At 35.2% G+C, this 243,793-nt stretch overlaps 1 long non-coding RNA gene and 1 pseudogene across 1 annotated transcript; both read right to left on the bottom strand.

Moving 5' to 3' along the window:
- Positions 1-6,293: 6,293 nt before the first annotated feature.
- Positions 6,294-193,726, bottom strand: LOC144322933 (uncharacterized). Its single transcript, XR_013388517.1, has 6 exons — positions 193,635-193,726; positions 181,377-181,458; positions 52,559-52,624; positions 48,820-48,866; positions 7,038-7,084; positions 6,294-6,760 (listed from the first exon to the last, which is right to left on the bottom strand). It is a non-coding gene; the product is annotated as an uncharacterized LOC144322933 (long non-coding RNA).
- LOC144323125 (translationally-controlled tumor protein-like) lies at positions 157,945-158,382 on the bottom strand (annotated as a pseudogene).
- Positions 193,727-243,793: the final 50,067 nt, after the last annotated feature.

The following is a 243,793-nucleotide window of genomic DNA, read 5'->3' as shown; positions in this document are numbered from 1 at the left end:
AGCCATAAGGTCGTCTCACCTATGGATCCTTGTACCAGTTTCATAGGCAGCGTATTGAGCAGGCATAAGAGAGTCCCACTCTGTAATTTGATGACATCCCAAATTTCTCCCCTACTAAAATGCTCCTAGAGCACCTTTCCTGAAAGTTTCACTGGAGGCTTATTCTGGTGGTGACATTTATTTTCCATTTGGAGTCTAATGGAGCAAAATCCTCTATAACTTAGTTCTTCAGAACGCAACCTGAGTGCTATTCAGATATAAGTATGCAATTGGACCAAAGATATTTTAATACCTTGCTCATGAGCAAATGGCAGTGTCCTACAATACGCTTATTCAAACTACACATACTAATTTTTCTCTTATTTCATCAGTGGAAAATGAGGGTCTTTTAAGATTTTATTTATTTATTCATGAGAGAGAGGCAGAGACACAGGTAGAGGGAGAAGCAGGCTTCCTCTGGGGATCCTGAGGCTTTTTTTTTTTTTTTTTTTTGAGTTTGCCCCTATTGCTTTATTTGGTGTTTTATACAAGTGACTAAATAGAGTAACAAAAGCAGCTATGTGGGCCCCCAAGACCAAACAGGTTCCTCTGACTGCCGGCTAGAGTGCCCACCCCATTCCTCCTCCCAGGGTACCACTGACCGCCCCCCACCCTGCTCAGGGCTCAGCTGACAAGGCAGACAGAGTGGGAGATCACATTTTGGGGCTAGAAGAAAGGGCCCAGAGGACAAGGATTCTTCATATAAAAATGGAAATGTCTACTAAAAAAAGAGTCCAAAAAGCGTATGAAAGTCTATTTCAAACCCTCCAGAAGTCTTACAAAAACAGTAAAGCTAAAAATAACCAAAGGTCCCTTGTACACCCCCGAGGGAAAGAGGAGGAACCAGGCACTGTTGGTGAGAGTCACAGTGACAATGACCCCAGCGGGTGGCTAAGCCCAGGCCCCAGAGGCGTGATGGGCAAGTGACTAATAAGACACCCAGTCACAGGACAGAAGCAGCAAGGGCAGACTGGATGGGCCAAGAGAGGAAACCCAATGCAGCCCCCACTGTGCACCCTACATAACATTCACAAAGAACTCACTGGGGTTGCCCATGGCCATGTGGAAGCTTTGGTGGCTCGCTGTCAGTTCTGGGGCACAGAGCCCAGGGGGGCTGCACTGCTGGTGGGACAGGGGGTGGAGGGGGCGCATCATGACCACCATCATGGAATTATAGGGGAGGGCCCTCCCCTAGAGGTAGCCCATAGGGATGGAGCCCAGGGTGGGCTCGGAGATTGGGGGCACCCCCTGATGAGCTTCCATCCCAGGACCCCCGGATCATGACCTGACCCAAAACAGGTGCTCAACCACTGAGCCACTCAGGTGGCCCTGGAAAATGAGTGTTAATATCTACAATCATTCTTAACAAAGCCTCTGGTGGTAAGCAGTGATCCATATATCCTTGCTATTAAAACAATACCTTCTCATAAAATAACCTATTATAAATGACCAAATTGCCTCAGCCTCATTTGTAATAACAACCTAGAAGATTCCAATGAGCCTACATTCAAATTTTTCCAGGATTAAATGAAACATGATTTGATACCTAGTCTTACCTCCAGGTGTTCCTTGCGGTTCCACATGAGATCCCAGGCTCCTGGTCACAGGTGGGCGAGCTGCTTTTTCAGAGGATCCCTGTCTTGTTCGTAGCCGTGGTTCTGGAGTCCTCAGAGCTCGGAGCTTCTCCAGCCGCCAGCGTGGTCATCTGTGACCCGGCTTGGCAAAGCCACCAAGAAGCAACCAGGCTTCCAGCCACCTAGGCTGCGCAGAGCCCACTCTCCCTTCCCGCTCCTGCCCTGCCTTTGCCCTGGGCCAGGCCACCTGGAGCAAGTAGGAACACCTGGGTTCTTCTATATCAAAGGGCAAAACACCAAAACAAAGTTGAGAGAACGCCCCGCTTTAGTATCCAAGCCACACGTGGGACTTTCTGACACCCAGTAAACTTGTGCCTTGCACCAAGTGGAAAATAAACTCCAATTGGCCAGGAAAAACAAACAAAAACAGGCCTTCTCAAAAGAAAAAAATAATAATAAAAAAAAAACAAACAAACAGGCCTTCTCTTCTGGTCTAATAATACAATAAAATCTCTTGGTTAGTTATTACAAATAGGTCATAAGTTACACTATTTCCTGGTCAATATGACATTCCAATTATCTATTGCATGGTAACATATCAGCACCAAACTTGGTAGCTTAAAACAACAATCATTTTATTATCTCTCATGATTTCTCTGGGTCAGGAATATAGGATAAGTTTGGGTGCTTCTAGTTTGGGTTTCTCTGAGGGTTGTAGTCAGATACCAGCTACAGTTGGGACAGCCGAGAGCTGAAGCACTCTGGGGGTAGGGAGCTGATGGGACATCAGGTCTCTCCATGGAGCTTCTTTAGTTTTGTTTTTAGTTTTAGTAAAACTTCAGTTTTACTTTAGTTTTACCTCTTTAGTTTTACTTTGAGCATCCTCACACCACGACCATCTTAGAGCAGAAAAACTGTCCAGTTTCAATATAGTATCTGACATTATTTTCATTCTGAGTAGCATACAGTAATGATTTGGCATGCATTCTTTACTATTCTGTGCATAAAAAAATTTTAGGTACTACAGTTTTAAAATCTTGCATTAGAGTTGTGTATATTTGTCTGCTACATTAAGAAAGAGCCCCTCAGCTCAGCTCCACTTTTTCTATTTATAGAGCCTTGTAAAATTGATCTAACCTCATTAGGCCTAAATTTCCTCACTTGCAAATTACAAATACAAATAGTGTCTCATACGCTTATTGGGAACATGGTGCATGCCAGTCTCAACAATAATATCAAATAACAGATGTCTGATTTTATGGGTGAGGAATCCAAGGTTCATGGTAATGGCTCATTATACATGAATTTAATAAATGAGGTGGAGAAAGATGAAATAATTTAGAACCAGTAATGAATGGTTCTGTTTGTTTGTTTGCTCACTTTAAAAATTAGGCTCTTAAACTTTGAAAAAACTGTTCCTAATTTGGTGCCAGCATTAATAGGGCTGGGGGAATTGGGGAGATGTTAAAAAATACAAACTTGTAACTAGAAGATGAATAAGTTCTGGAGCTCTAATGCGCTGTGTAGTGATTATAGTCAACAACACTGTATCATATGCTTCAAAATTGCTGAGAGACTAGATCTTAAATGTTGTCACCACAAAGAAGATATGGTGATTATGTGAGGTGATAGAGGTGTGGTAATCCTACTGCAATATATAAATGTATCAAATCAACATGTTGTGAACTTAAAACTTACACGACGTGATATGTCAATTATAGCTCAATAACAAAATAATAAATAACAGGGCTGTGAATAGGAAATAAACCATAAAAGGGACGTTTTAGGAATACATGTCTTCAGCCCTTTTGAAAATGAGCCAAGTGCATTATACATACATGTATTATAATAGGCATGTATGATAATATAATCTCCAGGCATTTATAATAGCCATGCATAATAAATATATGCCTATTTGGTCAGGCCAAATAGTGAAAAATTCTGACTGTATCTTTTAATTTCATTATCTTGTTATTTAGGCAACATCAGCTAGACCAAAACCACAAAAAAGATGAGTCCCAGTAATAACGATAAATATCTAACAATCACTGAACATCTTCCATGTTACTCTCTTTCAGGCATTATTCCAACAGCATTGCGTGTTTTCACTCAAGTTTTACCACAACTGAGCCCTCTGAGCCACAGACATAACAAATTACTGTAAAACACAACAAAACTCCCTCAAGCATGAACAATGAATAAGACCTTTCTTTAGTCTTCCATTCTGTCCTTTGAGGTGCAAATTATTGAGTCTCCTTATAAATTTGAAGATTCCCTGCATCTGACTGTGCCTGAACTGCTTCACAGAGTGCTTTACCCGTGTGCGTTGTAGAAATCTTACCTAATGATTGAGAAGCATTCTTACAGATTCAGTGCACGTGCCTTCTTAATCTGAAATCCCCCAGGGTTTCTGCATAGGCTCAAATTAAACACTAGGTCTCTCTAACTGGATGACCATGGTTAGAAAAATGAGCTTAAAATATGCATTTAGACGAGTTTGTAAATGCAAGACTCACAATGATATCAGTGTTTCTGCGTGATGGCATAATTAATAATTATGCCAAAAAATAAGCATAATTTCTGCTTGATTGATTGCATAATTAATCTAAGGTACAGTTAACAGGTTCCCAAACCAATGAGGTCCACAAAATATCTAGCATGTGCATTTGAATCCACATACGTGTGCCCTTACTGTTCAACTACCCTGGAATTGCACAAGGACATCAAAATGTTTCCCCTACTGGTAACTGTGAGTAGTACAGTGCAGATTAGTCTGCATAATAATAAATTACTTCAGCAGTTGAGAGTGGTCAAAACTAATAACATGAGGACAGAGTAAAAGATTAAAAAGTAAAGTACAAAGATTTTCCCAAGAGTAATATGGAATGAAAAAGTCATTTGCTATGAAAATTGGGTTTAAATGTGAATTTAGTTTCTTAGAACAGCATAAGGGAAAATGTTCCTATATGATCTAATTTTAGCCATCCCTCCCAATTGACTTAAAATTCCTCTAGAGAATTAGCAATTTAAATCCAAAATGTCAATGATTAGACAAAATACACAGTTATTTTTTTTCTTTTTTTTTACTCTTAGAGACCAAAGCTTTTTTTCTTTTTCCTACTGAGAATATTTGCTTTTAGAATATTCTAAATACAGTGAAATACTGGATTTTTGAAGTTATAAGTTTTCTATAAGTTATTTATCTTGAATTTAAAAGCTAAAAGAGCTGAAACTTTTTAAATTTATTTGGAGTTATTTGAGAACTACATGATAACACCAGTCAGTATTATATAGACAATACTAAAATAAGGTCTTATAGTTTCCACAGAAGTCTAAATAAGAGGAATACACCACACATGATAGCTGAAGTACCCAAAAGCTAATGCCATTTGAATGTTGTTAAATATTGGAATGGATGACTGAAATAGTTTCCAGTATTTTTCCTTTTTTTGGTGAATGTAAAGGAAAAAATAATAATAACAAGTTTCTGTTAGTACCCAGGTCAAAGATTCCCCCAATTCTCCTTTATTTACAGTTCATAGTCATTTCACCAGTATAACTTTGACTAATTGACTCTTAGTTCATCAACTGCTACTTTTTCTTTGGCAGAGTGAGGTGTTCTTAAGTCAACGAATGTGTTCTTAAACTTTCAAAGCACAGGTTCACAATAATCAACTTTTAATTGAGTACACAAAGGGAAGTTCCTTTACTGCCAATTTATTGTGGGTATACCACCCAGATAATTTGCTCAAACAAAAATAATATCAGAGACATACTGAAGACGAAGCTATATTATTGTGGCCTTTGTGTAATAATGCAACCTTACCCAAAGAGAGGTCTGCCCTTTAACCATGGCTCTTAGGAGCTAATGTCTAAGCCTTGAAAATAGTGTCTTTATTTATCCGGGGGCCTTGAGCCAGACAGCAACAGTATGATTTGGGATGGAGGCTCTAGATCACATGGTATCAGCTCAACTTCCAGAGGGGTTGGAGACTGGGGTTGACTACATGGCCAGCCAGGTTTATGTGCCCAAGCCTGAGCAAATACTGTGGACACTAAGGCTCAGGTGAATGTCCCTGCTTGGAAGTCCTCCAAGCACATTGCTAAATATCAGTGCCAGAAATTTAATGCTGTTTAAGACTCCATAGTGAAAGGACAGCTGGAAGCTCCACAATTGGAACTTTCTGGATTCTGCCTCACATGCGTAAATTCTCTTAACTGATTTTTGTTTGTTTCCTTTTTAAAAAAATAAATTATAACTGTAAATATATATAGCTTTAAGAGCGTTCTATGAGTCCTCTTCGCAAATCATTAAACTTGAGGTTTTGGGAACACTCTAAATTTGTAACTAATGTCAGAAATTAGAATAATCTTGTGGACTATTCTTTCTCTAACTGTGGCCTCCTATCCACAAAGGATAAAAAGTATTATCAAACGTTTTTTATGCTGATGCAATCTTACAGTGACCTTTTATAAGGTATTCATAAAAATTCTCTTTGAAAGAACTTATGTGTAGCTAAGAAATAGAAGACATGACTTTTCTATTTTTCTTCTTGATTCCATTAACTGAAACTATACAGAGATTATTTTTAAATTACTATGATCAATATTGGATAAACAAACACATTTTAAGTTCCTAATATAGATATGTAATGAAACTATAAGGAAAACAAAGGCATGGATAATATAATATTTCCATCAAAGATTTTCAAAAATCTTAAATGGCATGACATGTACAAACTACGTATAATTGCAAATAGAAATACAAAGCGCAAGGGTTGCCTTTTCTCCACAACCCCATCAACACTGATTATCTCTTCTCTCTTAGGTGATATCTAATAGCCATTCTAACAGATGTGAGGTGATATCTCATTATAGTTTTGATGTGCATTTTCTTGATGATTAGGGACACTGAGCATAACATCTTTTCATATACCTGTTGGCCATTTGTATGTTTTCTTTGGAAAAATATCTATTCAGTTCCTCTGCCCATTTTTTAATCAGATTGAATTGTGTGAGTTTCTTCTATATTTTGAATGTTAATACCTTATCAGATATACACAGTTTGCAAATATCTTTTCCTGCTCTGTAGGTTACATTTGTTGATGATGTATTGTGCTGTACAGAAGCCTTTGTTCCAACAAGTCCTAGAAAAGTACAAAACCAGATGAGTTCACTGCACACTCTAAAAACATTTTTAAAATAATTATTAACAATCCTTCTTAAACACCTCCAGTAAACTGAAGAGGAGGGAACACTTTCAAACTCATTTTATGAGGCTAACATTACCCTGACACCAAAACCAGACAAGGCCACCACAAGAAAAGATAATTACAGACCAACATCCCTAATGAACATAGATACAAAGCCCTCAGCAAAATATTAGCAAATTGAATTCAATAAGGCATTAGAAAGATTGCATACCATGATGAAGTGGGATTTATTCCAGGGAGGCAAGGATGGTTGAACATCTGCAAATCAATGTGATAGACTGCATTAACAAAACAAAGGATAAAAATCATATGATCTTCTTAAGAGATGTAGAAAAAAGCCTTGATAAAACTCAGCATCCATTTATTATAAAAACTGTTAAAAGATGGGTAGAGAGGGGGAACATATCTCAATATAATAAGGGCCATATGTGACAAGCCCACAGTTAACATCCTACTCAATGGTGAAAAGCTAAAAACTTCTCCTCTAAAATCAGGAAAAAGACAAAGATGCCCATTCTTGTCACTTTTATTCAACATAGTACTGAATGTTCTAGTCAGATCACTTAAGGCAACAAAAATAAATAAAATACCTAATCAGAAAGAAAGAAACAAAGAAAACTGTCTCTATTTGCAGTTTCATGATCTCCTATATAGAAAATCTTAGTCCATTGAAAAACTAATAAATTCAGCAAATCTGCAGGATACAATATCAATATACAAAAATCAGTTGTTTCTATACACTAATAATGAACTATGAAATAAAATTTATTTATTTATTTATTTAATTAATTTATTTATTTATTTATTCATTCATTCATTCATTCATTCATTCAAATACTTAATTTATTTATTCAGTAAGAGACATACAGAGAGAGGCAGAGACATAGACAAGGGGAGAAGCAGCTGTGGGGAGCCCAATGTGGGACTCTATCCTGGACTCCAGGATCACGTTCTGAGTCAAAGGCAGATGCTCAACTGCTGAGCCACCTAGGCATCCCAAGAAATAAATTAAAAAAAAAAATCGATTTACAATTGCATCAAAAAGAATAAATTACCTAGGAATTAAATCTAACCAATGAGGTAAGAGGTCTGTATACTGAAAACTGTAAATCTTTGATGAAGGAAATTGAAGATGACAAATAAATGGACAGATACTCCATGCTTAATGGCTTGGAAGAATTAATATTGTTAAAATGGCCATACTATCCAAAGTAATCTACAGATTCAATGTGATCCTCACCAAAATTCTAATAGCTTTTTTAACAGAAATAAATAAAACAATCCTAAAATTTGTATGGAACCGCAAAAGACTGTGAATAGCCAAAGTAATCTTGAGAAAGGAGTAAAGCTGGAGGCACCACATTCCTGATTTTATGCTATATTACAAAGCTATAGTAATCGAAACAGTGTAGTATTGCCATAAAAACAGACATATTGACCAATAGAACTGAATACAAATTCCAGAAATAACCTATGCATGTATAGTCAATTCATTTATGACAAAGGAGGGGCATTTGGGTGGCTCAGTCAGTCATCTGTCTTCAGCTCAGATCATGATTCCAGGGTCCTGAGATTGAGCCCCATGTTGGACTCCCTATTCAGCAGGAGTCTGCTTCTCCCTCTGTCCTTCCTCCTCTCATTCTCTCTGTCTCTCTCTCCTTCTGTCTCTCAAATAAGTAAAATCTTTAAAAAAATTATGACAAAGGAGCCAAGAATATACAATGGGAAAAGGATAGTCTCCTAAATAAGTTATTATAATTTGATAGGTGCTCAGCATCAGGGAATGTGATGCAATAAGTAGATTGCAAATGACCTTGGGATCTCACTCTGATTTAGCTCAGTGACAAGCTACATGGGACTAGGACTTCCGCTTCAACAGTAGGATGGGTTTTGTTTAAGCTTGGCTTCCCACTAAACCAGTGGCTTTACCCCCTAAAAAGAAGCAATGTGTCGCATTCTCACTTTCCATTGACCCCCACGTCCTACAAGTGTTTGGCAGTTGGTTTACCTATAAACTCTTAGCAAATCATTTGGTGCCAAGCAATTAGTTTATAGACCAATGGCAAGGTTGTAGTTGTCTCATGACATTGGAGAACAACATTGCATCTTCCTTGCACAATCTTTCCTTTGAAAGACAACCCACACTTTGTGCAGAAGAATGCTTTGGGCTCATCAAAAATCTCTGTACGGACAATAGTAGGATTACTCATTTATCTTATTAACTCTATTTTCACCTCCCTACTTTCTGCTCCTTTATCTGATATCTAAATGCATAACAATCACATTGCTAAATATCCCCTAAAAAGTGCTGATTCAAATGGAAGATCAGTATAAACTATACATCTTGAGCTCAGCTGATGATTACAATTGAGGATTTTTATAAACCTCAGGAAGACAAAAAAAAATTGCTGCAGAATACATATATTGGTTAGGATTTGTTAAATACTATTCCTAGACTGCTAGATAATTTAGTGAGGCACGTAAGATCCTCCTCAGTCTAACCCAGAATCCTCTTCAGCCTACATTGCTATCATTCACCTATTCCTCAGTCTTTCCAAACTTTTCGCACTTTGATGAATAAAGCCATTCTCTTTAATTACTTTAACTATTTTGTATATGCAATTTCTTCCTAATCTTGGGAAACAACCTATTTATTTTTTAAGTTCTAGCTCAAAACTGATTTTATAAAACATATTTTCAACCATATCTCATTAGCCACTCTAACATCTAAACTGTAAACACACTTATTCCTTGTCATTCTATAGGAATTGGCTTATTGTATTATAATTTATTCCTTTATATGTTCATCTTCCAAAATGATATATAATCTCTGTAAAGTAAGTACTTTTTCAACTGTGTGTGCTTCAAAGCTACGCTTGAAATATTTAAAAAAATTCATGTTCAATAAGTAAACAAATGACTACTCTCCCAAACACTTGAAACTCCTAGAGGTGTTTGCTGCAGAAGAAACTCTGCACACAGAAAGTAAATAAATGTTGCTGACTTACGTGGAAAGTAAAAGTAGTGAAGTTTTATTTATGTCTTATTTATTTTCCAGTTGTTTCCTGCCTCCCAAACAATGTTTATCCAGGCAACAGCAATTCCGATTAATATTATTATAAAAATATATAGTCATATGAATAAACTCACTGAAAAAGATCTAAAGAGCCTTTGGATTGTCCAGATGTCTGATCCCATCTGTTGATATAGAAAATTGAAAGCTTTGTCTGTTTTAAGCTTTACCAAAAATATGCAAAGCTTTATAAAAAATACAAAATTTCAAAGAAATTGCTCATTTCCTTTGTCTTTCTTAAGAGGGTGTATGTATTACATATATGTTTATTCGTATATGTATATATTATATTCATATGTATATTTTATATACATACACACATACATATGTGTATTATGGGTGTGTTTATTTCTGTTTCAGAAAATTTCTATAAAATGTTCTGGAATTTTTACATTACAAAAAACTGTAGTTTCTTCGAGGCAGGAATCAAGGGTAGGCTTCTCTCTACTAGGAACCGATCTAGAAATGCCTGCTATATTTGGGATTATTAAATATCTTAATTTTTACACACTCAACATACATTGACTAGAATATAATTCAAGAAGATCCTAGATATTTTCCTGACAATAATTTTATTTTCTTGGCTATTACACATTTCAAGTAATTTGAGCCAGTTAACTCAACACTTTTATTTAAAAATGAACATTATGAAGGGGATCCCTGGGTGGCTCAGCAGTCTAGCACCTGCCTTCAGCCCAGGGCATGATCCTGGAGTCTCGGGACTGAGTCCTGCATCGGGCTCCCTGCATGGAGCCTGCTTCTCCCTCTGCCTGTGTCTCTGCCTCTCTCTCTCTCTCTCTCTCTGTCTCTCATGAATAAATAAGTAAAATCTTTAAAAAAAATGAACATTATAGAGAGAGTCCAAGATGGTGGAGGATTAGGAGACCTTAGTTTCATCTGATGCCAGGAATTCAGTTAGATAGCTATTAAATATTTTGAACACCTGCAAACTTAACAAATGATCTAAGAAAAGAATAGCTGCAACTCTACAAATAGAAAAGTGACCATTTTCTGCAAGGTAAGAGGTGCAGAGAAGTGAGTCTGAGGTGATATGTGGGACAATAAACCATGATGGAAGGGAGCCTCCAGCTCCCTTATTAGTCAGCTCCAGTGAGGGACATCCCTGCCTAAAAGGTGCTGAGGTGGTGAAGCAGGGAAGAATCCTAGTGGGGACAGTGTGGTCTTGGGATGGTCGGGTCACAGGAAGACTGCAAGTGCCTAAGTGTGGCATAGTTCCCAGGCATCTGAGTGGAGAAGCTGGCTGCAATCAGTGAGCCAGGAGTGGACTCTTAGCCTGGAGTTGCCATAAACTGCAAAGCACGATGCAGTCTGCAAGTTGTTCTCTGAACAGGGGCTCAACAAATGGCAGGACCAGTGAGACACCCCCTTCCTCCTCCAGGAGGAGTGGCACTGGAGCATGCCACACTGCAGGAGTCTGCAAGGAGACTCAAGCTGGGTTGTGTGCCTGAGAGAGAAATGCTCAGTCACAGGTGGGTGAGCACAGAGTGTGGATGGACTCCAGGGAGATGTGAGTGATTGACTGCTTTTCCCTGAGGAGTGGGGCCCTCAACTATTGGCCCCAGGGCTGGAGATTGAGAGGCTGCCATTTTTACTCTCATTCTCTAAAGCATCACAGAAAGTCTTTGAAGAACAAAAGCCACATAGAGCAATCTGGAGCTGCTTACTTAGCCTGGCTCTCTGACAAGGACAGTGCAATTACACTTCGGGCAAAGACACCTTAGAATCAACACAACAGGCCCCACTCCCCAAAGGTCAGCAAGATCTACAACCATAAAGCAAGTTATACCATAAAGCAAAACAATATTAAAATAATTGGGATCTCAGAAGAAGAGAAGAGAGGAGAGCAGAAGGTATATTGAAGCAAATTATGGAGGAAAGCTCCCCTAATCTGAGGAAGGAAATGGGCATCCACATCCAGGAGGCACAGAGAACACCCCTCAAAATCAATAAATATAGGCCAAAACCCCAACATATAATAGTGACACTTTTAAATATCAGAGAAAAGAGAAAAACCTGAAAGCAGCTTGAGACAAAAGGTCCATAACCTACAAAGGTAGAAACATTAGACTGGCAACAGATCTCTCTATAGAGACCTGGCAGGTCAGAAAGGACTGGCATCATATATTCAGGGTGCTAAGTGAGAAAATATGCAGCCAAGAACACTGTATCCAACTAGGATGTCGTTTAAAATAGAAAGAGAGATAAAAAAAAATTCAGGACAAACAGAAACTAAAAGAATTTGTGATCACCAAACCAGCCCTACAAGAAATATTAAAAGGGATCCTTAAGTAAAGAAAGAGCCCAAAAGTAGCATGGACCAGAAAGGAACAGAAACAATATACAGAAACACTGACTTTACAGGTAATGCAATTGCACTAAATTAATATATTTCAGTAGTTACACTGAATGTAAATGCGCTAAATGCCCCAATCAAATGACACAGGGTATCAGATTGGATAAAAAAGCAAGACCCAAGAGATTTTATATCCAAAGACACCTCCAGATTGAAAGTAAGGGGTGGAAATCCATTATCATGCCCATGGACACCAAAAGGAAGCTGGGGTAGCAATCCTTAGAAAAATTAGATTTTAAATCAAAGACTGTAATAAATGATGAAGAAGGATACTATATCATAATTAAAGTATCTATCCAACAAAAAGATCTAACAATTATAAATATTTATGCCTCTAACATGGGAACACCCAATTATATAAGCCAATAATAACAAAAGTAAAGAAACACATCCATAATAATATAATAATAGTAGGGGACTTTAACACCCCACTCATTGTAATGAATGTATCATCTAAGCAGAAGATCAACAAGGAAATAGAAGTTTTGAATGACACACTGGACCAGATGGACTTCCCAAATATAATCAGAACACTCCATCCTAAAGCAAGAGAATACACATTCTTCTTGAGTGCACATGACACATTCTCCAGAATAGATCACATACTGGGTCATAAATCAGGTCTCAACTGATACCAAAAGATTAGGATCATTCCCTGCATATTTTTGGGCCAATGCTTTGAAATTAGAACTCAATCACAAGAGGAAATTTGGAAAGAACTCAAATAGATAGATGATAAAGAGTATCCTACTAAAGAATGAATGGGCCAACCAGTAAACTAAGGAAAAATTATAAAAATTCATGGAAACAAATGAAAGTGAATATACAACTGTTCAAAACCTTGTGATGTAGCAAAGGTGGTCCTTAGAAGTATATAGCAATACAAGCCTTTCTCATGAAATAAGAAAGTTCTCAAATATACAACCTAACCTTACATTTAAAGGAGCTGGAGAAAGAATAGCAAATAAAGCCTTAACCAGACAGGAGAAGAAAAATAATAAAGATTAGAGCAAAAATCAATGAACTAGAAACCAAAAGAACAGTAATACAGATCAACAAAACTAGAAGCTGAGTCTTTGAAAGGATTAATAAGACTGATAAACACCTGGCCAGACTTATCAAAAAGAAAAGAAAAAGGACTCAAATAAATAAAATCATGAATGAAAGAGATCACAACCAACACTGAAGAAATACAAACAATTTTAAGAACATATTATGAGCAACTATATCCTAACAAAGTAGGCAGTCTGGGAGAAATGGATGCACTCCTAGAGATGTATAAACTACCAAAACTGCAACAGGAAGAAATAGAAAATATGAACAGACCCATAACCCACAAGAGAATTGAAGCAGTAATAAAAAATTTCCCAACAAACAAGAGTCCAGGGCCAGATAGATCCCCAGGGGAATTTTACCAAACATTTTAAGAAGAAATAATATCTATTCTTCTGAAGCTGTTGCAAAAAATAGAAATGGAAGGAAAATTTCCAAACTTGTTCTATGAGGCCAGTATTACCTTCATCCCAAAATCAGTCAAAGATCCCACCAAAAAGGAGAATTACAAACTAATAGCCCTGATGAAAGGGTACAAAAAATCTCATCAAAATTCCAGCCAACAGGATCTAACAGTACATTAAAAGAATTATTCAGCACACCAAATGGGATTTATTCCTGGTCTGCAAGGGTGGTTCAACATCTGCAAATCAATCAGTGTGATCCATCACATTAATAAAAGAAGGACAAGGGGATCCCTGGGTGGCGCAGCGGTTTGGCGCCTGCCTTTGGCCCAGGGCATGATCCTGGTGACCCAGGATCGAATCCCACGTCGGGCTCCCGGTGCATGGAGCCTGCTTCTCCCTCTGCCTGTGTCTCTGCCTCTCTCTCTCTCTCTGTGTGACTATCATAAATAAAAAAAAAAAAAAAAAAAAAAAAAAAAAAAGAAGGACAAGAACTATATGATCCTCTCAATAGATGCAGCATTTGACACAGGACAGCATCCTTTTGTGGTTAAAATCTCCACAGTGTAGGGATAGAGGGAACATACTTCAATATAAAAAGCCATATATGAAAAGTCCATGATGAATATCATTCTCCAATAGGAAAAACAGAGTTTTCCCCCTAAGGTCAGGAACATGGCAGGGGTGTCCCCTCTCATCACTGCTGTTCAACATAGTACTAGAAGCCCTAGCCTCAGCAATCAGACGACAAAAAAGAAATAAAAGGTATCTGAATTGGCAAGGAATAAGTCAAACTCACTTGTTGCAGATGACATGATAGTCTATATGGAAACCCCAAAAGACCCCACCCCCAAATTGCTAGAGCTCAGACAGGAATTCAGCAAAATGGCAGAATGTAAAATCATCGCATATAAATCAGTTGCATATCTATGTACTAACAATGAGAAGAAAGAGAAATTAAGCAATCAATCCCATTTACAATTGCACCCAAAACCACGAGATAAACCTAACCAAAGAGGCAAATGATCTGTACTCAGAAACACTACAGAATACGCATGAAAGAAATTGAAGAAGACACAAAGAGATAGAAAAACATTCTATGCTCATGGATTGGAAAAACAAATGTTGTTAAAATATTATGCTACCCAGAGCAATCTATACATTCAGTGCAATACCTACCCAAATACCATTAATTTATTTCACATAGTTGGAACAAATAATTCTAAAATTTTTATGGAACCAGAAAATATCCCCGAATACCCAAAAGAATTTTGAAAAAGAAAACCAAAACTGGCATCACAATTCGGACATCAAGCCGTACTACAAAGCTGTGATCATCAAGACAGTGTGGTACTGGCACAAAAACAGACACATTGATCAATGGAACAGAACAGAGAACCCAAAAATGGACCTTCAACTAATCTTCCACAAAGCAGGTAAGAATATCTAATTGGAAAAAAAAGTCTCTTTTACAAATGGTGTTTGGAAAATTGGAGAGCCTTATGCAGAAAAATGACACTGGACCATTTCTTCACATCACACACAAAAATAGACTCAAAGTGGATGAAACACCTAAATGGGAGACAGAGATCCATCAAAATCCTAGCGAAGAATAGAGACAACATTTGTGACCTTAGCCACAGCAACTTCTTACTAGATATGTCTCCAAAGGCAAGGGAAACAAAGGCAAAAATGAACTACTTAGGAGTTCATCCAGATAAAAAGTCTGCACAGCAAAGGAAATAGTCAACAAACCAAAAGAAAACTGATAGAGTGGGAGAAAACATTTGCAAATGACATATCAGATAAAAAGTTAGCCTTCAAAATCTGTAAAGATCTTCTCAAACTCAACACCCAAAGAACAAATAATCTGATCAGTGGGCAGGGTTACCTGGGTGACTTAGTTGGTTAAACATCTGCCTTTGGCTTAGGTCATGATCCCAGATCCAGATCATGATTCCATGATCCCTGCTAAGCAGGGCGCCTGCTTCTCCTCCCTCCTGCCACTCCCCTTCTTGTCATCTCTCCTCTCTCTCTCTCAAATAAATAAATAAATAAATAAAATCTTAAAAAAAAAAAAGAATAGACAGAAGACATGAACAAACATTTCTCCAAAGACATACAAATGCCTACAGACACATGAAAAAATTCTTAACATCACTCAGCATGAGGGAAATATAATCCAAAACCCCAATGAGATACTACCTCACACCAGTCAGGATGGCTAAAATTAACAAGTCAGGAAACAACAGATGTTGGTAAGGATGCAGAAAGGGGGAACCCTCCCTCGTACACTGTTGGTGGGAATGCCAGCTGGTGTGGCCACTCTGGGAAATGGTATGGAGCTTCCTCAAAGTTGAAAATAGAGCTACCCAATGACCCAGTAATTGCACTATTGGATATTTACTCCAAAATACAAATGTAGTGATCGGAAGGGACACCTGCACCCCAATGTTTATAGTAGCAATGTCCACAATAGGCAAACTATGGGAAGAGCCCAGATGTCCATCAACAGATGAACAGATAGAGAAGACATAGCATATACATACAGTGGAATACTACTCAGACATAAAAAGAGAAAGAGAAAGAAAAGAAGAAAGAAAGAAAGAAAGAAAGAAAGAAAGAAAGAAAGAAAGAAAGAAAGAGAAGAAGAAAGAAAGAAAGAAAGAAAGAAAGAAAGAAAGAAAGAGAAAGAAAGAAAGAAAGAAAGAAAGAAAGAAAGAAAGAAAGAAAGAAAGAAAGAAGAAATCTTGCCATTTGCAAAGACGTGGGTGGAACTAGAGGATATTACGTTAAACAAAATAAGTCAGTCAGAGAAAGACAGTTATATAATCTCACTCATGGAATTTAAGAAGCAAAACAGAAGCTCATGGGGAAGAGAGGAAAAATTAAAATGAAAGCAAAGAGGGAGATAAACCATAAGAACCTTTTAATCATAGGAAACTGAGTGTCACTGGAGGGTGGGAGGATGGGGTAACTGGGTGACGGGCGTTAAGGAGAGCACATGATATAATGTGCACTGACTGATGAATCACTGACCTCTACCTCTAAAACCAATAATATGTTAATTACTTGAACTCAAATAAAAATTTAAATATATACTAAAAAAAGAAGTTTCAAACTGAAAAAAATGAATGACAAAACACAATGTGACTTATTCATACAATAAACAATACTAAGCAATAAAAAGGAACAAACCATTGTTACAGACCACAGTAATAACTACCCAAAAGAAGCTAGATAAAGAAGTATATACTATATATGATTACATATATTAAAAACTCTAGAAAACTAATCTAATCTATGCAAGGGAGCAGATCAGTGGTTATATGGGATAGGAAAGAGTGGCTGGCTGGGAAGGGGAAGAAGGGGAATTTTGAGGTGATAGAAATGTTTTATGTCTTGAATATGTTGGTAGTAACATGTTCAGAACTCATGAAACTGTATTTAAAATGAGTGCATTTGATCATAGGTAAGTTGGACCTCAATAAAATTGGAAAAAAAATAGCAGGAAGAAAAGAACATTAATAACATGGAGTTAAATAGTAAATTATTAATTATGTCTTTAATTTTGAAAATAGCTTTTCCAAACTCACCATTTTCTAAGAGGTTTTGAGAAACATGCTTAGATGCATTTCGCCAGCATAAAAAGACACCATTGTTGGTGAATTTCACTTTGACCAAAAAAACCCCCAAAAAGTCCAGAAAAAGTTCTATTTGCAGTCCTTTCTACCCAAAACAATCTCTGCAGTCTATAGACTTTAAAGAGTTATCCATTCACTTATTGAAGTATTGATTATTAGTTCATGCCTCCAAGTCAAGAACACTCTCTATATTCAATGTATTTTCAAATTATGAGAAATAATGAGAAACTACCAACAACCATAGAAAAGTTAGAAACTTTCCCATCTTCCTCATTCTTCTTCTGTAATTAAAAATTCTGGGTAATAGATTGCTTAGTTTCTAACCCTGGTTTTTCTACTAATAAATTCTGCGACTGTGCAGAAAGAACATGTTTTTGCTTAACTTTAGCATCCTTAACAATAATTTGATGCTTCTATATAGATAATACAATGAAATAAAAGCAATACCTTTTAGACATCATTATGCGTCAGCCACTGGTCTAGATGCTTGACCTTCACAACCTTAAAGGTAAGTAATAGAATCCCCAACTTACAAAGAGGAAATGAGGGGCGGAAGTAACCGGTCCATGGTTGCACAAATGCCAAAACTGGGAATCCTAAACTGCCTGAGTCCCAGGTCCACGTACTTCACTAATGTCCCGAGAGGAGGTAAAAGTCCTTTACAATCTTAACATGTAATCTTTTTAAATTCACCCACTTAAACACACTAGACTCTAGATCTAAGTTCATAATACAAACTAGAAATGAAACATTATTTTGTCTAGAGATCAAATATAAAAAATTGCAACATATTGAAAAGAAAGGTCACAGAGATGACCCAGAGATTTTTATTTTAGCGAAGGGAAGCAAACAGTAATAAGATTATATTGAAATATAATGACATAAATTGCAAACTAGGAGCATTACGTTAACTCTGATGGCTCCTGTAATTCTATTCATTGTTCAGTAAAATTTATTTACATGGATTTTTGTGTGTGTGTGAGTGTAGTTATTACCTCACAATAGAAGCTAATAAGACAAGAAATCACTAAAGATATTTCAAACTCATTTTCTTGTTTACTACCTCGTTAAATTCAATGAAAGTCATACTTTAATTATTTTGTTTTTCTGCCTTCCAAATCTATAGATAGCATTGGCATTTGCCCAATTAATGGCATGAATGAATGCCCTGTTGAATGAAAATGTAGAGTATCTATTCTTTATTGGATTTAACACAAGTGGGAACTTTTCTGTAGGTACCTTTTTTTTTTTCTGTACAAACTCATTAGACTTTTCCAGATGGAAAGAAGTGACACATTTCTCTGGAATTAATAATAAAAATCCAAAAGTAGGGATATTCGGACCAGTGAGCTTAGAGCACTTTAGCTATCTTCCTTCTTATTCCCTTGTCTTCTTTCCTTCTCACTTTCTTCATTCCTTTATTGTCCTTGGTTTTTATTTTATATTCCCCTCTTTCCTTCTCTTCTTCCTCTTGCTTTCCTGCACTTCCCATTGCCAGCGCCTTGGGTTCCTCTAAGAAATAATGAGCACTGCTAGCAACATGTAGGGCCGATGAAGGAACTGGACCCCAGTGTAATTAAGTTTATAGGCAGCTCGGGGTGCGCTGTCCTTCACTACTGACTCCTATTGCCTGAGGGAAGTCCTATGGACCTCATTTTCTTCCTCAGAAAGGGATGTGACTTGTCTCACAAAATTGCTATTGGGGAAGATGAATAATTACCGCACAACAATATTGAATATAAATAAGATATTTTTTTTAAATCTACAAATCCAAAATTTATATTACTTTATGAGTAATTTATATTACTCATTTTTCACATTTCATCAAAAACACATATATCAGGGGCTGTTACAGAGACTGAGTATACAAACACAAACTGCAAAAAGTCCTTTAGAAGGACTTAGGAACTACTGGGGGGTGACAATCACATGAAGAAACATGTCAATGCACTGTGATAGGAATGGTAGTTCTGATGGAATATAACAATAATTACAAGAAAACAATATTGCATATAAATGCCAATGCTATAACTTGTCACGACTGCTTCTCTGTATTAGATAGATCATCCTTAAAAAAAAAAAAAAAAAAAAAAAACTATTGTATGACTGCACTGGCAATTAGTCATTGACTGACACTGTCATTAGTTGGAATGAAACCTGGAAAGTGGGTTCTGGATACAAACCAACATTTTATACATACTCTGTTTTGTGTGAAACAAAGTTCTAAAATCTTTAAGGTAAGAAATGGGGTAGATGTTCAGTATTGTGGATTGCTGGTTACGTGTCTTGTCTGTGGTCATCCATTTCTCTCAACTCAGAGTTTAGGGGATAATAATTTTGTTAAAAAGCTTATAGGAATTGAATATTTCCATATCACATATAAAATGTCCAATAGTTTTAAAAAAATTAAACGTAAGTTACAAAAGTCTTTGGTATAGTAAAATTCTGAAAGACGTGAAAGTAAGTAAATTAGAAAGTTATATCTCCCCCAGCAACCCTAACTCAGCCACTGTGCACAGATGGAGCATTTTGGCAGTGCATATGCACATAACGTGTGTGTCTTTTTATATATACTATATGTAGCCTGCCAGAAATATTTTCACTCTGGGAACCATGAACTGAAATTTTCTGACCCGTGTGTATTAATAATCAAAGTCTTAAAATCATAGTAATATAGTTTTTGGCAAATGCTTCCTTTTTCTTGCTATATTTTTTAAGTATATGAAGAAAATAGTGGTATTGATTCCCAGAGAAAGAAATGTATGAGGTAGTTTTGAATAAGTGTAGATTCATAAACTTACATTTTATAACTGCCTGACGTTAAGACATATAGGTTCAGTCAGGGGCCCAGGATCTTGTTGTTTTAATAAAACGATAGTAAAACTATATGCTTCGTGACAATAGTCCTTTGCTGTCTAATATTTTGAGCCCATTGCAGCAATAATAATAACCCTTACTCTCTAGCTAAAAGAGAAGTGGTAAAATTTGATCTACATAAATATTAATCTGCCAAATTTGTCTACTCTTCTGCTTTTTTTAAAATCAAATCTTCATGAATATGAAGTGGAGTATCAGATTCAAGGGGGGCAAAAGAGACACTTTTATTGAGAATTCTCTTTTTTGAAAATCCAGATTGATTTTCCAGGGTGTAATATACCCCCTATAGATCATCTAAATGGTGTTGGGATGCCTTATTCTTCTGGACTGAAAACTGCTATACTATCCTTTAGCTTAGTGAAGGTTATAGCCTTATTGTGCGACTCAAGAAAGTAACATGATGCCCAGTGTGACACTGGGATGGCCTATCTCATTTGGTCACAAATTTAAGACTAGAAGGGGCTGCTGCACTGGTGGTCTAGCAACTGTTCAACAAACAGCTCTGTGTGGGATTTTACAAGTTCCAGATTTGTAGCATTTGTCAATATCCCGCGGGTAAACTACTCCTACCACTGTTGATGTCAAGCTAGCAAAGCAAAGTTAACCAATTTGCAAAGTTACTAAAAATGTAAGCAATTAGCTCTTGAGATCAGCGTATGCTGGATCTAGCATGCCACTGTGTGCCATCCCTTAAGACTGCACACGAGGGTCTGTTTCAAATAACACAATTTAAAATCAATCTGATGCCCTAAAGAACATCTACTGAGAACAAGACAACATTTAATTTGGTCTAGTAGTTCATATGCATCCAGTATTAATGAATCATTGATGTCTTTTGTTTCGTATGCCTGAGTATTTAAAAGCTTTAAGAAAATGTCAGTTTTAGGTCTATTTGGACTTCCAGGGTGCTATAGTATCTGAGAATCATTTGTATCTATATTTTATCTGGGTGAGACTTTTAATTAAAAATAAATAACTTTCCCTGTAATCACTACAAATTATGGACATTCTCTGTAAGAGTGTTGGCCTTTTGAGACTGGGATCCAGATCAGATTCATCTCTGTAATGGAGCTGATATCCAACACATGTTTTTAAAAATTGTGTGCTCAATAAATCCATTCAATTTTGAATAAATGAATACATAAAGGAATGAATAAGAAAACTGTGCTCTTTGACATTCTGATGAACAAACATATGATAAGGAATAAGAGTATGTTATTTGTACAATAAATCTGAAATAATTGATTTTGTGTTTTATCATTCTAACATAGGAAAACAAATTTAATATCTGATCTTTTATTTGTCTTAAAAATGAAGAATAATTTTAAATCTGTAGACACTGCAGTGGCAAAGACATTTGTAAATAGAATTTGAACAGGCTAAGGACTTATTGATTTAATAATTACAGCTTTGTTACAGTAGGTGGAATTGGAGGTCTCCACACTAATGCTGTTTGATGAAGAACAATGGAAAAGGAGACACAAACATTGCTATATAGGAGGACATCTTTCACCCCTTCATGTATAGGATATTCTATTAAAAATTCAACAAGCTATGCACATAATTAGGCATTCTTGCTGTCACAGTGAATCACCTTTATGAACACTCTGATGCACCTTGACATGGAGAGCTCAAGCTGGCTGGCTTGCCTCTAAATAAGGATCTGCTGACTAATTCACAGAAACTCCTCCTGCATTCCTAATAGGTTCAGAGAGACTCCTTTGTAATAAGCAGCTTCTGAAAACAAGAGATACCTCTATTTCAGGTATTGCTTCTCAATGGAGGTATTTTGCAAATGCCAGGTAGAATTTCTTATTTTCACAATGGTTGCTATTTAGTTCCGGGCAGTGGGGCACAGAGATAGTGTGGGCAGGAATGATAAACACCTTGAACACAGCAAATCACGTCCTGCCCAAAAGATAGTTACTGTCTGTGGAAGCCACCTTCCAAGAGGACCCCTAGAGATCCGCACCTCCTGGTCTTCACATGCTCGTATATTCCCTTCCCACATTACGCCAGGATTGACTTATCAATAGAATACAGCAAAAAAGATAGGATGTCGCTTCTAAGATTAGATTATAAGAAACTCTTCCTTCTGTCAAGGTTGCACATACCATTTCTCTCTCTCTCTCTCTCTCTGATAACTTACTCGGAAGGAAACCAGTTGTCTTGTCCTAGGATATTCAGGCTGCCCAAGGAGAGAGGTCCACAAGTCAAGAAACTAATGCCTTTGGCCAGTAGCTAATGAGAAACTAAGGTCTGCCAACAGCAATGTGAGTAGGCTGGCAAGACTACTCTCTGGTCCCAGTATTCACACGACCGCCCTCTTGCCCAACAACTTTATTGCAATTTCAAGAGAGACTCTTTAATTTTAAGAGTCACTTCAGCTAAGCTGTTCCCAGACTCCTGACCTGACAATTCGTGTGAGAAAATTAACAGCCCCTCTTTTTTTTTTTTTTTTGAGTTGATGAATGTTAAGATAATTTGTTACACAACATTAGATAACTAATATAATCATCCTGTTGGCAGCATCTGGCGGCAAATATTTATTGATTTATCTGAAAGATCCCATACATGTGGATGGTCTAGTTCTATTCTGCACAAAAACTAAAATAGTTCTTCCTCACAAGTACAACTTTGATTCTTTTAATGTGGTCTTATCTTTAGCATCATTTAGAAATGATGTCATATAAAGTATTTTAGTCTACTTTTCTTAACCATGCTACAATATTTAATATAATATATGCATTATACAGCATCTTCTGATATTAGATTTCCTGTGTGGTTATTTGGATGAATTCTTGGAATATGCTAATTGTGAATCTCCCAAATATCAGTTCACAAACCACTCATTGATGGTATAAATTGACATGGATTAAATGTTTACAATTAATTGAACTGCTGGTGGGAGAGAGAAGTTAGAGTATAAAACCATCCCACTTCATATAGACCTCTTTAGCATTAAATGGTTGAAAAATATCCTGTGTTGGAAGATCTCTTTTACTCATTAATCCTATTGAAATAATTCAAGTTTCACTTCACATGATGTAAGTAACCACATTGATTAGAATTAGATTCATCGAGATGACAGCTGAGAATTTTCCTATATTTAGGAATATAGGATAAGTAGCATGAGAGGAGATACAATAATACATTTCAATATTTTTTTTCTGTGACTTGGAAATGCAGATATTTATATGATCTGTTTTGTGGATGACATTCACCTTCACCTTTACACTTTGGATCAATCTTAACCCTCTCTGGGTTCCTAGGAAAAAATGGAATATAGAGGGTTTTTTTTTTGAGAATTAAAAAAGAATGTCATGTATAAGTTAAGAACTGGTATAATAAAGGTTATTATAAAGATTCTATTATAGTTGTTAGGTTGTTAAATAATTATATTTAACAACTAAGGTGATTATCCAAGAGCATTGGTTGGTACAGTATAAGAAGGAAACTGCTGATCATTTAAAGCCTTATCCTGACATACCTGACCCTCTGGGTCTCAATTCTGATTTTATTCACAAACAGAACACTATTCCTAAATAATGCTTGGGCTATAAACTAAAAAAATGTTTAGTATTTTAACAACAACAAGAATTTGCTGAATGCTTACTCTATGTCAGGCACTGTCATAGGCACGGGGGACAGTGACAACGAACAACAACAACAAAAGTCCCTGTCATCATGGATATATTTTGGTGTGATAATAAATAAATAAAAATATAAAGTACTTGGTGTATCAGGTGGTATAGTGGTTTGAAGAATTTCTCTGGCTAGAAAGTAGTCTAAATTGGAGGACTCATGGAAGTTAATGTGGAAAGTTGAAAGTGGATGATGAATACAACGTAGTATTGTGGAATAAGACATCTGGACGTGATGCTCACAATCATAAGCCTAGATCGTCAAATAAACTACTTATATTGATCATTCTAATTCAATTATAAAATAAAGTAATTATTGGAACAAAATTGGAAAGAATTAGTTATCAAAAAATTTCACTTGTGTTAAGTTTCTCATTCTTTTATGTTAGTATTTTCTCAAAATGGAGTCTGTGGCATATGTAGATCCTTTCTTTATTTTCTGGAGTCTGAGAACCCTGAAGATTTGTTTTCTGTTTTTGTGCTTTCATGTACAAAGACTAGTTAAAGGCCAAGGGGTGGCATAGCATAATGGAGAAATACAAGTTCTACTGGTTCAAATAGAGATGGAAGATGGAATATTGATATATTACCCAGTCAAACATGGATACAGATATGACAAACCCAAGTGAATTTGTGCTACTAGCAGTCAGCTGTGTATCCACACTGTGAGCAATGAGCATTAAAACTGAGTAATATCAAGCCACTTGGGTGGTTCAGTCAGTTAAGTATCTGACTCTTGGTCATGACCTCAGGTTCCTGAGATCCGGTCCTGGTTGGGCTCCATACTTAGCAGGGAGTCTGTGTGTCCATCTCCCTCTCCTACTACCCGTTTTTCCCCCACTCATGCACATACGCTGTCTCTAAAATAAATTAAATCTTTTAAAAAACTGAGTAACATCTCAGTCATGTTAACTTGAGCTCCATTTTAATTTTATATTTTTCTTTGCATATTCATATGTGTGTTTTATGGTATTCAAAAGCTATGGCACACAGCAGGCCAAATTTTAAACAAAATTATATTACATATTTTTTTAATTTTTATTTATTTATGATAGTCACACAGAGAGAGAGAGAGAGAGGCAGAGACACAGCCAGAGGGAGAAGCAGGCTCCATGCACCGGGAGCCCAACGTGGGATTCGATCCCGGGTCTCCAGGATTGCGCCCTGGGCCAAAGGCAGGCGCTAAACCACTGCACCACCCAGGGATCTCACAAAATTATATTTTAAAAGTGAATACATCAATATTTACTTTTCAGGAAAGAAATTTACTTTTTTTTTTTTTTTTGAGAGAGTGCAAGAGAGAGGGGGATGGGGCAGAAGGGGAAGGAGATAGAGTATCCTAAGCAGGCTCCACACCCAGCAGGGAGCCCATCTCGGGGCTCGATCTCACAACCCTGAGACAAAATCAAGAGTCAGACACTTAACCAACTGAGCCACCCAGGTACCCCAAGAAACTTACTTTTGAATAGTATTTCCACTTAATATATCCATTTTAAAATGGAAACAATTTCTACTTAAAAGTAATATTAAATATATATAACAGGTTTCTAAAATATAGCTTTAAAGGTAGGGAAGTAAAATCGAAGTAATATAGAAGGTGAAATTGAAGATTTTGAATAGTGAGCTAGTTCCATCATTTGTTAGTTCTGTAAATACTGCAAAACACTTAACTTCTTTGGTAAAGATTTTATTTATTTATCTGAGATAGAGATAGAGATGATGATAGAGATAGAGATAGAGATAGAGAGAGAGAGAGAGAGAGAGAGAAAGCATGATCAGGGGGAGAGGCAGAGGGACAAGCAGGCTCTTTGCTGAGCAGGGAGCCTGATGCAGGGCTGAATCCCAGGACCTGAGATCATGACCAGAGCGTAAGGCAGGTGCTTAACCAGCTGAGCCACCCAGGTGCCCGCAAAACACTTAACTTCCATAAGCACTGGTATTTGGTCTGCAATATGAGATTAAATATACATTTCCTGGAGGGTTATACCTAGGATTTTGTAAATATTAAATGAGATCACATTAAAGAGGACAGAAATTAGCATATGTTAGTTAGAAGTATTGTTGACCTTCTGATGATGAAAAAAAATGATATGCTTGTTGGGGCAAATCTTATAAATATTATGAAACTACTGGCAGTAACTTTCATTCTCTCTCTCTCTCTCTCTCATTCCGAGTGTGAGTATGTGAGTATATTTAATGTGGTGGCAAAATGGCATGCTAGGAAAGCTCTCAAAGCCTTTAAAGAACTTATCTTCTGTTTCTACAGCCTATGAATCTCCTGACAATACCAGAAAGAAGAAATGAGAGGGGTAGTGATTGATTGGGGAATTCTCAGGCAAGAAGATGCTGTGCTGGGGCCAATGCCTGCACATGGCTTTGATCTTAATAACTCTCCATTACATATACTTCCTTTGGCACCAGTGAAACAAGGTTTGATTTATTTTTGATGGATCTTCTCCACATTGGAACTCTATTGCTTTCAAAGCTGTTGCTGCAGCAACACCTGAAGTGATTTTTATCACTGCCATAAAAACAGTAAATGATTTCAGGTGCCAGAGACCTTTTTCAGGTTCTGGTGTTTGATAAGTGAAGTCAGTTGCTAAAAATGTTTTTCTGCTGCTTTAACTTTTGACATGCCCCTAGAAAATCTATATTCTATATTCAACAAGTTGTCTGATGCCTTATAAATGTGGGAAACACTAAAAGATTGGGATTTGTGAGGTATTTGTGATGTTCTACATAGAGTAACAAAAATATTTAAGCAAACTTAGATGTGTTACTGTTGTTTGTCTGTTATTTGGGTTTTGTTTGGTTTTGTTGGCTTTTATGTAGTTTTAGCAGGCAGAGACCATTGGTAAGGAGATTGGGAGAGTGCCACATGTGCTCTTGTTTCTAACTCCCAACTCAGAGATTTAAAAGCTAATTGTTGGAGTACATCCCTCACTCATTAGGCAATTATAACTAAACAAGCAAAGCAGAGGAGTTTCCTTTTAACTCTAATTTTAATGTCCTTTGGCACTGATTGTTCAACGTCCTACTGAGGTGGATTATAGTGTCTCTCCAAATCAGGTCAACTTCTAGAAAGTGATAGGACAAATGAGTGCCAAAGCTGTGTAGAGAAAGCTATCTGTCTTAGAGCCACACAAGAATTGCTGGAGTCACCTGAACCTCATTGTAGACTCAGATTTAAGGCACTGAGTAGTAAAGGATCTGTCTAGAGTGGTGTTAAATAATAAACTTTGTATTAGAAGATTTCTCAGAAGATGGAATATCTATTTCTTCTTCAACACATAAATGCTACTCTGAAGTTTACAGGCCTCCATAAATAATCATAATTATTTCTCAATATTTCGTGAATTTTAAAAGAAAATGAGGTCAGTAACTGAACAATTATGGTCCCTGCATATACCTACACTGCCTGTTTTCTACTTTCAAGTCCCCAACTCCTAAATTAAGTAATATAACTATATATAAAGATTCTGAATGGTTGTGATATCCTGGTTCATCTATTTTAAACCAATCCTTGGGATTCTGTGTGTTCAGTGTGTTTGTGTGTGTGTGTGTGTGTGAGAGAGAGAGAGAGAGAGAGAAAGGCAAACAGAATACCAGAACATTTGATCAGTCATATATGAATGCATATAAGAGGATAATGTGGGACAAAATATTGGAAATAGGGGCCATCCTAGGAAATATAAACTATAAGATAACTAGAGGCCAATTATCATAACATAGCTGGGCATATTTTAATGTGCTTATATGTAGCTTCTGAGAGTTTGGAAATGGATTGTAGAAAAATGTTTTCCATTTCTATATGTGATAAAACTACAGTTTTTCCCAAGTTTCCATTTTGCTCTCCTCCCTTTTCACTGATTAGGCCAAAAGAAAAAACAGACCTAACTTCTATTATCTAAATGATTTTTTTTCTCAAGGAAATGGCAAAAGTAAATAAAAAAAATATTAGTTACAAAAGGACTATAATAAAACCAAATAGGACAAATCACAGAAGGATGGGCTTTATTTTCCACAGATTTGTCAACTGTTCTTAAGCTTCCAGTACCATTAACATCATAATAAAAGCGTCATAAAGTGAAACAGGTTTCCATAGCAATGGGCACAAACCTTTAACATACCAGGGAAGATTTTACTATTTAAATTTCCAATGAACATCTGAAGAACAGTTGGGTTCTGCAGAGAAGGGTTTAAAAGATGACCATGAATTCATCTCTACTTAATGAAAAGCCTTGCCTAATATACTCTATGCTTTCACTGACCACTGGAAAAGAATACATCTTATATCAGATATCCTTTCTAAAGTGGCTGCAGCATTTTTAGCTCAGAATTTTCCCTACTCAAGTGCATCAAAAATAATAAAATACCTAGGAATAAACTTAAAGAGGACCTGCACTCTGAAACCTATAAAACCCTGATGAAAGAAATTGAAGATGACATAAACACATGAAAAGATATTTCATGCTCATGGATTGAAAGAATCAATATTGTTAAAATGTCCATACTACCCAAAGCAGTCTCTAGACTTAACACACTCCCTATCAAAATACTAACATTTTTCACAGAACTACAACAAATAACACTAAAATTTGTATGGAACCACAAAAACTCTCGTTAGCCAAAGCAATCTTAAGAAAGAACAAAGGGGAAGATATCACAATCTCAAATTTCAAGATATACAACAAAGTTGTAGTAATGAAAACAGTATGGTACTGGCACAAAAATAGACGCATGGATCAATGCAACAGAACAGAGACCCCAAAAATATATATGGTCAATTAATCTACAACAAAAAAAGCAAGAATGGTAAAAAGGTGGCCTCTTGAAACAAATGGTGCTGAGAAAACTAGACAACTACAAGCAAAAGAATGAAACTAGACCACTTTCTAACACCATACACAAAAATAAACTCAAATCAATTAAAGACCTAAATATGAAACCTGAAGCCATAAAACTCCTAGAATAAAAAATAGCTGTTAACCACACCAACATTTTTTTTAGATATAACTCCTCAAGCAAGGGAAACAAAAGCATAAATTAGCAAACTATCAGAACTACGCAAAAATAAAAAGCTTTTGCCCAGTGAAGGATACCATCAACAAAATAACAAAGAAACCTCCTGAATAGGAACAGATATTTGTAAATGAGACATGAAATAAAGAGTTAATATCCAAAATATATAAAGAACATATACAACACCAAAAAAAAACAAAAAAAAAAAAAACAAATAATTTAAGTTAAAAAATGGGCAGAGGACCTAAACAGACATGTTTCCAAAGAAGACAAATGGATAACAGGCACATGAAAAAATGTTCAACATCACTAATCATAAAGGGAATGGAAATCAAAATCACCGTGAGATATCATCTCACCTCTGTCAGAATGGCTAAGATCAAAAAGAAAAGAAATGACAATTGTTGGCAGAGATACAGGGAAAAAGGAACATTTGTGCACTGTTGCTGGGACTGTGGACTGGTACAGCCAATCTGGAAAAGAGTATAGAGGTTCCTCAACAAATTAAAAATAGAATTAACATATAATCCAGTAATCCTACTACTGAGTACTGACACAATGAAAATGAAAATATTAATATGAAAACATGGATGTTTTCCCTAAGTTTATTGCAGAATTTTTTGTAGTAGCCAAGATATGGAAACAACTCAAGTGTCCATCTACAGATGAACTGATAAATAAGATGTGGTTTATATACCATGGAATACTACTCAGCCATAAAAAAAAGAATGAGATCTTGTCATTTACAACATGGATGAACCTAGAAGGTAAAGTGCTAAATAAAATAAGTTAGAGAAAGACAAATACCATGTGATCTCACTCATATGTGGAGTTTAAGAAATCAAACAAACAAAAGGCCAAAAAAAAAAAAAAAAAACACCAAAAACCCCTAAACCAAAAGCAAACCCAAATCTAAAACCAGAGTCTTAAATACAAACGGATTGTTGCTAGAGGGGAGGGGAGCAGTGATGGATGAAACAGAAAAAGGGGATTAAGAGTATTCTTATCCTGATGATCCTGAAGAGAAAAACATTTAAAAAGAAGTGAAAGAAAAGCATTTAGAACAATAGATATGTAAACTAAGTAAAAAAAAAAAAAATGTTTGAATTATCTGTATACAGCACTTACGTGGAATAATTTGCCATATGTTAACTGTAATGTTTACATAAAACATTATAATGTATCATTTCCTTTTTAAGAAATATAAAATGCTTGGTAGATCTTCTTTCAATTAAGAAATCCAGCTAAAGAATTAAGGAAAAGGGATAATTTTTAAAAGATAAAAAACAGATGATAAGTCATTTAACATAATGTCTGATTTTTTTTATCTCTATTACTTGGGGTAGCGCAATGTGCATAATGGGTATTTAATAACCGTGTTTGTGATAATGATTTAGAAAAGCTAATGTACAGAGGAGATACATACTAATTTGAAAAAGGTCACAGATATGAAAAATGATCATTAAATACTGATTATGAAAACTTATTCTTAGTGCTTAGATTTTTTTTTAAATAAAAATATTATTAGTTAAAGCTTAAAAAAAACATATTAACACTTTTTAGCTGTATTTGCTTCCAGGGCATGAGAAACCCATGGTGGTTCCTTGGTTTCTTGAGACAAGCCTTACGACCTTGTGAATAAGCCAAGCTCACTAGTACACTGTGCCCAACTGGGGAGGAGGCAGGTGATGATGAGGTTAAAGCAGAAAAGGCAGAGTAGTCTCCCTACAAAATTATTTAAAATATCTCTTTTACACATTAATTTTTATAACTAAGTTTCATGTATCTTCAGTCAATTTCTTCATCTGTTTTTGGCCCCTTATCACTTACAGGCAGGAGCACATGATAGTATTGTGGTTCAATGTGCTGCCGCTGAAGCTGGCCTGCCTGGGGGTGAACCCCAGTTATGCAATTTACTACCTGAGTATTCTGGTCCATTTGGGTTGCTCTAACAAAAATACAAACTGGGTGGCTTAAACAACAGACATTTATTCTCACAGTTCTGGAGGCTGGAAAGTACAAGATATAGATTCAGTGACTGGTGGGAGCCCGTTTCCTGGTTCACAGACCACTGTATCTGAAGGGTCTTGTTGATAGGGATGGCTCTCTGGTCCTCACATATTGGAAGGTGGAGAGAGCCCTGTAGGGTTTCCTTTATGAGGGCATTAATTCCATTCTTTTATAAGGCTTCCACCCTCATGACTGAACCATATCTCAAAGGCCCTACCTCCTAATACCATCAAATTGAGGGTTAGGATTTCAACATGTGAATTTAGCAGGGCCAGAAGCATTCAATCCATAATAGTGGGTAACACTGGGCCACTTACTCATCTATCTACTTTGTGTCTTTGTCTCTGCATCTGTAAAATGGGACAATAATATCTACCTCATCTAGTGGAATAAAATGAGTTGATACTATATAGAGCACTTAATATGCATGCCTGGGCATATTTGGGCATATTGCATGCTATATAAGTGTTTGTCAAATCAAATAATTGTAAATTGAGGATAAACTCAAAAGATTAAAGATCTTTTAAAGATTAAATTAAAATTAAAGATTAAATTAAAGATTAAAATGAACCAAAATTAAGCAGGAAAAAATAATTAAAAACAAACAAACAAAAACCAATGAGGAATCCCTGGGTATCTCAGTCAGTTAAGCCTCAGACTCTTGGTTTTAGCTCAGGTTATGATCTTGGGGTCATGGGATCAAGCCCGCATAGGGCTCTGTGCTCAGCGGGAGTCTGCTTGAGATTCTCTCCGTCCCTTTCCCCCTGCTTGCAGAGCATGCACTCTCTCAAATCAATCAATCAATCAATCAATCATCAATCAATCAAAAAAACCCACAATGGAGTGGGAATCAAAAATCTCATGAATAAAGATTAATCCCATAGGGATTTAGGAATTTTGAAAAGTAACAGCAACAACAACAACAAAAATCACATGAAAAAGTACAAAAAATAGCTTGAGATTATCATATTCAAAAACATTAAATACCTTCAGAAAACAGGGATATCTACAGATGTCTGAGTAAAAATATTGTCAATAAATACATGTCAACCTAGTTATTATATTTTCTTGGTAATAATGAAAAAGAAAATACATGCATACATATATACATAAAGATAAATATATGAAGATATTCTGACACAAATACTGAAAGATATATTCACTGTTTATGCTTTTTTTTCTGAAAACAAAAACAAAAACAAAAACAACAAATTAAAAGAAACTGTTATAGTTATCTATTTCTGTGTTGAAAATTGATGGATTAAAGAGTTTGGGTGCACTAGCACTGGAGGTCAACCACTCTCTGAGAAGCCATTAAGACTATCCCAAGTTCAAAAGAAAATAAATTGAATCCTATTTATCCACGTGTGAAATATCAAAGAATTTGAGGCCATTTTTAATCCACACAGTACCCTCATTATACAGGCTAATTGAGAGATGACTGAATCTCACCATACATAAATCGGAGAATAAAAAAGGAAATTAAAGCAATAACCACAGACTACTTAGGAAAGCGCAGCCATGTCAACGATATGTCTCAAAACTTGGGGAGGTTGCTAAAGTATTATCCATTAAAAATACAGATGAATTACTTTAAATATTTCACTTTTAAATCAGAAATAATAACTATAAGTAAATGAAATAAGTGGTCTACATCAAATTAAAAAGCTTCTGCCAGCAAAGCTAACAATCAACAGAATGAAAAGGCAACCTATGGAAGGGGAGGAGATATTTATAAATTATGTATCTGTTAAGTGGTTAATTCTAAGATATATACAGAACTTGTAAAACTCAACAGCAAAACAAAAAGACAACTCAATTAAAAATGGCTAACAGTCACATGAAAAGACGCTTAATGTCACTAATCATCAGGAAAATACGGATCAAACCCACAATGAGACATCACCTCACACCTATTAGGATGGCTATCATCAAAATACCAAAAAATAACTAGGGTTGGCAAAGATATAGAGAAAAGGGAAAGTGTCTTATACACTTTTGTAGGAATGTAAATCAGAACAGCCAGTATGAAAAAGTATGGAGGGTCTTCAAAAAATTAAAAATAGAACTCCCATCAGATCCATCTATCTCATTTCTGGGTCTATCTGAAGGAAAGAAAATCATTACTTCAAAGTGATATCCACCCTCCCATGTTCATCACAGTATTGTTCACAATAACCAAAATATGGCAAAAGCCCTGAGTCTATGGGCAGATGAATAACTGAAGATATACACACATTCATACACTGGAATTCAGCCATTAGAAAGAAGGAAATCTTACCATTTGCAACAACACAGATGAACCTAGAATACATTAGGCTAAATGAAAGAAGCCAGGCACAGAAAGAAATAGGGTGAAGGAATGGGAGACAAAGGGTACAAATTTTCAGTGATGAGATGAGTAAGTTCGGAAGACCTACTGCATTGCATGGTGACTGTAGTTAATAATAATGTATTTATACTTTTTTATTTGTCAATCATCCTTCAAAAAAACTGGAGGAAAAAGAAATAGAAAAGTATCAAAATCTAAATCTAAATCTAAACAAAAAAAAAATTGTCTCTGCAAAATATTCCCTGAACTGGATAGTTTCATCAGTTTCTTCATTTCTTTCAAACATTCATTTCCATTCCATAGAGGTGCCCCAGGGCAAAAGTAATACAGTATTACTTCATGAATATCATAAATATACCAAATATTGATCAAACTTAAAGACAATCTATTTATTGGTTATGAAGATGAATATAAATATTTTCAATAAAATAATGAAATTCAAGCCCAGCACAAAAGAACCACCATCATTTGATAGAATTGTAAATTGATTTGGCAATACACAACATAAATTTTAAACATGTTTTTCTCCATAATGCAGCTTCTCCACTCCTGGAATTTTAATCTAAGCAATTAATCAGAGATGACCTCAATTATTAAATAAAATTGTTTAATCACATATTGATATTAATTACTATAAATTAGCAATAAATTGGAGAAAGTCAAGATATCGCATAGAGTATTTCCTACATTGTCTAAAATGAGCCTTTTTGATTAAAACCATTAGATATAATTACATTATATTTTAGAAAATATTAATTTCTTACCATTAGGCAAACATCAAAATGTTTTAGTATTTTCAGTTTCAGTTACAATGACTTTATACTCAAAGGGAAGTAATGATAATAGGAAGAAAATGGGGGGCTCCCTGGGTGGCTCAGTGGTTTAGTGCCTGCCTTCAGCCCAGGGCGTGATCCTGGGGTTCTGGGATCGAGTCCCACATTGGGCTCCCTGCCTAGAGCCTGCTTCTCCCTCTGCCTGTGTCTCTGCCTCTCTCTCTCTCTCTGTGTCTCTCATGAATAAATAAATAAAATCTTAAAAAAATAAAATGGGAATTATCTCCTAATTATAATGCATTAATCATAGACTTATTTTGTGACTCCTAGAAAAAAAATCTATAATACACTAATATTTCTAAAAGATAGGGACACTGTCTGGATGGTGACTATGATAGTTATTTGGAGCAAAAATAAACTGATATAGTGGCTATTTGTCAAATAAGCCTTGAACTTTCCCTCGTCTTCACCTGGCTCAGACTCTAGTGTAGATCTTCCCCCTCATATCTACTCATCAAAACTGTACCTATTCTTCTAGTCACAAAACACCATATACTTAGTTTCTCCATATACTGCTTTATATTTCTGCTCTTTGTGAGCATATTTCACCTCACTTTGTGACTCTCAGAAGACAAGTGGCTTCTTCTATTCATCACCATGTCTCTCAGCAACCTAAAGTGCTGTTCCTGGAGTTTAGCACGAGCTTGATTAAATATGTGACAAATAAATAAATGTTGACCAAATTGAATCTCTTATCAGGATCTTGGCTCGTTTCTCTCTCTCTCTCTTTCTCTCTCTCCCTCAGTTCCAGTTTTCTCAAGTCTTTAGAGAGCTCAGTAATTCCATTGAAGTGAAAGGATTAGAATTTGTGGGGGAAGAGGGCCTGTCATCGACATTGTTCAATCACAAAGCACCATATATATATGCTATACTTATATTTACTCTATGTTTCTCTTTATTTATCTGTTTCCCGTCAGTTCCATTTCTGTCATGCTGGCTTCAACTCTACACTGCAGGGATTGGAATTCTGCATAGGCAGGCTCCAGACTCCCATTTTTGTTCTGCCAATGGGAGTCACTGGCAAGATCCTGAAGTTGTGTGATTCAGGTAGAAGCACTAGTACTTTTGTCAGAGGCATGGTGTCTCGTTTTGAATGTTATCTCCAGGTCAATATAGAAACCTATCTTTGGGATCCCTGGGTGGTGCAGCGGTTTGGCGCCTGCCTTTGGCCCAGGGCGTGATCCTGGAGACCCGGGATCGAATCCCACGTCGGGCTCCCGGCATGGAGCCTGCTTCTCCCTCTGCCTGTGTCTCTGCCCCTCTCTCTCTCTCTCTGTGTGACTATCATAAATAAATTAAAAAATTTATAAAAAAAATAAATAAATAAACCTATCTTTGTGCTACTCTAACAAACTACCATAGACTGTGTGGCTTATAAACAACAGAAATTTCTTTCTTAAAAGTTCTGGAGGCTGGGAAGTCTAATTTCAAGTCACTGGGAGATCCAGTGTCCAGTGAGGGCCTGCTTCCTGGTTCATAAGGTTATCTTTTCTCTGTGTCCTCACCCGGCTGAAGGGCAAACGAACTCTCTATGTTCTCTTTTATAAGGTACCAATCCCATTCTCAAGGGCTCTACTCTCATGACCTCCCATGAGATCCCATCTCCAAATACCAACATACTGCGGACTAAGTTTCAACATACAAATTTGCATGAGCACAGCCATTCAGTCTGTAGCAAAACCTAAGTTCCATATGCCAAAAAGTAGAAAATGTCAATAAATAAATGATGATGACCCATACATGGTTTGTGCAACATTGTCATGTATTCCCTCAATATGCTAAGTAGAAAGTGATCTACTGGATGGGGTGCCTAGGTGGCTCAGTTGTTTAAGCACCTGCCTTTAGCTCAGGTCATGATCTCAGGTTCATGGGATCGAGCCCGGCATCAGACTCTCCATTCAGCAGGGAGTCTGCTTCTCCCTCTCCCTCTGCCTCCCCACCCCACTTACGCTCTCTCTCTCTCTCTCTTAAATCAATCAATCAATCAATCAATCATTAAAAAGAAAAGAAAAGCAGTCTTACACTACCTTTCAGGGCAAAACAAAAGCATAGGTGCTTTTACCTCAGTCCTATTCTGCTAACAATATATTCTTCAGAATTTGTTAGGAATAGAAAAAAAATATATATGTATATATCAAATAAGCATTCCTAAAAGGCAATTGAAGGAATTTCATATTTGATTGTCCATTAGGAACTACTATACTTTTAGAAGTTTATTTTACGATAGTATCAGTCCCCAAGGGGTGGCTTATCAACCCCTAAGGGTTCCTGAAACAATTTCAGAGGATCTACTAGCTCAAAATTATTTTTACACTATCATTACAATATCATACTATCTTTTCTCTGTGTGTAATATTTTCATTTACAGTGCAACAGCAATGGTGGAAAACCTCCTGGTAAATTAGCCCAAGACAAGGCATGGCCCTACAATGTATTAGCATCACCAAATTTTTCATTATCATAAGCTTGCTGGAAAAAAAACTAAAACTCAGTTTCACTTAAGATTGTCTTTGAAGAGTCAATAAAATTGTTAATTTTATTAAATCTTGATGTGTATCTTTTTAATATTTTATGTGACAAAATGAGAAATGCATAAATCATTTTCAGGGTGTACTAAGGTGTAATGACTACCTCAAGGAAAAGCATTTGTGCAATCGTATGTGCTGGTAGCTGATTTAACTGCTTTTTTTCTTGGAAAACCATTTTTACTTGAAAAAAAAAAGGACAACCTATGATTACTAGACTTGATGTATTTGACACAAATTTTGTCAACAATGAACAAAGAGCCTGTAACATCAAGGAAAATAACTGACAGTAATTTTGTCAATAATCGAATTTGGACCTTCAAATGAAAATTAGAAGTTTGGAAAACTTTTATTAGTCCCTGGAGGCTTGAAAGCTTCTCAAATACTTACTTTACTAATAAAATTGGTTGTACTATTAAAAATACGGCTTTTTGTTATTGTGTAATGAAATATGTCAAATATCTAGAAGATCTGTATAACTCAGTGAACCAATATTTCTCAAATAATCAATGCCTGATGTTACAAAAATTGCATGTGAATAAAAGATACCTGCAAAGTATAAGACAGATCAATCAATTTTATGGAATAAAATGAGTGCATTGATTGTTTGAGATTGTTGATTTTTATTGTGGGATCAAATAATTATCATCACATTTCCACAATTTCCACATCTCTAAGTATCTTTGTAAGACTGGATTTTATTCTTTAAAAAAATAAAAATAAAAAATAAAAGGGGCAGCCCAGGTGGCCCAGCAGTTTAGCGCCTGCCTTCAGCCCAGGGCCTGATCCTAGAGACCTAGGATCGAGTCCCACGTCAGGCTCCCTGCACGGAGCCTGCTTCTCCCTCTGCCTGTGTCTCTGCCTCTCTCTCTCTCTCTGACTATCATGAATAGATAAATAAAATCTTAAAAAAAAAAAAAAAAGACTGGATTTTATTCATTCACCTCAACCAAGAGAATGTATTTCTACAATTTAGAAACATATATGAGAAAGCAATTGTCTTCTATTAAGCTAGTCATTACAGAGATTTAAAAGTAATATAATGGCATTCTTCTCACTAAAGTCTTTTGTCTGGGAAGTTGTTATTTTTTAAATTAAAAAGTTATTTATACTAACATATAAGTTTATTATTTTATAAGTAAATCTTTTCCTCAGTTTTAATTTCTAATAATAAATATTAATAGATACACTTACATAGATATCTGTGTATAGCCCTCTCTCTCTCTCTCTATATATATATATATTTTGTTTGTTTGTTTGTTTGTTTGTTTGTTTGTTTTTAGTGAGGGGGTAGAGGAGGGGCAGAGGGAAAGAGAGAGACTTAAGCAGACTCCATGCCCAGCATGGCCAGAGGCAGGCAGGGCTCGCTCTCATGACCCTGAGATCGTGACCTGAGCCAGAAATCAAGAGTCAGAGGCTTAACCAACTGAGCCACCCAGGCATCTCCTTCAATAATTTTTAAACAGTTGAAAAGGGGTGTTATTTCACAATCTTGGGAATTTCTCTGGTGAACTGGTAAATTCCCTGTACACAGATGGCAAGAAGAAACCCAAGAAAACAGCAACCACTCCAGGTTGGCAGCTGGCAGATTTAAGAAGCAGGGGAACATGCTCGGGAGGCTTGTCTCGGGCAGCCTCCAGACAAGTAGATCTCTGCACGTGCTCTTAGAATCTTCCAAGTTTAGACAGAGGCCTTAATGGGGTTTCATCAAGTACACCGGTCAGATGGTCTCTGTAACACACTCTCTCTCAGGGCTGCATCCTTGGAACTGCTTCGGCTGCAGTGGGCAGGCAGACAAACATATTTTCCAAAGACAGGGAAGGTGGGGAGAAGCTTCAAATTGCCCATGTCTAACTCTCGGGTCCACCAGAATCATGTCCTCTTGATGACCTCTTTCAACAAGGGGTCCTGAGACCAAAAAGTTTGAGAATGGCTTTACTTAGCACTTACTAATGAACTTATTTGTAGACTACAGAACATTTGCCAGGATTAGAAGTCTCCCTCAGTTTAGTTTGCACAGTTATTCTTGGGAGAGAACGCCACTTCTTGATGTGTCTTTGCTAAATAATGGACGTAGAGTGGAATGAAATGAGTGCCCACTATTTGCTTATTGAAAAGTAAGAAGTATAATGAATTTTGTATGGCTTCAGGGAATGGGTAACATCTAAAGCAGGAATACTTATTTTCCTATTTGGATCTATCTGTAATCAGGTTCAGATTCACCTTCTAGCCCCTGGATGTTTCTACTTTTCCCTGTTTATCCCTTTCCCCATTGCTTTCTCTCTTTTTCTTTCTTTTCTTTCTTTCTTTCTTTTCTTTTCTTTCTTTCTTTCTCTTTCTTTCTTTCTTTCTTTCTCTTTCTTTCTTTCTTTCTTTCTTTCTTTCTTCTTTCTTTCTTTCTCTTTCTTTCTTTCTTTCTTTCTTTCTTTCTTTCTTTCTTTCTTTCTTTCTTTTTTGTGTGTGCATGTGTCAGCAATTCTCTCCTTCCCCCCTCCCTTCTTCCTCCCATGATCATCACTTTTTCTCTAACCTTATGGAAATACTGGTGGACCTAGTTTAAAATTGCTTACGATGTGATGTGACCAGGCTTGTAGGGTTATATTGGATCTTTGGAGAATATTTTAATTGTATTATCTCCAAGATTATCTTCAATTTAATAAGTCCCATTTAATAATGTAATAGGCAATTCAAATTTCAATAACTGTCATATAAGAAGTTGTTTGACAGGAAAATCACACAATCCTTTTGAAGCACATCGTAGACTCTTTGGTGTAGACAATTAAAATACAAGAATACTCTTCTAAGCCTAATTTATCATAGGACAATATGCAATTAGAGACCGGTTTTTTGAATGCACTCATGTAATGGGACTCAACGTGACCATTAAAATTTGTATTCAAGAATATCCAAGAGTAATGTAATATTTGTATGATATGGAAGCAGTAAAATTGTATGAATATTTAGAATGTATGCATACATTTAAAAAGGCACTAAAAATGAAGAATATATAATAAAATGTGGTGATCTAGGGTTTGAATATTTATAAATGTGATAAATCTGCTGCTTTTGAAATCTGGGTAAAAAGTGATAATAAATACTTCTAAAATAGAGCAGGATACTTCAATGCTCCCTTGGCTCTGACGTAGTGCTCTAATCTGAAACAAAAACTGGGAAGCTAGTTCCTTACGATCTAGTATGTCAGAGTTCCAGATTTATCTTACACAAGCTAAAAGCATTTCTCCAAGAAGCGCCATCTTTATTTAATGGGAAATGAGATTTCGAATCACAGTTTTCAAATCACAAATCCTTATTGCTATATGTTGGCCCTTGTTTGTCAGTCTTCATATGTCATCTGTTTTTTTCACCTAGAGACACAAAGGATTTTTATTCCTTTCCTGTAATATTCAGGAGTTTTGCTGAAATATATCTTGTTCTTCATTTTCATGTACTAAGCATGCTCTTTCAATATGTACTTTTCAAATCTTTAGTATTTTGGGAACATTTATTTCTTTTCAATTATAATATTTAGTATTAACTCTGGTCCTTGCTTTGGCCCTTTAGGGCCTCCTTTTATCTTTATGTTATCTATATTCAATATTTCATTTTCTCTTTACTCATTCTTCTCTCCAATAAAATGATCTTTTTTTAATATTTTTTCTCCTTTTTACATTCTACTTATCTTATTAAGGCACTGACATTTTCTTGATGTTATATTTATTCAATCCTCTGTGGCTTCTACTTTAGTGGTTTCCATTTATAAAATGGTTTAAATGTTTCTTCTTTTATCTCTAAACACTCCCAAGTTCCCAAGTTTTCTGTGGCCCTCCTTTGTCTCTGTTCTATCTTCACTAGTTTGATTCCACACATACAAGCTTCTCCTCAAGTGGCACCTGGGTGGCTCAGTTGGTTAAGCAGCTGCCTTCTGCTCAGGTCATGATCCCAGGGTCCTGGAGAGAGGCCCACATCTGGCTCCCTGCTGAGCAGGGAGTCTATTTCTCCCCTCCCCAAACCCCCAGCTCATGCTCTCTCTCTCAAATAAATAAATATTATTTTTTTAAAAAAAGAAGTTTCTCTTCTGTGTTGTGTCTGGTCCTGGAAGAGCCCTGGAAACCCAATATTAGCAATTTAAGGTTTAGGTTGCCCCAGCCCTATTAAAATCACCAAAAGCAGGGTGCCTGGGTGGCTCAGTCAGTTAAGTATCTGCCTTCAGCTCAGGCCCATGTAGGGCTCCCTGCTCAGCACGGAGCCTGCTATTTCCTCTCCCTCTGCTGCTCTCCCTGCTTGTGCTCTCTCTCTCAAAGAAATAAATAAAATCTTAAAAAAAAAAAAAAATCACCAGGCAGGCCATGTGGCTCAGTGGTTTAGCGCTGCCTTTGGCCCAGGGCATGATCCTGGAGACCTGGGATCAAGTCCCACATTGAGCTCCCTGCATGGAGCCTATTTCTCCCTCTTCCTTTCTCTCTCTCTCTCTCTCTCTCTCTCTCTTTCTCTCTGTGCCTCTCATGAATAAATAAATAAAATCTTAAAAAAATATATCACCAAAGCTCTCACACTTACCCTCTAACAGAGTGGAAGAAAGTCTCTAGCTGCAATTCACAAACCCACCTGTCATGTGTTAAAACCAACAAGTACCTATTTCCTATTTTGGGGTCCTCCTGTTAGCTCGCTTCTCCCTGCTTCTACTTGTGTAGAGATTGCTAACATTGCTTCTTGCAGCCATGAGTGCTTCTCCAAACCTACTTGCATTTTGGAGTTTATGACATTTATTGTCATCTAGTTCTGTTTTAAATGCTCCTGTGGATTTTAGTTTTTCTTTTTAGTTTCTTTCCTTCATTTAATATGAATTTCAGAAAGCCTCAGAAACAAAGCTGCCACTGACATTTCCCCTAAATCTACTACATGTCGTTTAAATTTAAAGTTATCGGAAAAATGAAGTTTTAACCCCTGACCTTCACTCAGGACATTTCTTATTACAGAGATGACATCTGAAAATAATTATTTTATTCAAATTTCTCTAGTCATATTCAGTTGATATTATATAATTTCTGATGTACTTAAAGTAACACAGTATTCTTTCCATGCTTGGAGATGAATTTGAACTATTTTGAAGACAGTCCCTAGGTTTCTTTCTTTTCATAAATAATATAAAGAATTAGTGTGGACACATTTTAGATCAAGTATGCAGTATCAATTTTCCATCTAAAATTAGTGAATGATGCCCAACTCTATGGAGGCTTTTTCTTGGTGGACAACTCCATATAGAACAAAACATTTCAAAAGAGAGGGAGATAAAGAAGTATGGTTGATGGTTTTGTGTTTTCTAGTGACTCATAACAGTCCTACTCTAATCTATTTGTTAGTCAGTGAAAGGCTGCCATGATGTTTGGGTCCACACAGAATACATAAAATCAGTGTTATTAGCTTCCCTTGATGCATGGAAATAGAGAATTCTTCACAATGATTAAAATGTTATAGAGCTAATAGCATTGTATGGTGACAGATGGTAGGTATACTTGTGGTAAGCACAGCACAACGTATAAAGATATTGAATCCCTTTATTGTACACCTGAGATTAATGTAACATTGTGTGTCAACTGTAGTCAAATTTAAAAAAAAATTAAAAGATGAAGAATTTTAAAAAAACGTTATAAAATTCTTCATTTCTGATATGCTTTTTGAAGTTGTTCTGCTTATCTTCTACTTATTTCAATTTTTTTTCCTTTTCACTTTAAAGAGTCTCAGCAAACCAATATGATTGTTACTTATTCTTCAATATTTTTTTTTTTTTTTTTTTTTTTTTTTTTTAGTAAGCTCTATGCCCAATGTGGAGCTCAAATCCATAACTCTAAGATCAAGAGTCATGCGCTCCACTGACTGAGCCAGCCAGGTGCTCCATCTACTTTTTAAGTTATTTACTTATTTATTTAGCTCCACAACCAATGTTGAGCCCAACACAGGGTTCAAACTCATGATTGTGAGATCAAGACCTGAGCCAAGATCAAGAGTCAGACCTTCAATTGACTGAGCCACCCAGGCATCCCTAAGTTGTGTTTTTAAAAACGTATAAGGCATGGTGTTTTAGAACAAATTCTATGTTTATCTCCTCTAAAATACCTTAAATTTTTTTTCGTAATGTTTGGAGGTTTCCTTACTTGGTTCTTTCTGCATTCATTCATTTTCTTCCTTTTCTGGGTTTTTCTTCCTCAGCATCAGAACTCATCTGTTGGAATAACCACTTCAATGTAGAAAACAGCATTAGGAGTTATGAGAATGTGGGATCACTGGATGGGCTCAGCGGTTTGGTGCCTGCCTTCGGCCCAGGGTGTGGTCCTGGAGACCCAGGATCGAGTCCCACATCGGGCTCCCTGCATGGAGTCTGCTTCTCTCTCTACCATGTCTCTGCCTCTCTCTCTCTCTCTGTGTCTCTCATGAATAAATAAATAAATAAAATCTTTAAAATAAAAAGGAGTTACGAGAATATGCATTACATTTATACACAAACTGTACTCACATAATATAGTTGAACACAGAATAACTTGGGATTTACAAACAAGTTGTGAGTGAAGAAAAGGGGAAATAAGTTAAAACAAATCTAGATAGTTGAGGAAAGCCAACAATCAAGGAAAGATGAAGACATAGAACTAAGTGATCAATCTACTGATGACAAAATAAGAACTAGGATCCAGAAAATTAGTAGATGGAATTTCAGGACTCAGAACAGGGCAAGCAGTACATCAGAAATAAAGTAGACCAAACCCCCCCAAAAAAGAAAAAGAAAACTGGACTCTTATGAAAAAGTCAATTATCATAAGTCAAAGGCAATCTTTCAGGAATCTGATAATTTATAAAAACTGAAGATGAAACCAGTTGTTCAAAACAGTGGGGATTATTACAAAAATTATGATTAATGAGACTTTGTGTTAACATATGGAGAAGAAAATGTACTTCTATAAAATAGAGTATGACATTCAATCCTGCTTCACTCTTCAAAATAGCATGTGTGCCTCTGTGAGATGAATCAAACCACTCATAAAGTCCATACTCCCTCAATCCGATGAGTATATTTTTTGTTAATATAACCTGAATCTGTAATATATTGTTTTGCTTAAATAACGCATAGCACTTGCCATGTGATAAGCCTGCCATTAATACTTTTAAACATGAAGTCATATTTGTATTTAAAACATCCTATAACATCCCATAAAACAAAAAAAATCTCATAATCATTTTTTGAGGGGACTTCACTCTCAAGTTTCCAATCATTTTCTATATTGTGCAGTTTCTACCTTTGCTTTATTTAAGTCTTCACCTCAAAATACAGAAATGATCTTATTGCTTCTATAGCTTAAACCTATGGCTTCCATGTTCAGTCATTATATACACTATTCTATTAAGAATTCTGTGATTGACTACTTACTTTTAGTAAACCTTTCTCTCAGTGTGTGATAATGAAAAATATGTAGGTTGGCACTGTACCTCATGACTACAAGTTTCTCTGGCCCCTATAATAAGATCAAGTCAATGATCAATGGTTCTTCAAAAAACTTCTGTTATTTTGGCTTTAACATTAAATAAAGGAGGTCAAAAAATCAAACCATGAAATTTATTTTGGAACTTTTAACACATTCAATTTTACACAAATATTTATTAGGCCTATATTATTTGTGAGAAATTGTGACAAACTATCCATTATGCTGTGAAGTAGATGGACTACATTGTTAAGATAATTCTATAATTTCACAAAATTAAAACAGAAAACATTGCTCTAGTACAATAGGAAAATCAGTTTTGAGGGGAAGTATAAAGGACTTTGTTAATTTGTTTATTCATTTACATATTTACTTTTAGAATTTTTAAAGCTGGTAAAAGTATCTCTGAAGCTACAAAGTATGTTTCATGTTTTGCTGTTTTGCCATACATATTGAACTTTTAAAAATAGAACTTTATCACAATTTTATTTAAATTTATTTATTTAAGTCCTTATTTAATGTCCTTTGGACATGTATGAGCACAGTAAATAAATCTATCTCTTCATTTACCTTCATATTTTTTAGAGTACCTAATAATGTATGATAAACATGAATAAATAAATATATGAGCCAAGAATATCTAAAAGATATTTAGAAATTCTGTAATTCTAGGCATACATTATAATATTTTGAAATTCTAATATACACCTGTGACTATTTTTTAACAAAAATATGTTTTGGTAAAGTTTTTACAATCTCTAAATAAGAAGTTCTCTGAATTTATTAATATTCAATTGGATAAAATAATCATTTAGTAGACTTTTACTTTGCTGTCCCTCAAGGAATCAGGCTTCTTGGAATGAAGCCCTTATTTGTTGTCCTTCCTGTTTTGACTTTGGCCTCTGCCATCTGACTGAGTTTAGCCAAATTTTCTCACAGTTATTAAATGCTTCAACTAGAAGAAATTACTTAAGTTGGCTGCAGTTCAGTTACTCAACTGTTAAAAACAAAAATAGTATTATTTCCTTTAAAAATTTGGCATAATAATTATATATGGTAATTCCCAAAACAGTTTAATACTTATACCCTCCAGGCTTAAAAAACTGGCAAGTATGATATCGACATAGGAAGAAACTAAATCCAAACCATTAAAGAGCAAATGTTTTTGTTTAGCTAGAAAATAATTAACTTAATGTACAAATATTAATAGATTCAAACATTTGATTTAAAAATGCTAAATAAAAAAAAAATAAAAAAAATAAAAATGCTAAATAATATGATGATTAGTTTTATGTAATTATGCGGTTCTGTACTATGTTACTTTGGGTTGGAAGAACAGATATTGTTAAAAAAGTCTATACTACCCAAAACAATCTATAGATTTAATACAATCCATATCAAAATGCAAACAGCATTTTTTCACAGAACTAGAACATAGAACAAAGAATCCTACAATATGAACAGAACAACAAAAGACTGAATGGGCAAAGCAATCTTGAAAAAAGAAAAACACAATTGGAAGTATCACAATTCCAGACTTCAAGTTACACTACAAAGTGGCGGTAATTAAAACGGTATGTTACTGGCATAATAATAGACACATAGATCAATAGAATAGAATAGAAAACCCAGAAATAAACCCACTAAATAAACCCATTAAATAAACCACATTATATGGTCATTAATCTTTGAGAAAGGAGGAAAGAATATACAATAGGAAAAAGTCTCTTCAACAAACTGGTGTTGGGAAAACTGGACAGCCACATGCAGAAGAATGAAACTGGACTACTTCAGTTCAGCATCCATAAAAATAAACTCAACATAGATTAAAGACTTACATGGGGACCTGACACCATAAAAATCCTTGAAGAGGACACAGGCAGTAATTTCTCTGACACTGTCTATTGCAACATTTTTCTAAATAGGTCTCCTAACTTAAGGGAAATAAAAGCAAGAATAAACTAATAAAAAGTTTCTGCACAGTGAAGGAAATAATCAACCTGTGGAATGGGAGAAAATACTTGCAAATGACATATCTGATAAAGAGTTAGTATCCAGAAAATTAAAGAACTGATATGACTCAATACCCCAAAAAACAAATAATCCAATTTAAAAATGGGCAGAAGACATGAATTGGCATTTTTCCAAAAAAAAAAAAAAAAAGCCATCCACATGGCCAACAAATACATGAAAAGATGTTCAACATCACTGATAGTCAGGGAAATGCAAATCAAAACCACAATAAAATATCACCTCACACCTGTCAGAGTGGCAAAAAAAAAAAAAAAAAACCCAAGAAATAACAGGTGTTGGTGAGCATGTGGAGGAAAGGGATCCCTCTTGCAATGTCATTAGGAATGCAGACTGGTGCAGCCACTCTGGAAAACAGTCTGGAGGTTCCTCAAAAAATGAAAAATAAAAGTACCTTATTATCTGGCTATCGCACTAGTACGTATACCCAAAGAACACAAAAATACTAATTTGAAGGGATATATGCACCCTGATGTTTATAGCAGCATTATTTACAATAGCCAAATTATGGAAACAGCACAAGTGTTTATTACCTCATGAATGGATAAAGAAGATGTGATATATAGATATAGATATATAGATATAGATATAGATATTATTCAGCCATAAATAAGAATAAAATCACTATTCGCAACAACATAGATGGAGCTAGAGAGTATTGTGCTAAGCGGGAAGTCAGAACAAGACAAAGTCCATAAGACAAAACAAACGAGCAAAGGAAAAAAACAAAACAAAACAAAAAAAATGACAAACCAAGAAAGAGACTCTTAACCAGGAGAAAAAAATGATGGTTACCAGAGAGGGGGATGGGTGAAATAGGTAATGGGGATTAAAGAGTACAGTTACCACTATGAAAAGAATAAAATAAATAAAAATTAAAATACTAAATAATAATATGATTAGTGCTATACAATTGTGTAATATTGGACTAAGTTACATTGGTTCTCATACGTATGTATTTCCTGAATGTATAAACTGTCTCAGGAAAGTATCTCTATTCTTTTGTAAGTCCACAGGGAATCATAATATTTGATACCATCATCAGTATGAAATAAACTTGAAACAGTGACCCTTTCTCATTGAGCTTTTTAAATGAAGTCTGAGTTTCTGATCCAAGCCATGGTGTCCCTGTAAACATGGCAGGGTTACTGAGGAGGACTGCCAAGGTGAGGAATATGAAAGGCAATGTGTTCATCAAAGACAGCCTGGCTAAGTTTTGATGGGAGCTAATCGTCAGAAATCTACTATCTTTTTACAGATACTAGATATTTGATGAGGCTTTTACTAAAACTGCCGCTATCCTGAACCGACCATTGAAAATAAAACAAGCATTCTTAGGATGGATAATTGAAAGAATGCATTCTCTTTTAAGGCACTTACTACTTTCTACCTGTAACACAGCTAATTGCATATATACATATATTGCATATATATCATATATTATTTTCCAAATATATATTATATGCAAATATTGTGTATAAAATCTTGTTTGTCTTAGTTGGGGCTACTATCACAGAATACTATAGATTGGGTGGCTTATAAATAACAGAAATTTATTTATCACAGTTCTGAAGGCTTGCAGTCTAAGATCAGGGTGCCAGCATATTGGAGCTCTGGTAAGGGCACTCTTCCACGGCCATTTTCTCATTGTATCCTCACATGGCAGAAAGAGGGCTAGAGAACTTCTGGGGGCTCTTTCTGCAGGCATCCTACTAACGAGGGCTCCATGCTCATTACCTAATTACCTCCCAAAGCCCCCACCACTTGATACTATCAAACTGGGGGTTAGAATTTAAGCACTGAATTTTGAGGAGACACAAATATTCAGTCCATACAACTATTTTTCTCATAGATCAGTCAAGTTGCAAGTTGAAGGCAGGTATTAGTCATTTTAGTAATCTTCTAAAGAAATGTAAATATTTGTACATATCCAATAACTGAAATAAATAATTCAATATTCAATAAATATTACAAAATGCAGATGGTTCCTGGGTTATGATGCTTCAATCTGTGATTTGTCAACTTTACCACAGTGCAAAAGCAATACACATTCAGTAGAAACCATACCTCGAATTGTGAATTTTGATCTTTTTCCAGACCAGTAATATGCAGTTCAATAGTCTGTTATGATGTTGGACAGCAGCCGCAAGGCATAGTTCCCAGTTAGCCATACAATCAGGAGGGTAAATAGCTGAAACACTTACACTATTATCCATAAAACCATTCCATTTTTTACTTTCAGTATACTAATAAAAAATTACAAAATATTCAATACTTTGTTGTAAAATAGGCTTTGTGATAAAAGATTTTGCCAAACTGGAGGCTAATATATGTGTTCTGAACACGATTAAGGTATGATGTTTAGTAGGTCAGGTGTATTAAATGCATTTTAAACTTACAGTATTTGTAACTTATGATATATTATTGTAAGTAAGACCTGTAGTATAAAAGAAGAAGTATAAAGAACTAAAAAAGTAAAGTTATGAAGAAGGGAAGGACAGAACAGAGTATACATATATTCTCTTTATATCAAAATATACCTAAGATGACAATAAAGATACATATATTATTTTGTCCAATTCATAAACTTTTGAGAATCTGCCTAAAGCTGAGCAACTAGAACCAAAACACTTAAATTTAAATTTATGCATATTTCATCAAAAAGTTGCCTCTATCAAAAAGAAAAAAAAAGCACAACTTACCATAGCCATTTCCACTGATCCTGTAATGCCACTTCTAGAAATTTACCCTAAGAAAATTATATAATATGCATTAAAAGGTGAAAGAACAATAATATTTCTTATAATATTTTTAAACAATAGGGAAAAAATAAAGTACATGCTCAACAATAAGGAATGGATTTATTATGAAAGGGCAAGAAATATACAATTGGGTTGTATGTGACCATAAAATCATATCTCAGAAAAATATTTCATAATATGGTTAAAAAATTTGTGACATAGTAACTAAGGGAAATAAAGATCAGTGAGCTTGAGTAGTTTTAAGGTCACACAACATGTAAATGAAGAATTGGAAATGAAATCAGATTTACTAAACTACATGTACATATGAAATCAGAAATCAATTGCAAACATTTTCTATCTACTTGTTTTCAAGCTTATGAATCTTAAATTCAAAATGCCCTTTGGTATATGTATATCAAATCACTACATTGTGCACTTTAAATAATATAATTATATTTGCAATGATTTATCAATAAAGTCTAAAAAATTTTAGAAAAGAACTTTATGTAGGAGAAATCAAACCAACAGTTTTTTAAAAGTAAATAGTTGGTGAATAAAGGTATTTTAGCATATAAATTAATCAAATAAATATTTTAAATATTGCAAAATTTACATGATAAACTTGTGTTAGCAACCTTCCAAAACAAAAGACCCTGCAGAGAAAAAGGAATATAAGATACCAACAAAAATGGCTATTAATATCATTAGAAGGAAACTGAGTTGATTGAACAAAATCTTCCATATTTTTAACATAAGTTCTATAGTCATAAATGAAAGTAATGGGAAAAGAGCAATAGAGCAGATTTCCTTTTGAGTTACAACTGTTCTTTGAGAAAATGAAGGTCATTTCTCTAGATATATGGGAAACAAAAATGAAACCTATGACTATGTGAGTAACACAAAGTTAAAAAGAGGTCCCTTATATCAAGCAATTTATTTTCATTTTGGTGTTATTTCTTCTTATCAAAAATATTCTCTTACTTGGTGTCTCCACATGCTAGATGTCTTGATTTAGGGTTTCCTGCCAAGACAACCCCAGGGTCATCTTGGAATCACGCCTGCACCTTGCTATGCAGGTTAGCTAGCGCAAAGGCACTCTATTAAGCTGTGCCCCAGCATGGCCCAGGCAGTAAAGTTTAAGGTTATAATTGCAGGTTTGTGCCTTTTCTTGTGCTAATAGTATTATCTGCATTAACTTAGGCTTTATTTTGGGAAAACCTGAATTGTGCTACAATTGTGTCAAAATTCTTGATATTTTCCAATCTTCCAATAAAGTCATTTACCTCCTGCCAGCTATCACAGCTTTAGCACTAAGTTATCGTGCTTTCTCTTTATCTTCTGTGAAAGTCAAATGATAGAAGAATCTTTAGGAATATTCTGAAGATCAGTGTCATTGGCATGATAATCTGATGTAAAATGTTAATTCAAATCAGTATTTGACTATTCGGCCCCAAATATCATAAGGGGAGATATGATACTCTGGTAATCTTTATTTAGTGCCATTCTACATTGTTATTTGAGCTGGTGCCTTGTTCAGAGCCCAGCTGTCAGCAATAAATAAATTACTCCCCAGCTAGTAAATCACAAAACTCTCCTGAGCTTCTCAGAGAAACAAAGCAAAATGATGAATCTGTAGCCCTAAGAGGTTTATCCATAAATATCCATTTTGTTTCAGGCACTTTGGGGCTACTCGATGGAAGATCAGTTTTCTTCCATAAACCACTGGAAAAGAGTTTATCTGGAGAGAAACACAAATGAAATAGGGTTCGTTCTCTGAGCTCCATCAAATTTCAGGATTTCCTTATGTAATTCACAGCATGGGAGAATTTTTTGGCTTGATTTTCAGTGGATATTTTAAGTGAGAGAAGATACTTAAAAATCAGAAGAGAAAACATAACCCCTTTTCCCAAATAAAAATGGAGTTATCATTGATTTTCTTTTCTCTTTCAGCTTCTCCCACCTTTAAGAAACATTCCCAGATTTTCTGGGAGAGGAATAGCTCTCATTTGTTCATATTTGAAGTGAAAAATAGAGAAAGTACTGGAAGTCAGGGCCATATATCTTAAGTGACTTAGATAATAGTTTTAGTAAGTGCTTTTTTCTTTAGAGATTCAAGCCCAGACTAGGAGCAACTAAAAGCCTTTCCTCACTGACAATGTCTGGACTCACCAGGGAAATATATTCTGTCTGTGAACTTATTCCTAAGTGGGATAAAATTTTCTGACTAGCATTTGGCTGCTTAGAATTCAGTTGACTAGATATAATATTTTATGATCACAAAGCATAAATCATATGAGGGAGGCAGTCCTAGGTGTCACTATATTAACTATTTTCTAAAGTTTTAAAAAGGAGAGACTAAATTTTTAGGGAGGAAAGATTACAGAAGGCATTTTTACAAATAGTTTAAGTCCCTGCTATAGATACAAATACTTAGGAAGAAATAGCTAGCAGCGTCACGTAAGATGATATAAATTACTTTGCATATCACACAGCATAGTGACGTTACAGAGCTCACTAGCTTCATCCTGAGCATTTTTTCCCCAAGAATACTTAACTGAATTAAAATCAATGCATTCTTCATAAGTGATTTGTTAAGACTCTAAAATATCAATATTTTCCTTCGACTTAGGGTTAAATTGATATTTTATTTATCTTAGTCAAAAAGGTCACTGAGAAAGGAAACAAAGAACCACATGTGACTATTGTTATGCATGTTGGAAGTGTTCTAAAGAACGGGGAAACACATATGAATTAAGGGCAAAGAGAAACCAGCTCTGGGCCCTTGCAAATATATAATTTTATAGATTTTAGCTTCTATTTTCTGTGTTTAGAATATACATTGTTCTGTGGAAAACTATTGATGAGGAAGTAGTTTTGTTCTTACATTGAAAGCATTTTATATTTGCAGAATTCTTGGTTATTTATTTGCTTGATTTCACCTCATAACGTGAGTGACAAAAGCTATTATTTTCATAAAGAAAGGCCACTGTCAGCTTTAACTCAAGGTCAGTGTGCTTTATTTATGGTCACTGGGGTTTATGTTTCTATTACAACATCTGACTTAGAACATAACTGAGGAAGGCATTTCTGAATTGAAATCCCCAAATTCAGTCAACCACTTGTAATTCATGTTGTATCAAATCATATCTTTGGAGGATAGGAAATGCCAGCCTGGGTATGACAAAGACCCATTAATATAAGCCACGACATTTTATTGGGCCTTTGAGAAAAGCATAAAATTAACTAACACGTGATCTTGCCCTCAAGGGGGTTGATGTGTAGTGAGTCCACATCCTGGCTGTATATCAGAATCAACTGAGCAGCTTATAAAAATTACTAATGCCCCCTACTAACAAGAATTCCGATATGCATTGCATGCAGGCTGGGTTGAGAACTATTGGTCTAGAGCGTCTTAGACTTCAGGGCACACATGAATCACTGGAGGATCTATTTAAAGTATAAAATCTGAGTTTGTAGGCCTGGGATGGCTCCTGATACTCTGCATTTCTAACAAGCTGCCAAATGATAAATGATGTTAGTTAAAAAAAAAAAAAAAAGGTCAGGAAGATGAATGCATATAAATGAATGAATGTCCCAGGCTCTTGTTTCATATAAATACAAGCAAAGCTACCTCAAATGTAATTAAGTCCTAACCAGTGAAAATTAAAAAAAACAGACAAAAAAACAAAGAACAAACCAGGAAGTTTCTTCTTGTCCAGTCACTGATATCAGAATAAAGGCCACAAAGAAAATCCAAACTGACCTAAAGAAAGCAAGAGAGAGGGTCAAAAAGAAAAAGAAATGTGGAAAATAGGCAGCTGAAAATTTTTTTTAATTACTGGTACTTTATATTTAAAATAAAAAACATCAACAACTATGGATTAAGACATCCTTAATAAGAATAAAGTCAAAATTGTAACTAGATACTTATCTTTAACACAAATAATAAACTAAGAATGTATTATTTTTTTTGGGGGGGTGGCTGGTATTTGAAGATTATTAATCCAGCAGTTCATCTAGCCCTGGGCTAGAAATACATATAGTTTCCTATCTAACCCTTTGCCATACATTCCATTTCATAGCCTCTTGCATCTTCATAGCTTGAGAGTATCTACTTACACTCTGTAAGTAAATTCTAGATGAATTCATGGATCAGTTCTAGCAATTTTTTGGTGGAGTCTTTTTATGTAGAGTGTCACTGTCACCTGCAAATAGTGAAAGTTTGACTTCCTCCTTGACAACTTGGACGCCTTTTATTTCTTTGTGTTGTCTGATTGCTGTGGCTGGGACTTCAGCACTATGATGAATAACAGTGGTGAGAGGGGACATCTCTGTCTTGTTCCTGACTATAGAGGAAAAGCTCTCTATTTTTTCCCCATTGAGGTTGATATTAGCTGTGGGTTTTTCAAATAGGGCCTTTATTATGTTTGAGGTATGCTCCCCCTAAATCTACTTTGTTGAGGGTTTTTTTTTTTTTAACATGAATGGATGTTGTACTTTGGCAAATGCTTTTCCTGCACTATTAAAATAATCATGTTCTTATCCTTTCCATGGTCTCACATCCTATCACATCTAATATCCTTATCCATGTTCTCAAGGTTCGTATCCTTTCTTTTATTAATCTGGCATATCATGTTGATGATTTGTAAATATTGAACCACCCTTGCAATCCCAGGAATGAATACAATCTGATCATGGTGAATAATCTTTTTAAATGAATTGCAAAAATATACAGCTTCTGCACAGGAAAGGGAACAGTCAACAAAACTAAAAGGCAACCCACAGAATGGAAGAAGATATTTGCAAATGGCATGTCTGATAAAAGGTTAGTATCCAAAATATATAAAGAACTAGCAAAACTCAACACCCAAAATAGAAATAATCCAATTTAAAAATGGGCAAAGACATGAAATGGCATTTTTTCAATCCAGATGGTCAACAAATATATGAAAAGATGATCCACATCACTGATCATCAGGAAAATGCAAATCAAAACCACAATGAGATATCACCTCACGCCTTTCAGAGTGGTTAAAATAAAAAAAAAAAAAAAAAGAAACATCAGGTGTAGAGGAAGGGGAAGAACCCTCTTGCAGTGTTGTTAGGAATGCAGACTGGTGCAGCCACTCTGGAAAACAGTATGCAGGTTCCTCAAAAAGTTAAAAATAGAAGTACCCTACTATCCGGCTAATGCACTAGTAGGTATTTACCCAATTTGTAAATTAGTATTTACAAAAATACTAATTTGAACAGATACATGCACCCTGATGTTTATAGCAGCATTATTTGCAGTAGCCAAACTATGGAAACAGCCCAAGTGTTAATTGATTGTAGGATGGATAAAGAAGATGTAGGGTGTGTGTGTGTGTGTGTGTGTGTGTGTGTGTGTATAATGCAGTATCACTCAGCCATAAATAAGAATAAAATTTTGCCATCTGCAACAACACGGATGGAGCTAGAGAGTATTATGCTAAGCAAAATAAGTTAAAGATAAATACCATATGATCTTACTCATATGTGGAATTTAAGAAACAAAACGAATGAACAAAAGGGGGGAAAAAGAGAGAGATACAAACCAAGAAACAGATTCTTAACTATAGAAAACAAACTGATAGTTATGAGAGGGGACAATGGGAGGATGAGTGAAATAGGTGACAGGGAATAAGGAGTGCACTTATGATGAGTGCTGGGTGATGTATGGAAGTGTTGAATCACTATAATATATAACCAAAACTAATATTACACTGTATGTTAATTAAATTAAAAAATTCTAGTTGAATCTGAATTTCTGGTTGAATCTGAAAGAGAACAAAGCCTAAATTATACCACATTGTTTTTATTTTTTATTTTCTAACCAATTCATGTGTCTTTATGTCATTGAACTGATAATTTTCACATTTCTTATGACCTTAAATGTTGCGAAGACTAACAAATTTATGTACTGAACCATTTTATTTAATTTTATAAACACAGTAGGCTCTAAAAGAAAATGTACTTAGCTATCTGTCTCAATTTTTCTTCATTGTTCTGGATTTTTGGAAAAATATGTAGTATATGTTTGCATAACTGGATTTAAATTATAGAAGAGGTTTAGTAAGATAAACTATAGTGATATTAAGAAAATATTTCAAATATTTTAAGCTTGATATGGGTTTGGTTTTTAAACAATTTTCTTCTAATTACCCTGTACATTTCCCCGTGTTTTTATTTTCACAAAATATCAACATTACATTATATATTTGAGAAATAAATAATAAATACATTCTAGAATTTCAGAATAGTATAGCTAATCTTCATCTTAGGATATAGCAATAAAAATGAAGTGTTCTGAAGAAAGTATAGAGACTAGCAATTATCTATATAAAGCCATGTCTAACCCTAAAGCTAAACTTCATAATTTATCAGGAGTACTAAAATAAGTAACATTTTGATAAATCTTTACTAAAAGAATTATATGCATTCACATGCAAAAACATAAAATGCTTATGCCATGTTAAAATGTTGATTACCTTTTGAGTCATTTGCCTATTACACAATGCTTTGATTTTTTTCCTTATTTAATTAGGAAGAATGTTATCCCTTTAAGAATATTTATAACTTTTTTCCAAGTGCCACATACAAGAATCAGTTTTTCTAATTTTTTTTCTCAAAACCATTTATGAAAAATATTCTTATTTGCCCAAATTTCGTATATTTTAATTTCTATATTTACCTTTTGTTTTGTTATTAGATGATTATAAAAGTTTCTAAACTCATGATTTGGGCCTATTTCCATTTTATTAGTTGTTTGTCATTTAAGAAAATCCACATATGTAAAGCATGCAATTTTTGTAATGCTATGTTTATTTTTATCCATAGTTGTCTTCTGAATATAACTCTTAGCTCTCACCGAATAACTTGATAATTTTTATTCTATTCTTTTTTATTTTTTCACGTTTTTTTCCCCTTGTTTCATAATTTAAAAAGATCAAATTTTGAATACTAAACAGTTCCTCCATTCTCAGAAACCCACCAACAAGCAGAGGCATCTAATTCCAAGAAACTTTTTGTTGAGTGAGAATATTAGGAATGTGTCTTCATCTGATGGACCTGTTTGTGAGGCTTGCATCTGCTGTTAAGGTATCAATTATATATGTAGTTCTCCATCTTTAAAATTGCAGGAGATGGATTTAGTGCCTGAGAGCCATGATTAGATTCATAAGTGAGGAGGCAGAGGGCCAGAGCAGAGTTCTTGCAGCAGTGAAAGTTGACTGCTGACTCAGCCCTAATCCATCCACTTTTTCAGCACGCTTTCATCTCATGCCATTTGGTTCAGGCACAAAGGGATTTCCTTTAGGTGGACTAAGGGAGTAATGAAGTCTCTATTCTTTTCAATCTAACTAAGAATTAGGAAATAAACCAAATGATAGGAGTGATATTTCATTTCAAGCCTTTAATAACTAAAACGATATTGTTTTCAATTTCTCTAGCTACAGTTCTATTTGAACTATGTATGATCAAGTGAAAGAATCTAGATAGATTCATGCAATTGGTTTCCTTTTGGCACAGACTTCTGCATTAAAATAGGGCCAGGATTAAAATTATTGACAAGAGGGATATTAGTACTTAAATATAGTTCAATATTATTGTTAAGAAATATTGATGTCAATATTAAAAAGGCTGAGCTTTAATCCCAATAACAAATTGAGTCTTTACTCAGTGAAAAAGTAACCAATTGATTTTTTTAGTAATCAGTACCTAAAATATAATTAGAAAATTTGGGGAGGGGATCCCTGGGTGGCGCAGCGGTTTGGCGCCTGCCTTTGGCCCAGGGCGCCATCCTGGAGACCCAGGATCGAATCCCACGTCAGGCTCCCGGTGCATGGAGCCTGCTTCTCCCTCTGCCTGTGTCTCTGCCTCTCTCTCTCTCTCTCTCTCTCTCTCTCTCTGTGTGTGACTACCATAAATAAATAAAAAAAATTTTAAAAAATTAAAAAAAAAATTGGGGGAGAAAAATGACAGCAGTGCTGGTAAGGTTCAAGTTTCAATTGATAAGTTTTTGGACTGAGCCTCAAATTATTTATTGGACAACAATAAGTGCCACTTTCTTCTGGCACCGAAATAAAAATTAAGTATTGTTATTTCTCAATTGGACAAAAATGAAAGCTATAAAAATTACTTCATAATCTGTGCATATTTCTTAAAGTTTAAAAAAATTGCTTTTCTCAAACTCTGTATTTTTTGATAGAACCTCAATTTTATTATTTGTATTTATTTATTTTATTTTTTATTTTTTAGGACCTCAATTTTAATGCAATTTTTTTAGATATATAGAGATTACTTCCCCCAATTTTTTATTTATTTTTTAAATTATTTTTAAGATTTTATTTATTTATTCATGAGAGGCACACAGAGAGAAACACAGGCAGAGACACAGACAGAGGGAGAAGCAAGCTCCATGCAGGGAGCCCAATGTGGGACTTGATCCCGGGTCTCCAGGATAAGCCCTGGGCTGAAGTCTGCACCAAACCGCTGGGCCACCAGGGGGCTACCCACTTCCCCATAATTTAAAGTTTTCACAAAAAATACAAAGTTGATTAAGATTAGTTTTAGGTGGCAATACTCAAACATACTATTTGATAATGGTAAAGGATAGTTGGAAGGCAGGCAGGCAAGGACAAGGGGCCCCTGATCTAAGAGGATACCACCCAAAAAGGATTTTACACCACTTTAAAAAGGAACCCCCTACCCTTTTCCATGTGACAGGTAACAAAAACCTGATTGGACAGCAGGTCAGGGAGAGTTAATCAGATTAAAACAGCCCACTAAAAAGCCCATAAAACCCCTTAGACTTAAACTCCAGTGACAACTCTCTCGGGTCCCCTCCCTATTTGGGGTTTTGTACTATCTCTTCATTATCACTCAATAAACCTTGCTTTCCTGCCCACCACTCTGCATGGTCTATCTCTTCATTCTTCAAAGTGGTATGACCAAGAACCAGCGGGCACAGAAGAAGAAAAAATCCTGCAACAATAAATTACTACATACTGAATTTTCCCTCTAAGATTGTGCTATGTACTGCTTGTCTAAAATTTGAGTAAACAGAAGTACAACTCATTTCTTACATTATCCGGATGTTTTATTTCAAAATATAAAATATTTTATCATCTCTTTCATTCTATGTTGAAAGACTTAAGCAATCTTAAGTACTGAGTCAATTTTCTATTAGGAATGTGATTATTTTCTGTGAGAAGATGTTCCACTAACTGTCCCCAAAATTGATTTAATGCAGAAAACTTAATGGTTCTTTAGGGAACGATTTTTAAAGTTGTTGTGTAAAGATGAAGTTTTAGCTCAGGGGTAGAGAAATGGTCAAGAATAGGGCAAAGGTTATAGTTATGTTCAGGTTTGGGATTGAGTGGGTAATTTACTACAGATCTTATATTAGGGATAGGTTTTTGAAACTTATTCATATCACCTTACATCTTTAGGTCTCATATTTTTCCTCAGAAAAAATATTTATCTCCAATTTCTATAATAAAGTGGATTTTAAGAGTCAGAGCACATACCAGCTTTATAAACCTTTAAGTGCAGAGGATTGAGAATTTAGAATTTAAAAAAAAGTCTGCATACATGTTTTGATTTCACTGCTTAATCACAATCTGAACCAGTCTCTGCCTCAGAGTCTCCCTTCCTTCATCTTTAAAATGAGGATAATTAATAAATAAATAAATAAATAAATAAATAAATAAATAAATAAATAAATTTAAAAAAAAGATAATAAGTGAACTCCCATGAACAATTCTGAGATTACACTCAATTACATATTTAGACATATTTTGCATGTTTTTTTTTTAATTTTTTTATTATTTATTTATGATAGTCATACAGAGAGAGAGAGAGAGAGAGAGAGGTAGAGACATAGGCAGAGGGAGAAGCAGGCTCCATGCACCGGGAGCCTGACGTGGGATTCGATCCCGGGTCTCCAGGATCGCGCCCTGGGCCAAAGGCAGGCGCCAAACCGCTGCACCACCCAGGGATCCCAATTTTGCATGTTTTTAAATATCAGTCCATTTTGATCTCATGATTTGGCCTTATTGCGATTTTATCATATAGATAAATATTATCATTTTTTGAACAGAAATAATCCTGGTATTTCATGTATTAGATAAAAAAAAAAAACCATCCCATTTCAGTTTAAATATATAAAAACAAAAAATTAATAATAAAGTACACATGAGGAATCCAGGTATGTAGATTGCTGTGGTAGTATCTGAAGGCTATATTTCTATGCTTGTTTTAATGTTACATCCTTCACCAGCAACTCAAACAGTGGAAAATTAGATGTTACAGCAATGTAACATAGTAGAGATTTGTAGTTGAGGCATATCACGTTTTATTTTATGCGTTTAAAATCTTATTAGTGTAGTATATGCTTTTCCAGGATTATATTGCTTTCTACATGTGTTAGAACTAGATCTGGGCCAAATCTTATCTTTGCAAAGAAAACATATAATATTAGTTTAGTGTTAACCATTAGGACTGTAAGTATAGGGGTGTGTGTGTGTGTGTGTGTATTACATATATAAACATGTGTAGTTAAATGTGATATAATGAAAACTAGTATTTATACACCATTTACTAATGTCAAATAGATTTTTTTTACATGGTTTCTTTCCCTACCTGACTACCAAAAGCATAAGAGAAGCAAATGGCTTCTGGGCTCTTCTCATCACAGGTAGATGACAAATACATGAATATTCACATGAAAACTGTACCTCCAACCAGGAACATCTGTATTGGACCTTGATCCAGAATAAAATGGCATTGTGCTAAGCCACTGATAGTTAAGACTTTGTTTTATATTTCAAATTTCTTTTTTATTTTAGTTGGATGTCAGAAGGGAACAGAGATTAATAGATGTGCTCAATTCCTATTTCCAAATCCAGACCTTTTTCACTTTGAGAAAGTATTTCCCTGCGCTTCAGTTTCTTTAACCATAAGAAAGGGTGATTATATTAGATGATATAAATGGTTCCTTACAGAGCTCATATTCAGTGATTCTATTGTGTAGATATAAACAAAATTATTTTAACAGATGGAATGTGTGGACAAAAGAAACTTGTTTAGCATTATTAGTATCCATTTTCCACATTCAAATTTCCTATTTAATATGAGATTGGTTGGATGTAGATTCTGCTAAGATATTTGCAAACTCTTGTTATTTGAAAAATCTTTATTATGGATAGTCACCACTATAGGAAAAAAATCAAGTCTATAGATGAAAGGATATAATAAAAATAAAATATTACTGAAGCTAGATAAGCAACATTCATGCTCCTTAATTGACCTACTGAAAGTTTATATTTTTCAACAGAGGTTGAAAGTCTAATTTGTTTCAAGTATTAGTGAACAGATTATAGAATGTAATTAGTAAAAATCATATTTCTACTTTAGATAATTCTTTTAAGAGAGGGAGAGAGAGAGAAAGAGTGGGAGTGGGAGGGGAGAGGGCAGAGGGAGAAAGAGAATCTTAAGCAGGCTCTACATCCAATGCAGAGCCTGATGCAGGGCTCTACCTCACGACCCTGAGATTATGACCTGAGCTGAAACCAAGAGTCACCAGCTTAACCAACTGAGCCACCCAGGTACCTCTAGATAAGTTCTAAAAGTCAAAAGGCTATATATTTAACACATATAGCCATACAATTGTTTGGTAACATTTTTAAAATTGTATAGCTTACTTTATTATCACAGTGTTTTAATGAAGGCGGCATAGAATAAAATATAAAGCCAAGACCTGACTGTTCTATCATTATGTTAATAGAACAAATGAAAATGGATTACAAAGCTGCATAGCATGTACATTTTTCTCACTTATGAAAGAAAGAAAGGAAATAAACAAAAAGAATAGAGGAAAGGAAGGGGAGGACAAAATAAACAAAGAAGATTGAAAGGGTTTTTTTTTGGTATTTTACCAACTTTAATGCTTCCTACTGTTTTGTCATGCTGTACTGCAAGGCTACACTCACTTAAGTTATAGAATAAAAAGTGAATTTTCTAGATAACTTTGTATTTCATCTTATTACTCGTGAAAAATGACATCATTTCTTCACAGAAAATTTGCTCTCTTTTCCAGTTATTAACTTATTGCCTTCAGCTCCAAATTTACCGTCATTGCCTTCTCTGAGAAAATTCAGCTGATTCCTTTAACTGTGTTTTGTTTTGTTTTCCTTTTCCAGTTTGCACAACGTTAAAGTTTTCTCAGTAGAGGTCACTGAGGAGACACTGCAGAAACAATAGTGGTCTTCCAGGTTCTACTGTGCTCTCTCACCCCTCTCTACAGAATGTGCAGCTTTAGTACTTCGGCTCCTGTGGTGCTCAATGTCTACCCAACACCTGACTCTTGCAGCACAGACAGCTTCAGTGCCAAGCTCCTACAGTCAGGCAGCTTCTCCAGCCTCCATCTCCTGAAATGCGTATGCCTTCAAAATGGCCTGTTCCTGAAGCATAGGCAGCTTCTTCAAGGAACCACGTCTTGCAGCTTATGGGAAGTCAGCAGCCCAGTGGCCAACACCTTTTCCCAGCTTCCGTCTTGTGTAATTACATTGTTACACAGTGGTATACTGTAATAAGGTTCCTCCTCATGAAGACATTTCTATAGTACCCAACAAGATAGAGTTCCAAAATATTCTGGAAGGTAGATTTCTAGCAAAGCACCTTGTCAACTTCTCTGTCATTCAATAAATCAAAATCATGCCCTCTACAGTAGGATCTAGAATTTGTCTCGGTGGGTGGGATACTGGGACTCTTCCTTATGTTCTACACCTCAGCCTTAGGGTCATTGGTTCTCAAATTCTTTAGTGTCTCCTATTCCCTTTACTTCCTTGTAGCCAATTCTCATTATGCCAGTCCCATGTGTTATAGTTGATATTAACTATATTAAACTTTCCCTGTTCAAATTACCTCATGGTTTCTCTCTTGATTGTACTCTCATACATTCCTCTAATAAATATTTTCACAAATCTTATCTTGAAAAATGCCATAATAATGATTTTTAGAATGACACCTGGTCAGAGGTATTCAACAGACTTCTAATAATAAAATAGGGAATAAACTCATAAATTGAAGAAATTTTAATATTTAATTGACATTGCTTTTATTTATAGTTAAAAATAATGCTACAGTTAAATAAAACTTTTAAAAAATCTCCAAAGCATAATCCAAATGTATTACATCATTAATTCTCTTGCCAGTTCTGCTAAGAACAAGAAAATCGTGCATATGAGAATGTAGTTTTTTTCAGAATGTTTTGGAGAATGCACTCATTGGAAAAATTAACACTTCCTTCACACCAAGTATGTGGTAGAGAAAAACCTGGATAAAATAGTTCATCTGTAGAAGATAATTTATTATTTTTTACCCAGTACCCATTAATCCAAACTCCCAATCATTTGGCATGAATTTTGTTGGTAGACATAACAGTCCTGAGACCGAAGTGAGACTTTCCGTTATGTTTTCTTTTCTTTTATTTCTTTCTTCTTCTTATATTTTTAATATAAACATTGGAACTAGAGGAATTGACAGAACTTAACACTCTGAGATATTAACATTATGAGACGGGGTTGGTGAGAACACATGAATTTCTAATTGGTGGGAGAAGGGGCACTTCTAAAGATGTACCATATCCTGATAACTTCTCAAAGTCTCACAGTCCTCCCTAAATGCCTTATGATCATAGTTTTGACCATGCTATCAACATTATCAACATTTTACTTAAAAAAAAGGTGAAAAATAAAAAAAATATGGAGAGCTATCCCAGAGCTCATTCTCTAAAAGCTGTTATTTTTTTTGCAAGGCAAGTGGATAGTAACCAACCTCACAGAGGCAGATATTGGCAGAACACTGAATATTAGAAAGCAAAGAACTAGGCAGAGTCTCTAGGCCTTACTTTATGAAGCAGAATCTATGTCATAATCTAAGTGTGCTCACTACAGGTTGCTGATGGACCAGTGCAGGTCAATGGACAAATATAGATAAGAATATGAAAGAACAAAATAACATAGTCAAGATAAGCTGTATTTAAACATGTCTATCAAATCTTCTCATTAAGAATAATAATGAAAAAACCTTCTCTAGTAAACATGGAAAATATAAGTACAGATAATACATTATGCAATGTAACACTTCAATATGATACATAAAATATAAATGACACAAAGTATTTTCAAAGCAATGAAATGAAAGTAAAAGTAATTTTTAAAGGGTCCCCCTGAATCAAAATTAAAAACAAAGAAAACTTAATAATTTACTCCAAGAGAAAATACAAATTAAAATTATAAAAACTATAAAATATGATGAAGGGTAATACATGTGAGAATTTATGGAATATAACAATAGCAGAGATGCAAGACACAGATTCTTTCTCAAGGAGAGCATTTAGGGAAGCCTCAAATGAAGAGAAAACATAAACAGGAAAAATAGGGGAATTAAAAACCTCCAATAGCTATAGCTTCAAGAAACAATACATTCAAAAAAAAAAAAAAAAAAAAGAAACAATACATTCAGCTCAACTTTTAGCCAAATGAACATAAGTCCTCACTGAAGACCTATTTATCTAGATTTCTATTATCCTAAAGAAAATATTCATCTTTCAACCAAAAATTGCATATCATGCCAAAAAAAGAGACAGAAACATAATATGAGGAGAAAAACAATCACTAGAACTAGAATTATATAGGTCACAGATGTTAGAACTATTAGGAAAGGAATTGAAAATGACTATGATAAATATGTTAAGCACTCTAATGAAAAAAGTAGACAGCATACAAGAATAGATGAATAATATAAGCAGAAGAATGGAAACAAAAATAATGGAAAGCAAATTTAATTTAATTTAATTATTTTATTATTTTATTTTATTATTTTATTAAGATTTTATTTATTTATTCATGAGAGACACAGAGAGAGGCAGAGACACAGGCAGAGGGAGAAGCAGGCTCCCTGCAGGGAGCCTGACATGGGACTCGATCCCAAGACCCCAGGATCACAACCTGACAGTCAAAGGCAGACGGTCAACCACTGAGCCACCCAGGTGCCCCCGGAAAGCAAATTTTAGAAATCAAAAACTCTCTCCCCAAAATGCTTTCGATGGGCTCTTCAAAGACTCAACCTGATCATGAAAAATATTAGTAACCTTGAGAATATGCCAAAAGAAAATTCTAGAACTAAAATTAAAATAGAAAAAATATTAAAAATAGAATATTCAACAACAGTGGGACCATTTCCAAAATATAACATATGCATATTGGAATACAAGAAAGAGAGAATAAAGAAAAATATTTGCAAAAATGATGGAAAAAACTTTCAAAAATAAGTAACAAAAAACACTAAGCAGAATAAATACCAATATGCCACATCTAGGCATATCAGCTAATACTTCAGAAAAATAAAGACAAAGGAAAATATAATGAAATAAGCTAAAGGAATAAAACACCATATCCACAAAACAAAAGAATAAGAGTTGCAATCAACTTCACACACACACACACCACACACACACAGCAACCTGAATTTTACATTCAGTGAAATTATACTTAAAAATTGAAAGAGACAAACAAGCAAAAACTGATGGAATTTATCACTGGTAGATATAGCCTACAATAAATATGCAAAGAAGCTTTTTAGGCAGAAGAAAAAGGATATAGGTTACAAATATGAATCTACATAAAAAAAAGAAGAGAATCAGAATAAGGAAAAATAAATGTAAAGATTTAATCATTTATTTTTCTTATTCTTAATTGATCTCTAATATAAATGGGTTTTTAAAGCAATGAGAGTAACACTATATTTGATTCTAATATCATATGGATATAGTATATGTAAAGCAGCAATGTCACAGAGATGGGGTATAGGAATTGTGAAAACACTGTTATAAGACACTTGTACCATATGTGAAGTGGTATAACTAGTATTTGAAAGTAGACTAGATTAGTTGAAAAATGTGTATTGTAAAATTTGGAGCAATGACTAAAATTTTTAAAAATAAGTGTAACTGATATACTAAGAGAAGAGATAATATGGAATCATATACAATTTTAAATTAAAGCTAGGGAAGTAAAGGTCTCCATAAGTCCATTATATCAATAATGGCTTCATTATGAATGGTCTAAATACATCAAGTAAAAGACAAAATTTGGGATCCCTGGGTGGCTCAGTGGTTTAGAGCCTGCCTTTGGCCCAGGGCATGATCCTGGAGTCCTGGGATCGAGTCCCACGTCAGGCTCCCTGCATGGAGCCTGCTTCTCCCTCCTCCTGTGTCTCTGCCTCTCTCTCTCTCTCTCTCTCTCTCTCTGTCTCTATCATAAATAAATAAATCTTTAAAAAAAAAAAAGACAGTTTTTCTGAGTAGATAAAAAAGTGAAATCCACTTACATGTTGTCTACAAGAACCTCACTTTAAATATGAAACTCAGGTAGGTTAAAAGTGAAGGGGTGGAGACAATAGGTTATACTATTAACTAAAAGAAGCTGTAGTAGATATATTAATTTCAGACAAAGCAAATTTCAAAAGAAATATAAATATTATTACATAATACATAAACAATAAGATGATCGATTTTCTAAGAAGACATAATGAAAAATTTCTATGCATCTAAAGGATTTTAAATGTATAAGGCAAAACTGACATAACTGAAAGAGAAATAAATTCACCATTATTGTTGAAAATTTCAACACCTCCCTGTCAATAATTGATGAATCAAGCAGGCATAAAATCAGTACAGATATAGATGACAAAAACAACACTATCAAATGAACATGATCTAATTGAGACTTAGATTTCATCCAACAACAGAATACATATTGTTCTGAACTCTGAAAGCACTGGGAATATTCGTCAACTAGAACACACTGTGGACCCAAAACAGAAAACAAAACAAAACAAAACAAAACCTTAAATTTATAATAATAGAAATCATACAAAATATGTTTCAGACTAGAATGGAATTAAACTACAAATCAATTACATACAGATACCTGGAATATTAGAAATATTTGAAAATTGAACATACTCCAAAATATACTTTGAGTAAAATAAATATCAAGAGAAATTAATAAAACATTTGTAGTTAAATGAGAATTAAAATACAACTTATCAGAATCTGTGGGATACAACTAAAGCAGTGATTTGAGAGAGATTATAGCATTAAATGCATATAATAGAAAAAAATTTAAAAAGATTCAAACTCAATATTCTAAACTCCCAATTTAGGAAACTAGAGGGAAAAGAGCAAATTAAGTCACATGAAAGGAAAAGGAAAACAACAAAAATTAATGCAGATATCAATGAAAGTGAAAACTGCAAACTAATAAAGAAATCAATGAAACCAAAATCAGTTCTTTAACTCTGTTGGTAAAACTACTAAGCCTATAGTATGGCTAACTGAGAATTGAAGAGGGTAGGTACATTGCCAATGTTGTGCAACACTAATGATCTTATGGACATTAAAAGTATAATAAAAGTATACTATGAACAATTCTTAGCCCACAATTTGATAACTGGGACTATATGGAGTAAGTTTTTGATAGATGCTGTCTACTAAAACCTACACGGAGGAAAAAGGTATCCTGAATAGCTCTATGTCTATAAAAAACTTTTAATAAGTAATTAATTACCTTCCAGAACAAAAAATACTAGTACAGATGGCTGAACTCTTTTTTTTTTATTTTTTAATTTAAATTCAATTTAGTTAACATATACTATATATCAGTTTCAGGGGTAGAAGTTAGCAATTCACCAGTTTTATGTTAACACCCATGCTCATTACATCAAGTGCCCTCCTTAATGCCCATCACTTGGCTACTCCATGCCCCCACCCATTTCCCCTCCAACAACCCTATAGTGGCTATGATTATTGAAGAAGGCTGGGAAAACATTCCCTGAAGCAATAAGAGGTTAATAAAAATGAAAAAAATTATATCCAAATATCAAAATAGACATTTACTTTATGTTACTGTGCTGATTTCAGGATACTAGAGTTTTCTTGTGTCCTATGTTCTGTCCAGGAATGACTCTAAAGACTGTGATAGCTCACAGAATGTGGTGGATACTGCATAAAACACTTTGTGTGTGGTAGGTGCAAGGTGACCACAAACTCTCTACCATTCCACCCAGTGATAGGTAGGGAGGGTTTAATCCTCATCCCCTCAAATCTATGCCAGCTTTTGTGACATGCTTCACCAGTGTAATAAAATAGAAATGAAATTCCAGGATTTAAGACTATGTTAAAAAAAAAAAAAAAAAAAAGGTTTCTAGCTTCTGTTCAGGCCTCTTGGAACGTGAACTCTCAGAACCTAGTTGCCAGACTATCAGAGAGCCCAGATAGCCTGGTGGAGAGGCCCACTGGAGAGGAACCAAGACTTTTGCATATGGCTTCACTCTTGAATTCTAGAAAATATTTAAGGAAGAATAATACTATTTGTCCAATATGCTTTCCAGAAAACGGAAGGGGAGAGAACACATTTTAATTTTTTCTGAAGCCCACACTATCCTAACATCAAAACCAGATTAAAAGTATTATAGGAAAACTACAAATAACCTTCCTGAATAGGGATATAAAAATTCTCAATAAAATATCAGCCAAACCAAATACAACAAACTAAAAAAAAAAAAAAAGTTATATGTTATAAACAAGAGGAATTTATTACAGGTGTGCAAATGTTCGACATTTGAAAAAAAATCAGTCAGTATAATCCAACATATCAACAGGTTAAAGATGAAAAATCACGTTCTTATTAATTGATGTAGGAAAACTATTTGACAGAATCCAATACCAGTTCATGATAAAAATTCTCATCAGGGATCCCTGGGTGGCGCAGTGGTGTGGCACCTGCCTTTGGCCCGGGCGCGATCCTGGAGACCCGGGATCGAATCCCACGTCGGGCTCCCGGCATGGAGCCTGCTTCTCCCTCTGCCTGTGTCTCTGCCTCTCTCTCTCTCTCTCTCTCTCTCAATCTGTGACTATCATAAATAAATTAATTAATTAATTAAAAAAATTCTCATCAAATCAGGAATAGAGGATAAAGAGTATCCCCTAAATATTCATATCCACTCAGAACTTCAGAATATGGCTTTATTTTGGAGTAAGAGTCTTTGCAGAAATATTCGCTAAAGTTAAAATGAGGTCATACAGGATTAGGGTAGTGCTAAATCCAGTGACTGCTATCTTTACTAAGACAGAAATTTGTACAGAAGGAAGAAGGCCACCTGAAGACAGAGGCAGAGATTGGAGTGATGCAGCTGCAAACCAAGAATTTCCTGCAAGCACCAGAAACTAGGAAGAAGTAAAAACAGATGCTTTTCTAGAGACTTCAGGGGAAGGATGACCTTGCTAACTTTGATTTTGAGCTTCCAGTCTCCTGAACTTGTGAGAAAATAAATTGCCTTTGCTTTTTCTAAAGCCACTTGCTTGTGGTAATTTGTTACTATAGCCATAAAAAATTAACACAGAGGAGGACTTCCTCAACTTGATACACTACAGAAAATGTAGACCTAACAACATACAAAATGGCGAGAAACTAGATGTTTTTATCCAAAAATCAAGAATAGGCAACAATGTCCTTTCTCAACACTCCTGTTAAACATTGTACTTTAATTCTGAGCTGGTGCAATGAGACAGTAAAAATAAACACAAGGCATACAGATTAGAAAGGAAAAAATAAGAATGTTTTTCTTCTCAATTAACATGAATGTTTGTCTTTGTAGACAAAACACAAACTCTACCAAAACAAAACGAAAAAATTCTGCTACTAATAAGCAAATATAGCAAGGATGCAGGTTACAAGGTCAATATATAAAAGTCCATTGCTTTCTGGAAGAAAACATCAGAAAAAAATTTATGTGGCCTTGGGGTCTAACTGTGCACATATACAGTGGAAGTGAATAATTAGGTAAATGAATGGCAGATGGTAGGAAGCATATTTGTTCATTGGAGTGGGAGGGTATAGACAAGAAGAGAGGCCTGCAATAATTCATGAATTCATGTGATAATGGATTAGAGTTGGAGACATTATTTCTTCACGCTGTCAGCTTTGGGAGCCTACAGGTAGCAACGAACACACCTTGTACCCAGATCTTGGTTCATGCTGATAGTATAGATACTCAATAAAATCAGATGATAAAGGCATTTCACCTATGTGGTTGGTCCTCCTTCCCAAAATTCCTAATCTCAGTCTAACCATGTAAAAAAATTTCAGATAGATTCCAGTAGAGGGACAGTCTATAAAATATCTGAGCTGTACTCAAAACAGGCAAGGTCATCAAAAACAAGGAATGTCAGAAAATTCGCAGCCAAGAGGAACCGAAAGAGACAAAACAACTGAATGCAATGTGATATCCTAGGTGGGATCTTGGAGCTGAAAAGAGGACATTAAGTAAAACTAAACAAATCTAAATAAGGTTTCAATTTTAGTAATCTTCACGTAACAAATTCAGACTTAAGTAAAGAGAGATTTTATTCAAAAAGTTTTTTTTTTCCCCTTTGGAGATTCCATTTTTTATTTCCTTCTCTCATTCTCTTTATACTTTTTAATTAAAAAAAAAAATTTAAATTCAACTTGCCAACGTATGTACAATACCCAGTGCTCATCCCATCAAGTGTCCTCCTTAGTGCCGTCACCCAGTTACCCAATTTTATTCAAAAAGATTGCAATAGGCAGATGGCTCCAACTACCAAATCTGAAAGCTCTCAAAGGCAAAAATAGATTTTTCTTTACAAGGGGCAATAAACAAGTCTATGAAGAACCAGGATCCGGTAATTAATCAAGGAGCGTCTCTCCTTATGTGCAGCTACTTTTCAGGAGAGATCATGAAGGAGTTGTTCTGAATCTTCACACTGGCTCAGAGAGAGGATTGATCAAAGTTCGAGGTCCTATTGGGAGGAGAGCAGCTTCCATTACGTTTGGTCAAATGAAGTACTTTGTTTAGATTGATCAATGGGGATAAAAAATGTGAGGCAAGTAATGAGAATTTGGAGGGTCTGTGATTGGCCCTGTCCTAGATAAAAGGGGTTTGTCCAAAAATGGGGTTATACTTTTTTATTGAAGCTTTATCTAAGTCATGTGGGGATGGCTGGTTCTTTGCAGTAAGCATTTTGTCAGAACAAGAGGGGAACTAACTGTAGCTACTTCCAGAATGACAGGGCTCAGATAAAGTTCACTATTGCTATAATATATCAATACTACTTCATAAATTGTGACAAATGAACATTACTAATATATGTTACTAATAGGGGAACTCAAGAATGGTAGCAGCATTTAAAAAAAAAAAAACTACCTAGTCTAAAATTAAAAGTATATTTAAAAAAAAAAAAAAAGATTGGGGCACCTGGGTGGCTTAGTCAGGTAAGCAACTTCCTCTTGACTCAGGCTCAGGTCATGATCTCAGTGTTATGAGATCAAGCTCCATGTCGGGCTCTGTGCTGAGCATGGAGCTTGCTTTGGATTCTCTCTCTCTCTCTCCCTTTCCCTCTGCTTCTCCCCAGCTTGTGCGCTCTCTCACTCTCTCTCTCTCTCTCTCTCTCTCTCCAAAAAAAAAAAAAAAAAAAGGAAAAAGAAAAGAAAAGACCTACTGCTCATGTTCTCCTGATATGCTGATTATCTAAAGGAGATTAAACATTTCATTGCACAGAATAAAAAAAGAAAAGCAAAACATTTCTCCATAGGGCATATAAACCTCAGAATTACTGGAAAAAAGGATGGAGTCTTTTTCTCTTTTCTCTGCTAATTGATGTTTCCTGAACTCTACATAATTTGTAATAAACATTTCAATAAATGATGGATCATAGCTATTAGTGATATAGGCAAGATGTTAGGGTTCAAAGCCGATGGCTACAAAAAATTGAGGTGTCATTGGTGCAAAAAGGTGGGGGCAGTTTTGTTTTGTTTTTGTTTGTTTGTTTTATTTTATTTTCATTTTATTTAAATTCAATTTGCCAACATATAGTATAACACCCAGAGCTCATCTCATCATGTTCCCCCCTACACAGTGCACATCACCCAGTTACCCTATTTCCTCACCTACCTCCCCTTCTGCAACCCTTTGTTTCCCAGCATTAGGAGTCTCTCATGGTTTGTCTTCCTCTCTATTTATTCCCCACTCAGTTTCCTTCCCTCCTTACAGTACCTTTCACTATTTCTTATATTCCACATATGAGTGGAACCATATGATAACTGTCTTTCTCTGATTGACTTATTTCACTCAGCAAAATACACCTGCCATCAGGAACATACAAATCAAAATCACAAAGATAGGGACGCCTGGATGGCTCAGAGGTGGAGCACCTGCCTCTGGCTCTGGGCATGTTCCTGGGTCCTGGGATCGAGTCCTGCATCGGGCTCCTTTCAGGGATCCCGCTTCTCCCTTTGATTATGTCTCTGCCTCTCTCTGTGTCTCTCATAAATAAATAAGTAAAATGTTAAAAAAAAAAACAAGTAGGGATAGAGGGAACATTCCTCAACATCTTAAAAGCCATCTATGAAAAGCCCACAGCAAATATCATTCTCAATGGGGAAGCACTGGGAGCCTTTCCCCTAAGATCAGGAACAAGACAGGGATGTCCACTCTCACCACTGCTGTTCAACATAGTACTGGAAGTCCTAGCCTCAGCAATCAGACAACAAAAAGACATTAAAGGCATTCAAATTGGCAAAGAAGAAGTCAAACTCTCCCTCTTCGCCGATGACATGATACTCTACATAGAAAACCCAAAAGTCTCCACCCCAAGATTGCTAGAACTCATACAGCAATTCGGTAGCGTGGCAGGATACAAAATCAATGCCCAGAAGTCAGTGGCATTTCTATACACTAACAATGAGACTGAAGAAAGAGAAATTAAGGAGTCAATCCCATTTACAATTGTACCCAAAAGCATAAGATACCTAGGAATAAACCTAACCAAAGAGGTAAAGGATCTATACCCTAAAAACTATAGAACACTTCTGAAAGAAATTGAGGAAGACACAAAGAGATGGAAAAATATTCCATGCTCATGGATTGGCAGAATTAATATTTTTTTAATTCTGTATTTACTTTAATTATAAAGCAATGAAATTAACGTATCAATTTAATTATTACAAGTAACTTAAAAACAAAAATGTATAATGACTTTGAAAACATTATAACTCAAAACAACAGAAAACCAAATTAACAGTGAAGTACTATTGTATTCTGGGCATTTCTGTGAAGGACACAAATTTTAAAATTTAATAAAATCCCACATTTTCTTTTTTTCCCCCCGCCCTTCCCCTCTTTAAAACTTTATTTTAGTAATCCAACAAGGGGCTCGAACTCATAACCCTGAGATCAAGAGTCTTATGCTCTGATGAAGGACCCAGCTAGGCACCCCAATCCTAAGTCTTCTTACCAAACAGCTTCTTAAATCAGATTTTCCATCTTCATATTTTTAATTGGAGCTTCTTCTGAAGACTCATTTTATTTACAGTTGCAAATGTCCTTTTATTGCATCCACTGTCTACTAATTGCTGGAATCAAATACCTGAAGACGTTGGAATCTTATGAATACAGCCAGGACAGCAGTGGAGAGAGTCGTGAACAAAAACATCACATAGATCCACACCACACATCACAGTGTGGTACTGGCACAAAAACAGACACATAGATCAATGGACCAGAACAGAGAACCCAGAAGTGGACCCTGAATTTTATGGTCAACTAATATTCGATAAAGGAGGAAAGACTATCCACTGGAAGAAAGACAGTCTCTTCAATAATGGTGCTGGGGAAATTGGACATCCACATGCAGATGAATGAAACTAGACCACTGTCTTGCACCAGACACAAAGATAAACTCAAAATGGATGAAAGATCTAAATGTGAGACAAGATTCCATCAAAATCCTAGAGGAGAACTCGGCCACAGTAACTTCTTGCAAGATACATCCACGAAGGCAAAAGAAACAAAAGCAAAAATGAACTATTGGGACTTCATCAAGGTAAGAAGCTTTTGCACAGCAAAGGATACAGTCAACAAAACTCAAAGGCAACCTACAGAATGGGAGAAGATATTTGCAAATGACATATCAGATAAAGGGCTAGTTCCCAAGATCTATAAAGAACTTATTAAACTCAACACCAAAGAAACAAACAATCCAATCATGAAATGGGCAAAAGACATGAAGAGAAATCTCACAGAGGAAGACATAGACATGGCCAACACGCACATGAGAAAATGCTCTGCATCACTTGCCATCAGGGAAATACAAATCAAAACCACAATGAGATCCCACCTCACACCAGTGAGAATGGGGAAAATTAACAAGGCACGAAACCACAAATATTGGAGAGGATGGGGAGAAAAGGGAACCCTCTTCCACTGTTGGTGGGAATGTGACCTGGTGCAGCCACTCTGGAAAACTGTGTGGAGGTTCCTTAAAGAGTTAAAAATAGACCTGCCCTACGACCCAGCAATTGCACTGCTGGGGATTTACCCCAAAGATACAGATGCAATGAAATGCCGGGACACCTGCCCCCCGATGTTTATAGCAGCAATGTCCACAATAGCCAAACTGTGGAAGGAGCCTCGGTGTCCATCGAAAGATGAATGGATAAAGAAGATGTGGTTTATGTATACAATGGAATATTCCTCAGCTATTAGAAATGACAAATACCCACCATTTGCTTCAACGTGGATGGAACTGGAGGGGATTATGCTGAGTGAAGTAAGTCAGTCGGAGAAGGACAAACATTATATGTTCTCATTCATGTGGGGAATATAAATAATAGTGAAAGGGAATATAAGGGAAGGGAGAAGAAATGTGTGGGAAATATCAGAAAGGGAGACGGAGAGAGCATAGAGACTCCTAACTCTGGGAAACGAACTAGGGGTGGTGGAAGGGAAGGAGGGCGGGGGGTGGGGGTGAATGGGTGATGGGCACTGAGGGGGGCACTTGACGGGATGAGCACTGGGTGTTATTCTGTATGTTGGTAAATTGAACACCAATAAAAAATAAATTCATTAAAAAAAAATTGTTCCGCTTATCAGCATATATAATGATAAATAAAATACCTTTAAGAATTGTGAAAAAAATACTTTACACCAGTGAAACAGCTAAAATTAACAAGACAGGAAACAACATAAAATGGTGGTTTTATTAAAGCACAGGGACAGGACCCCTGAGCAGAAAGTGCTGCACTGGAGTCAAGAGGAGTGGCCCATTATGTACTTTCAAGTTTGTAGGGGGTTAGGGGTAGCATAAGCCTCCCAAGTATTTTGGAAACAAGGTTTCCAGGACCCTGAGGGGGCTAGCTATTGTTAGGAAAAGGTCATTTATTATTGTTTAGTAAACCCTCAGTCATGAGTCCTTTCTGATGTATATCAGTGGGTCCTAGGCTTGGGGGATGATTGCCAACATGTACCTTGGTGGGGGGGAGTTGAGAAAAAGGAAGTTTCCAAATGAATTTTTATATGTCAAAGTAAAGTTATACATCATCCTGGGGGTTGGGCCTAATGAGTTAGGGACAGATAGGGCTAGGCAGGGAAAGATAAGGGAAAGGCCCATGGGTTCCCACAAATCTCTGGGTTCCCATAAATCCCGAGGACACTGAGATGCAACAAGAAGTAAATCTGGCCCCCTGGCTCCAAACTGTCAGGGATTATCTTCCTTTGACGGCTACCAAGTGATCACCAAAACTCCAAAAAGCCATATGTCATTCACTCAAGATGACACAAGAAATCTCAAGACCATAAACTCCTTGGTCTCTATAAAAGGCCAGCCAAAAAAGCCCTCAGTGGCAACCCTGTCAGGACCCCTCTAGCTTCTGAGAGCTTTCTCTGTTTCCTGGCTTAATAAACTTCTATTGGTTCACTCACTCTCCTTTGTCCGCGAGAGTCACTCTTGGACTCTGTGACACAAGAACCAAGTTCTCTCGCTTCACCAAGATCACCAAGATTGCCTTTCATCCTTAGCAAAGCACTAACATCCAGGCAGCTGAGTTCCTAGAAGAGCATCACTCCACCTGTTTCAAGCACTTGTCAAGGGGCTGCAAGTAATAAGGAAATTTAATATTTTTTCTTCTGCCTTTGTGTCCCATATCATTAGTGCACTGGTTTATGATTTGCAAACTTTTTAAAATTTTCTATATCCTTCATAAGATGGGTTGAGAGAAAACACAGCTCTGCTCAGAGACCAACTGGAATGTTTACCTACCTTGTTTTTTTAAAAGGCACATCTTTCATATTTAAGTATTTTTAAACTAACTAGAAGGCAATAATATTAAATCAATAAAGAAAGTATTTTGAGAGTGAAGATGATCAGAATATGCCACTCTAAAACGTGCCACTTAGTTTTCAATTTTTTGAGAAACCTCCATACTGGCCTCCATAGGTGGCTGTGCCAATTTACATTCCCACCAATATTGCACACCAGGGTTCCCTTCTCCAACACGTGTTATCTTTTCTGGGTATACAGCCAAAGGAAATAAAATCAGGATCTCAAAGAAATATCTGCACGGTCATGTTCAAGGCAGCATGATTCACAACAGCCGAGACATGGAAACAGTCTACGTGTCCACTGATGGGTGAATGGACAAAGAAGATGTGGTGTGTGTTCCATTAGTAGTCAGCAAAATGTAAACTGACAAAATTGAAATACAATTTTAAGCCACCAATTAAGTGATTTCAGTCTATTGTAGTGGTGAGTCCTCTTGCTCACCCATAGACTCTAACAGTTAAAATCAGAGCTAGATAAGACTGCCTAATTCATGCCGTAGCTGAAACCCATTGTGTTGATATCTTATGGCACTTGGTTGAGGCACTGGTGCAAGTGTTTTGCAATGACCCAGAACCTCCCAACCACCAGACCAGAAAAGCCTTGATGGCAGTGGAATGCCTAGAAGACCACAGCCACAGGTACCCTTCCCTGCCCCAGATCATGGGCTAAACCAAATCCCACCCATAATTACATGCTCCTTGCCTGCTCTCTTGCATGTTCCCCCTCAACCACTCCTTATAAAACTCTAGGTGTCCATCTTAATCAGCAGAGAGGTTGGTTGTTGTCTTGAGCCTGTCACCTTCTGGGGCCACTGGCACCCAAAACAAATTTCATCCTTTCTTTTTCTAAACCCTTCTCTTGAGTTGTTGGTTTTTCTGAATTTGTTCGGCAACAGTGCCGACAAACCCAACTAAGAGCTACTCTTCCATTTTTGTCCCACCACTTTGAGATTCTCTGGGAGGGAGCATTTGGCCTGGTGGCAATTACAATGTGCTAATAACCAAGGCTTACCAGTTCCCCTCCGGACTTAGAGGCTGCGTTACGTTGTTCAGCAACATTACCTTTCATCTACTTAGCAATACTTAGAAAAAGAGGTACATGGGTGCTCTCATGGAGTTAAGAGGAAAACAAGCTTTCTGTTGCTAAGAGGGGACAAAAGATTACAATTAAAAATGAGCATAACAAAATCTCACTTACTGTAGCTTCTTGGGAGAACAATAGCTCCATCATTAATGTATATGGCCCATGTTGTAAAGTTTGGTCATTTTTGAGGTTATAATAGCTATACTTGATAGAAACAGCTATGAGTAACTCAGTTTTGGCACTTTATGCATGTATATGTGTGTGCGTGCACACGCATGCATGTGCTGAGAACTATGAGAATCAGAACTGTTCAAACCAGGATCCCTGGGAGGCTCAGCGGTTTGGCACTGTGTTTGGCCCAGGGCGTGATCCTCGGGTCCCGGGATTGAGTCCTGCGTCCGGCTCCCTGCATGGAGCCTGCTCCTCCCCCTGCCTGTGTCTCTGCCTCTCACTGTCTCTCTCTCTCTCTCTGTCGCTCATGAATAAATAAATAAATAAATAAATAAATAAATAAATAAATAAATCTTAAAAAAAAAAAAAAAGAACTCTTCAACTCCCTCTCCATTGCTCAGGTTGGGCACTGAGAAATTCATGACTTTGCTATTCTTTCCTACATTCATTAGCATCGCTTTTCTTTTCCAGGAGGTTCTTGACCTCAAAACGGCTTAATTGGTCATTGAAGGAACTTACGGAATGCCCCATCAACTTTCCAACAGTAAAGAGTCAACAGATAGATCATACTCTAACATTATTTGAATGTCTTACTTCAAAATCCTCTCCTTGGAGATTCCACGGATCCCCTTGTTGATTAGGATCGATTGCCCAGTCTCAATCAAGTCTACCCTCCTCCTACCATGGAAAGACCTTCCTTGAGCCAAGCATATCATTCACAAGAAATTCAGATCTTGCCTTTCTCTCTCCCCTTCCAGATACTGTCAAAGCTCTCTGGAGGTGAAACTGTCCCTCACCTCTGCCTTTAAAAACCTTTTTTTTGTTTGTTTGTTTGTTTAGTTTAGCCTTTGCCTCTGATGAGAACAAAAGCAACTGAAATGTAGCTTAAATAAAATCTCCTTGCAATCTGCAGCCCACTGATAAATACCTGAGACATGCAGAGTGTGACATTCCAAGGAACTGGGGCCTTAATGTTGATGTTTTATGTTGACTAAAAGGAATCTTATCTTGACAACAGCCAGACCTCCAAGGTCCTTAAACCTCACTTTCAGCACAGAGAAATTTCATTAGAAACTTACATTATCTGTATCCCTCTCTCCCTCCACAAATTTAAGTGTATAATCAGTCACTTCTCATAATCCCATTGCAGCTCTTTCTGCCCATGGGTCCTGCCCTCATGCTAAAAGAAAAACACCTTTTTGCACTGTTAAATGTCTCAAGAATTCCTTCTTGCCTGTTGGGCTTGATGATCCCATATCACCTCTACCTGCTAGATGGGATGTTGCCCAATCCATGAATCATTTAACCAGGCCAATCAAATCATCACACTATTGAGTTGAATTTTGTTTTGTAACAGAGTTGGTGGCAGCATCGGGATCTAAAGTGTACTTGTGATGGTAAGTTGGGGATAACGAGAAACCAAGTGACATTTTTGAGTTCACTGTCCTTCCCACCTCTTGGAGTCGTCTCTGAGCTCTGCTCTTTTTGCATTTGAACTATCTATCTATCTAACTGGCTTTCTAGTCCAAGGTTAACAAGTCAGTCTAGAGTAACAAGAGGCTCTGACTGAGTGCCAGTCCTTAGCCCTCGGTCAGTCCACCTTGGAATCTCTAACCCAGTAGGCAGTCTCCATTTACTGGAGTTTGCTGGTTTAGTCCTTCCCCATTTCCCCATATCCCCATTTCCAGCCCATTGTCCCCATTGAAGGAGGCTGCTGGTTTAGACTAAACTGGGAATTGCAGGTGGGGTGTGCATGGCTTCTGTTGGCCCATCCACAGTGACATCTCTTGGTTACTGCTGGTGTGTAAGGTACCCATGATGTTTGTCTTGTTTTATGTAAATAAAGGCTTTGCTAATAGGATTCTTAAATTCTAAAAAGTGAAGTATACCACCTTCTGGTGTACTTGCTTCTTTTATATCTAAGAACTACAGTCCCAGGATCTATATGAAGCTACAGCCTTGTTTTGTCTTAAAGACCTTGGATTTGTGTTAGAGAGTAAAGATTTCTGTCCCCTCAAAGGTCCTTCTAGCTGGATTAAGAATCAAATTAACATGAGACAGATTAACAAAGAAAATCAAACTTAATAGGTGTACATAAGTATGGGGAAATCCCATGGAAATTTCAAAGGCAGTCGGGTATGAATGTCATCCTGAACGAAGAAGAGGGTAGGGACCTGGAACTTAAGAGGAAAGGGATGCACTTCACAAGGTGATACAAACTAGAGCACATGTTTGGTAATTAGATGTTTGCCCTATCATTCTGATGGGACACGCAGATAAAATTTATCTCTGTTAATAACCCTTATTCCAGGAAACACCTCCATTTTATAAATTCTGTGTGATTAAGTTTCTCCTCAACCTGAAGGGTCTCAAGTGCCTTCAGCTCAAAATAATCCACATGCCTAAGTGGCACATTCTGAGGGCGGGGGGCAGATTGCTATCCTGAGTCCCTTCACTTGGTAACTGTCAGGTTGAGGACCCCAAAATAAGACTGGACATAAGTGTGGGCTTACCCCATTTGTGGCTACATGTCTACTCAACTGCTGCCAGACTTCAGGGAAATTACAATCTAAAAATATGTGGCCATGATGGCTCATTTATGGAGTACACTTTAAAGTAAGGGTTCCCAAGTTAAACAAAATGGGATACCCGCTGTAACTGGCAAGCAGAAGCATCAGGAAGGTTTAAAAATTCTAAAATAGTTTCATTAAAAGATTCATTACAAAGTGCTAATGGAAGATTAAAGATGTAAGAGGTATCTGAAACAAAAGACTAGAAAACTGACATAACTCACCTACTCTTCCTCTTTTAACTCTATCCTCCTTTGAGGATTGATCCAGCTAATTCTGTCTGAATTGTTTTTCTACTTTGAAAAGACCGCATGACTGTAAACCAAAGTCGTCCAAGTTAATGACCTCACTTACAGGTATCTCCATCTCTCTCTTCATAGGACGGCCCCACAGGGGCCCCTCCTGGAGCTGATGAAAACTGAGGGATTTGCTCCTAAACTGCTACGTTCTCCCCTTAAGTAGCGGAAGGGAAACTCTGCTGGATGATGCCAGGGCCTGCGGAAGGAATACCAGAAAACCTGGCAAAAGTCAGAAAAGGGTGAAAATTCTTAGAGAATCAGTTTTTCTGAATCGCTGCCTGCAAGGCCCGCTAGAATGTAAAAAAATAAAATTTCACATTGTCCCTTCCTTTCCAAATCCAAACCAAATTGTGTCCATCCTTTCTTTCCTGGAGATAACTATTGCCTTCTTGTTTGTCTCATTTTGTATAACCGAGTCTGGCTTTCTGAATGCCTGAAATACGCAGGTTATTGGTTCTTTCCTTTGACTCTCTTTGAGAGTGACTGTGGGTTTGGGGAAGGTAATATCTTTGGTACCTTCTTTGAGGGCCCATCTTCCATCTGAGGACTATTCAATACTGCCAGAAATATTTAAAATTAAAACTATGTACCCAGAATGAAAAAAAGCAAACTGAAGACAATGTAGTTGAATAGGATGTCATTTAAGTCATAACTCAATTCTTTGAAAAATTGAGACCGACTATCTTTATTTCATAAATCTTTTGCAAAAGAAAAGTCAGCTCTAGAGGCAATTCAAAGTTCACCTATTCCTTTACCAATTCCCAAACTTTCCTTGTTTATCTCAAAAGGCTTATATATATTGGTCTTAGGAATCCAGTCGTTTTTGGAGGAACTTTCATTCTTTCTCTATCCCTTGAAGTGATGTATCTTATTATGCCTTTAAAATGTGTTAAATACCTTTAAAACACAGCCCACAGTCACCTGAGACTAAAAGAAATATAAGTGAGGGGGGAAGAGGCCTTTTTGAAAAAGTACAAACTGCTTGGGGTGCCTAAGTGGCTCAATTGGTTTGTTGGGCACCTGCCTCTTGATTTCAGATCAGGCCATGATCTCAGGGTTGTCAGGTCCAGCCCTGTGTGAGGATCTGTGCTAGGCTTAGAGCCTGCTTAAGATTCTTTCTCTCCCTCTGCCCCTCCCCACCATCCCTCTCTCTTTCTCTTTAAAAACTCAGTGGTTGAGCATTTGCCTTTGGCTCAGGTTGTGATTCCGGGGTCCTGGGATCAAGTCCCGCACCAGGCTTCCTGCAGGGAGCCTGCTTCTCCCTCTGCCTGTGTCTCTGCCCCGCCCCCCCGCCCATGTCTCTCATGAATAAATAAGTAAACTCTTAAAAGAAATTTTTAAACAATAATAAGTAATTTTTTTAAAAAAAAGTACAAACAAAAATAAATAAAATAAAAAATAACATATTTAAAAAAAGTACAAACTACTAAAAGGATCCTTGTGACCAGACTCTATCACAGCCTCCTTAAGATTAATTCCAGGGACAAAGACCACCTTAAAACTCGTCTCCACAAATATTAGTAACTATAAGATGTTACGTCAGTCTGCTGTGTGTATCCACAGATGTAAATCTGAGATCTCATTCTACCTCCTGATGATATTGTAAACAAAAGGAGTTAGGGGTCCCCAGGAAAAGAAAGACAAGACATCCCTCTCTTGACATAACAAAAGTCACGTCAGGCCCCTGGCTATCTTGTGAAAGAACTTATGAACAAACAGCCACTATCAGGCCAAGAGATAACCTAATCATATCAGGGACAATAAATCAGTGGTAAAACCCCCAATGCTCATTCAAAAGTGAAGATTGACCTGACACACATTGAGTTATCTTTGCAAGATCTAAAGCCCTTTGAGCACTCAGATACCCTGACAACCGCCTCCACTTTCTACTTTCTAATTAAGTTTTTCTTTCCAGTTTATCTCTTCACTCAGGCAAAAGACTCTATAGGCAAAGCATCTGTGATGGGAACCAAAACCACCCCTTCAAGCAATGAGGACTGCCCTGAGCCGGCAAGAACCTGGCCTTGTGACTGACCCCAAAATAATGACTGACCTGACCTTTACAGCCCACCTGCAAGTGCCTACTGACCTCTGTCCCACATTTTCCTTATATAAACCTAGAAGTATTTTCAGCACTTTGGAGAAAGTCTTTGAGACATTAGTCTGCTGTCTTCCCAGTTGTCGGCCTCGTTGGAATAAATTCCTTTCTTGTTTTACCATCACCTGTCTCTGCCTTTGGATTTTGTCAGCAGTAAGTGGTCAAACCTGGTCTATTTGGAAGCCCAGAGACAGGTGCTCTTGCACCTGCGCCCCTGCTACAAACACACTCTATTGAGTTGGTTTAAAGACAAGAGCTTTATAAGCTTGGGCATTCTAACACTCTCAGACAGAAACTAACCAAAACGTTTTTCAAATTTATATGATCTGGGAAAATATTCTACATGAAAGCTAGTTTAGGGCATGCGGGTGGCTCAGTCAGTTAAGCATCTGCCTTCTGCTCAGGTCCTGATCCCAGGGTCCTGAGACCTAGCAGGGTGTCCAGCTCCCTACTCAGCAGGGAGTCTGCTTCTCCCTCTTCCTCTGACTGTACCCCTGCTTGTACGGTCTCACTTTCACTCTCAAATAAATGAAATGAAATGAAATGAAATGAAAATAAAATAATAAAATAAAATAAAATAAAATAAAATAAAATAAAATAAAATAAAAAAATAAAATGAAAGCTAGTTTAATGTTGATGGTTTAATTAAAACAAGCATGCTTTAGAGTTGCCAGCATTAAATATACAACTTTTTTCTTTTTACTTCAGTTTACGAGCTAGGTAAGTTGATGTTATCTCTTTCCTGCAAGATTTGCCAACAAAAAAAGAACAGTTTAGGATAATACCTGATTTTGTCTAATGTTTAACAGAGTTTAAGTAGGCGATTTAAACACAATTATTAAAAACACATATATTAAATAGATATAAATAAACAAGATAAAAGGTTATAAATAAACTGTTCAGGAATATTTATGTTTACTTCAATAGTTTTCCCAAATCTTTTTGGTAATGTGACACCTTAAAGTTTTGCTGAGTTAGGTTAAATGATGAGTTAAATTAATGAAATATATAGATCATTTCCAAACACAATAAAATACAGAAACATTAAATGTTAAGCCATAGGTTTATCTACTTTTGGCTTCTTATGACAAAAAAAAATTAAAGTATTTGGATTTGTTGATGCTACACTGAAAAACTGAAGAAGGCATATGCTTCTAAAATTATGAAATATATTCATAAATTTGAAAATCTAAAAAAATTCTGATAACATTTCACATTTACAACTACTTAATTTTCACTAGAAATTAAGGTTTCTAAGAGTTGAGAATTCTAGTAAATGTAATTGATACCACTGGAAATAAAAAGGAAAACAATTTTGTATATAAGAAAAGTAAGGGGGCACCTGGGTTGTTCAGTGTCTGTCTTAGGCTCAGGTCATGATCCCAGGGTCCTGGGATCAAGCCCTGCATCTGACTTCCCACTCAGAGGGGAGTCTGGTTCTTCCTCTCTTGCTCCTACTCCTGCTCCCCTGGTTTGTGTGCTCTCTCTGTGTCAAATAAATAAAATCCTTAAAAAAAAAAAAGAAAGAAGAAAGAAAGAAAGAAAGTAAATTTGTTTCTGGTAAGAAAAACAGAAGTATGAAAGTGGAAATACATGTTGGTTGAGAGAAAAGAAAGTAATTTTGTCCTAAAGTGAGGCTGGTTATTTAAAAAGGGGAAACTTAACAACAAAATCTGAATATATAAAAGAAAGTTGTAAAAGGTTTGTGAAAAAGGAGTATTTGGAAAGAAATTTTCATATGTGATCAAGCTGGCTTTCATACAAAGGCAACAGCAATAGAATCTATAAAGATTGTGGCACATGTAAATAAAGCCCATTCTGCTTCAGAGAAAAATGGGCCCTCATTGCCAGATTTTTGCTATCCTAATGTCCTTGCAACAGGGCAACAGTCTGCTCTTAAATCAGAGAAATTAAGACTGTAAATAATGGCTGTATATCAAACAGTCAGGGTTACAGGAAACTCAAGTTGGTTGGCTGGTTCTTCCTGGCTCCCTGGCAATCCCATCTGTCAGTTTTTACGTTTCTTCACCATGGTACGTGTACGATGATTCAAATTATAAATAGAGAAGGGGGGGTGACCTATACAAATTTTCAAAAACAGTCTACCAGTAATGTCTGACTTGTGAGGTCCATAATTCTGGCAAAAACTATTTTTGTTCCCCAGGCCTCAGACCTTCTGCAGGACCCTTTGAACACCTGCATCTAGATAGACTTCATCCAACTGTCACTTATTATGGCTCATCAATATGTCTGTGTTACTATATATGGGTTTTCCAGAGAGTTCAAAGTTTTCCCCTGCTGCAAGGCCAATATCCCCACACTAGGGAACAAAAAAACCAAAAACCAAAAAACAAAAAACAAAAACAAAACAAAAAAACAAGTTAAAAAGTGTTTTTCCGACTTAGGGTATACTTTCCATGATCTCCATGGATCAAAGCACCCACTTCATTAGACAAATCATAGGAGCCTTAACAAAAACCTTATAAACTTCTTAAAATTCTAGCATTATGCAAGCTTCTGCTGTACATTTGTTGCCTCATGCTAGTATGACCGCCATTAAAAGTTTCCAATACCTTATGCTAAAGCCTATCATCAACAGGTTAAAAAAAACAAAATTAAAAACAAAACCCTTCCTGGATCTCAATTCAAAGAACCTTGTTGGTCATCGTTCAGAACCTGGTGATTTGTATATTCTGGAAGTGTGATCAGGGGAAGGCAGCCCTCGAGTCCCACTGAAAAGGAGCCTTACCAAGTACTCCTGACCATGAATGCTACTACAAAACTAGAAGGTATTGAGCCTTGGGTACATGTCCACCTGACTCCACAGATGCTGGAGACCTCTAAATCAAATTGATGGGCATAGAGAACAAGATGAGTTACTCATGTTAAGCAGTGACTCACGTTACGTTGTGATATAATCAGCCAATGGCACTGCAGCTAAGATCAGATATTACAGAAACCAGCACAGACTGACAATACCCAGAACCGAAAACAAGCAGAACCAGAAGAGACCTACAAAGTCCTGGACTGATGACACTCCCTTGAAAGCGAAAGACTGTTGCAGCAGTCAGATTCTCCAGACACTGACTCTTCCACATCTGATCACATCAGAAAGGCACCTGCCCCTGAAGTCTCTGTCCAACTGACCCATGAGCAGAAGAGAGCCCTTCCAGCGCTTAAATGTAATAAGCAGTAACCACCAAGAGGTGACCTTGAATGACTACGTCCTCCTCTCCTCGTCCTTGCTTGTTGGTTGTGTGGCATGTAGAAAGCCACGTTAAATGTATGAAGCCAAGCAAAAGCCATTGACTTTGGAATCCTGAACCTGCTTTACAATTTTGTTAACCGTGCTTTAGTATTGAATAAAATTGACACTGTAGATAGACACAATCCAAGTATGTAGCTTTATTGCTTGCTCGGGACAACAAGAGAGAGGAATAGCTGACTTTGAGGTAGACTGCTTCCACCAAAACAATGGATGAGGACTTCATACTATTTTATTTTATTTTATTATTATTTTATTTTATTATTATTATGTTTTTAAGATTTTAGTTATTTATTCATGAGAGAGAGAGAGAGACAGAGAGAGGCAGAGACACAGGCAGAGGGAGAAGCAGGCTCCATGCCGGGAGCCCAACGCGGGACTCGATCCTGGGACTCCAGGATCATGCCCTGGGCCAAAGGCAGGCACTAAACCACTGAGCCACCCAGGGGTCTCGAGGACTTCATACTTTAAACGTAACACTCTTCATTTTCTGTACTCCTTCATTGGTCTGGAGAGACAACAGATCTTTATCTCCCAGGCCATTGACAAAAGGGACAACCTCTGGAATTTGGAATAACTATGTCAGGCTAGGAGAAAATCTGTGTCTTTAATGTTTCACAAACAAAATAAGCCATCTCACTGATTGTCTCCCCTGAATTTACATTGTAAATTATTATTTTTTTTAATTTTTATTTATTTATTCATGAGAGACAAAAAGAGAGAGGCAGAAACACAGGAAGAGGGAGGAGAAGCAGGCTCCATGCAGGATGCCCAATGTGGGACTCCATCCCAGGCCCCAGGATCATGCCCTAAGCCAAAGGCAGACGCTCAACCGCTAAGCCACCCAGGCGTCCCTACATTGTAAATTAAAAAGAACCTGCCAAGAGATGTTCATAATTGAGGATTCACTCCTTTTGACAGGTTGCTACTTACTGGGTTAGGGATAAAAAAGTAAATGTGGCTATGATCAAGAACTTCTTAATTTTTATAGTTATTGCAAAATCTGCTACTAAAGCAACTGTTATCCAACAAAAACCCTTAGACTCTCTGGCCAAAGCTGGTTTTGATTATCTTTTAGCTAAGCAAGGAGGTAGCTGTGCCATGGTCAATACCACAATCTGTACCTGGACTAATACTTCTGGGGAGTTGAAACTCAGTTATGTAAGATTACAAACAAGCTGCTTGCCCTGAAAAGGTGACTCCTGGTACATGGACTTTCTTTGACTTACTTGGTTTTGATTGATTTGAGTCTTGGGGACCTTGGCTTTAAAGTGCACTCAAAACACTGTAAATTATCCTCCTTAGAGTAATCATTATAATTTCCCTGGTGCATTATATTCTCTCAAAGACTTTAAATGCATTGTGTGTAGCTGCTAACTACCACGCAAACTATAGCCCTTAGACCAGAACTCAGAAAAGGAACAAAGAGGATGGCTGACTTAAAGAATGTAAACCTGAAACTATAACCTGTAAATATCACAGAAAGTAAGCAAAAACATCACGACCTGTGGTTACCATGCAAAGGATCAATGGAAGCAGCAAGAACTACAGAGGGTAGGTAAGAGTGGCGCTAACGCCTTCAATTTTGATCACACCTCCGTTAAGCTGAGAGTCTGACCAAAAGGGGAGAGTTGTTAAAAAGAAAACCACAGGCTCAAAATGGAGTCACTTAGGTTAAGGGTCCCACATCAGTAAATCAAGACTTAATGCCTAACTTCTGTTTCAACCCCCCTCCCCTCACCCCACTGGAATGTAACCTTAAAGCAATATGGAATTTCCTGGTTAATACTAGGAAATTTCCTGAAAGACTACTTCCTCTCTTGGGGCACCTGGGTGACTGTTGGTTAAGCATCTGCCTTTGGCTCAGGTCATAATCTCAGGGTCCTGGGATCTAGCCCTGCTTCAGGCTCCCTGCTCAATGGGGAGTCTGCTTCTCCTTCACCCTCTGCTTCTACCTCTTGCTCGTTGCTTTTATTCTTTCTCTCACTCTCAAAAAAAAAAAAAAATCTTAAAAAAATAAAAATAAAAAGACTATCCCCTGTCTCCTTAGGAAGGCAAGCTTGCGTAAACAATGCATTCTTGGCTAATAAATTCTTTACTCCCTCTCTCTGTTTTTTTGGTCCTAGCTGCTCTCTCTCTGCCTTTAACAACCTTTCTTTTGTTTAGTTCAGCAGGGCCCTCCTCTACTTGCTAGATAGAGTGCTGCCTGGTTCATGAATTGTTTAATAAAGCCAATTAGATTGTCAAATTTACTCAATTAAAAAAAGCATATAATGGCATTTTATCAGGTATTTAATCATAAAGCTTTTATTTCAAAAAAAGGTCTCTCCATGGGTGCCGAAGGGGCACAAAAATGTTATCTTCTTCTCTTCTTGGTTCTTTGGCTGGTCTAATTAAATTGATATAAGATGGATTAACAGGAGAAAAACAAACAAAAGAAATAATTTGTATTCTCCCTACATGATGGGAAAAACCCAGGAAAACGACTAACTTCTTCAAAAGGCCCAGGCCATCACCGTAAACATCATCTTCAGCTAAAGACAAAAAAAGATGTTGGGGTAGAGAATCTGTTATGGGAAGTTTTCAGACAAAGCACAGCACACAAGGGTAAGATTGTTAAGCCAATTTAAGTGCGTGTCTTCTCCACTGATAACAGTTTCTAGAGATTTCTAGTTATCCCCTCTTTCTGGTATAACAGGTAATAACCCTTACAAATAGAGATTTCCCTGATAAATGTAAATGTTTCTTACAAAAGGTGACTGCTTTTTCAGAGTCTCATCTCTGTCTGCTGTTTCTTAAAAATAACCAGCTTAAAATAATCAATATGCCAGAAAGGCATATATTTTGGGGTGGTATATTTTTTCCCCCTTCAGTGCATAATTTTAAATTACTGGGCAACAAGTTATGATGTAAATAAATCTTTACACTTACAAAAGTTTTCTAATTCATCTGTTCCTTGTATTGATTGGATCTGTCTATTTTTAAATACAGAAGCATACCAAACAGCTATGCCACCTCCAGGAGTGCTTTTATCATAGGGGAAATAGAGGGAACAAATTCACAAATGGTATTCACAGAAATATGGTAGGAGGTTTTGGGATTAGAAGCAGGAGGCTTACTTTTATCACTTGCAATTAGTAGGCATTGTGCACTGAGGGTACGGAGTTAATGCCTTTTTGTTCTCAGGAAATTACTGCTCAGAAGGAATGCTGGCACTTTTGGTTTGCTAATCTGCATGGCTTTGTGTGCTCCACTCTTTCAGCCACAATCAAATAATCATTTCCTCTTGTTTGTCTTCATTCACTTCCTGCCTCTTTGGATTTAACTATCAAATGTCCTTTGGCTTTGACCAGAGGCTCTTCGACAAAAACCTTGACATCATTACTCTTTTGTAAAAAGGAATGTTGGGCATATACTAAAGTTAAAGAATTTCTTTTTCTTAGGCAGACTCGTGCTCCCCTTATTGCACAGGTATTCTTTAACACTATATATCAGACCTTATGCCAATATAATATCATAGAGGGATTTAGGAAAACAGGAGTTGTGAACAGAGAATTGCCTTGTGAACAGTATTCTTTTCACACCTCATCAAATCTGTAATCTTCATTTGGTGTTAGTTTTTATGTTTATTTGTTTCGAAGCAACTATAAAGTTCTATCTACCTATTTATCGATTTATCTATTTATCATCATTTTAAAATTCCTGTTTTTATTAAGGCTTTTGTTGGTAGCAAGGTTTTTGTTCTACAAATACCACCTCATACCAAGTCACCGTCCCTCCCAAGACAACAGTCTATAAAGCGGAGAGGGGTGCGTTTTAAAAGTTGTGTGTAGGAGGTATTAGAACAAATCTTGTTATACATGAACAGAATTTTTGCACATAACTCCCTCGCAGTTCTTCAAAAATGTACCCTTTCCATATAAAAATATCTGTTTGGAAGCTAACAAACCAGAACACTTTTATTTTATTTTTTTTGTCCTCTTTAGGTGTTGTCTTTCCTATGCAATTCAAATTAACCTTTTGAATTACTCACCACAGCCCCCCCTCCCGCCAAAATCTGCAGTAGTCCCAAAATTGTGTGAATGTGTTAAGGAATTCAGAACATGCCATTCCAAAACACACCATTTACACATATTGATAATTTTGAGCTGAAGACACAAGAAGTGGAAGGTGCAGGAAGGGCTCTCTGACATCCCACCCCCCTTCCTACTAACAAGTATCATAAAATTTCCCATGAGAAAGGTGCTTTTCCTGTAGAAGGAAGAAAAGAACATTCTTATCACCAAGGATGGGGAGTCAATGCTGAAATGGATCTGTACAAACAAACCTACCAAAATAATCCTTATCTTCCCTTAGTTTCCCACATATATTTTCTAGTTATGGTCTCACAATTTATCTCCCCTGGGAGCTTAACTCTCTTTCACTTTGTTACTTCCCCACAATTTTATGTTAAAAAGGTATATGAGCATTCAATCCTCGCTGTTTCCTTGGGGTTCTGTTTCTCTTTTGAAAGCTCTTGTGTAAAAAAAAAAAAAAAAAAAGAAAAAAGAAAAAGAAAAAAGAAAAAAAAGAAAGAAAGCTCTTGTGTGCATGCAAAAATTTTAAATAAAATGTGTATGCTTTTAATTCTGTTAATCTTTCACCTGTTTAGTCCATAGGCTGGAACCATAGAACCAAAGAAGGTAGAGAAGATTTCTTTTACCTCCTCTACAGTTATAAATGATGAGGGTTGAATATCATTGTCTGGGATACCCTGTTCTCTTCGGAGGCTGAAGCTAAGACCTCCAGGACACCTGACAAAAGTCAGCAAAAGGTAGGAATTTTTACCATTTGGTTCTCCCAGATTTCTGCCTGGAGGAACCAGTCAAGTGAGGATGTTGGGTCTCTCCTTGTCTTTTTCCTTTCCTTTCCTTGTGTTCTTTGTTTTGAATACTCTCGTTTTAATTTATCCTTTACCTCCCAGACATGGCCACAGCTTTCCTTTGTTTCTGTCTTTTGTGTCATTTTTCATATGGAGGATAGCCAAAAAGTGGAATACAGACCTGGGCCTTATAAGTCTGTTTAAGCTGGCTTCTCACAGGCAAGTAAGCTAGTGGTTCTCACTGGACCAGAGTCTGGACAAGCTTTACTGTGGATCACTGATAAAAACAACCATCCAAACCAAACCAAACCAACAGAACACACACATGTGCACGTGCATGCATGTGTACACACACACACACACACACACACAAAAACCTAGATGAGATTCTCTTTTCATTTCACTTGTGTCCTGAGAACTTGGCTTATAACCAGGTTTCTGCCAGACGAAGGCAGAGATTGTAGAGCCTGCATTAGGTAGAGGGCCGTCAGACTAGGAACCTGACACATGAGATGTGCTAGTAGCATTTTCTGATTGTGCCCCTCTCAGGGGAGTTTGTCTTAGTAAGGGATCTCAGCCTATAAAGGCTCTTTGTCACTTTGACCTTATTTCCTTGTCATTACTGGGAAAGTCCCATTGAAGTATCAGCTGCCCAGTATCACAGATTAGCAGCTCTGATATTATAAGCACCACCAGCAACCGCCCCCCCACCTCAAAGATAAGCCACGTTGGCATGAAGATTATTTTGAGTAAAAAAGCTATCAAAAGTCACTTATTTGGGGAGAAGCTCTTTACTTCCCTGTAAACTGACTAAACAAACAAACAAACAAAAAGGAGCCAGAAGATCTGCTTCAAGGAGAGAGCCATCACCATAGATAACTGCACATTCTACAATGAACCAGGTAGAGTAAACAGGGAGGAACCTAACAAAACTTGTTTGCTCAAAGTCCTCTATGTCCCATTATTTCTTTTTTTTTTTTTTGTCCCATTATTTCTGAGTGGCCCAGTAAATACTGGTTTACTAAACATTTACGCTTTTTAATTTTCCTATAAATTGCACTCCTTTCCCTTAAGTCTAAGATCCCTACCCTCTTCTCCTTGTTTTAGAATAGCCTACAGATTTCATTTTACCTGTCTTTGGAATTCCATGCCTGTATGGATTCCTGGTATGTACCAAATTAAATCTGATTTTTTTTCCTTATTAATATGTTTCATGCCAATTTGATTCTTAGGCCATCTAGAAAAACCTTAAAGGGGACAGGAAATTCTTGCTCCCTGACAATCAGAAGCATGCTACTTTTGTGGGAGACTGGAGACACAAATTCTCAGAAACACTCTTCTTACCACTGATGACAACAAGGATCCTTGTTTTCTTAGACTATTTTTGTGACTGACTTTTTGGATCATGGGGCTGCACTCACTCTACCCTCCTATACTCCCATTTTCCCCAACACCCTCTCCTTGACCCCCAAGAAGATCTTCTGAATCTCCAGACCTCCAGCTCACATCCTCCTCCCCATAATCCAGCTCTGCCTCAACAAATTCCTTTAATCCCTGAAACTCTTAATTTCCCCAGAAAATCCCTTAAATATCCACCGACTACTTTCTTTCCCTGCAAAAATTACAGAAAGCATTCCAGTCTGAACTCCAGGTCTGGGTAGGTTTATAGGTTACTTATGTAAATGCTCACATCCAGGAAAGAACTTTGGCAGAGGTCCCGAGGCTGTGCAACAGGGTTCATTTTGCTGTTTCTTATAATTCCACTCACTTGCCAGGGACCTATAATCAGACTCCATCAGCTTCAGGCCATCCCATGCAATGCCCTCTGAGGATGTATCCTGACCCCCACTGCAAAGAATTCATGTCTCCTGGACAACAGTGAGTCTTTTAAATTACAAGGCTCTTTATGTCTATTTTTGGAAAATCCCAACAAATCTAGAAAGAAATTAGAAATACCAGTGGCCATTCACGGCCCCACTCATAGTGACTTCAACTTCCTACTCATGATTATCCAATAGTTTTAAGACAGGCCAGATAGCTCCCTGGGAAAATTCCTATTCCCCAACAGAAATCACATGGATAGATGTTCCCCCAAACCTTCCTCCAAATGATCTGGAAATGGAGGAAGCCAATATTCAAGGCTTGATAAAAGCAAAAGTAGATACCTTCTCCTTAGGATAAATGGGTCTAAGGTTAAACTGTACATTTAGAAGTAAGGGGAACATCCCAGGGTCTTTGTGCAATGCTTTTTTTTTTTTTAAGACTCATTTCATTTTTTAAAAAAGATTTTATTTATTTATTTGAGAGAAAGCAAGAGAGCACAAGGTGCGGGGCAGGGGGGCGGGGGGAGCAGCAGAGCCAGAGGGAGTTGTGGGACTCAGTCCTAGGATGCTGAGCTGAAGGGAGATGTTTAACTTGCTAAGCCACCCAAGTGCCCTGTGGAATGCTTTTATACAGACTTTCTAAGGCATACTGCATTAAACCCTGAAGCCTAAGAAGATAGAAATTAATTTCCACCTTAGTAAGAAATCTTCTTTCTGATATAAAAAGAGAAATCCAAAATGATGTGGTTGGCTGTGCAGGACAATCTCTCAGAGTTACTACTGAAACTGCTATCTAATATTTTGAAAATAGCTTGCAGGAAAGCAGGAGGAAAAGGGAATTAAAATCAGCAGTCCTTGTCTTGCAAATTGAGTCTTTAAAAAACAGAAGCATGAATCTAAGGGTAACTCAACACTCCCTCATCTTTTTGCCAAAAATAGAGGCTCCTCTACCCACCTCAAGATGTTTGAAGATATTGTAAAAGGTCAGGACAATTGTTCTGCACTTAAAAGAAAGGAAAGCTTACATGACAAACTCCTTAGATCCCAGCAACTTCATAGGGTCTCTTTTCCCTTCTGTGGTACAATTTCTTGTCAATTGGTGGAGTTGGTCAATCCGCAGTTGTACCTCAGCACTCACTATTAAACTTAAAACAGAGGATCAAGAATTGTCTTTCTTAATTGACACTAGTACAACTTTCTGTACCCTTGGCTTAGAGGATTTATCTCTTCCTATCATTTCTAATTCTGTTCAAGCTTTCAGAATCTCTATGCAACCTATTCTATTGTCCATATCTCAGACTACCCAATACCCATAGGCCCTCTTACCTCCCACCATACTTTTCTAGTTTCTGATTCCTCATCAGCAAATCTTTTAGGTAGAGTCTTCTTGTGTTAATTTAATGCCACCATACAATGTCATGAGAAGTGTTTTTCTTTCCCTGTCCAAATCTTCCCAGACCAAATCTTAAACTTCCTACTTTTCCTAACAGAAACCCATCTCCATTCAAAATCCTTTGAAGAAGATGTAAAAGAGGTTCTAGTTAGTTTCTGGGCCACATGCAAATAGGGTTGGATTGCTACTGAGTGTAAGGCATATGCACATTTCTGGAAACCTGTCCCATCAATCCCAATGGAGAGTCCCCTCTCTCTCAAAAAGCAGAATGGAGAATTGAATCTATAATAGATTTCCCTTGGAGCACAGTGTTATTTTTATTTTTTAGAGCACAGTGTTCTTATCCTTACTTCCTTTCCCTGTAATATCTCAATCTTGCCAGTAGTGAAAAAAGGGAAATTTTATTCAGATGGGAACTAGATCTATTGATTTGTGTAAGATCTAAGAGCCATAAATGCTTTTGTAATTCCTTGTTACACTGTAGTCCCAAATACAACTACTGTTCTTACTTCAATTTCTGCTGACATAGCCTGATTTACAGTAATTGACTCTTGCTTAGCTTTCTAATTCCATTGCCCCCTGACTCACAATTTCTCTTTGCATTTACATTTGCAGGAAGACTAAATGGACTTGCATAGCTCAGGGATACTGTGAATCCCCCTCAATATTTTCCCAACTCAAACTTTGTAGTCTTTACCCCAGGCTCCACTACTGTTCTATATGTCGATGTCCTCTTACTAAAGGCACTAGCTGAAAAATGCCAGAAAGTCTCTCAATCTCAACTTCCGTGGATGAAGATGACTGTGATGTATGTAGAACACGAAATATCTCAGGGTATTCAAAATTCACAATAAAATGCTTTGAGTGAATTTTGTCCCTATCTCTCCCCAAAGTGAAAAAGTAGCTATGTAAGTGTCTAAGGAAGCTGCTACTTTTGCCAATGGATTCCTAATTTTGCTTCCACTGCTAAATCTCTATATGCCTTCTTCCTACATACTTACCTCAGAGCCTGTTGGAATTGGCATTGACTTTCCTTGAAGCTTTAAAATTATCATTGTCCACACCCCTGGGTCTCAGCTTATTCTGTTTTGACAAACATTTTCACCTATACCGTCATAAAAATAATAAAATTGCTGGAAGTATACTGGAAGTATTCTAAGACAACCTTTTACTTCCTGACACATCCCATAGAATATTTCTCCTGTCAGTTAGACACTGTGGCATCAGGCACGCTCCCATGTCTATGTGCTGTAGCCACAGCTGCCCCCCTAACTGAGAAAGCCATTACTCCTATATTAGGCCCCCATTCATTTCTATGTTCCTCATGATGTTTCTGCTCTTTTACATGTTCATAAGACACAGGCCTTTTCTACAAAGAGGCAGACCACCTATGAACAAGCTCTATTAGCCAATTCCTCTACTATCTTACATGTTGTAACACTTTATATCTAGCTACTCTACTACTTCTCCCTGATGATGGTGAGCCCCACACCATTCCAAGACTGTGTTGCAACTATAAAAATTGGTTTCAAAGCCACAAGCAGATCTCTTATATACCTCCTCAGACAACTCAAATTTACTTCAATTTTACAATGGTTCTCTTAAACAAAAATCCCAGGAACATATAACAACGTAGTTGCCCCACATGAGATACTGAAGGCATACTCTGTATTCACTGTAATGGCAGCCAAGCCATTGAACTCATAGCTTTCTATGGAGTTTGCACATTGGTAAAAGGGAAAGTGCCACCATTTACAATGACTCCAGGTATGCCTATGGACTCTACCATACTGTTGGTGCAATACGGAAATTCTGTGGATTCCTAACCTCTGTTGACATTACTATTGTCAATAGGCATATAATTATTACTCTATTACAGTGTATTCATCTCTCTACAGAAATTACTATTGTTCATGGTCCAGCCCATATTAAGGAGACCCATACTCTACCACTGGGAACAGTAGGGCTGACAAGACTGCTAAATACACAGCTGAAGATGGGCCTACATATCCTTTCTATACCCAATTTATAAACCTGCTTTTATCCCTGTGTGGCATTATTGACTATCAGACAAATATCCTGTAATCTGAAAGAGACAGACTAATGTAAAAGAGTGCTAAACTTTTACCAGGTAGAGTATACATTGGGCCAACTGGACTTCCTATACCCCCTTTCTTTGGACCATCAGATGGGACATGAGTACAGATTTGGGAACATTAAGGAATTAAAAGACAATTTGTCCTCTGAGGCCCACTCTGGACCCAGCAGCACTCCAAATGGATTTTATAGATTTACCACTAGCTTTAGGCTATTTCTACTGTTTAGTTATTGTCTGTATGATTAGCAAACAGATTGAAAGCTATCCAACTAGACATACTGATGCTACCACACTGGTAAAGAAATTAATAACTGACATTTTTTTGGTCTTGGCATTTCTTTATGGATTAAATCAGACCAAATAACTCATTTTAAAGCAGAAAAAAACTACTTGCTTACAGAAACTTTGAGATATTCATTACAATTTCATGCCTCATACCATTCTCAATCATTTAAAGGCAAGTAGAATGTAAAAATCTAGACAAAAAAAAAAAAACAAAAAAAAAACGAAGGACATTAGAAAAGTCTCTCAAGAAAGGACTTAACTGACCAGAAGAATTATGGCTGCCCTTTATAAAACACCCAGACTACTCTAAATAGGAGACGGTGATTAACCCCTTTTGAAATAGTTTCATCATCCTATGCCTACTAGCATCTCTAAAGTTACTATTCCTAGATTGAGTGAACATCGTGGGGACTTAAGTGAACAATTTATTGCTATGATTAACTATATACAAGAACTAACTAATATATTTCGAGTGAGTCATCAACAAGTAAAAAAGACATGGCCTCCACCGACTGACAAAGCCGTATTATCCTTTTCCACCAGGAGATTGGATTAAGATTTTTAGAAGAAAGCATAAACTGTCACTTTACTGGGAAAGAACTTATAAAATACTGCTACCCTACACTGCTATCAAAACTTTAAAAAAAAATCCCAAAATACAAACAAACTAAAAAGCTCTCTGGGATTTATGTGAGCCACACCAAGCTAGACCCAGATCATTCCTCCCAGGCACCTGGATGATCTCAAAGTAAGGATTTCCAGAGCTAATTCTCAGGCTCTAGAAATAGATAGCATTGCAAAATAGCCAGTTTTCCCCCAGATTATGTCTCAAAAAACTTTGACTCTAGCTATACTTTTCCTCCTTTTAAGTATCTCTTCTAAAAAGATAAAAAAATCCTTTATTTAATTTAACCTCGCCTGTTTTTCTGTTTATTGAAAGACTGACTAGAGATTGTCTCAGTCTATCTTACTTTTCCTATGATCCTCCACTACAAGTTATTTTCCAAACTGTATCTTACTCTGAAGCCTTACTTACTATTTTCTCAACAAGTCAGGCACCACCCAACTTTCCTTCATATCAGGTTTTTAAAATTCTGGTTCACATTAACTAATCAATCTGATTGCTGGCTATATCAACATCTAGATAGCACTAAAGAACCTGAACTAGTATTCACTGTTGCCAATGTGAGTGCCTGATGGACTGTGAGGCACCAGAAGATGGATGAATGGAAGAGTTAGATATCCATGACCGGAAAAACAGTGTCACTCTATTTCTCCTTGATGTGAGTTGATTTGGCTCAGAAAAACTTCTATGGAAAGTCAAGGACTCTCCCTTGCTCAGGTAAAGATACTGGAAAGAAAATTGTATTTGTGCATTAAAACAGGCATAGCTCTCTTTAGGCATACCTAGGTGACATACCAAAACAACATTTCAAGCAAACCCTGTGGATTCTACAGTGGCATCCTCAAACCCTTCACAGAGGTCATAAGTGGTTCAAGCACAGCCTTTTAAAGCACAGGTATTTGCCAAATCATCAAATGTTTCAGCTGCTTCACAGGCCACCCTCAAGCAACCTAGGGTAGCTCAGCTGCTTCCCTGATTAGGCTGCCCAACACCACAAATTATAAGTGGGTAGTCCAAAAATCTGGACTAACTTGATCAGGTGACAAAATCAAGCCCTATAGCTGCCAGAGCCAGACTTCAGAACTCTCATATTAGACATTTTGCAACCTACTCTGCTCTAAGAAACGGACAAGGGAACCTGGAAAATAGAGGTGTGCAGGTGTCAACATGACAAATGACACAGATTGAGGTTTGGGGAACTCTAAGCTCCACTCTGACCTTGCCTGTGAGCAACACTGATTTTTTTTTTTTTTAAATCATCTTATGTATAAAGGATTCCCAAGTAAATGGTCAGGGTGATGTAGACTCAGATACCTGGCTCCTTTCATTACCAAGTAAACCATCTTAAATACTTGCCAAATTACAAACTTAGGCTTATTTGTTCATAAGACAGTGCCATATAAATCTATTAGGCGAAAGGGCACAGAAAACCCGTTTTTTGTTTTGGCTCCTAATTCTTTCCAATATTGAGGTTCTTATTCCCAAGTTTTGAAACTTGTAATTTAGATAAGTTAATCCTAAATTTTTTCACGGTAACAGAACAAAAGCTCAATACCACTATGTGGATGCTGGAAACACCTCAATCAGAAGTTAATAGTTGAGACTTGTATTTTAAATTGTCATGCCCTGAATTCATTTACTGCCCAACAAAGAGGAGCTTGTGTGGTCACTGGTAAAAAACAAACAAACAAACAACAACAACAAACCTGCTTCTATATGAATTAGACAATAACTGTCTAATTTGTATTTTTAAAAAATTGACTATCTCCATCAGATAAATGAGGCTTCGCCATTACTCGGACTGACCAATTCCTAGGCTTTGTAGACTAATTTAATGGGAACTAAGGAAATATGCTTTGATTTGTTCTTTTTTTGCTTACTTATTCTTGTTCTAATCCATGTTCTCTCTCTTTGCAGATCTCTTACAACTTGGCTACTAACTCTATGTTTTCTCCTTATAGCCACTAACTCGGTTTTTAACATACACAATTTCCAGTGAAGTTTCAGATGGGATAAGGGGTGCAGAATATGCCACCCCAAAATATTGCCATTTTGGCATATTGACAGTTTTCAGCTGAAGACACTTGAGAAAAAGCAGATTGAGAAAGGGCTCTCTGACCTTCCCCTTTCTACCAAAAAGCAAGTCATAAGATTTCCCATGAGAAACGTACTCTTCTTGCATTAGGAAAAGAACATTTTTTATCACTAGAGATTGGGGGTCAATGCTGAAATAAATCTGTACAAACAAACCTACTAAAATAACAGATTCAAACTGAAAGTTAGGTTTTAGATTTTAAAAAGTGTTGATATAAAAAAATAAAGTGTTAATATATATCTTTTATTCACATAAAATTATTTCCTTGACATTTTCTTGTACTATATCTACTATGTTGCAATATTTTCTAAAATACATGCATATATACATATATAAATAAACATTTGCAACATTCCATATATTTTAGAAATTTGTGAGAAAACATTTATTTTCTTTTTGAAATTCCTTTGTGCAATGAAGACATTCAACTCTGATGTCAACCAGTTTAATCTTTTGCATGCTATAAGAGTCACAGGAGAAATACATTTGGAAATATTTGTCAAAAATATTTTAGTTTTAACAATAAGAACAATTAGAATATCAGAGCACATTTGTACAATAGCTCACAAGCCATGGTATATGTGTTCAAAATAGTAGGATTCAGCATTGGAAAAGAATGATCTAGATAAGATCTTAATATTCTGTGTAATATTGTTAATGTGAAAAAATAATCCAGTGATATTAACAGTATATGAACATGGTATTTGCCAGATAAATAACCAAAGGGGAAATATATCCCTATAACAATACAACTAGTGATATAAACTTGTATAACCAACATTTAATCCAGATATAGACCTGAATGTATGAGCCATATTATGAATCAGAATTAGCTTTTCTATGATGAATTGACTAAAATATGGAGTAATTTAAAAACTAGTATTCAAAGTGAAAGAAAAATCTCAAATGATTAGTGTGGTAAGGTGAAAAATGATTCTCCAAGAGATACCTATATAAAATCCCTGGAATTGATGAATACTGGTCAAAAACAATCAGGAGAAAAGGCTATTTGCAATTATAATTAAGTTAAGATAAAATCACCCTGGATTGTCAGGGTGTGTCCTGAATCAAATGATACAAATCCTCGTAAAAGACATACAGGGAATAGATACTCAGAGAAAGCTGATATGAGGGCAGAGATTGAGGTCATGTGGATAGAAGCCAAGGAAAGGAATACTGCCCGCCACTAGAAGCTGGAAAAGACAGAGAAGGATTCTCCCCTTGAGGGAGTGAAGTTCTGCTGACATCCTGATTTTGGACTTATGCCTCCAGAATGATGTAAAAAATCTTTGTTGTTTTAAGCACCCAGTTATGGTTGTTTGTTATAGCAGCCACAGGGAACTAATACAATCAGAGAAGCTTAGAATCATAAGGATGACTACTGTTCATTTAAAAATATTCTATAGATATTTCTGGAAGGTTTCTAGCTTTATGGGGTTTTCTATCCTAAAATACCATGATATTAGCTGAAAATGATATACTCTTATTTATTCTTACTGATTAACATGATGATGAAAAAAACATCAACCATAATGTATAAATTAATAGTTGTTAATTACAATGGTACAACACAAGAGTACCATTATCAGTGTTGTTCTTTTTGTTATGCTTGACTTCTCTGATAAAAAATGTGCTCAAAGGAGTTTCCAAATGCAGGCAACAAAATAGTAAGAAGCATTTATCAGGTCATGAAATGCCTCTTATACAAACACCTGTCTGACTCATACTGGGGGTGCTGGTCCTGAGATCCTCAACCTCAGTCAGGAGTAGTGATTTAGTTAGTATATATTCTATATTCTTTTACATACAAATATATATATATATATATATATATATATATATATATATATATATATATTCTTTCTATCACAAAAAGATGGGGGAGGGGGAAGAAGGTAAGAAGGGAAAATAAGAAAGTGCTTGCTGAAGCTATTTTTCAACTTCCTGGAATATTACAAATTAAGTAAAATGAGTCTAAGCCAGGGCTTCTCAACCTTGGCACTGTTAGCTGCTTAGACCAGGTATCATGTCAGTTTGGACAGGGCAGTTCTTTTATGGGTGCTTCCTGTGTATCATAGCATGTTTAGCGGAATTCCTGTCCTCTACCCACCAGCAGTATCTCCCCCTCCAATTGTGATGATTAAAAATGTCTCCTCACATTGCCAACTATTTCCTGAGACGACACTTCCAGTAAAGAAAAATTGGTTTAAGCATATCATTTTTCATGCTCATTATTATTCTTGTGTGAAATTTGAATCTTCACAATGACTATATATACTATATAATTTCTGTTTCAATTTCATATTGTTCTATACTAGGGTAATTACGGTAAACAAGTCAGCTCTAGTCCCTGACTTCATGGAGCTTAGAGTCTCATGGGGAAGACCCACAGAAATTAATTTGCTATGAAATCACGTGCATGCTGACAAATGACAGCAAATGCAATTAGTTGCCAATTCATAGCTCTTTCAATCTTTACCAAAAGAACATGAATTTGTTCTGGGTGGCAAAATACCCAGTTGATGATGATGCCTATTCCTTGTTGCCAGAAATTTATTTTGTAGACTCACCTGCATTTTAGGGTAGGCATTTGTTGAATTCTGTTGAAGGAAGTGAAAGAAACCTTTTTTCAGGGAATTTTACAGGAAATATTCTCATCTCTGCTAAAAAGTAAGCTGATTTCTCTGCCCAACCTTCTATTCTCCCTTTTCCTTACCTTTGAGATTGCAAACCAACTGTGAGGCTGAGTTGCAGGAGGCTTTTTGTTAACACTGGGATGAACCAAGAGGTCAAGTGGGTTGGACCTTGAGGTCTGATACAATTGAAATGCGAAGTCGAAAATAATAAACACTCCTATAAACACAACTCCAGCCCCACATTAAGTCTTCCTCTCTGGCAGTGACACTGCTAGTTTTCACACAAAATCACAAAACAATGATAACAATTGAGTTTGGGTGCACTGCAGCAGGTAGGCAAGAGGGCTAACAACTCTCTAAAAGGTCTTCATTAACATATGCTTTTAACTTGTTGGTTTCCTTTCATCAATATTGAGACACTTGAAATGACTTTTAGGGGGATCCCTGGGTGGCGCAGCGGTTTGGCGCCTGCCTTTGGCCCGGGGCGTGATCCTGGAGACCCGGGATCGAATCCCACGTCAGGCTCCCTGCATGGAGCCTGCTTCTCCCTCTACCTGTGTCTCTGCCTCTCTGTCTCTCTCTGTGTGACTATCATGAATAAATAAATAAAATCTTTAAAAAAAAAAAAAGAAATGACTTTTAGGGACAATTTATATTGTATATTTTGTATATTGTATATTTTTTGGAGGGAAGATTTACCAGCCTCATCATGCACTATCAAGCGGTTGCTTTTTAATAGTCTGTCTCATATATATACATATTCTTGAATGGTACATGTAGTATATCCATATTACCGGATAAAAATCAGTATTTTTCCTTTGAATTATTATTTAGAGCCCCTCGAATGTATTTGGTTTTTCATCTACTAAGCAGAAGTTTATTTGAGCATTGTATAAGTGATTCTAATTTTTAATACCAAAAAATGAAATTCCTTTCAGGAATATTTTTGTTTTCCTATGAAATTACATTTCCTACTCTAGTTATAGTTTTTGGCCTTATCACTGAGTTAGAAATCTACATGACCATTTCAAAGGCTGCATTGCTTTTTTAAATATCATTTCTCTTATGTGTCTATTTTCTGTATTTTTTTAAAAGATTTTATTTATTTACTCCTGAGAGACAGAGAGAGAGAGAGAGGCAGAGACACAGGCAGAGGGAGAAGCAGGCTCCATGCAGGGAGCCCGATGTGGGACTTGATCCCGGGACCCTGGGGTCACTCCCTGGGCCAAAGGCAGGCACTAAACCGCTGAGCCATCCGGGCTGCCCTATTTTCTGTATTTTGTATTTTTTAATTTTTTTTAATTTTCTGTATTTTTATCCTTCTATTTGAACAACTGGTTTGGGCTTTCACTTTTATACAGTCTAGGGCTCCACATAATAATGGACATAGTAGACACTGGATATTTTATTACTATCCTGGAATTGAATATGTTTCTTATTTCGGTGGACTCCTCCATTGTGCAGGTTTTAACAAGAAGCAAAATTGAGCTCTATCTAATCCCTAAAAACTAAGACACATGTTTCACTCCTGGGTCTGTTTATTTTCTGTTTTCATCCAACAACTTGAACCCAGAGGAGCAATACAAGATGTAAAGAGATTTAAAAATTATTTTATGGCAGAGTCTGGTTATGAGGTACCAATGGAAAGATGACTACAATCACATAATGGTCAAATTGATACAGTAGTCCTTTCTTTGCTACCTAAAATTTTGTTTTAAGGGTAAATTTTCTGAGCCTACTTCTCTAAATTTCTAACAATACTGTGAGCTACTTAATATCTTTTTAATGAAAGTTAAATAGCCAGAGTTTGGTATAATGCACTAAATAACTTAGAGCTGTATTAAGCCATACTGGAATCTGAGGCAAAAAGAAAAATCAGTAATGCTCATAATATATTTATTTGATATTTTGTTCATCATGAATCCTTACATTAATTTTATTTCTTAAAACATTTTCATTAAAATATTACTCACCTTATTTTGTGTATGAGTATGTGTGTGAGGTCAGCTAAATACTAATAATGCAGAGTACATGAGGCCTAAGGATACTGAATGAATAAATGAAAGAATGACCTATGGCCAACATAATATAGTTATAGAGTCTTGAAGGTTATTACACATCAAAACATGGAAATACATGACGCTGAATATCCTTTGGCTTAGTGTATGTTATGCTAGATCTCATTTCTTATTCTAAATTTATTTATTTACTTGTATTAGAAATTAAGATCTACTCTCTGTGTGATAATTCTGTCACGTGGAGGCAATTGATCTATCTGTAATGGCCCCCAGGCAAAATAATACAAAATTATTGAATTGCCCTAACCTGTGATAACAAAAAACATCCTAATCTCATCATATCCTTGATAAAAGTTTGCAGTTGCCTATGACTGTGTTTATAATACACAGGTAAAATTCCCTCCCCCCAAGTTAGTAATTGGATGGGCACAAATTTGACTTTGATTATTCTTAATTCTATGCATAAAGGAATGAGCACCTTCTTTATCTGACTCATGCCATCTCTTCTCACATGGGATAATGTGTTCACTTTGGGTTCAGGCACGTCTTCCTGGCCAGGATGGATTTGAAGCTCTATCAATTGACCGCTTTTTTTTTTTTTTTTTTTAACCAAGGATAAATCATAATATCTTGGCTAAAACAACCACATTTTGAAAATATAAAACAAGCCTAATAATGTTTACTTTATAAAATTTCAAAAAACAATTTGTAAGAGGATTAGCCTAAAATTACATATTGCATGCAATGCTAGCCATAAAAATTTACTATTTATCATGTTATTTATAGTTTTGAAGAACACAGGTCTGTATTCTAGTGAACAACAGGGAATCATACATTTTTTAAAAAGCGTTGCATGTGCTATCATTTCTGGGAAAATCCAATCAGCTTATCTCCTTTCAAAGCTGTTTTTCTTTTTCCTCTTAAAGAAAATTTTATATCAACCTCTAAATTATTTCCTGTTTTGACTCAGTATCTATTTCCAGCATTTCAAAATAATATTTTTTTAAAAGATCTTTTATTTATGTATCATGACAGACACACAGAGAGAGGGAGGCAGAGACACAGGCAGAGGGAGAAGCAGGCTCCATGCAGGGAGCCCGACATGGGACTCGATCCCGGGTCTCCAGGATCAGGTGGCGCTAAACTGCTGGGCCACTTGTGTCGCCCTCAAAATAATATTCTAAAAACATAACTGACTTATGTGCTCAGATTATCTAGCAAAATGCTGGATCACCTGCATTCTTGAACCACATTTTCTTCCTTTCCTTTCTTCTTGTCTCTTTCCCTCTTTCCTCCCTCTATCTCCCTCTCTTTCTCCCCTATTTTTTTTCTCTCTCTTTCTTTTCCTCTTGTGCTCTACAAGATACAACTGTAATTTAGTAGTCTTCTATCTGCACACAGTTTTCCTTATGCTTATGCCTTAGTTACTTGGGCTATTTATGGTGGCCAGGTGGGTATGGCAGTGTTGTTACACTGCAATGCATCCCTAAGTATAATTTTAAAAAAATGGAATGATTTTTATATAAAAGTGAGCCTAAATACCACACACGAAAGACTGTTTAAGCAAAATGCTGCATATCTTGCATTTACTACCACATGTCACTTGTTAAGTACACCAGACACTATGCACTCTAGTCTAAACACTGCTTTATTTCTGACTTTGTAAAAGTAAAACTTGGTATGTTTATTACCTGAGAGCTGAAAAACAGGATCAGGGTGGGTGTTAGTCAATGATTTCTTCCCTCTTTTTTACAGGCAGAGCAAAGAATCCCAGTTTCAATTCTGTTAATTTAGTTTCAACATCATTAAAAAAAAAGTTCTGATTTGAGATTTTTATAAAGTAGAGCGACTTCTGTATTATTTCAAGGACACGAGGCTTTTTAAAAATAAAAATGGGCTTTCCAGCAGATTTCTTAACACAGTATGCCAGAGAAATAAGTTCTATTCCCTAAACCAGTATATAAACTCTAGTGTTAGACACCTTCTCCAACCTTGTAGTAAGGAATAATTATTAGGGGGGTTTGCATAATAGCATCTTCCTTTGTGATGAAGTTTTGTTATTAACCAATAAAAACAATAGTCCCATTTACTAAGCATTTATAATATCCCAGGCCATGTACTTAGTTCTTCCTACATTAACACTTAATTTTAATTTACTTTAGCTTCCTTGTAGGAAGGAATGGTGCAATGACAGATTATTTTTATTGCTCTTGGAGGGAAAAGGAACCTTAGATTTAGTGGCTTAGGTAAATTATTGAAGGTAATATAACAAGTAAAGTCACCAATATGTGAACTTAAGTTTGAATCCAAGTGCAATGCTCTCACTATTATTCTTCCAGTGGAGAGAAGCTATTATCTGTACATTCCTCTGGAATCCGGTGACTTAGTGCTTAATGCTTAATGTGGAATGAAGGAAGCTTTCATTTAATGTCCTACTGGGGATATGAAATGTGGCAATATGCTCTTCAACTGTGTCTTCTTTACAGTGAGAGAAATTTCATGATGAAAGATGTTCACAAACAAGTTGAATTTCCGTCACTTAATAGATTTGGTTCCCAAAGAATAGCCTATTCTCCTTTAAACTAGGATAGGATGTCATTGGATGAAGTCCTGATTAATAAGTTATAGCCTGGTAGTTATCATTCACTCCCCCTCTCTGAGTGTCTCAAGGTAACCTCTCCACAAAGGAGTACATAGTTCTTCCAAACTAAGAAAGCTTTAGTGTGAGGTTTCAGGAAACATCTCTTGGGGTTTGTTTAGTGCAAATAATTTTGACTTATTAGTTTAACTAAGCCAGGTCAATTAAGCCTTCCCAACAGCTAAGCAGAAAGGTTTAGAGTGCTTTGAAAATGTTCTTATGCAATTCAACTATTACATGGCATAATCACAAAATAGAATTTTTTAAAAACTCTGATAAGTTTACTATAATAATATTGACAAGAAAATTTGAGTTTTTTTGTGACACACATTTTAAATTGACATTTTACTAGGATATATTCAAATTGGGGTACTTTATATAATTTTTGGAACAGTTAAAGCATTTACCCACGTAATGTAACCTAAGAAGGTTTATCATTTAAACATTAAATAGCAATTCAGTAATTACCTATAATATTAGTAAACACACATTTACTTATAACTCCTATTTAATTTCTTAGTGTAATTATAAATATTACTTAATGTTTGCTTGTAGCTTTTAATAAATGGGCTCAAACTTATAGAGTGTGATAAATACAGCCCAATTTGAATATTGTGATGCACATAATTAAAATTCCAAATCACTGCATCAAGTACTTACCTTCTGGTCATCCTACTTTATTTATAAGTCCTAGCTCTTAATGTTTTTTTGTGCTTGGTGACTTTACTCTTCAGAGAAATATCTTAGCTTCCAGATTCTTCACATTTATTCTAGTGACCTTTCCTTCTAATTTATCTTCTGTATCTATTTACGTAGTTAAGTCTTGGAGCCAGTCACCAGCAACAGCAGAATCTAATCAACAATTTAAAAACGCTGCTCTCCTGCCACAGTGTTCCATTTGACCTCATTTATTCCAGTAACTGATTGTGGTAGTAACATCGAAAAGCTTAATTCATTAAAATCACCTAATTTCTCACTATACATAGCCTCTTTTTGGTTGATTTTTACTTGGCCAGCTAGAATTCCATATTTCATTGTTATGGTTATTATTCAATACATTGGAATATACTCAGTTCCCTTCCCCATTCTCTCTCATCCTACTCTCCTGGCAAAATCAAACCCTGGAAGAATAGGTGGTTTCCCCATATTTGCACTGGAACAGGTAATTATTCTTGGAAACAGAAATTATACAAATAATTCCATATTCTTATCAAGTCAATTTCAGATTTTCTCATCTCATTCACATCAAATGTTCTTATAAATGTTATCTATGTATCCTGTCTCCTCTTCCTCACTTTTTATTTCAGACTCATTCCAGCTCAATGAGACTTTTATTCCCAAAGCTCTACTGCCCTGCCAATGTCTCAAAGAGTTCATGTTGCTAACTCTCTATTTTTAACTCACTTGCATTCAACCCTTTACTTAACATTAATTAAACTCAGCTCTTTTCCTGGCTTTCAAAGACCTATGTGATCTGGGTCTTACTTTTATTCAATATTGTCTTATTCAATTTTCAATCTTATCCTTATTTCCCATTACCTAGCCACATTGTCATCATTCCATTTTTTTTAAAACTTAAAGTTTTTCCCATCTTAGGAACTTAATAGCTGTTTTATTTCTGTTGACTTGCTAACTCCTTCTTGCCATTCAGATTATTGCTTAAATGTTATCTTCTCAGAAAGGGCTTTTCTAACCATCAAAAATAAAATAGCCACTCAGCCATTCTTTATAACATCAAATGTTTTATCTTTATGGATGCCACACACTCTTCTTGGATGTTTGTTGATTAAGCATTGTCTATCTGCCTTAATCAGAATATTAAATACATGAGAACAGATATTTATCTGCCTTACTTATATTTATTCCCAGTATAAGAGGCCCAACAAGAGACTGAATTAAGTCTCCAAATTCATCCAATTCCTTACCAATCCCCCATATCTTCTGCTTTAAAAAATTATATATATATATATATATATATATATATATATATATATATATATATCTTGAGTCTGCTAAGATTTTGCTATATTAGGGCTTTTACAGAATATATACAATCCTTTCTGCCCCAATTGCTCTTTTCTTTCTCATAAAGGATATCTTCTCAAGTTCTCAACAAAGAGGAACACCTCAACCATGGAGAAGGGAGAGTATCAGATCCCACATCAGAACCCCAGGTGTGGGGGCCCTGCATTGGGAAGATAAATTCTCATGACATTTGGTTTTGAAAATGACAGGAGCTTAACTTTGTAAGTTTTTACCATCAGTGGTATTTAACATCTGGAACTTTAAATATCAGTGGGCTCAGCTCTGAGAGAGCAGGAGGGCAATAGGAAACTTAGTCCCTGCCCTTAAAAAGATAGCATAGCAGACAACCCCTCAAAGATATAGGATAGAAGCAACAGTTTGAAAATGCCTGGGGTATACTGAAAGGAGATTTATTTACTAATCTTGGTATGTATGCAGGAGGGGCAGGGATCTTCAGGAGACTTCTCCAAGAACAAAAGCATTGGAGAACAGCATTTCCCTCTCTGCCTCAGCCTAGAAATAGGGATATCTGTATGAACAAGCACAAGCACTTTCCACTTAGCTTGTTAAGAGCTTACCTTACCCCTGAATTCCCCTATAGATCTGCCCCAACCAATATGCCCCACTTGGCAGGAGTCCATCCAAAGCTGTTTTACAAGCATGACATTGCACAAACAATCCAGACAGGGTCCAGCAACACTCCAAAGTTACTCTGCCCCAGGGGAAAGGGGAAGATAACCAGACACACTGGTTCAGCTGCAAGTCCAGCAGTAGAAGGCAGATACCTGGTTTGACTGCAGGCCCCATTGACCAATGAAAATATCTCAGGAAATAACACATGGAGAGTGCCCTGAAATTCAGCAAGACTAGTAAATATCTAGTGTTCTAGTAAACACTAGTTCTAGTAAATATCTGGTGCAGAGGACATTGTACTGCAAGGCACTACAGGACCTCTTTTTTCATAAGGCTACTACTTTCAAGAGCAGGAGACATAGCTGAATTTCCTAACACACAGAAACAGACACAGAGAGTTAGACAAAATGCAAAAACAGAGGAATATGTCCTAAATGAAAGAATATACCAAAATCACAGCAAAAGAGCCAAGTGAAATGGAGATAAGCAATATGCTTGATAGTGAATTCAAAGTAGTGGTCATAAAAATACTCACTAGACTTGAAAAAGGTGAAGGGCTTCAGTGAGACCTCAACAAAGGGGATAGAAAATATAAAAAGGACCAATTAGAGATGAGGAATAATTAAAATTAAAAATAAACTAGAATGAATAAATAGTAGATTAGAGGAACTCAAAAACAGGTCAGTGTGCTAAAAGACATACTAATGGAAAGCGATCAAACTGAACAGCAGAGAAAAATGCTAAGAAATGAAAACAAATTAAGGGAATTCAGAAATACCATCAAGCACAATAACATTCACATTTTAGGGGACCCGGAAGGAGAAGGGGGGGGCAGATAATTTATTTAACAAAATAATACCTGAAAACTTCCCAAATCTGGACAAGAAAACAGAAATCCAGATCTAGTTGGCACAGAGTTCCCAACAAAACAAATCTAAGAGAGTCCATTAAAAAGACATAATAATTAAAATGGCAGAAATTAGTGTTAAAGAGAGGACTTGTAGAAGCAGCAGGAGGGAAGGGAACAGTTACAGACAAGGGAAATGATATAAGGCTATGAGCTGCTTTTTAAGCCAAAAGTTTGCAGTCCAGAAGGAAGTGGCATTATATATTCAAAGTGATGAAAGGAAAACAACAACAAAACAGAAAAACAAACAAAAACCTTGCAACCAAGGATATTCTATCCAGCAAGATATCATTTAGAATAGGAGAGATATAGAGTTTCCCAGACCAAAAAAGTTAAAAGAATTAAACATGACTAAACCAGTCTTACAAGAAATGTTAAAGGGGATTCTTTTTGTGGAAAGGGAAGGCCATAAGCAGAAATAAAAAAGGTAGGAAAGGAAAAAAGTTCAAAGGTTATATAAGCATAAAAGAGTAGATTAATCACTTAAACCTTTAATGAAGTTAAAGCAGAAAAGCAACAAAATCAAGTATGTCTATAAAAATTAGTCAAGGGATTCACAAAACAAGAGGATGTAAAATATGACACCATATAGCTAAAATATTGTGGAAGGAGGAGTGTAAAAATTTAATGCCTCTGGAATGGGTTCAAATTTAAGCAACCACCAACTTAATATAGACTATTATATGCATCAATGGATAAAACATTCAAAGAGGTAAGAAACAATGAAACAGTGGCTTTGAATGATACACTGGACCAGATAGATCTAATAGATAAATTTAGGAAATTCCACCCAATAACAAGGAAATATACATTATTTCCAGATGTCCATAGAATATTCTCCAGAATAAATCACATATTAGGCCACAAAGCAAGTCTTAACAATTTTAAAAAGACTGAAATCACATCATACATTTTTTTCTGATCACAATACTATGAAACTAGGAGTCAACCACAAGAAAAAAATCTGGAAAGAACACAAATACATAGAGGTTAAATGTATTACCATTAAACAATGAATGAGTTAACCAATAAATCAAAGAGCAAATGAAAAAATTCACGGGGATAAATGAAAATGAAAACACAAATTTCCAAAATTCTGGAGATGCAGCAAAAGACACAGCAGGAAGATTATAGCATTCAGATTTACCTCAAGAAGCAAGAAAAATCTCAAATAACCTAACCTTATACCTAAAGAAGCTGGGGAAAAGAAGAACAAACAAAACCCCAAACCAGTAGAAGATAGGAAATAAAGATTAGAATTATAAATAAATGAAAACACAAAACAAAACAGAAAACTCAAAAAAAAAAAAACCACAATAGAACAAATCAATAATAAAACAAGGAGTTAGTTCTTTGAGAAGATTAATGAAATTTATAAACCTTTACCCAGACTAATTAAAGAGAGAGAGAGACAGAGACAGAGACAGAGAAGGAGGGAGAGAGAAGACTCAAACAAAATCAGAAATGGAAGAAAGTAAACAAGAACCGATACCACAGAAACACAAACTATTATAAGAGAATATTTTGAAAAATTGTATGCCAATACACTGGATAGTCTAGAAGAAATAGATTAATTCCTAGGGAACAGATAGCCTCCCAAAATGGAATTAAGAAGAAATAGAAAGTTTGAACAGACTGATTGCTAGCAATGAAATTAAATCAGTAACCAAAAACTTTCACAAAAGCCTAGGAAGAGATGGCTTTACAGATGAGTTCTACCAAACATTTAAAGATGGCTAATGACTATTCTTCTCAAACTATTCCAAAAACAGAAGAGGAAGGAAAATTTCCAAATTCAGTTTATGAGGCCAGGATTATTACCCTGATATCAGAATCAGATAAAGACACCACAAAAAAAGAGAACTAAAAGCCACTATCTCTGAAGGACATAGATGCACAAATCCTCAACAAAATATTAGCAAACCAAAGCCAACATATGTTTAAAAAAAAAAAATTCCCCATGATCAAATGGGATTTATTCTAGAATGCAAGTGTGGTTTAATAGTCACAACTCAATCAATATGATATATCACATTAACAAGAAGAAGAATAAACACATATGGTCACTTCAATAGATGTGGAAAAATATTTGACAAAATACAACACCCATTCATGATAAAAACCCTCAACAACACTATATGTTTCCTCTCTCTCTCTCTCTCTCTCTCTCTCTCTCTATATATATATATATATATATATATATATATATATACACCCATAGCTAACATCATCCTCAATGATGAAAAAGGAGAACTCTCCCCCTAGATCAGAGGAACAAGGCAAGAATGTCTACTCTCACCATTTTTATTCAACCTAGTACTGGAAGTCCTAGCCACAGCCATCTGACAAGAAAAGAAAAGGCTTCCAAGTTTTTCTTTTTTCTTTTTTCTTTTCTTTTTTTTTTTTTTTTGACATGATGCTAAATCTAGAAAATCCTAAAGACTTAGAAAAAACTACCAAACTGATAAATGAATTCATAAGTTTGCAGGATACAAAAGTAATATACAGAAGTCTCTTGGGTTCCTATACACTAATAGTGGAAAGGGCAATTAAAAACAAATCCCATTTATAATTGCACCAAAAATAATAAAATATCTAGGAATAAACTCAACCAAGGCAGTGAAAAACTTGTACTCTGAATACTATGAAATGTTGATGAAAGAAATTGAAGATGACACTAACAAAATGGAAAGATATCCCATGCTCATGTAAACCAATATTGTTAAAATGTCCATAACACTCAAAGCAATCTACAGACTTAATGTAGTCCTTGTCAAAATACCAATGGTATTTTTCATAGAACTAGAACAAATAATCCTAAAATTTGTATGGAACTACCCCAATAAGGCAGAGCAATCTTAAGAAAGAACAAAGGTGGGAGTATCACAGTCCCAGGTTTTAAGATATACTACAAAGCTCTAGTAATCAAGACAGCATGGTACTGGCACAAAAATAGACACATAAAGCAATAGAACAGAATAGAGATCCCAGAAGTCAAAAATATGCTGACAATCATACGGTCAATTAATCTATGAGAAAAAAAAATTAATCTATGAGAAAGGAGGGAAGAATATGCAATGGGAAAGAGACAGCCTCTTCAACAAATGGTGTTGGGAAAGCTGGATTGCCACATGCAGAAGAATGAAACTTGCCCACTTTCTTTCGCCATACACAAAAAGAAACTCAAAATGGGCTATAGACCTAAATGTGTGATCTGAAACCATAGAAATTTTAAAAGAGAGCACAAGCAGTAATTTCTCTGATATTAGCTGTAGCAACATTTCTCTATATATTTCTCCTGAGTCAGTGTAAACAAAAGCAAAAATAAATTATTGGGACTACATTAAAATAAAAAGCTTTTGCACGTCAAAGGAAACAATCAACAAAACAAAAAGACAACCTATTGGATGGGAGATACTTGTAAATGGTATATCTGATAATGGATTAATATCCAAAAAATATGGTTATCCAACTCAACACCAGAAAAAAAAGTAATCCAATTAAAAAAATCCAATTAAAAAGTAATCCAATTAAAAAACAGGTAGATAACATAAACAGACATTCTCCCCAAAGAAGACATACAGATGACCAACACACATATGAAAAGATGATCAACATCACTCATCATCGAGGAAATGCAAATCAAAACTACAATGAGATATCATCTCACAGCTGTCAGAATGACTAAAATCAAAATCACAAGAAACATGTGTTGGCAAGAATGTGGAGAAAAAGGAACTTTCATACTTCCTGGACAGGAATGCAAACTGATGCAGCCACTGTGGAAAACAGTATGGAGGTTCCTCAAAAAATTAAAAATAGAATTATTATATATTGATAGGGATTGCATTAAACGTGTAAATTGCCCTGTGTAACATTGACATTTTCACAATATTAATTCTGCCGATCCATGAGCATGGAATATTTTTCCATCTCTTTGTGTCTTCCTCAATTTCTTTCAGAAGTGTTCTATAGTTTTGAGGGTATAGATCCTTTACATCTTTGGTGAGGTTTATTCCTAGGTATCTTATGCTTTTGGGTGCAATTGTAAATGGGATTGACTCCTTCATTTCTCTTTCTTCAGTCTCATTGTTAGTGTATAGAAATGCCACTGATTTCTGGGCATTGATTTTGTACCCTGCCACGCTGCCAAATTGCTGTATGAGTTCTAGCAATCTTGGGGTGGAGGCTTTTGGGTTTTCTATGTAGAGTATCATGTCATCGGTGAAGAGGGGCAAAATACATGAAGAGAAATCTCACAGAGGAAGACACAGACATGGCCAACAAGCACATGAGAAAATGCTCTGCATCACTTGCCATCAGGGAAATACAAATCAAAACCACAATGAGAGGGATCCCTGGGTGGCGCAGCGGTTTGGCACCTGCCTTTGGCCCAGGCCACGATCCTGGAGACCCGGGATCGAATCCCATGTCGGGCTCCCTGCATGGAGCCTGCTTCTCCCTCTGCCTGTGTCTCTGCCTCTCTCTCTCTCTCTCTGTGACTATCATAAATTTAAAAAAATTAAAAAAAATTAAAAAAAAAAACCACAGTGAGATAACACCTCACACCAGTCAGAATGGGGAACATTAACAAGGCAGGAAACCACAAATGTTGGAGAGGATGCGGAGAAAAGGGAACCCTCTTACACTGTTGGTGGGAATGTGAACTGGTGCAGCCACTCTGGAAAACTGTGTGGAGGTTCCTCAAAGAGTTAAAAATAGACCTGCCCTACGACCCACCAATTGTACTGTTAGGGATTTACCCCAAAGATACAGAGGCAATGAAACGCCGGGACACCTGCACCCCGATGTTTATAGCAGCAATGGCCATAAGAGCCACACTGTGGAAGGAGCCTCGGTGTCCATCGAAAGATGAATGGATAAAGAAGATGTGGTTTATGTATACAATGGAATATTCCTCAGCCTTTATTTTTTTTTAAATTTTTATTTATTTATGACAGTCATCAGAGAGAGAGAGACAGGCAGAGACATAGGCAGAGGGAGAAGCAGGCTCCATGCACCGGAAGCCTGATGTGGATTCGATCCTGGGTCTCCAGGATCATGCCCTGGGCCAAAGGCAGGCGCCAAACCGCTGCGCCACCCAGGAATCCCTTCCTCAGCCTTTAGAAATGACAAATACCCACCATTTGCTTCGACGTGGATGGAACTGGAGGGTATTATGCTGAGTGAAGTAAGTCAATCGGAGAAGGACAAACAGTGTATGTTCTCATTCATTTGGGGAATACAAATAATAGTGAAAGAGAATATAAGGGAAGGGAGAAGAAATGTGTGGGAAATATCAGAAAGGGAGACAGAACATAAAGACTCTTAACTCTGGGAAACAAACTAGGGGTGGTGGAAGGGGAGGAGGGCGGGGGGTGGGGGTGAATGGGTGATGGGCACTGAGGTGGGCACTTGACAGGATGAGCACTGGGTGTTATTCTGTATGTTGGTAAATTGAACACCAATAAAAAATACATTTATTTAAAAAAAAGAATTATTATATAATCCAGTATTTCTACTTCTTGGTATTGACTCAAAGAAAGTGAAAATACTAATTTGAAAAAAAATATGGACCCATTTGTTTATTGCAACATTATTTACAATAGCCAAGATATGGAGACAACCCAAGTGTCCATCCACCGGTGAACGAATAAAGGAGAAGTAGTATATACGGTCAACAAAACATTACTCAGCCATAGAAAAGAGTGAAATTTGCCAGTTACAGTATCGATGGATCTAGAGGGTATATGCTAAGTGAAATAAGTCAGCCAAAGACAAACATGATATGATTTCACTTATATGTGGAACTTAAGGATCAAAACAAAGAAAAAAAAAAGACTCTTAAAACAGACTCTTACATATAGAGAATAAACTGGGCGCTGCCAGAGGGGAGGTGATTGGGGAAATGAGTGAAATAGGTGAAGGGGATTAAGAGTACAATTATCATGATGAGAAGTGAGTAATGTATAGAATTGTTTAATCACTGTATTATACACTTGTTAATTATACTGGGAGTAAAATATAGATAGATGATGATAGATAGATAGATAGATAGATAGATAGATAGATAGATAGATAGATGATAGATAATGGATAGATTACAGCATGAGAAAAAATATTTCTTTTTTTAAAAAAAGATTTTATTTATTTATGCATGAGACACAGAGAGAGAGAGGCAGAGACACAGGCAGAGGGAGAAGCAGGCTCCATGCAAAGAGCCTGATGCAGGATTCGATCCCAGGACTTGGGGATCAGGCCCTGAGCCAAAGGCAGACGCTCAACCGCTGAGCTACCCAGGGATCCCAAGAAAGAAATATTTCTAATAAACTTGGGGTTTTTAAATTTCACTTCCTCAAAGGAATAAAAAAAGTTTTTGAAATAGAGGTTTTGGTTTTATCAATTTTTACATGAGAGTACTTACCTTAGGAAGGATATATAATTGCTCAAAGTGAAAAAAAATGCAGAAATCAGTATGACCCAGATTTCTCTGACTGCAAAGCATATGATTTGTTAAAACTTCCCTTAAAACAAAGTATTCATAATACTTGGCTATTTTCTCAAGGTCAGTTACTCTATTAATTCACTATATGCTGAAATTCAGAGACTTTAGTTTGGAAGCATTATAGCAAAGTGCACAAGGGCTATAGGATGAAATATTCCACAGGTCTGTATCTAGTCTATATTTATACACTATTTATAATCATATTTTATATATGCACATTAACTGAAATTCTTTCTCATCCTCCCACATTATTTCATTTTTCTCAGTGGTTAGATTATGTCACTCTAGCTCCCCTTTCCCTCCTTTGCATTGCTCGATATGTTTTGTATTTGTGGATCTTCTGGGATATTGCTGGGATTTTTGTGTGTTTCCATTTATCATACTATATTCAAGGATATTCAGGTTGTCTGTGGAAATGGGTAGAATTTAGGCAGGGGATTCATGCAGCATGTTAATTCACTAGTCTATTACCCAGAAATTTTACTCAAAAGGATTTGTAGAGAGGTCTTATGTATTTTACCCTTTCAATCATAATTTCCACCATGTGCATGACTGGGCATTTGTCCAGGTCCAGCCTTGGTCTCTTTGGGGTCAATATGAGGATATATTAATTTGAAGCAGGAGGAAATAAAAAGAGTTTTATTTCTGAGTAGCCGGTAACCATTGTATATTTTCATCATCTGAGGCATAGTGCAGTGCTCATCAAAGAGGACACTAATGAGACTGAGTACCTCTAAACCTGTGGTTGTGTTTGTCATCATTTCTCAGAAAAGACCGGGTATATTTTTATTCTTAATGTGAGAAAAAATAGTCTCAAGGGAGGGGAAAAACTGTGCTGGAATAGCAATGAAGAAGTAGTTGCTCTACATGACATTTTATTTCTGGATGGCTAGAAAGATCAATGTACTTGCCTGAAGCTCATGAATTAATATCCTCAGCTATCAAGGAATGAGACATTGTGCACAGCAACTTGTTCTTCATTGCTAACTTCTTGTCATAAGTAAAGTAATAATAAGGTGGCTTTAGAATAGGTGTCACCCTTGGGATATACCATTACTGTATCTTAAAAATCACTAATAACTGTAATGCATGGACTTGACTTACATTTTCTGTACAAATGAGACAATTTGTATTAGGCATTTGGAAAGCAGGGCCTCTGGGAAATTCAGCCTTAAAGAGTTGTATTTTTATATCTCCAGGGGTCATCATAGTTCCATTAGGTTCAGGGAGGACTGGGATGAGGTTCTTAAATATAAATTTCAGTATTATCTTATTCTTGTAACCAAGTAGTTTGTTTCCGATGACTCCATTACTAAATCTCAATAGCAATATCTTTATCTTTACCAATTACAAAAATATGTTCTGAGGACACATCCATCAATGCATGTCTTTCTTTGTTCAATATTTGTTAACTATTTACTAAGGGCCAATAATTGTGGTAGATATTATGTATGTAAATATAAGTTCAAATAACTTTAGAATTTAGTAGGTATGCTGCTAATAATAAAATTTCTATGTGACAAGTGTAATGAGAAAATACAAGCGACAAATTGGAGAAAGTAGAGAGTTTTGATTTCACGAAAGTAAAACCAGATATATGGAGTATAGGATGGCAAAAGTGACTGTAACAATTTGCAACACGACGGGATGTTAGAAGTCTAGAAACTGTGAGACCTCAAATACAGGATGGTATCTAGGTACATGAACTTACCTAAAATCCTTTCTGAGAATCTAATGATGTAATGATAAAAAATGAAATGAATGCACAAAGGCAAAATGAATGGGGTAGTATAAAATGCTACTGAAGATATCAATAACTTTTTTGAAGAAGAAACCACAAGAAAGTTGAAGGAAGTTGGTAGAGTGATAATAATCCTGAGAGGAAGTTTTAGTCATTCTGTTCCTTTCCAAATAGAATAATAACATTTAAAGTTTTCCAATGGTAAGATGCTTATTATTGTCTCAAATTCTTACAGAAGTCTTGTAAGGGGAGTTGAATTTTTTCCACTTTAAGAGTGGGCAATCTGAGGATCTGAGATTTTCAGCCATCTAAATTACTACGAAGGAAAGCTTGAAGATGAGTGGACATCAAAAAGTGGTTAGCTTTTCCTTCATTTAATAAATGTTTATTGAACACTTACCACATCCCAAACACTATTCTCTACAGTGAGTTTGTTACGGTAAGATAAATATGATTTCACCTCTCACTGGATTTATAGTTTTCTGACTTTAACTTAGATATTTATAACAAAGCTGAAGAAGAGAAATCACCATGATAAATTGATAAATGTAAATGTTTAGAGTATAAATATGTATGGTATAAAATCCACACATATTCCTATGAAGACAGGCTAAGTGATTTACATTGTGACATCACCGAGAATTATTTTACTGTATCTATCCTGACTGCCTTGTAGTGTGATTATAATGGAAAGGAAGAAAAAGCTATGCCTAATATATAATAGATTTGTACCATGCCCCATTTGAAATAAAGACATGGACAGATATTTGTAGGACTGGTTCTGTGTGTACATGATGTCATCATTTTTCGTTATTGTTCGTCTCATTTTAATTTAGAGATTAGGTTAAACCCAGTAACTAGGAGAAGAAATCCGTGTAATTTTAAGTGACATTATTTGGATTTGTTGACTATATTTGTGATCTTCAATTTCTTTCTAGTCCAATCAGATATTTACCCCCCGCCCACCCTTCCACTGAAATTGTTAAAAATTCTAGCAATGAATTGCTTGTTGCTAAAAGAAAGGTTATCCCACAGTTCTCAGTTAACTTGCCCTTAAGCTTTGATATAGTTGATGTGCAAACTCCTTGAAATACTTTCTTTACTGAATTCCAGGGTTACCATTTTTGCCTGATTACCTTCTGACCACTCAGGCCACTCTATTCTCAGCTTTCTATTCTGGGTCTTTTTCATATCCTTAATCTCCGACACTGAAAGGGTCCATAGTTCAGTCACCTGACTTTTTCTTTTTACTAAATATCTTTTGACCTTTTCTTTTTTCTAAATATCTCAGTCATCTGGTCCCATGACTTTACTACAGTCTACACGTTAATAATTCTCAAATGTATTTAAATAGTCCATATCACTCCCCTGAACTTCCCCTGACTCTCCTCCACAGCCCCAGTTGGACATCGAGTAGACTTCTCAAACTTAACAGGTCCAAAAGATGGCTCTTGGTATTTCTCCTACATACCTTCTCTGTTCCCAGGGATCTGTATTACTTGCATCCTCACCTTGTATTTGTTCCCTATGAGCGCTCTTAAAGATTACCACATGTTTAGTGTCCTAACAGTACAAATATTTTTTTTTTCACAGTTCTGGATGTAAGAAGTTTGAAACCACTAACAGTGGATTGAAATCAAAGTATGGATAGGACTTCACTCTCTCTGGAGGTTTTAAGGGTGAATCCATTCCTTGTCTCTTCCAGCTTCTGGTACCTACTTATTCTTTCGCTCATGGCTGCATTACACAGGTCTTTGTCTCTGTGATTACATGCTTTTTCCTCTTCTGTTTATGAGTAAAATCTCTTCCACTGCCACTTGAAAAGGATTCATGATTGTATTTAGCACTTAGGGTCCAACGGGATAATCCAGGACAATCTTGACACCTCTAAATCTTTAATTTAATCACATCTGCAAAGACTTTTCCCTCCCCTCCTTTTTGCAACATAAAGTAAACATTTATAGTTTTCCAGAGATTAGGCCATGGATATCTTTTGGAGGGAGGCATTTTTTGGCCTAACATAACCTCCTTTAGGTCATCACTGAAGTATCACTGCTTATGTAATTTCTTCCCTGACCCCCGTATTTAAAACCTCCCACCACTATCACCAATGCCTCTACACTCATCTCCCTTTCCTTTATTTTTTTATCCTCATAGTTCTAACCCATCTAATTATATATACACATATATACCAAAAATTAAAATCACATACATTATATATTACATCTATGAATAAATAATTTAAAGTAGATGTTTAGCTCTCTTCTATTACAAGAATGATAAGCACAATAGGGCTAAGCATTTTTGTTACTGGATCTTATCCAGTGGAGATTAATACTTTTTATAGTAAAGCTCAATAAATCCTGGAGAAATAATTTATTAAATGATTTGTTATCAACTAGTTTACACAAATAGGTTATTATATTATTGTTACATTTCAATGAGCAGCAATTTTATTCTTTAATTTTCACATAAATGTATTAGATAGATCCTTAGTAGTATTAGAAAATCTTTATTTTTATTTTTTATTTTTATTTTTTTAGAAAATCTTTATGATACTCATAGATACTTACCTGAACAATAAATGGGGATTACTTTTTAGTCATTTTATTTTTCTGGTTTATCTTGAAATGTATAATAGTAAAGAAAATCTTTATAATTATATCAGAAGGTATGGATAACACATTTGAGAAAACCAATATTATTTCATCATAGTTATTCCAATTGATTAGATTATAACAAGCTAGGAATAAATTTCAAGTGTTTATAAACTACAAATATTGAAAAACAGAACTTCTCTAAGACACCTCCTTAGACAATCTATTTGTACAAATAATAGATTAAATCACATGTAAAAAAAATAAATAAATTACATGTAATTATTTTCTTTTTTCCTAATCTTAATTGAGATTAAGTATGTATGTAGTTTTATAGTTTATATTATGTAAGTATGTAGTATGTTTTATAGTTTTTGTCATCATTGTCCAAGGACTTTCTACGTTCTCTGTGCTTCTTATTAATTACACTGTCCCAAATTGAAAAGGACACTCCTGGCAATTTTTTTATAAAGATTTTATTTTTAAGTAATCTCTTCACTGACCTCACAACCCTGAGCTCAAGAGTTACCTGCTCCACCAAGTGAGCCAGCCAGGTGCCCCTCCCCTCCCCTTTGAAAACTTTTCATTATTGAAGTATAATTGGCATACAGTATTACTTTCAGGTGCACAACATATTGATTCTGTACATTACACACTTGAACACTGTAAATTTTGAACATTTATCGCCTAGATCTTTATTACCAGTCTTCCATTCTTTTTGTTTATTGTCCCCACATATTTTTTTCCAGACTACATGGAATAAAACGTTGGCTGCTTTGTTTTCTACTTCATTCTACAGAATACTACAGAACAAGTATTACTTTTAATTGAGTCCCAAGCTGCAAAGATCTGCCACTTCTGTTATTTTTATCATCTAATCTTTTATCACCATCATCAAAAGATTGCTGAACACATATTTTAAAGCAGTTCTTAAAAACCCTAACAACTAAGCTACAATATTTTGCAGATTGACACTAAATAAGAAATAATACAAGTCTCTGTCAGTTATAGGCCTATCCAGTTGCACTCACTTTATTGTCTACTATTGCTTATCATTGTTCAGGTGACAGTAAATTAAATTTCTTCTATACTTTCTTATAACTCTGTCCTAAGAGATGGGAAATGTGTGGGTGAAAAGTATGAAATATAAATGAAGAGAGATGAAACTGCATAAAAAATCTGAGATTTCCTTTAAGGAAAAGAAAATTAGGGATGGATCTAGAAGCAATAAGAAAATTCTCACCTAAAAGTTTCAGAATTCCATGTTCTGCATTTTCAGATGTTGCATGATTCTAAACTGATGAAAAATTGAGCTTTGCCATCTCACAAAGTGGAGCCCCTCCTATTCTAAATATATTCTTTTTTTTTTTGTCCTTTAGCACCTATTTTACTTTTGTACTAAGAGCTGGTTAATAAAATTCCTCTTGGCAAATATAGAGGACTTCTCATTTTAAAATAATAACATTTAAGAAAGTATTTATATTCACTCACAGAGAATGAGTAGGAGAGTGTTTTCACTATATTTTAGTTTTCATATAAACACAGAATGAACATTATCAGTCACCGTATCCTTATGTATACACTAAAAAAAGGCTGTTGAATGAAATAAGGCAAAATCTGATGCATAAAGAATGTTATTTAATCTTCACAATCTGTTTGCCACCCATCAAGATATAATCATATAAATGCATTAAACTGAGTAAATTTGGTTTTTACAGCTTACATTTTAAACCAACATTCTAAGTCAGGGTTTCTCGACCTTGGCACCATTGTATTTTGAGCCAGATCATTCTTTGTTTGGGGGGAGGTATCGTCCTTTTAATTGTAGGATGTTTAATAGCCTGAACATACTAGCCTCTGCCACTAGATACTAGTATCAAACCCCACCCCATCCATGCTGACAATAAAAAAAAATATCCCAGATGTTGTCAAATGTCCCCTGAGTTACAGGAAAGAGAGGGAGAGGGACATTGGCCCCAATTAAGAACCATTGCCATAAGTTAAGAAATATGACTACATAATATTATTATGCAATATTATACCTTATATCTGGGTACTTTTAGAATAGATTTTTATTTTATTTATTTTCATTTTTAAAGATTTTATTTATTTACTTGAGAGAGAGAGAGTAGAGAGCATGAGTAGGGGGAGGGGCAGAGGGAGAGGGACAAACAGACTCTGCTGAGGAGGAAGCCTGACAGAAGGCTGGCTCCCAGGACCCTGAGATCCTCACCTGAGCCAGAATCAGACACTTAACTGTGCCACTCAGACGCCCTTGGATTAGATTTTTAAATTATCTGAAGTCACAATTTCTTATATATCATCATATCATTCAAACATGTAAATTACTAACTTCCAGATTTAGGGATAAATATATCTATAATAGATACCATAAATTGTGGAGTATTTTGATAATCCTGTCAAAGAACATCTAACAAGTATTATTTTACTCTATCTTATTCATTTGTATACAGCATGGCTTGCATATTTAATTATAAATAAAATTAAATTAATAGATTACTTATGTAATTACTGATCACTCATTATTCCTTCTAAATATTTAATAAGTGGAAAATATATATGTTTCATGATCTGTCACATGGTTAAGTGAGGATGCTGTTCTCTGATTACATTTCACTATGTTACATCTGCAAATTCATTAAACAGAAAGAAAGGGTATTTTCTCTGCTGTGTGCATTTTAAATTTGGGATTAGTGTTTTCACCTGAATTCTATTTTAATATCTTGATCGCTAGTAATTTAAATAAGGTTGCTTCTGGGTATACCACAGTAGATTATGAAGCAAGCCATAGTGAATAAACTAGTGCATACTTTGGGAAATTAATATGTAAAGAGTTATAGTATGAAAAAAATTAAGATATGAGTAACATATAATCAGATTTGATTCGGAATAAATGAATAATTCACAATGGAATACAACTGTAATTCATCATCAAATTCACATTCTTAGTTTTTTGTGTGTGTGTGTCAAGTTTTATCCCCCTCAAATTGAACATTAACTGTTTATTTTCCATTATTTATCTCTACGACCTTCTGTTTCACCTACTTCCTTTCTCTCTTTTTTGACAATCCATCGAGTGGGTACTGTAGTGATTACTCTCAAGTTGATTATATCACGCTCTTTAGTAGAACATGCTCTTTGGTAGAGCAGTAGATCCCCATTATCTACTATGCTGACTTTCAAACTTGATCATGTAAGACTGCCAATGCTCTTAGTAGAATGCTAGGTCATACTGGGAAGTTATATTTTTTAAAAGCTTAAATACAGACTATTGCATATGAGATGTTTTTTATATGGCTACTAAAAGCAAATGCCAAAAAAAGATTAAAAAATAAAAATTAACATAATCTCATGCATTAGTACCTTGTAGAGAAATGATGAAATATCTATATTGTTCTAAGTGGTGAAGCACATTAGTCTAGTTTTCTGCAGAAACACAGAATCACTAACTTCTAAGATGAAGCAAAAAGTGCCCTAGCCTTAGCTTTTCATACATAATTCATCTTAGTCTTCTCTGTAAATGTGTAATATCCTCAAGTCAAATATCTGAAATTCCTAGGAAATTTCCTTTTGGCTTTCCATGCTTTGCTCTTGATTTCCCTGAAACCATAACTTTACAAGCCGCTTCATTTCAACCTGTTGAAACTCACTGCTCATTCATGACCTAAGTTAGACCTGCTCCCACTACTTATCAGAGGCCTCTCCCTTCTGTGCGCTAGTGTGAGTGTTTTTACCAGCTTCCTTAGAATATTCTGACATTCCAGAACATTGTCTAACAGGTTCACTCAAAGATTTTTTTAAAGAGCAACTTAGTTTAGTTTGACTTGCTACTTACTATTGATTACTGGTTATATGCTATGCAGTTGTAGATTTAAAAAAAAAAGATTTTATTTATATACTTGACAGAGAGAGAGAACACACAAGGAGGGGGAGCAGCAGGCAGAGGGAGAGGGAAAAGCAGGCTTTCCACTGAGCAGAGAGCCTGACGTGGGGCTCCTTCCCATGACCCATGAGATCATGACCTGAGCCAAAACCAAGTCTTGGACATTCAACCAACTGAGCCACCCAGGCACCCCTATAAACTGCTTCTTAATCTAATTTAGTGATCGCCTTCCAACATTATTTCTTGGGTAACAATACATTCTTTAAAGGGTCTTTGACCAAGTTTTGTCATTCTTTGGTTTCCATTTTGAAAATTAAATTTGTACGATAGCTACCTTTGTCATAAAATTCTAAGAATGTTTCAAAGACCTTTATACCCCCAACTACGTTGGCCTGAAAATCAGTTGATGTTAGATTAATCTTGGTTGTAAATGATATTCTTGGAGAAAGCACTAAAAGACCATTTTCAAAAGGGTATTTCATTCCTGAGAGGAATGTGGGTCAATTAATATTGATTTGGAAAGGGAGACAGAAAGGAAAGGATGTGACAGGAACTGAGAAGAGCAAAGACTAAGGTTTATTTTATATTTTTACAGGGATACATTCTGATACAATTAACAAAGAAAAGCCAAAAAGAAATCACTGGAATTTATGTGGCTTTAATTTGCTCATGAACTTTAGGTCACACTTTAGAAAAAATAATCAGGATTCAAGAGATATAAACACTCTCTTATACCTCTCCTGTGGGAAGAAATTACTTGTAAGTGTGAGAAAAAATATTCATACTTAGAACATTTATCTATTTACAGCTGTCACTTTTGGGAGAATCTCACTTAAACAAGAGAAAATATTTATGTACTCAGTTTAAGGCTTCAAGGACATATTTTTGCCTCACATTTGTGAAAGAAATGATCTCTCTCCAGCAGTTTTGACTGCAAACCAAGTTAAACATTTCAATATACAACAATTTAGGACTATTGTGAGAGCAAACTTCTGGGGGAAAAAAAAAGATCAAGATCCAAAAGATATCTAGTTGAAGACTTCTTCCTGGTGCAACAGAGTGTAGATAATTTAGAGATGTTATAATGGCTTAATAAAGCTTTAAAAAATCGCCTATGAGCTTAAAACTCAAACTTTACACTTTATAATTTGAGGCCCATTAATGAATAAAAGGACCACTTTATGCTGATTTTGTGGGCAATACTTGTTAAATTACCTATGTTGAACTAGTTAATTCAGGTTCCGGATAGGGTATGAATAAGGGGAAATTGATATTAGAAAATTAAAAAATTACATTCCATATGCATAGACTACATTCAACTGGTTTCCCTAGGTCAGGTCACTGAGTAAATTAGGGCTTCTGAACCTTGAACCACAGTCATGGTGCATGGTGACAGCTCTGAAGTGAGTCTGATTCAGATTCTCCTCTTGCCCCTTTATGGCTCCGGGCAATAATGAAATGCTTCAGGTTCCTCTTTCTTCCTTCTGTGGCTAGGCTTTCTCTCCGAGACTGCTAATATAAGCAAGATAGGGAGTGGACCAAAATTTCTTATGTGGCACGGACACTGGTACCACTGCCCTTCTGTTGGTACAGACTCTATCCGGGCAATGTTAATTCCATTCATAGGTGTCTTCTATTTTGAACAAGGAGCAGGAAACTACTACACAATGTAAGCACAATTAGTGATGGCCAGAATAGAATTACATGAGGTCTGTTAACATAATGCTAAATATTCAGGGCTTTTGAAGATACCCCAAAACTATGTATTAATATTCTACTTGATGTCATACTTAAAGGAGGATTAGAAAAGAAACAAATCTAAGGACTTAGATGCGTTTATATGGTTGACATGCAGAATCTGTCGTAACAGATATGCTGTGAATGGTGATTTTCCAAGGAAAGACAAATCACACTGAATTCTGAAATCTAATGATGGCCAAATATCAAGGTCTGGTAGCTACTGGAGTTAAAAATAGTACAGTGCCATCTAGATCTAGACAAGATAAATCTCATCTCTTATTATTTCTATCATAATGTATACAGAAAATAAAGATATTTATCACAGACTTAAATCTTCACTTACCAACTTTTTCTAACAGAATCAAGGTTAACTTGGATCACAGTATAATCAGGCATGAGATGAACAAATTTGTGTAAAGAGCTCTTCTATTCATGGAAGAAGGGATGTAGAGAGGCAGCAGAGCGGGACACTGAAGAGCATCGATTTCAGAGCCAGACAACCTATTTTAGAATTCTAGGTCACTGCTTACTAGTGTGTCATTCTGCACAAGTCACTGAATCTCTGCTTCATTTCCATCATCTGTGAAGTGGCAATAATAATAATAATAATAATAATAATAATAATAATAATAAGTACACACACCTTAGGGTTGTTATGAGAATTAAATGGGTTAACGTACTTATGCAAAGTATTCAGAACATGTGTGGCACAAAGTACAACCTTTATAAAATCTCTGATAGCATTATTATTGTCATTATGCATTTTGGTTTGCATTTTGAAGGATACTGTGTTTTGATGTATATAGGTTTTCTCTCTTCATTTCTCTCCCACTCCTTTTCATTTTTGGCAGATATTGAAAATTTCCCTCTAGTACCCACTCTCCCTTCCTTCCTTCCTTCCTTCCTTCCTTCCTTCCTTCCTTCCTTCCTTCCTTCCAGTAATAGAACTTCTCCCCTGCATAACCAAGCTTGAGTAGGAACATGCTGGTGATTTTTTCTTAAACTCCCTTGCCTGAAACTTTCTGTAAAGCTTTCCTTCTTCTCAATGTTTCCTCATTTCCTGGGGCTAGAATATAGATATGATAGTAGTGACCTAGCTTCCGCCATGGAAATACAAGCAACAGTAGGGGCCAGAAGAGAAATTAGATAGAAGGAACCTGATTCCCTGTATGATTCTGTGAGTCTGAGCCATTGACTGACCCTTGATCACTCATCTATATTTTGCCAGTGACAAAAAAAAAAAAAACAAAAGACTTATTTGAACAACTACATTTTAGATCTTTTTTTTTCATAGCAAGTAGCTTATACCCTGAGGAAAACATCTCTCTCTGTCTCCATTTTCCCAATAGTAGATTAAAAATAATCACTTTATGTTAGGGCTGTTATAAAAAGAGAATGTTTGGGGATCCCTGGGTGGCTCAGTGGTTTGGTGCCTGCCTTTGGCCCAAAGTCCTGGGATCGAGTCCCATGTTGGGCTCCCGGCATGGAGCCTGCTTCTCCCTCCTCCTGTATCTCTGTCTGTCTGTCTGTCTGTCTCTCTCTCTCTGTGTCTATCATAAATAAATAAATAAATAAATAAATAAATAAATAAATAAATCTTAAAAAAAGAGAGAGAGAATGGTAAAGAAAAGGTTTAACATGGAAACTGGCATATTATGCTACCGTTCTTTTATGAATGTAGAATCATTCATATTATCATTACATGATTTATTTGACTCTTTGTGTATATAAAATATTTTGCATATTTGCTTCTTTTCTACAGGCATTTTAGTCTTTCAAATTGAGTCTCCAAAAACAAGGAAAATAAAATTATGAGCTATATCATATATAATATGGTGCTGTATGAATTTGAAAGATCATGTAGTTCACTTCTCTTAAGTGGTTTTTGAAAAAAAAAAATGTTTGGTCAAATCAGCTTAGAATATTTTATAAACACTTTGCCCCACCCCCATCCTTGTGAAATTTTCAGTTCATGAGCATATTAACCAGAAAATTCCTACAAAAAGAAATCTGCTTTATAATTTGATAGATTATGTGGCAAACATAATACTTGGCCCATGAACACATTTTCTTTTTTGTAATGCAAATTAATATCACACAGGAAAGTATTACTAAGAACACAGTTTAAGAAATGATTATCTAGTCCAATACACATTTGGAAATGTGTAAAAGCATTTCATTCTTCTGTTTGTCACAACTGGGTAGTGGCAATGACATAGTGGGTGATAGTCAGGGATCTACATTCCCTCCTTGGCCCCAGCGACCAATATCTTGTCCACTGAGAAACAGTGATTTCTATTCCACTTCTAGGGACTTGTGGACAGTTGAAAGGACTGTTACTGATAAAGGACATGTGTTGCACCTTGAGACTGAACCCAGATCGGACCCCTTATCTGATATTTTATCTGGGGTGACATTTTTCTGATTTACATGTCATGATGTTGAGTAACTGTGAGCGAATTCAGAGTCCTCATGATATACATTTGCATATACAAGGTTCTGATAACCTTCCCCATTAGGATTTTTCTTAGTATTTATTTTCAGGTATAATATTAATCATGCTGGAGATATTTCAAGGCAAAATGATTTGGAATGTTAAGATATCTATATTTTCTATTTATTTATTTATTTATTTATTTATTTATTTATTTATTTATTTTTTATTTATTTATTTATTTATTTTTAAAGATTTTATTTATTCATGAGAGACACAGAGAGAGGCAGAGACACGGGCAATGGGAGAGGGAGAAGCAGGCTCCATGCAGAAAGCCCAATGCGGGACTCGATCCCGGGTCTTCAGTATCACGCCCCCAGCCAAAGGCTGGTAAAACCATCTCTTAACTATTTCATCTTTGTTTGGGGGCTTTGCTTCTCAAGGTATTGAAGGGATGCTATGCAAATATTTTGATATTTATGATTCTATTTTCAAGTTTCTATCTACTGGTTCTTTGTTGCTGTTATGCTCCTTAGTATTCTACAAGTTCCTTTAAAAAAAAGTTTTATTTATTTATTTTGGAGAGAGAGTGAGAGGGAGGGGTTGGGGAAATGGGAGAGAGTGAATCCCAAGCAGACTCCCCGCTGAGCATGGAGCCAGATGCAAGGCTCAATCTCACAACCCTGAGATCATGATCTGAGCTGAAATCAAGAGTTGGAGGCTTCACCAACTGAGCCACCCACGCGTCCTTCTCTTAGATGTTCTTCCTACTACTGGGATAGGAGAGGATTAGAATAGAACGAAGGAAGAATACATTTAGTGTAGCTGTAACAATTTTCACCAACCAGTATTACAGCCAAGTAGTGAAAAATCTACCATAATATTTCTAATTTTGCAGACAAATTAAAATTCATGTACACTTTTTATTTTTAAGGAATGGAACAAAATACTTTAGATATTTGCATCTAAATTTTCCTGGTATGATGTAATTACAGAAACTGATATTAACCTTATATATAAGTAGTTCTATAAAGTCTAAGATGGCAAATAATAGCTTTATAATAATTTCTCAGATAGCAATGACTTTGCTATGACTCAATGACAAAAATGAAATGGCTTGTCTGTTGAAGCATCATAGATTCTTCCCCTTTTATAATGTTATATATGCCTGCAAGCTTAGTTCACCCCATCACCATCCTCTTTATAACATAAAACCAACTGACAAGGCAAAGGAGTGATGCCCCCATAAAATGTCCTGAAACTCTGCTTACCATTATTAATAGCAAATGATTTCTTTTGAAATACAAGAGGATGTCAGGCTATTATTGGTTATCCTTAAGTCTTTTCAGTTCTCTTCTAGAAAGATGGTTTTCCAGGACAGGTTATTAATTAAAGGGCTTGGGTTTTTCCCCTTTCGTAAAACATATCAGAGAAAATTTTGATGAGCTATACTCTGTAAAATTATGAATTAGTGACATTTTTACACTGCTATCATTTATAAATCACAATTCCAGGTAATAAGGCAATATCATAATTTTAAGCAAGGATTAAAGATTAGTAATGAGACCTATAAAATAGCTAACATTAATGGAGACGGTTCTTTTGACCTAGGGCCTCCAGCCATTCCAAAGTCAAAATGCTAATCAGTTTTCTCTTGAGTTGTATGAATAAAAAAATTTTATTATAGAAAGTGGAATGCTGGAGATGTTTCTCTTACTACATAGCTTAACTCCCTAATGAAGTCTTATTTTGCCCTAAAATAACAATCCTCAAAGGAACATTATTTTTGTGAATGTTGACAGAAATATACCACTCGGCATTGATCGATCATCATTGCAACTCCTGGTAAATTTTGCTTTCACTGTCCGCACACTGGCCATTTTCCTATCTCAGCTAGATTGGTGGGGTTCAAGTTTGCCATGTATTATCTGCTGAACAACTCGATTACTCATTAGGTAGAAATATTCAGGCTCTCATCAAGTCTAGAAAGAATTGTGTAATTGGGTAGGTGGGAGGAAAAATAAAAATGTAACTAAATCACTCATTTTCCTATTCTAAGAAGTCTGGTTTTCTTCTCTGAAATCACAAACTTGCTTTCTGTACTCCTTAAATATCTGTCATTAAGATGGAAAATAAATACTTGCAGTTTCACTCATGATTCTTTCATTTGTAGAGCCCAATGACAGATGGAAAAAATTTACATAGAAAATGAAACTTTAACTATGATTAAGAGAATCAAGACGGGGAATTTGCCACATCTACCTTCTCTTATTATGGCCATTTATTCTCGTGTCCTCTTTCTTCATAATCTGTCATTATGTTGGATGGATGCCTCTATATGACACACAAGAACTATTATAAAACTGACAGCATTGGAATAAATAAATCTCGTTCCACAAAATGAAGCTATTAAAGGATGCTGGAAAATAACATTCCACTAAATATGAGTGCATAATATATTATAGGCAAGTTTATAAAACTGCAATGTGTATACTAAGCATAAGTGTCTATAAATTTCTTTAGTTCGGAAAACTGAAATATTAAAAATATTTTTTATTAAGCAATATATTCCTTGTTTTCATATACGTATTAATAAGTCATTTGAGTTTCTAAGTCGGCTATATTAAACACTGGCATAAAACACAGTAGGTAGAAATGAAGAATTTAATTATTTAAATGGTTTATTAAATGGTTAATACTGGTTAAACAGTTTATCTAAATCATTATCAGGATTGAAGAGGATCTGAATAGAGTAATAATAAAAAATTCAAACAGCATGAAAAGTCTCTCTTCTGTTGTAAGGTAGATCTTAATACAAAAATTTATGACAGAGGTCAGCAGTGGAGGGATTGAGCTTTGGCCAGGAATCCTATGCTTCACTGCTTTACAAGGAAGAGCACCATGTGTGGTAAAGTGTTTATAAGGAGAGATACCACGTTTGTTACTGAAATTTTTTGAAGAAAAACACAGTCACTCATTTATAAATATATATATAGGCAAACACACACACACACACATATATATATAAAATATAACTTAAAATTACAATGTTACTCTGTCATAATTTAATTCCATTAAATAATTTCACTGAGAAATATGCATTTATATATATATATATATATGTATATATATATATATATACACACATATACACTTCACATACACATACACATACACATACACACATACACTTCAAAGTGTTCATTTACACATACACACTTCAAAGTGTTAATTTAATACAAATATTTCCAGGGATCCCTGACTGGCTCAGTGGTTTAGCGCCTCCTTCAGCCCAGGGTGTGATCCTGGGGTCCCTGGATCGAGTCCCACATTGGGCTCCCTGCATGGAGCCTGCTTCTGCTTCTGCCTGTGTCTCTGCCTCTCTCTCTCATTCTGTGTCTCTCATGAATAAATAAATAAAATATTAAAAAAATATATTTCCAAAGGTAAAATTCATTCAAAAACTTTTAATTTTTATATAGTCTTTTGATCATAGAGACATCAAGGTACCACCATACATAGTTGAATTCTATGACTCTACCTCATTGCTTCATGGTTAGTTTGGCCACTTTTCCCTAGTGTTCAATTTCAGACTCTCAGTGTTATTGTTGCACCTGAGGCACTCAGTCACTTATTGTTTCCCAGTGATGAATATTTAGTTTTACAAAGCAGGATGATACCTCAAACGCCTTATTTTTGTGCAGACAAATACACTTGAAAGATCTCCAAATCAATCAATGAATCAGTCAATAAATATGCACCTGGTACTAGCTGTAGGTCTGGCATTCTGCTAAGCAAAACAAAGTGAAGGTAAGAATTGAAGAAAAGGAAAGATTCACTTGTTTCATTTATGTATTTTATATGCTGTATGCCTTACTGCTTACAACAAATACCCATACAGCACATCATGTGTTGCAGGTACTGTATTAGTTACAAGGGATAAAGTAATGAATATAAAAGTTCTCTGTATTTTAGAACATATTCAGCAATTGAAACCAACATCACTTAGTAGCAGAAGTAAATATAATTATTACTGAACTGGACTACAAACGGGATTCTATGAATATGTTTTGAGGAGACACCACCTACTCTAAGAGTGAAAGGACTACAAAAAGGCTAATTAGAAAAAATAAAAGAGGGTGTACTTCTTGGGAGCTGGATGGGGGAAGGGAGAGGGAAGAGGCTAGTGTGCTAAAAAGAGTAAACCAGTTTTTTAAAATTGATTATTTTACAAGTATTTGTCCACTTTCTACAACATACTAGTTATTATTCTAGGTCCCAGGGAAACGGCAGTGAACGGGACAAGAATCCATGTCCTCATCAGAGTTTATACTCTAGTAGCCAGATGTACAAAAAAGCAACTATGTACATACAGAATAAGAGATCATGATAAATGTTATAGAGGAAAAAAATCAGAGGAAGGACTTCTGGAGCTCTGGGAGAGGTGCTCATTCTGAAGAACACTGTCAATGAATGATACCGTCAATGGTAAGTTGCCATTTGAGTGACCAGAGAGAAGTGGGTCTAAGCTATCGGTCCACCTGGAGGAAGCGCATTTCAGACAGAAACTGCAGCAGTGCTCTCTCTCTCAGGTAGAACAAACTAGAGTATAAAAAAAAAAAAAAAAAAAAAAAAACAGTCAGGCCAGGGCTACTGAGCTAGTGGAAGAGGAGAAGGAAATGAGATTAGAGAGACAAGTGGAGGTCAGGCTGTTCACAGCTTTTGAAGTCATTTTGAGGACTTTGGTTTGTACCAAAGTAAAAAACCAAAGAGAACAGAGAGACTTTGTGAAGTTCTGAGCAGAGATTCTTCTTTATGTGACTTATGTTTTAACAGTTTTAGTCTAACTACTCTGTCAAGCAAAGGCTATGGTGGGAGGAAAAGGGGCAAGGGCAGGGAGATCAGTGAAGAGATTATTACAGCAATTCAGGAAAAGGATGACTGTGGCTTTTATCAGAGCGGCAGCATGTGATGGTAGAGTTGTCCAGATGAATGCAAAAATTTGAAGTCAAGAGAGAGTCTGACTCTTGTGAAAATCTGACAGAAAGCCTTAAATAACTGGTTCCTATGCAGCAAGTGAAAAGCTGGTAAGAGAAAAGACCAGAGGGCTGGAGAGAGGGGCACAACCTACTTCACGGAGAGTCTTATAAGATCTACTAAAGATTTTACTCTGAGTGCCCTGGGAATCCACTGAACTATTTTAAACAAAAAGAATTAATAACTTAGCCTCTTAAAACAATGAGCATTTATGATCGCCCAGCTTCTGTTGGAGGAGTCCAGGCACTATATAACTGGTTCCTCTGATCAGGGTCCTAAAAGACTGAAGTCAGGACGTTGGCCAGGCTATAATCTGTTCTGGAGCTAGGGATCTCCTAAACTCATTTAAGCATTTGGCAGAACTGAGTTCCTCACAGTTGCAGACTGAGGTCATCAATTCTGAGAGGCTGTCCCTCTCCACTGGACTTCACACCTTAGCTATTTGCTTCTTCTTGGCCAGCAAGAGAGTAATATTCTTTTAAACGCCATCTGCTTAGGTCAGGCTCTCCTATCACTGTCATGAACCTATAGTAAACCGATTAAGGACATCAGTTACACCTGCAAAATCCCCTCATCTTTGCCATATAATGTGACATAATCATGGAGTGATATCCTATTGCTTTTATCATATTCAAAATAAAGTTACAGGTATCACACTCAAGGGGAGGGAATAAAACCTCAGGTTGTGGGAATCTTGGGGGCCATTTGAAAATTATGCCCACTGGGTGGACAGATAGATAGGCTGATTGGTTAAAGTGCAGTTTGTATATTGAGAGCACTGTGGTCTTTCCAGTCATTCTGGTCTGGTATTTTCTCTAGAGTAGATCAGAGTGAAACAAAGGGAAAATAAGACAAACTAAGCAGCAGTATGCCAGTTGAGACTTGTCTGCATTGGAAATTCAAATCCATTTAGAAGACCACTGATGAGACTTAGGGGGTAAAGGAAGGAAGGAGAATAAGAAATGATCCCTAGACTTCTGACATGACAACCGAGTGAATACATGGTGTCATTATACAATCCAGAAGACACAGGAAATTTAAATATGACTGAATGGAAGCAAGGGCAGAAAATAAGGAGGTAATTTATATATACATTGAATTTAAGGATTCTGCAGGATGTACAAATGGAAATGTCCTTTAGGCAGTTATGTATCTAGAGCAAAAATAGAGATAGTAAGTGGAGATATAGTGAGATAATAAAGTTGCCCAGGAATAATGTGTAGCATGAGCAATGAGAGACTAAGGGGCACCTAAGTGGCTCAATTGGTTAAGATCTGACTCTTGGTTTCTGGTCTGGTCAGGGTCTCATTGGTCACAAGACTGAGCCCCGTATCAGGCTCTGTGCTCAGCAGGGGGGTCTGCTCGAAGATTCTCTCTCCCTCTGCCCCTCTTGTGTGTGCACTCTCCCTTTCTCTCTCAAATAATATATATATATATATATATATATATATATATATATATATATATTTTTTTTTTTTTTTTTTAGAAAGAAAAAAGAGATACTAAGACCACATATATTCATCTGATGGCTAAAGAAAGGGAATTCATCACATTGTTGGAAGACTAGGCAGAGGGGTAGGAGGAAAACCAGGAGAGTTTATTGCCACTGGAGGAAAGAAAGGGGGGAGGCTAGTTTTTAAGGAATGTGAAAATGATTAGCAGTGTTAAATGTCACTGAAAGTGAAGTGAGTTTAAAAGCTGCTAGCTGAATTTGATGACATGTAGAAAATGCACGGTTTCTTCTAGAATAAATAAGGAAAAATAGTATGAGGAAAGTTAAATCTTACCTCGTGGAAGTAAGAGGAAGAGGTAAGTATTTGAGATCATAAATGCAGTTTCTTCTTTCAAGATACTTGCCCATGAAGGATAACTGGAGGGGTAACATGGTTAGAGCTAACCTCCAAGGGCTTTTGTCCCCCAAAGACGCAAGGTGCTTGAACATTTACGATGGAGAAAAAAGAGAAGGACTGAAGTTACATGGGAGAGCAGAAATAATCAAAGAATGCAATCCCGAGAGGGTGAGAGGGGACTAGGCCCACAGCATAAGTAGAAGATTTGGATTTAGATAAAGCAGGGACCCTTCTTCAAAGGAAAATAGCAAAGGCAAAATGATTATTTCAGATGCATAAAACAATTTGCAGATTTTCTGCTGAGAAGCGGAGGTGGTTTCCTTCTAAAGGTTTCACTTCCTCTTATCCCCTCAGGGAAGCAAGAGATGTCATATGCCAAGAATACATGTTTTTGGCATTAACTAATTCTCTCTTAGGTTTCATTAATTATTGCATTTCTTCATTCATTCCACTATTGAATTATTTTCATGTCACAGGCCAGGTGTTGTGATAAGTTCGGGGCACATTGCTGAGAAGAAGACCTAGTACTCCTCTCAAGATGCATACTTTGGTAGAGGTTAAATTGTAGCAGAAAATGAAAGAACTATGTAGAATATTCTAGTACTGATAAAAGCTTGTCATTATGGGAGGGGTATAACCTGGGTGGGATCAGGAAAGGAAAGTACTAAGATTTGAGGAAGGCATTGCACAGAGGTGAGTAGGTGGCTATGAAATTATTATGGACTTAATATTATGGACTGTTTTCCCCCAAATTCTTATGTTGAAGTCCTAACCCCCAAACCTCAGGATAGGACTATAGGGGCCGTTAAAGAGGTGATTAAGTTAAAATGAGGCATTAGGGTGGACCTTAATCCAATATGACTAATGTCCTTACAGAAAGAGGAAGAGACCCCACAGCTGTGCACACAGCAGAGAGAGGGCACGTGAGGACAAGGCAAGAAGGGAAGGCCATGTAAAGGCAAGAGAGAGACCTGAGGAAAAGTCAAATCTGCTGACAGCTTGGTCTTGGCCTGTAACCTCTATAACTATGAGGAAATAAATTTCTGTTGTTTAAGCCACCGGCGTGTGGTATTTTGTTAGGGCAGCCTTAGCAAAGTAATAGAAAGCGGAAGCTGAAACTTCAGTGTCACCTGGAGATCTCATTAAAATGCATATTTTGATTCAGTAGGGTCTTAGGTGAAAAGGAAAGTCCTGTATTTCTAACAAGATTGCAGGTGATGTCAAAGTTGGGGCTTTGAGTATCACTTTCAGTAGCAAGAGTCTAGAGCGGCACATCCAGTAAAGTAAGCACTAACCACTCATAGCTAATGAGCATTTTAATTACACCAAGTTTGCTTGTAGACATGCTGTTAAGTGTAAAATACACTCTGGATTTCAAGGATTTTGTATATAAACAGTAAAATATTTCACTTATAATTTGCTTATTACTGACTACACACTGAAAAAGTAACATTCTTGATATGTTGAGTTAAATAAGTAAATGATTTAAATTAATTTTACCTGTTTCTTTTTACTTTCCTTTAATGAGGTCCAGAAAAAAATTAATTACATGTGGGGCTCACATTATATTCCTATTGGACAGTACACTAACCTAAGGAGAGAAACCTCATCTCTTTATTGCCTTTCTCATGGAGTTCAGTTCTTTAGATTTTTGTAATGTGAGATATAAAGAATCTTGGCCACTGCTTTGGTTATGTGGTATCTACATACAGTGTAACATTATTCGGCCTTAAAAAAGGAAATCTTACTATTTGCTATAATGAGAATGAATCTGAAGGACATTACACCAGGTGAAATTCAGCAGGCACAGAAGGACAAATAATACATGATACCACTTACATGAGGAATCTACAGTAGTCAAACTTTTATTTATTATTTTTATTATTTTTAAAATTTTACTTAAACTCAATTAATATATAGTGTATCATTGGTTTCAGAGGTAGAGGTCAGCGATTCATCAGTCTTATATAACACCCAGTGCTCATTACATCACGTGCCCTCCTTAATGCTCATCACCCAATTACCCCACCCTCTACCCCTCTCCCCTCCAGCAACCCTCAGTTTGTTTCCTATGATTAATAGTCCCTTATGGTTTGTCTCCCTCTCTGATTTCATCTTGTTTTATAAAACAGTCAAACTTTTAGAAACAGAGTGGAATGGTGCTTCCTGGGAGAAAGAAATGGGGAAGCATTCATCACATGGTATACATTTCAGTTTTATAAGATGAATAAGACCCACAGATCTACTGTACAGCATAGTGACTATGGTAAATGTTACTATATTATATACTTAAAATTTGCTAAGAGGGTAGATCCTAAGTATTTTTATCACATCATCATCATCATCATCATCATCAAGATGGCAGGAGGAAACTTTGGGAGAGAATGGATATATTTATGGTATAGGTTGTGGCGATGGTTTCACTAGTCTATACATAGCTAACTCATTACATTGTATACATTAAACATGTGCAATTTTTTGTCAGTTATACCTCAATAAAGCGGTTTAAAAAGATTAAAAAAAACATAAAAATATACAAATAATTCAGTCCATGCTGGAAAGTAACATATCTTTCTCCCTGTCCAGTTTTTTTTTTAATTCATTCAGTGATCTGCAAAGCAGGCTATATAATCTTTTCCTTATGCATCTTGAGTTTGTGCAGATCTTTTACTGTGTCAAAGAAAATAACATATTAAATCATTATTTTTAAGCCCCCATTCTCTCTACTTTCTGTATTAATTTAAAGCTTTTCTTTGCTATTCCTTCTATGAAAGATGGAGTCTAATTCCTTTTGCCTCAACATGTTGGCCTTAGTAACCTGCTTGAATCATTCAAACAGAAGTAATTTTCTTGGATTTCTGAGGCTAAGTCATAAGAGATGTTGTCGCTTCCATTAGATACTCTACACACACTTGGTGTTGGAACCTTGAGTTCCAATGTGAGGAGTGGACTCTCATATCGAGTGACCACATGGAGAGGAAGCAGATCCCAGCAAGGCCTAGCTTTCTAGTTACCACTTCTGAGGAATGGAGTCATATACATATGAGCCAAAATTTTCTGGACGGTTCAGGCTAGACCAGCCACCAACTGAACACCACTGAGTGACCTCCAGCTAACAAACGTGAAACTCAAGAATCAACCCGCCAAACCCTACCTGAAATATTGATCCACATAATATGTAATTACATGACTTGTTTTAATCCACTAAATTTAGGAAGTTAATTTTATAGTAATAGCAAAAGAACATCATTTTTCAAGGATACTGTTTATTTTGCCGAGCTACTAAGTTTTTATGTCTGGGCAGCATCACGGATACACAGAATTCAAGTAACTGTAACAGATTATGTGTAAGAGGCTGTCATGATGAGTGAAACTTTAGTGAGAAGAAGAAATGTGTAATGATATTTTGAAAGAAGTTCTGTAGTGTGATATACTATCTCATTCTCTCCTTGATGTTCTGATGAAAGTTTCAGTAAAGATTTCTATAGCTTTTCAATGCTTTTGGAAGGAGGCTTTTTTTTTTTTTAATGTAAGGATATGGTGAGACTAAATTTAATACAGGAGACAGTTTTATATAAGTTATAAATAAAGTCATGAACCAGTATCATAAATAATCAGAAACTCAACACTTATGGAACATAGAATTATAAAATGATACCAGAGCTTAGAGTCTGAGCCCCTTATAACTATTGTTATGTACACTTAATTGATTTACCAACAGTTCTTAGCTTACTCTCATATATATAAATGCAATATATATATATATTTATCATGAACATATATATTTATATATGTATATTACATATATATATATATATTCAGTTGTACATTAGTTTTCCTTTAAAAATTTCCTATTTCTCTACTTATGTTCCTACTGAGATTAGGACTACACCTTTAAGCAGATAGCAATTCTAAACTATTATATGAAAAAGCCATTATATTTTAAGATTTGTCTTTACCTTGATCATTTCTCTGTCTTCTCCTAATTTTTTTTTTTTTTTTTTTTTACAATCCACCTGCCTCCAAGGGCCTATCCTGCTGTGGCATCAGTGATTCAGTGATTCCTAGAATGAGACGTTCCTTTGGATTAAGGCCTTGCTTTCAGAAAGCCCTGGCTCAAACATAAACGTGATGGGATATAAATCAGACAGTTAGGATTGGGAACACAAAAAGCTTCAGAATGCACATTATTACTGCCTTTGAGAAGACAACCTGGCTTGTAAGGCTACAGTCGGGTAGCCACCTCCAAATAAAGTTTTTTTTTAAAGAGGGAGTATCACAAAGTTAAGTTCCAGAAGGAGTATTATTTCACTCTTAATAATGGTCGAGAACACAGGTACTCGGGACAGACTGAGTGGGTCTGAAACTTGCTTCACTCCCTTTTAGGAGAGTAATCTCAGGCAAATCACTTAACCAGCATGAAGTTCAATTTCCTCATCTGTAAAATGGGGACAATATTGCCTACCACAAAGGGTTACTGTGGGGATTAAATGAGATAAAGCAATGTTGGATGCTTACCATGCTAGAACATTTTAAGGACTTAATTTGTGACTATGCAAAAGGAATGCATTCTTGTCTTTTGCATGGTTTTCTTGTATCTTTTGCCCATTTTTATTCCCTTAAAGCCTTACTCTAACTTTGTCCCAGGTTCCACAATGTATTCTAAATCATTTTACTTTATTTGGCCTATTTCATTTTGACCTGCATTCTCCTTCTTATCATAAACACATAAAAGCTAGTCATGGCATTTGAGCAAAGGGAATAGATTCCTTCCAGTATTCCACTGGTTAAAACCTCATTCCCCTTGTTCATCTCCCCTGTACAGCTGTCATGATACATCCTTCTTCTTCTAACACACATTCATCTGCTGCCAGCTTATCTCCCAGAGCACCTTGACCCTCCTTATCTTACCTTACAAACCTGCCTTTTGGGCTCTGTTTTCTTGCCTACCCCCATTTTGCTACATGTCTAATCATCAGGAAGGGCACAGAATGAAACTAATTTTGTTTAAAAAGAAATCATGTGCACATGCAGTTTGAGAAAGATAGCTCTAGCCATACGAATCATGGAGAGAAAACACACATAAGTACAATTTCTGTATATTGCTATTTTCATGTAATAGTTTTATTTTTTGGATTTAATTTCCTCCAGTTTTAAAACTTATATGACTTCATTTAGATGACCTTTTTCTTATGTTTCTTTCAAGCATCAAAATAGGAAATAGGGTGTTTGCAACATGCTCATTAGCCTACTTGATGATGGATAGATTGACTTAAGATTTATGCTTTGAGGAAGAGGTGATCTGTTGAGAATTTCTCAAAAAAAAAAAAGTCTGCATAAATATATTGATGACATTACGTTAGAAGATCATAATTTTGGAAGACAAAATAACACTATGATGTCATGCATTACTAGTGCATAATATTTCCTGGCAAGGAGGTTATCTGTCTATCTCAAATATATGTAAAATCCTCTACCAGAACACTATCTGGAGGGTCTACTTCCTGAGGCTACTTCTGGTGCCAATCACTGTTTCAATCAGGATCCAGGCAGGTTCAATGATAGAAGAGATTACATGTCATAGATGTAGGCAGGGTTACAAGAACAGCAAAAATTACTGTGCTTAGGGTTGAAGGAGCAAGGGGAGAAAATTGTGTACAAAGTCGAGAGAGAGTTGTAGAAGTGAAAAGGGGGCCCCCTGGTGGAAGTTGTAGTTTTCAGGGAATAAAGGTACTGTTTTTTTTTTAAAGAAACAGGTATATTGAGATATTTGATTTTTTTTCCCTACTTTTCATCTCTCTTAAATTGAGTTATTAAGTTTTTGGTGATTTTACACTATAACTGGCTTTATTGAAAACATTTCATTTGTTTCAGTATGTGACATAACTATATGAAAAGGGATAGAGATACATTTAATTTATATTTAGATATAAATGAAAGATATAGATTTTGATATGAGTATTATTTCATGCAATTCATAAAGAGAACTATCATGGAATTAGTAACTAAGGGAGATTATTTTTCTTTTCCTGGAAAATGTTGATAAACATTTCATAGATAGGCATTTGTTTGTGTATAGTAGGATTATGCTATAATTTTATCAAACAATAGAAAAGAGGGCAGTATAATCTTTTAATTAGCATATCAAGTGGAATATAATTTTCAGGTTGGCCCTTACTTATTGATTTCCAAAATGATTAACTGTTACATAGGAATGCATTTTTTTTTTTTTTGCAAGGACTCCTCTTTTTAAATTCCCTTTAAATAAAGTCTTTAAAAATGATGATCAAGGGATGCCTGTGTGGCTCTTGATCTCAGCTCAGGTCTTGATCTCATGGTCATGAGTTTGAGCCATGTATTGGGCTCCACACTGGGCGTGGAACCAACTTAAAAATGATCAAAATAATTGTCCTCATTACTTCTTTTTTAATTTTGGAACAAGGAGGCACATTGAAGGAGAAATAAATATTTAGAAAAGGCAAAGCACAGAATATAAATCACCCTGACTCTCAAAATCATTGTCTTAATAATCTTACTTTTTTATATTAATTTACCTCACAATTTTTCTAAAATGAGTGCCTATAAACATGTTTCCACTAAAAAAAATACAAAATGGAAAGCTTTTCAGACTGTGAAATAAATGTACAATATGTTTTAGAAAAATAGTTTTGATACCAAAAAAATCTAACTTGAATTTTAGTTCACCTAACTTATTTAACTTAAGGATTAAAAGGAAAAACAACTATTTTAGTTAAAAGGCAGATTTAAGAGAGAAAAAAACCTGCTAACTGATAATTAGTAGAGAGAATTTTATCCAATCTTAAAAGTTAATTTACTGACTCATCCTTACCTTCAGTCTTTTTATAACACACACACACACACACACACACACACACACTAATTCACACATCTTATCCAATCTAATTAGCTGGTGACTTGTGCAATATTTAACACAGAAGACAAGGATTATATTGGTCTTAATTAACAGGTGTTTTTGAGCAGCTTTCATATACTAAGCACTGAGCTGGTCACACAAAGGGGAGGGGGGAACCTATCAGTCTAAAAGACAGTTTAATTATCATAGATGGAGTTGGGTTTGTGTTTCTAGGGTTCCTTGTGTATTAATCTGCAGAACAGTTATTTTCTTCATGTTTATATTCTCCTGGCAACCTATCCAGATTTCCAGAAGCTCATCTACATGTAAAGGTACTTCATTCCTCATAGTCTAGCACCCCGTGTTTATCAGAGTCTGTTAAATGTGCTTCTTGACAAAAGCAGAGCTTTCAGCTTAGTGTACTTTTTAAAAAGTTTTCTTATACCAGCATCTTAACAGTCCTGAGAGCTATAGGAATAAAATCATGTTTGATTTCTCACTCTCTCCTTTGACTTTGTCATTCAGTCCATCACTATCTTGTCACTTTGCCCTTTGGGACACTGCTGAGACCCACTCATTATTCACACTGCCACTGTCTTTATCTAGAATTCATTTACCTTGTGCCAGGGCTACTGAGACAGCCTTCAAGGTAGAGACCTGTCTTCAACCTCTCTCCTATCCAATTTATTCAACCCTCAGCAACTGGAATTATTTCCCTCAAAGCAACATGACCTTCCTTCTCATTATCTCGAAGTAGCTGCCAGCAGTGTTTCTTCTCAAGTCTAATCTTTTGATCCTTGCCTTCTAGGAGCTTGACCTTTAAGTCCGCTATTACCTAATCTATTTCACTCTTGCTTATGCGGTGGGTCAGCTCTTCAGGACAGACCTACGTACTAACCTCTGAGCACCTACCCCACCCAGTGAGGCATTGGGGTGTTCTTCTTCCTGTGGAATTGGCTTCTGGCTATTAACTCTACCTTTTCCTTCAAAACTCTGTCCCAGGCTCAGTTTCTTCAAGTTGTTTTCTTCCAATAGGTTTGTGTAGTTTAGTAATTTAATCTGATTTGCTTTTCAAGTTTTTATTTTATGTGTCTCTAAACAGCTGATTACTGAATTCCTGTAATGTATACCAAAGACATGTGTCAATAAACAGGAATGGGATCAGGAAGTGAGATCCAACCAGATTTGTAGGATTCTAAACATCTCCCACGTTGCCCCACAAAATGATTTTAAGATATGGTCTACCTCTAAATTGGATCCATATCTCAAAGGTTTGAGTACTTAATCTAAGTTTTTTCCCTTTGTCATTGCCTTTAATTTTAAAGCTTCAATCTTAATATATTACCTAGCATGTATTTTGATCGGGATGGCATCTGTTGGGTTCTTTAGTTTGAATATTAAGCTTTAGACATGAAGTTCATATTTTAGATATCATAACATCAAATAGCTTTTTTTTTTCAAGAGTACTCATCTTTATAGTGTTTTTCAGGGATGAAACGTAAAAAATTAGGCAGAGTTTCCCTGGCCCTCTTTGGCCCTCTTCTTTTTATGTGCTTGGACTCAAATCCTCTAAAGCTGTCATGACTCAGGCTAGATACGACAAGTCTTCCACAAATTTGAGAGTCTTACTTGGCAACCCATCCCTCCTTCACCTCAGCCTCTGATTTTAGGTTTCTGAAGCAGCCTTAAAATTAAGCACAAATTCATTTTCTCTGTAGTAGAAGGTGATCAGAGTCTCAGGCAAAGCTTGAATAGTTCTTCTTGACCAATTGTATGTTATGTCTGGCTATGAACAGCTGAGCAGAATTGTTGTGAATAATAATGATGCTGATGATAAGAACAATCACTACCATTTATCACACAGTTTCTGTATAGGGCTGACCTCCCACTGAGGGTTTACAGGAAAGTTTCTGGCATTGCACTATGTGCTTGGCACACATTACAACATTTAATCCTTATAAAACTCCTAATGAGGCCATTTAACAGGCAAAGAAACTGGCGTACCAAAAGGTTAAATAACTTAGAAAGGATCACACTGTAAGTAACTGAACTAGGTTTAACTGACTCCAAACCCAAGTCCTAAAAGGTATCCTAGGAATCCAAAATATCAGACTATCTGGACATGATGATGTATGAGAAAATAGGGGAAAAAAATCTTGGAACTTATCCTTACTGGAAATTCTGAGAGCTTGGTAACATTATCTGAACAGCATAGCAATAAATATTTGAAATTAGGGAATGACTATAGGTTTGAAGAGGGAAATGCAGTAGAATGAAGCAAAACTGAACTAATGGTTTAAGTGATCATCTTTTTAAGGAATGATTCTGTTCTTATACTGACATAGAGACACACATACAGGCAGCAAAATATATAAAGTTCTTATCAGATACTCAGAAAAGATGTGTTTCTTTTTGGAAAGTAGCCACATGTATCGCTTCTTTGAAACAATGGACATTATTTCTACTACATATAGAGAACTTGGCCATACTCTGCAAATAGTTGCGTGATAATAACTAATGCCAGATAGATAATTCAGAAAAATGTGAGACTATTTTATGTGTGTATTTGTATGCGCTGCCAACGGTTCCTAATGGAATAATTTGTGTTCTTATTTATTTTGAAAGGCTTATTTTAGGTATTTCATTAAAACCACCAGATTAAGTATCTCATAAGAATGACTAAGAAGGAGAGGTGAAGGAAAAGGAGTAAATATACCTACATGATTATTACTTTTTATACCTTGTTATGAGAAATGAAACTAACCACTGAATTTAATTAGTAATTGCTCTAATCTACTCTACATTAATTAATTATGATATATCCTAAGCACAAGTAGAGCACAGTTTCTGCATTATGTTTTATTTACTTCTGCCAAACTTTGGAAAAGAACCAAAACTCTTAGATACAGAATCAATGATTCTGCTTTCCTGGACTCTGAAGCTTAGAGGTTATATAGGACAAAATTATTTGCAAGTGTGAAGTTGATAGACTCTTTCCATTCCATCTCTATGAGTACCGTATTCACATATGGACATATAAAAACGTATATTCATTGAGAAATTATCTCATGTATCATAGTAATGGAACTTGAGTTGGTTCTACATCCATTAGTTGAACACTCCATTTCTTGCCAGTTGAATAAAAGTTTTAAAGTTTAATTAAAAAGTCTATGTCAAAAAAGTCTATGGCATAATTGATACTCTCCTTTTCGATTCCTAGTAAAAAGAAATCTGTTATAATGAAAATATCTCTTTGTGTTTGTCTTTCTCTGTGTGTGTGTTTAAACAAGAACTAGGCCCATATAAGATAGTCATAAAAATCATTTCTTAAAAGCAAAGAAGTGATTAAAAAACCTACCTTTACCCAAAGACAAGAGAAAGGACTCCCAAAGGCCAAAATTATAATAATTTGAGCAAAAATAGTCATATCTACTTCCCTTTACCTCCTATACCTTGTACCTAGTTATGTACCAGACAAACTTCTATTCCCTAAGCTTTTTTAAGCTAATGCTGTGTGGTGGATATTGCTCTGAGTTTTGTGTATACAAGCAAATATAATAAAGTTGTTACCTTTCAAGAATGTAAAAAATGTCATGAAATTATTTTCAAACTTGAAGTAGCCTTTCAGCTTGGTGTGACCCCTGAGTGCAAGATGGATCACCAGCATCTATACTATAACCACAAACCAAAATTCACCCGTGGCTCTTTCTCTTGTTCCATCAGCTGAAAACTGTAGGGTCTGATCCAGCAATACTTTCTCAATATGTGCCACTAATGTAAGTATATGAAGGACAGAGGCTTCAAGCTGAACTAAGTAATGTTTCTTGAATGAATTATCTAAGATCATCTACCTGACTAAAGAAACAGTCCTAGACCTTTGTGTGTTGTCATCTTCTTACAACTAAAATAGCATGACTTGGTATCAGGATAAAGTTGGGAGTAGAAATTACATGGAAGCAATTACATGGTGGTCATACAGATTTTTTCAAGATCATTTATCAAAATAAAAAAAAAAAAAGAAAAGGAAAAGGATAAAAAGAAGGACATTCTCATGGGAATTACCAAATATGAAAATTGCCTTTAGGAATCTTGTCTCATTTCAACTTTGAAGGTTATCACACTCCTCATATAATTAGATTTTTTTTCATCTCTGTTCACATTTCATCAGTAGAATGCCAGCCAGTTACATATTTCACTTCCATAGTACGTACTTTGTTTAATAGACAATATAGTCTGAAATATTTTACTCTGAAACACTATTAGTCTTTAGCTTAAAAGCACTAAATAACCCACAAAGAAATTCTTCTGTAATGGCTACTATTTTGTTCTGATTTGCCTATTGCAACGCAGACTGGTAGTCCGACATTGCCTACAGAGGTTCTATTTTGTATAATGTAATTGAAAATACTGCTTTGTAATCTCAGAATTTAGCATAGACATAATTTTTTTTTTTTTTTCCAATATTTTTTTTTTATTGGTGTTCAATTTACCAACATACAGAATAACACCCAGTGCCCGTCACCCATTCACTCCCACCCCCCGCCCTCCTCCCCTTCCACCACCCCTAGTTCGTTTCCCAGAGTTAGCAGTCTTTATGTTCTGTCTCCCTTTCTGATATTTCCCACACATTTCTCTCCCTTCCCTTATTTTCCCTTTCACTATTATTTATATTCCCCAAATGCATGAGAACATATAATGTTTGTCCTTCTCCGACTGACTTACTTCACTCAGCATAATACCCTCCAGTTCCATCCACGTTGAAGCAAATGGTGGGTATTTGTCATTTCTAATAGCTGAGTAATATTCCATTGTATACATAAACCACATCTTCTTTATCCATTCATCTTTCGTTGGACACCGAGGCTCCTTCCACAGTTTGGCTATCGTGGCCATTGCTGCTAGAAACATCGGGGTGCAGGTGTCCCAGCGTTTCATTGCATTTGTATCTTTGGGGTAAATCCCCAACAGTGCAATTGCTGGGTCGTAGGGCAGGTATATTTTTAACTGTTTGAGGAACCTCCACACAGTTTTCCACAGTGGCTGCACCAGTTCACATTCCCACCAACAGTGTAAGAGGGTTCCCTTTTCTCCACATCCTCTCCAACATTTGTTGTTTCCTGCCTTGTTAATTTTTCCCATTCTCACTGGTGTGAGGTGGTATCTCATTGTGGTTTTGATTTGTATTTCCCTGATGGCAAGTGATGCAGAGCATTTTCTCATGTGCATGTTGGCCATGTCTATGTCTTCTTCTGTGAGATTTCTGTTCATGTCTTTTGCCCATTTCATGATTGGATTGTTTGTTTCTTTGGTGTTGAGTTTAATAAGTTCTTTATAGATCTTGGAAACTAGCCCTTTATCTGATATGTCATTTGCAAATATCTTCTCCCATTCTGTAGGTTGTCTTTGAGTTTTGTTGACTGTATCCTTTGCTGTGCAAAAGCTTCTTATCTTGATGAAGTCCCAATAGTTCATTTTTGCTTTTGTTTCTTTTGCCTTCGTGGATGTATCTTGCAAGAAGTTACTATGGCCGAGTTCAAAAAGGGTGTTGCCTGTGTTCTTCTCTAGGATTTTGATGGAATCTTGTCTCACATTTAGATCTTTCATCCATTTTGAGTTTATCTTTGTGTATGGTGAAAGAGAGTGGTCTAGTTTCATTCTTCTGCATGTGGATGTCCAATTTTCCCAGCACCATTTATTGAAGAGACTGTCTTTCTTCCAATGGATAGTCTTTCCTCCTTTATCGAATATTAGTTGCCCATAAAGTTCAGGGTCCACTTCTGGATTCTCTATTCTGTTCCACTGATCTATGTGTCTGTTTTTGTGCCAGTACCACACTGTCTTGATGACCACAGCTTTGTAGTACAACCTGAAATCTGGCATTGTGATGCCCCCAGATATGGTTTTCTTTTTTAAAATTCCCCTGGCTATTCGGGGTCTTTTCTGATTCCACACAAATCTTAAAATAATTTGTTCTAACTCTCTGAAGAAAGTCCATGGTATTTTGATAGGGATTGCATTAAACGTGTATATTGCCCTGGGTAACATTGACATTTTCACAATATTAATTCTGCCAATCCATGAGCATGGAATATTTTTCCATCTCTTTGTGTCTTCCTCAATTTCTTTCAGAAGTGTTCTATAGTTTTGAGGGTATAGATCCTTTACATCTTTGGTGAGGTTTATTCCTAGGTATCTTATGCTTTTGGGTGCAATTGTAAATGGGATTGACTCCTTAATTTCTCTTTCTTCAGTCTCATTGTTAGTGTATAGAAATGCCACTGACTTCTGGGCATTGATTTTGTATCCTGCCACGCTACCGAATTGCTGTATGAGTTCTAGCAATCTTGGGGTGGAGACTTTTGGGTTTTCTATGTAGAGTATCATGTCATCGGCGAAGAGGGAGAGTTTGACTTCTTCTTTGCCAATTTGAATGCCTTTAATGTCTTTTTGTTGTCTGATTGCTGAGGCTAGGACTTCCAGTACTATGTTGAATAGCAGTGGTGAGAGTGGACATCCCTGTCTTGTTCCTGATCTTAGGGGAAAGGCTCCCAGTGCTTCCCCATTGAGAATGATATTTGCTGTGGGCTTTTCATAGATGGCTTTTAAGATGTCGAGGAATGTTCCCTCTATCCCTACACTCTGAAGAGTTTTGATCAGGAATGGATGCTGTATTTTGTCAAATGCTTTCTCTGCATCCAATGAGAGGATCATATGGTTCTTGGTTTTTCTCTTGCTGATATGATGAATCACATTGATTGTTTTACGGGTGTTGAACCAGCCTTGTGTCCCAGGGATAAATCCTACTTGGTCATGGTGAATAATTTTCTTAATGTACTGTTGGATCCTATTGGCCAGTATCTTGTTGAGAATTTTTGCATCCATGTTCATCAGGGATATTGGTCTGTAATTCTCCTTTTTGGCGGGGTCTTTGTCTGGCTTTGGAATTAAGGTGATGCTGGCTTCATAGAACGAATTTGGAAGTACTCCATCTCTTTCTATCTTTCCAAACAGCTTTAGGAGAATAGGTATGATTTCTTCTTTAAACGTTTGATAAAATTCTCCTGGGAAGCCATCTGGCCCTGGACTCTTGTGTCTTGGGAGGTTTTTGATGACTGCTTCAATTTCCTCCCTGGTTATTGGCCTGTTCAGGTTTTCTATTTCTTCCTGTTCCAGTTTTGGTAGTTTGTGGCTTTCCAGGAATGCGTCCATTTCTTCTAGATTGCCTAATTTATTGGCGTATAGCTGTTCATAATAGGTTTTTAAAATCGTTTGTATTTCCTTGGTGTTGGTAGTGATCTCTCCTTTCTCATTCATGATTTTATTAATTTGAGTCTTCTCTCTCTTCTTTTTAATAAGGCTGGCTAATGGTTTATCTATCTTATTAATTCTTTCAAAGAACCAACTCCTGGTTCTGTTGATCTGTTCCACAGTTCTTCTGGTCTCGATTTCGTTGAGTTCTGCTCGAATCTTTATTAGCTCCCTTCTTCTCTTGGGTGTAGGATCTATTTGCTGTTTTTTCTCTAGCTCCTTTATGTGTAAGGTTAGCTTTTGTATTTGAGTTCTTTCCAGTTTTTGAATGGATGCTTGTATTGCGATGTATTTCCCCCTTAGGACTGCTTTTGCTGCATCCCAAAGATTTTGAACGGTTGTATCTTCATTCTCATTAGTTTCCATGAATCTTTTTAATTCTTCCTTAATTTCCTGGTTGACCCTTTTATCTTTTAGCAGGATGGTCCTTAACCTCCACGTGTTTGAGGTCCTTCCAAACTTCTTGTTGTGATTTAGTTCTAATTTCAAGGCATTATGGTCCGAGAATATGCAGGGGACAATCCCAATCTTTTGGTATCGGTTCAGACCCGATTTGTGACCCAATATGTGGTCTATTCTGGAGAAAGTTCCATGTGCGCTTGAGAAGAATGTGTATTCAGTTGAGTTTGGATGTAAAGTTCTGTAGATATCTGTGAAATCCATCTGGTCCAGTGTATCATTTAAAGCTCTCGTTTCTTTGGAGATGTTTTGCTTAGAAGACCTATCGAGTATAGAAAGAGCTAGATTGAAGTCACCAAGTATAAGTGTATTATTATCTAAGTATTTCTTCACTTTGGTTAATAATTGATTTATATATTTGGCAGCTCCCACATTTGGAGCATATATATTGAGGATTGTTAAGTCCTCTTGTTGAATAGATCCTTTAAGTATGATATAGTGTCCCTCTTCATCTCTCACTACAGTCTTTGGGGTAAATTTTAGTTTATCTGATATAAGGATGGCTACCCCTGCTTTCTTTTGAGGACCATTCGAATGGTAAATGGTTCTCCAACCTTTTATTTTCAGGCTGTAGGTGTCCTTCTGTCTAAAATGAGTCTCTTGTAGACAGCAAATAGATGGGTCCTGCTTTTTTATCCAGTCTGAAACCCTGCGCCTTTTGATGGGGTCATTAAGCCCGTTCACATTCAGAGTTACTATTGAGAGATATGAGTTTAGTGTCATCATGATATCTATTCAGTCTTTGTTTTTGTGGACTGTTCCACTGAACTTCTTCTTAAAGGGGAATTTTAAGAGGCCCCCTTAAAATTTCTTGCAGAGCTGGTTTGGAGGTCACATATTCTTTTAGTTGCTGCCTGTCTTGGAAGCTCTTTATCTCTCCTTCCATTTTGAATGAGAGCCTTGCTGGATAAAGTATTCTTGGTTGCATGTTCTTTTCATTTAGGACCCTGAATATATCCTGCCAGCCCTTTCTGGCCTGCCAGGTCTCTGTGGAGAGGTCTGCTGTTACCCTAATACTCCTCCCCATAAAAGTCAGGGATTTCTTGTCTCTTGCTGCTTTAAGGATCTTCTCCTTATCTTTGGAATTTGCAAGCTTCACAATTAAATGTCGAGGTGTTGAACGGTTTTTATTGATTTTAGGGGGGGATCTCTCTATTTCCTGGATCTGAATGCCTGTTTCCCTTCCCAGATTAGGAAAGTTTTCAGCTAGAATTTGTTCAAATACATATTCTGGCCCTCTGTCCCTTTCGGCGCCCTCGGGAACCCCAATTAAACGTAGGTTTTTCTTCCTCAGGCTGTCGTTTATTTCCCTTAATCTATCTTCATGGTCTTTTAATTGTTTGTCTCTTTTTTCCTCAGTTTCCCTCTTTGCTGTCAACTTGTCTTCTAGGTCACTCACTCGTTCTTCCACCTCGTTAACCCTCGTCGTTAGGACTTCTAGTTTGGATTGCATCTCATTCAATTGATTTTTAATTTCTGCCTGATTAGCTCTAAATTCTGCAGTCATGAAGTCTCTTGAGTCCTTTATACTTTTTTCTAGAGCCACCAGTAGCTGTATAATAGTGCTTCTGAATTGGCTTTCTGACATTGAATTGTAATCCAGATTTTGTAACTCTGTGGGAGAGAGGACTGTTTCTGATTCTTTCTTTTGAGGTGAGGTTTTCCTTCTAGTCATTTTGCTCAGTGCAGAGTGGCCAAAAGCAAGTTGTATTGGGAAAAAGAGAAAAAGAGAGGAGAGAAAGAAGGAAAGAAAAGAGAAAGAGAAAAAAAAAGGGAAGAAAAAGAAAAAAAAACGAAAAAAAAGAAAAAAAGAAGAAAAAGAGAAAGAAAAAGAAAGGAGAAAAAAAGGGGGTGGGGGAAGGAAACAAATCAAAAAGCAAAACAAAACAAAACAAAACAAAACAAACAAAAAAAAAAAAACCAAAAAAAAAAAAAAAAAAAAAAAAAAAAAAAAAAAAGGAACCACAGGGGAGTATCTTCTGATTCTGTGTACTTTAAGTCCCTTGGCTTCTCCTGGAAGTTGTCAGTCTAGCTGATCTTCTGGGGGAGGGGCCTGTTGTGTTGATTTTCAGGTGTTAGCAGTTGGGGGAGCTGCTGTGCCCCTGCCTGGTGCAGGGCTCGGTGGGGGTTGTTTACCCCGTGAGGCCGCAGGAGGAACAGCCCCAGTGGCGGGGCAGCTCTGGAAACGTGGATTCAGCTCCGGCAGGAACTCCGTCTGCAGGGCCTGGAGGTTCTGGGGCGGGACCGCTGATGTGCTCAGCTGGGGCAGGAGCGTCCTCGCTGTCCTGGGCCCTCCCGGCCTCTGCCTGTCCCGGGGGAGGCGGGATCCTGGGCTGTGTCCCGGCGCCCTGTGCTCCGGAGCCTGCGCTGGTGGATTCGCGCTCCCGGGCCGCGCAACCCCCTCCGCGGAGCCGCCGCCCGAGCCCCTCCGAGCTGCTCCTGGAACCGCGCAGCCCCCTCCGCACGGAGCCTCTTCCTCCGCCCGAGCCCCTCCGAGCTGCTCCCGGGGCCGCGCAGCCCCCTCCGCGGAGCCGCCGCCCGAGCCCCTTCAGCTGCTCCGGGTCCCGCCGGGTCCCGCCGTGCGCGCTGCAGCCCTTAGGGAGCTCGGCGCACTCTCCTGGGGCGCAGTTGCTGTTACTGTCCCCGGGAGCCCGAGGGCATCCCCGCCCTCCTGGGTCCTGCTCCAACTCCCCGCGAGCCCCTTTCCCCCCGGAAGGTCGGTGCAGCTCCTGCTCCTCCGGGACGGGGCTCTCCTGTCCTGGGGACACTCGCCCCGGCCTCAGCCCGGCTCCTCGCGGGGCCCCTCCCCCTTGGAGGCCTTTGTTTCTTTATTTCTTTTTCCCCGTCTTCCTACCTTGATAGAAGCGCGAACTCTTCTCACTGTAGCATTCCAGCTGGTCTCTCTTTAATTCTCAGGCCGAATTCATAGATTTTCAGGATAATTTGAAGGTTTTCTAGGTAGTTTGGTGGAGACAGGTGATTTGGGGACCCTACTCTTCCGCCATCTTGCTCCTCCCCCCCATAATTTTCTTAATGTCATTTAATTGCAATGCCATGAAAACCTCTAGGGATAAAAAATATTAAATATTTAATTTTAGAAGACACAAGCTATAGTCTACAAACATAATTACCCAATGGTATGTGACATATTTGTATCTATTAGACATTCTTTTAAAATTCAATTCATTTTAATAAACGTGTATTGAAGATAACTAAAGGCATTTTCAGATTATTTATATGCTCTCTATCCTTGCTCATGGAGTCGATTGATATTTTTCTGCTTATCATCAAATTGTATGAAATTTACTGTTGTGACTATTTTAGTACTTTAAGAATTTTAAGACTCATTATTTTAATAAACTTGAGATTCTTTAAAATTGAAAATACTTGCTCCAAGATCAAATATTGATACATCTTTTTCTGATTATATTCTTCCACTTTTTTAGAATTGAGCATGACATTCAGAAACTTGGTTAGCTGAAAACGATAAAAAGGGCAAGGGGACACCTTACCTCCTCTTTCTGAGATTTTTCTCTCACTACTGACCTTTTCATGAAAGAACATGCAACACTTTCTAATTATGTATCCATTGCGAATGCTCTACCTCTATGATCAGTAACCATTGTAAAAATCTAGGAAGTTCAGCCTGCAGTTTATGGGAGAAAAAAAAAAGCATCCTAATGTTACATATTTCCTGCCTTAGTTTTGTGTGTGTGTATGTGTGTGTGTGTATATATATATATTTTTTTTTTCTACTGGAATCTCAACTGTTATTGCCAAAGTATGAAATCATATACATCTGCTTTATGTTTAATAATGGAAATAGTTCAACTATCCTTTTAAGAGCTTTCTGCAATAAAAGAAATTAGTTACAGAAAATAGAGATGGAAAAGAGCTTTCAGTAAAATAACCTTTTTAATTTTTGAAAAATTTCAGTGTGAAATTTGATATTTTATTACAACCAAATTCCATTCAGTATCATCTTTGAATTGTGACGTGGCACTAAAAATAAGTTTCTAAGTTTTAAAATACGTTTTAACTGATCTCACCATGTTTGTTTTTGAACTTTGAGGAATACATGCAGGAGGTACACATTTGAGTATGGATCTTTTCTTTTAGTTTATATATGTGAATTTCATTCATGTTGTTGTCTGTAGCAATGATTTCTTTTTTATTGCATATGCTATTTCACTTATGAATAAACCATAATTTATATATTCCTTCTACTGTTGATGAGCATTGGAGCAGGACTGCTAAATAGTCATGTCATGAAAATTCTTATATATAACTTTGTCTTTTGGTTCATACATGTATGCATTTTTCTAGGGTATATATGTAGGAATAAGAATTGTTTTATACAGAATGCAAAGATTCTGATTTAGTAGATACTACCAAAAAAACTCCTCCTAAGTGACTGCAGTAATTTATATTCTTATGAATAGTTTATAAGACTTTAAATTTCACCACATCCTTGGCAACACTCATTATTGTTAATTTAAATTCGCCAGTGGGCAGATATTTTTAATATCTCATTGTTTTATGTTCTATTTTCTCTTATGACTGAATAGATTCATAACATTTTTATGTACTTATTATTAGAATGTCCTCTTTAATAAAGTGCCTGTTCAAGTATTTTGCTCATTTTTTTTTACTGAATTTTATAGAGTTGCCTGAAATGTTTTTATTGATGTGTAGGAGTTACTTACATATTCTTAATATTTGTCCATTATCATACATATGCATTGCAAATATCTTCTACTCTGAAACACCATCTATTAAATTTTTTTTATGAATAGAAGTCCTTAATTTCAATAAAGTTAAATTAATAGATAGGTTCCACTATGGTTAGTGTATTTTGTATTGTTTTTAAGAAATATTTTCCTACCTTAAGAATATGAAGATATTCTGTTTTCTTCTAGAAGAATTTTTTTTACTTTTTATATTTGACTAATCTATATTGATTTTTTAAAAATGTATTTTAGGGATCAAAATTCTCACCCTACCCACTTTTAAATGTCCAACTGACTATACTTACTTAACCATACTTTCCACAGTGCACTGCTATGACCTCTAGTCATATATAAAGTGAGCATATGAGTGTGTGGGTTGGTTTCTATATTCTCCATTTGCTCATATGCCTGTTTGTTTATTCTTGACCAATACTACATTATCTTTATTACTGTAGTTTTATAGTGTAAGTCTTCTGAGTTTGTTATAATTCTCTAATAGTAACTTGTCAATTTTTGTCCTATGCTACATAAATATTCAAATTAACTTGTCAGTTTCCACATATCACAAAATCTGAAAAGGGTTTGATTGGGAGTGTTTATTATTAGTTAAATTTGAGATAATTGGGCATTTTTGTAATATCCTCTTCTAACACATAGACATGGAGTGTACTATTATTTGGATCTATTTTAGTGTTAATATTGCATGTAATTTACTAATCAGAAGTCTTCTGGTGCATTTGTTAAGTGTACTACTATGTATTTGATATTTTAGGATACTATGGTAAATATTTGATGTTTTAGAATAGTACTTTTTAAATACATTTTGTTTTGTTTTCCTATATCTCAAAGGATATAGGAGTTGCTGCTATATAGAGTATAATTATTTTTTCTAACATTTTATTATAAAAAATGCCAAATAAATGGCAAAGTTGGAAGAATTTTGCAGCATACACAAAGATTCTACCTTCAATATTTTTACATAATTGCTATCACCCATCACTTACATTATACTCACCTAGATTCTAAAGATAAAAAGAAAATACTGAAAAATGCCAACAAATGAAAAAGAAACCTATACATATATACACCTTGGTAACCTGTGAAATATTAAACAAAAGAATGGTCTTAAAATCATTAAGAAAAAAAGACTGTTTTGAATTACTAATTGAATTAGTCAATAAAAGTTCAATTAGTAATTATATTTAGTCAATAAAAATACTCTCCATCAGAAATTATAGAAACTAAAATATGTAACATGATATTTTCAATGTGCTCAAGGAAAATAATACACCCAGTTATTTTCAGATAAAGAAAAACCAAGACTGTCTCAGGTGGACTCTCACCAAAACTAATTACAAATATGTAATTCAAGAAGAAAATAAAGCAACTTTATAGAGAGGCCTAAAGTGAATATATAAATAAAAAGCAAGAAATTAATAAATGGGTGCATGTAAATAAGATTAATAAGTTTGGCTGAATAGAAAAATAATGTTTAGTGGATATTATGGGCTGAACTGTGTTCCCCTCAAATTCATATGTTGAAGTCCTAAGCTCCATAACCTTAGAATGTGACTCTGTTTAGAAACAGGGAACATAAACAGGCAATTAAGTTAAAGGGAGTCAGTAGGGTGGACCCCAATCAAATTGATTGGTGTCTGAACATTATAAGAAATTAGGACACAGAAAACAGAAGGATGATCTTGTAAGGACTAGCAAAAGGTAGCCATCTGCAGGTCAAAAAAAAAAAAAAAAAAAAGGCCTCAGAAGAAACCAAACCTGCCACACCTCGATCTCTGGCTTCTAGCATCCAGAATTGTGAGACAGTAAGTTTCCATTGTTTAAACACCCTGTCTGTGCTATTATGTTATAAGAACCCTAGCAAACCAAATAGTGAGATTTTAAAAGTTCAAATTAAAAAATTCAATAATAGCACAAAAGTGATAAGGACTAAATGGAGTGTTCTAATATCTTCATTATTCAAAAAAAAAAAGGGAGTGAAGATACTAATTATCTCAAATTTTGATGAGTCAGATATTCATGTTTATATATGTAGGGCAACATCTAAAAGAAATCAAGTATTTATCTCCCAAATGACTAGAAGGAAATGTGTGTAATGATAAAAAAAAAAAAAAAAAAAAGGAAAATAAAGTAAAAAAACAGAACGGGGAGGGGGGCAAAAAAGAGAAGGAACAATAGCAAACATTAAATAATACACTGGCATTTGTCCAATTATATCAACAAACAATGTAACTTCCATTTAAAAGACAAAGGCTTTTTTTTTGTCTTTTTGATTTTAGCCATTATGACAGATACATTATAGTTTTGATTTGCATTTCCCCATTGCTTAGGGATGTTGAATGAGTATGTGGAGAAAAAGAAACTCTCATACATTGTTGGTGAGAATGCAAAATAGTGCAGCCACTGTGGAACCAGTATGGTTCCTCAAAAAATTAAATAGAAATATCATATGATGCAACAATTCCACTACTGGGTATTTTCCCCAAAGAAAACAGACACCAATTTGAAAAGATTATATGCACCCCTATGTTTATTGAGCACAATTTACAATACTCAAAATATAGAAGCAGCCTAAGTGCCCATTAATAGATGAATGCATAAATATGTTATATAATATATACGTTATATATATATATATATATATATGTTATATAACTCAGGCATAAAAAGGTAAGATTTTGCCATATGCAACAACATGGGTGGACTAGAGGGTATTATGCTAAATGAAATGTCAGAGAAAGGCAAATACCACATATTTCCACTCATATATAGAATCTAAAAACAAAATAAATGAATAAACAAACAAAAAGCAGAATTAGATCTATAAATACAGAACAAACTGATGGGGAGGGGGGTTGGGAGATGGACAAAACGGGTGAAGGGGAGTAAGAGATATAAGCTTTCAGTTATAGAATGAATAAGTCATGGGAATAAAAGATACAAAATAAGGAAATAGTCGGAATAGTAATAATGTTGTATGGTAACATATGGTAGCTCCCTTGTGGTGAGCATAGCACAGTGTACAGAGAAGTAAAATCACTATCGTGTATACCTGAAACTAGTGAAACATTGTACACCAACCATAGTGCAATTAAAGAATGACAGTAAAAATTTTTTTTTTTTAAATTTTTATTTATTTATGATATTCACAGAGAGAGAGAGAGAGAGAGAGAGAGAGGCAGAGACACAGGCAGAGGGAGAAGCAGGCTCCATGCACTGAGAGCCCGACGTGGGATTCGATCCCGGGTCTCCAAGATCGCGCCCTGGGCCAAAGGCAGGCGCCAAACCGCTGCGCCACCCAGGGATCCCGACAGTAAAATTTTTTTAAAAAGCTAAAGACTGGGGATCCCTGGGTGGCTCAGAGGTTTGGCGCCTGCCTTCAGCTCAAGGCATGATCCTGGAGACCCGGGATCGAGTCCCATGTCGGGCTCCCTGCATGGAGCCTGCTTCTCCCTCTGCCTGGGTCTCTGCCTCTCTCTCTCTCTCGTGTGTCTCTCATGAATAAATAAATAAAATCTTAAAAAAAAGCTAAAGATTGTCAGTCTGGCTAAAATAATCCAGCAAGATAATTAAAATAAAAACAAGGTTTCACTAAAAATATGGTTTGTGTTGTTCATTGAAGAAGTGGGTAAAAATTAGTATTAATATAGAATATTTGAACCATATCATTAACATGTTTGACTAAACTGACATAAAATACTGCACAAACTACGTGCATTTCAAGTACACATAGAATATTTGTAAAACTGGACCACATAATGAATTATAAGAAAAATCTCAAGCAATTTCAAGAATTTGAATCATATACCTTTGACCAAGTCATAAACCAATGACATAAAAGGAGTTTTAGAAAGGCTGTGTGTCAAACTTTTTTTTTTTTTTTTAGTTTAAATGCATTTTATTTTCAGAAAACCTACATGACATGTTTTGTTTTTCTTAAAAACAATGCCTCCACCCCAAATAAATCAAGGTCAAAATAAATGGAGAGCCCAAGATGACATCAGTCCCATTTGTCTGAGTCCTGGCATTGTGTGGATGAAAAGCAGCAGCCAGTTACCACAATAGGTGATACCTCCAAAGTTAACAGCCAAATTCTTTTAACTTTTTTCCATTTCTAAATCATCCTTATAGAAAATCATATACAGGGTCTCACCACCCTCACAGTAGTCCAACAGAGCAACCATGCCATCTAGAATCATGTTTTCACCAATAAAGAACTCAGAGTTTTTTTAAATTGGCAAGAATGTATTTGATTCGTTCTGCAACCCCTGCCACAAAAGATTTTACTCTATCTGGCCTCTGTTCTTCAAGTTTGCCTTTGATTGATTCCATATAATCTTTGATGTACTACTTGCAGAGTTCTTTTGTGAAGCTGTTTTCCTGCAAGTGATGGTTCATGATAATATCAACACCAGTGACTATTGTGGTTTTGGTACCTTTGCCCTCAGGAGCTTCCATGGAGGCATTTTCATCAATGAACGAGTCATCAGTGTTACCCTCTGTCCTACTGACCATCTTCCCCTTCACCTCTAGGCACAGCCATCCGTCACGGCTGATGAGATACGGGTAGTGATCATGCCCACTGTTGGAGAGAGATGATGGCAGTGCTGGTTTAGCAGGAGCCAGAGCTCTGAGCCAGCATGGTGCAGTCAAAGCAGCATCCAGCAGAGGGTTGAGGAGACGTGGGAATGGGTGGGAAAAAGCTGTGCCAACTGTTTTAAAAATACACTTTTAAGTAACTTGTGGGTCAAAGAAGATTAAGAAAATATTTTAACCTAAAAGGTAATACAATATCGTTCATATAAAACCATTTGAAAAAGAAACAAACAAACGTGAATGCTCAGCCATATGGGGCAGACTGCAATAGTCCAAGCATTCAATTGACAACAAATATGAAAATCTGGAATTATTATTTTTTTTTGGTATTTATTTATTTACATAGAAAGGAAGAGGGTAGGAGCAGAGGGAGAGGGACAAGCAAGCAGACCATGCTGAGTGCAGAGCCCCACCAAGGGGCTGCATCCCACCACTCTAAGATCATGACCTCAGCTGACATCAAGAGTCCAAGGCTTAAACTGAGCCACCCAAGGAGCCTCGGAATATATGGAATAATTATAAAAATCATATGTATGATGGCTACATATTGCTGAAGGAGCAATGAAGACTAGAAGAAGTTAAACTCAACAGAGGTGATAAATTTTCAGAGATGAGCTGATGTTCTGCGATTATCTTTCGAAGCATTCTGACTCTTGATTGCCTATCCTGGTTGCAGGTTAGAAACTGAATCTAAGCTTGACCCAGGCACAAGGCCACTGAGAGGAACAGAGAAACCAACTATGTTTCTGGAGGTCACACAAGGCTGGAGTAATATATTGAAAACTCTAGGGCCCTACACCTCTTGACTGATTACCATCTCAATGAAAGTTGCCCAGAAAAATACAGGATGCCCAATTAAATTTGAAATTTAGATAAACAGAATACTTTTTAAATGTACTTTTTAAATATGTCAAATTTTGAATGGGACATACTTGTACTAAAACTTTAATTGGCTATTTATCTGAAATTCAAGTGTACTGAGTGTCCTATATATATATATTTTTTAATCTTTTGCTTAGTATGGAAACTTTAATCTTAAGACATTTGCTGAATTCCCAAGAACTGGGAAGACAGAAACAAACAAATAGGAAACATTAAATAATACACTAGGTGTAAGAAAATTGTTCATATTATTTTTGTGATGTCTGAAAATCTGAAATTGCTTCAAAAATAAGTTAAAAAATAGTGCAAGAAGAATCATTAATGATTTCACAAGTCAGAAATTTATGGCAACACATCCATCTTAATTAAACACACCTCAGGTAATGTCAAAATTAAGCACAACAGAGAAAAAATAGAGTGAAGAGTGCTGAAGAAAAAAACAGTCCTCTATTCTGATACTAAGCCTGTTGGACTGAAACAAAGACTCAAAGTTTCATTCATATTCCTTGGTAGAATATGACTGAGATGGAAACAAATAAATATTTTGCAATTTACATAATCCTACGACTTATCCAAGAAGAGTTTCTGCTGAAATTTGCATATAAACAAAAAATTGAATCTTGAAATATTTTTATTTGAAATTAATTTTTAGCATTGAAAACAACTAAAGAGATATTTATATATCTGGTATCAGAAAATATCTGACTTTTATTACCCAGAGAAATAAGTTACCTTCATAATAGTTAATTTTTTTCACTCTTTAAACATCTTAAGTGTAGGAATCTTTTTCTTTTACTAATAGAAACCAGGGTACCATATTCAGGGACTCATAATAATATTTGTATCCTATCTAGCATCTTCTTGTATACACACACACACACACATCCACACATAGAGCAAGAAAATTATAATGGAACTGAAATTGCCAAGTAAGTATAAATAACTAAGAATGACCTTTAAACTACACTTTAACTGTACTTGTAGCCACAGATTTACAGATAGACCACTAAAATCATCAGTGAGACTTCCCAAAAAGAATAATATACATTATATATTTAAGCTACCTTCAAACAAGGGAGGTCATTCTTTGCTGGCATGTTATGTGGTTTTATACCTTGAATCAAAAATAGATATGAAACAAATATCATGTACTAATTAGATTTTCAGGAACAATTTTATAATATTTGGCATCAGAAACTGATGAGCAAGATGTAAGCAGTATATAAAGTCAAGGAGTAGGGAAAATTGACAGATTAGATTGAAAGCTGATGGAGAGCCAAAGAACAAGAGATGAAGAAAATATCAAATTTCTTAAAAGTCATCCAGAAGTTAGTTTGGCTAAGGGGGCTGACATTTTTAACATATAATAAGAGCAAAAATGACATGGATAACAGTTAGCCCTGATTTATGCAATCTAAGAAAAATTACCTATAATATTCTTTAAGAATATCCTATAATGACAAATTCTATCTTTTTGTTTCTTTTTCTTACAACTATTTTTGAGCTCCTCTACTAAGCTAGGCCCTATTGTGAGCTTTGAAATCACAGCAGTGAATAAGTCAAGGAACGTTCCTGCTTCCACGGGGCCCATTTGCAATGAAGAGCTGCATACATTAATTTACTTTTATTTTTGAAGAACACCAATAGGAAAATAAAGAGCTGAAGGAGAAAGCATTGGAGGTCGGGCAGGGGTAGAACATTACTTTAGATAGTATATTCAGGAAAACTCTATGATGAAATAACTTTGGGGTTGAGGCCTACATGATGATAGGTGCTCAACCATGAAAAAACTGAAGAAAGAATTTGAGAGGCATAAAACAACTAACTGGTCCTTAGCTACCGAAGTAGAAATGATCTTGATATCAAACCACAACTGTTCTACCTTCAAAAAAATATTTTGGGATGGTGGGTGGCTCAGTGATTGAGCGCCTGCCGTTAGCCCAGGGCATGATCCCAGGATCCAGGATCGAATCCCACATCAGGCTCCCTGCATGGAGCCTGCTTCTCCCTCTGCCTGTGTCTCTGCCTCTCTCTGTGTCTTTCATAAGTAAGTAAAAAGTCTTAAAAATGTTTAAAAAATATTTTACTTATTTATTTATTTGAAAGAGGGAGTGGGGCAGGGAGGGGCATAGGGAAATGGAAAGAAAGAATCCCAAGCTGACTCCATGCTGAGTGCAGAACCCGATGCAGGGCTCGATCTCACAACCCTGAGATCATGACCTAAACTAAAACCAAGAGTTAGACGCTGAACCAAATGAGCCACCCAGATGCCTCTGTTCTACCTTTTCATGAGGATTTTCACTTAAGAATATTCATTTGTGATAGTTATTACTACTTGATTTCATATACAGTTTGTAGACTTGAGACTCTAGAAATGCAATTATAGCTCATACAGTGACAGCTGCCTTGTCTGTCTTGATATTCATCAAACAGCATGTCTTGACTTGATGGTTGGTTGCACTGAACAATCTTAGGAAAAATTTTCTGTACTAAAGGATTATTGAATATCAAGATTCATTTTCATTCTCCTTATAAAGACGTTTGAAACTTGAGACAAAAAATAAAATATTTAAGTTCACAAAAATGAGAGAGATGGCAAATGGAAGATATAATTTTTGTTTTGTCATTTATTTCATGTTTTATTTCTTGAACACTATTTTTCAAGATACTTTATTTAAAATATATATAATGCCCATTTCTTATGGAAATGAATTAATTAAATAATGCTTATAATCAATTCCTATTTTCTTTCATTTATAAACTTAATGAACAATTCATTTATAGAGATAATGGACAAATCTAGGTAACAGCTACTATATTTTTATTTTTATTTTATTTTTTTGGTACTATATTTTTAAATAAAAGTACATTTAGTGGTTCAAATTGATGGCAATGATCTTTTAAAGATCTCAATAGTATCGCCATTATCTGTATTCTCTAATTTCCTCTTTAGTCGACAAATCTCATTTATCTGTTTCCAACTTACATGATCTTAAGTCAAATATTATGACTGAAATAAAACAAAAAAATAAAGAATAGTTGGAAACACAAAGAGATCTGGAAAAACCCTCAGATTTCACTATATCATATAAAAAAGTGGAAAAATCTTTTCTCTGAGTATCCATCACTGCCACACAGTCTTACACACATGAACAACAAACAAAACTGTGTGAAGTTTCTTCATTGTGTCAGCATAATAGAGGAAGTTGTCAGTCTTGTCTCTTTCATCTCTTACTTTTCACATATGGTTAACTGTCAATTACCTAACAGGTTCATCTCCTATATATGTTTATTCTTTGTCACTTTTCTTCTACCTCTACTTCCGTTGTCTTTATTTAGGAACTGGCCACCTCCCATCTGTTGGTCAACATGCTTCTAATGTCTTAACTCCCTATTCCAAATCTATTCTTTGTAGCCTATCAGAGGAATCCCTCCTTATGAAAAATTATTGTGTCTCATTCTTCTTAAATTCCTCCAGTAGTTTCAGAAGCTCTGTGACTAAAATCTAAGCCTTTTAATGTGACATACAAGACTGTACAAAATCTGTAAGGAAGAATTGCCTGAATGAGCTTTTTTTTTTTTCCCTCAAATTAAGACCTCTGATGCCCTAAACATTCATAGGTAAATACTCAGAGTTCTCTAAGTTCAAGGCAAGTTATGTATTTTTTAGATGAAAAAAGCACAGATTGACTAGAAAATTCAGTATCATGATCTGTGTGCTAGAGCATTTAACTAATATATCAGTGATAGGGTTGGTAAAAGCACTATGGGAAGACAATTCTTGAATTGGTACTTCAGACTTAAGGGGTCAGAGAAGGCTTTTGGAGATGTCATATTTAAACTGTAATCAAAAAATATAGAAGAACTTTTAGGAAGAATTGAGAGATGGTGACATGATGGAACAAATTCTAGAAGAAGAAAAGTATATTTTCAAACAGATAATATTTATGTATGTGCAAAGATTGTTTTTATGTTTATACCTCCATAACCTTTTTATCTTATAATAATTCATATTACTATTTGCATAATTATAGATTAAATGTTTGAAATTTAAAGCATTGTTTAGAGAAGGGATATACAGATTCTAGCTCAAGACCAATAATCCTCTTTGTAAATGAGGAAAACATTATTGAGCCTTCCTGCATTGTTCACATTATGAAATTTATTTCTAAATAAAATTCCATGATAACAAAATAATATATTTGAAAGCATTTAACTATTAAAATAAATTTTAAAAAGCATGGCAGTAAGACTTAGGAATGTATTAAAACTAAAAAAAAAAAAAAAAACTAAAAATATAGGACATCTGGGTGGCTCAGTGGCTGAGCTTCTGCCTTCGGTACAGGAAATGATCTTGGGTCCTGGGATCGAGTTCTGCATCAGGCTCCCTACAGGGAGCCTGCTTCTCTCTCTGCCTATGTCTCTGCTGCTCCCTATTTCTCATGAATAAATAAATAAATAAAATCATAAAAAAATAAAACCGAAAATATTCTGAAGGGATATTAAATACCTATTTTTTATTTTTATTTTCTTATTTTCTCTTTATGATTTTCAAATCAGTTGTAGTTGATCAGTAGCAGAGTCATCAGAGAATATTTAGAAAGAAAGGAAACTTAGGAAAAGATGTGTAAAATATAAAAAACATCTGGTGATAGTAAGATATATTCCAAAATCTAAAAGATAAAAAAGTTTTCATGATTGGACTTTATCTTTTATTTATTTATTTATTTATTTATTTATTTATTTATTTATTTATTTATTCATTTATTTTATTTTTACTTATTTTTATTTATTTTTTATTTTTTTGGACTTTATCTTTTAAAGGACAGAGGGTCTGAGGAAGATAGTAAAAACAGAGAGAAGTACAAATAGAGACGAAAAAAAGAAAAGAGATTTGTAAATCAACTAATTTACTTTTCAAATGGAAACTAATTTATTTTATTTAAAATTCTTGGGCACCTTTCTTCCACTGGTATTTGTTTTTCCAGCTCATTAAGTTTCTGAATGATTAATCTTTGCTCTCTAAGGAAAGAGAATGAGATTATTTGGTGAAGTGTGGGAGAGCTGAGCCCCTTAGGACATAGCTTAATCCAACAAGAAGGAACTTAGAGCTAAGGTTGTCATGACATTCTTAATAACAAAAACAGTGATAATATTTCTCACTGAGTTTTTAGTATACTATAAACACAGAATGAGATATGCCACTTATCTAGTGGTCTGGAATATATATATATATATAATCAATATAATATGCTCTATTGGTTAATGTTGGAATTGGAAAATCAATGAAAACTTCTCAAAAAAATACACCAGAATTAAGATAACTTATTAGCTTATTTTATTTTTCACTTGTAGGAAAAAATCAGGAAAATAGTTTTTTTTTCCCTCAAAGCAACATGTTCAGATAATTAAGGCCAAGATCTCTAAGTGCCAAATAAAAATGCTATTTTACAAAGGAATTAGTCCTAATATAAATTACCACGCCTTCTTTGGTAAATCACACTGAACAATTTTAAAATGTATAGAATTATCAAAAGTTAAGGTCTTCTTGCATATAGTTTAAGCCCCCTTACACCTAGTTATTATCTTAACCACTGAAGTTATGGGGGTATACAACAATGAAGAGGCTCTTAGCTAAATACACATTTAATTGCCACCTTTAGGGTGTTCCAGCTGATTACACGTATCTTGCTTCAGGAATTCTCCATAGACATCAAAATTCCTTAGGGTCTCTCTCTCTCTCTCTCTCTCTCTCACACACACACACACACACACACACACTCATACACCCCAGAAGAGCTACATGTTATACAGTAGCCTTAAGTAGCTTTTCTTGCTTCCCTTTCTCTGGTCTCTGTAATGATTATGAGTAGTTCTTTAAGTCAAGGATCTCTCTCAAGTAAACTGTGCATTCTTATTCAAAATTTTGTACCTAAAATGTTTTGGTTCAAGCACCTTGATGGCATAGGAATTAAGGATTCTTTTCTCTCAGCTAACACCCAACAAAACATCAATTCCCTGAGATTTTTAATACAAGATTGTATGTTTTATTGATGTATCTTAATGAGGCACAGACTATTTAGACTGAACAGTAGCTATAAATGACTCGTAAGAACATACTGGTTTTTGCCTGGATATCAGCTTCATGATATTTACTGTTATTTTCCTTATTTTATAGATGAGAAAACTAAACCATAGGTGATTTATTTTGCCCCAAATCAGAAATTTGGCAAGTGGTAGAACAGGAATTCAAATTATGCAATCTGACTCTAAATCCTCACAACAGCCCTTCATTCATCCTTCTAGACCTGGCGATCAGAAGCAGAGACTAGAGGTGGGCACTGTTAAATTTCTTAATTTGTATGGAAAGTCTTGTCTAATATTTGCTGCCTGATGGCACCTTTCCTTAATGAAGAAATTCATTTAAAGAGCACAGAAAATCAGGAGCATATTACACAATTTATTGCTTGTATAGTATAAATTAACGTTTTCTTGAATTATTGAAATATGCAATGAGTAATTACCGAATTATTGAAATTTTTAAAGTGTATAAGAATGCAAGCATAAATAAGACTACAAGTACACAGAACCTATGTTGCCATACTTTCTAAAATCATTTTTATTTTTTTCCTATAAAAAACTTATTTATGGATTTTTAGCAATCAATAAGAGTGTGGTATATTACAGTTATCCCTTCCTGATTCTTCAGCCAATGGTAGGAAGTTCTTCATGCATGGAATTCGACAAACTAGCAAATTCATTGCATCTGGAAGAGAATGGATGTACTGAGATACAATTTAGCTCAACTTCATCTATCAGATTATCACTGTTAATTAGCAAAGTGTGATTTTATTTGTCCAAGGAAGGCATGTAAAGGCATGTTGAGAGCTACCAGGTGACTCTGGGACATTTAAGAAAAAAAAACTCTACAACGGAGCCTGTTTTCTTACTTGCTATGGATGATTTATTATTTTTTACACTCCATTTTTGATACTTGACACATGGTATTGTTGTCATTGTCAATTTTCAATCAGCAGAAGGATAGCATATATAGCAATCTGAAAGACAAAATACGAGTGACTTTAAACTCCTTGTAGTTTTAAGTAGCAATTAAAGAATTCCAAGGATTCCATAAATAATTTTAGGTTTTTGGAAAACTTTTGGATGCTTTAAAGTTTAAAAATGTGAATTGTTTCCTTTTGTGATTGTATTAATAAATTCTAGACTTTCCTATCTTACCCTTGGGGAACAAAGTTCTTTTATATTTTTAATAGGTCATAAAACTGGAGTCTAAATTCACTGGAATATTTTACAGAAATCACTAGAAGACAAAATGGATGCCATATTGAGTCTGATCAAATGTCTCTCAAACCTCTTACACAGTCTCTTCTGCTGTGTTGAAAGGACTACCTTTAGTAGGGGATGCAATTATTCTTTATGATCTTGACCTTACAAAAATGAAGAAAGAGCCTGTGCCTTTCTTTGTGCTACCAGATGAACACAGAAGTTTTGTGTTTTGTCCTGATGGTCAAAGAAGTATGGGATTTTAGGATTGAGAAGAATCTTGAGAAAGATGTAGTTAAGAACTTTCTGATCAGTGTGTCCAATTACCTCATTTTGCTATGAAAATATCCCTACTTTTTAAATGTGTCATGAGGAAAAGAAGACTGGGAAACACTGTCTAGAAAACTCCCCTTTTATGTGGTGGAGCTTCTCTGTTCTCCTAATGTTCTTTTAAAAGCTATCTTGCAGATTATCATGGATGCGTGAATTCATATAAATCCTTTTGAATATGTTCGTATTTTGATGTCACACACACACACACACACAGATTCTTTATTTACCAACATTCATTCACTTCTCCCTCTTTCTAATATCACATTTGGGCATCTTTCAACCTCATCCCTATTTCCTACTATATTTGTCTGGGATTATCCCTAAGTGTACCTCTTGGGTTGTGTTCTTATTGGCTATAGGCCAATTCAGGTCATCATAGCTGCCTGGTCATAGCAATAGGTCCAGGGTGCATATGTAAACAAAGTCCTCCAATTAAGGTTAACTTGAAGAATTTTGCTGATAATGGCAGTGCACAGACCTGTCAGATGTTTTGTCTAAAATGTCTAAAACTATGTTTATTACCATTAGAGAAGACAGTCTGAATAGCAGAAGACAGATGCAAAGCATTGACAGAGATATGAATCTGTAGATCAAACCATAATATAAAGCTGGTCCCATCCTGCAGTTTTCAGTTACTTGCATGGAAAAGTTTCCCTTTCATCAAGTCACTTTCTTTTACATTTTAGTTCTTTATAAGCAAAACACATCAAAATATGTGATTTTTATTTCCTTGAAAACAGATTTCTCTTATTAATAAAGATGGCTTAGGTAGGATTAATGGATAGAATTACTAAGGGTTGGCTTAAAAATCATGTAGGTCAAATATTTTTAGGAATAAGAATCTTGTTCGTTGAATAGTCAGTCTTCCTTGCATTCTGGGGAGGAACTATATACCCAAAGGTATGCTAGATCGAGTATGGAATATATTAAAATGTAATTTATATTGCCTACCAGGCTTAGAGCCAAAGTAAGCCATCTGTGTATTTTCCACAACAATTAAACCTGACTAAAATCTTAAAAAAAGAAAAAGTGATGAAAGCTAGAACATTCTTGTCAATAAGATCTCAGAACAAAGACAAAGAGAGCTACACTCAGAGCCTACTATGAAGATGCCTTCAATGACCTGACTTGCCAACTATCAAAATGGGGGGCTCTGGAGCAATGTCGCAGTAAGCAGGGTCACCAAATATTCTAAGCACAGAGATGAAGGGAGGGAAAAAAAGGAGATGGCTAGGCTTTTCTCTCTTTCTCTTATGGAATAGAGAGAAGAAGAGTTCAAAAAATGAAAAATTAAAAAGAGACCTCTGGATTTGTCCATTAGAAAGTCATGATAACGTTAGGAAGAGTAATTTCAAAAGTAAGAACATATTATGGTGAATGAGTGATTCAGATTACTGTGTATACAATCATGAACGAGCATATGTTCATAGTGCTGAAGGTACTGATAACTTGATGAATCTCTCCTCTGGATACCAAAACTTAAGGAATAATCACAAGAGGATCGAAGTAGAATATTAGCTTTTTATGGACATTAAAGTGAACAGTTAATCTCAAATATAGGACAGAGAACGAAATGAGTTTTCCTAATATTGCCTCAAAAGTCTTGATGTAGGCACCTGTCCCTAAGAAAATATGGATTTGTAATGGGCACCTCAAACTCCTTATCCAGTCTGTGGATGGTCCAATTCATGGAGTGTCATGATTTTATTTTTAACTAATAGAATTTACTCCTTAGAACAATTTTTGGCTTACAGAAAAAAATGAACAGAAAGTAGAGTTCTTATACTCTTTCTATTTCCCATAACTTTTCCCATAAAAAATGTTTTATTTATTTATTTATTTGTTTGTTTGTTTGTTTGTTTATTTATTTGAGAGAGAGAGAGAGAGAGTGTGTATGTGCAAGTGGGAGGAGGAGCAGAGGCAGAGGATCTCAAACAGACTCCACGCTGAGCACAGAGTCCAACACCTGAGGATAAATCCCACAACCTTGAGATAAAGACCTGTGTAGAAACCAAGAGTCATCCGCTCAACCCACTGCACCAATCAGGCACCCTAAGCTTCCTCATTTTTGACATTTTGCACTGATATGGTACATTAGTTATAATTGAGAGATCAATATCAATACATTGTTATTAACTACAAAGTCATGGTTTATGCTAGGATTCACTCTTGGTGTCAGAGTTCCATGGGTTTGCCAAGTGCATAACCTCCACCATTACAGTATCACATAAATAGTGTCATTGCCTTAAAAATTCCCCCATGTATCACCTCTTCGTCTTTCCTATCTTCTCTGCCCCCATAACCCTTGGCAAACATTTTTTATTGTTTCCATAATTTTGCCTTTTTCAGAATGTGGTATAATTGGAATCATAGAGTATGAAGCCTTTCAGATTGGCTTCTTTCACTTAGCAATATGTCTTCAAGGTTTTCCCTTGTGTTTTCATGGTCTGATAGCCCATTTATTTTTATTGGGAAACAATATTTTACTGTATGGACATACTATGGTATATTTATCCATCCCCCTATTGAAGGACATGTGGTTGCTTCCAATTTTTGGCAATTATAAATAAAGCTGCTAAAAACACTCATGTAGATTTTCATGTGAACATATGTTTTTATTCATTTGTGTAAATACCTGAGTGCAGTTGCTGGATTATATGGTTAAGAATATGATTAATTTTGTAAAAAAAATAGCAAACTGTCCTCCAAAGTAGCTTTACCCATTGGCATTCCCATTAACAATGAACAGGAGTTCTTGTGCCACATGGTCTCTAGCATTTTGTCTTGTCAGTGTTTTGGATTTTGGTCCTTCTAATATGTATGTAGTCATATCCCATTGTTGTTGAATTTGCAAATCCTTTTCTACACATATTGAGCATCTTTTATAGGCTTATTTGCCATCTGTATATCTTCTTTGATGAGATGTCTATTCAAATTATTTCTGCCTATTTTTTAACTGTCTGTGCTTTTTTTTTTTTTTTTGGTTTTAGGAGTTCTTGGTATATATTGAATATATGCCTTATATTAGATATATATTTTCAAATATTGTGTCCTAATCTGTAGCATGTACTTTTATTTTCTTTAAAATATATTTTCTACAGCAGACATATACGTGTGCATGTGTGTGTGTGTGTGTGTGTGTGCTTATAAAGTCCAACTTACACATTTTTACTTTCATGGATCATTCCATTGTTGTATTTAAAAACCTGTTGCCAGACTCAAGGCCATCTAGATTTTCTCCTACATTATCTTGTAGAAATATTATAGTTTGCACTTTACATTTAGGCCAATTATTCATTTTGAGTGTTTTTTTTAAATATATAATATCAAGGTTAATTTTTTAAATAAATTTTTTTTTTCATGAGAATGTCCCATTGTTTCAGGATCATTTGTTGAAAAGATCGTTTTTATACATTGGATTGCTTTGGGTTGTTTGTGAAAAATAAGTTGAAAATATTTGAATATATTTGAGTGGGTCTATTTTGGGGCTCCATATTTTGTTCTTTTGACCTATTTGTTTATTTTAGAAATAGTACAACATTGTCTTGGTTACTGTAGCTTTATAGTGCATCTTGAAGTTGGGTAGTTTCAGCCCCCTGCATTCATTCTTCTCATCCATATTCTGTTGGTTGTTCTAGGTGTTTTGCAGTTCCACATAAGCTTTAGAATCAGTTTGTTGATATCCACAAAATAATTTTCTGGTCACTTGATTGGGATTGCATTGAACCTCTAGATCATTTTTAGAAAAACTGGTATTTTAATAATATTGAGTCTTTCTATCCATGAACATGGGATATCTTTCCATTGATATATATATTTTTTGACTTCTTTCATTAGTGTACTATAATTTTATTCATCTAGGTCTTATAATATTTTGTTAGACTTATACCTATGTATTTTATATTTTTGGTGATAATGTAATGGGGTTATGTTATTTCAAGTTGCAACTGCTTGTTGCTGGTAGATAGGAAGTCAATGGACTTTTGCATATTAACCTTGTATCCTGCAGTTTTGCTCTAATGGTTATTACTTCCAGGAATTTTTTGTCAATCCTTTGGCATTTTCTACATGGATACTATATGATGTGTTAACAAAGAGTTTTATTTCTTCCTTCCCCATCTGTATACCCTTTACTTCCTTTTATTGCCTTACTATATTAGCTAAAAATTCTAGTACAGTGCAAAATAATAGTGGTGAGAACATCTTTTTATTTTTCCTGCTCTTATGGGAAAAAATCTAGTTTCACACCAATACACATGAGGTAAGCTTAGGCTTTTTGCAGATACTATCTATCAAGAAAATTTTCCCATGCATTCCTACCTTCCTGAGAGTTTTTATCATGAATGGGTATTGGATTTTTTCAAAGACTTTTTCTACATCTACTGGTGTTATAATATGACTTATGTTTTTTAGCCTATAGATGTAATGAATTACCTTAAATAATTTTTGAATATTGAGCTGACCTGCATACCTGGAATAAATCCCACTTGATGAGGTATATAATTCCTTCCATGCAATGTTGGATTAAATTTGCTAAGATTTTATAGGAAATTTTTGCACAATGTTTATGAAAGATATCACTCATAGTTTTTCTTGTGATGTTTTTTGTGTAAAGTGTTACGTTAATGACTCACTGAATGAGTTGGAAAGGTTATGTCAGATTTTATTTTCTGAAAGAGATCATAAGAACTCTTATCATTTCTTATTTAAATATTAGAATTCACCACAGAACCCAGATGGACCTGGTGCTTTCTGTTTTAGAAGATTAATAATCATTGATTCAATTTATTTACTAGATATAGGCCTATTTGGACTATCTCTTTCTTCTTGTATGAGTTTTGGTAAATTGTGTCTTTCAAAGAATTGATCTTTTTTTCTTCCAACTCATTGAATTTATTGGCCTAGACTCATAAAACATATTACTCTTCTCCCCATTTTTTGTGGTAAAATATGCTTAATATAAAATTTATCATCATAACCATTTAAAAATGTACAGTTCAGTAGTATTAAAAACATTCATAATGTGTGCTACCATCACTACATTCCATATCCACAACTTTATCATCTTTTAAAACAGAAGCTCATTAAACAATAACTCCCAATTTTCCTTTCCCCTAGCCTTTGGAAACCACCATTTTACTTTCTGTCTCATAATTTTGATTCTTCTAAGTACCTCATATAGTGGAGCCATAGTATTTGTCTTTTTGTGACTGCCTTATATATAATTATATAAATTATATATATATATATATATCCTCAAGGTTCATAATTTTGTAGAATATTGCAGAATTTCCTTCCTTTTAAAGGGTAATATTCCATTGTATGTATATACAACATTTTGCTTTGTATTTGTCTTTTTGTGACTGCCTTATATAATTTTATATATATATATATATATATATATATATATATACATATATATATATATGTCCTCAAGGTTCATCATTTTGTAGCATATTGCAGAATTTCCTTCCTTTTAAAGGGTAATATTCCATTGTGTATATATATATATATATATATATATATATATATATATATATATATACAGCATTTTGCTTCTCCATGCACTGCTGATGGACACTTGGGTTGCTTCTGTGTTTTAGTAATTAAGAATAAAGCCACTATTGACATGGTTATACAAGTATCTCTTTGTGACTTGCTTTCAACTTTTTTGGGTATATGCCCAGAAGGAGAATTGCTGGATTATATGATAGTTCCATTTTTAATTTGAGGAACATCATGCTTTTTTCCACAGAAGCTGTATCATTTTACATTTCCACCAATAGTGCATAAAGATCAAAGTATTTCCATAATCTTTTCAACACTTGTTTTTTGGTTTTTGATAGCAGCCATCCTAATGGGTTGAAGTGGTATCTCATTGCAGTTTTCATTTGGATTTTCCTAATGATGGTGATGCTGAGCATCATTTCATGTTTTCTGGCCATCTGTATATCTCATTTGAAGAAAAGACTAATGCATTTCTGTTTTTGTTATTGAGTTTTAGGAGTTGTCTGTATATTTTAAATACTAATCCCTTATTGAGTATATGATTTATAAATATTTTTTTCCCACTCTGTGGTTGCCTGTTTGCTTTGTTGATGTGTCTTTTGATGTGTGAAATTTTAAAACTTTTCACGAGGTCCAATTTGTTTATTTTTGTTGTTGCTTGTATCTTTGATGTCATAACCAAGAAATCATTGCCAAATCCACCGGCATAAAGCTTTTGTTCTATTTTTCTTCTCTGAGACTTTAATTGTTTTAGGTCTTACATTGAAATGCTTGATCCATTTTGAGTTAGTTTCTTAGACGGTATTGGGTAAGGGTCCAAATTTAGTCTTTTGCATGTGAATAGCCAGTTTCCCCAGCCCCATTTGTTTTTTTGTTTTTTTTTTAAGATTTTATTTATTTATTCATGGGAGACACAGAGAGAGAGAGAGAGAGAGAGAGACAGGCGGAGGGAGAAGCAGTCTCCATGCAGGGAGCCTGACGTGGGACTTGATCCTGGAACTCCAGGATCAGACCCTGGGCTGAAGGCGCCACTAAACCGCTGAGCCACCAGGGCTGCCCCCCATTTGTTAAAAAGACTGTCCTTTCTCTATTGATTGGTTTTAGTATCCTTATCAAAAATTATTTGACCATATAATAAGGAATTATTTCTGTGATGTCTATTCTATTCCATTAGTCTATATGCCTGTCTTTATGCCAGTACCAAACTGTTTTGATTACTGTAGATTTGTAGTAAGTTTTGAAATAATGAGGTGTGACTCGGTTTTGTTCCTTCCCAAAATTTTTTGGGCTATTTGAGGGTCCCTTATCCATGTGAACTTTAGGATGGATTTTTCTATTTCTGCAAAAAATGCCATTGGAGACATGATAGAGATTGCACTAAATCTGAAAATAGTTTGGGTAATATTACAAAATTGGTCTAGAAGGTCTAGTTCTAGAGGCAACAAGAGTACCATTAATTGTGGCATCATCTAGTACGCAGTGATTTTGCTGGTGATGTATGTAATGTCTATACCTAATGAGAGTATCAACTACTAGATCAATTTTGCGATCCAATTTTGAAAACTTTATTCACAGAATACACTCCAAACTAGTTACTTTGAGAATTGAAACAATTCTGAGACTCTCCCTCAAATCCTCCTCTTCCTTTTTTTTTTTTTTCTTTTTCTTTTTTAAGGTAATCTATCTGCCTATTGTGGGGCTCAAACTCACAACTCTGAGACTGAGACACACATGCTATGCTGAGTGATCCAGCCAGGTGCCTCCCCAAAATTACTTATATTTGAAAAATTTGCTATTGTTTGAACCTGTGTACCCAGATTCATAGGGAAAAATGGTGTCTAGGTTATCTGGAGATAGGAGTGAGAAGGATTCTGTGATTGATTTCCTGAAAATTTCAGTCCTGAAGGAAGTGAAAATATAGTTATTTTTAGGGTTAAAACTTTAGAAAGACCTCCAATTAACAGGACAAAAACTAGGCCTATTTTCACATGTGGTCATTTGGAAAGAAACATCCACTGAATGCAAATCTTTTGGGTCAGCTAGGTACTGTTGCTATAGGGTAAAAGGGGGTCAGGAAAAACTTCAACAAATGCAGAGGTCTTTGTTTTCTCACTACTATAAAAACTGTGGAAAGCTTAAACAAATAGAAATAAAAGTTCAAATTTCCATAGCCTTGGCTCATGTCATACACTGATGATCAAAACTTTATATTACTGTACTACACTTTTTTTCTTGAAGCCACAGTTTTTAGGCAGACTAAAATAAAACTCACATTTTGATCCTGTGCTTTATTGAATTTCAAAGACATTTAAATCCACAGACTCTCCAGGTTACTAAGATGATATGTTCACATTGATTGGCAAAAAAAATAGAATGGAGATATTTTGATAATTTAAGTTCTGAAGTCTCAAACTTTACTGAAACATACTTGGCAGCTGAAGTAGCTCTTCTTTCCATATTTAAAAAAGACTTTGCCTCCTCAATTTGATGGAGCTGATATTCTAAAAGGAGAGGCCAATTCTCTTCAAACTAAAACTGGCCATCCTTTGTAATCCCTATTTAATTACAGTAAAGCTGTACTTGTGCTACCTGAAAGAAGTGGGAGGGATAATTACAGTGTCAAATCTTGAACAAAATAGTACACACTTGCAAAGACAAATTGTATTTTGAAAAGTATATACAAATTAAAATCACGAGGATACATAAGGAAATTGGTGCTGGGGATGTTCAATCAAATTTAGAAATGTACAATTTTAGAAAAAAAGTGGAATTATCAGCATGGGATTTCCATCAATTATACTGAATTCCAAGTGCTCTCAGGGATGGCTGGAAGAACACTCACTTGTTTCGTTTGGATGATTGTTGGAAACTCGGATCTGTAGCAGATTAACAAGTCAAGTAGGCAGAATTGTTTGGCAAATGTATAGAATAGAACTTAGAGATGTAGGTGAGAATATTTTAGTGGAATTATTAAAAGCAATGTGTGTACACACTTTCAAACTTTATCATAGAAGGTCCATAATCATACTTTCTAACTAAGCAATGAAAAACATGTTGGTGAAGGTAGAGCTACATCTTTGAAAAGCAGAGGCTGATATTGATAAGCCAGGACTGCTGGTGACACATGCCTTAAATGGGTTCTCTCATTTCTGTGGGATTGCTGGTTTCACACTGAGGTAGACTAGGTAACTGCATTTCACTGCCGAATGCAAATGGAGTGTGGTTTTCATAATGAGAAGAAGGATTTATTTGTTAATCAGAATGTTCTGGCTTGCAGCAGTTGCCTTGTGGTCCTAGGACTTCCATAGTAAGGCAAGCCACTAAGTTAATATTAAGATTTGCATTGGAAAATAAAAAAAACAATTAAATGTGAAAACATAGGTCTGCCTTGAGCAGATATAAGCAAATTACAGCTTCTCACCCAGTTTCCCAATATGTCAGCTCACAGATCTGATACTGTTCAAAGTGAAGCTCAAGTACTTTTAAAATGCAGCCTCAAAATAATGACAAGTATTTCTTGTGGATCTTTTTCTCAGAAGTTTCAAATCAATGGGAATCAATGACAAGCATCTATCCTTTGGGAAAAGAAATTGAGATATCCCTAGTGGATGTTCAATCCTGGATGTGAGCTAATACTAATCCCTGGAAAATGGTGGTTTGACAATCATAGTGGTATCAGATAATGAAATTTTAACCTGAGTCTGACTCTTCATAACTAAAACTGGAAACTCTAATGTCTCCTCATAATTACTTTCCACGTTTCTGTATATTGTATCCAAAAAATATGTATGTATCTACCTATCTATTTACATATCTAACAAGTGACAGAAGTCACAAACCCTACCTTGAAACCCTGACCCACAGAATATGAATTTCCACGCTAAAAATGGTAAAAATGACCATGTAGAAGGTTCTATAATGCCTCCTAACTAAAAGAATAAATAAAAAATAATAGCAACTTTGTAGAAATCACAGAGATTTGTGCTTAAATCTAGAACTTGAAGCTATAATACAAGAATTTCAATTCTTTGATAGGTAAAAAGACATAAGGATCTTGGTTATTATAAACTTAATTTGCTGGTTACTTCTATTGCAATTACTTTTCCCTGTTGTTCTCTGTATTAAAGCTAGTCAGCAGAACACAATGGAGCTGGTATACAATTGCAGATCTGGTAAATTCTCCTTTTCCTCCAATCCCAGTTAATAAAGAATATCAGATTGCTATGGCTTTTCAGGGAAGGAGTACAACTGAAATATCTCCACTTATGGTAACATTATCTCTCCTTGTGTCACAATCTGGTTCCCATTGTCTTAAATTTTCTCACCTTATTATAGGACATCACGCTAAAATAACCTGTAAAGCCAGCAGCAGCAACAATACCATGTTCACTTAAAAAACAATTATCTATCTGTAAGTGGAAAACTAATTTCACAAAAATACAAGAACCAGACAACTAATTGAAATCCTGAGAATCAAATATACTCAGAAACGATGACATATAGCCTTCACAGTAAAAGGTAAGTCTCTACACAATCCATCCCCATGCTACCAAGAAAAACTCACAAAACTTGGGGTTCCTTAAATTTTGAAGACAACATATGTCACAACTAGATGTTCTGCTTCACTTGATTCAAAAGACTTTCCCCTTTGAGTCACACTCAAACAAAGAAAGTATCTTTTAGTGATCCCAAACTGTTCAGCCTGCTTTGTTTCTTGATTTTTATGATCCAGAAAATTCAGTGTTTTGATAATCATCCAGTTCTTGGAATCAATGATATTTTTGATAGCTGAGAAAAATTTTCAAGGATAGCTATGTGGATCGACCTCCTGGAATGCATCCATAATATGAGACTATTTGTGTCTCATATAAGTGTATAAAAAATTGCCTCTACTTTGAGGTGGCTCTCAATAATTTTAATGTATAGTATATGTAAGTATAAATGTAAGTATAATGTGTTTGTATATATTTTATTCATATATTACCTTTAGTTTTTATAGAGTATTTCTTCAGATTTTGTGAAATGGAATTAATATTATGCCAATTCAGATATAATTTTTGGTGTTCAATTTATAATTTGGTATCAAACAACTCTTTTAATTCAGAAAATTCTCAAAAGTATTTGAGTTTCTTCCTAAGTGGCTTCTTTACTTACTTAATTTGTATTTCTGGACTTTCCCTTTTTTGAGGAGTGGGAGTATGGACTAGCTTAGATATCCCAGTCATCAGCTAAGGTAGTTGTTCACAGATGTTAAATAGAATAGTCCTATGGTATAGGTAATGGTCATTCCTGTAAGTAAATTGGAGGTGGTAGTTGATGAAAGGTAAATACCCTCTGTACATACTGATGGGTAACTTAGCTGGTTTAGGCCCTGGGCACAGGAATTATATCTGTGGAAGTGAGGCACTCAGCAGCCACTTCTCATCTCCTACAAGCTTCTTGTTTTCAGAATTTTCTTACAGTGGTCTTTGGTAAAAATATTTATCTGGCTACTCGTGGTTTATTGGCCACCTCTCCTCTTGAAGTCTTCCAGGAATTGCGTATGATTCTAATATTTCTGGTGCTAAAATGATTACAACTGAAAAACTAAAACTGAAAATTTCCTAAAGGTTATGGAAGCTTCAACTTTCAAAAGTTTCTAGTAATATAGGGAAAATATGTGCATTTGATTTTACTGATGCAACAAAGTGACAAATATATATATATTTATGTAATTGATAAGTTTTCATATTAAGATATTCACATTCTGCTATGTGTCTATATCGTTATCTTAGACTCTTCAGGCTGCTACAACAAAATATTGCTGAGTAGTCTATAAACAATAAAGTTTTATTGTTCACAGTTTTGGAAGGTGCAAAGTCCAAGATCAAGATGCCAGCATAATGCCATCTAGTGAGAGTCCCCGTGCTAGATAGCAGCACCTTCTAGTTATACCTTCATAGTGGAAAGGATTAGAGATCCCTCTGGAGTCTCTTTTTTTAAGGTGCTAATCTCATTCATGAGAGATCCACCCTCATGACCTAACCACCTCCTCAAAGGCCCACCTCCTAATACTATCATTAATGGCAGGATTTCAGTATACGAATTTGTTGGGGAGGAGTGGAATTGGTAGGATGCAAGCATTCAAATCATAGCAATCAATAATAATAAATCCTCCTAGAATATCCCTTCACAAAGCGAATGATTATTGGTATTGACTTTTCTATGTGCACATGAATTTTCTTAAGCTTTATAAATCAAAGCAACTAACTGTAATCTTCATGCTTTTGCCACTACAACATAAAGCAGTGATATTGTTTTATTTTTCCTTGACATTTTTGAAGCCTAAGGATCATTCCTTTGTATAGGAGATAGACTAGAAATGCAACTTTAATTGCACTGCAGGAAATAATTTTGTTCAAATAAATTCTGTGATTAAATATACAAAAATGTCTATTTGCTACTAATCAATTAAAAGTCCTTAGTTATAAAAATAATTTATAGTGTTATCATGGATATTAAAAATATCATATATTGTTTCCACATGCAAATTCAGAAAAGCAAAACAAAATAACAGGATACCTATTATTCTTAAATTGTTTCAACATATTTTAACGGCTATTTATAAATTAAGGAAATACAATAAACTCAAAATTATAAATGTTCATGATTTAGACCTATGTAGGGAAAACAGCTACCAGGCAAGTAGTTATGACTTAATTGACCATTTTTTATGGCCTTTAACACGAATGTTTACTTTTCCACTGAAAAGAATTAGTAGAGGCTGAAGCAGGTTATCAATACTTTAACAGGGACTTTGCCTTGTTTATGTTTGTAGATAGACTGTAAGGCTAATAGAGTCAATTTGAGTTCTTTTGTCCTGTGATGTCTTGCATATTTATTTTGCTTATATGCACCTATAGGAATTGAGAACAGTTTTCCTGGTAAATATAGGTATATTAGTTTCAGGCATGAAGCCAGAGGATTTTTATTTAGATATGTCACATCATAACTGAAGTCAGGTAGCTGGCAACTGAATGACTATAAATAATGGCAGACTATACTATATTCCTACCAAAAAGACAAAGAGATTACCTACTATCTTGTGGAAATCTGTTCCCCTTTAAAATTAATTTATTTTTAAAGCAAGGCTAATTAATGCATCTTTAGATTTGATTTCTAACCCTTTGTAGATAAAAATGATGTCTGGTCATAGTTGTATCTTTCCTGGAGATCATGGCACATCTTTGTTACTAACATAAATATAGATAAGTCACATAAGCCACACTTGAACTATGAAGTGTGTGTGCAATATATATAATATATATCAACATTAATATATTAATCAATATAATTAATAATTAATAATTATATTGTAAGGCAACCTATATATAATATGCCATCAAATAATATTAATATATTAATGTAATTAATAATTATATATGTTGCAAGGTAACCTATATGTGATATGCCATTGAATGATCAGCACCTTTTTGAACCTCCCAAGTAGAAAAGACTTGAAAATAAAAAGATAAAGGTAAACCAAAAATGCCTTAATATCTTTGTTGACTCAATTTTTATAAACACAGATGCTTGAATACTACTAAAGAATTAAAAATGGTAAAACAACTCCCATAATAATATAAAATAAACAGATGTAAAAGATGTTACTTTACTTAATTAATGCGAGGATCCATAAAATGTCTCAATTGGCTAAAGAAAATTAAAATATCACACATACATAGGCAGAAGAGGAATACCAAATTAAATTTACATGTAGTGCAAACAGGTCTGTCCACAGGACAATAATTAGTTCACTGGAGACAACTAATTTGCTTTTTTTGTGAATACAACTAATATGCATTATTTTCTGTTTTCTGCAATTTACACAGTTGTAAAATAGATCAAAGACAATAAAAGGTGGAAACAATTCAAAAAGGTAGCCTAAATGGCATCTAGTTTCCCAAATGAAAGACATGAAATACTCTTTTTGGGCTCTTCTCAAGTCTTCTAGCAGTTTTTTTCTGACAATAAGCAAAAAATACTATTTCATTTAGAAATATCATGCTTTCATAGAATTATTTTCCACCAAGCAACATTGCTTTCCTCCAAATTTTTTTACCAGTAGAATTAATAATTCAAGTTTTTCATCTATTCCTATGGATTTAGATTTAGATCTCTACATCATTGTCATATTTTTCGAACATTTTAAAATATTTTCTTAAATGATCAGATCATGTTGACAAGTAACATTCTGGTGAAGACAACGTTTTAGCAGATGTCTTGAATTATAAACAGGAAAACACCTTTATCTTGAGTTAATCTCCGTTGCTAATGTAAGTACAATATCAGGCATGCTGGCCAATGAATACTAGAAAGCAGATGTTTGAAGGAATAAGAACCAGAACAAGAATCACAAAGATAGCTCAGAATCAAGACTTTTTTGCTCTCTGCTCTTTTTGGATTCTTTTGTAATCACTCTACTCAAACAAATCTCTCTTCCACATTTCTCAATTTCTCTTAAGGAACCCCTTTAAAAATTATTTATTTATTTATTAGAGAATGAGAGAGAGAGAAAGCAAGGGGAAGGGCAGAGGGAGAGAGAGGACTCTCAAGCAGACCTCACACTGAGCACAGAGCCTGACAGAGGACTCGATCTCACGACTCTGAGATCTTATCTGTGCTGGAACCAAGAGTCAGGAGATCAACTGTGTGAGCCACCCAGGCGCCCCCAAGGAAGCTACATTTTAAATTTAGCTTGAGGTTGTTTATTTTGGGGATTCCAAAATGGTCAAAGTTAGGGTGCTCTGACAGGGAATGTCCAGGTTTGGAACTGTTTCACCAGAGTAACTTGAGTTTAATTCGGGAAGGAGGTAATATATCACCTACGATACTTGCCCTATTTAACAGAGGAAAAGCCAAGGTCAGAATAATGTAAATTTCTTACCTCAAGCTTCCTAAATTTCATTTGAAAATCCATTCCACCAGCCAAAACAGAAGAATTCCCATTTGAATAAACATGGAAGATTCTACAAGGAATGCACAAATAGAATATTAAGAAACTATATTAAATTTCTCCAGTTACCAGTTGAAAGATAACTTAGATCTCACAGAATACCAGTCTTCATGATACCTTAAAAATGTTCATTTTGAAGTCAATAATTGAAATATGTAAGTCTAGAGATGAAGTAAATCATGACATAAAAATTTATAGAAGAAGCAAAAATCATATAATGAGTTAATAGAGAAGACTATATATTTTTTCAGATATAGTTTTATAGACTGAATAAATCCTTTTATTAATAAATCCTTGAAATATATCTATAAAGTATCTAAAATGTAAAAATAGCATTTGATGGCATTGCTGAGTACCCGAATCTCCATGATTTCATTAATTCTATTCTGTCCTGTTTTCCACCATTAAACTTTGCTATAGAACTTATTTACTTGAGTATGTTTCGTTAATAGTTTTGAAAATTTGAAATAAAGGTATAATTAAATTTTGCAAAGGAAAGTCAACAAACATAGAGAACTCTAGGAACAATGAAATTACGTTAATTATTTTATTTATTTTCTGTTGCTTTAGAATCTAAAAGCCATTTAAGTTAGGACTTTCTTCTTTCTTCTAAAGAAATATTCTTAGGAAGTACAACAGACTAGCATCACGTAACTATAAAAAAATAAAGTCAGTTTGATTAGTAGCCAGTAGTCTGGTATAGATGATATGTTTACATGTTTTCCTACCACACAATTATATGCATGGATTTACTCACACTCATATAAGAACACATAAGCGGGATCCCCGGGTGGCTCAGTGATCCTGGAGACCTGGGATCAAGTCTCACACCGGGCTCCCTGCGTGAAGCCTGCTTCTCCCTCTGCCTGTGTCTCTGCCTCTCGGTGTGTCTCTCATGAATAAATAAATAAAATCTTTTTTCAAAAAAAGAACACATAAAGCACTGGAGGGCCAGGCATATACATACTTTAATTTGTTTTATTTTTTTAAGCTATAGCTTATCTCCCATTGAATAGAAAAACTTACTGCTATTATTGGAAATACTAGCTCTACAAACACAATATTGTGCTCATTATTCAATGACGTTGTATTAGAACCCTATGCATTTAGAGCAGAAGAAATAAGAACCAGTTAGAATATTAGTGATAATACAATATTCAAGAAGATAGATGATACACTTATAACTTGATAAATGGAAGAGAAAAAGAATGGTTAGAAGCAAAGTAATAAATGTCAAAAGTTGCTGTTAAACAAAAGGCTGCCCTTTATATTTCTAATAATATTTTTTTAAAAAAAGGTCAATGGTTGTGCCTACTAGTATCTCTAGAATGATTACTGCAATGTAATTTCTATCTATAGGCTTCATTATATTTTGTTGGATACCTATTTCTATTCCCATAATGGAATTTGAGAAAAAAATAATACTACAATAGCAGATAAAGAAAAAATTCAATTCTGAGTAATCTGGAAAACTCCTATCAATCAAATATCTTTTCTTTCCATATTCTTTCCTTTAGAAAATTCTGCTATAATACCTAATATTTGGAATAGACATACAAACTATACATTGATTTAAGAATCTCTTCCAGCAAAATATATTACAAATATTCATTCGGAAAAATAAAAACAAATCCCCCTCCATCTGGTTTCAGCCTTCCCATGTGCCAAAGCATTTTTTGATATGTCATATTTTCTACTATATAACTAGTTTGCTTAAACTGGGCAGGCCAAGTGTAGGTATATATCCCTTTCAATGGAAATCAGATTAAAATTTTATTTCCAGGTATGTATTCACACTTTTTACGCAGTTTTACTGATGTCTACATGTATACATATAGCTTTATTAAATACAAAAGGGAATTTAGTTCTATATAGGTGAGTTCTTGTAAAGAAAAGATATATCGGGGATCCCAAGGTGGTGCAGCGGTTTGGCGCCTGCCTTTGGCCCAGGGCGCGATCCTGGAGACCCGGGATCAAATGCCACGTCGGGCTCCCAGTGCATGGAGCCTGCTTCTCCCTCTGCCTGTGTGTCTCTGCCTCTCTCTCTCTCTCTGTGACTATCATAAATAAATAAAAATTAAAAAAAAATAAAAGATATATCAAGGTATACACTTTCACAAAATCACCAAAAAGATTGAGACACTTAAGTTAAAAATGCAATTTATAAATTAATTATCATTTTAATATGTTTATGGCCTGATTTTCATTTAACATGGATAGTGATAGAAAACTGTATATTATATGAACCCCTCAAAATTATTAATATTAAATTTATTTTTAAATTTTTAAGATTCCTCGGGAATATTCACATTAATAATTAATCTTCAAATTTTTATTTTAAACATCTGGAGACATGATATGATCACAACGGTAGTTGGATTATTTATTTATTTTTAAAGATTTTATTTATTTATTCATGAGAGACATGTACTATATAACAAGTACCAGAATTATATACACATGTTATAGAATTATTATTTTAAGTGATTAATACCTTTTTCTAAAACATGAAATAAAAATGACTTGATATTTAAAGTCTCATAAGCAAAATATTATTCCAGCAAATAGGAAAAATTAGATCATGACCATAATACCTTATACATTAGGAGCATTTTTGTAATGAAACTTTCAAATTATCGTTGCTTAATTTAAAAAAACTCATTAATCTGGCTTCAAATTATCAAATTTTCAGAATGGCAAATACCAACCAGTTGTCATTTAACAACTTTGTCAACTATGCATATTACTAAAGAGTTTATGATTTATTCTATTGGCCTATAATATATGGTATTCAATGAATAAAATGGAGAAATGGAGAAATAACAATGACCTTAATAGAACATAATGTCAAGTATAACATAAGCTGGTATCACAAGAAAAAAAGAGCTGATCCATTCTATATTGACCAGAATTTTGACCATTATTTCTTTAAGTAACATTCATAGAAATATCATAGATAAGAACTCTAGGTGTCAAATCTGATTTTACATCCAACTAACAGGCAGCTCAGGTGGCCCAGGGGTTTAGCACCTGCCTTTGGCCAGGGCGTGATCCCGGAGTCCCGGAATCGAGTCCCACTTTGGGCTCCCTGCATGGAGCCTGCTTCTCCCTTTGCCTGTGTCTCTGCCATTCTCTCTCTCTCTCTCTCTCTGTGTTTCTCATGAATAAATAAATAAAATCTTTAAAAAAAACTGGCAAACTTTCCAAAATAGGGTTGTTGTTGTTTGAGATAGTTGTTAAGTCAACATACCATTGAATCTAGTGCATAATGGATAGAAATCGGATGATTGAGAAAGTGACAGGTGAGGAATAACTTGCAAAGAACATAAGAGAACTTTTCGGGTTTATGGAAATATCCTCAATCTTGTTTGGGATATGGTTAAATGAATGCATAAATTTGTCAAAACTAATCAAAATAAGGAGGGGATAGCTAAGACCTGTGATGTAGCAATAAAATAAATGACCTGAGTGGTGTAAGTTTTTGGAGATTTATGATGACATGCTTAGATGGATACTGAAAGTGTAGCCAATTTGGCAAGGTATAGCATCTAAGAAATGCACAAACATTATAATTGCTTAAAAAATTATTGTAATTACTCAGATCCTTCATTAGAAAATGGGATCTTCCAAAGCTGAGTAAGCACATAAGTGTATAACTGAATTTTTGCTAGAATTTTACTAAAACAAATATACTATGCTTCTGATACTTTTCTAACAGAGGTCAGTAGCTAGATAAGCAGACTTAGTTTTCAGAAAAAAGGCTTGAATCTAAGAGAAGGAATGAATTTTAAGATAATTTGATAAAATGTCAGAAAAGAGAGTAAAGACAAAATGCTAATTATTCAAAAAATGGATAGGGATTTAGTTAGATTCCACAGGACATTACAGAAGTCTATATTCATTCCTAAATTACAATATGGAAAAGACTCAATGGGAAAAATAATACCGCACACTATTGTCATGCTGAGGCTGTCTATATAATGCTAGCTTTGATTCTGCAAAGACAGTAGGGGCTAGATTTTCTTTAATTTTTTTCTTTAATTTTTTCTTTAATTTTTTTCAAAGATTTTATTTATTAATTCATGACAGACACACAGAGAGAGACGCAAAGACATAGGCAGAGGGAGAAGCAGGGTCCCTGTGGGGAGCCTGGGATCACACCCTGAGCCTAAGGCAGATGCTCAACCACTGAGCCACCCAGGTTCCCAGGGTCTAGATTTTCAGTTCTACTTGCCATTGTTTAAAGCAGAGATGGAAAATTAGGTAAAGGCTAATATTACTCTCTTATTGAATGGTCATTAGTTTGATGGCACTGAATGAGCCATATCCCTCTATTCATGCCCATTTGTAGTCTCCACCCATATTGATTTTGGGTTTGGCCATGTGACTAACTATGGCCAGGGAATGTGAACAAGCCTGAGAATGTGAAGGCTGGATAAGAGCTTACTTATTGACGTTCAGATACTTGAAATGCTCCTTCTTGAAACTAAACCATTATGATGTGAGGAAGTCGAAGAAATCATGTAGACAGGCCCACGTGCAGAAGTACTGAGGCCACTGATAATGGTCCCAGCTGATCTCCCACCTGGAGGCCAGTCCCAACTGCCAACCTTGTAAGGCCATATTTAGCTTTTTGGCTATCTGACACCCTATTAGACACCAAGTAAATCCAGTCAACACACCAAAACATGAGAAATAGTTTTTGTCATTTCAAGCCACTAGGGTTTTGATGATATACTATGCAGCAGCATAAAACAGAAATGATATATATCTACTTGAGAATTATTTTTATCTTTACTTCCATTATTGATATACTTGTCATCATTCAGAACAATGAACAGTGCAATATTAAGAAATTATTTACCTAAAACTGTACATAATATTTTAATATTTACTTCATTTTAGTTTATGTTCTAGGAAAAAAAAATGACTCAAGGGCAAGCACTGAATAATTTCCTACAAGCATTTCCTTTAAGTAAAAACATATTGACTCTAAAAACAAGTTCAATTTCCTGAAGGTTTAGAAATAGTTTTCTTTAAGGGCATACTAATACATGGTTTTCAGTTAAAGAAACAGTTGTTATGCTTAACCGATTGAGCCAACCAGGTACCTTCCTTTTCTATATAATATTTATTTATTTTATTTTATTTTATTTTATTTTATTTTATTTTATTTTATTTTATTTTATTATTTATTCATTTTTTATTTTTCTTAAGTAGGCTCTATGCCTAGGATAGAGCCCAACTCAGGGCTTGAACTCACAATTCTGAGATCAAGATCTGAGCTGATCCATCAAAATCCTAGAGAAGAACACAGGCAACACCCTTTTTGAACTCGGCCATAGTAACTTCTTGCAAGATACATCCACGAAGGCAAAAGAAACAAAAGCAAAAATGAACTACTGGGACTTCATCAAGATAAGAAGCTTTTGCACAGCAAAGGATACAGTCAACGAAACTCAAAGACAACCTACAGAATGGGAGAAGATATTTGCAAATGACATATCAGATAAAGGGCTAGTTTCCAAGATCTATAAAGAACTTCTTAAACTCAACACCAAAGAAACAAACAATCCAATCATGAAATGGGCAAAAGACATGAACAGAAATCTCACAGAGGAAGACATAGACATGGCCAACATGCACATGAGAAAATGCTCTGCATCACTTGCCATCAGGGAAATACAAATCCAAACCACAATGAGATACCACCTCACACCAGTGAGAATGGGGAAAATTAACAAGGCAGGAAACAACAAATGTTGGAGAGGATGTGGAGAAAAGGGAACCCTCTTACACTGTTGGTGGGAATGTGAACTGGTGCAGCCACTCTGGAAAACTGTGTGGAGGTTCCTCAAAGAGTTAAAAATATACCTGCCCTACGACCCAACAATTGCACTGTTGGGGATTTACCCTACAGATGCAGTGAAACGCCGGGACACCTGCACCCCGATGTTTATAGCAGCCATGTCCACAATAGCCAAACTGTGGAAGGAGCCTCGGTGTCCATGGAAAGATGAATGGATAAAGAAGATGTGGTTTATGTATACAATGGAATATTACTCAGCTATTAGAAACGACAAATACCCACCATTTGCTTCGACGTGGATGGAACTGGAGGGGATTATGCTGAGTGAAGTCAGTCAGTCGGAGAAGGACAAACATTATATGTTCTCATTCATTTGGGGAATATAAATAATAGTGAAAGGGAATATAAGGGAAGGGGGAAGAAATGTGTGGGAAATATCAGAAAGGGAGACAGAATGCAAAGACTGCTAACTCTGGGAAACGAACTAGGGGTGTTGGAAGGGGAGGAGGGCGGGGGGTGGGAGTGAATGGGTGACGGGCACTGGGGGTTATTCTGTATGTTAGTAAATTGAACACCAATAAAAAAAAATAATAAAAAATAAAAAAAAAAGATCTGAGCTGAGATCAAGAGTCAGATGTTAGAAACAGTTGTTATAGATGAGTGTTTAGTTTGAAGAGAATGCAAACATTTAAAAAGAAGTCCCCATTGACACCTAATATGTATTTTGAGACAACCACAGTCAACTTTAAAAACTCTCATGTTCCAGATTCATATCATTTATGTAGAACTGTATTAGGGAATAGTGACTGAGTGAATATTGCCTTGAACTACAATCCTTAATTTGAATCTTGGGTACACTCTTACTAGTTGAGTGACCTCAAATTATTTTAACCTCTCTATATCCCAGTTTTCTCATCTATAAACTAAAAACTGTACATATTATATATGGTTATTATAAAGGCAAAAGGAGTTAATATGAGTAAACTACTTACCAGTAGTAAGTAGCACCTAATATGTGCTATATAAGTATTTGTTATTATTGCACATTAACACTATACATACTTCAAAATTAAAATTACAAGATATGTGCACACATTTTGATATCAGTAGGACTTCTAGGGATCAAATGCTGAAATTGACTCATGTACAAATCCAACAGCCCATTAGGAATTTGGGAGAGAAAACTTCTTAAATAGAGAGGGAAATTAATTCAGGACCTTATTAGCAATAATATTAATTTTATATAGTGTTTAAATTTAAATAATCTGATTAACCATTAATCATATAAATATCTTAGTAACCTCTTTATTCAGAAATAGATTTCTGATCACCAAATGAGTTGTTAGCTTAATGTCTACAAGTTAACACGCTTTTAAATTAAATTATTTGTTTTTAACAAAATTTCATTTGTTGTGTATCTAAGTTAAATGTGCAGAATTTAAAATTTTGATTTCACTTTGTCAAGCAATAGGCTAAGTTGCGTTTACTCTGATCCAAAGCTATAAATATAAACTTGTACACATGAAAGACAATTTAACTCACTTCCCTATAGAAGTCTTTCGTTGACCATCTGGCTTTTTAAATTCAGAGGAATATCCCTTGAACTATTTTGTATACCTCTTAGGGTTTGGTCTTTTTTCATACACACAGGAAAAATATTAGGAATCTGATGGAAATGATGAGAGCAGAAAACAGAAACCAGAGATGGAAAAGATTCACGGAAGCAAGGCCTTTGTTCCCCTGTCGCTGCAGGGAATGTAACCAATGGAGAATAAAGAGCAGAAAGAGAAGCAGGATAGGGTAGAGATGACAAAGGTTTAGGGGCACCTGGGTGGCTCAGCAGTTGAGGGTCTGCCTTGGGCTCAGGTCATGATCCTGGGGTCTAGGGATCAAGTCCCACATCAGGCTCCCCTGCATGGAGCCTGCTCTCCCTCTGCCTGTGTCTCTGCTTTTCTCTGTGTCTTTCATGAATAAATAAATAAACTATTAAAAAAAAGATTGTGTTTGATATCTAAGATATTTAAAACATTTTCTGGAACATAGTAAGAGTTCAACAGACTTTTTTTTTGGTATTAGTATTACTATTTCTCAAGCACTGAAGCTTTTTCAAAAATGGAAGTTTTGGCAAGATATATCAAAGAAGGTGAAATTATCTGATATTTTAACCTGGTTCTGGAGGTAGTATTTAAGAAAACACTGTATCTTCACTTAGAAAATAGGAAGGGCATATGTATGTTTTGGTCCCAAATTTACCACTTTGGTTGGTATATTTAGATAACCACATACTCCTTAGCACAAATCTAGTGGTGGCGTTCCTGAGTGATACTTTTTAATGTGATGCTCTCCTAAATCTTAAGTCACTTCCTATAGGTCTCTTTAAATGCTTATGGATGAAGCACTCTGAAGTAAGCCACGTCCTGGGTCCCCTACTACTCTCCTTAGTGAATTGGCTCAACGTTTCATTTCAGAGAACATGGCTAAAAACTTCAGTGATGTTGAATCAGGCCAGACAGCTTCTAAAAGGGTTTTGTGTTAACTTCAGCAATCAGAAAACTATACATATTAAATTCTAAATTACCAGAGGTAGCAGAACCAATATTGCATTTTGGAAATTAAGTTCAAAATATTGCAGTTTTAGAAAGCTATGACTTGATTTTATTTATTTTTTTAAATTTATTTTTATTGGTGTTCAATTTACTAACATACAGAATAACCCCCAGTGCCCGTCACCCATTCACTCCCACCCCCCGCCCTCCTCCCCTTCCAACACCCCTAGTTCGTTTCCCAGAGTTAGCAGTCTTTACGTTCTGTCTCCCTTTCTGATATTTCTCACACATTTCTTCTCCCTTCCCTTATATTCCCTTTCACTATTATTTATATTCCCCAAATGAATGAGAACATATAATGTTTGTCCTTCTCCGACTGACTGACTTCACTCAGCATAATCCCCTCCAGTTCCATCCACGTTGAAGCAAATGGTGGGTATTTGTCATTTCTAATGGCTGAGGAATATTCCATTGTATACATAAACCACATCTTCTTTATCCATTCATCTTTTGATGGACACCGAGGCTCCTTCCACAGTTTGGCTATTGTGGCCATTGCTGCTGTAAACATCGGGGTACAGGTCTCCCCGCGTTTCATTGCATGTGTATCTTTGGGGTAAATCCCCAACAGTGGAATTGCTGGGTTGTAGGGCAGGTCTATTTTTAACTCTTTGAGGAACCTCCACACAGTTTTCCAGAGTGGCTGCACCAGTTCACATTCCCACCAATAGTGCAAGAGGGGTCCCCTTTCTCCGCATCCTCTCCAACAGTTGTGGTTTCCCACCTTGTTAATTTTCCCCATTCTCACTGGTGTGAGGTGGTATCTCATTGTGGTTTTGATTTGTATTTCCCTGATGGCAAGTGATGCAGAGCATTTTCTCATATGCATGTTGGCCATGTCTATGTCTTCCTCTGTGAGATTTCTGTTCATGTCTTTTGCCCATTTCATGATTGGATTGTTTGTTTCTTTGGTGTTGAGTTTAAGAAGTTCTTTATAGATCTTGGAAACTAGCCCTTTATCTGATATGTCATTTGCAAATATCTTCTCCCATTCTGTAGGTTGTCTTTTAGTCTTGATTTTATTAATTTAATATCCACATGAGGAGGAATACCTTTTTGTTTCTTAAAGACTAAAACCCCAAATGTAGGCAGAGCTGAATTGTCTAGAAATGCCACAGGCAAAATGTGTACAACATGCATGGATCAGTAATTAAAATTAAGGAGCAGGTCTATTGGGTTTGATCTCAGGGATAAATGGAAACTAATGCTTAAGTTTCGCCATAATTCTACTTCTCATATCTAATTCAGAAGGCTTATTCTGTGAAAATTAAACAACTGTATTTTTAAAAAAGAAAAATTATAAGTTAAATTGGATAGCTCCAATTATGGAAATGAGCCAATTAAATCTCATCTCTTACTGGGACCCAATCATGTTTGTTATCTAAGACTAATTATATTAATGAGACTGTTAAGACATAATTTAAATTATCACAATATATTCTTTGATGATTTAATTGAATTATTATTATTTTATGATTTAATGGAATGTTCAGCAATAAACTATAAAATTATATAACTAGGTATTACAGAAAGAAATACCTCCAAATTGGTACCAAAACATCTGTATGTAATAAAATGCTTCAACCCGATCTGCTTTGCATGCTGCATACATTTGATTTTATCATTAAAATATCAAAACGGATTTTCCATATTCGGATGCATGAATGATTAAGCATGGATAATAAGAGGGTTTTTGTTCATTAGATTAAATTTTAGATGCATAAAAAAGTTTCAGTGAAAGGAATTAGTTGTAAAAGTTTTATCTTACAGGCAGTTCTCTTAGAAATGTATTCAGATAATTACAAAAATTAATTTGCTTCAAAATATTGCCTTTTTAATAGTGTTAAAGAAGATTTTCTGAATTGCTCTTTTGGTCAATAAATTAATGCAATCAATCTCCTGCAAGAAATTCTAGAGATCATGTGATTTAATATAAATACTTTTATTAGCTTCTCAAAGACTTCACTGAGGATATAGGCTGTTGTATATTAGTGGGCTTAATAACTACCCTCTGGTATTTGTGCATCTTACTATTTGGAAGCTTGCTTTCTTGCTCCACAAGTTCTGTAGGTGGGCATGAGGGCAAGTTGTAATTTCCTCTACAATGAAGGGAATGCCTTTTTCAGGTAAAGACTGTGTTCTGAAGCAAAGACTGAGTGGGAAATATTTTGGAGTTGTTTTGAAGCCCAGGATACTTGGAGTTCCCTAAAACTTCTCTCAAAGTCTTGAGATATAGACAATATGTCCTACTGATTACTAGCTCTTGTTTGACAACTAGCTTTTTTTGGGACATCAAAATTTTCAAGGCTCTTTCTTGATTCAAGTTAAAGAGAAACTTCAGTCCTCTTACAAAAATAATTATACTGGAACCACACCACCAGAGTTTCCAGAAACGTATGCAGTAACAGTCATGTTGAATTTCCTTGGTATACAATTGTAGAAAGCCCTGCATGAATTGATCTTTGTTTACACTTTTTTTTTTAATTTGAATTCAATTTGCCAACATATAGTGTAACACCCAGTGCTCATCTCACTGTGTGCTCTCCTTAACACCCATCACCCAGTTACCTTATCCGCCCACCCTGTTTACATTTCTGGTTCACTTTTTATAACTCTCCTTCTTCCCTCTAAAATTCAGAAATACTATACAACTCATAGCTCATAATTATATTGAGCTGTCTTACTTGTTTTAACAAATCTTATGTCCTATCCTTGTCCGTATCATAAAATTCTGATCCATTCTTCAGGAAACTTAATAGCCAGCTTTTCTAATTTGTCTCCAAATTTCCTAGCAACAATATGTGGTCTTTCTTTTATGTTCTACAACAAACACATAATTTAATTTTCAAATTTTTATTGTTTTTATTAGCTTTCTTTTTTTTTATGTCTGTCACTTTTTAAATTTGAGTTCTTCAAAGTTGGAGGCAGGGAATGAGTTTTTATATTTTTATCCTTAGATTGAGCAAATTCCCTGCACTTTAATACATGCCCTATAGGATGCTATTGAATGAAGGAATGAATACATAAAAGTGGAAACTTACTAACATATTTTATCTCAAAAAATAAGCGTCTTTATGTTTTGTAAACATGTCTTTGCAGTCAGTCATAATAACAGACAGATTCATTATTGTTTTTGTTACTTTATCCCCATTGCCATCATGGTAATGCATCCTACAAACATACTTGGATATATTATTTTATATTTTCTTAATGACACACTGAGTTACTTATGCCAACCTTTAATTTTTTGACATATTTTTCCTTTTTTTTCTATTTTTTCATTATTTTGAAACATAAAGAGAATAGAGTATCCAAGAATTGTGGGACAATCTCAACATGTGCAATAACAATATAAATAGAAAAAGAGGATAGAGCAGAAGAAATATCTGAAATGTTAATAGCCAAGAATTTTTCAAAAGTACTAATGGACATGAACTGACAAAAAGACTAACAGACATAAATTAATAGATCCAGGAAACTTAGAGACCACCAAGCAGAATAAATAAAAAAAAAAACAAAACAAAACCAACTAACCAACCAACCAACCAATTAAACAAACAAAAACACCTTTTCCTAGGCGTATCATATTCAAACTGCAAAAAACCCAAAGATTCAGAGAAAAATCTTGAATGAAGTCTAAGGGGAAAAAATCACAATACCTGTAGAGGAACAAAAATCAGAATTATAATGGACTTATAGTCAGAAACCATACAAGGAAGAAAATACTTGAGTAAAATATTTAAAGTACTAAGAAGGATAAAAAAACATGCTTACCTTTTATTCTATGTCTAGTGAAATCTCCCAGCAAAAGTAAAGAAGAAATACTTTCTCAGACAAACCAAAATTGATGTAATTCATTGATAGCAGACTTTCCCTGAAAAAACAAAATAAAACAAAACAAAACTACAATAAGTTCTTCAGAGAAAAAGAAAATGGTATAATTTAGAACCTACATAAAGACAGGAAGAGTCTTCATCAGTATTCCATATTGATTTAAATAAATGATTAGTTTAACAAATGAAGAAACAAATCTTCACTGCAAAAGAAATAACTTAGATAGATAATCCATCTTAAAGGAGAGGAAGACTAGCTTCTCACTTGTTATGTCTGGGTAATGACTTCCATCCAAGCAAGAGTACAGTATGGGAAGTAGGGATGAGTAACTAAAGTGGAGAAACCTGGCAAATATTACCTTGTCCAGGTGATCAAGGTCAACATCAATAGTTATAAATCATGTTGATAGAATATTCTCTTGATATAATATGATAAAAATGGCACTCTGCTTCTATGATCCTCCTCCCTACATCCCCCACACCCAGCCTAATCATGAGAATAATATAAGAAAATTCCTACAGGGGGTCATCATACCAATTTCCTGACCATTAATTCTCCAAACTGTCAAAGTCATAAAATGCAAGGAAAATTTGTGTAAAATATTCCAGCCTAACATAGCCTAAGGAGACATGAAAATTAAATATAATAGGGATACCTGAATAAGGGTCCTAAAACAGAAAAAGGACATTAGGACATTAGGTAAAAACAAAAAACATCTGCATAAAGAATGAATCTTGTTAATAATGTATCAATATTGGTTCATGAATTATAATAATGAATCATGCTAATGTGAAATGGCAATAATAGAGGAAATTGGCTATGGAGTAAATAGGAACCATTTGTGTTCCCTTCAAATTTTTTTCTGCAAATATAAAATTGTTCTAAAAATAAATTATTTTAAAAAATAAAACACACTTCTGACCATGCCATTTTCTATTTAAAATCTCCATTTAAAATAAAAATTTGCAAGTTATCATGCACTCAATAAATTTTGAAATCAATTACTATTGACTATGGTTGTCATGCACTCTGGTCTATATTTTCAGTAAGAAGTTGTTCCTTGTGTTGTTGATTTTAGCCATTCTGACAGGTGTGAGGTAATATTTTATTATAGTTTTGATTGGTATTTCCCTGATGATCAGCGATGCTGCCCATCTTTTCATGTGTCTATTGGCCATCTGTAGGTCTTCTTTGGAAAAATGTCTATTAATGTCTTCTGTTCATTTCTTAATTGAATTAGTTGGGTTTTGGGTGTTGAGTTTTATAACTTCTCTATATATTTTGGATACTAACCCTTCATCAAATATATCACTTGCAAGTATCTCCCATTCTGTAGATTGCCCTCTTTTAGTTTTGTTGATTGTTGTCGTCTCTGTGTAGAAGCCTTTTATTTTGATGAGGTCCCATAGTTTATTTTTGCTTTTGTTTCCCTTGCCTCAGGAGACATTTCTAGTAAGAAGTTGCAACAGCCAATGTCAAGGTGGTTACTACCTGTGTTCTCCTTTAGGATTTTAATGGTTTCAAGTCTCTCATTTAAGTCTTAAAGACACTTTGAATTTATTTTGGGGTATGGTGCAAGAAGGTAGTCTAGTTTCATTCTTGTGCATGTTGCTGTCTAGTTTTCCCAACACATTTGTTGAAGAGATAGTCTTTTCCCCATTGTTTATCCCTTCCTGCTTTGTTGAAGATTAATAGACTATATAGTTATGGGTTTCTTTTTGGGTTTTTATTCTGCTCTATTGATCTTTGTCTATTTTTGTGTCATTATGTTTATACCAGGATTATATACAATAGCCAAACTACGGAAACAGCCCAAGTGCCCACCGATTGATGAGTGGATAAAGGGGTGGTATATGTGTATGTGTGTGTATAATCAAATGGCAAGATTTCATTCTATATTTTATGGCTGAGCCATATTTTATTATATATAAGTTTATATATTTACATATATAAAAATTCTATTATATATGTTATATGTAATAGATAATATAATACTACACAGCCAAAAAAAAAAAAGAACACAACCTTGCCATTTGCAACAACATGGTTTGAGCTACAGAGTATTATGCTAAGCAAAATAAGTCAGTCAGAGAAAGACAAGTACCATATGATTTCACTCATATGTGGAATTTAAGAAAAAAAAACACACATAAATGAGCATAGAGGGAAAAAAAGGAAGAAAGGGGTGCTTTGGTGTGGCTTAGTCAGTTAAACTTCTGGCTCATGATTTCTTCTCATGATCTTAAAGGTCATGAGATTGAGCCCTATGTCAGGCTGCACACTCAGAGGGGAATCTGCTTAAGATTCTGTCCCTCTGTCCCTTCCCCCATTCTCTGTCTAAAAATAAATAAATGCATGGAGAGAGAGAGAGGGAGAGAGAGAGAGAGAGAGAGAGAGAGAGAGAGAGAGGCAAACCAAGAAACAGACTCTTAACTACAGAGAACAAACTGGTGGTTACAGAGGGAAGGGGCTAAGGGGATGTGTGAAATAGGTGATGGGGATTAAGGAGGGCACTTCTAATGAGCATTGGGTGTGGTATGGAAGTGTTGAATCATGAAATTGTACACCTAAAACTAGTATCACCCTGTATGTTAACTAACTGGAATTTCAATAAAAACTCAGAAAGAGGAAACAAAAAAAGTTGTTCCTGAGTGACTCCTAGGGTTAGTTCAAATTTTGTCAGAGATGGTAAAATACCAATTTGACAGTATCTGAAGAATTTGAGGTCTATAGAAATTTGGATTGTCACCAGTCTCTGCTGAAATATTCAGCTTTCTGTTAGCCTAGTAAAATGGTGAATAGTCTCACTTTAATTCTCATAAGGAATAACACATTCATCATTTTTGGTTTCTAAATTCATTCTCCTCTTTAATAGCCATGGATGGAGAAATCAGGGCTTCAGCAATTAACATGAAACAGTAATTTTATAGTTAATATCAACAACACATAAGAGTTAGTGTCCTTATAATATAAAATACTAAAATATACAATCATTTTGTACCCTAAATTAAAAACATACTATGGTGTCGATATGGTCCCAGGAAACAAAAGATCAATAGAAATCTGCTAATAGGAGCAATACTGGAGAAATTCTGAAAATCGGCAGGTGCTATCAAAGACAAGTTTTGCTCACATCTTACCTTCTCAAAAGGCCATGTCCTTGACCTTAAAATCAATTCTATCCGATGTATCACAATCTTAAAAGCAGAATTCAATTTCTCACATCCCAAGAATGTTTATTAATCATAAATTTTTAAAATCATTTCATGCATAAGTCTTTTTTCCAGGCTAGCCTATGGAAGAGGCTTGTTTTAGTTCTCACAGGAAGAGATTTAGTGCTCTCAAGGGTGCTCATAGTGCCTAATATTTCCAAGTGACAAAGAAATTTTTAAAAATCACCACAATGAAGGAATTGATTTTTATTTTCTGTCCATGCATCCTTCATCCTATCCAGTTTTTTCAAATAATGCTTTTTTTTTTTTTTTTTTTTTTTTTTAAGACTGTCTCAGTTTCTGGATCATTCTGCCTATGAATAACTTTCCTGAAATATGTACAAATTAACTAATAAATTCCTTACCTGGTAATCTATCCACATTCTTCATCACTGTACTTTTCCTGCCTGTGTCTACCTCTGTTTGAGTGCAATGTGACAACTTTAAAACCTGATGGCTACAAGTCTCCTCATCCTTGCTTCAATCAATTCTTCTGACTGTTGTTTCCCAAAGTGGTTTAAACTAAATCTTAGATTTATGAGGAGGCAGTACTGCAAAATAGTCAAGATTCTAATCTCTTGATTTAAATTGCCTACATTCAAATTCTATCTTCTCCTCTAACTGTATGACTGAAGTAAACTGTGGAATATATTTGAGCCTAGTTTCCTAATCTGTACCTAACAGTGCCTACTTCATAGGCTGACGGGATTTAATAGTACTATGCATGTTAAGCATTTCGAACTATTTGTAAAACACAGAGATTCTATGGTACTTGTGAACATTAGCCCTCATCTAATGCTTCATTGCTCTAAGAACTGTGCCTAAGGCACCTTGAATCACTAACTGTCCTTTTTCACCATATTTTCCCTCAAACACCTAGACTATGATTACCACAAACCCCAAATGCCTGTTTTCTTTTTTTCTTTTTCCCCTTTGGCAAGATATTTCTTTTTTTTTTTTTAATTCGTGTTCAATTTACCAACATACAGAATAACCCCAGTGCCTGTCACCCATTCACTCCCACCCCCCGCCCTCCTCCCCTTCTACCACCCCTAGTTCGTTTCCCAGAGTTAGCAGTCTTTACGTTCTGTCTCCCTTTCTGATATTTCCCACACATTTCTTCTCCCTTCCCTTATATTCCCTTTCACTATTATTTATATTCCCCAAATGAATGAGACCATATAATGTTTGTCCTTCTCCGACTGACTTACTTCACTCAGCATAATACCCTCCAGTTTCATCCACGTTGAAGCAAATGGTGGGTATTTGTCGTTTCTAATGGCTGAGGAATATTCCATTGTATACACAAACCACATCTTCTTTATCCACTCATCTTTCTGGGTTGCTTATTGCTGAGCTGCTATCATTCCAGATAATCATATTAACATTTTTTTTTCTTATTTAGTTAGCTTTTGGCTTCTGTCAATGTTCTAAAACTCATAATATTTTCATGTATTCTGGGGGTGACACATTTAAATATTCATAAAGTCTCAACTATGTGCCAGGCACTGTATCAGATATTTAACTACATGTGTCTTATGTCATTAAACTATTATAATAATTCATGACCTGGGGATAAAGTCAGTCTCATTAATCATACAGTTTTATCCTGAATAGTCTACTTCATAGACAGTGAGTATATAAAAATCTCTTGTCATTCAATATTTCCCTCTCATTTAAAATTCACAGAAAGTGTTTGTGACTTTTTAAAGTTCAAAAAATTACATATATTTGGAATCTGTATCCATTCTTTATTTTTTCATAATTATACTGGTCTGATTCTTTATTATTTTATTTGTTGCCCAACTGATCAATCAAATTTAAATGTGATAATGAACTAAAAAAAGACATTAAATAGACAAATATATACAAACTCACAATTTCATCAAGTCAGACTTAGATTTTGAAATATAATGCCGGTTTTCAGGTAAAATAAATTCATTTAGTTAAGGCTGTGAAACAGTCATTTGATCCTTGCATAAAATGTTTTATTTTTAAAGTATAAGTAGCTAATGATTTATAATATATATATTAATTTTTGTATAATTTATTCAACTGAAAACAAAATTCACCTCACATCTTTATCCCAAGTGCCTATTATTTTTATTTTTATTTGGAATATCATTTTCTTCACTGATATTAGTGGGATTATTTTATAATTTGTTAAGACATGACAATTTCCTTATAGACTAGATGGGATCAGCTCTGTCATCCTTTTCATCCTTTTAGTGTTCAGTGACTCTTCTGGCACCTAATACTTATGCTACCAATTGGATGGATTTACTTTTCGCTTATATTACTCAACTTTTCCTGTTGCTTTTTGCTTTTAAAAACAAATATTAAACAATACCATTAATAAACAAATAAGAGGCAAAACTGTGAACTGCTTATGTAAACTAAGTGTGAGCTGCATTTTGAAAGTGTCTGAAGTTTGTGGGTTTTGATATACCATTTATGCTAAAATCCAGTCATAACAGTTTGTGGTGAAAACCATTACCACATTCTGATTTTAATGGGTGCTCCATGAGAATTAAGTTATGGTTTAAAAAGTTCAGCAACTGAAAAACTTTAGGCGGAGCTGGATTCTCTTTCTATTGCCTTTTTTTTAAAAAAAAAGATTATATTTATTTAATTGAGAGAGAGACAGAGAGCAGAAGCTGGGGGTGGAGGATCAGAGGGAAACACCGAGTGTAGAGCCTGAGGTGGAACTCACATCCCAGGATCCTGAGATCATGACCTGAGGCACCCCAACTTTTTCTATTAACTTTTCAAGTCAACTTGAGTTATAATTTATATAACATTTATTTTTAGTATAAATTTTGATGAGTTTTGATAAAAGTATACCCTCAAGTAACCATCACTCTTATCAAGACATAAATACTTGCATTATCCCCCAAATTACCTTGCGTCCCTTTGCAGTCAAACAGCTTCAGGCAATAATCTGTTTTCTGTTACTATGTGTTAGTTTGCTTGCTTAATAATTTCAGATTTAGGGACACCTGGGTGGCTCAGTGGGTGAGCATCTGCCTTTGACTCAGGGTATGATCCTGGGGTCCTGGGATCAAGTCCCACATCAGGTTCCTCACAGGGAGTCTGCTTCTCCCTCTGCCTATGTCTCTGCCCCTCTCTCTCTCTGTCATGAATAAATAGATAAAATCTTTAAAAAAATAATTTCAGATTTATTCTAGCTGTTACATATATCGATAGGCTATGTCTTTCTGAGTAGCATTGTGTTGTATGGAGTTACCATTGCCTATTTAATCATCTACTGATGAGTGTTTAGGTTGTTTCCAATTCGAGGTTATTATGTATAAAGCTGCCTTGAATATTCATATAAAAAGTCTCTGTCAATATATGCTTTCATTTCTAGTGGCTAAATGCCAGGACATGCTATTGCTGGATTATACTAAAAATGTATATTTAACTTTACAAAATAACTTGCTTTTACAAAATAACATTTTACATTCACACAGGTGATGTATGAAAGTTTTAGCTGATCCATCCTGCCCTTGCCAAAATTTACTATTGCCCATTAATTAAATTTAGCTATTATAATGGGTTTACATCTAGTTGTAGTTTTAATTTGCATTTCCCTAATGACAGATTATATTGAGCATAGCTTAATTTCCTTGTTGGTCAGTTGTACATTACCTTTGTGAAGTGTTTGTTTGTTTGTTTGTTTTTCAAACATTTTGCACATTTGTAATTTGGTTTTTAAATTGAGACCGAGTTGTAGAAGGTCTTAATATATCCTGGATATTAGCCTTTTCTCAGATATATTTAGTTGAATATTTTATCTAAGTCTGAGAATTGCCTTTTCAGTTTTATAAAATTGTCTTTAACGAATAGAGGTACTTTATTTGATTAAGTTCAATTCATCAATTTCGTCTTTCTTGAACTTTGCTTTTCTTTTTATCACATCTAAGAAATCTGTCTACTCCGAAGCCATGAAGATTTTCTCTTATATTATTTTTCAATATATTTTATAGATTTAATTTTGTATGTAAGTATACGAACTATTTCAAGATTTCGTGTTTGTTAAGAGTCAAGACTTAACTTATTTTTTCTTACAGATTGCTAATTGTGTCAGCACTATCTGATGAAAAGACTATTTTCCCCCATTTAATTACCTTGCTGTGCTTGTATAAAAAGAATTAAATAATACCTCCATAGGTCTATAGCTGGACTCTCTACCCTGTTTCACTGATCTCTGCATGTATATCTTTGTGCCAGGATGATATCCTGATTACTGTAGCTTTACAGTAAGTTTAGAAATCAGCAAATATCTTCCTACCTTGTTCCTCCATTTCAAAATCATTTTAGCCACCTAAGTTACTTTGTATTTCCTCATAAACTTTAAGACCAGCTTACTAATTTCTACAAGAAAGCAAAACTCCTAGGATTTTCATTAAGATGCCTTAAATGTATTGGTCAATTTGGAGATATCTGACATTTTAATCTTGAAAATGTCAGTTGATAAGAATAGAATATTTTTGAATATGTTTAGGTCTTTAATCTTTCAGTAACATTTTATAATTTTTAGTGTTTATCTTACTATATTTTGTTAAATGAGTTTTTTTTTTACTTTTTTGATGCTATTATATTTGTCATTTTATTTTATTTTTCAAAAGATAGATAGATTGATTGATTGATTGATGATAGACATAGAGAGAGGAAGGCAGAGACACAGGAGAAGGGAGAAGCAGGCTCCATGCCGGGAGCCTGACGTGGGACTTGATCCCGGGACTCCAGGATCTCGCCATGGGCCAAAGGTAGGCACTCAACTGCTAAGCCACCCAGGGATCCCTGTATTTGTCATTTTAATAAAATGATTTTCCAATTGTTTGTTGCTGTTTTATAGGTATTCAGCTAAATTCACACATTAGCTCTTACAGCTCTATTTGAGTTTCCTTGAGATATTCTGCATAAATAACTGTAAATTTGCTTGTTCCTTACCAATCTATATAAATCTTATTTCCTTTTCTTAACCCATTGCATTTTTTGGGTTCTTTTTTAAGGACTTCTAGTACAATGTTCTGTAAAAGTGATCAGATTGAATACTTTGTCTTGTTTCTGGTCTTGGAAGAAAAACATTTTATTTCTATCACTAAGTATGATATTAGTTGATGCTTTTTAATCAGGTTGAGGAACTTGCTCATGACTGGATGTTGAATTCTGATGAAATGCTTGTCTTGCATCTATTGACATAATCATGATTTTTATCCTTGATTTTGTTAATACGATTATTATTTTTGAATATTAAATAAACCTTGCATTTTCTCAGTCTCTGGATTCTCTCTGATTAGAATTCAATTATCTCCCAGGTCTTGATAAGCTCCAGTAATTGTTCATTTTAAACTACTCACTCTTTGCCTTGTCTCAACAACCCAGGTGTACTTTAACATCTCAAGACCCAAAGTATTCCCTATTGAGAGTTCTTTCTTGATGTGGTTTCTTCCTTTCTAGTACTCTACCTACAAATTTTGCTCTCCAAATTTTCAACTTTGTCTCCAAAATTTAGTGTGAGTACCATGCTCAGCTTGGGTTCTCTCTTTGAGAGAAGTTCTCTCTTTGAAAGAAAGGAATCATATTTCCCCCCTTCTCTCAGAGATAACCATCCTGAGCCTCTCGTTGACCAATGTATAAAATAGTTCGGTCATTTACTCTATTTTTGTAAAAGACTATGATTGCAATGCAAATCCAGTACTAGTTATTTCATTTTACCCAAAAGTCCAATTTCATCTTAACATTTAAAGAAACTGGGTTTAAACGGGAAGTGTACTTCTTTTGGGAAATTTTTTCTCATCTTATAGGAAAAGAGTCCAGATTAATAAATGAACTCTTGTTAGATTTCCTATTCTAATTCACCAAATTCCATTCTGATATTTCAGAAAGGATAGTTAAGAAAATTTACATATGTTTCCAAAACCTTAGATTTTTATTTTGAGAGTTGTTCTAACTGCAGTTTGACTAAAATAAGTAAAAAATACAACATATCAAGAGAGTAGATATCGCTCCCATCAAAACAACTAGAATTTTAAATGTACTTTATGGAACGTATACTACTTGGCCTATTTCCTTCATAATATATGTGTGTATGTCAGAACATGTCATTTACGCAATACATACGCATTGCCGTCCTTTTCTTTAAAAAGTTACAGACACCTGTTGGACATAGATACTTATTAGAGGAAGATGAGAATAACTTCTGTCTTACTATGCATCTTTTTTGTAGAAATAACAATAATTTCAATTATTCAATAACAAGTAACTTCTATGATTTTATCTTTCTTACTAAGAAAATGGACTTCATATAACCATTGTAAAAAACGAAATAGGATAGAAATGGAATTGAATTAATAGTGCAATACCATTTTCAAAATAACATACTACATAAAAAGTAACATATTTTAGTAGAAATACATAATTTAGTGAGAAACAATTCATCTTTTAATTAAATTGGTAAATCTACCAAATATTTCTGATTGCCATTCAGAAAGACTCTTCAGAGGTAACTTAAAAGTTTATGTATTTAAATGTAGTCATTTTTAATTTTTAAAAAATATTTTATTTATTTATTTATTTGAGAAGACTTGAGTGTGGGGAGGGGCAGAGGGAGAAAGGAAGAATCTCATGAAGATTCCCTACTGAGCATGAAATCCAATGGAAAGCTTGATTCTAGGACCCTAAGATTATGACCTGATCTGAAATCAAGAGCCAGATGCCTAACCAACTGAGCCACCCAGGTTCCCCCATTTCTAATTTTTGAGGAAAAAAAAACTTCTTCTGTTTATTTCTGGAATGTAATTTTCTTTTGGAAAGTAGAAGTCATTTTATTCTACGTAAAACTTTAACATAAGTTTACAAGTAGATGTGTTTAATGATGTTTATTTTGGCATTGTTTGAATTTGTGAAATATATAGAAACTGACAAATTTTCATAAGATAATAAAAAAAATTACTAAATATCTTTTAGCAGAGATTCTTTAAACAAAACATGGTGTATATCACACAGCAGCAAAATGATGCATCTCTGAGGATAGATTTTCAAAAATGTTATTAAGTGAAAAAGGGGTTTAAAAAGATATTTACAGTATAGTTATATAACTGATCAGATATCACGTAATCATGTTATATATTGGTATATGCACATACATATAATATCTATATATGTTACATATAATTGTGCTATCTATCTATATATATATTGGATGGGTATTCACCAATTTGTGTTTGCCTCCTGGGATGAGAATAGGGGTTTGTGGATGAATATAAAAGCAATCATACCCTTGCCAGTGATATTTTATTTCTCAAAAATTAAATTAATTAAGCATATATCCTAAAATCATAGAAATATATAAAATTCTATAAAATTATAGAATTGTTATAAAATGTTCTACTTTTCTGATGTTTCAAAAATGTTCCCATAAGCTATTTTTAAATAAATATATATTAGTTAAAGAAATTAACTCATGGGATGCCTAGGTGGCTTAGTGGTTGAGCATCTGCCTTTGGCTCAGTTCGTGATCCCGGGATCCTGGGATCAATTCCTGCAACAGGCTCCTCACAGGGAGCCTGCTTCTCCCTCTGCCTGTGTCTCTGTCTCTCTCTGTGTCTCTCAAAATAAATTAATAATCTTAATAAAAAGAAATTAACTTATTTTTTTTCAAAATTCATTGAAATTAAAATTTGAGATTATACCTTTTAATACATCAAAATTGCTGATAGTTATTCTTATTTCTGTTTTACTATTGTAAGATAAGCTTCTGTGGCAATATATTTTAAATTCTGTATAATTTATAGTAAATATTTTAATTATGCAGGTGAAAATACATTTTTTTGATAAGGAAAGACCCTGTTAATGTTCCAGAAGATATATGTAATTTGAGAAAGACTTTAAAATAAAACAAGGAAAAATCACTCCACAAATTCAGTCTCTAGAAGAGACATTTACAGTTAAAGCTTCCTAATAATTATAAAAAATTACCAATCTCAGCTTACCATCAAAGAGTTATTCCTTTCTGACATGTTTTGGGAACTGTATATATATTATTATTTCATTCTCTCAACAACTCCATGAAGTATTCCCAATTGACAGCCAGGAGAGGAAATTAAGGCAGAAAAATTTTAAGTAATTAGCTGAAAGCCCAAAGCTTTCATGCAGTAGAACCAGTATTTTAACTGAGTCTTTTAAAAACCCATATCATGCTCTCAAACACCACACTCCACTGTTCATTAAAATGCATCCAAACTAAAAAGCAACACATATTGAATAGACAACTAGCTTATATTAGAGAAAAAGGATTTTTGGTTTTCCATATTTCCTCCTTTAGTCACATCTTTCTTCCAAACCTCAGGGGGAAGATACTTTAAGTTCATGGTAATTATTCCCTTGATTTTCTTTATGGTATTATCCCATTTGTTTGTTTCCCCAAATCTTAAAAAGCTTAGTTTTATTTGACATTTTGCATGAATTAAGCCATTCCTTATGTATTCCTCTGTGACTTGTTTATTTAGGGTTCAATTTTATATTCATTGACTATGATGCATGAATCTACAGTTCATTTTCACTAGACAAAAATTACATATTTTCACTTTAAAAAAATTTGCTGATGCTAAGAACGTTTTTATACACATCTCCTGTTCATACATACATTTCTTAAATAATGTATTTGTCCACAAGTAGAATTTCTAGTCATCAAATAGGGATATTCAACTTTAAAAGATAATGCTGAACTATTTTCACTTGCCATGATAGTAGAATCATTTTTACTCAAAACCCAATTTTTAGTCTCACAGTTTATTTTCATCAAAATTATGAATGTAAAGAAATTTATTCAAGTGCCTATCCTCTGACTTATTACGTGCTTCTGTTTCTCTTGATTCTGATCTTTTGCTTAGGAGAGGCAAGCAATAGATTTGTGCCCATAGAAGGAAAATTGCCAACTTGAGGATAAGTTTTAAGAGATTAACATGGACTTGGTTTATTTTTATGCTCAATATCTGAACTGAGATTGTGGGGGTTAAAAATCAATATTTGTCGATTTATTTTTATTATATAACACGTCTTATTACTAAAACATGTATTTCCTCATGTTCTCTCCACTGTTTATCTGTTCAAGAAGCAAGGGGATACATAATTTCTCAAAATGGGAAAAGGACTAAAAATGATTTCCTGTATTTAATTTTCAAGAGTGTAACTATTTGACTGAAATATATTTTGCAATGCTTTAGACCAAAATAATGACTTAAATATGAATAGTTTAGGAATAGAAGCTGACAAGAAAAGTGAATTTTTTAAATGGAGCAGAGATTTGCCCACTTTTCAGAAATGATAAAAAAAGTTTTAAAATCACTTGTGCTCAAAAAAATAAATATAGTTATATTTGAATACTTTCATGGGTTATAATTGTTTGCTTTCTTATAATTATCATTACCTCTTGGAATGAATGCAATGTCTTTATTTTCCTGTTTGCCTTTAAAATTTTCATTATATCATTGATTTTTAACAATTTTTGTAATGTGCTGATATTACTTCCTGTCTTCATTCTACTTGACACTCACTGAGCTTCTTGGAATTTTGGTCCTATAACTTTTACAAAGAGAATTTTAAGCTATTCTTCACATTAAAAAAAAAAAAAAAGATTTGTTCACTTAGAGACAGAAAGAGAGTGCATGGGGGGTTGGAACAGAGAGAAAGAGAGAGAGAGAAACTCAAGAAGACTCTGTGCTGGGCACAGAGCCCCGGGCTCTATTTCACAAGCGATGAGGTCACTACCTAAGCCAAAACTGAGAGTTAGCCATTTAAAAGACTGCATCACCCAGACGCCCCTAATTCTTCACATTTTTATGATCCAACCTTCCTGTTCACTTATTCTGCACTTCAATTACATGTACATTCATTGACTGTTTGATAGTGTCCCATGGATCATGTTGTTGTTTTCAGCTTCTATTTCTCTTTTATCCTACTAGTTCCCTCATTGTGTTCAGGTTTTCCTTTACATCCTTACATGTATTCAGAATAGGTATTTTTTTTTTTTTTTTAATTTATGATAGTCACAGAGAGAGAGAGAGGTGCAGAGACACAGGCAGAGGGAGAAGCAGGCTCCATGCACCGGGAGCCCGACGTGGGATTCGATCCCGGGTCTCCAGGATCGCGCCCTGGGCCAAAGGCAGGCGCCAAACCGCTGAGCCACCCAGGGATCCCCAGAATAGGTATTTTAAAGAATTTAGTGATTCTAAAATTTCTGACATTAATAGTCTCTATTATTTCGAGTTTTGTTCTACTTATAGGTCACATATTCTGCTTCCTCCATTGTATAATAATTTTTAAGAACATTATGGATGCTATAGTATTTCATTTTTTAAATTTTTACTTTCTTCTTAGAGTATTAAATTAATTTACTTCCATATCACTTTGGTCCTCTATAGGCTTGTTTTTAAGCCATTATATTGGATCTAGAGTAGTCTTTGTCCTAAAACTAGATTAGCCTTTTTCTCAAGTTATTTACCTTTCTAGGGCATATACAAAATTGTTGGCAAGCCCAACAGATCTCTTCACTCTCACTAGTTGAAAATCAAACATATCGCCACCTTATGTGAGCTCTAGTATTTGTCCAGTTTACACTTTCCTAATAGTTGTTCTTTTGATGGTAAATTTGATTAAATGGTAAGTTGTCCTTTGTTTGACCTCTTGGAACCTTGACCTGAACATGAGTAGCTTAGTATATGATGAAATATTCAAGGGAATCCCCATAAAATTTCTGGAAGTTTAAAAAAACAAATCTCTCTTTTGTACTCTGTTTCACAAATCCCAGCTGATTCAATAACCTCAAACTCTAATATCCTTTTCTCATGATAAGACCATCATCCTCTGGACTTGCCTTTTTTGTATCACACTTTGGACACGACTACCAAAAGCCAGAACGAATACCTGACTTAATGTCAAAAACTGTGATGAATCTGGGATTCACCTTTCTTACAAGCTAATCAGTTGCCTTGCCATAGTTTCATGGGTGCTCGTAGAAGAGACTAGTGTCCTTAGGTCAGAGACAAAACAATTTATTACTCATGGTATAGCAGACATAATAAATTTAATGTTCATGTGAATGTCTATTATCCCCCAAGACTAATGGGTATGACCCAGAAGTGGGCCAAGGTGGATGCTACACATGCGCTGAGTTTGTGTTAGAATTGAAGAATCCTGAGTGTAGCAAACCTCAAACTTTATATGGGATTTGCAAGTAAACTTGCCCAATTTTTGTCCAGAAAGGAGATACTATCACTTATTTCCAAGGCTATTTGTTAACAAATGTACTTGAAAAGAAGGATTGTGACAAAAGGTGTTAATATCTTTGTTGACAATGTGCAGAAATGTGAGACACCCAAGGAAAACTGACTCCCAACATTTGCTTTGTTTTGCTTCTATTAGGGAATACTATCCTGTGCTGCTTGTTGATCAAAATCTGAAAACCTTCACTTTCTAAGTTATAATTTATCTACTTTTATAGTTATTTATACAGAGAAACCAGTCAGGTAATCGTCACATCAAAGACGAAGTCCCAGTTAATACTGCTTTGAAGTTAGCATTTTAAAATAAGGTAAAGTGTATTTCAGATAATGATAAGTCTTTTGAAATATACAACAAGTTACAAGATATCCCAGGTATAGTATTTTTACATGAATTAAAAAGTTTAAATCTATTCCTTTCAATTTTTAAAATAAACATAAATGTATAAGTATGTATATATATGCACACAATACATATATATTATGCTTTATTAGATGTTTGCTAATTATGGCCTAGAAGTAGGAAATCTGTTATAGACCCACTAAAATTGTAATAAAAAACCCTACCTCTTTTCTTTCACAAAATGTGCATTAATATCCTGTCTTTTCTACCTAGCTCATCCCAATCCCTACTTTAAAACCAAACTAGGGGTGGTAGAAGGGGAGAAGGGCGGGGGGTGGGAGTGAATGGGTGATGGGCACTGGGGGTTATTCTGTATGTTAGTAAATTGAACACCAATAAAAAATAAATTAAAAAAAAAAACAAACTTGAGTGACTCTGTTTTCACAACACACAGCTTTGAGTCCTCAGTTTGAGTGAGATTATAAAATACTTTTTTAAAAAGATTTTATTGATTTATTTGACAGAGAGAGAGAGAGTACAAGCAGGATGAGCTGGAAAGGAAGAAGTAGGCTCCCCACTGAGCAGAGAGCCCAATGTAGGGCTCAATCTCAGGACCCTGGGATCATGACTGAACCAAAGGCAGACACGTAACCTGCTGAGCCACCCAGGTGCCTCAGACTATAAATTTTTTAAGTGAATCTCATGGACACTAACATTTGAGAATCACTGATCATTGTGATGAAGAATCTTTACTGGATGTTAATGAGCAATACTGCATTTTAGAGACAATACAGAGAACGGGCTGGAGAGAAGATGATTAAAGGCAGTGAGAAGTTTGAAGGCAGGAGTTGACAAGAAACTGCAGCAGTGAGAATCAGATCAGCAGTCATGAAAATGTGGTTAGAGGTGAGTGACAATGTGAATGGACATTTAAGAAAGGACAATCAGCTGGGCTTAGGTATTCCTTAGATGGACAGTTAGTGAGAGAAAGGACTATAAGTTGACTGGCAGGTTTCACTTCCTAGGTGATACTACTTTGTCCAGCTATATACTTTCTCCAAAATTGATTATAAAATAACAATTTAATGTATTTGATTCTTCTTTTTCCCACTTAATTTTAATAGGATGATTATCCTAGGTGCATGCTGATACAACCTCCACACATTACTGAGTGAGAATAAATAGGCCAGAGACAACATAGTGACATTTTAACTCCCTCTTTATTCCCAATGAGTAACAATGCTAGCTGAAGGAACTGGATATGAATTACCCACACACATAATCAAGCTATCAGCTTTCATAGTGGTGTCCTCATTTATAAATTCCTAAAACTCAGCCCCAAATCCTTTCCTATTTTTCCTTTTGTCCCTCAATCGTCACTTCTCAGCATTTCTGCCATTTACATTCACAGGATAATACACTCAATTAAATTGTGTTAATCCTGCCCTAAATAAAACATGAATCTTATTAGCATTCCTTGCACTGGTGGTAGAGATTTTGAATTAATGCTGCCTACTGGAAATTTCTAGAAGCCTTAAACAGTGTATATGAAATTAAAAGGAACAGGCTGACATGCAAGCTCTTACAATGCCAGATTGCTGAGCTTACTTCCCAGGAAGTTAAAGTATTCCCCACAGATTTTATCAATTCTATTCTCCTTAAAACATCTACCATATTTCCTATACACTCTTGCCCTTAAAGAATTAAAAAATAATATTTCTGGTTACCACAAAAATTTTGGTCAAATGAACAGTTTTACCTTCAAGTAAAGACTTAAAGACTTTACATTATATGTAAAGACCAAACAAGTGCCTAAAGTTAGTGATTTTCAAAATATTTTAAGCCATAAACTACCTATTTGGATTAAGTAAAATATAAAAATCCAAACTGAAAAATATGAAATACGTAAATACAGAATATTTGGAATAACATTGAAAAAATGCTGTTGATTATTACACAGCTCATGCCAACTATCCAAGTTTTGCTGTAAAGTAAAATATCTTGGCAGCCTTAGGGAAATCATTTCCTAAATACCTAGAGGAAGGTAAATGTGCTTTCCTAACTTCAGAGAGTGTGTTTTCAAGAAAGGAAGTGCAAACGCAATGTTGGGGCAGAGAGGCTTTTCTGAAACATGTAATCAGTAGGCTCTTTGGCCATAGGGCCCAAGTACCAACTTTCTAGTAGTCAAAAATTATCTGTGCTCAGAAGAAAAAGAAATGACTTTTGGGTCTTTTCCCAGTTGCTTTAGAATACAAAATGAACATAACTGTATGCTTAAATGTTATGAGTTGTCTAAGAACTAAAACCAATTTTGTCAACAATATTACAGCATCAAAAGGAAAAAAAAAAAACACCTAAGGGTGACTAACAAATAACAAAAACAAAAACAAACAAAAAACACACAAAGAAACAAACAATAAAACCAGTACTAAACTTTCAAAGGTTAAAAGTCAACAGTTGCCTGGCATGAGAAGCTCACTTTTCTGAACCAGTCTCCTTAATACTTCAGTGAAGGGTTTATCCAGATAATCTCTGTTTTCACCTAAAGCTCTAAAACGCTTTGACACCTCATGACTAGATAGTTTTCTTTTCTTTTTTTTTTTTTTTTTTTTTTACTAGATAGTTTTCTGCTAGGAAATAAATTCAGATTAAGCCACAATTTTAGCTACAACTTCCTTTTAACCTCACTTTAAATAATATTAATAAAATATTAATAATATAGGTAGAAGTGAATATTTTTAAATTAATATTAATATTAATATTTTGTTTCAAGTTTTTATTTAAATTCGAATTAGTTAACACAGAGTGTAATATTGGTTTCAGGAGCAGAATTTAGTGATTCATCACTTACATATAACACTCCGTGCTCATCACAAGTACCTTCCTTGATATCCATCACCCATTTAGCACATCCCCCACCCACCTCCCCTCTAGAAACCCTGTTTGTTCTCCATTGTTAAGTCTCTGATGGTTTGCCTCCCTTTCCCCCCTCTTCTTTCCCCCATGTTCATCTATTCTGTTTCTTAAATTCCACATGAGTGAAATCATATGGTATTTATCTTTCTCTGACTTATTTCACTTAGTATAATACAGTCTAGCTCTAGCGAATGGCAAGATTTTATTCTTTTTGATGACTGAATAATATTGTCATACATAACAGAATACACACACACACACACACACACACCGTATCTTCTTTATCCATTCATCAGTCAATGGACATTTGGGCTCTTTCCAAGAATGGACTATTGTTGATGATGCTTCTATAAACATCAGGGTGCTTGTGCCCCTTCTAACCTGTATTTTTTTTTTTATCTGCTGGGTAAACAGCAGTGCAATTTCTGGATCATAGGACAGGTCTATTTTCCACTTTTTGAAGAACCTCCATACTGTTTTCCAAAGTGGCTGCACCAGTTTGGCTTTCCCACCAACAGTATAAGAGAGTTCCCCTTTCTCTGTGTCCTCACCATCATTTGATTTTTCCTGTGTTGTTAATTTTAGCCATTCTGACAGGTATGAGGTGCTATCTCATCATGAATTTGATTTGTATTTCCCTCATGATCAATGATGTTGAAATGTCTACTCATGTCTTCTGCTTATTTCTTAAGTGGATTATTTATTTTGGGGGTGTCGAGTTTGATAAATTCTGTATAGATTTTGGATACTAACCTTTTATCTGATGTGTCATTTGCAAATATCTTCTCCCATTCTGTAGGTTGCCTTTTATTTATTTTTTATTTTTATTTTATTTTATTTTATTTTTTGTAGGTTGCCTTTTAGTTTTGTTGATTGTTTCCCTTACTGTGCAGAAGCTTTTATCTTGTGAAGTCCCAAGAGTTCACTTTTGCATTTGTTTCCCTTTCCTCAGGAGACATGTCTAGTAAGAAGTTGCTATACCCAATATCAAAGAGGTTATTTCCTGTGTTCTCTCCTAGGACTGTGATGTCTTCCTGTCTCACATTCAGGTCTTTCATCCATCTTGCATTTATTTTTGTGAATGGTGTGAGAAAATGGTCCAGCTTCATTCTTCTGCATGTGGCTGTCCAGTTTTCCCAGCACCATTTGTTGGAAAGACTGTTTTTTTTTTCCATTAGATATTCTTTCCTGCTTTATGGAAGATGACTTGACTCATCTTCATTTATGAAGTAAGTCCATTTCTGGGTTTTCTTTTCTGTTCCATTGATCTGTCTGTGTTTTTGCTAGTACCATAGTGTCTTGATGACTGCAGCTTTGTAATATAGCTTAAAGTCTGAAATTATGACACCTCCAGCTAGCTATGCTTTTCTTTTTCAAGATTGCTTTGGCTCTTAAGGGTCTTTTGTGGTTTCACACAAATTTTAGGATTGTTTGCTCTAGCTCTGTGAAAAATGCTTGTGGTATTTTCATAGGGATTGCATTAAATGCATAGATTGCTTTGGGTAATATAGATATTTTAACAACAATTCTTCTCCTTCCAATTCATGAGCATGGACTGTTTTTCCATTTCTTTGTGTCTTCCTCCATTCCTTTCATAAATGTTCCATAGTTTTCAGAGTACATATTTTTTACTTCTTTGGTTAGGTTTATTCCTGGGTATGTTAGGGTTTTTGGTGCAATTGTAAGTGGGATCAATTCCTTGTTTTCTCTTTCTGCGATTTCATTATTGGTGTGTGGAAATGCAACAAATTTATATATGTTGATTTTGTATCCTATGACTTTGTTGAATTCATGTATCAGTTATAGCAAGTTTTTGGTGGACTCTTTTGGGTTTTCTACATACTGTTATGTCATCTGCAAATACTGAAAGTTTGACTTCTTCCTTGTCATCTGGATGCCTTTTATTTCTTTTTGTTTTATTTCTTTTTGATTCCTGAGGCTAGGACTTCCAGTATTACATTAAAACAACAGTGGTGAGAGTGTACATTCCTGTCTGTTCCTGACCTTCAAGAAAAAGCTCTGTTTTTCCCCATTCAGGATGATATTAGCTATGGTCTTTCATATATGGCCTTTGTGATGTTGGGGTATGTTCCCTCTATCCCTATTTCTTGAGGGTTTTTATCAAGAATGGATACTGTACTTTGTCAAATCCTTTTCCTGCATCTATTCGTAGAATCATATGGTTCTTATCCTTTCTTTTATTAAATAGTGTATCACATTGATTGATTTCTGAATATTGAATCACCCTTGCAACCCAGGAATAAATCCCACTTGATTGTAGTAAATAATTATTTTAATGTAGTTGGATTTGATTTGCTAGTTTCTTGCTGAGAATTTTTGTATCCATGTTCGTCAGGGATATTGATCTGTAATTCTCCTTTTTAGTGGGCTCTTTGTCTGGTTTTGAAATCAAGGTAATGTTGGCTTTGTAGAATGAACTTGGAAGTTTTCCTCCCATTTATATTTTTTGGGACACTTTGAGAAGAATAGGTATTAACTCTTCCTTAAATGTTTGGTAAAATTTGCCTGGGAAGCCATCTGGCCCAGGATTTCTGTTTTTTGGGGAGATTTTTGAATACTCATTCAATTTCTTTGCTAGTTATGGATCTGTACACATTTTCTACTTCTCCCTCTTTCAGTTTTGGTAGGTTGTATGTTTCTAGGAATTTAACAATTTGTTCCAGATTGTTCAATTTGTTGTCATATAAATTTTCATAATTCTCTTTTATAATAGTTTGTATTTCTGTGGTGTTGGTAATGATCTCTCCTCTTTCATTGTGATTTTATTTAGGTTCTTCCTCTTTTCTTTTTGATAAGTCTGGCCAGGCGTTTATCAACCTTTTTAATTCTTTCAAAGAGCCAGGTATTAGTTTCATTGATGTGTTCTAATGTTTTGTTCTTATTTCTATATCATTTATTTCTGCTCTAATCTTTATTATTTCCTTTCTTCTGCTGGCTTTAGACTTTATTTGATGTTACTTTTCTAGCTCCTTTAGGTGTAAGGTTAGGCTGTGTATTTTATTTGATGTTCCTTTTCTAGTTCCTTTAGGTGTAAGGTTAGGTTGTGCATTCAAAATTTTTCTTGCTTCTTGAGGTAGGCTATGTGCTTACCTTTTACTATTGCTTTTTCTACATCACAAAGGTTTTAGGCTACTGTGTTTTCATTTTCATTTGCTTCCATATATTTTTTTTAAATTTCTTCTTAAATTATCTGGTTATAATCCAGCATTCGTTAGTAGGATGTTCTTTGACTTCCATGTATTTGTGGTCTTTTCAAATTTTTTTTTTGTGGTTGACTTCAAGTTTCATAGTGTTATAGTCTGAAAATATGCATGGTATGATCACAATCTTTTGTACTAGTTGAGGACTGATTTGTGACCCAGTATGTGATCTATTCTGGAGAATGTGCCATGTGCACTCAAAAGGAATGTGTATTCTGCTGTTTTAGGATGAAATATTCTGAATATATCTATTAATTCTATCTGATCTAGTGTGTCATTGTGTCTATGTTGATTTTCTGCTTAGATAATCTGTCCATTGCTTTAAGTGGTGTGTCAAAGTCCACTCTTATTATTGTATTGTTGTCAGTGAGTTTATGTTTATTATTAATTGATTTATATATTTGGGTGCTCCCAAGTTGAGGGCATAAATATTTACAACTGTTAGATCTTCTTGTTAGATAGAGCCCTATCATTATTATGATATAGTGCCCTCCTTTATCTCTTGTTACAGTCTTTGGTTTAAAATCTACTTTGTCTGATATAAATATGGCTACTCTGGCTTTCTTTTGACATCCATTAGCATGGTAAATATTTATTTATCCCCTCACTTTCAATATGCCGGTGTCTTTCGGTCAAAATTTGGTCTCTTATAGGCAGCACATAGATAGGTCTTGTTTTTGTTTTGTTTTTATCCACTCTAATACCCTGTATCATTTGATTGGAACATTTAGTCCATTTACATTTAGAGTGATTATTGATAGATATGAATTTAGTGCCACTGCATTACCTATAAAGTTGCCATTTCTGGAGATTTTCTCTGTTCCTTTCTAGGCTTTGTTGCTTTTGATCTTTCTTTCCCACTCAAAGAGTTCCCTTTAATATTTCTTGCAGAGCTGCCTTAGTAGTCACAAACTCCTTTTTCTCTGGGAAACTCTTTATCTCTCCTTCTAGTCTGAATTTCAGACTTGCTGGATAAAGTATTCTTGGCTATTTTCCCCATTCAGCAGGTTGAGTATACCATGTCACTCCTTTCTGGCCTGCTAAGTATCTGGGGAGAGATCTTCTGCTAACCCTATTTATCTTTTCTTGTAGGTTAAGGTTTTCTTTTTCCTTACTACTTTCAGGATTCTTTCCTTATCTCTGGATTTCTCAAAAAATTTATTAACCCTTTATTTTTTATTATTTTTAAAAAAAATAAATTTATTTTTTATTGGTGTTCAATTTACCAACATACAGAATAACACCCAGTGCTCATCCTGTCAAGTGCTCCCCTCAGTGCCCATCACCCATTCACCCCCACCCCACACCTTCCTCCCCTTCCACCCCTAGTTCATTTCCCAGAGTTAGGAGTCTTTATGTTCCGTCTCCCTTTCTGATATTTCCCACACATTTCTTCTCCCGTCTCTTATATTCCCTTTCACTATTATTGGGACTTCATCAAGATAAGAAGCTTTTGCACAGCAAAGGATACAGTCAACAAAACTAAAAGACAACCTACAGAATGGGAGAAGATATTTGCAAATGACGTATCAGATAAAGGGCTAGTTTCCAAGATCTATAAAGAACTTATTAAACTCAACACCAAAGAAGCAAACAATCCAATCATGAAATGGGCAAAAGACATGAACAGAAATCTCACAGAGGAAGACATAGACATGGCCAACACGCACATGAGAAAATGCTCTGCATCACTTGCCATCAGGGAAATACAAATCAAAACCACAATGGGATACCACCTCACACCAGTGAGAATGGGGAACATTAACAAGGCAGGAAACCACAAATGTTGGAGAGGATGGGGAGAAAAAGGAACCCTCTTTCACTGTTGGTGGGAATGTGAACTGGTGCAGCCACTCTGGAAAACTGTGTGAAGGTTCCTCAAAGAGTTAAAAATAGACCTGCCCTATGACCCAGCAATTGCACTGTTGGGGATTTACCCCAAAGATTCAGATGCAATGAAACGCCGGGACACCTGCACCCCGATGTTTATAGCAGCAATGGCCACGATAGCCAAACTGTTGAAGGAGCCTCAGTGTCCATCGAAAGATGAATGGATAAAGAAGATGTGGTTTATGTATACAATGGAATATTCCTCAGCCATTAGAAATGACAAATACCCACCATTTGCTTCAACGTGGATGGAACTGGAGGGTATTATGCTGAGTGAAGTAAGGCAATCGGAGAAGGACAAACATTGTATGTTCTCATTTCATTCATTTGGGGAATATAAATAATAGTGAAAGGGATTTTTCAAATTTTACTATAATATATCTTGGTGTTGGCCTGCTTTTGTTGATTTTTTTTTTTTTTTTTTGCTTTTGTTGATTTTGATGTGAGTCCTCTGTGCCTCCTGGATTTGGACATCTGTGTCCTTCCCAGATTAGGGAAATTTTCAGTTATAATTTGCTCAACTAAACCTTCTGCTTCTTTTTTCTTTTTTTCTTCTTCTGGGATACTATGATATGAATGTTATTACATTTCACGGAGTCGCTGATTTTCCCGAATCTATAATCATGTTCTGACGTTTTCCTTCTTTTTCTTTTCAGCTTCATTATTTTCCATAATTTTATCTTCTACATCACTTTTTCATCCCTCTGCTTCTTTCATCCTTGGGGTCATTACATACAGTTGGTTTTGCATCTCAGTTACAGCATTTTTTAATTTTAGCCTGACTGGTATTTAGGTCTTTTATTTCCATGCAAAGGGACTTCCTAGGGTCTTCTATGCTTTTTCACAAGCCCGGATAATATCCCTATGATTATTGTTTTAAATTTTGGTCAGATATTTTACTTATATCTGTTTTGATGAGATCCCTGGCCATAGCCTCTTATTCTTTCTTTTGGGGTGAATTCCTCCATCTTGGCATTATGTCTAGGACTCTGTCTTCTCTGTGTTAGGAAAGCCTGTTATGTTCCCTCCCCTTATGGTAATAGCTATATGAAGAAGAGGTCAAATATTGTCCAGGGCCTGTTGCTTCAGCAAGTGTTTCTAATGTGTGCTGTGTACACTCTACTGTTCTGTTATGGCTGTTCTTTCCCTCAGGTCAGTAGACTTGATGTGTGTGGGTGTTATTGTGCTAGGCTTCTGGGGGAGGGATCCACTGCTGCACTGACTCTCAGGCACATTTGCCTCAGTTCAGACACACCTGCGCAGAGCAGGGGATGGGGCTTGTGTAAGTGGCTCAAGCTTCCGCTGTGGACACTATGCCACTCACTTAAGTCCATTCATGCTGAAAGATATGGGTACAAATCACTTTGGTACAGTCTCTCATCCCCAGAGAGGGGAGTTCCTGATCATTGCTGTTCAGAAGTCCTCAGAGAAGAGCAAACAATCTCTCCTCATGTGTCCCAGCATCCCTTAGATCCTTGCTTTCACTCTGTATCTGAGTCATCTGCCCACCTGGTGGTACAGTGCTCCTGTGTTTTATCTCAGCTATGCTGGCTGGGTTTCAAAACTGCAAATTTTTTAGGGACCTGTGCTGATGCTTTGGGGGGAGGGGTGTCTTGCTGTGCTGTGGCTGGTGCCAGTTTGTCCCAGAAGGTCAGTCACACAAACATGCAAGGACTTGGAGTTTATGGCAAAATGCACCAAAAAGCAAGTATCCAGGTTAGCTGCCCTCAGCAGGTGTCTCTGCTCCTGTGCTGCTGAACAGGGCAGGACCATGGTGCCCGATGGCCCTTTTGTCCCAAGAGGAAGTGCCACCTCTTTCTAATGCACTCTAAGAAGGGAAACTATCTCTCCCAGTGTGACCCAGGGGATCTTCAGACCACAATGTCCACTGCCAGACCTCTGCCACTCTTCTCCACAGAAGCACCAATATGCCTGCCAGGCTGCACTCTGAGATGGTACAGACTTCTAAAACTTCAGTCTTTGAGCTCTACTGCTTGTAAAAACTTGAGATAATCAGCCCATTTCATTTTCCTCATCAGTAGTTTTGGGAAAGAGTTTTTTGTGCAATGCCCTATCCCTACTTGCTCTCTGTCTCTCTCCTCTCTGTTTCCAGGGCTCCCTCCTCTCCACAGCACTGGCAGTTTTTTTCTCCTTCAAATTATGCCTCTGCACCTCCTGCCTTCCACAGTGTATCCTCTTTTCTCCATCTAGTTGTGCAGTTTGTTCCCTCAGGCCTCAGATCAACTTCCTGGGTGTTCAAAATGATTTAATATCTACCTAGCTGTGTTTGAGGGACACAAGTACCAGGTCCTCCTACTATGCCACCATCTTAACTCCTCTTGACTCAATGAAATGTTAACAGTCTTTCATAAGTTGTCATAATGAATGCTCTTATTTGATTTCCTTAAGTAAAATATGACAGACTGGAGTAAGATAATTAATAATTTTAATTTGATACATGATATTAAGTTTAAACTACAATCTTGTTTCCAAAAAGAACTCCTATTTAATGGCCATTTACTCTCTCCTATTGCCACTTTAGTTCATTTTCTAAGAATAGAAACTATGTCACAGAACCACATCATTTCTACGCAATTTTAATACAGACTTCAAAATATATTGCTTTGATTCAAACACAAAGCTTGCTTTACACATATATTGCTTTGTTTTACGATGAGGTGTCAAATTTAAGGGCTCTCTAAAGAAATGTAAATAAATGTTATCAGGGAAGTATTACTTAGTCATTATGAATGCATAATATCCTTCCTTTTATGTTTACTTGGATATAAGAAATATTTCAAGCAGTTGTCATTTTTAACTTAAGTAAGTATACAGTCCTGGAAGACAAGATATAGAAAATTCTTATAGCTGAAACCAACAGCTGAGATATATACATCAATCACAAAAAGAGATAAAGTAATTTTCATTGTTTTATTGATTTATAAGTAGATTTCTTCCTGTCTTGGTTTATCTAAAATTAACTGGAAAAATTATGATCTGACATAATTTATTTTCTAAGAAACCTTGTTTTGAAAATATCACGAAGTATGCACCCTATAAAACATATTATTCTTAGATAACAGCATAAAGCACTAAAAGCGAAAAAAAAAAAAAAAGCAGAAGCAGGTGGCTATGCCTGGGGAATCAGATACAGAAAGGAACAAGATTGGAGTCTATAGTGCATGGAGTCTAGGAAAAAAGGAAAACCTAAAAATAGGAAAATTCTTTTAAAAAAGTAATTAATACTGAACAGAGATGGGATGCAGAATCCAGGTGTTCTAGATGCATAGACTATTTATAAAAAACTATCCATATAACACATCAAGGCATAGTGTCTCTGTTATAAAGGGTAAACAGTGAAAAAATATTCTACAACACATAGTTCTGGTTGTATAATATATACTTGCAACCTTAGTGGTAGCTAACGTTCTTTAAATAAAAAATAGCAATGAACACTTGTTCCCTATTTGCTATCGAAACAAAAAACAAAATAAAACTCAGAAGGCTCTAAATAAACCACAGAAAAATTAATAATAACATTGAATAAAGAGGTTAATCTCTTAGTAACTGTTATGAAACTAGTTTCAGAAAATAGAATATATGGAAGAAAAGAGAAATAGACATCTACATAAAATATTTGGATTTTCATGAGAAAAAGTCAATAGAATCGTCTTTAGGGGAACCCTGGGTGGCGTAGCGGTTTAGCGCCTGCCTTTGGCCCAGGGCGCGATCCTGGAGACCTGGGATCGAATCCCACGTCGGGCTCCCGGTGCATGGAGCCTGCTTCTCCCTCTGCCTATGTCTCTGCCTCTCTCTCTCTCTGTGACTATCATAAATAAAAAAAAAAAAAATTAAAAAAAAAAGAATCATCTTTAATGGCCAGTAGGAGAGGTGAAATTTATACTATTTATTAAATGCTTAAATGATGCTAATATATGCAAACACATGTGTATTAGTTTAGACTAGATAATTTCATAACAAATTATCCCCTAAATTCCAGTAGCTTAACCCAACAAGATCTATTTTTTGCTCACATAACGTGTATCTTGAATCACTGTGGCCTCTGCTATACAGAGTGACTCAGATATATAGAACACTTTGCCGAGATATCTTGACACTGCACCATCTGAAATATGTAGCTTCTGTGGCTGCTGGAGACTCTTGTATTATTAGCAATTAAATACTTTGTCCCAGAAGGGCATACTTTATTTATACATATATTTCATTGGCCTCCATTGGTTATTTGATACTACATAAATAAAAATAAGCAAGTGTAATCTTTCCATGTACTCAGTAGAGAACAATGGATATAGGTGTATATTAAGGCCTCTACCATGATACTTGGACTGACAGCAGTTAACAGTGTGGTAAAAGAATACCCAATCTGAAAAGTTGTGCTTATAGGCCAATAAATCCAGAAGGCAGGGATCCAATTTGTTTCGGATCATGGTTTTCAACATGGCCACTTTTTAGGTGCAATAAGAAACATAAGGAACACGTTACTTAAAAAAAAAAAAGATTTATTTATTCATTTGATGAGAGAGAGAGAGAGAGACAGAGAGAATGAATGAGAGATAGGAGCAGGGAGGGATAGAGAGAGAGAGAAAGAGAAATAATCTTAAGCAGACCCCAAGCTGAGCATGGAGTCTGACTTGGGACCTGCTCCCAGAACCCTGAGATCATAACAGAGCTGAAACCAAGAGTCGGATACAACCTACTGAGCCACTCAGATGCCCCAGGAACATATTACTTTTTAAACACATAAAAGATTAATGTTCTCTAACTATAAACCACATTACTTTCAGGAACAGAGAATTACTTTTATACTCAATGTAGGGCTTGAACTCATGACCCCAAGATCAAGAGTCACATGCTGTACCAACTAAGCTAGCCAGGCACCCCTCACCAGGTATTTTTCAAGTTGGAATATTACAATACATGTGTTTCTATATATACCTACTGCTTTAAGCTGAGATTAAATTACTCTTGATAATTTTTCTAATCTCATTTTGGATGGGCATGATTTATAATGTTGGCTCAAACAGTATAGTTTGACACTACAGTGAATATTTAAGTTAGATATAATTTATTAGAAAGAACTACCAAAAAAAGAGATTTTAATTAAAATCAGTCACTTTAGGTAATGGCTCTTAGATCTGGGAAAAAAAAAAAAAAACTGACTCAGAGAAACCAACAAAATGTTAAGCAATTTAAAAAGACAAAAACCCATACTATCTCTTAATATAACTCAATACAGTCTGGATATTAGACATACTTTTCAATGTTTTTTTTTTAAGATTTTATTTATTTATTCATAATAGTCACACAGAGAGAGACAGAGAGGCAGAGACACAGGCAGAGGGAGAAGCAGGCTCCATGCACCGGGAGCCCGACGTGGGATTCGATCTCGGGTCTCCAGGATCTCGCCCTGGGCCAAAGGCAGGCGCCAAACCGCTGCACCACCCAGGGATCCCCATACTTTTCAATGTTATACTAATGAAGGAAATAAAATATTTCCTTAATCTTCTATAGATAAAAAGAAATTTAATAGTTAAGATAACAACATATTTCTATTCTTTGACTTCTCTCCAATTCATAAACATAATTTTGATGTTTATATGTTTTATAGTTTTATAGTTACATTTCATATATGTACTGTAAAATATTATCTGAAAGTAAAAAGAAATAACCTCATGTTTCTGTGAAACAGATGTATTTTCAGATTACAAGTTCTATTTGTTAAGTTTATAGGATAAGTGTTTTAATTTGCTTCCTCTAATGTTAACTTCAAGGTTACGGTTCATATTGTCAAAATGCTCTCCTCCACGCTAAGGGATTTTCTTAGATGAATGTATTTGTTTGGATATATAAACTCTATTGTTGTGATCTGATACTTTTGGAAGAGATGATCTGTGTTCACTTTTATTTCCCCATTTTCCTGGAGTATCTGAGCAGAAAGAGTGTTGCTGTTGTTTGTGGATGGTTAGGGTTTGATGGGAGCTCTTGGTGTCCATAATCTAATTGGAAAATTTGAGAATCCTCCTGCACATAAGTCCTGGAAGGGACCATAGGTGGTAGGTACTGACTAAGATATGCCCATTTTATATTCTGAAACTCTCAAGTAAACATTTACAAGATTTCTATCAGAGTTGCCAAAGACTGGCTGTCAAGCAACCAGTCAATCCCTAAGCAATAGTATGATTAACACTACCACAGTTGTGAGGCGGACTTGTCACATTTTTCAGAGATTTGGCTGATAATTCTGTAGTAAGGCCAAATGGATATAGAAATTTTATTACTAACACATTAGTTATAACTTATTAATTTATTGTTTATTCCCAAAGCAGAACACAAACTCCTCAAAAATGGAGATTCAGAATTGAGAATGAATCATGGTTGGACACTTGAATGAGTTTATTACCGATTTTATCTCTAAAGCCTTATAAAATTGTGACCTCGAGATCATGCCTGCTGTAATGGTTAATTTTATGGTGTCCAGACATTTGGTCAAACATAATTTTAGGTGTGCTGTAAAGGTACTTCTAGATAAGATTAACATTTACAGACTGAAGGAAGCAAATTGCTCTTCCTAATATGAATAAGTCTCATTCAATTAATGGAAAACTGGGATAGAACAAAAAAATTGAGTAAGAGGAAATTTCTGCCTGCTTGCTTTAGGTGGGACATTGGTATTTTTCTGTCTTTGGACTCAAACTGAAAAGTCAGCTCTTCTTAGATTTTGAGTCTTCCAGCTTTCAGCCTGGAATTTATACTATTAGCTGTACTGGGTCTCCAGCCCAGCAACTTCAGATTTTGGGATTTCTCAACCTTCCATATTTACATGAGCCAATGCCTTGTAATCTCTTTACATATATATTGGTTGTATCTTTGGAGAACCTGAGTAATAACATTTATATTGATTTTTGACAAGTAGGAGTGTAGACTTAAGGGCATAGTCACATGATAATCTACATATCTGATTTTTTTATGGAAACATTCTTGTATGAAAATACCTGCTAAATTTTGTGCCAAACATAGATTTTGCATATTGATCATAGATTCATAATTTCTGTAATCATTTGTTTCAAGATAATGTCTAATTTATATATTTAGATTCTTTCCTATGATTCAAGAAGTAAGGGTCCCTTCTGGAGGATTTCTTTTAATGTTTATTATAATTGTCAAGGAGAGCCTGAAAGATAAGTTCTGATGTGATTGCGGGCTGCTCTGGCAACATAGAAAAGTCTGATAATGGCAAAGGAACAAAGGGATAAAGTGTCAATAATTGGTCATAATACATAGTATCCGAGGAACCATGTACTGAACAGGGTAAGATCATTAGGTGTGTTCCAAGTGTACCAAGGTTTTTGTGCTTCAGGAATAATTATCGTTATTCCTATAATAACTACTGTTATTAACTACTGTTAATAACTACAACAACAACAAAAAAAAGGTTTTTGTACTTTAGGAATAACTACTGTTGTCCTATATTCATGTTCAGATCATCAGAACTGGTCTCCTTAAGGTGTAAGGTTCTCTCTTACTCAGGGGCCCAAAGCTAAAAATCAGAATTTTGAAAAATAGAATGTACAAGGAACTATTTGAAGCAGGTAGGTAATAGAAAAGTAAAACTCTTTATGGAATTATTTGCATTTAACAAATGGGGAAGCTGGATTTGTAACATTCAAACATCACCTGAGATACTACTAAAATAGTAAAAAAAAAAAAAAAAAAAAAAAAAAAAAAAAGGAGCATAGAGAGGAAATGAATCAAAGGTGGGCTTGTAATCCATTGTTATTTAAATTAAAAATGTACCCTCTCCTTCACTTCCCTGTATCTCTCCTTCAAAAAACTGATCTGACTCCCTGTTGTTAGGTGCTGAGGAAGAGAAGAGTGTGGATTTCCATTCATTTCCTTCTTTCATCACTCTAAAACTGTTGTCTCTGGTTTCTCTATTTATGTTGGGCAAAGGGAAGAAGGAAAAGTAAAGAAAAAGAGCACAGTGTTACATTGAAAGTACTATTTGTTTTCTTATCAGGGCTCATGGATCCAGATATTGCTTTCTCTGTAGCTATTTTAATAACGAGGTGAGGTTCCCATTATAAAATCTCCCATTTGCTCTTCCCTTCTCTGGTTAGCTATTTACAACTCCTCATCAGTGCCTGGCATCTTATAATGAAACCTCCATAATTTCTTTTAATAGGATCATTCACAATTCATTATATCATCCTGAACAAGACTAACCTGAAGAGTCACCCAGTAATACTGCAAAGTCATAAATTAGTGTGCAATTAATTGTTAAATGAATGATGAAATTAAATGTAAATGGAAGGTAATGGACAGATTTTGAAACAGAAATACAATAACTACCTGGAAATTGATATTCCAGTCACATTTTATATATGACATTTTATTTGGAGTTTATTTTTTATCTAGCTGATTTTGTTGAAATTAATGCCTGAAAAAAAGTAAGACATAAAATGGTAACATCAGTTCAGCCAAAATAGTTTTGAAATCCGTATTGTAATAAGACACCCCAATAAACCACACTTTTCCATGGGAGTATTTGAGAGCTGCCATTTGGCAAAATATAACTGTGATTACGGGGATAGTAAACCATACTTACAATTACAATGTGTAATTAATTTGCTAATTAAAAGAATGTTCAACAACTGTTGATAATAATGAAAGGCCATAGATCTAAAAATCAGTTCTATTCTAATAAACATTCAAGAAAAGACTAGTTACCAAAAGGAAGAAAGGAAGAATTGTGTGATAAATTAACTTGACATAATAAATTCTGGGTGCAGAAAAATTAGGCCAAAATTAGACCCGTCAAGCTCATCAAGCATATTTCAGTCCTGGGTATTAAAAATTACCATCATTTTGTACCACCTTAACTATTTCTTAGAAATCTTGCTCTGGAGCCTTACACTTTTGGACAAAATTACACCAATTAGATTTTTTTTTCCCTAGGTAAGGATAGAACCTGAATCTGACAAACTCTGATGAGCACTGGACCCATAAAGTTAAATAGTTCTGAGACAAAAGTCTACCTCGTGACAATACCAAACAAGGTGTATAAGAAATTTCTGGAAAACTAAAGATGTGTACCTTATAGAGGAAGGGAAGTGGTCTACAGAAAAGAGGATGAAGCAGACTCAGAAAACAGGAGGAGACTAAAAGACTTCTTGTAAGGATTTCTAGTTCCTGTGAAATCTAAACATGATTTTTTTTTTTTTTTTAATGATAGTCACAGAGAGAGAGAGAGAGAGGCAGAGACACAGGCAGAGGGAGAAGCAGGCTCCATGCACCCGGGAGCCCGACGTGGGATTCGATCCTAGGTCTCCGGGATCGCGCCCTGGGCCAAAGGCAGGCGCCAAACTGCTGCGCCACCCAGGGATCCCTAAACATGATTTTTAAAATAAGTTCTTAAACTAAGTCTCTTTTCTCTCAAATAAGTTTCAGTATATTTCTTGCAGGTTATATACCCTATGACATCTCAGAAGATAATGAAAACAGGAGATTGAGGAAAAAGGTGAGGAATTAGAGAGGCAGTTTTCACAGATTTTATGTAAAGTAATAATAAAATGAATTTCATAAAAATAGTCTCACAAAAGGCTCATCCAGTATGATTTCTCTTTCACTGACACTGACTTTGGCTCCTTTGAATAAAGATTTGGTAACTGAACACTCTGGACCTGATAATAAATATGTAATCATTTGAAATGAAATGCTATTTTTAAATCACTAAAAGATTTCGATATTCTGTACTTTTTTTCCAAGAAAATTCCATAAGGCCTTACATATTTTTGAGAGAAAAAAAAAATCACCTTTTTAATTTGACCCTTTAATGTGCTTTGTGTATTTAACTCCCTCAGTTAAAACCTGTTTGTAGGTTTTAAAAACCTACAAATAAAGTCATGCTAAAATATTTGGCATTTGAGGCCTAAGAAATCCTCATGAGTCATTTAAAAAGTTTCTAATGAAACCTACATATTTGGATGTGTTCTATCTGTATACCATCAATCATTTCATGTATAGTCATGTGATTTAACACAATGTGACTGATGAAATCTCTCAGGAGCAGATGTAACTGACAGGACCTAAATTGATGTTTTATGAAAATGTACTCTGAATATGCCTGAAAAGATGCCTTTGATATGGCAGCAGGCATTAATGTGCTATCTTTATAACTTATGACTTAAAAGGTTATATCTCTAGAGAAGGCACGATCTCAAAATAACAGGAATGGTTTAATTCTTTCCCGATGCTCCCATCTTGACTCTTATTAATTTCTTTTTTTCCATAGGGAAAATATTCATCTATAAAAATAATCATTTGAATTCTCCTATCCCTTAGTTTCACCTATTAGTCCTTTTCTTTCTGTACTGATTATTTATATGAATATAGGTATTTTAAACTTCAGGCCTATAAAAGTGAATTAGTACCCTATTGATCTTCTGAGTCTTGCTTATGTCCTGTCTTAAATATTCTATATAAAAATTATACACAGTAATACCCTGATTATACCTTCCATCTCAAAACTTACAAAGGTCTTCTACATCAGTTTCCATGAAAAAATAAGGGAAACAATCCTGTTGACAAGACACTCATATACCCTAGTGGACGTCAAGAATTGTGGGGGATGGAGGGATAGATCCATGTATATTTTGAAACTGAATTAAGCCATGTTTATGTAACAGAAAGGCAACTTTTTTTTAGAAAGGTAAATATCATTAAATAAAGGTATTCTTTTTCTTTTGAGAATCTCTACGGATTTGTGTAAGAATGTGAAGACCTGGATATGAGTTTGGGAATTGAGAGAGCTGAGTTGCTCTATGTGTTAGATTTGTAAGAAGTCAAAGTTCATAAAACATCTCAGGAGGGAATGCAAGAGGCTGAGCCTGAGAAACATGGAAGAAGACTATAATCTGAAGCAAAGAAACCGAAGACAGAAATATGAAAAAATTAATAACAGGTATATAAAATATTTATATAAATGTATACTCATTTTTGTGAAAAGCTTCATTCATTTTCATTGTTTAATATCACAATGTACAGTACCCATTTTCTGACTGTAGGGAAATTATTCACCCATTTTGCTACTGATGGATGTTTAGGCTGTTTCTTTTTTAAAGATTTTATTTACTTATTCATGAGAGACACAGGCAGAGGGAGAAGCAGGCTCCATGTGGGGAGCCCGATGTGGGACTCAATCCCAAGACTCTGAGATCACAACCTGAGCCTAAGCCGGGTGCTCAACCACTGAGCCACCCAGGTGCCCCATTGTTTCCAATTTGAAATTACTGTTAATAAAACTTCTACAAACATACTTGTACATATCTTTTCATGGGTATTAATACTATTTTTGGAATAGACTGGTAAGTGTTAGGGAATACATATGTTTAGCTTTAGTAGATATTTTCAAACAGTTTTCCAAAGTGGTTGCAGCAATTTATATTCTCATTAATAGTGTAAGAATATTCATTCCTTCTGTTCCATATCCTCATTAATACTGGGTAATATCAGACATGAGACTGAGTCATGCTGATGGCTGCATTTCTCACATGAATAATGTTACAGAACTTTCCTTGTTTGTTTATTGGCCATTTTGAAACTCACATTTGCAAAGTTCCTGTTCAAGTTTTTCAACTATTGAAGTTGGCATATTTGAAAAAAAAATCAGTAGAGGTTTTCAGATATTTTGGATATGAAATCTTTTCAGATATATGTACTGTTAATATCTTCTCCTAACCTGTAATTTGCATTTATCTTAACTTCTTCAAGTTGACTTTGATGTACAGTTGTGCTTAATTTTATTGGAGTCTGTTTTATCGTTACTTCTTTTGTTATTGACTTTGTATCTTAAAAAAATCTTTGTCTATATCAAAAACATAAGTATTCTCTTGGATATTCATTTAAATGTATAAAAAGTTTAAAAGAACACTGGAGACATACAATTGGTTCAGTATCAACTTTGGGAAACATCAAAGAGCCACACTGAATTGCAGTCAGAAGTCAGGTAGCCCTGTGTATGTGTGGATCTGTTTCTGTGTACATCATTCTGTTATATTGCCCCATTTTATCTGAACTTGTATTTATATTTACACTAATATATGATGTCAATGATTACAGCTTGATTTTTAAAATTCTTTTAAAGATTCTATTTATTTATTCATGAGAGACACAGAGAGATAGGCAGAGACTTAGGCAGAAGGAGAAGCAGGCTCCTCAAGGGGAGCCCTACGTAGGAATTTGATCCCGGGACTCTGGGATCACTCCCTGAGCTGAAGGCAGATGCTCAACTGCTGAGCTACCCAGGCGTCCCTGATTATAGCTTTATAGTAAGATTTAGTATATTAGTTAGTATAATAATACTTCTTTCCTTCTATAATGTCACCTTGGCTATTCTAGGTCTTTTGTATTTCCATATAAAATATAAAGCCAGGTCTCTCTCTCATACACACATACCTGTCAATTTTTTATTGATATTATATAGAATCAATAGAGCTATTTGGATAGAAACTTTAATATATTGACTTAAAAAAAAAACATGGTGGATTCCTTTTGTTTAGATCATCACTGATTTCTCATGTCAATGTTTTATAATTGTGGATGTTTGCATACCTTTCATTATATGTATTTTTAGCTATTAAATATATTTGACTCTATTACACATTTATATTTTTCATATTCAATTGTATTTAGTTGCTAATTGACAGAATTTCATTTAAAATACTAACTTTATGTCAAGAAATGTTGCAAAATTTACTTATTTCTAAATATTTTTGATTCTTTGGATTTTCCACATACACAATCATGCCATATACAAATATGAGACACCATTGCTTGTATGTGTGGAGAAAATCGTAGATTTTTCTTTTTTTCTCTTAGAACATCACATTAAATGGTTTCTGAAGTGTAAAATGATTTTCATTCCTAGAATAAATATAACTTGATCATGGTATATTATCTTATAGATCACTTTATTCTATTTGTTAATAGTTTATTAATGATATTTGTTTCAAGGCTCACAAGAGGTATATGACCTTATTTTCCCTCTTTAATGTGTATTTAAGGTTTTGGTATTCATTTATGCTTATCTTATAATTGTTTTCATTTTTTTATGCTCTGAAAAACTTCAGAATTTTATTAATTTATCCCTTAGTATTTGCATAGATACGCTACTGAAGCCATCTTACCTGGAATTTCCTCTTTGTGAAGGTTTAGAATTATGGATTCATTGTTTTAGCAGATATGTGATTATTTATATTTTCTATTTCTTCATGTGCCAGTTCTATTAAAAATGTTTTTCAAGTGATTTCATCCATTTCATCTAAACTTTCAATATATATAATCTATAATCTATGTTTTATTTTTTCTATAACTGGATATACTAGGAATTTATCAACTTTGATAATTTTTCAAAGCTTTATTGATTTCTGTTTTATTTTAAATTGATTACTTATTTGCTGTTATTGCTATTTTTAGCCTTCAATTTATTTTAGTCTAATTTATTTTATTTTTCTAGCACCTTGGAGATTTAGATATTCATTTAAATATTTTTACTCCTCTAATATATGCACTTAAAGCTATAAATTTCCTCTTATTACTACTTCAACTGTATTTTTACAAGTTCTTTTTTTTTTTTTTACAAGTTCTAACTTTGAATTTTCATTATTCAGCTATAGTTTGGTATTGTTTTTTTTTTAAGATTTTATTCATTTATTTTGAGAAAGAGAGAAAGAGAAAGAGCACACAAGTGAAGGAAAGGGCAGAGGAAGGGAGAGAATCTCAATCAGAGTCCACGTGGAGCAGAGAGCCCAACATGGGGCTCAATCTCACTACCCTGGGATCATGAGCTGAGTCAAAATCAAGAATCTACACTTAATTGAATGAGCCACCGAGGTGCCCTTGTTCATTACTTTCTAATATTTACTCTAATTTCTTCTTTAAGACATTGATTATGCAGAATACTGCTTAATTTAAAAACATTTTCTAGGAAAATTTCTCTAATTGAGTTCTAATTTAATCTTGCTGTGGTCAAAGAACATAGCTGTATAAATTCAGTTCTTTGAAAACTGTCAAAACTCTGTTTATGGACAGCATATGGTCTATTTTGGAAGATGTTCCCTATGCATTTTATTTTATTTTATTTTTAAAGATTTTATTTATTTATTCGTAGAGATGCAGAGAGAGAGAGAGAGAGGCAGAGAAACAGGCAGAGGGAGAAGCAGGCTCCACGCAGAGAGCCTGACGCGGGACTCGATCCAGGGTCTCCAGATCACGCCCCGGGCTGCAGGCGGCGCTAAACCGCTGCATTTTAAAAGAAGATTTCTCCACTCTAGATGTGTTTGATCTCCATATTTTCTCAGCCTTGAGAAATCTCTGAAATCTCTGGTAGATATTCCAAGCATATCATGGCTCTTCTCTGTTAAATTTTTTTGTAAGTTCACCTTGTACATACAATAATAGGGGTCAGCCAAGGAATTATGAAAATTCTCACATGAATTTATGCAGTTACTTTTCTGCAAATCTCTCTCTAATGAATCCTGGCCCCAGAAAGATTCCAGAGCAACAAGACAGCTCAGCCTCCAATCTGTATATCCTCTATTCAGAAAGAGAGTTGTAACTTGAAATCCCTATTCCATAATTATCTGGAAAATGCTCTCCTGGAGAAAGTCCAAGTTCATATAGGGAATCACTGACTGTTTCCCTTCTTCCTTTGCTCCACTGACTGTAGACTTACCAATTGTCCAAATTCTTTAAACAGTTGTTTCTATAGTATAGTGATCCTTGAATAATTAATAACAGAATTAAGTATGATTCCAGTTATTACATATTGGTCATAACTGAAAATATTTTCAAAAATTTTAAAGTAGGAAAATAATAGCATTGTTTATATCCTTTATAGTAATAATCCAAAAAGAGTCATAAATATGAGTGAAGCAGGAGGAAGTGAAAGTTTTCTGGAACAAACTATTTGGATAAGTAAGAAATACTGAGATATACTGTATAGGTAAAGTGGTTATGAAAAAGGATAGTTAAAAAGAGTAAGTGGACGGAAAGTAGATGTTGTAGTGAGAAATTCTCTAGGTGAAATAAGCAGTAAAGTCACCAATTTGATGTGATAATGTGAAAGGAAGTACTGAAGTTTGATGAAAGAGAATAAATTATGAAATAATTAACTGAAAAGTGAAAATGTGAATATCCAAATTCAATGCAGTCTAATTGCCAGCAACTTAAGGGCTTGTTTGAGGTTTTGATCATGAAAGATGAAAGAAATTCATGTGTTTTTCTCAGCTATGTTCACCTGTGTAAGGACCTATGAAGAGAATTTTGGGTTTAACCAGGACTGCGATTTAACCTTTTCAGTATTACAAGGCTAGAAAGAATTTACGAGCTTTAAGTGAGGAGGTGATTATGATCTTCCTTGAAGTGTAAGATAAGCAAGGAGGGAAGGAAGAGTATGAAGAAGGTCATAGACAAGGTCATAGATGGTGAAAACCAGAAAGGATCTAAGGATTAAAGAAGGTTCAGATTTGTTTGAGGATTGTTTAAGTTGGGCTATTAGAGGAAATGAGCTGGAAAATAGGAGGTAATGATCAGGATATGGCACTTAAGTTGAGATAATATATACTCTGCATCTTTTTTTTGTCTACTGACATTCACTAGAACACATCGTATACACAGTTGACTTAAACGGGGTTTGTGGTGTGTGTGTGTGTGTGTGTGTGTGTATGAGTGCGTGTACACATGCATGCATGTAAAAAGAAACTAAAGGGCTAAGTTTTATAGTTGCGTACATGTAGTGGAGAACAAAAATAGCCTAAATGTAATGGCATATGATTGCTAAACTGAAAGGAATTTAGCAGAAGCAGGATTTATGAGCCATACATAATTATAAGAACATATCCCTCTTGGGAATTTTCTGATATCGTGTAGAGGGCAATGCATATTTTAATATTGCTATAATAAAAGTCTCAGGACATTTTATTTCTATCTCAAAGAGATTCAGTTTAGCTTATATCTGGAGTATATTTGGAATTTCCAACTGATCCATCAAAGTGAGTCACGGTACTTTTGAACAATTAAGCCCAAATGATGAGACAGCTATAATTAAAATAATGCCTTCCAACAATAATTACATCACCTGTCAAATGATGTTTTCTAAAAACTCAGTGGAAGGGACCTCAGCTTCATCTACTACTCTGTGTATGTCTTCACTAAGGACATAAAGTCAGTGTTGAATACTATCGAGGAAATTGTCATCCTGAACATTTTTACCAGATTTTATTGAAGAGATTTTCAGTTTCATTACTTAATAAGATATTTTCATGGTGGTTTTGAGTGAGATTTTAAAAATAATACTTAAGATATTGTTTGTGTAATATTGGGTTGCAGAGAAAAATGTTGGCTACAGTAAATATAAAAGCTCAATTATCCTGGCCACCAAAAATATAAAATATAGGCAACAAGTTTTAAAAAGACAAATAATACAGTTTTTAAAAAGACAAATAATACACTAGAATATATGTTTAACACAGACAGCAAGCAAAAAGCAGCATCTCTAATACACAATAAATGACTATAAACTGATTCAATAAAGGCATCTCACATTATAAAAGTGAATAATTTGATGAGTATAGCAATTGTACCTGTGTGAATGATTTTGAGAGTTTGGTATATTTTTTATGAATCGCAGTAATGTTTAACATTGTTCTATCTATGTTTTTTGGATTATGTCCCTTACCTATTCACTTAAAAAATATTTTATTTAGTTATTCAGGAGAGACACAGAGAGGCAGAGACAGAAGTAGGCTCCATGCAAGGAGCCGGATATGGGACTCCATCCCAGGACTCCGGCATCACGCCCTGAGCTTAAGGCAGATGCTGAATTGCTGAGTCACCCAGGCGTCCAATTACCTATTTACTTTTGAGTTTTTGTGCTTTTGTTATTATCTTGTAAAGGGTATTTTTACATACATTTTCAGTATTTTTTTCAATTTTGTATTATGACAATCTATTCTGATTTGTATTCCCATCATCTTCTCATTTTATATAGTGTGTTTGTTTTTCCTTATAATAGGAAGTTGAAATTCAGTTCATCTGTCTTCATAGGGATTTTTCTTGCATTTATATTTCTTGAAAAGTCCTTATATTCCCTACTTATCTGACATGTCATTAAAATGCTATACACACATACGCTCTCATTTCTATTCCATGGGTCAGTTTATCTACCCCTGTGCCTTTTCATACCCTGTTACTTAGGATAGATTCATAACAGGTCTTGACATGTTATAACTCCCTGCTTTTCATTTAGAATTATACTAGTTACCCAAGAAAAACTGTAATACTTATTAAAGAATACATGTACAAAAATATCTATAGAAACATTATGCAACAACTGCAAAAAATAAGAAACAACCTAAATACACAAAAATTGATGAAGAATAAACTGAAGACTCAGTGGACTATTATATAGCAGTCATAATGAATGAATCAGAGATATGTGCAAATACAATGGTTAATTTTATGCATCAATGTGGCTGGGCAATGTTGCCCAGTTGTTCTGTCAAACACCATGCTCGATATTATTGTGATATTACTTTTTAAGAAGATTAGAATTTACAATCAATTTAAGTAAATCAGATTACCCTCCATAATTTGGGTATGCTATTCAATCAGTTAAAGCCCTTAAAAGCAAAAACTGAGGTTTCTTAGACAAGAAGAAATTATGCCCCTAGACTATAACATAGAACTCCTGCCTGAGTTCAGCCTGCAGGCCTGCCCTATGGATTTCAGACTCAATATTGCAAATTCAACTCTTACCTCAATTTCCAGCCAGCCAGCCTGCCTTACAAATTTCTGAATTGTCTGCCCCTGTGATCACATGGGCCAATTCCTTAAAATAAATCTCTCCTTCCTGATATATCCTATGGGTTCTGTTTCTTTGGAGAACACTGAAAAAATATATGTGGTAAATCTTAGAAATAACAATATTTATGAATAAAATAAAAGACTCTGTTCACAAAAGAAGAAATGTAAATGACTGATAAGTTTAAGAAAAGATATTCACGAGTGGCTTTTAAAAAAGCAAATAAACTCAACAATAAAAGAACCATTATTTTTATAACGTCAAAGGATAAAACAAAATATAATAGAAACAACAAAAAATCCAAGCAAACAAAATATGACATTCAATATCATCTACTAGTGTGAGAAAATCAGGAAAATATGAAAGAAATATTTCCCTCCATTGCTAAGGATACTGTGAATTATTACACTTTTGTTGAGAATGATTCTGGCATGATCTCTTAAAATTAGAAATCAGTCTATGTTTTAAGCCAACAATTCAACTCCATTAAAATAAAAAACAAGACGGTAGGCAGCCCAGGTGGCTCAGTGGTTTAGAGCCACCTTCAGCCCAGGGCATGATCCTGGAGACCCGGGATCGAGTCCCACTTTGGGCTCCCTGCATGGAGCCTGCTTCTCCCTCCGCCTGTGTCTCTGCCATTCTCTCTCTCTCTCTCTCTCTCTCTCTCTCTTTCTCTGTGTGTGTGTGTGTGTCTCATCAATAAATAAACATAAAAATCTTAAAAAAAATCAAGATAGTGGCTGAATAAAATATATTTATCTACTCTGTTAGATTATGCTAAAACTACTTAAAAAGTGGTGATGGGGGTATAAGGGAAGTGGTAGCAAATTTATTCATATTTTTCTTATACATATGTATACTTTAGACAAGTAGCACTAAGAATTAACTTTAAATTAAAAGTAGTAAGAATTACATACAGGATTACTAGAATATATTTAGGGAAATTAGTCTAATTGACTATTAATTTGTTATTAAAGAACAGAATGTTCAAATATGTTCAAATAAATTTTGATTATCTTCCCTACCAATAAAAAATTTAGAAAGTATTCCCATACTGAATATGTATTTATCTATACATTTTTATTTTTCCTCCTTACATTGTTTAAAAGTTGTTAGTCTCTCTGAACATCCCTTTTTTTGTTGTTGTTGTTTATTATCATTTTTAGAATAAACAGTTTCTGGAGGAAGAAGCAGAAATAAGGAAAATTATAGGTTGCTCAGATTGGGTAATACAGCTGCCAGTAGGCACCTTATCATTCAGGTGTGTTATGTTTTCTCTAAATCAACACAAAACATTTTAAGCTTTTATGACACTGTGACTTCAGTGCTCATCCATCCTAATGCAAAGTCTTTTGGCTGTACCTATTTGAATAATATTTAAGAAGATATTTATTTTTAAATACTGGGTTTAGATAGGAGCTTGACCAGAAAATAATTAGATGTGTTAGTTTTTTTTTTTTTTAAGATTTTATTTATTTATTCATGAGAGACACAGAAAGAGAGAGAGAGGCAGAGACACAGGCAGAGGGAGAAGCAGGCTCCATGCAGGGAGCCCGATGTGGGACTCGATCCTGAGTCTCCAGGATCAGGCCCTGGGCTGAAGGTGACGCTAAACCGCTGAGCCACCGGGGATGCCCAGATGTGTTAGTTTTAAAGCTATTCAAATATTTTCTTTAAGTGGATTCCCTCCATGGGTTAAATGTTTTAATTTGTATTATATTAATTTTATTTCAGTTATATGGAAAACAAGTCTCTAGTTTTTAATATTAAAACCATATTAGCCTTGACCTTCATTTAGTTACTAAAAGAATCCCCCCAAATTATTTTTAATATAAAAGCCTGTTTGAAAATGGAAAATATGAACAGTATCCTAATATTTGTCTGAATTCTGAAAGTTACAAAAACAATTATATATGGTGAGGAAAAGCAATGTCAAGTACACAGACCACTGAAGGGGTTCAGAACAAGTCTTCACCAAATGTGCCGCTTTGGCATGCAGACTATTTTGAGCTGAAGGCACCAGGACCCTGCAGATTCAAGTGAAACCTTTGTCTCTCTGTAAGTATAAAATTTTAGATAGAGGGCCTGGGCCAGGAAGAGAATAATCACTGGAGATAAGTACAAAGAATATGGGCTAGGAACAATAAGCTGGGGTAGAGGTAAGAGAGATCAGTAGGGCCGGGAGATCAAGTTCCTCTCTGTTTCATAGTATTTTTGCATAGCATGACAAATATTTGTTTACCTAATATTTGCTATTCCCATCTTCCTAAGAATTATTGTCCTCTCCTTTGAAGTCCCAGATCCCTACACCCTTACTCCTTAGTTCAGAATAGCATATTAGGTCTCATGTTCTTAGGGGGTCCCATATGCATATAATTAAACTTGTTTTTCTTCTGTTACCATGTCCTATGTTAATTTGATTATTAGATCAGCCAAAGAAGTGAGAAGGGTAAAGAAAAAAATTTCCTCAACACTTCAAATATTTTTTTAAAGGTTGTGTCTTGAAACATCATCATTAAATAAATAAAACAGCGCAATTATGTAATTAGCAACAGGTTACACAATATATTTGTAACAACTACCTACATCATTGTTTTGGGTAAACATGCTTTTCTATGAAAATATTATTATAAAGATGACATAGGTGAATGAATGCTTCAAATAAAGAAATAAATTATACATTTCCAATGTCAAATTTTAATAGTTTGATTAGGAAAACACTGATCTGAGACTAGCATACACGGCTAATGAGAAAAACATAATAGGGAGCTTTTGTTTAGAGCTGAAACATTCTTGCTTTCAATTGATAGCCAGAGACAAGATTGATCCCACAACAGATACATCCCTGTACTAGAATTTATGGAAATTGACTCTTTTCTCCCTCATTTATCTTATGGGCAATTTGCTATGCATAATCCTGCTACCCTAGCCCCAAATATATAGAATCTTCTTCAACTCTTCAAAATCACACTTATACGAATATGTGTGAGTGTGTGTGTTTACATTAAGAAATTAAACTTATAATCATTACAAAATATTTATTTTTGTTGTTTTACCTACTACAAAATGACTTAGAAGACTTTGGGTTTAAGGGCTACATAAACACAAAGCATTATGAACAATTACAAGCCTGATGTTCCTTTCATCTAACACTTTTCTTCCCCAGAGATAGTCAATTTAGGAAATTGAACAGTTCGACTCACATACTGACAAACAGATAGCTGATTCTGCCTAACGTAAAAAGTTGTTTTCTATGCTTTGTTTCAGTTTGATAATTCAGAGTCAATGGCATGAAATGCTATGAAATTTTATCCTGAAGGTCACATTCCAGTCTTTTATGAAATTAAACCAATCGTTCAAATGGAGAAAAGTAGGTTTCTGAACAAATAGCTTTGTCTTCCTGCAAATCTCATGAGAATTTGTTCATGCTGACTCCTTATCTTAACATGTAACACAATCGCCAATTAGTGTCAAAGTTACTGGAGCCATCGCATTCCCAACTACATTAACCTTATGTACTGGTTCAAGGAAAATGCAATTATTCTTCTTCTAAACTAATCACTAATTTCAAAGTTATTATTAACTAATTTAATCTTTAAATTGGTATAACCTATCAAACTCTGTATTAAATTTATTGCTGAAAGAAGAGTATTTGGATATATGTGCTAAAACCAAAGCATGTGGAAAATAGGATTATCTTAAATTCAGTTGCACAGAAACCATGCTTTTAACCTTGTCCAGGTCAGAACCATTGGAAGAAAAAAAAAAAAGACATTATTCATGTCACTGAAGACTAGGGGTAATTTTTCTAATTCCCTGGCATATTAATGACCAACAATGAGTGAGCCCCTTAAGTACCTCATTTATTGTCTTAAATATGAAAATGTTTTAGAGATTAGAGAGGAAATTGTTTGAATTAATTAACTGAACTGGCGCTCAAGGGATCTAGTACAAGATTTTCAGACAAAAGCTGGGAATTTACAATAATGACATTTCTTTCATGGTTAGAAAATATAGCACCAGTGGGATTTGGAGGCACTCTTAACATTTTAGCTGATGTCTGTTGAGGGCTTAAGAACCCTCTGAAACCATTTATTTTATTCATTGGAGACTTCTCTCAATTACATTATAAAAGGCATCACATTAAAATAGCCATGAGGCCCACAAATTTCATCATATAAGTGGAATCGGATAACTGGCACAATGAAAATTCAGAATGCAAATAGAAGCTATTAAAGTAATAGCGTCATTTAAAAAAATTCTTTTTGCAGGAAAGGTAATGTGTAGAAAGATAAAAACAGAATTGTGTTGTACATGGTTAGCTTAATCACATTTTCATTTCTCTTGTGGGTTATCAGTTGCAAATGAGACTCCCTTGTGCTTAAGAATCCATCCATATGGTGATTCTTTCCCCTGGCATGACAAAGGAATTTGAAAAAGCATTTGGTTTAACCTGGATTACATAAACACCCAAAAATGTAAAGTTCAAGGTTGGACGAAAATGTGCACTTATCGATTCATTTATCTAGCTATCTATAACATATTTCCCCATTCCTACATTCATCTATGGATTTATATGCATCCATCCATCCATCCACCCATGCTAGATTACTCCAGACTGATCAACCTATACTACATAAACCACAATCTATAGCACATCTGAAACCTGTATTCTTTCTAACAAATGAACTATTTAGAAGTACTGAAGGTTAAAACACCATCTGCCTTATTTACCAATTTGGTAAACAATACTAAAGCATTTATATGTATCATTCCCCACTCCTTATTATCTTTCTTTACATTCAAAAACCAAAGTTCAAAAACTGTTAGGCTCCAGACATCAAATTTGTTCCAATTTCCACAGTTTATGGAAAAAATAATAAAATAATTAATAAAAAATAACAAATACAAATGTATCTCATTAAAAATGGAGATTTAATTTACATAAATTCTACATATTTAAAGTATAAAATTTGTTAAATTTTTTTTACAAAAATTTGTTAAATATTGACATGTGTACATAACCATGAAAACATCAACACAATCAAAATAATAAACATAGTCGTCACTTCAAAGTTTCCTCATGAACCTCTGTAATCCTTCCCTACAATCATACCCTACCCCATCCCTAGGCAACTTCTGATTTGTTTGCTATAAATTATTTTGTGTTTCCTAGACATTGATTTAAATAGAATCATACAACATGCACTCTTTTGTCTTGCTTCTTTCAATCAGCATACTTATCTTGAGATACATCCATGTAGCAGATTGTATCAATAGTTCATTATTTTTATTACTGACTAGCATTCCACTATGTGCATATATAACTACTTCATTTATCTATTTAGCTATTGATACACATGGTCTGTTATTAGATTTTTGCTATGAACATTCATAGGAAGTTTTTTATAGATATATGCTTTTATTTTTCTTCTATAACTTTAGGTTTTCCATTTAGATGTAAGATGTATTTTGAAATTTTTTGAGTATGATATCAGGCATATATCACGGGTCCTTTTTTCTTGTATATACAATTGCATAAACCAACTATTTCAACAATATGTTTTAAGACTATCATTTCTCTATCAAATTGCCTTTATTCCTTTGCTTAAAATCAGTTGATCATATATGTATGATCTGATTTTGTTCCATTTTTCTATCTTTGTATCAACATCATGCTATCTTAAATACTGAAGCTTTACATAAAATCTTCAAAGCAGGTAATACTAGCTTTCCAACTTTGCTTTTTAAATTTTCGGAACTCGATCCCAGGACTCCAGGATCACGCCCTGGACCAAAGCACATGCCAAGCCACTGGGCCACCCAGGGATCCCCCCAAGTCTGCTGCTAATTTGAGTGAAATTATATGAATTTATAGATTAATCTGAGGGGAATTTACATTTTAGTTGCTGAATCCTCCAGCTCATAAGTATGTATATCTCACTATTTATTTAGGTCTTTAATTTCCTTCAGCAATGTTTTCTATAATTTTCAACATTCAGGTCTTTCATATCTTTTGTCACAATAGAGTCCTAAATATTGCATATATGTTTGTATTCTTGTAAATGGAATTACTTTTAATTTGAATTTGCTGTTGCTAGCATACAAAAATACAGTTGATTTTATCTATAGATTTCTATAATTTTGCTAAATTCATTTTCTAATTCTATTAATTCATTCATAGATTCTCATATACAGATTTTCTGTACAATGATCATTTTGCACATGAATAGATCTTAATTTTCTTTTTTTCCTTCTTAATTTTCAATATGGATATTAAAAATTCATTCTCTTGCTGGATAACATGGACAAGATCAGTCAGTACAATGTTATACAGAAGTGCTAAAAATAGACATCCCTGACTTATTTCCAGTTAGTGTGGAAACATTCATTGTTTCACCATTAAGTATGATGTTAACTATAAGTTTAGGTGTTTGTTTGTTTGCAGAAATCCATAAAAAGATTAAGGAAGTTCTCTACTCTTCTTGGCTAAAAGCTTTTTTAGTTTTTTTGTTTTTTAATCAGGAATGGATGTTGGATTTTTTTTTTTACATACCTTTTCTACAGAAATTAACATGATCGTATGGCTTTTCTTTTGTAACTTGTTAATGTGTTTAATTACATAAATTTATTTTTGGACATCAAAATGAAAGTTTCATTTCTGGGACAAACTATAGTTAATCATGTTATAGTATCCTTTCTGTATAATGTTGAGTTCACTTTGCTAAAATTTTGAGAAATACTTTCTTGTTATATCTTTATCTGGTTTTGGTATCATAGTAATACTGGCTTCACAGAATAATATGGGAATTATTCTCTCTTTTTCAGTTGTCTTAAAAATTTTTGTGAAAAACATTTGTACTTGGGAGTTTTCCTCATGGGAAGATTTTTAAATATAAATAAATTATTTGATAGAGAGTAAGCTAAACAGGTTATTCCTTTTTGAACAACTTTTGCTAGTTTGGATCCTTTTGGGGATTTATTGATATTATTTAAGTTGCCAAATTTACAGGTATGAAGTTGCTCTTAATATATTCTTATGCTTTTAATATCTATACACTCTACAATGATAACATTCTAATTGTTGGTATTGATAATTTATGTTTTTTTCTATCATTTTTCTGATCCATCTGCCCAGATATTATCAATTTTATTGATGTTCTCAAGCCACCAGCTTTTGATTTCTTTCGTTTTTCACAAACATCTAGGAGTCAGTCCCCTTCCTCCTGCTTTCTGTCTTATGGATTTAAATATTCTGCATATTTTATATACATGCAGTTATATAATTTTCGACCTTTTGTGCCTGGCCTATTTCACTTAGCATAATGTTTTTGAGATTCATCTAGCATATGTCAATACTTCATTATTCTTTATGGCTGAATAATATTCCATTGCCATAGAGAATTTGGTTCTTTCCACTTTTTGGCTATTGACATTGTATATAAGTACTTACTTGAATACTTGGTTTAAATTCTTTTAGGCATATAACTAAGAATAGAATTTTTGGGTCATAAGTTTATTCTATGTTTAACTATCTGAGGAACCACCAACCTGTTTCCACAATGAATGTGCCATTATATATTTCCACCAGTAATGCACAAGAATTTAAATTTCTCCACCTTCTTACCAATATTTGTTATCATCTATTTCTTAAAATTATCATTATAGCCATCCTAGTAAATATGAGTATCTTATAGGTTTTAATGAATATTTCCCAAATGACTAATCTTTCCATATGTTTGTTGGCACTTATACATTTTCACTGGAGAAATTTCTACTCAATCCTTTGCCCATTTTTAAATTGGGTGTGTTGTCTTTTTGTTATTGAGTTGTAAACGTTTTTCACGTTTCGGATACTTAATCTCTAGATACATGATTTGCAAATATTTTCATACATTCTATAGACTGTCATTTCACATTTTTGATAGTGTGATCCTTTGATGCACAAGAGCTTTTTATATTTTGACAAAGTGCAATATGCTTATATATTTTCTTTTTTTGGTCATGCTTTTTTGTCGTATCTAAGATTTGATTGACAAATTCAATATTTTATAAATCTCTATTGTACTTAAAATTGCTGGAGTGGATTTTCTTCTCCCTGCTTTCTCTCCCCTCCTCCCCCCGCCCACTGTGTTTCTATACAACAGCATGGCTGATTCATGCTCTGTATTCCATATGTTTCTCTATGTGTCTATGACTGTAGTGATACACTGTTTCAGGAGGAAGCAGGTGTGGCATAGAATTCTAAAGCTGAAACCAAGAGACTAATAAAATCATATACATTTGATTATTTAGTGTGTTAAATTTAGAGTCTCCATATCTGCAATCTAGAAATCCTACTTTGAGAAATTTTATAAAGAACAAAATATTTCTAGTCCATAAAGATATAAAAATGTCATTTATTTCAGCAATGTTTTCTATAGGAAAATAACAAATGGAGATTGGGTAAGTGGTGGATACAGTAAAACAAAGTACACTAAAAAATGAAAGAATAGGGATCCCTGGGTGGCGCAGCGGTTTGGCGCCTGCCTTTGGCCCAGGGCGCGATCCTGGAGACCCGGGATCGAATCCCACATCGGGCTCCCTGCATGGAGCCTGCTTCTCCCTCTGCCTGTGTCTCTGCCTCTCTCTCTCTGTGTGTGTGACTATCATGAATAAATAAATAAAATCTTTAAAAAAAAATGAAAGAATAGTTTTCAAAGAGAATTAACAGAACCATATGTGTTTAAATGGAAATATATGAAGAATTATTGACGGGTTAAGTAAAACCAATTTATACAAATATTCTCAGAAGTTATAAAAGACTAAACTTCATAGTTTAGTCCTCTAAACCATTCCTCTAAAATAAGTCTTCCTATCTAAAAAATGTCATGTTAAAACATCACAAAATTTTGGATAAGGCACAAATGCTTATTTTTAAAAAAATTTGGTTGAATGCACATGAGAAAATGCTCTGCATCACTTGGCATCAGGAAAGTACAAATCAAAACCACAATGAGATCCCACCTCACACCAGTGAGAATGGGGAAAATGAACAAGGCAGGAAGCCACAAATGTTGGAGAGGATGCGGAGAAAATGGAACCCTCTTTCACTGTTGGTGGGAATGTGAACTGGTGCAGCCACTCTGGAAAACTGTGTGGAGGTTCCTCAAACAGTTAAAAATAGACCTGCCCTACGACCCAGCAATTGCACTGCTGGGGATTTACCCCAAAGATACAGATGCAGTGAAATGCCGGGACACCTGCACCCCAATATTTCTAGCAGCAATGGCCACAATAGCCAAACTGTGGAAGGAGCCTTGGTGTCCATCGAAAGATGATGGATAAAGAAGATGTGGTTTATGTATA

Source organism: Canis aureus, chromosome 11, assembly GCF_053574225.1.
Source record: "Canis aureus isolate CA01 chromosome 11, VMU_Caureus_v.1.0, whole genome shotgun sequence".
Classification (NCBI taxonomy): domain Eukaryota; kingdom Metazoa; phylum Chordata; class Mammalia; order Carnivora; family Canidae; genus Canis; species Canis aureus.
This window is presented reverse-complemented; position numbering and strand designations above follow the sequence as displayed.